General features: G+C 41.1%; 7 protein-coding genes and 1 non-coding gene across 12 annotated transcripts; 4 read left to right on the top strand and 4 right to left on the bottom strand.

Moving 5' to 3' along the window:
* The first annotated feature begins 3,337 nt into the window (after window positions 1-3,337).
* LOC101277114 (neuronal acetylcholine receptor subunit beta-4) lies at window positions 3,338-16,702 on the top strand. The gene is made up of 4 exons (XM_049706619.1): window positions 3,338-3,506; window positions 7,819-7,967; window positions 15,309-15,353; window positions 15,457-16,702. Exons 1-4 carry the CDS (start codon window positions 3,452-3,454, stop codon window positions 15,832-15,834), a joined length of 627 nt encoding a protein of 208 aa, XP_049562576.1. The 5' UTR covers window positions 3,338-3,451; the 3' UTR covers window positions 15,835-16,702.
* Window positions 16,622-21,965, top strand: CHRNB4 (cholinergic receptor nicotinic beta 4 subunit; the record flags this gene model as incomplete). Its single annotated transcript, XM_049705847.1, has 2 exons — window positions 16,622-17,638; window positions 21,041-21,965. Coding segments are annotated over 2 exons (1,158 nt in total), but the record flags the coding sequence as incomplete, so codon positions are not given.
* Window positions 21,966-25,681: 3,716 nt separating this feature from the next.
* CHRNA3 (cholinergic receptor nicotinic alpha 3 subunit) lies at window positions 25,682-55,233 on the top strand. Its single transcript, XM_004276357.3, has 6 exons — window positions 25,682-25,778; window positions 27,464-27,603; window positions 27,717-27,761; window positions 28,888-28,997; window positions 44,103-45,114; window positions 51,937-55,233. Exons 1-6 carry the CDS (start codon window positions 25,682-25,684, stop codon window positions 52,063-52,065), a joined length of 1,533 nt encoding a protein of 510 aa, XP_004276405.1. The 3' UTR covers window positions 52,066-55,233.
* A 638-nt stretch (window positions 55,234-55,871) lies between these two features.
* CHRNA5 (cholinergic receptor nicotinic alpha 5 subunit) lies at window positions 55,872-110,093 on the bottom strand. Its single transcript, XM_049706611.1, has 6 exons — window positions 109,794-110,093; window positions 68,365-68,516; window positions 63,588-63,632; window positions 61,918-62,027; window positions 59,402-60,230; window positions 55,872-56,589 (listed from the first exon to the last, which is right to left on the bottom strand). Exons 1-6 carry the CDS (start codon window positions 109,918-109,920, stop codon window positions 56,428-56,430), a joined length of 1,425 nt encoding a protein of 474 aa, XP_049562568.1. The 5' UTR covers window positions 109,921-110,093; the 3' UTR covers window positions 55,872-56,427.
* On the top strand, window positions 85,382-85,474 carry LOC117203849 (small nucleolar RNA SNORD116). The gene has a single exon (XR_004486796.1). It is a non-coding gene; the product is annotated as a small nucleolar RNA SNORD116 (small nucleolar RNA).
* Window positions 110,094-124,915: 14,822 nt separating the features above from the next.
* Window positions 124,916-131,977, bottom strand: PSMA4 (proteasome 20S subunit alpha 4). Of its 3 annotated transcripts, none has more exons than XM_004285260.4 (9): window positions 131,852-131,975; window positions 130,402-130,428; window positions 130,134-130,176; window positions 129,690-129,852; window positions 128,291-128,368; window positions 127,878-127,966; window positions 127,284-127,414; window positions 126,419-126,542; window positions 124,916-125,299 (listed from the first exon to the last, which is right to left on the bottom strand). In XM_004285260.4, the coding sequence occupies exons 2-9, from the start codon at window positions 130,402-130,404 to the stop codon at window positions 125,145-125,147; spliced, it is 786 nt and encodes a 261-aa protein (XP_004285308.1). In that variant the 5' UTR covers window positions 130,405-130,428; window positions 131,852-131,975; the 3' UTR covers window positions 124,916-125,144. The 3 variants fall into 3 exon arrangements, with proteins under 3 accessions (XP_004285308.1, XP_033271570.1, XP_033271571.1); XM_033415679.2 differs by lacking the exon at window positions 131,852-131,975 and adding an exon at window positions 131,646-131,836; XM_033415680.2 differs by lacking the exon at window positions 126,419-126,542 and having other exon boundaries at window positions 131,852-131,977.
* Window positions 131,978-135,916: 3,939 nt separating this feature from the next.
* Window positions 135,917-160,712, bottom strand: HYKK (hydroxylysine kinase). Of its 2 annotated transcripts, none has more exons than XM_004285262.3 (5): window positions 160,382-160,710; window positions 155,718-156,068; window positions 154,669-154,808; window positions 145,361-145,544; window positions 135,917-138,126 (listed from the first exon to the last, which is right to left on the bottom strand). In XM_004285262.3, the coding sequence occupies exons 2-5, from the start codon at window positions 156,061-156,063 to the stop codon at window positions 137,666-137,668; spliced, it is 1,131 nt and encodes a 376-aa protein (XP_004285310.1). In that variant the 5' UTR covers window positions 156,064-156,068; window positions 160,382-160,710; the 3' UTR covers window positions 135,917-137,665. The 2 variants fall into 2 exon arrangements, with proteins under 2 accessions (XP_004285310.1, XP_033271573.1); XM_033415682.2 differs by lacking the exon at window positions 135,917-138,126 and adding an exon at window positions 138,133-141,005 and having other exon boundaries at window positions 160,382-160,712.
* Window positions 160,713-163,626: 2,914 nt separating this feature from the next.
* Window positions 163,627-212,762, bottom strand: IREB2 (iron responsive element binding protein 2). 2 transcript variants are annotated; one of them, XM_004285264.4, is made up of 22 exons: window positions 212,615-212,762; window positions 210,702-210,788; window positions 193,330-193,495; window positions 191,793-191,930; window positions 190,689-190,907; window positions 188,273-188,342; window positions 187,595-187,778; window positions 186,393-186,532; window positions 183,756-183,927; window positions 181,709-181,809; window positions 179,538-179,654; window positions 178,307-178,466; window positions 177,377-177,512; window positions 176,116-176,200; window positions 175,596-175,752; window positions 175,160-175,284; window positions 173,580-173,684; window positions 173,341-173,483; window positions 170,531-170,678; window positions 170,323-170,445; window positions 167,452-167,637; window positions 163,627-166,740 (listed from the first exon to the last, which is right to left on the bottom strand). In XM_004285264.4, the coding sequence occupies exons 1-22, from the start codon at window positions 212,631-212,633 to the stop codon at window positions 166,630-166,632; spliced, it is 2,892 nt and encodes a 963-aa protein (XP_004285312.2). In that variant the 5' UTR covers window positions 212,634-212,762; the 3' UTR covers window positions 163,627-166,629. The 2 variants fall into 2 exon arrangements, with proteins under 2 accessions (XP_004285312.2, XP_049562565.1); XM_049706608.1 differs by lacking the exons at window positions 188,273-188,342; window positions 191,793-191,930; window positions 193,330-193,495; window positions 210,702-210,788; window positions 212,615-212,762 and having other exon boundaries at window positions 190,689-190,827.
* Window positions 212,763-213,720: the final 958 nt, after the last annotated feature.

Raw genomic sequence — 213,720 nt, 5'->3', positions numbered from 1 at the left:
CGTTTTCAAATCTTGGTTTGTAGGCTCACTTTGCTTTTTTAAATACAATCTCAAATTTACAGAAAAGTTGCAAGTACCATACACAGAACTTTTCCCCCTTGCATCATTTTGAATACATTTACCACACAAGCTTCTGAACGCTTTCATGTGCATTATCTACAAAGATATCTCCTATATAGCCAAAATATAGCCATCAATATCAGGAAGTTAACATTGACATAGTACTACCATCTGATCCCCAGACCCCATTCAAATTTTGCCAGTTGTCCCCGTAAAGTCCTATATAGCAAAAGGATCTGTTTCAGAATCAAGCGTTGTATTTAGTTGTGGTGTCACTTGAGTCTCCTTCTATCTGAAACAGTTCTTCAGTCTCTCCTTGACTTTCACAACCTTGACACTTTTGATGATAACAGATCAGTTATTTTATAGAATGTCCCATAATCTGGGTTTGTCTGATGTATCCTCATGATTAGATTCAAGTCATACATCTTTGGCAGGAATATCACAGAAGGAACTCTGTGTACTGCATCCTATCAGGTAATGTACAATTTTGATTTGCCCCATTATTCACGATACTAATTTTGATCACTTGGTTAAGGTAGTATATTGGTTTCCTAATGATGCTGTAAGAAATTACCACAAATGTAGTGGCTTGAAAAAACATAATTTTTTTTCTCTTACATGTCTGAAGGTGAGAAGTTCAAAATCAGTCTTATGGGGCTAAAATCAACGAACTGGCATGACTGGTTCCTGCTGAAGTTTCCAAAGGTGAATCTGTTCCTTGCCTCTTCAGTTCTGGAGGCTGCCTTGACATTCCTTAGCTCATGTATACATCACTCCAATCTCTGCTTCCATCTTCACATACATTCTCTCACTCTGATCCCCTGTCTCCCTTTATAAGGATCTCTGTGACTACATCGGTCCCACCAGGAAAATCTCCCCATCCCAAGACCTTTTAATTTAATCTCATCTGCAAAGTTCCTTTCACCATATAAAGTGACATCCACAGGTTCCAAGATTAGGATGTGGACATCTTTGGGGATCATTATTCAGCCTACCACAGGCGGTATCTGCAAAGTTTCTCCTCTGTCAACTCTTTTCCCCCTTATAATTAATAAGTATTTTGTGAGGAGGTACTTTGAAACTATGTAAGTTCCTCATTTCTCATCAAACTTTCATCATTTATTTACTTCAATATAGTCTTAAAGTTTCTAATTTTATTCAATGAGTATTCATCATTATTATTTATTTTAATGCTAAAATTGTCCCAGATCTGGTCAGTGGAATCCTTTCTGGATCATTCTCTGAGCACTTCACTTATGTTCCAGCACAAGTTAGGCTGTTTTGAATGGACATCATACCCTCTCCCTCTCTCTCTCCCTTCCTACCCTCTCACCTTTGCTTACCTAACTTAAGGTTTTGCAGATGCCTCCAAGTTTTATGGCATTTTCAAGCTCCCATACTGTGGTACATGAGGGATAATACACATCCTATGAAGTTAGGGCCTCAGACAACAGATCAGCAGCAGCATCCCTACCCTAGCATCCTTTCAGGGACTGGGGTACATTCAAGCCCCCAGCTTCTATCCAGGAGTCTTTTAGTCCCTTTTTATCACTAAGGACCTGCCACTGCCTTTGGCTTCAAGAGCCCAGCAGGCTCCAGGCTTCAGCACCCCCATCACTTTGCATTTCTTTTTTGATTTTAGTTCATGGAGATCTTATTTTTTCAGCCTGGCTATGTCTTTTTGGTTTGCTTTATATATTTCACCTATTTATTGCTGCAGTTTGGAGAGGAGAGGATGCACTCAAACCTTAATTCTCCAAGCCATCTTAAAGGGAAAGTCAGCTCCATTTCAACAGTGTTCCTTTTAAAAGAATATGTCAACATGTCAGATTATAGCAAAAAAGACATTGGGGGAAGCAATATGATAGCAAGACTGAGAGTCCTGGAGAGAAGGTGGCAAAGCTGCCGTTTGTAGGCGATCACTCTCCCAGACCCTGCCCTTCCCACCCTCCCTCCAGTTGTTAGTTTTTCTTTTTTCTTGGCTGTGTTGGGTCTTCATTGCTGTGCCTGGCTTTTCTCTAGTTGCCGCAAGTAGGGGCTACGCTTCGCTGCGGTGCGCGGGCTTCTTATTGTGGTGGCTTACCTTGCTGTGGAGCACGGGCTCTACGCCCGCGGGCATCAGTAGTTGCAGCATGCGGGCTCAGTAGTTGCAGTGTGTGGGCTCTAGGGTACGTAGGCTTCAGTAATTGTGGCTCATGGGCTCTACAGCACAGGCTCAGCAGTTGTGGCGCATGGGTTTTTTACTCCTCAGCATGTGGGATCTTCCCAGACCAGGGCTCAAACCCATGTCCCCTGCATTGGCAGGCGGATTCCTAACCACTGTGCCACCAGGGAAGTCCCAGTTGTTAGGTTTGCCTGTTGGGACCCAGACAGGGGAGGGGGTGGGTGGGGAGCTGGAGTGCGAGCGAGGAGTGCCATGGGCTACAGGAATATGCCAAAGGCTCTTTTGGATCCTGGATTGAGGCACCACTTCTGGCCAGGTCCAAAAGTAGGGCTGCCCTGGCGCTGATGCCTATCCTGTGAGGTCCCCCAGCTCCCAAGGGAATGATACTGATTCCGACACTTACCCAGGACCACCTGGCTGGAGGAGGGGGTGCTTGCTCCCTTGAGTCACCAGAGCTGCCTGGGGTCAGCACAGGTTGTAAGGCTCAAGGGGGAGGACACAGCCAGCCCACTCTGGCTCCATCCTGTCCCTTCCCCAGTCACCCAATCTAGGTAAGGGGACCCTGAGCTATTTCACCCTCCCAAATTCCACACACTTTTCCTAAGCGCCCTTTCCCCAATGTCTGCAGATAGCTGCGCCCCACTCCAGCTGGCTTACACCCCACTCCCTGCAGTGCTCCTTTTTTTCAGCAAACCGCATGAGCATAGACTTGAGATCTTTTTCTGAAAGACCTCCTGAGTCCTGACGGCAGACAAAGCCCAGGGACCTCCCGGCTGGAGTACAACCACTTTCCCCAACAGTAGAGGGATCCCGAGCCAGCGTCTGCCTCAGTCTCCCCAGTTGTACAAAGGGTGCATGCACGGTCCCGCCGACCTCCCTTCAAGGAAAGTTGGAGGCCGGAGTAGGTCGGGAAGTGCAGAGGCCAACCGCTGGGAGACGACCCTAGGCAGTTGGCCGAAAAGAGCCAGTCCCGCCGGGTTGGTGCCGGCCCCGCCCCTGGGGTCTCTTCTGCCCCGCCCCATCCCCTTGTGGGCGTAGCTCACAGCTGCTACCCCCAAGCGGGCTTGGCTGGGCTCTCCCCGGGGTCCTAGTGCCCGCCGTCACCACGACTTCAAACCTCCGAGGCCGTGGGCACCGGCTCTCACTCGCCTGCCCGCGGCCGCCGGTGCCCGGGTGGTCCGACCGCTGAACTCGCCTCGGCTGCCTCTCCAGCCCCCGCCCGTCATGAGAAGCCCGCTCCCCTTGCTCCTTTTCTCCCTGGTTGCCCTTTGTGGGCGAGGTGAGTTCTCTTCGGGGAAGGAGGGAGGGACGCCTGGGTCGGCCAGAGCCCGGCTGGACTGGCCACAGGTGGGAAGGAAGGGAGGGTGTCGAGCACCCGGGGGAGTGGCCCGAGATTGTCCGGGACGAATGGGGGCGTGGGCGGGGCTAAGCCCACTCGCGGCAGCAGGGGCGGGTCAGGATGAGTGGGTCTGCGACGTTTGGGGTGGGGACCGCCTGTCCTCTGCGCGGCCGCCAGGGCCACCCTCCATATGGAGCGCCTTTGGGCTGGGCAGCGGGGCTGAGTGGTACCCGCTTGACAGGCAGCTCTGCTTAATCCCAGCGCTACTGTAGATAGGGAAACTTAGCCTGAGGGTGGGGGGTGGCGCTACCCAACTCGCCAGCCCAAGTGTGTTTGGGGGTGGATCTCCTAGAAAACACACTTTTATGGCACCTCTGCCTCTGGTCACCCACTCCTAGGGGTTGGCCGGCCGGGGCAGCCAGCTTGGCTAAGTGCGGGGCTGGTGAAGTGGAGCCTGCCCCTCAGGAACCTGCAGACACCCAGAAGGGAAATCCAGTCAGCCCTTCCAAGGCAGAGTCCAGATATGGTGAGGATTGTCTGCTCCCGGCCTCAGTCTCCCCACCTGAGTTCCAAGGACTCTTTCAGCTCCTTCCCTCCAGCCCAAGCTTGTCCTCCAAGCCCTAGTCAGCCTAGAGGACCAGGGCTATATCTTCCTTGGACAGAGACACACCACCAGGGGTGTTGGAGGTAAGGGGTAGGGGGACATATGAAGTTCCTATAGGGAAGCGGAGATCTCACCAAAGATGGTGTCTGCACTCCATGTGTGCATCCTGGATCTGTCACCACTTGCTCAGTGACCCTCTCTGGGCCTCAGTTTCCCTATCTGTTCTATGGGGATGATATGCCTTGACTACATACTTAGGGACTCAGATGTGAGTCAGTTGCAGTGTTTCTTAAGTACGGTCCTGGGGCCACCTGCATCAGAAACACCCACTACACATCCCCAGGGCCCCATCCTAGGCTCACAGGATCAGAATCTCCGGAAGTGGAGCCTGGGAATCTGCATTTATACAAGTATCCAGGTGATTCTTGCACATGATTGGAGAAGCCACTGATAATATATTGTGAGCTTTTCGTAACACGTAAAAACCTCAACTTTTTGAAAAGAATCCATAGCTGCCTTTTAATAAATACAAATCTCTTGTTCCCTTCCTCAGTTAAGGACAAACATATGCCACTGAAGATCACGCTGCCTTTCAGATGCCCACTTGCCAAGATTCCACTGACCCTTGACTTTCTGTGGTTTGTATTCCAAACCAATAGGTATTGCCTTTCCATTTTACCCATATAGATTTTTACCATTAGCCCTGCTTTTTCAGACGGTACACACACTCACACGTTTTAGGATTCCAGCCATGGCTTCCTCTCAGGCTGTTCGTTAACCCCTTACTGGTGGGGAGCAGTTTTTCCAGAGAAGGCCAAGGAAGGCAAGGCCCTGGACAGAGGCAGGGCGGGCCCGCTCCTTCTCAGAATCACTGGGTCATGACTGACCCCTAGTGGTGGCCTCTTTGTGTAACTGTGCCGGCCCCAGGGCTGGGAGGTGACCCCCAACTGTGCCCTAGAAGCTTCCACCTCTTCTGGGCCACCCCTGTCATCTGGGGGTGAGAGGCCTGTTCCTTGTCTTTTGAACCCGGCAGGCCTCACAGGCAAAAAGCAGTAGACTGAAAAGCCTAAACAAATATAGTTTGGAAACCCCTCTGCCCCCCATGCATGTATACAAGTACAAACACAGGCACAGGCATGAGTACACACTTGGCTGTGGACACCAACATGGCTTCTGCAGGGACAGGCTCCTTACGGGGAAGTTAGCAAGGGCGCGAAAGAAGACACAGGGGTTAGGGGAGGGCCTCTAACTGGCTCTGCCTCTGACTTGCTGGGACTCCTTGAGTAAGTTCCTCGCCCTCTTTGGTCTCAGTTTCCCCAGATAAGAAATAGAGAGTGGGCTAAATGGCCTAAGGTTTTCGGAACCTCTTTCTCTGGATCCCACAACTGGTCCTCAAGATGGGTGAGGGTCCCTGGGGGCCAGCTGAATGACTGAGAGGCAGGACAGGCCCGAAGGTGAGCAACCAGAGCATCCCAGGTGGGCTTGGAGCAGGAACACAAGCCCCCGCAGCCTGCAGAGCAGCCCATGCCTCTCAGGTACCTAGGTACACCAGCCTCCTGGGGCTGCAGAGACGTGGGATCCAGCCTCCCCCAGCACTGCAGGGCTGGGGACCAGAAGCCTCAGATTCTGACCCGAGCTGTCCCAGACATGCTTGATGGACTTGGGCAAGTCACACCCTGCTGAAATGATGGGTCAACTCAAATATATATAATAAAGAGGGGCTATGGGAGAGACCCAGCTATAACCTGGGGCTACAGACTGGCTTCCAGGGTATTCAAGCAGCTGGCTTCTGGGAGGGGTCCAGGGTATGAGAGGCAGGGCTCAGTATGTAGGCCAAGCATCCACAGGACCCCCTCTGGACAGCCTGGGGCAGGTTGGGGGAGGGACAGTGGGCAGCGGGTGCCCTGGGAGCATCTTACACAGGCACTAAATGCTGCATTTGCTCCAGATAGGCAATGAGTTGGAAAGTGCATGGAGCAGGCAGGGTGGTGGCTGCTCCCCGTGGCCGCGTGTCCAGCCCAGCTCCCACCCAGGAGTCCACCTCAGACTTGCTCTGTCAGGCAGTTCACACTCTGGGCCCTCTGGCCGCATCCGGAGGGTGGGATTTGGTAAAACAGAGTGAACTGGCCCCTCAGCGGAGGATGCAATCCCAGTCCTGGGCCTGGTGAGCCAGCAGACCCAACCCCACCCCCTCAGCCTCCCTTATTCCCTTATCCTTTTCCCATTTCCTTGCCTGCCCCCCGACACTGTTTCCTCTGCACACCTGCATCTCTTCCCCCTGTTCCTGGGGTCTCCTGCTCAGGTGTCCTTGACCTTCCTCTGAGGCTCCCTCTTTCCCAGGCCCCTCCCCAAACTGCCCTTACCTGACGTCACCAGAGTGAACGAGATGGAGTTCCTGAACCTCCCCTTCACTCCCAGACGTGTGAGGGAGATGGGACAAAGACCCAAACGCCACATGGCAAGAGATCTGGGCTGTGAAAAGGGGCAGATCTGGGGCTGTGGGAGCTCAGTGGGGCTCCCGGCCAGGTCAGGCTCCTTGCAGGAGGCTGTGTTTGCTGGCTCGCAGGTATGGTTCTGAGCGCAGACCTCTCCTTTAAGCTCCAGACCAGGAGCCAACTGCCAGCTGGACCCCTCCATTTGGTGTCTCAAGGTACACCCTGAACGCTGTAGGGCCAAGTCTGATCCCAGCAAACTCCCCCTAGCCCAGGCCTTTGCTCTTTCAGTGAAAGCACCACCATCTCCCCAGCTCTGCACACAAACCCACGTTTGAATAATATCTCTCCTCCACTACACAGGAGGTTCCCTGAGGGCAGGAGCCAGGGTTTTTGCTGGCTGTTACCCCCAGCGCATAACACAATGCCTGGCACAAGAAAGACTCTCAGATATTTGACGGCTGGTCGCCGGGGGGCTGTCCTGGCAGAAGAAAGAGTGTGCTTGAAGATTTAGAAGTGAGACAATGAAGGCCACATGGGGAAAGGAAAGCAGTATATATGGCCAAAACATACAGTACCTAGGCATAGAGGTGGAGAGGTAAGAAGAGATCAGGTTGAGGAAGAAATGCTGGTGCCAAGGGGCTTTGGATGCCAAGCCGGAACGTTTGGATTTGAGTTCTACCTACAGCTCTGAGAGGTTACGGGCAGGGATGGGCTCTGGTTCAGTAGCTGTAGCAAGACCACTCTGGCACTGAATGGGACATGATGGCAGGGGCAGAGTGGGGGTGGGGAGACCAGCAAGGAGGCTACTGGAAGAGCCTGGGGCAGGGTGGTGAGCCAGGACCAGGAGGGATGGAAAGGGGAGGACAGACTGAGAGATTTGGAAAGTAGAATAGACAGAACTGGGTGGCCCCTTGGATGAACCAAGGAAAGGGTCAAAATAGATGCCCAGGTTTTGGACTAGATGTCTAGAGTGTGGGGTGCCATTCATTGCTAGACGGAACAGGAGGAGGAAGATGTAGGGCGTGGGAGGAGAGAGCTGAGCTCTGTCTTGGGTAGATTTAATTTGAAGTCTCCAAGGAGAGGCAGGCCTGGCAGCCCCTTAGCTGCTCCAGCTGGCCCCGAGGGCACTTGTGCTCTCTGGCCCTCGCAGCTCTCCCTTTCACTGCCATCAGCTGGATGAGGACCCAGCAGATCTGACTATGTGTTTTCCCAGGGGACTGCCGCGTGGCCAACGCGGAGGAGAAGCTCATGGATGACCTCCTGAACAAAGCCCGCTACAACAACCTGATCCGCCCAGCCACCAGCTCCTCAGAGCTCATCTCCATCCAGCTGCAGCTCTCCCTGGCGCAGCTCATCAGTGTGGTAGGTACAGGAGGCAGTTGTGCCTTCCCCACGGCCGGACACAGTATGCTACATGCTCCCCATATGCATGCTCCCCTCAGAGCTGCTTCCAGGGGCAGGGCTCCAAACCTGTGCCTGGGGATGTGGAAAGGGCCACAGGGAAGATTAACAATGAGCCGTGGTTCCCTCAGGCACCTTCCTCAGCACTCCCTACGAGGCCCCACATCCACACATCAAGACCTGACAACCCTACTTTTGCACTCTGTAATCCATTCTTCACTTCCATACCTGCAGTGACCGCCCTCATTTACCCAGACCCTCAGCTGGCTAGACTGATGCAGCAGCTGCCTCTGGCCCTGTCCCTACACCTGGGCCTCTGGACCCATCGGTTTCTGTACCTAGTTCCTAACTCCCCCCAGTAGGTAGGGGGTATGTGAGGTCATCTGTTGAGCAGACTGGGGGAGATGATAGGGTAGAAGGAGGAGAAGCTTATGGCCATGTTGGAGGCCCACCTTGTCTATGGCAGGCCCATTGGCGGGCTACCCAGTGGACATTCCTGCCTCACAACTTCTTTGTTAATAAAACTATGACTTGATATTGGATACTCACGAACTTCATGGGCCCTTCTCCGGCCTCCTTGCCACGTATGGTTAAGTCGTAGCTAACCATGGTAATTCTATTCCTCCAGCCAATAATCAGCTAAGGCTTAGGCAAGAGCTGTAGCCCTGGCACTGGGATGTAGGGGCTGCCTAAAAGGGCGGGGGATCTCTGGGAAAGTTTTCCTTATACTCAAAAAGGGACCCAAGAAAAGATTTGCCATTTCCTGCCATAGACATTGTCACGTGAAGGTTTTATATTTGGAACTATGGCCTCCATCTTATGATTGTGGGGGAAAAACAAGAGAATCACAGAGTCCTAACATCACTGTCAACAACCTAGAATCCCGACATCATTGAATTACTGCATTAACCAATGCTGAAATGATTGGCCTGCTCTCTTATGTGATATAACAGATGTCCTTATTGTTTTAGCCGCTCGTAGTTGGATGTTTTGTGGAACATCCAGCTATGCTTGAAGCCAAAGCATTTTAACTGGTTCTGGGATATGGATTGGCAGGTGACTCCAAACTGGGAAACTAGAGTGCACAAAGTGGGCAGGATATCCCTAGCAAAGAGAAGAGCACGTGCAAAGGCACAGACGGCATTTCTGGAATGAAAGAATCATGACTTAGAGGCCAAGTCAGGGGTCTCAAAGTTTAGGCAAATTCCTTAATTTATGCATATGGAAAAAGATCAGATGAACAACCTAGGACCTTGTCCAGGAGTTCTGGCGATGCCAGAAGTAGATCCCAAATTGCCTGACTCCCAGCCCTGCACACTGACTGGCCACTCCTTTTCCCAAGACCTTGCCAGCACACTGGAAATCCACCGTGCCTCGCCTCCTGAGCCTTGGGAAGCCAACCAATGCGGCTGAGCCTCCTCTGGTCCGGTGGCTGCCTTCTTATTGCCACCCTCCCTCTCTAGCACACTCAGCCCTCACAAACCCAGCCCCTCCAACCTACAGCCCTCACTGAAAGCTTTGGCCAGATTAATGGCTGGCTTCCTCCCCTGGGAGGAAGCACAGCCCAAGAATGGGGGAGGGGTGAAAAGCCTGTGCTCTCTGTCCCTCTCCCCTCCGAAGGCCAACTGGAAGGAATAAGTGCTTCCAGCCAGGCCACTCCCAGGCTGGTGTCTGAGTGTTATTGTCCAGCCAAAGGCTTTTTGCTTAATGGAGTGAGCCCAGCTGCAGCCTTGCAGCTGCTGCCTTGCAGCTGCTGCCCTGGTGAGGGGGAACAGGAAGGCAGCTCTAGCCACACTTCCAGGCTAAGGCTGCCCCTGCCAGATCTGCTCTGTGGTCCCTGTGCGATAACAGAAGTTACCAGAAGGAGGAGGGCACACAGCCTCCAGCCCCATGCCTATGAGTGTAGCACTGTGAGCTGTCATAATCCTGAAAGCTGTGTACAGAACAAATATGAGGTTTGGGGGGTTATTTTTCCTTTTGTATTTCAGGGTTTGGTTTTCAAGGAGGAAGGGTTATGGGCATAACCAGTTTAAAGATGGAAGTTTCTAGGGAGCAGGCAGGGAGTTTGTGCTGTGTAAGGCCAGCAAGCCTTCAGAAGCAGCTCTTTGGGAAGGCCAGGACTGCCTTTGGGAAGGCAGCTGTGGGGGAGTAACGGGGACTAAGGCACCGGACTAAAGAAGGAGAGAATTTTCTGGGTGGCAGAAATGTTCTATACCTTGAAAGGAGGTGGGTTACCTGAATAATGCATTGTTAAAACTGATCAAACTGTACCCTTAAGATCTATGCATTTCACTGTATGAGAATTGTACCTCAACTTCACTGTATGTAAATTGTACCTCAACTTTAAAAAAATTATTTTTTAAGACAGATGAAGGTTTTCAACTTTCTGTAATGACAGAGTATCTTGTTGCAGATTAACTTTTCCACAAGAACAATTAGAAAAGGGGGACAAAAATGCCTGTCCTACCCCAAATCTGTTTGAAGGTCTTAGAGAGCTTAGCCAGGACTTGAAGGACCAGGATCCAGGAGGTGACCCTGATAGCTTCTGGTGCTTTTCCTGTTGTTTGATGATTGGTAAACAGTATAGAGCCAAGGGGCTAGGGAGCTGAGTACAGAGTGGTGGCTAAGAGGCTGGGAAGCCTAGCTGAATGCTTGGCACTCTTACAGGGCTAGGATGACACAAATTGGAATTGGAGCCCCAGTAAGGAGATGGGGCCTTGGTGAGGACCTTGCAAGGAGCATCGCTAAGAGTCAAAATGAATCAAGAACAGACCAGCCCTCACAAAAACTAAAACCTGCTTTGAACCAGCTCAGTCACAGACTAGATGAAGGTGATCTGTCCTTCCTCTAACTGCCTGCCATAAAGCCAAAGTCAGTCGTCCCTGGAGGCAGATAAAGTCAGATAAAAACTTACTAGGCAGGCAATAAGACAAGACTAAATAAGAAAAAACGAAGAGAGAAAAGAAGAGAAACAGACACACAGATGATTCAAATATTGGCGTCATCAGACGTAGACTTTTAAATAACTGCCGTTAAGATGGTAAAACTTATGTGTATTTTACCACTATTAAAAATAAACAAAATAGGGCTTCCCTGGTGGCGCAGTGGTTGAGAGTCCGCCTGCCGATGCAGGGGACATGGGTTCGTGCGCCGGTCTGGGAAGGTCCGACATGCCACAGAGCAGCTGGGCCCATGAGCCATGGCTGCTGAGCCTGCGCATCCGGAGCCTGTGCTCCGCAACGGGAGAGGCCACAACAGTGAGAGGCCCGCGTACCGCAAATAAATAAATAAACATTCTTAAAATGCGATGCATTAATATGTTCAAGAAACTTATAATGATGGAGAATTTAAAATTTATTAGATGGGTTTAATAGCAGATTGGTCATAGCAGAAGAGAAAGTTAATGAACAGGAAGAGAGGTCAATCGAAAATATCTAGACAAATTATAGAAAAAAGAAAGGAAAATACAGAAAAGAAGATAATATGATACAGGATAAAAATGTCAGGTCTAATGTGTATTTGGAGTTCCAGAAAGAATGGGAATAAAAATAAGAAGCAAAGGTTGAAGTGATACTGACTGAGAATTTTCCAAAACTAACTAAAGACATTAAGCTACACATGCAAGAGGCTCTGTGAACCCTATGAGGGGTAAATACAAAGAAAATCATACCCAGGTACATCATACTCAAACTCCTGACAACCAAAGAAAAAGAAAATCTTAAAAGCAGTCGGGGGAAACAAAAGTCAGAAGCAACAATAAAACTAACAGCTGAAAATGGAAGTGAGAAAATTGAATGACATTTTTTAAGTGCTGCAAGAAAACACTGCAAACCTAGAAATATACCACCAGTAAAAATATAATTAAAAATGAAGGTGAGGGCTTCCCTGGTGGCACAGTGGTTAAGAATCTGCCTACCAATGCAAGGGACATGGGTTCGAGCTCTGGCCTGGGAAGATCCCACATGCCATGGAGCAACTAAGCCTGTGGGCCACAACTACTGAGCCTGAGCTCTAGAGCCCGCAAGCCACAACTACAGAGCCCACATGCCACAACTACTGAAGCCTGTGCACCTAGAGCCTGTGCTCTACAACAAGAGAAGCCACAACAATGAGAAGCCCTCACACCACAACGAAGAGTAGCCCCCACTCACTGCAACTAGAGAAAGCCTGTGCACAGCAACGAAGACCCAACACAGCCATAAATAAATAAATAAATTTATTTATTTAAAAAAAAAAGGAAGGTGAAATAAAGATGTTTTCAGGAGAGAGAGAGAAAGAATTTAATACAAGAAGACCCAATACGGAAAATGATCCCAGATGGAAATATAGAAATGTAGGAAAGAATGAAGCACAACAGAAAGGGTAAATATATGGGTGAATTTGAATTGATATTGACAGTATAAGAAAACAGAAAAAAATATTTTGCAAGGTTTTAATTATATGTAGAATTAGATACATGACAATAACCCAAAAGTAAGGAGGGGGTAGATAAAATTGAAATGTTCTAAAGTTCTTGCCTTGTTCTGGAAGTGATGAAAGAACTAATTTATATTAGATGCTAAAAAGTCAAGTATATGCATATTGCAGACTCCAGAGTAACTACCTAAAGAAGAGTCACATTAATATCGGGAGAAATGGGTAATAAAATCGTTAATCCAAAATAAGGCAAGAAAAGAGAGAAGGGACTAAACAGAAAACAGATGGTAGGTTTAAACCCAAATTTATCAGTAACTACACTGAATGTAAATGGCCTAAATACTCTAATTAAAACAAGACATTTGGGGTTGGGGTGAGACAATTGGCATGCATCCTCTCTTTCCTCTTCCCATCTACCCCTCAACAGTCTGGAATGTGGGTGTAATGACTGGAGCTGCAGCAGTCATTGTGGACCATGCAGATGAGAGCCACACTCTAGGCGTGGTAGAGAAGAAATCTGGAAGGAACCTGGGTCCCTAATTTGTAGAGCAAAGCCACCATATTACAGGTATACCTCAGAGATACTGCAGGTTTGGTTTCAGACCACCGCAACACAGTGAATATCACCATAAAGCAAGTCACATGATTTTTTTTGGTTTCCCAGTGCATATAAAACTTATGTTTACACTATGCTGTAATCTATTCAGTGTGCAATAGCATTATGTCTAAAAAACAATGTACATAACTTAAGTTTAAAATACTTTATTGCTAAAAAATGCTAACCATCATCTGAGCCTTCAGTGAGTTGTAATATTTTGCAGTAGTAACATCAAAGATACTGATCACAGACCACTGTAACAAATACAGTAATAATGAAAAAGTTTAAAATATTGCAAAAATTACCAAAATGTGACACAGAGGCACGAAGTAAGCAAGTGCTGTTGGAAAAATGGTGCCAATAGATGCTCCACACAGAGTTGCCACAAAACTCTGATTTTGAAAAAATGCAGTATCTGTGAAGCACAATAAAACGAGGTATGCCTGTACGTCCAAACTGTTACAAGAGAGAAATAAACTTATTTAAGGCAGTGTTACTCTGGCTCTCTGTGACTGGCAACTGAACCTTTTTCTACTGATATGATTACCTAGTTAAAGGAAGTGATTCCCAAGCTGATATCAAGATGCTGGAAGTTATCTTGGTGAAGAGGAGGCAGGGAAATTGGTACAGACTGAGAGCACAAGACACATTTGGAGAACTAAAGAAGGCCAGGGCGGATGTCAGGGGAAGGGCATAGAATAAAGGTGAAATGAAGCCGGGAAAGTTGGCAAGAACTTGCAGACCCTGTGAAGGAGCTGGATTTTTATTTTATATGTGAAGGAAGCCACAGAATTGACCTAAGTAAAAATAGGATTAAGGGGGAAATGGCAGGAACTTTGGAAGTTTCTTCTGGCTGCAGAGGAAGAATAGATGTGTGTCTGTATGGGGTATGTGTGCAGAGTGGTCATAGACCAGTTGGGAGGGCCTTGCAGTGGTTCAGGTGAGAGATGGATTATGGTGGCCTGGATTATTGTGGTAGGATTCTTATATTCTTCAGAAAATATTTATTTCACATCTGATACATCCCAGATACCCTTCTAGGTGCTGTCTGCCCTCAAGGAACTTAGATGCTAGTAGGAGGTGGCATATAATACACAAATAGAGGTGGCCAGTGGTGATAAGAGCTATAAAGAAAAATTAAGCAGGGGTGACGCAGTGGTTAAGAATCCGCCTGCCAGTGCAGAGGACATGGGTTTGAGCCCTGGTCCGGGAAGATCCCACATGCCGTGGAGCGACTAAGCCCATGTGCCACAACTACTAAGCCTGTGCTCTAGAGCCCGCGAGCCACAACTACTGCAGCCCGCATGCCTAGAGCCTGTGCTCTGCAACAAAGAGAAGCCACCAAAATGAGAATCCCGCACGCTGCAACAAAGAGTAGCCCCTGCTCGCCACAACTAGAGAAAGCCTGTGCACAGCAACGAAGACCCAACGCAGCCAAAAAATTAATTAATTAATTAATTAATTTTTTTAAAAAAAGAAGAAAAATGAAGCAGGGAGAGAGGGGAACGGGGTGCTATTTTATGTAGAAAGGTCAGGGAAGACCTGAAGAAGGTGAGGAAGTCAGCTGTGTGGATTTCCAGGAAGAGAGAATAACATGTGCAAAGGCAGAAGCAAAGAGACACGTATAGCTGAAGTGGGATGAGCAAACAGGAAAGTGTTGAGGTAAGAGTTACTAGAGCTAATAGGGATGGAGGTGGGGGAGGGGGGCAGATCATGGATGTCCTTGTAGGCGCTGGGCAGAACTTTGGCTTTCACTTTAGATGAGATGGGAGGGGAGTGGAGGGTTTCAGCAGAGAGATGTAGTCTGAGGAGCTGAGATTTTAAAAGGATTACCCACATTGCTCTATAGAGAATAGACTAAAGGCAGGCCAAGAAAGAGCAGGAAGGCCAGTTGGGAGGTTACTGCAACAGTCCAGGTAACAGATGATGGTGGCAGAGGAGATGGGGAGAAGCAGACAAATTTGAGACTCATGTAGGCGGTACAACCTACAGGACTTACTGATGGATCAGAGAGCAAGGGATCAGGGCCGACTGCCAGGTTTCTGGCTTGTGGAATTGTGTGGCTGGGGGATGCCATTCACTGAGATGGCAGTGCCAGTGGAGGCCCAGGTCTGGGTGAAGATCATGAGGTTTGTCGCAGGCATGTCGGGTGGGAAATACGTCTGAGCCCTCCGAGGATGTTAAGTTGGTGGTTGGTCACATGGCCCTGGAGCTCGGAGATTTTGCTTGATAAAGTGTGGTCTATCACCTCCTAACAGGTGAACTGATAACCTCATTTCCCTCCCCAGAATGAGCGAGAACAGATCATGACCACCAATGTCTGGCTGAAACAGGTAAGTGCCCTGCAGGGTCCCCAGCCCAAGGAGGCGTTTTCTCCAGGGCTGCCCCTTGGCGGCGAGGGACCTACAAGTGACGGGGCCTTGCCTGTCTGCTCAGGAATGGACAGACTACCGCCTGGCCTGGAACAGCTCCCGCTATGAGGGTGTGAACATCCTGAGGATCCCCGCAAAGCGCGTCTGGCTGCCTGACATCGTGCTTTACAACAAGTTAAGTGGCAGGGCTGGCCAAGGTGGTGAGGGCCAGGCCTCCAGTCCTGTGCTTCACCCAGACTTCCAAGCGGTCAGGCTGCAAGAGGAATTAGAGATGAGCAGAGCCAGCACCCTCAGTTACAGATGGGGAATTGGAGGCCAGAGATGGGGAGGGCCTTGCGACTCACTCAGGCACAGCTGGGACCGGGGCCACCATCCTGACCCCAAGTCCAGTGCTCTTTCTGTCCTCCATACTGTCCTCTTTCTTTCTAAACTTGCTTTTTAATTAATTAATTTATTTATTTATTTTTGGCTCTTCGTTTCTGTGCGAGGGCTTTCTCTAGTTGCAGCGAGCGGGGGCCACTCTCCATCGCGGTACGCAGGCCTCTCACTATCGCAGCCTCTCTTGTTGCGGAGCATAGGCTCCAGACACGCAGGCTCAGTAGTTGTGGCTCACGGGCCTAGTTGCTCCACGGCATGTGGGATCTTCCCAGACCAGGGCTCGAACCCGTGTCCCCTGCATTGGCAGGCGGATTCTCAAACCACTGCACCACCAGGGAAGCCCCATACTGTCCTCTTTCTGACCTTCGGTTGCTTTGTCAGTATTGGGTGTTGGTAGCACTGACTTGATATGCATAAATATCTCAGGTAGGTGGAGAGGGATAAAGAGACTTCCCAGGTCGCAGTTGCACCAGCAGAAGCGAGAAATGATTACGAGTAGGTGATCTAAGGACAGAAAGACCTGACTTCAAATCTTAGCTGTACTGCTTACTAGTTTTCTGACCTTGAAGAGGACAGCTAACTTCTCTGAGCCTTGTTTTTCCCATCTGTAAAATGGGGATGATAATAATATCTACCTCATTGGACTGTTGTGAGGCTTAAATGAGCAAATCTATGTAAAGCCTTCACGCTGTTTCATGGCAGGGCTCTCGCCGCCAGGCAGTTGCCAAGTAAAGCAGGCCTTTCCAGTGAGGGCATGGGGGTTTGGAAGAGTGATTAGTGAGAAATAATCCTGCAGGGCTCTTTGGCGAGTTCTAAGAACAGCCAGGCATCATCTATGGATTTCATGATATTCTCCTCCATGCCCTGTCCCCACCCCCAGTGCCGACGGTACCTACGAGGTGTCTCTCTATACCAATGTGGTGGTCCGCTCCAATGGCAGCATCATGTGGCTGCCCCCTGCCATCTACAAGAGTGCCTGCAAGATCGAGGTGAAGCACTTCCCCTTTGACCAGCAGAACTGCACCCTCAAGTTCCGCTCTTGGACCTATGACCACACAGAGATCGACATGGTCCTCAAGTCACCCACGGCCAGCATGGATGACTTCACCCCCAGTGGCGAATGGGACATAGTTGCCCTCCCTGGGCGAAGGACGGTGAACCCGCAGGACCCCAGCTACGTGGACGTGACTTACGACTTCATCATCAAGCGCAAGCCGCTCTTCTACACCATCAACCTCATCATCCCCTGCGTGCTCATCACCTCCCTGGCCATCCTCGTCTTCTACCTGCCCTCCGACTGCGGCGAGAAGATGACGCTGTGCATCTCCGTGCTGCTGGCGCTCACCGTCTTCCTGCTGCTCATCTCCAAGATCGTGCCGCCCACCTCCCTTGACGTGCCGCTCATCGGCAAATACCTCATGTTCACCATGGTGCTGGTTACCTTCTCCATCGTCACCAGCGTCTGTGTGCTCAACGTGCACCACCGCTCACCCAGCACGCACACCATGGCGCCCTGGGTCAAGCGCTGCTTCCTACACAAGCTGCCCACTTTCCTTTTCATGAAGCGCCCTGACAGCAGCCCCTCCAGGGCCCCCCAGCCCAGCCAGGCTCACCTGACCAAGTCCAAGGCCGCCACCACCGCCTCGGCCATGGGCCCCGCCAGCTCCTCCAACCTCTACGGGAACTCCACGTACTTTGTGAACCCTGCCTCTGCAGCTCCCAAGTCTCCGGCCGGCTCTGACTCAGCGGGTATCCCCAGGGATTTCCGGCTGAGGTCTTCTGGGAGGTTCAAGCAGGATGTGCAGGAGGCTTTAGAGGGTGTCAGCTTCATTGCCCAGCACATGAAGAGTGACGATCAGGACCAGAGTGTAAGTTGCTAGCCCAGCCCCCAACACCCGCCCAATGGAAGAGGCTGGGGTAATATAGTCAGTTTCCCATTTCCTGAAGTTAATTCATGAGACAAGGGTTCTCAAACTCTTTGTTTGAATAAGGGATCCAAGACTGAAATGAGTTTTATTCTAGTTTCGTGCACCGAGGGATAGGAAGGAAGTACAAGTGATGCTTTTTGGTTTGTTGTGGGTTCCCCAAAAGCAGAGCCTGATGTAAGCACCTGGGCAGAGGGAGTTTTTTTGAGAAGTGATCCCCAGGAAGCACAGTGAGGAAGTGGAGAAAGTGAGACAGGGAAAGGCGGAAAACCAATGTCGGTATCAGTGAGCAGGATACTGCCACGGGCTCTGGAGGCTAGTCCAGTCAGAGAGCCTCTGCGGAAGCCGGAAACATGGAAGCAACTCTCAGAATCACCCCCCAGGAGGGAGGAGGGTATTTGCCCATTAGCTCCCATCCCCAAGGCTCTAGTAACCTTGGGGGCATTAACTCCCCTGCACTTCCTGTTTTTGCCTGCTGGTTGTGGAGCAAGCAGTTTTGGTGCTAGAGAAAGCCCTGGGGCAGAGAAGAGAGGAGAAGCAGGCAGAAAGTGGAAGGCTGCTGTGGGCTGGAAAATAATTCTGCAGCCTTTAGGGACGCAGGTGGGCCAGGGCACCAAGGGCATATGCTCCCATCCTTGTCAGGCTTGCCAAGAAGCCATACAAACATTTATAACTCTTAGGAGTATAGAACCATCCATTTAAATATTATTGCTACCAGGATAATAAATTATCAAGTACAATTACAGATTTCTAAAAAGAGGTTAAGTTTACTTCCACAGGACAAAGCCGTGAGCTCTAGAGTTTAGGTGTCTTGACTGACTCCTTTGAAGGTAATGCTTCAAAGGACAATTTTATAACTAAACACAGAACGTGATGGTACGGTTAGAAATTTTCACACACATTTCCAGACTGGGCTGGAGAACAAGTTTCAGACTCTTGGGAATGTTCGCATTCTAACACCTTATCAAATCAGATTCTTTGAACAGGTTTTTATGCCACAACAAGCAGCTGCATGTGAAAAAGAGAGCATCGCCTTGTTCTTACCTTTCTGTGATTCCTTTTCACTAGCCACATTCTCAAGGGAAAGCACGGGGATTCCATTATTTAGTGCCAAGAGAAAAGAGCAGGGTGGAAAAGCTCCAAAATTACACTGTGAAAAAAAGAAAGAATTGCTAACAAGCGGAATATGGGACACAAGTTCTTCTACACCCTTGTCCTCAGAGTGTGGTCCTTGGACCAGCAGCACCGGTCTCACCTGGGAGCTGTTTAGAAATGCTGCATCTCAGGCCCCACCCCAGACCTGCTGGCTCAGCAGCTACATTTTCACCAGATCCCCAGGGGGTTCCTAGGCTCTGTCCAGTTTGAGAAGCACAGCTCTATAGGATTATCAGATTTCACTTTCTAAAAAATTAATTTAGTTATGCTTGCTTTAGTTCAGAACCATTCAGTAGCTCAGTATCACCTAATTCATTGACTCCCAAATATTAATATACTGACTGGGGCCCTCCTGGGTAATTAGGAACCACTTGGGCAACTTTTCAAAATACAGCTTTGGGGCCACCTGTTCTGACTGAGCTGGGATCTCTGTGGGAGGTGGTCCAGCAGCTGCATTTTTCACCAGATCCCCGCTGGTTCCTGTGCATATGCAGGTTGAGAAACTGGTCTCCTGCAGCCCTGGCTGAGCCACCCGCATCCCGAGCTCTCTCTTCTAAAGGTCTCACCACCCCCTAGACACTCACAGGCCTCTGCCTCTTTCTAACTCAATTAATTAAAAGCATTTTGTGGGAAGGAGCCAGGCAGGGCCCACAGTTATTATATTTGCCAGTGTTCATTGAGCTCCAACCACACATCAGGCACTCTACCAGGAAGTGACATACGTTACTGCTAATTCTGCCAGGAACCTGTGAAGTGTCATTTACTTGAATCCCGATTCTACAATAGAAAAAAAATCTAGGCCCAGAGAGGCTCATTAACTTGCCCAAGGTCACACAGCTGGCACAGAGCAGAGCCAAGCTCCATACTCAGATCTTTCTGATGTCATTAACATTCCTTGCCCTTCGCAGTGCCTTGCCCTGAACTGACACACATGGGGGCCTTACTGGTTGATCGACTTTCTCATGTCTAGCTGGAGAGAAGAGGCTTTCTTCCCTTCCAGAGCATGCCCGCCCCTAAGACAGCCTGGGCTGTTTCTCATCTTCAGCACTTTCACCCTCCCTGGTGATTAACTGGTCACTATAGATAGCACAAAAATATAAAAAGAGGGGGAAAGGAGCGTACACACACTCACGCACACACGCGCGTGCACACACACACGGTTGTTTGCAATTAGGGCTGTCATAAAGAAACCCAAGCGTGCCGTGTGGAAAGTGGGCGGTGCCTGCTGCATCTAGGAAACAGACAGCAGCTGTGTTTGGCTGGGGGTGTGTTTGGTGGGGCTGGTTGAGCAGGGATCATCCTGGAGGGGAGATGCACACCACTGACCAGGGCTCTGACAAATTGGGTCACTGACATCGCTTGCCCATTGCTGCCTGAATTTCCAGCTCCAGAGCCCCTGCTGAGTTCTGCTGATGCAGCCATTCTCCACCAGGACAAGTACGCATGCAGAAGGATCCAGACAGGCTGGGGTGTGCAAGAGCGTGAGGGGAAGGGAGACCAGAATGCTGGGTCTCTCTGGGGGCATCTCCCCCAGGCCAAGGAGGCAGGCATGTCTGTGGTGGCGTCTCAGGAGGCTAGCCATGTTTCTGCCAATCCTATACCCCACACCTGGGCCTGAGAAGATGGGGGAAGGAGGTGGAGAGAAACCCAGATGATGTGGAAGGAGGCTGGGTCTTAATTACAGGAACTAGCAGACACTGCCATTAATGGAACTGAGCAAATTAAACAGGATTTCCAGGTGTCCTGCGGGTCCCATTGCCCAACCCCCTCTCAGCTAGGTGCACCTCAAGTCTTCCTTTGGGCAAAGCCAGCTCAGGCAGGGGCTTGGGGTGAAAAGGAGAGCAGGGGCCTTGTGATCCTCAGGTTTCATTCCCCTTATTTATAATCCAGTTTGGTTTCGAATCACATATGTGGCGTTAATAACCCCTTCCATTCCTAACCTTCCCATACAGCCTGGTTCCCAGTGGCTCCCTGATGCCCTGCAGGGTGGGTAGGGGTGGACTGAGGACCCGAGAAGCACCCAGGTACCCAGCTGAAAGACCAGCCTCAGACTCAGAACTTACCACTCCACGTTCTAAGTGGCCTACGGGGTCCCTGGCCAGATAGTGAGGCCCCAGCTTGGGGAAGGAGGGAAAGCAGGGAGGACCTCCGCGCTCGGTGCCTGTAACCGGCCCCTCTGTCTGCCCACAGGTCATTGAGGACTGGAAGTACGTGGCCATGGTGGTGGACCGGCTGTTCCTGTGGGTGTTCGTGGTTGTGTGTGTGCTCGGCACTGTGGGGCTCTTCCTACCTCCCCTCTTCCAGACCCACACACCTTCTGAAGGGCCCTAGGCTGCCCTGCCTGTCTGAGGCCCCCAGGATGTGGGGTGAGATGACGTGAGTGGCCAGACGGACAGTCTGCTGCTTCCTTCTGGGTCACGGCTGATGAGGCCCTAAATAAATGAGTCTGTCAGCCATCAGCCCCATCAAACAGCCATGGTCATGGGAGGGGCAAGGATGGGGGGGCCTGGACCGTCCTCTCTGAAGGCCTTGGAGGAACCCCAGGAAACCCGCTGCAGGAGGGTCCTTGGACACCTTAATTCCGGCTTGGCTTCCTTCCCTGCAGCAGGCACTGGGGATAAAGATGCGTGTAGCAGTGGCACCCACAGTGTGCCAGGCATCTGACCTGCATGCCGGCTTACCTCTCACTCCATCTCCCTGCACTCCTCCTTGTCCACTAGGTTCACTGGCCGCCTTTTAGTCCCTCACATGCTTCAAGATCTTCCCAGCTTAGAGCCTCTGCCTTTGCTGTACATTCTACCCAAACCTTCTTCCCCAGATGTCTCGTAAGCTCTTCCCACGGCTGCATCATTCAGGGCTCTGCTCCGATCCATCATTTGTCCAATGTCACCTACCCCAGGGGCCTTCCCCAGTCACTCATCCCAAAGCATTCTCCCCACAGCCACGTTACCCCGACACCTGCCTCCAGCAGCCCTCGGTACCCGAGACCCTTATCCGCTAGAGTGTGAGCTCTGTGAGAGCAGGGACCTGGCCCTTCGTGTTCGCTGCGGTATCCTCAGGGCCTAGGACAGAGCTCGGCCCATAGTAGGTGCTCAATAAATGTTTGTTGAATGAAGACATGGCTCCTATTCCTCCTTCAATCTCAGATTCCCCCTCCCCTCAGAAGCTTTCCCTTGTTCCCCACCTGAAAGGAATGGCTCTCTCCTCCATGCTCCGCGGCCCTGGTCATGTTCTGCTTTTTATCCTGGCTGGGTCAGGTGTGTCTCCCTCACAGATGCTCTGATTGGTTTCCCCTACATACTGCCTTTTGAACAGTGCCTGGCAAGTCGTAAGCACTCAAAATACTTGTGCGATGGAGGAGGACTTTTCAAAAAATCTATTTTAAAAATTATTATACAATAAAACTGACTTTTTAGGTACTGTTCTATTAATTTTAACATATGTATAGAGTCATGTAATCAGGATGTAGGAGTCACTCATCACCCAAAACAGCTCCCACCTGCTACTCCTTTATGGTCACGTGTCCCTCCACCCCTAACCCCCGGCAACCACTGAGCTTTTCTCCATCACTATAGTTTAGTCTCTTCAAGAATAACCTCTAGGGCTTCCCTGGTGGCGCAGTGGTTGAGAGTCTGCCTGCCGATGCAGGGGACACGGGTTCGTGCCCCGGTCCGGGAAGATCCCACATGCCGCAGAGCAGCTGGGCCCATGAGCCATGGCCGCTGAGCCTGCGCGTCTGGAGCCTGTGCTCCGCAACGGGAGAGGCCACAACAGTGAGAGGCCCGCGTACCGCAAAAAAAAAAAAAAAAAAAGAAGAACCTCTAGGGACTTCCCTGGTGGTGCAGTGGTTAAGAATCTGCCTGCCAATGCAGGGGACACAGGTTCAAGCCCGGTCTGGGAAGATCCCATATGCCGCAGAGCAACTATGTCCGTGATCCACAACTACTGAGCCTGCTTGCCACAATTACTGAAGCCTACCCGCCTAGAGCCCGTGCTCCGCAACAAGAGAAGCCACTGCAACGGGAAGCCTGTGCACCACAATGAAGAGTACACCCCACTCACTGCAACTAGAGAAAGCCTGCGTGCAGCAATGGAGACCCAACACAGCCCAAAATAAATAAATTTATATATAAAAAAAAATAACCTCTAATGGGGACTTCCCTGGTGGTCCAGCTGTTAGGACTCCATGTTCCCAAAGCAGGGGGCCCAGGTTCAATCCCTGGTCAGGGAACTAGATCCCACGGGCCACAATTAAAGATCCTGCACGCACCAACGTTAGTATGGAACCACTGGAGAGTGGCTTCGTTCACTCAGCATAATGCCTTTGAGATTCATCCAAGTTGAAGAGTGTAACAATAGTTTGTTCTTTTGCATCCATCATATGGCTGTTGAAGCACATTTAGGTTGTTACCAGTTTGGGGCAATTATCAATACCGTTACCATAAACATTTCACTTATAGTATTTTGTGTGAACAAAACTTTTCATTTTTCTAGATAAATAGTAATGTGATTGCTGGGTTATATGGGGAGAGTATGTTTATATGAAACTGTCAACCTGTTTTCTGGAGCAGCCAAACTGTTTTGCATTCCCACCAGCAAAGTATGAGAGATGCAGTTGCTCTGTTTCCTCATCTGCACTTGGTATTGACAGTATTTTTTTATTTTAGCCAACCCAGTGGCTGTTAAGTGGTATATCACCCTGGTTTTAATTTGCTTTCCCTAATGGCTAGTGATACCAAAATCTTGGCTCTCTGTGCACCGATGCCAAAAAGAAATATGGAGACAGAGTTTTGGAGAAACGAGAAAAATGGCTTTAATCTTTGCCTGGCAAAGGGGGTAACACAGCAAGCTAGCGCCTCAAGAGCTGTGCCCCCTTCCCTGGGGAATAGGGAAAGGTTATATAGCCTGGGGCTCATGGTCTGGGGTAAGTGATAAAGCTCAAAGTAATGAAGGTCTTGCATTTCTTTTGTTCTACAAATTCATGGCCAAAGCTGTCATCAGGTGGCTCAACAACCTGGTCTGGTGTCCCTGAAGTTATCGGCCCAGTGACCTTCTGTCCCAAATGAAGAGTGCTACAAGGGAGTGTAGCAGGAGAAGAAATGCCAGGTGCAAAGGGTAATTCATATGGAGTCAGAGAGTAATCAGCTTTGGGAAGGACGTCTAGCTACAAGTGTTTGTTAGAAGTAACAGCTGAAGAATAACCACTATTGATTAACTCTTTCAGGCCTGTTTATGTTGTTCCCCCAGCCTGTTCATTGTTTCCTTATTTTCCTCCTTTATCAGAAAACAGAAGTCTCATTTCTATTTTTGCTGCAACATTAGCAGCAAATGTTGGACATCTTTTCGTGAGCTTTTTGCCTTTTTTGGTCAAGTGTCTGTTTAACTCTTTTGCTCATTTTTAAAACTGGGTTTTAGTTTTCTTACTTCTGAGATCTTAAAAATAACTAGGTATAATTTACATATCATAAAATTCACACATTTTAAGTGTACAGTTCAATGAGCTTAATAAGTTTATCACTATAACCCAGTTTTAGAACACTGACATCACCCCAATAAGATCACTCATACCCATCTATTCTTCCTTTTGAGTTTTGAGGGTTCTTTATATGTTCTGGATACAAGTCCTTGGTTGGATATGTGATTTGCAATATTTTCCAGATAAAGGGATTCTTGTCAGAAGAATGAAAATTCTCTAAATGGGGGCCTGACAGTAAGTCCCAATTCTTAAAAACATTTTCTGAATCCTGCAAAATGTCTCCTTTTGTTTGGTTTTAATGTGGGTAGGTGACCCATTCTGGAAATAATAAAGGTGACTGACCTGTCCTGTGATAGAGGAATTCCAAGGAAGCCTGCAGGTACCCCACCCCACTCCTGGGGGGTGGTCCGAGAGACCAAGGGGCCCCAGGGCGGTCTGCTCCGTCACAGAACCATCCTGGTGCACCCAGGGCGCAGATGGGCCGGTGGGCAGAGGAGGTTCTGCAGGGGCCAGCAAGGGCAGTGCTTTCTCTGATGGCTCCATCTCCAAGACTTATTTTTAATTTGGTTCTTTCTTTCTTTTGTTTTACTTTTTATCAAGATATTGCAACATATTCGACAGTAGACTAGAATAACAAACCTCCAGGTGTTTCTCATCTAGCCTTATCAATTACCAACTCAATGGCCGATATTGTTTCAACTGACTCCAACCCTCCTCTTCACGGTAACCCTAAGGACTCTTAAAAACACAAATACCATTATCACTCCTAAAATATTTAACAATTACTTAATAGTGTCAAAATCTTGAGTCCTCGTCTTAAGGATGTGTTAGAACCTTTCAGGCAGGCCGGCGACCGTCCGTCTAGCCCGGTGGTCCCCAAGCCCGGGGAAAGGAGAGACTCGCACCCACCCAGGAAGCCAGGAACAGAGATTCGACCCCTATTCTTCCCCGTGGTTTGCCAGTACCTGCTTGGATTGGCCCGGCGCGGAGCCGTCCGTGGGCTACACCGACCACAGAGGGAGGGATGAGACCGCCCAACACAGCGCAGTAGAGGACCAGCGCATCCCTGTTGTCGGACGCTAGCGCACCTCTCTCCCCAGCAGAGGCTCGGAAACCCCACGGCGGCGGGCGGGGCTGCGCCCGGTATTGGGGGTGGGGCTGGAGCAGCCGGGGCTCCGCACGCCGCGCCCTGGCCCCGCTCCGACTGGGCGGGCAGCGCCTGGAGCCCGGCCAGGCGAGTCTGTCTCCGCCACTGTCCCGCCGGCTCCCGACCGTCCGGCTCTGCTCGGTCTGCCCTCCGCCCCACGCCGCCCGCCCGGTCAGCGCGGAACCTCTGGCCAGAGGGCAGACCAGCCATGGGCGCCCAGCCGCGCGGAGTCCGCGTCGCGAAGCTCTTGCCTCCCTGGGCGCCGCCGCCGCTGCTGCTATTTCTGCTGCTGCTGCTGCTGCCAGGTACGCGCGCGGGGCGAGGGGGACTGGAGGGACGGGCGCCCAGCCCGAGCGGGGTCCGAAGGGGATGCGGCCCGGAGCGCAGCGCGAGGAGGTGGGGAGAAGGGCGCCGTGGCTGGGGACCCGAAACTCGCGTGGACTGGCTCCGGCCCGGCGGCGAGTTAGGTGGGGGGTGCGTGTTTTCCCCTCGGCGGGCCCCTCCTTGAGAGTGATTTGTGCGCTCCCTGGAGGCGCGGGGAGGGCCCGCACTGGGGCTCTTCCTTCCACAGCCCAGCGTTACAGATTCGAGTCTCGGCCCTGCCCATTGTCCTGCTTGGCGCACTGGGTGCTGAACTGACGCGCCCAGGCCGCGGGTTCCACTGTCTGCATCCCGCCCACCTCCTCGTTTTACGAATATCTGGGGAAGCTGAGGCCAGAGAGGGCTCAAGATTTGCTCAAGGCCACCTGGGGCAGAGGGGAGTCGTTAAGGGGCGCCAGCCTCTCCTCCTTGTCCTCGCCTCTCCGCGCTCCTGGCACCTCCCCGCCTTCGCCTTCTGCCCGGTCTCTAAGAGGAGCTTGTTAGGGAGAAGCCGGCCCTAATAGAAAGGCTTTTGAGTGTCCTGGGAGGGGTGGTAGATACCAGGGGACGAGGGATTTGGCAGGGCTGCAGGCGGTCCCTGCAGCTGGGAGGGTAAGTGTGTTGGGAGACCACGTTGTGACCATGCACTCAGAGCGCTGTTCCTGCCCCTCCGGTGCTGAGGCCCCCACTACTCAGAGCGCTGAACACTCCCCACGGAGCTCCTGAATGTGGCCCCTTCTTTATTTGGAGGGGGGCGGTTAGGGGACAGTCAAAATCCCTGGAGAAGTTGGGTTGGACTTAAAGGATTCCCCTCATCCCCTCCCCAGATTTTTCCCAGATCTGTGAGAAGCAGCAGACAGCTGACTCAAGATGCCTGGAGTGTGGCTTTAAACAAAGAGGGTCCCCAGGGGTTTCAGAGAGGGAAGGGTCTTTGATCAGCATGTGAAGACAACATCAGCGGGAACCGTGGGTCGCACTCTGAGAGCATGGGAGCCACGTAGGCACCCGCTTCTAAGATGTTCGGTGGCCAAACCCCTACAGGGTCCTGGGTGGGAAGAAGGAAAGCCCCAGTCCTAGGTTGTAGTCTCCCTCGGGCCCTGGGGTACTCCTGCCCTGGGAGTGGACTGGTCGTCTCTCCATTGTGGCTGTATGCAGGCAGATTGCATTTGGATCACGCTGCTGCCGTGCAGTAACAAAGATGGTGAGGACGGTTCCTGAGCTCTTACCATATGCCTGCATGGAGCTAAGCACTTCACTCATAACAACCCTAAGAGGTGGATACATTTATAATCTTTCACAGATGAAGGAAATGAGGTTTAGAGGGGTTAAGCCACTTGCCTAAGCTCACACAGCTCACAAGGATTCTGTCAGGATTTGCACCAGATCTATCCAAATTCAGAGCCCAGGCTTGTAATCATTGTGCTTCTCAACGAATGTGTGTGACCTGATGGAATCCCTTCTCTCTTGGGCCTCAGTTTCCTAGTCTTTAACTTCAAGGAGTAGGACTAGTCTGAAAGTCTGGAGTTCCAGAGAGTACCCTCAGCAGATGGAGAGGAAGCTGTAGGTGGATGGTGTCCCTGGTGAGGGGAAAAGTGACTTCCCCAGGATCTGACAGGGCTACTTCCCTCAGTGGCCAGAGCCTCCGACGCCGAGCATCGTCTGTTTGAGCGGCTGTTCGAAGATTACAATGAGATCATCCGGCCAGTGGCCAATGTGTCTGACCCAGTCATCATCCAGTTTGAAGTGTCCATGTCTCAGCTGGTGAAGGTGGTGAGTGCCAGAGCCACAAGCCGTGGCCGTGGGGTATGGAGCTTCTGGAATAGCCTTTCCCAGAACCAGCCTTGTTTTTGTAATTCACCATCTACTTTAATCTCTCTTTCTAGGATGAAGTAAACCAGATCATGGAGACCAACCTGTGGCTCAAGCAAGTAAGTGACCAGACCCTGGGCACTGCTGCCCCCTGGTGGTGACTGCTTTATTTGCTGTCTGTGAACCAAGGGCCAAAACGCCTACTTCACTCCTGTGGACCCAGATTGAGGTCCACTGACTGGCTGGTCTGTCTCTACCTGGGCTTGGGGTCATATGCACTGCTCTACACCCCTGTGGAAAGACTGCAGGGCCCAGCCCCTCAAGTCACAGACGATAGACTGCGTCCTGGAAAGAGAGACCTCCATGCTCAGACAAAATGGGGCTGACCCGGGCCTGGAGCCCTGGCCCCGACTCTAGGGTGGCGCCTGAGGCACCTCTTCCCCTTCCTCTTGCTAAAAACTCATCCTTGTTGTTGATGGGGGGGGGGGTGGGAGCTGGGGTTCTGGATTTTCCTGTTCAGATTGGGACCAAAGAAATGGGCTTCCACATGTTCTCCCCAGGGAGGCTTTGTGCAGACGTGGACAGATAACTCACTGGCCTAAGGGTGATCCTCCCACCAGCTCAAGCCAACTGGACACTCAGCTCATGCAGCCTTCCTTCCTAGGAGGCTGGCAAGCCAGGTGGGCACGGTGCCCACTCACCGCCCTATGGTACACGTTCCCTCCAGCCACAGCTTCACCTCTCTCCCCTCAGGTGCTCAGGCCTCACATCCCCCAGCCTCTACACCCAAACACTTCCTGGGCCCTGGTGGGATCATGGCTCCTTCCCCAGACCCTTCAGAGGCCAACCCTGCTCAACCCGGAGGTGGAAGAGGGTTCTGTGTGTCATGAGCGCCGTTACTGGGGCCTGATGGCATGTCCAAGCCGTTTCAGGAATGTAAACAGCAGGAGCTTAAGGCAGGGACCTGGACCTGGCACTGGAAGTGACTGGAGAAAGCCCTAGTGGTCCTGATTGATTGATGGGGGCTGGGCTTGCCCCACTCATGGGGGCGGCCTGCACACTCAGCCCAGTGCTGTCTCCCCACTAGCACCCACATGAGGAATGGGCCAGTGTGGTCTGCATTGCAGAGGCGGCTCTGACGTGCAGCCGAGGTGGGGAGGTCACCAAGATGAGTGGTGTCAAAAGAAGTAAAACCATGCTTGTCCTTCCACTGCCCCCCTCTCCCTCCTTGCCTTCTCCCCCCAGATCTGGAATGACTACAAGCTGAAGTGGAACCCCTCCGACTACAATGGAGCGGAGTTCATGCGTGTCCCTGCACAGAAGATCTGGAAGCCAGACATTGTGCTGTATAACAAGTAAGGTGCTGGGTGGCCCCCACCTCTCAGGGCTGTCAGCCTGGACCTGGGTCCTTGGCCTGCTGTGCTTTACAGCCTGGTCTTCCTGGGACCTTTTCCAAGAGAGCTCCATTCATTTGGTTCATTTCGCAGGTATTTATTGACCTACTATGTGCCAGGTCCTAGAGATACTGTGGCACAAGATAGATACCCTCCCCCCTTGCCTCTAGGAGTTTATCAGACACACCAGGGAATACAGGAATGAGTTACAGTATCCAAATATGCAATTACAGACTGGAGGAAGGGCAAGGAAGGAAACATGGGGGTGGGCTTCTGTCACCAAGGCAGGACCTGACCATCCCTGTAAGTCAGGCTGTAGCCACGCCCCATGGTTAGACCACAGGAAAGCTTCATTCTTTTTTTTTAATGGATGACCACAACAAAAGCAACAATGATTGCAACAACCAAACACGAAACACACTCGTACTGTCATAATGTTGACATTCAGTCCAGTAATCCTCCACTGTAACAGCTCCTTTACTTTGCAGTGAAAATTGATTTGTATATTTTTTGCCTCTGAGTCCTTGTGGGATTTTTTTTTTATTATTCAAACAGAAAGTCACAAAAATTGTAATCATCCTCATCAGTTCACTCAGTCCCATGTAATTAATTTTTTTTCATCTTGATCTTTTGTTAGCACTTTTATGAATTCATCAGTTTTCCATTAGAGTTCTAAAAATGCTTATTCATTCAGTTCAGCACTATAGTCAGTTACCAGAAACCTGTACTTGTCAGAGTCTTTTCCATGAATTCCTTGAAGATGAAACCCTTTTATAGGAACATTTTGTGAAAGCATCAGAGTACACCCAGAACTCTCTGTAAATGACAAAAGACTTAAATATTACCACGGTTAAAGATATGATGAAAGTTCATAATAATGCAGCTGACAAGGAAATTTAGTTATTTCTGAGATATACATTTTAAAGTAATAACTAGAGTTATGACTTCTAACATTATACCAGAAAATATAAGATTTTTAGAAATTTCATGTAATGTTTGAATCATTTATATTAATATATTTCCATACAAATAACCCAAAGAAAGTTTAGTATTAGTTGTTTGTTTTTTTGTACTGCAGGTTCTTATTAGTCATCAATTTTAAACACATCAGTGTATACATGTCAATCCCAACCGCCCAATTCAGCACACCACCATCCCCACCCCACCGTGGTTTTCCCCCCTTGGTGTCCATATGTTCGTTCTCTACATCTGTGTCTCAACTTCTGCCCTGCAAACCGGGTTCATCTGTACCATTTTTCTAGGTTCCACATACATGCGTTAATATACTATATTTGCTTTTCTCTTTCTGACTTACTTCACTGTGTATGACAGTCTCTAGATCCATCCACGTCTCAACAAATGACTCAATTTCGTTCCTTTTTATGGCTGAGTAATATTCCATTGTATATAGGGTACCACATCTTCTTTATCCATTTGTCTGTTGATGGGCATTTAGGCTGCTTCCATGACCTGGCTATTGTAAATAGTGCTGCAATGAACATTGGGGTGCATGTGTATTTTTTTTTTCACACTTTTAAACTTTATTGAGGTAGCATTGACATGCAGTTAGCCTCAGGTATTTAAAGTATACAATATAAGCTTTGTGACACATGTACATACCCATGAAACCACAACCACCACCAAGATAAGTGAACTTATCACCCCTTTAGCATCCCTCGCTCCACCTCCCTGTCACCATACCCCATCCCTAGGCAATCACTGATCTGCCTTCTGCCATTATAGATGTTTTCATTTTCTAGAATTGTATATACATGGAACAATACAGTAGATATTCTTTCTTTTTGTCTGGCTCCTTTCACTCGGCATAATTGGCATAATTATTATTATTTTTTGATTAATTTATTTATTTATGGCTGTGTTGGGTCTTTGTTTCTGTGCGAGGGCTTTCTCTAGTTGCGGCGAGCGGGGGCCACTCTTCATTGTGGTGCGCGGGCCTCTCACTATCGCGGCCTCTCTTGTTGTGGAGCACAGGCTCCAGAGGCGCAGGCTCAGTAGTTGTAGCTCACGGGCCTAGTTGCTCCGCGGCATGGGGGATCCTCCCAGACCAGGGCTCGAACCTGTGTCCCCTGCATTGGCAAGCAGATTCTCAACCACTGCGCCACCAGGGAAGCCCTGGCATAATTATTTTCATACTCATTCATGTTGCTCCATGCATCAATATTTTGCTCCTTCTTATTGCTGAGTATATCCATTGTAGGAATACACCACAATTTGTTTACCATTCACTTGGTGATGGATATTTAGACTGTGTCCTGTTTGGGGCCCTTACAAATAAAAGTGCTGTGAACATTTGTGTCTTAGTTCTTGTGTGGGTGTATACTTTCTTTTCTCTTGGGCAAATACTTATGAGTGGAATGACAGGATTATATAGTAAATGTATGTTTATTTAAGAAGCTGCCGAACTATTTTCCAAAGTGGTTGTTCCATTTGACATTCTACCAGCATGTAGGAGAGTTCCACTTATTCCACATCTTCATCACACTTCATATGATCAGCGTTTTCAGTTTTAGACATTTTAATAGTGTGTTATGGTACCTCATTGTGGTTTTTTTTTTTTTAACATCTTTATTGGGGTATAATTGCTTTACAATGGTGTGTTAGTTTCTGCTTTATAACAAAGTGAATCAGTCATACATAAACATATGTTCCCATATGTCTTCCCTCTTGCGTCTCCCTCCCTCCCACCCTCCCTATCCCACCCCTCCAGGCTGTCACAAAGCACCGAGCCAATATCCCTGTGCCATGCGGCTGCTTCCCACTAGCTATCTACCTTACTACATTTGTTAGTGTGTATATGCCCATGACTCTCTCTTGCCCTGTCACAGCTCACCCTTCCCCCTCCCCATAACCTCAAGTCCATTCTCTAGGAGGTCTGCGTCTTTATTCCTGCCTTACCCCTACGTTCTTCATGACATTTTTTTTTTCTTAAATTCCATATATATGTGTTAGCATACGGTATTTGTCTTTCTCTTTCTGACTTACTTCACTCTGTATGACAGACTCTAGGTCTATCCACCTCATTACAAATAGCTCAATTTCATTTCTTTTTATGGCTGAGTAATATTCCATTGTATATATGTGCCACATCTTCTTTATCCATTCATCCGATGATGGGCACTTAGGTTGTTTCCATCTCCGGGCTATTGTAAATAGAGCTGCAATGAACATTTTGGTACATGACTCTTTTTGAATTTTGGTGTTCTTAGGGTATATACCCAGTAGTTGGATTTCTGGATCATATGGTAGTTCTATTTGTAGTTTTTTAAGGAACCTCCATACTGTTCTCCATAGTGGCTGAACCAATTCACATTCCCACCAGCAGTGCAAGAGTGTTCCCTTTTCTCCACACCCTCTCCAGCATTTATTGTTTCTAGATTTTTTGATGATGGCCATTCTGACTGGTGTGAGATGATATCTCATTGTAGTTTTGATTTGCATTTCTCTAATGATTAATGATGTTGAGCATTCTTTCATGTGTTTGTTGGCAGTCTGTATATCTTCTTTGGAGAAATGTCTATTTAGGTCTTCTGCCCATTTTTGGATTGGGTTGTTTGTTTCTTTAATATTGAGCTGCATGAGCTGTTTATATATTTTGAAGATTAATCCTTTGTCTGTTGATTCGTTTGTGAATATTTTCTCCCATTCTGAGGGTTGTCTTTTCGTCTTGTTTATGGTTTCCTTTGCTGTGCAACAGCTTTGAAATTTCATTAGGTCCCATTTGTTTATTTTTGTTTTTATTTCCATTACTCTAGGAGGTGGATCAAAAAAGATCTTGCTGTCATTTATGTCAAACAGTGTTCTTCCTATGTTTTCCTCTAATAGTTTCATAGTGTCCGGTCTTACATTTAGGTCTCGAATCCATTTTGAGTTTATTTTTGTTTTGTTTTGTTTTTTTTGTTTTGTTTTTTTGCGGTACGTGGGCCTCTCACTGTTGTGGCCTCTCCCGTTGCGGAGCACAGGCTCCAGACGCGCAGGCTCAGCGGCCATGGCTCACGGGCCCAGCTGCTCTGCGGCATGTGGGATCTTCCCGGACCGGGGCACGAACCCGTGTCCCCTGCATCAGCAGGCGGACTCTCAACCACTGCGCCACCAGGGAAGCCCTGAGTTTACTTTTGTGTATGGTGTTAGGGAGTGTCCTAATTTCATTCTTCTACATGTAGCTGTCCAGTTTTCCCAGCACCACGTATTGAAGAGACTGTCTTTTCTCCACTGTATATCTTTGCCTCATTGTCATAGATTAGTTGACCATAGGCACGTGGGTTTATCGCTGGGCTTTCTATCTTGTTCCATTGATCTATGTTTCTGTTTTTGTGCCAGTACCATATTGTCTTGATTACTGTAGCTTTGTAGTATAGTCTGAAGTCAGGGAGACTGATTCCTCCAGCTCCGTTTTTCCCCTCAAGACTCCTTTGACTATTCGGAATCTTTTGTGTTTCCGTACAAATTTTAAGATGATTTGTTCTAGTTCCGTAAAAAATGCCATTGGTAATTTGATAGGGATTGCACTGAATCTGTAGATTGCTTTGGGTAGTATAGTCATTTTCACGATATTGTTTCTTCCAATCCAAGAACATGGTATATCTGTCCATCTGTTTGTATCATCTTTAATGTTTTTCATCAGTGTCTTATAGTTTTCTGCATATAGGTCTTTTTTTTCCCTAGGTAGGTTTATTCCTAGGTATTTTATTCTTTTTGTTGCAATGGTAAACAGGAGTGTTTCCATAATTTCTCTTTCAGATTTTTCATCATTAGTGTATAGGAATGCAAGAGATTTCTGTGCATTAATTTTGTATCCCACAACTTTACCAAATTCATTGATTAGCTCTAGTAGTTTTCTTGTGGCATTTTTAGAATTCTCTATGTATAGTATCATGTCATCTGCAAACAGAGACAGTTTTACTTCTTCTTCTCCAATTTGTATTCCTTTTATTTCTTTTCCTTCTCTGATTGCCATGGCTAGGACTTCCAAAATTATGTTGAATAATAGTGGTGAGAGTGGACATCCTTGTCTTGTTCCTGATCTTAGAGGAAATGCTTTCAGGTTTTCACCATTGAGAATGATGTTTGCTGTGGGTTTGTCATATATGGCCTTTATTATGTTGAGGTAGGTTCCCTCTATGCCCACTTTCTGGAGAGTTTTTATCATAAATGGGTGTTGAATTTTGTCAAAAGCTTTTTTGCATCTATTGAGATGATTATATGGTTTTTATTCTTCATTTTGTTAATGTGGTGTATCACATTGATTGATTTGCGTATACTGAAGAATCCTTGCATTCCTGGGATAAATCCCACTTGATCATGGTGTATGATCCTTTTAATGTGTTGTTGAATTCTGTTTGCCAGTATTTTGTTGAGGATTTTTGCATCTGTGTTCATCAGTGATATTGGTCTGTAATTTTTTTCTTTGGTAGTATCTTTGTTTGGTTTTGGTATCAGAGTGATGGTGGCCTCAGAGAATGAGTTTGGGAGTGTTCCTTCGTCTGCAGTTTTTTGGAAGAGTTTGAGAAGGATGGCTGTTAGCTCTTCTCTAAATGTTTGGTAGAATTCACCTGTGAAGCCATCTGGTCCTGGACTTTTCTTTGTTGGAAAATTTTTAATCACAGTTTCAATTTCATTACTTGTGATTGGTCTGTTCATATTTTCTGTTTCTTCGTGGTTCAGTCTTGGAAGGTTATACCTTTCTAAGAATTTGTCCATTTCTTCCTGGTTGTCCATTTTATTGGCATAGAGTTGCTTGTAGTAGTCTCTTAGGATGCTTTGTATGTCTGCCATGTCTGTTGTAACTTCTTTTTCATTTTTAATTTTATTGATTTGAGTCCTCTCCCTCTTTTTCTTGTTGAGTCTGGCTAATGGTTTATCAATTTTGTTTATCTTCTCAAAGAACCAGCTTTTAGTTTTATTGACCTTTGCTATTGTTTTCTTTGTTTCTGTTTCATTTATTTCTGCTCTGATCTTTATGATTTCTTTCCTTCTGCTAAATTTGGGTTTTGTTTGTTCTTCTTTCTCTAGTTCCTTTAGGTGTAAGGTTAGATTGTTTACTTGAGTTTTTTGTTTCTTGAGGTAGGCTTGTATAGCTATAAACTTCCCTCTTAGAACTGCTTTTCCTGCATCTCATAGGTTTTGGATCATTGTGTTTTCATTGTCATTTGTCTCTAGGTATTTTTTGATTTCCTCTTTGATTTCTTCAGTGATCTCTTGGTTATTTAGTAACATATTGTCTAGCCTCCAAGTGTTTGTCTTTTTTACGTTTTTTTCCCTGTAATTCATTTCTAATCTCATAGCATTGTGGTCAGAAAAGATGCTTGATATGAGTTCACTTTTCTTAAATTTACTGAGGCTTGATTTGTGACCCAAGATGTGATCTATCCTGGAGAATGTTCTGTGTGCACTTGAGAAGAAAGTGTAATCTGCTGTTTTGGGATGGAATGTCCTATAAATATCAATTAAATCTATCTGGTCTACTGTGTCATTTAAAGCTTCTGTTTCCTTATTTATTTTCATTTTGGATGATCTGTCCATTGGTGTAAGTGAGGTGTTAAAGTCCCCCACTATTATTGTTTTACTGTCGATTTCCTCTTTTAGAGCTGTTAGCAGTTGCCTTATGTATTGAGGTGCTCCTATGTTGGGTGCATATATCTTTATAATTGTTATATCTTCTTCTTGGAGTGATCCCTTGATCATTATGTAGTGTCCTTCCTTGTCTCTTGTAACATTCTTTTTTTTAAAGTCTATTTTATCTGATATGAGTATAGCTACTCCAGCTTTCTTTTGATTTCCATTTTCATGGAATATCTTTCACCATTCCCTCACTTTCAGTCTGTACGTGTCCCTAGATCTGAAGTGGGTCTCTTGTAGACAGCATATATATGGGTCTTGTATCCATTCAGCAAGCCTGTGTCTTTTGGTTGGAGCATTTAATCCATTCACATTTAAGGTAATTATTAATATGTATGTTCCTATGACCATTTTCTTAATTGTTTTGGGTTTGTTTTTGTAGGTCCTTTTCTTCTCTTGTGTTTCCCACTTAGAGAAGTTCCTTTAGCATTTGTTGTAGAGCTGGTTTGGTGGTGCTGAATTCTGTTAACTTTTGCTTGTCAGTAAAGGTTTTGATTTCTCCATCGAATCTGAATGAGATCCTTGCCAGGTAGAGTAATCTTGGTTGTAGGTTCTTCCCTTTCATCACTTTAAGTATATCATGCCACTTCCTTCTGGCTTGTAGAGTTTCTGCTTAGAAATCAGCTGTTAACCTTATGGGAGTTCCCTTGCATGTTATTTGTCATTTTTCCCTTGCTGCTTTTAATAATTTTTCTTTGTCTTTAATTTTTGCCAGTTTGATTACTATGTGTCTCAGTGTGTTTCTCCTTCAGTTTATCCTGTATGGGACTCACTGTGCTTCCTGGACTTGGATGGCTATTTCCTTTCCCATGTTAGGGAAGTTTTCGACTATAATCTCTTCAAATATTTTCTCTGGTCCTTTTTCTCTTCTTCTCCTTTTGGGACCCCTGTAATGTGAATGTTGTTGCATTTAATGTTGTCCCAGAGGTCTCTTAGGCTGTCTTCATTTCTTTTCATTCTTTTTTCTTCATTCTGTTGCGCAGCAGTGAAGTCCACCATTCTGTCTTCCAGGTCACTTATCCGTTCTTCTGCCTCAGTTATTCTGCTATTGATTCCTTCTAGGGTATTTTTCATTTCCGTTATTGTATTGTTCATCTCTGTTTGTTTGTTCTTTAATTCTTGTAGGTCTTTGTTAAACATTTCTTGCATCTTCTCGATCTTTGCCTCCATTCTTTTTCCGAGGTCCTGGATCATCTTCACTATCATTATTCTGAAGTCTTTTTCTGGAAGGTTGCCTATCTCCACTTCATTTAGTTGTTTTTCTTGGGTTTTATCTTGTTCCTTCATCTGGTACATAGCCCTCTGCCTTTTCATCTTGTCTGTCTTTCTGTGAATGTGGTTTTTGTTCCACAGCCTGCAGGATTGTAATTCTTCTTGCTTCTGTTCTCTGCCCTCTGGTGGATGAGGCTATCTAAGAGGCTTGATGCGAGGGACTGGTGCTGGGTAGAGCTGACTGTTGCTCTGTTGGGCAGAGCTCAGTTAAACTTAATCCGCTTGACTGTTGATGGGTGGGGCTGGGTTCCCTCCCTGTTGGTTGTTTGGCCTGAGGCAACCCAACACTGGAGCCTACCTGGGCTTTTGGTGGGGCTAATGACAGACTCTGGGAGGGCTCACGCCAAGGAGTACTTCCCAGAACTTCAGCTGTCAGTGTCCTTGTCCCCACGGTGAGCCACAGCACCCCCCCCCCGCCTCTGCAGGAGACCCTCCAACACTAGCAGGTTGGTCTGGTTCAGTCTCCCCTGGGGTCATTGCTCCTTACCCTGTGTCCTGATGTGCACACTACTTTGTGTGTGCCCTCCAAGAGTGGAGTCTCTGTTTCCCCTAGTCCTGTCAAAGTCCTGCAGTCAATTCCCACTAGGCTTCAAGGTCTGATTCTCTAGGAATTCCTCCTCCTGTTGCCGGACCCCCAGGTTCGGAAGCCTGACATGGGGCTCAGAGCCTTCACTCCAGTGGGTGTACTTCTGCAGTATAAGTGTTCTCCAATCTGTGAGTCACCCACGCAGCAGTTATGGGATTTGATTTTACTGTGATAGCACTCCTCCTACCATCTCATTGTAGCTTCTCCTTTGTCTTTGGATGTGGGGTATCTTTTTTGGTGAGTTCCAGTGTCTTCCTGTTGATGATTGTCCAGCAGCTAGTTGTGGTTCTGGTGTTCTTGCAAGAGGGAGTGAGAGCACGTCCTTCTACTCTAGCATCTTGGTTCCTCTCCAAGCTTCATTCTTTTACTCACCCAACGAATGCTCCCTGCCCCTGCCTCACACTGCACACGTGCATCTGCCCACCAGCCACAGGAAGCTGCGCCTTTCTCTCTCTTTCAAAGGTTCTTCCTCTGCCTATCTGAATCTGCCCATTGTGGCACCTACAAAACCTGCCTCTTTCATAAGCCCATACAAACCTGACACCTTCCACATTTAACCTCTGTTATTAGACAAACATAATTTTAATTGGTATTTTACAGTATGTACTAGTTTGTTCTCCAGGTATTGACAGACTTCAATTTTGTAACTGTGCTTTATCTCTGGAGTTCTAATGTCTTAAAAAACCACTGAGCATTTTTCAACAAAACACTTCGTATAGAATTAGTCTAATCAGATTTTAAAGCATTCTGTGTTTAGGTTTGTATGCTGAATTAGTACGAATCAATATGTTTTACTGTTCGTATTGGGACTAGAGAAGCTACGTTTTTGGTTGAATCCCACTTTCTTTTCATGGGTTAAAAGAGAAGTGTTCTTTACTCCAAAGATGGTCCGTGTTTTTATTTTTTTAATTTTTTAATTTTTTTAACATCTTTATTGGAGTATAATTGCTTTACAATGGTGTGTTAGTTTCTGCTTTATAACAAAGTGAATCAGCTGTACATGTACATATACATATATCCCCATATCTCTTCCCTCTTGCGTCTCCCTCCCTCCCACCCTCCCTATGCCACCCCTCTAGGTGGTCACAAAGCACTGAGCTGATCTCCCTGTGCTGTGTGGCTGCTTCCCACTAGCTATCGATTTTATATTTGGTAGTGTATATATGTCCATGCCACTCTCTCATTTTGTCCCAGCTTACCCTTCCCCCTCCCCATGTCCTCAAGTCCATTCTCTAGTAGGTCTGCATCTTTATTCCTGTCCTGCCCCTAGGTTCTTCATAACCTTTTTTTTTTTTAGATTCCATATATATGTGTTAGCATACGGTATTTGTTTTTCTCTTTCTGACTTACTTCGGTCTGTATGACAGATTCTAGGTCCATCCACCTCACTACAAATAACTCAGTTTCATTTCTTTTTATGGCTGAGTAATTCCATTGTATATATGTGCCACATCTTCTTTATCCATTCATCTGTCGCTGGACACTTAGGTTGCTTCCATGTCCTGGCTATTGTAAATAGAGCTGAACATGAACACTGTGGTACGTGACTCTTTCTGAATTATAGTTTAAGCTACAGTAATCAAGAGAGTATGGTACTGGCACAAAAACAGAAATATAGATCAATGGAACAGGATAGAAAGCCCAGAGATAAACCCACACACATATGGTCACCTTATCTTTGATAAAGGAGGCAAGAATATACAATGGAGAAAAGACAGCCTCTTCAACAAGTGGTGCTGGGAAAACTGGACAGCTACATGTAAAAGAATGAAATTAGAACACTCCCTAACACCATTCACAAAAATAAACTCAAAATGGATTAAAGACCTAAATGGAAGGCCAGAAACTATAAAACTCTTAGAGGTCCGTGTTTTGTTTACTGCTTTTCCAAGAAAAGACAGCATTCATAAATGTGTTTCTTTCATGCAACTTGTAAATTGGTCCTTAAAGAACTGGGACAGGAGATAAATTAACTGGTTTGTAGAAATCTCCTGGTCCAAAGGCTCTTAAGGAGCTGAGCAGTGTGGTAAGAATTTTTGCTAAGCTAGAATTAAGAAAGTGGGCACAGATCTTAATCTTATGATTTGCATTTCATAGCTGTTTTCTTGCTGGCAATCTTGGGTGAACAGCTGGGGTACTTTAGGGATGTGTGCTTTTAACAATACTGAGAGACATAGCGAAAAGCTTCCATCGGATATGGAGAGGAGCAAATATCATAAGGAATTTCCTTGGAATCTGAAGCTGAAAATAAGATTTAGATACTATCCTTCAATTCCTCTCTCCTAATTAAAACTTCAGTTTCTCTGAACCTCGGGTGAGAGTTTCTTTTCATTTCAACACACTAGAAACACTTTTTACCTTCTTATGCCAGTTTCTCCTGCCATGTTTTTGTTCTTTGAAGTTCGTTCTCTAGTAGAATCCTCAGAAAGTGTTCGTGGACACAGTGTACCCTAAGTTCTTACAAGTTCATAACTCATTGTAGCCTTTTTAGGTAATACTCTTAGGTCATTTGCTGATATAAAATCCTTCACTTATACTTTCCTTCCATGAAAATCTTAAAAATGCTGACTCATGTTCTGGTATGAAGTGTTGCTGTCAAAAACGATTGCCAGTCTAATTTTCTTTTTTTCTTGTAAAATCTGGTGACTTTGGGGAGAGTAAAGGGACTCTATTAATACGTGTGCCAGGACCACAGATGTAAACCAGGACTGTTCTGGATGAATTGGGATTCATAGTCAGCTTGTTTACAAGGGCGTTGTTCTTTTTCTTGGGTAACCCAAAGATATTTTACCCTTTATCTTTAAAATCTAGTTGTTTTACTCTGTACCATATACATAATAAGCCTTCTTTTATTCCAGTAAATGTTTTGTGAATTAGAGTTTTTCAGATCTGTTCTATTGCTTTATCTCTCCAGGAACTCCATTTTCACATATATTTGAACTGCTTTACCTATATTCTTTCCATATTATTTTCTCTCACATTCTTTTTCTTTGTCTCTTTTTGATTTAAAAGAATTTTTTTTCTCCTTTCTGTTTTTTATTTTCATCACAATACTTTCCATGGTGTGTGCTTGTTGTTACGTTTTAGTTTTTATTTCTAAAATGATTTTTTAAATTTCTTTCTTCCCATTCTTTCCTAAGTTCTGTCAGTTCTTTATTCATCCTCCTATTGCTTACCCAAATTCTTAACTTTTCTATTTCTAATTTATGCTGCTCTTTCAAAGTTTCTAAAGATCGTTCTTTCTATTACCTTAATTTGTAATGTCAGATTATCAGTTTCATCTGCTCTGAGGTTATATTTTTGCGGTGTGCACTTGTCTGCTTGTATGCTATTGTCATTCAATTACTTTTCATATTTTTCTTACAATATGTTAATATGAGGTTCAGTCTAATCCTTTTCTGTTGCTCTTGTTTAAATAGATGGCCTTTGTTGTACTTTTAGGACAGGTTCCCAGAGGGGATGGGAGTGGGTAAGGGTGGGTCTCTTGTGTCACCTGCTTGGGAGTTCCCTCCTCAAGTGGTTCCCTTGAAGCATTTAAATACTCCGTGTAGCCACCTCCACAGTCTGAGAGCTGCCACTTCTAGACACCTGCTTCTCTACTTTCTCAACCATCTTCTTTTTCTTACTCTCAGTTTCCCACGCTGTTCAATTTGAAGCCTACCCTATGCAGCTTTTTTCTGGGTGGGTCTCTGCCCTTCTGGAAGGCAGTTGGGGTGGGAGGTGTTTCTGAGATCGAGTCCTGCCCAGCCTCCTCTGCAGACCCTGGCGGCTCCCCATCGTTTTGTCCTCTCCCACAAACTGGAACCTGTGGTGCCCTCTCTGTTTCACCGTTCCCCTTGCTGAAGATGCAGTGCAGAGCGGGGTCCTCTTTTATGAGGGGCAGATACCTCTTGGTGATTTCTGTCTGGGGCTCTCGGGACAGGAGAACTTCCCTTCCTCTTCCCTCAGCCACCTCCACAGCAGCTAACCCCACCCGAATCCCACGCAGGTCCCGCTGGTGGTGGTGGTTCGACCCCACTCTCTCACACCTGAGGTTCTTGGAGTTCCACGTAACCTAACTTTGTTGACCACGTGGGCAGCGGGATTTTCCTTTTGCTATCTTGTTGCCCTGTTTTTCTGAGGAAATTTGGAAAGGTTAAAGAAACGGATGCCATCGTGATCCTTCTCATACCACTCACCACCCTCGCCCCACTTCAGCTCTTACTCTTTCCTTCTATTAAAGTGATACCTCAACTAATCATTTGCACCCACCCTGCCTTTTCTGTTTTTTAATCAGCTCACGTGGTTCAGCAACACACTGCTGAGTGAGACCTTTCCCGCTTTGCTGACCCTTGCTGCCAGCCATCTCTTGGGCAGCCAGGGGGGTGAGAGCTTCATTTATCTTTTTGGTCATCCGTTCAGTCAGCTAGTACTTACCGAGCGCCCTTTCTGTGGCTGGGGCTCTGCCAGACCCTGGTACCCAGTGAGGTCTTCATCTTCGGTCTCCTGGTGGCAGAGCTAGGCCGCTGATGCTGTCAGCAAGCAGGCCTCCTGGTCTGGACAGACACAGCTGTGGGGGTCTGTAGGCAGCCACCACAGTGACCAGGATCCCTGGAAAATAGCAGACATGTGCCCCAGCAGCCAAGGTAAGCTGATCTCCAGTGTTTGGCCTTTTGGACACACAGACTGAAGGACTCAAGTTCTGACTGGTCAAGGCCCTGCCACAGACTCTGTGTGGGACCCTGAGCAAGCCAGTCCTGCCCTCTGACCTTCAGTTTCCTCGTCGGTAAAATGAGGGGATCAGACTAAAGCAGGGATCATTAAGCTTTCCTGTGAAGGGCCAGGTAGTTAAGTATTTTAGGCTTTGTGGGCCTTAGAGTCTCTGTCGCAGCTACTCAGTCCTGCCCTTGTAGCTTAAAAGTAGCTGCAGACAATAGACCACAAATGGGTATAGCTGTGTGCGCCAATAAAAATTTATGTACAGAAATAGGGGGCAGGCCAGTGGGCCATACTTTGCCCTGGACTAGTCCCTGGGCTCTGAAGGTCCATTTTGTTGATCCAGATGCCCTAAGGAAAGTTGTTCTGGAGGCCTCTGCCTTCCCAGGGGTCCTCTCAGCCCTCTGCGTAACGTAGGCCAGCCTCCCAGGACTCCTTGGTGCCCAACATGGTCAAGTCCACTTGGGGCTGTGTGGGTCCCCACCCCCTCCCCACTTCTCATACCCCTCCTTTCCTCCTGGAGCTGGGAATCCTCTTCTTGTGGGGAATTGAGGGCCCAGTAGGATAAAGTGGGGCTAAGAACATATAAACACAGCAGGGCACCTTTGGGACAACCCAGCTGGCTGGAGTGAAGGCGGGTAGTGGATTTGACATCAAGCCTTCACATGTAACGACTGTCCTGCTCGACAGACGCACGTGACGGTGGGAGGGCCAGAGACCAGCAAGGAGACACACCCCAGACACACCCCCTCCTGTCTTCACACAGTGTTGTCCAGTAACAACCAGACAGGATATCCCTAAATGTATAGGTTTGTCTTTTTTTTTTTTTTTTTTCCCAGCTCTTCAGGCAAATGGGTGTAGTGGTTGCTCCCTTTAGAAGGAGATACATGCCTTCAAATGCAGAACTCTAAGAAATCAACAGGGCTGACCCACGGAAATGTCAAGAGCTTTCACTGGGCGAGGCCATTGTCATGAGGACCGGCTGGCTTCATGCTCATATGTGAGACTGGACGGGGTGTTGAGCTGGTCGTCAGCAAATCTTCCACTGCACAAACCAGCTGATAAATGCCAACAAGCCAATTCTAGGAATAATGTATGTCTCTGCATAGAAAGGGCGCACATAGCTAAACAGAAGGGAGAAGGAACATGGGGAAGGATAGGGACACAGAAGGCAAAGGAACCTGTCATGCTGGGTTTGAAAGACAAGGAATCAGAAAACATGATTATTCATTCTAAAACAGTGCAGGGAGGAATGGGGAGTTTGGTAAACGGTAGAACCAGGGTCCAGAGATAGGGCCTGGTAATAGACCCATCTAACAGGCTCAGTTTAATGGCAGTGGGCTCCTGCGGTGGTCTCTGCAGCCCCTTCCAGGTCCACGGTCTGGTTTGACATCCGTGTGTGTACACACATTGGGCTCCCAATGCAGACAGAATGAGGAGGCATTACCAGGGCCAAACCATAGAGACAGCGAGTGGCAAATATCCCCAGGGTCACCTAAACACCTGCCTCTGATGACCACTTTCATTCATTTCTTTTATTTCTTCAATTAAAGGAGAAAAAAAATCTCTGGCATTTGGGAGTGTCTCCATAAATATCAAGCTGGGAGTTGTATGGTGTGGAATGAACCCATGACGTGCCCCAGGGCGGGGGTGATGAGTGTGTCAGATCGTTGGGGGTTGGGGGGTCCTGGGCCTCAGTATCCCCATTGGTAAATGGGATGGTGAACTGCGAGACCTTTTACAGCACTTTGAGCTCTCATATTCTGCAGTTTTACAAATCGTTACTTGCCGTTTACCTGCTGGCAGCGTGAGAAGCTGGGCTAGCTGACCACATGGTAATGACCTGTGTGCCGCACACCTCCTCTTTGTCTCCGCAGTGCTGTTGGGGATTTCCAGGTGGATGACAAGACCAAAGCTTTACTCAAGTACACGGGGGAAGTGACTTGGATCCCCCCGGCCATCTTTAAGAGCTCGTGCAAAATCGATGTGACCTACTTCCCATTTGATTACCAGAACTGCACCATGAAGTTTGGTTCCTGGTCCTACGACAAGGCAAAAATCGACCTGGTCCTGATCGGCTCCTCCATGAACCTCAGGGACTACTGGGAGAGTGGTGAGTGGGCCATCATCAAAGCCCCAGGCTACAAACATGACATCAAGTACAACTGCTGCGAGGAGATCTACACGGACATCACGTACTCGCTGTACATCCGGCGCCTGCCCCTGTTCTACACCATCAACCTCATCATCCCCTGCCTGCTCATCTCCTTCCTGACTGTGCTTGTCTTCTACCTGCCCTCCGACTGCGGCGAGAAGGTGACCCTCTGCATCTCGGTCCTCCTCTCCTTGACTGTGTTTCTGCTGGTGATCACTGAGACCATCCCGTCCACCTCTCTGGTGATTCCCCTGATCGGCGAGTACCTCCTGTTCACCATGATTTTTGTAACCTTGTCCATCGTCATCACCGTCTTCGTGCTCAACGTGCACTACAGGACCCCCACCACACACACGATGCCCATGTGGGTGAAGACCATATTCTTGAACTTTCTTCCCAGGGTCATGTTCATGACCAGGCCGGCAAGCAGTGAGGGTAACACTCAGAGGCCAAGACCCTTCAATAGCGCTGAGCTCTCAAACCTGAATTGCTTCAGCCACATAGAGTCCAAGAGCTGCAAAGAAGGCTACCCCTGCCAGGACGAGCTATGTAGCCACTGCCACCACCGCAGGGTAAAAATCCTGAATTTCAGTGCCAATCTCACGAGAAGCTCCAGTTCTGAATCCGTCAATGCCGTGCTGTCCCTCTCTGCTCTGTCACCAGAAATCAAAGAAGCTATCCAAAGTGTCAAGTATATTGCTGAAAATATGAAAGCACAGAATGAAGCCAAAGGGGTAAGGATATTTCTGTTATTACATTGGTCATTCATTCATTCAACAAACATTGTATTGGTTCCTTGTGGGCAAGGAATTAGACTGGCATCAGTGGCTTGTGTTCAGACCAGCTCCTCATTTACCAGTTATTTATCCTTGGATACACCGCCTCACCTCTGTGAGTCTGTCTTTTCATCTGTAAAATGGGATGATAAAGGTTGTGAGTATGTGGTGCCCTGCATTTAGCTGCTGGGCTGCCAGCAGTTTGGGCCATTGGAACACCTGATGCTGAGTGAGTGGATTAGGAGGTAGGCTGGAAGAGGGCATGAGGCCAGATGATCTCCAATTAGTATTGATCAGCTGAGCTGACATTTTAAACTTTACTCGTTGTGTCTCCCTACTCCCCTTTAAGAGTAATTTACATAAAGTACACACCTCTTAAGTCTACATCTCAGTGAATTTTTACATTATGTGTACACCCACATAACCATGATCTAGGTAAAGGTATAGGACATTTCCAGTGCCCCAGAGGGTTCCCTTGTGCCCCTCCCCAGTCAGTAACCCCCTCCCTCCCTCCTCAGTAACCACTGATCCCGACGTCTTTTATGTTATTTTACCTATTCTTGAACTTCATGTAAGTGGAATCGCATAGCATAAACTTTCATGTCAGACTTCTTTCATTCAGCAAAGTGTACAAAGATGTCTGAGGTTTATCCTTGTGGTTGGTTATTGGTGTGTAAGATTCTACAGTATGACGACACCGCCTTCTGTTTATTCATTCTACAGTTGTTGGACATTTGGTTCTTTCCAGTTTGGGGCGATATGAATAATGCTGCTATAAATTTATACATATCTTTTGGTGAATATATACACTCGTTTCTCCTGGCTACATTCCTAGGGGTGGAATTGCTGGATCACTGGAGAGGTGTACTTTTCACTTTAGTGGACACTGTCAGGTTTCCAAAGGGTTTGAGCCGATTGACATGCCCCCTGGCAATGGTTGAGAGTTCCAGCTGCTGCCCATCCTCGCCCTCGCCAAACGGGGGTGAAGTGGCCTTTCTTGTCCCTGTGGACTAACAATTAGGGCTCTTTCTCATATGCTTATTGGCCATTTGGATATCTTCTTTTGTGAACTATCTATTCACACTCTTGCCCATCTTTTTTTCATTGGGTGAACTTGTATTTCCTTCAAAAATCTTATGCTAGAACTAGTGATAGGTATTAGTAATGGGGAAGCTTTACACTTATGTGTTTGGCTGTTCCCACACTGTTTACCCCCAAGGTTACCAGAATCATGTTCAATAATTTTTTAAGAAGCTCTGCTTTAAAATTAACTGGTTCTGTTTTAAGTTGATTATTAGCAAAGAGCTAATTACCAGATAATTTCAGCTCCTGATGCACTGTAGGTAATTAATGTTGGTAGGAAATGTCTGGAGCCTCTTTTATTCAGCTGTGAACGGCATATTAAAGTAGATGAGACAGGAGGGAGATAGCAACAGTGGCCCCGTGTTCTCACCCCACCCATCTGAGCAACTCTGAGCCCACTTGTGACTGTAACAATGCAAAACCTCCCACTGATACCAGAAATTTAGCCAAAAAGTCAGGCCCTCCTTTAAATTCAGTTGAAGCAGTTGGTTGGTTGTTTTTTTTTTCAAGTCTTCATTGAATTTTTTACAACATTGCTTCTGTTTTATGTTTTGGTTTTTTGGCCCTGTGGCACGTGGGATCTTAGCTCCGGGACCAGGGACTGAACCCACACCCCCTGCATTGGAAGTCGAAGTCTTAACCACTGGACCATCAGGAAGTCCCTGAAGCAGTTGTTGGACATTAAGTACATGATTAGAGAATCTCATTTGTCTAACACTACTCACTTTTGCAGATATTCTCTACCCTTTCTTTTTAAAATAATCACTTCTTTTGAGTGATAATTTACTAAAGATTGAGATCTAAGTACCCATCGTCTTTGTCAGGCTATTAGAAACTATCTTTATTCCAAAAATTATTTACTAGGAACCATACAAGGTGTTAAGAGTTTCACGAGGGTTTTAGTTAGCGTTAGAGTTTCCACAAGACGTGTGACGGAGGCAGACAGTAAAAAAAAAAATGTTACTGAAAGGGAAGTCACAACTGAAATGCCAGGAAGGTAAATTAGTGAAATAGCCTGAATGTGACCAGCTGGAGGCACATGGTTCATCTCAAGGGGCAGCCACTGCTCACTTCTGGTCATCTGTTACCACAGATGAATGTGGTCCCATTGTTTTTCCAGAGAAAGCAGAAATCTGGACCACCGTCCAGTGGATTGCAACCTGTTTATGAAAGGGTGGCAAGTGTTAGAATAAAGATGCCTACTCAATGCTCTGAGGAGAGTTGGGCTGTCTGAAGGATGCCTTCTTTCTCTCTTACTGTGTGACGGACATGCTGCTGTTTACATAGAGTTTTCTAGAGGTATTTTAATTTCCTAATTCCCTGGCTCCAGCTTGGTTGGTTTTAACTGTCCTGGGCTCCTAGGCACTTGGAATGAACAGGCTTGGTTCTCCCAGAGCCATCTCCTGAGGGTACTGAGAGCCTGTGAATGACTGTCCCTGGACACGCCAGATCCCAGAGGGACAGGAGTGTCATCGTGTCACTTGCCTTGGCTGTTCTCTTTTCAAGTTGTTTGTGTTGGTCACCCCTACTTGCTCACACTTGTGAGGTGTTTAATACTCTAAATTCAGAGTTAGGGCTAGGATTGGGTTACAAATTAGAAAACTAGTTAGGGAGCTTGTGGTCTCATGTTAATACTCTCCGTTTTACGGTTTTGACGGCTGATCGTTTGAAGTTGGTTCCACTGTATGACTTGTTCTTGAGGTCTTGGAGGTGTGCATAGATCAGAGCCATGATCTTTTGAGCTAATAACCCTGATACAACTTGTTTTGTTTGGTTCAGATACAGATACAGAGATATATCTATATATCTATATGTATGTATATCTGTTAGTTCATTCATTCCAACTAGAGTCAGACTTCTGATCAATGATGTATTTACATGTGTTGTAATTACTGTTTTCTAGGGTTAAATTTTGGCCATCTTATTTCACGTTTTCCATTTACTTTTTTTTTGCCTCAGTTCTTGCTGTTTACTAGAAAGTTTGAATATTTTTTGCTGGTTGAAAGTCGTGTGCTTTATTTTTATTCTTCTGCTAGCTCTTCCTAACTGCTTTAAACCCATGCTCAAGTTCCGTTTTCCATATCAATTGGTCTCTTACATTTTTAAGTATCTGTGTTTTGCCCCCACCCCACTGTCCTTCCCCTCTGATCTTCCTCACTGCTTTGGCTACCTGGGTGTTACTAGAGCTTTAGTTTTGGTTTTTCATGAATATATGTTTTGGTTTTTGACCTTCCTTTTTTTATTTAGTCTATAGTCACCCCTCACATCTACTTATGGTGTCCTCCTGGATTTCTCTCTTTGTGTTGGCATGCCTTCTCAAGATTGTTTATGGGTAAACCTTTTGGGGCCTGTAAGCTTAAAAATGTATTGTGGGGCTTCCCTGGTGGCGCAGTGGTTAAGAATCTGCCTGACAATGCAGGGGACACGGGTTCGAGCCCTCATGCAGGAAGATCCCACACGCTGCAGAGCAACTAAGCCCGTGTGCCACAACTACTGAGCCCACGCGCCTAGAGCCCGTGCTCCACAACAAGAGAAGCCACCGCAATGAGAAGCCCACACACCACAACGAAGAGTAGACCCTACTCACCGCAACAAGGGAAAATCCGCACGCAGCAACGAAGATCCAACACAGACAAAAATAAATAATTTTTTTTTTAAACTATATTGTGCCCTCACTTTTTTTTTTTTTTTTGCGGTATGCAGACCTCTCACTGTTGTGGCCTCTCCCGTTGCGGAGCACAGGCTCCGGACGCACAGGCTCAGCGGCCATGGCTCACAGGCCCAGCTGCTCCGCAGCACGTGGGATCTTCCCGGACCGGGGCACGAACCCGTGTCCCCTGCATCGGCAAGCAGACTCTCAACCACTGCGCCACCAGGGAAGCCCATGTGCCCTCACTTTTAAGTGCGAGTTTAGCTGGATACGAAATTCTAGGGTTGAAGTTCTTTTCCTTAAATACTTAAATAACACTCCATGGCCTTTTTGCCTCAGTGTCGTTTCTGAAAAAGTTTTAAGTTAATCTGAATGTTGTTCCTTTGCAAGCAATCTATTCTATCTAGAAGCTATTAGAATTTTCTGTTTGTAGAGAAATCGAATGACACCAAACACAACGTGTTGGTGTGGGTCTCTCCTAGTCTGTTTGGCATTCCTGTGAGCCATTTAATTCCAAGGTTTTTCATCTCACTTTAACTCTGGGGAAGTCAATGTTATTTCTGTAAAGATCTCCTGTTCACCCTTCTTTTCTCTTTCCCTGAACTGTTGTTGTACAGATGGGATACCTCTGCTCCCAGCTTCTCCATCTCCTAGCTTCTCTTTTACATCGCTGCCCCAGGTGAGGTCCCTACTCTCCTCCCTGTTTCTTTCCGGGGCTGTATTTACCCTTGCCAGTCACCCCGGCTCTTGAGTTCTTTATCGCGACTTGTCTGCTGTTCACACTTGTATTTCCACTTGATTCTTCTATAACACTGCTTGTTGCTAACTTCGTGTTTCCAATATTCTCTCCTATCCAGTGACTATCTGGATAGTCTCAAAAGACTGTCTTGTTTAGTTTAAATCCTTAACCTATCTGTTCCATGAATTTTCTTTCAAATACCTAAGTTTGTGTATTGGGGGCCTGTAAACTCACCTTTTCTGGGGGTGTCAGCCATCCTTACTGAACTGTGTTTGAGGGGCCCAAACCCATGCTTCCCAAGGCAGAGGACCCACATGGCCACAAACTGGGCTAGACGCCCCTTCAGGGGCGTTTCCTCCCCTCCAGCTGACCTTGTCCGTGAGGAGCTCCTCCACGTCCCTTTCACTCAACTGCAGTTGTTCATCTTTGATGTGGGGAGCGAGGAGGGAAGCCTCAGGCTCCACCAATCAGTGGGCACCTCTGCTCTGCTCTTCCCCTCAGCCAGGCCCTACTTTGCTGACAAGTGGCCCTGCCTGCATCTCTGGGCTGGGAGTGGCAGGCTGGAAAGAGGCACAGGGTTGGGGGAGAGAAGAGCACAACCAAGCCTTCCCCAGTCCTTCCCTCCACCGAGACCCTTCTCTTCCAAACGCATGCTCACACTCAGCAGTCCACACCTGCCCAGGTTTCTGAGAGTCTTTAAGGCACGGTCTCCTCTTGTTTCTGGGACATCTCCAGGGTTGGGCTGGGAAACAGAGCCAAGTGCTTGGGCTAGTTCACCATTCTGCCCAACACTCATCTACCTGTTCGTGCATCACTAGTGCCAAAGTTTCCAGAGAATGACCAGTGTCATTGTGCCTTAAAGACTCAGAGTTAGACACAAAATTAAGTTTCACCCAGCTGTATTTGCAGCACTGTTTGTATTCATGTGTAAAACCCAAGTCCCCTCTTTCTTCACCAGGTTAAACCATGTGAAGTGCTCTCAGAGAGAGATTTATACTTGGTTAATGGTCATTTTTAAAATCAGCATTAATATCAGTAGGTATTATTCATTAAGGACCCTGTGCCAGGCACATATTTCATTTACTCCTCATAACAACTCTCTGAATTAGGTACTGTTCTTATCCCCGATTCACCAAGGAGGAAATTGAGGCTGAGAGAGGTCACATAATTTACCCAGATTCTCGTGCCTAGAAAGGAGCAGAGCTGGGATTATAACAAGTCTTGGTTTTCCCACCCCGCTGCCTCCTAGGCCCTAGGAGGTTTAGCCAGTAGGGGGTTGGCAGGAATCACAGGGTCTATTGTATATTGGAATCTTTTACACCCAAAGTCTTAGGAATTCAAATAAGTAACCGGTGGCAAATAGGGCATTATAGCTCTAATCCACTGACTTCTCAATGTCATCAGAGGGACATGTTCACTCACGCTCATAATGGTGAAATAAAATCCTTGTCTCCCAGCCCCATTTCAGTGCACTTAATTAAATTACTAAATCACATGCTGCCTCTCTATTATGTGATTATTTCTTCAAAATCAGTTGATTTATGGGTTCTCTTTTTCTCAGTCCAATTATGGTTTCCCTTCTGAGTTGTCTAGTATAATTAATGTGCAGTTCTCCTTCCTATTTCAAGCCTAAATTGAAGCTGTCTTATATACAATTAGTCTTGCTCTTTCTTCCATCTTTACTTTATGGTCAGCATTGATTTCTGATTTTGAACCTGTTCTGTAACTGTACGGAATTCCATGATACTTTGGCCTTCTAATTGAAGATGATACTTGGCTAGTTGGGCATTGTGGAGAGAGGGCGGTGGGAGAGGAAGAGTGATGATGGGCTTACCCTGATGTGCTTATTTCATTTTTGAAACAGACGTTACAAGGAAATTAGTATCTAAAACTGGATAAGAGCTAGTACTTTGAATTATGTTGGACTGTATTAGCTATTCTAACCAAGGCCCAGAATCCTCCTGCAGAGGTGTAAATCAAGTTAACTGGTTTTAACTAACTTTATAAATTGGAATTCAATTTTTAGGGAAAAAAAGGGTTATGTAGATGTTAAGAAATTTGATTTAAAACATTTAATATGACATATTTTATTCCTGTTTCTCTAGTGCATAAAGAGAAACGTGAGAATGGTAGACTTCCTCAGACTACATCCATTAGAAAAAAGAGGTTTCTTGCATATTGGCAAGCAGAATGGCTTCTTCCACTGAAACCCATTTATTAGATACTCAATATTGAAAATGTGTTCACCTTGCCTTTTCCTTCCTGCTTTATTTTTTCCTCTTTCATGATGTTTGTTTTTGTCTTTCAGATTCAAGACGATTGGAAGTATGTTGCCATGGTGATTGATCGTATATTTCTGTGGGTTTTCATTCTGGTGTGCATTTTAGGGACAGCAGGATTGTTTCTGCAACCTTTGATGGCCAGGGATGATGCATAAGCACTAAACTGTGTGTTACTTATGAGGTTACTTATGTGTATTGGGGGAGAGGCGGCTCACTGTTTTTTTAATTTTATTTTTTGTTGTGGTAAAATTCACTTAGCATAAAATGTACCATCTTAACCATGTTTAAGGGCACAGTTCAGTGGTATTAAATATATTCAGGGCTTCCCTGGTGGCGCCGTGGTTGACAGTCCGCCTGCCGATGCAGGGGACACGGGTTCGTGCCCCGGTCCAGGAGGATCCCACATGCTGCGGAGCGGCTGGGCCCGTGAGCCATGGCCGCTGAGCCTGCGCGTCCAGAGCCTGTGATCCGCAACGGGAGAGCCCACAACAGTGAGAGGCCCGCGTACCGCAAAAAAAAAAAAAAATATATATATATATATATATATTCACATTGTTGTGTAACCATCACCACCATCCATCCCCATAACTTGTAAAACTATAGACCAGTTAAACAATAATTCCCCATTCTCCCCTCCCACCAGCAACCATCATTACACTTTATGACTTTGACTACTCTAAGTACCTCATGTAAGTGGAATCATACAGTATTTGTCCTTTTGTGACTGGCTTATTTCACTTCACAGAATGTCCCTAAGGTTCATCCATGTTGTAGCATATTGCAGAATTTCCTTACTTTTTAAGGCTGAATAATAGTCAATTTTAAGTATATACATTTTGCTTATCCATTTATCTGTTGATGGACACTTGGGTTGCTCCCATGTTTTAGCTGTTGTGGATAATGCTGCTATGAACATGGGTGTACTCTCTCCGATACCTTGCTTTCAGTTCCTTTGGGGATATACCCAGAAGTGGAATTGCTCGATCATATGGCAATTCTATTCTTAATTTTTTGAGGAACTGCCATACTGTTTTCCACCATGGCGATACCATTCTATATTGCCACCAACAATGTACAAGGATGGATTCTCCCCAGTTTCTCCACATCCTCATCATACTTTTTTTTTTTTTCGGTACGCAGGCCTCTCATTGTCGTGGCGTCTCCCGTTGCAGAGCACAGGCTCCAGATGCGCAGGCTCAGCAGCCAGGGCTCACGGGCCCAGCCGCTCCACGGCATGTGGGATCTTCCCGGACCGGGGCATGAACCCGTGTCCCCTGCATTGGCAGGCGGACTCTCAACCACTGCACCACCAGGGAAGCCCTGTTTTGTTTTTCTGATAATAGCAAACCTATTGGTTGTGAGTCAGTATCTCATTGTAGTTTTGATTTCATTTCTCTAATGATTAGTGATTTTGAGCATTTTTTCACATGCTTATTGGCCATTTGTGGCCATTTCTTCTTTGGAGAAATGTCTATTCAAGATCTTTGTCCAGTTTTGAATTGCGCTTTTTATTGTTTTAGGAGGTCGCTATGTATTCTAGATATTAATCCTTTATCAGATATATGATTTGCAAATATTTTCTCCCATTCTGTGGGTTGCCTTTTTACTGTCAATAGTGTCTTTTGATGCACAAAATTTTTTAATTTTCATGAAGTCCAATCTGTCTGCTTTTTCTTTCATTACCTGTGCTTTTTGTGTCATATCCAAGAAATCATTGCCAAATCCAATGTCATAAAGCATTTGTCCTGTTTTCTTCTAAGAGTTTTATTGTTTTAGGTCTTACATTTAAGCTTTTTCTCAATAGAGCTTCCTATCATCACTTCCTATCATCAAGCTACTGGCTTTGCTTTTGACATTTCAAGGTTTACTTATCATCCAGTTGTCTTGACTTTTGTTAAAAAAAAAAAAAGATTCATGCAAGAAAAATGTCAAGAGAATTATGGCTAAATGAATATTGAACCAGCCTTTCGGGTAAGGTAATGTCAGAATATAATTCTTCTGCAGTGATAAAGTAGCATGCTGTGCTATGGACCATGTAAAAATGGACTAAATATGAAAACTGTGGGTTTTTTTTAGCGGTCGAGATGTAACTGGATTTAAAAAAAAACCTTACTGTTCAGAAATACGAAAAATTGTTTTGTTCAGTATCACAACAGATTTCCCAATGGTTTTCTTGTTTAGCTCACAATCTCCTTGCAGTTTATACTATTTCAGTAAGGTCTCACTACTGTCATTTCTTACCATGCACCTTTTTTTTTTCTTTTTTTTTTTTTACTGTTTTTCAAGAGTCTAAGGACCATGCCCTCATTGTAGATGGCCTCAGTTATTTATTTTGCATAATTCTAAATTATTATACTATGAGAAATTATGCCTCGTCACACAGTCATTGTTAATGAACCTTTAGAACGGGGTTTCTCAGCCTTAGCACTAGTAACATTTTGGGCCAGATAATTCTGTGTTGAGGGGGAATGGGGTCTGTCCTGTACGTTGTAGGATCTTTAGCAGCACCCTGGCCCCTACCCACTAGATGCCAATAACATACCCCCCATCCCTTGCCAGGTGTGACGACCAGAAATATCCCCTCAGGGGCAAAACTGCCCCTTTGAGAACCACTGCTTTAGACAAATTATTAAGGAGAGAGTATCCCATACTCCACTTCTGAATCTGAATAACCACTGGCAAGAGATGATGATACACAGAGACCATTTTAATCTTCTCATTAGTCATTATGATGTTTTTCCTATGCAAAAATAAAACTGACAAAATTGCAGCCCACTGTGACTCATGTTTCAGTAAGCCAAAAGAAGATTTCTATAAAATGTATTTACATGTAAAATTTTAAAGTAATAGTAATGGAAACATAATAAGAGGGATCGGGGATATATACATGCTATGACAGCCAACTGGCAATTTAAACTGATCGAACGAGGAGACTTTCACTCACTAAATAGCATTAAACACCTGCCTAAAATAACAGGCAAATTAGACAGGATCCCTTCTGCCTTCTAAGGAGTGTTTAATTGAACTTAGATCTGTTACTATAAATAAATAAGGCAGTTGTTCTCTCAAGAGCTAAGAGTTCAAAATCGAATACAAGATTTCTGTCAGTATTTTCTTCCTGGTCATAGCTGAGTCAGGGACATTAAAGATGAAAAATTTTTTTTTCTGTTTTTGTTGGTTTGAATTTTATTTTATTAATTTTTTTATACAGCAGGTTCTTATTAGTCCTCAATTTTATACACATCAGTGTATATATGTCAATCCCAATTGCCCAATTCATCCCACCACCACCACCACCACCACCCCGGCTCCTTTCCCCCACTGGTGTCCATACGTTTGTTCTCTACATCTGTGTCTCAATTTCTGCCCTGCAAACCGGTTCATATGTACCATTTTTCTAGGTTCCACATATATGCGTTAATACGCGATATCTGTTTTTCTGACTTACTTCACTCTGTATGACAGTAGAGATGAAATTTTAACTTGTCTACCTGTGATACATGATACTGTATTGAATAAGTAAGTAGTAATAGGCTAAGACCAGATTACGTCTAAAGGCCCTTGCAACACTAATATTCTAGTACTGTAACTGTTGGAATGAAAGAGATAAAATTGAAACATCACAGGTATGTAACAATGTGCTTATACATAAATACCACCTTTAATTTTAGAAGATGGTTTTCTCACAGAACAATTTAGTAGTATCCACAGACGTGTTCTTAAAATGGGATTCACTTAGTTGTCATGGACACTTCCAAGATCAAAGATAAAAAGATGCTACCAGAATTTATATAGAAGGTGGTTCTATTAATTGTGGGAAAAAGTGGACAAAAGGATTGAAATGAATGTTAAGGATATGCTACTGCATGTCGACACGAGTTATCTGTTGTATGATTTCACAATGGAAGGTAGGCTGTAAAAATAGTTAATAATTATTCAGTTTACGCATCTACAAAATAAAGTAAGCCTTAAAGGAGTTCCCAGTTCCCATTTTTCATTTTTTAAAAATGTTCCTTATAGAAGAGTAGCATCACATTCAATCATTATCATACCAAGTAGTCAGCTTATTTAATACAGCAATATATTATACTTAAGATTAGCTCTTACCCAATGAATACAGGACAGAGAGAATTTTTAAATGTGTACCTTTACTAAATGAAATCAGTCTTCAAATACAACAGGAATTTCCCAGCACAGTCAAAAGATGAACTTAACTGTTGATTACAAAGCAGAATTAATTGACAGGATACAAACATTAGATTTTTACTAGTACAGTTTAGATAATATTTTGTGCTGCTATTTTTAAAAGATCAAATGTTATTCAGCCAGTTATTACTTCAGTCATGCAGGTAGATGTTCTAATGGGCAGTCTATTGAGATAAACTGATGTTAGTGTCTGTTAATCTGTTGAAGCTTGCATCAAATTTTAAACACAATTTACATTTTCATAATTTTATAGGTGCCATAAGAATTATGTGCCTTTTAACTAAATTCCTACTACAGCCCCTAGGGAAGTGTCACTTATTTGCATTTCCAATATGAATTGGTACTATTATATTTGCCCATTTATAGATAACTGGAACAAAAAGCCCAAGAGATCCAACAATTGAAACCAGAAGAAAAGTCCACAGAAACATCCGATCAAGAACCTGGGCTATGAATTTCCAATCTTCAACAACCTGTATCAAAAAACAAAAAACCCATGTTAAATAATTAAGACATAAAATTCGTAAATTTACACATCGACTTGTAATATAAGTGGGTGATTCTGATAGAATTTTAATAAAATATAGTACTTAGATATTTTAAAATAAACTTTAAAACATCTTTTTAATTCTTACTATATACAGTTATCTTTATTACTTGTTCGGCCCAGTATTGTTTACTTCTTTTAATTTTTGAAGATAATCCAGCCTGAAGTTAATTTCATGACAAATTAAAAGTTGGTTCAGAATAATATGTATTCAACAGCTGTTAATCTTCTTCCTCACCCCACCTGCTTTACTTTCCTAGGATTTCCTAGGGACCATCTGAACCTAAGCTCATGAGTTCAGAGCTTCTGGTGAGCTCATTCCCTCCCTGTTTTCGCAGCCCAAGCAGGGAGCTGGCTCAGCAGGTGTGAGTGCCCTCAAGGGAAGGGCAGGCTGAGACCAGGCCCCGAGCACCAGAGGTTCCCTCCCACCAGGCCACTTCCTTGACCACGAGCTTCCCTAGGCCCTTTTCTCTATGAAGCACCGGGTCTTCTACAGGAACTGTGCCCCAAGTTTCAGGATAATGTAGAATTTAATGGATTATAAACACCCTACTGCTTCTCGACTTATAAGTTTTTCCCCTGAAAATAAACCCCATTTACTGGCCCTCTTGGAAGGAGCTCGGATCCTTTTGCACAACACTTTGCAGACATTCATTAAATCCCATCTCAATCCATATCATTATCTAATATCTGTATTTTAAAAAAATTATTTATTTATTTTTGGCTGTGTTGTGTCTTCGTTGCTGCGCACTGGCTTTCTCTAATTGCAGCGAGCGGGGACCACTCTTCGTTGTGGTGCGTGGGCTTCTCATTGTGGTGGCTTCTCTTGTGGAGCATGGGCTCTAGGCACGCGGGCTTCAGTAGTTGTGGCTCGTGGGCTCTAGAGCACAGGCTCAGTAGTTGTGGCGCACAGGCTTAGTTGCTCCACGGCATGTGGGATCATCCCGGACCAGGGCTCGAACCTGTGTCCCCTGCATTGACAGGCAGATTCTTAAGCACTGCGCCACCAGGAAAGGGAAGCCCCTAATATCTGTATTTTTTAAGACTCCATTGATAGCTTCACCTTATAAACTAATTATATTTACACCAAATAGAAACTTTATGATCCACAAGCATTAAAAGTTTATTAGATTAAAACAACATTGTAAATCAACTACAATAAAAATTTTTTAAGTTTATTAGAAACATATGTCAAATGTCCCTTTGGGGGGAGGGCTGTTATTTTACCGGATTCATTCCACCTGCTTACCACGCCTGCTAGAAATTTTTCCATTTAAAAAGGCTTTAGAGATTAGAATTCATATACATTTTTTATTCTAGGTACTATTTTATTATTTTTTGATTATATTAGTTTCAAGTGTACAACATAGTGATTCTAAATTTTTATAGATTATACTCCATTTAAGTTATTATAAAATATTGGCTGTATTCCCTGTGCTGTACAATATATCTTGATAGCTTTTTTATATATAGTAGTTTGTACCTCTTAGTCCCCTGCCCCTACCTTTCCCCCCTCTTTCCTTTCACCACTGGTAACCACTAGTTTGTTCTCTATATCTGTGAGAGAATTCATATAATTTTAATGCGACTATTCAAAGTAAATTCAATTATGAAAATAGTACTATAGTCGTAGCCTTAAAAATATTACAAAGGGCTTCCCTGGTGGCGCAGTGGTTAAGAATCCGCCTGCCAATGCAGGGGACGCGGGTTCGAGCCCTGGTCTGGGAGGATCCCACATGCCTCGGAGCAACTAAGCCCGTGAGCCACAGCTACTGAGTCCGCATGCTACAACTACTGAAGCCTATGCGCCTAGAGCCTGTGCTTTGCAACAAGAGAAGCCACTGCAATGAGAAGCCCGTGCACCACAACGAAGAGTAGCCCCTGCTTGCTGCAACTAGAGAAAGCCACGCGCAGCAACAAAGATGCAACGCAGCCAAAAATAAATAATTTTTTAAAATTACACAATAGAAATAAAGAATAGTGACAAGACTGAAATATTACATGTTTTGAAAGAAAACTCCAGTTCAATATGATCACATTAATAAAATGTATTCATAGTTCAATTCTTGCATTTTAAATATTAACCTTAAATAAGGAGCCAGTGAGTTATTTTTCTATAACAAAGTTTTGAGCAAATTTTTGTTTTTAAGCAAATTAAGCATATTATTAAGTACTACACTAAGCTTCACTTGTACACGTTGATGTATAATATATAACACCTGAGAATACCTTACTGCTTTTGATTTCGCTAACATTCTTATAAGTGAACAACAAAAAGATTTATTCTAGAAAAATATCTTGGCTGTATTTATAAAGGCTCCATTAGACTCATTCTTTAAAAAATGAAATCACTTTTGATAAACTATAATGCAGTTGTGCCTGCAGATTACTATAGAATCCAGAAACAAAGTTACTGAAGATCAAATTGAAACAGTTAATCATGTCAGAGCCAAAAACCAAATGGCAGGATTACTACGCCTTAGAATAACAGAACAGTCAGCATAACACAAAGTGTTTTCAAAAGTCATCCAAGATGCTGATGGGGGAAAAGGAGACGTGAGATTTGTGTACATGCCACATTTTGCAGATGTTTTAACTGAAATTTTAGTAAAGATCTTTTACAGAACAGTGTGTCAACATCTCTGGCCCTCAATCTATACTTAGTCTTAAGGGTCATGCTGTTTGCCCGACTTAGAATTAAAACAGATCTGCATTTGTAAATATACGTGGTCACAGACCTCACGGACATCATTCTCCTTCATGACGTGTCTTGTGATGTAGCGAATGGAATCAAGTGCAGCTTCCAGTGTGTTTCTAGATTTTGGCCCACGGCTGCTCTCAGTTTCCTCCTTCTGACTGAAGCACCTATCTACATGACTTCGCATGCAAAGCAGTGTTGGAAGCTTCTGAAGAAATATCTTGCGGACCCACGGAGCCATAGCGTTATGTGTTGAGGAAGAACGGTGATGGATGTTGATAGCAAAGACAGTGACCATGATGGATAGTGTCACAAAGATCATGGTAAACACCAGGTATTCTCCAATTAGAGGTATGACTTTGGAAGATGAGGGTATGATCTCTTCAATAACAAGAAGGAAGACAGTCAGAGACACGAGTACTGAAGTGCAGAGACAAATCTTTTCACCTTCATTTGAAGGAAGATAGAAGACAAGTATGGTTAAAAATGAGAGCCCAATACAGGGTATAATAAGGAACAAGGTATAAAAGAGAGGCAGACGCTTAATTACAAATGAGTAAGTGATGTAAGGATACCAGCAACAGCTGTCGGTTCTGTTTCCTTTGCTTCCTGTTGCGCTCACAATTTCCCATTCTCCATTATCAAAAAAATCTCTCTTGTCAACATCTTGATCCTCCAAAATTATATCAACCTGTGATCCATCGTAAGTCCAAGAACCAAATTTCATGGAACAGTTTTGGAGATCAAATGGGAAAAACGTGACATCAATGGTACAGGAACTTTTGTAGTTTGCCGGTGGAGTCCAGGTAACAGTGCCATCGTACCTGACGACAGTTTTTGTACTGGCCCCTTCAAAACGTCCATCTGCACTGAAATACACACATGCACAGTAACAATGCAGAGATTAAACAACCTGGGCGTGCATTTTACAAGCCTAATATAAAAGAAAACCTATACCATAGCATGAAATACTTTTTAAATTATTACACTTGGGATATACCTGCTCCACGTAAGGGACTCTAGTTTAAAGACACTGCCCTTAAATATCTAACTCCATTGAAACTAAACCCCTATTTCCATGTCTACTCCAGGACTGACAGATCTATATTCACAGAATCCTGAGATTCAAGTGGTTGAAATGATTTCACTTTGATTACACACAAAATGTAATTAGGCTAATTTATAACAATGGATGTGCACAGAGCCAGAACCTGAATCCACATTCCTAGACGTCCCCTTCTCCCCTCAGTGTTCTTCTCCCTCCATGACAGATACTGGACGCTTCCTACACTGACAGGGAAAGAACAATAGCCCCAAACTGGGCACAGCCCTGGAAAACAGCCGTCCCTCTCCAACTCTGCCATCGTGTGAACTCACGCACTGGAGAAGTCTAGCAGGAAACATCACCACCAACATGAGCTATCTTCGAAATATTGCTCTCTGTCTTAAAATTCGTGTGACTTTTGCACACTCCTATGTGATATATCCATGTTAAATATCCAAATGTTTGCAATGACTTAGAGTAAGATGATGCTCCAGGAAGCTGCATCATGCTTTGTTCACTCCTTCCATGTTGAGAAGCATGGAGGTAAAGGTTTGAAAAGTGAAAGGTATTTTTTGCTTAGCATTTGCTCTGTCCTCATGTCAACGCCTTCTTGCAAACAAGACAAAGTGCACTAGGATAAGCACAAATTCCCAGAAATGTCCTGGAGTGGTTGGTCCTAGAAAAAAATGAAACTGGCACCCAGAAGTATCCTCTCCCCTAAGTTAAAAACCATCCTCAAAACACACTTAGGTAGAATACCTACAAATATGAGTTAATAGTTAATCCAACATTCCTCATTCTGGGAGATTCTTATACAGTATTTAAAGCAAAATTAGAAGGATGCATATTTAAACATAAAGCATGACCTTAACTATTTTTACCAAAAAATTACCCTACATAATTACCTTAACTATTTTTACCAAAAAATTACCAAAAAATCTGGAAGGCAGTCTGCCAAATATGTAGTCTAGAAAATAAGAGTGTAAATGGGGATGTCAGGCTACTCCCCACGCACCACGTGTGAGCTGTGTGATCCTGGACAAGTGTAACTATCTTCGGCCTCCATTTTCTCATCTGTCAAATAGATGTGATCGTACCTAGTTCATAAGGTTATCTTGAGAACTGAATGAATAAAGATAAGGCACTGAGCGTCATGCCAGGCACAGAGTAAGCCCACCATGCGTGTAAGTTTATAACAGTGGTTGCCACCAAGTGATGGTAATAACGGGATTGATTATATTCCCCCCAACTTCCTTATGCCTTTTTGGACTTCCCAAATGTTTTACAAATTTTTGAAATCCAAGAACACTTACGATCAGAAAACAATATACCAAAAAAGGGAGAGGATCCACAGAACCTATCTGTAGGTTCATGAAATGAGAGAACACGAGATTAAGTCCTCTGACTTTATAGCTAAACAATTTTCAAAGGAAGAAAAAATTACTAGTGCCTAATAGTAATACAGTTGTTTTCTTTTGAAAACAAAAAATGGTATTCTGGATATAACTTACTTATCAAACAAAACAATGTCTGGAGTCCAGAGAGAGTCTGAAGGGACTCGTATAACTTTTATTCCACTGTAGTCATCAGGGTTCCATCTCAATTTTACATCTATCCATTCCTTTAAAACAAAGAAACCTGACTCAATTTCAATAAAATTAACAGTCAAAAACACTGAAAGCTATACTCTCTTTGCCAAATCCAGACATTTCAGACACGAAGTCACCTCTACTCCCAATAAAGAAAACTCACCTCCACGTCCTTCTTATGGGCACTGGAGGATATAGCCCTGTCCCCTCATGTGGTGGCTCTAGCCATGGTCCTCAGGAGACACAGGCGAGGACCAGAGCTGCGTACATTCATGGATCTGCTCAACACCTCTTCTCCCACCAGCTGACCATGCCCAGGAGCTGCAGCCATGGGCACCTAAAGTCCAAGTTCAAGGGAAACATTCTCTTTTCTAGCTGTCTTGTCAATGACTGGCTGGACTGGTCCATGCAAAGAGCAGTTGGATTTATTACACATTCCACATAGTTAAACACCTTGTCCCACCTCCACACAGTAACAATTGTGTGATCATGTCAAGACTTGCACCCCACGCTTCCCTGGTGGCGCAGTGGTTGACAGTCTGCCTGCCGATGCAGGGGACACGGGTTCGTGCCCCGGTCCGGGAAGATCCCACATGCCACGGAGCAGCTGGGCCCGTGGGCCATGGCCACTGAGCCTGCGCGTCCGGAGCCTGTGCTCCGCAACGGGAGAGGCCACAACAGTGAGAGGCCCACGTACCGCAAAAAAAAAAGACTTGCACCCCAAGGAAAGCACACATGTCTTTCAGGAATTGGGGGTTAGGAAACTGGCAGTAGGTATTAAAAATCAGCAATAATAAAGAACAAAGGGAAGCACTCAACAGCAGTTGGGGACATCTGGCCCAGAAAGAAAAGAAGTTCTTTATATAAGAGAGACTATGAACATAAAAATAAATCATTACATTCTTGCCTGTTCCCATCTCACTGAAGAGTAAAAGCCAAAATCCTACAGTGGCCTAGAAGCCACTACTCATAACCTATGCTAGGAACACCCATCGGCCTCCTGTTGCTTCACTGACCTCATCTCCTACACCCGTCCCATGGCCACTCACCTCCAGCCAGCTGGCTTCTTTGCTGCTCCCTGAACATGCCAGGCACCCTCCATCCTCAGGACCTTTGCACGTTTCTGTCCCCTCTGCTTGGAACAGTCCTCCTCCAGATACTCACATAGCTTGCTTCTCCCCCTCCTTCAAGTCTTTGTTCAAATATTACCTTCTCAGTGGTACTTCCCCTGCCCATCCTATTTAAAAGTACAGTCCCCAACCCTTCCTATCTGCTCTCCCGGTGTATTTTTCTCCAAGCTTATCAGCTTGAAAGGTACTGTACAACTTCCTATTTATTCTCCCCATTGGAATGAAGTTCATTGAGGGCCTAGACTTTTGTCTGTTTTGTTCACTGCTGTTTCCCCAGTGCAGAGAACAGTGCCTGGCATATAGCGGACACTCAAATAATATTAACTGAATGAATACAAGACTCCATCTACCTCATCCTTCTGCCTCCTGCCAACCCACCAAGACCAGATACTCATGCTACAAACCCTGTAATAACAGTGGCACCAGTCAACAGTTGGGTGGCCCTTTGAATTTTATACATACCTGCTTCAACCAGACATTGGTTGTCATTAACTGATTTTTCTCATCCTATGAAATAAAAATTTAAATAAGGCTGATTATTTCAATTACAGAAACAATAATTCTTTAAATAAGAATTTTCTCAGTTTTATATAAACACTCCTCTATATATAGTACCTACGTTCTGTTCATCAATCTGGTTCTCTAGAAAAGCAGGATATTTTTACCAGCCTAATTTCACATTACTCCTTCCAACATACTCTGTATTTCAGATAAGCTGCCCGAAAGGATACCATTGGCATTTTTAGATTTAATATTAATAGTCTCAGCTACTACATTTCCTCAAATCTAAGATGCAATCTAAGAATCACAACATTATTTTATGTACTTAGCACTAAGAAAGAAAAAGGGTGATAATGAATTGTAAGTTGTCATTAATTATAAGACATCTTGACTTCAGAAGTGCTAAAATGTGGGAAAATGTGCATCTTACAATCAGTGAGATACAATGTGTGCATTCTTGAGGGACTATAACTTGTCATTTGCTTCTGCTGAGGCACATATTTGAATCTCTCCATGGAGCTGTTACGTAGAAAAAAATATGGATGTCAGAGCCTTGAATGGCAACTTCATAAAGCTTTTACATCCTACTTTTCTAGAGGACCAGGGGTCCTTGCTACTTACACCTTCCTGCTGTCTTACCTTCACTTACGCCAGTTCTTCACTGAATTTTCAAGGCCTAATTAAAGTGATAACTCTTTCATTAAGTTTTACTGAAATATCATGGAGCCAACTGAACCAGTAAAAGATCACCATGATCATCAACCACAAACAGACCCTGTGTAGGATACAATGCTCAGAGCACACAGACACACAGAAGCACAAGGCAATCCCTACAGTTGGGTAGAGAGGATGGGATATAAATAGCTTAGGTGACTGGAGTGTTTCCATTCCCTATCCCATCCGAACAACAGGTGAATGACCTAGGAGAAAGGAGGAGGCCAGAAGGAAGCACATCCCTAGGGACAAAGACAGCTGTTAGGTCCCTACATGGAAAGAATGGGTCCTAGGAAATACAGCATGGCCATCCCTCTGACACTGTGTCTTCCAATGAGCAATTTTCCTTGATTAAAACACCAGAGCTGGAAAGGACCTAGAGATTTTATCTACTGTAATCCCTTCATTTTGCAAATATGAAAACTGGCCCAGTGAGGCAACTTGCTTAAAATCACACCACCAATTAGTGGTAAAACCGATTCTAAAACTCAAAACTCCTAAATTTAAACGCTACACCACCAGCTCTACCATCCACCCCAAAGTCACACACCATCCAGAATAACTGCTGAGCCCTGTATTAGAATATGCCTTTCAGACAAAAGTTCTAACCAGAGGCATTAAAAATTAGGAAAGTTCTGGTAAACATATTACCTGTGATGCTGCATGGCAGTAGGTCGTCTTTGAGAATCTAATGAAAATTATAGACCTTTTCACCAGAAAAATGTGAACACACATAGATTTTGCTCTGTGAGCTAGGACCTAGTCCATACTTAGTATCTTTAATAGTAACATAGATAAAAGAAAAACCCATAAGTTCACAACTGGCCCCAAAGATGTGGGTTAGCCATGGCCTTAGGGGGATACAGCCTCTTTTAACCTCAAGTATCTCTTGAGCATCTATCACGTGTTCAACACAGTGGAGGATGCAACAAAAACCAAACGGAGGGACTTCCCTGGTGGCACAGTGGTTAAGAATCCACCTGCCAATGCAGGGGACACAGGTTCGAGCCCTGGTCCGGGAAGATCCCATATGCCGCGGAGCAACTAAGCCCGTGTGCCACAACTACTGAGCCTGCACTCTAGAGCCCATGAGCCACAACTACTGAAGCCTGCGCTCTGCAACAAGAAGCCACCACAATGAGAAGCCCGTGCACCACAATGAAGAGTAGCCCCCTCTCGCCGCAATTAGAAAAAGCCTGCGTGCAGCAACAAAGACCCAACGCAACCAAAAATAAATTAATTTATTAATTAAAAAAAAACAAACAAACTGAGTGAAGACAAATGTCTGATGACACTCAGGAGGAAACCACAGATAAAGAAATGTTAACTACTCATAAACATGGCAGAAAAGTTTTAGGGGTAATAGGGTTTTTTTTTTTTAATAGGGTTTTTTTTAACCTGACCATAAAAATAAAATCAAAACAAACAAGCCAACACTGATATTTTAAAAAGACAGAGCGAGAACATGTAGGAAGTAAGATAGGAATCTGAGGAAACTTCAAGGAAGAGCCACTAAACATGATCACAAGGTTGCGGGGCAAAGACCTTAGCGATTAAAAGGAACATAAACCCACTGAGAAGCAATTCAGTGAAGCTTCTATCAATGTCCAGGGCCCTTGACCCTCATCTTCCTTGACTCTAGTCCTCCTCCCCTCTAATTGTCACCGACCGTATATTTTCTGGGCTCTTCTCTCAAGAAGCAACCCTTCCTCAACGTCTCTGCTTGGCTAACCCTTGCTTCTACCACTTTCTATGAATGTTCTTCAAGGATCAGGCTCCTGCTCTGTCTGCTTTAAAACTGCATCAATTCAAAGTTTTCAACAATCACCCCCAGGCCAGCAATTCCAAACTGACATCCTCAGCCTCGTCTCTCACCTCGGAGCCAGTCTTGACCTTCCAAGGTCCTCAGTGAACATTTTCTTTTGAATGGACCACAATGACCTCATACCAAAAGCAAACCCATCGTCTTCTCTGCCCTGCCCCCATAACAACCAATTTTCTCTTTCAAATTGGTTACCCTTCTAACCACCTAGGCTTCAAAATAAGATGCCTCCCTCCATATTCAGTGGTCAAGTCCTGTTCCTTCTTATATTTGATCTAACTTGCCTCTCAAGCTTCTAATCTTTCACTCTTTGAAGCCACGTATTTAATTATCTTATTGATCCTCTTAAAGTACTGCTTTTACCATGTCTGTTACCCATCAGATCTCTCATTCACTCAGCATTTACTACGTGCCAGACACCATGCTAGGCTCTGGGACAGACACAAGGACTAAAGCTCACTCTGCTCTGAGGCGGCCCTGCCAGCACTTGAGTGCCAGTCAGTGTAGCTGGAACAGAAGAGAGACTGTCTTAGGAAGTTCAGATTTCAGAGTCTGACGGATGAATTTGGCCTTGAAGGATAAATGGCTTGTGCTGAGAAGGAAAGTTCTCCAAACAGAAGCAATGGCAGGAGCAAAGGCACAGTGGCACACAGGCATCACTCCTCACCTCCTCTACCATCCAGTCAGACCATCGATCTAAACAGCCGAACAAAAAGGCTCAGTATCGCTTATGTACCTGTGATTATACTGTTCCTTGTTATTAAAGTTCTTTCCTCTCTGCATGCCAGATCCTACACTTAGCACAAGCCCAGCTCAAGTGCCACTTCTTCTACCCAGGCTTCTTTGATAATCTCAATCATCAAGATCTGAAATCCCAGATCTCTGTGACATCACGATTTAGTACTGCGGCATTCTACACTTACTCCATTTACATGCTGACAGCCCCAGCTAGAAAGAAAAGTTGAAAGCAAGCCCTACTAACTTACTTCCTACTTCCCTATGTTTAATTTATATTTAAAATCTTCCTGTATTGCCTAGCAAAAGATCAAGCACAGAGTCCATATTCATTGATCTTTCTGGAAGCAATTAGGTTACATATATCAGTCAACAGACTTCAAAAATGTATATCCTTTGATTCATCACCTTTCTTAAGGAAAGGAGAAATTCAAACATTTATGTACAAATATTCATCATTGTCCTTTATAATAGGAAAAATTGGGAACAAGCTTCTGCCAACAATAAGAGAATGTTTAAATAAATTATAAATGAAATACAGCCATTAAAAATTACATTTGAAGATTATATAATAAGAAAATGTTCATCATGTAATAGGGGAAAAAGCAGTAATCAAAATTATATCTAAAATAATACTTCAATTTTGTAACATATTCACAAAGAAAAAACTGGCAAGAAACACAACAAAATGTTACCAATGGTCATTTCTGGGTGGTAGAATTACAGTCAAGTTTTATTTTCTTATTCGTATTTTTTGAACTTTCTAAATTCTTTCCAAAAATCATGCATTGCTTCTCTAATCAGAAAATAAAGGCACACCTATAAATGTTATCTGTATCCATACATACATACACACACACATATTTGACTATTCTGGGAACACAACAGGGAAACAATTATTGATTGACATGATCAGAAAAAGAAGAAACTAGTTTAAAAATTAGTGTGAACCTTTTAGTTTAAAATAGAAATAATCTCTTGACAATAAGAACAAGTTACAATGGGGAATTTACTACCTGGTAAATGTCACATGGAAAAACCTAAGAAATGTTTTAAGTGTGATACTGAGGCAATGATCTGTTGAGATCCCTTTTAGGTCCTAAAAATCTACAACTATAACTCTTGGGTTTTTTCTTTTAAATTTTTTGACTTTTTGGTCATATTTTTTAACATATTTACGGAGAAACTTCCATATAAAGGGTTTAATATCTTTGAATTTATTAAAAAATAGACCTATTTTAATTACCAAATGAGATAAAATGATTTCTAAACTACACAAGATTATATAAACATACAGTATTCCTATGTCTGTGGTGTAATAATTGTTTTTCCCTGGTGAGTTCCTGGAGGAAAAAGACTATGTTCATTCACCTTTGTAATCTTTGCAGCCGAGCATGGTGCCTGGGCACACAATATGCTCTCCATAGACCTGTGTGAAATTGAATATGGAATGATATGCACACCTACCACATCCACTAATTGAGATATTGCAAGGCCAAACTTTATTTTTATTTTGTCATTCAGGTGTTCCACTGGACGAACCCATCTCTCGTAGTCTTGAAATAAATCCTTAAACAAACTATCTTCATGTTTGGCAACAAAGGATGGTTCAGCTAATCCTGTATAACAAATTTTTAAAAGTTAGTGGATTGGCTTCTCTCCCACCAAATACCTCTACTTTAAAAAAGTTTCGCATTACTAATGAACCAAAGTATTATTTAGGCTATTGTCAAAGGCGATTTTAAAATGAAGGAGATTTTAAAATGTTTGTGATCAATAAGGGACACTCTGGTTCAGATATATTTCTTAGTTAAATCAGATTATTCACATGGAAACATGCTGAATTCCAAAAGAAGCACTCAGTACTTAATACAGAGTAATTTAAAAACTAAGTAACAAAAGCTTTTAAATTACCAGGGCTAGGGGGGTTGCTTGTCATAAAATTCCAAACCTAGAAAACAGATATATTAAGGTTTATTGATCAACTATAAATGTAAAATAAACATGCTTTAATTTACATGCTTTTAATATACAAATATATAAATATTGAACAAATTATTCAGATTTGTCATACATCTGTTTGCTATACATTTGTATACAATCACCTTAGGGCCTAAGACTTAAAAAAAAAAAGATAAAATTTAAAAAGTTTTAGATGCCATAAGCCAAAGACTGGTTAGATTTACGGATCACAGTTATGTTTACACTTCTAATAAGCTTAAGTAAGCCTCTTTAAAGAAATGAGTTTTCAGTGTTTTATGGACACTGGAGTCTCTATCAAGGAAATGTGGAATGTGTGAAATTCAAGGATGACATTTACTCAAGACTCATGATTTTACAAAGAAACAACATTTATTTAAAACAAAATGTCACTGGCTTATTTATCATAAAGTATATACATAGGGATTTAGAGTAGCTAGTGTTGGCCTTTCTCTAACCTAAAAGAAATGATTTAACAGAAAATTAGCACTTTCACAAAATCTTCTCTTTTTGTTGTGATAGACCATGTTTTCTATTTGGAGCTATTAAAAAGTATCTGGTTACTCTAGCTAGAGGAAACCCATTCCCTGATTTTCTTTCACTGCTTATTTCTTCATTAATAGAGCAGCTTACTCCTCAGAGTTTATGTCTTGCTTCCCTGGGCAATTTAAGATATTTGATTTAATCTATAAGTATCATAGAGTTTGTGCCATGCCTCTGTAAAAGCCTCCTTATGCTGAAATGTGCAGCAATGGAGAGATTTCAATTCAGTTAGAATATTATACACTAGAGAGGCATTCTTTGTAATGTTCAAAAGCTGTTAATTTCAGAGGTTCAAGTTAAAATAGCATTATTGAACCATTTCTCCTATTCTGATCCTATTTTAAAATGGAAACAACAAAAGTTTAAGGTTGTTTAAAAGACAGAGATAACAAAATGTTTTTTAACAGAATCTAAGGAAACTTTGCCTTAGGGAAAAAAATACTAACTTGAATTGCCACCTCAAATTTTGTTTGAAAGAAAGTAGATAGGGTATAAATAAACAAAATGATAAATTTATCCTAACATTCTACTTAATGAGAACATTTAAGATACTGCCTTGTGAATACCTTCTTAGTACATCCAATACTAGAAATACCATTTTCTTAGCACAACTTTACAGAAATGCCAGGTGCAAAGGTCAGTGGTATTTTAGCACAAAACCTTAATGGCGCACTCAAATTCTACTTAGAGGTTATGTTTCTTTAGCTGGTTCTAAATGTTTTAAGTTTATACTGCTCATAAACCTCAAAATATTAAAAGGGAGATGATCCAATACATTCCCTCACTTCACAAATGAGGATATATGACCAGAAAGGTCAGTGCTACAGAGCTCATCAGTGGCAGAGCTCTGAAGCGCTCCCCTCTACCTTTTGCTCTTTCCACCCTAACATCTTCCACCTTGGGACAACTTTCTAAAAGAGCTTAATATCACATGCCGAGACCTCAAGCCCACACCAGTGTTTGTTCATTCATTCATTCAACAAACATTTAACAGAATGTGCCTTGTATCAGGCACCATGCCAAATGCAGGAAATACACTGGTAATCAAAGACAGCATCCACATTTACAGCCCAGTAGTAAGGACTGGCTCCGAAAATGTGATACTGTATATAAGCTAAATTCTACAGAAACTGAATCAAACTAAAAAATTATATTTTGAAAGTTGCTGTGAGGACTTCCCTGGTGGTGCACTGGTTAAGAATCCACCTGACAATTCAGGGGAAAAAGCTTGGGGCCCTGGTCCAAGAAGATCCCACATGCCATGGAGCAACTAAGCCTGTGTGACACAACTGCTGAGTCTGTACTCTAGAGTCCACTGTAGAGCCCACAACTACTGAGCTCACATGCCACAACTACTGAAGCGCACACGCCTAGAGCCCGTGCTCCGCAACAAGAGAAGCCACCACAATAAGAAGCCCGCGCACCACAACGAAGAGTAGCCCCTGCTCACTGCAACTAGAGAAAGCCCGCACACAGCATTGAAGACCCAATGCAGCCAAAAATAAATAAATTTATACATATAAGAAAAAAGTTGTTGTGAATAGTTAATGTGTGCTCATCCTACTCAAAATAAATACTTTAAATCAATCACTTTCAACCTAGGCTCCTTGGAATCCAGGGGCATTTATATTATACTACTCTCATTTATATCATACTGTTCTGCATTATTTTTCAATTATGTCACATAAGTCTTGGGTCACCAAAGAAACCAATATCCTGGAACGTAGGAATCATTTCATTAGTTTGGCATTCCTAAAGTTTAATACTTAGTATTGATCACAGTAGTTACTTAAGAGTAGTTTTTCTTCCCTCACTACTTAAAGAGGAAATGAGGGGAGATTGGTTCAAGATGGCAGAGTAGAAGGACGTGCTCTCACTCCCTCCTGCAAGAGCACCAGAATCACAACTAACTGGTGAACAATAATGAACAGGAAGACACTGGAACTCATCAAAAAAGATACCCCACATCCAAAGACAAAGGAGAAGCCACAATGAGACGGTAGGAGGGGCGTAATCACAATAAAATCAAATCCTATAACTGCTGGATGGGTGACTCACAAAATAGAGAACACTTACACCACAGAAGTCCACCCACTGGAGTGAAGGTTCTGAGCCCCATGTCAGGCTTCCCAACCTGGAGGTCCAGCAATGGGAGGAGGAATTCCTAGAGAATCAGACTTTGAAGGCTAGCAGGACTTGATTGCAGGACTTCAACAGGACTGGGGGAAACAGAGACTCCACTCCTGGAGGGCACACACAAAGTAGTGTGCACATCAGGACCCAGGGGAAGGAGCAGTGACCCCATAGGAGACTGAACCAGACCTACCTGCTGGTGTTAGAGGGTCTCCTGCAGGGGCGGGGGGTGGCTGTGGCTCACCGTGAGGACAAGGACACTGGCATCAGAAGTTCTGGGAAATACTCCTTGGCATGAGCCTTCCCAGGGTCTGCCATTAGCCCCACCAAAGAGCCTGCGTAGGCTCCAGTGTTGGGTCGCCTCAGGCCAAACAACCAACAGGTCGGGAACCCAGCCCCACCCATCAGCAGACAAGCAGATTAAAGTTTTACTGAGCTCTGCCCACCAGAGCAACAGCCAGCTGTACCCACCACCAGTCCCTCCCATTAGAAAACTTGCAGAAGTCTCTTAGATAGCCTCATCCACCAGAGGGCAGTCAGCAAAAGCAAAAACAACTACAATCCTGAAGCCTGTGGAACAAAAACTACTTTCACAGAAAAACAGACAATATGAAAACACAGATGGCTATGTACCACATGAAGGAACAAGACAAAACCCCAGAAAAACAACTAAATGAAGTGGAGACAGGCAACCTTCCAGAAAAAGAATTCAGAAAAATGATAGTGAAGATGATCCAGGACCTTGGAAACAGAATGGAGGCAAAGATCGAGAAGATGCGAGAAATGTTCAACAAAGACCTAGAAGAATTAAAGAACAAACAGAGACGAACAATACAATAACTGAAATGAAAACTACACTAGAAGGAATCAACAGCAGAATAACTGAAGCAGAAAAACAGAGAAGTGAACTGGAAGACAGAATGGTAGAATTCACTGCTGCGGAACACAATAAAGAAAAAAGAATGAAAAGAAATGAGGACAGCCTAAGAGACCTCTGGGACAACATTAACTGCAACAACATTCACATTATAGGGGTCCCAGAAGGAGAAGAGAAAGAGAAAGGACCCGAGAAAATATTTGAAGAGATCATAGTCAAAAATTTCCCTAACATGGGGAAGGAAATAGCCACCCAAGTCCAGGAAGTGCAGAAAGTCCCATACAGGATAAACCCAAGGAGAAACACGCCGAGACACATAGTAATCAAATTGGCAAAAATTAAAGACAAAGAAAAACTACTGAAAGCAGCAAGGGAAAAATTACAAATAACATGCAAGGGAACTCCCATAAGGTTAACAGCTGATTTCTCAGCAGAAACTCTACAAGCCAGAAGGGAGTGGCATGATATACTTAAAGTGATGAAAGGGAAGAACCTACAACCAAGATTACTCTACCAGGAAAGGATCTCATTCAGATTCCATGCAGAAATCAAAACCTTTACAGACAAGCAAAAGCTAAGAGAATTCAGCACCACCAAAAACTAAGAGAATTCAGCACCACCAAAGCTCTACAACAAATGCTAAAGGAATTTCTCTAAGTGGGAAACAAAAGAGAAGAAAAGGACCTACAAAAACAAACCCAAAAAATTAAGAAAATTGTAATAGGAACATACATATCGATAATTATCTTAAACGTGAATGGATTAAATGCTCCAACCAAAAGACACAGGTTTGCTGAATGGATACAAAAACAACACCCATACATATGTTGTCTACAAGAGACCCACTTCAGACCCAGGGACACATACAGACTGAAAATGAAGGGATGGAAAAAGATATTCCATGCCAATGGAAATCAAAAGAAAGCTGGAGTAGCAATATATCAGATAAAATAGACTTTAAAATAAAGAATGTTAAAAGAGACAAGGAAGGACACTAAATAATGACCAAGGGATCACTCCAAGAAGAAGATGTAACAATTATAAATATATATGCACCCAACATAGGAGCACCTCAATACATAAGGCAACTGCTAACAGCTATAAAAGAGGAAATCGACAGTAACACAATAACAATGGGGGACTTTAACACCTCATTTACACCAACGGACAGATCATCCAAACAGAAAATTAATAAGGAAACACGAGCTTTAAATGACACAATAGACCAGATAGATTTAATTGATATTTATAGGACATTCCATCCAAAAACAGCAGATTACACTTTCTTCTCAAGTGCGCATGGAACATTCTCCAGGATAGATCATATCTTGGTTCACAAATAAAGCCTTAGTGAAATTAAGAAACTTGAAATCATATCAAGCAACTTTTCTGACCACAATGCTATGAGATTAGAAATCAATTACACGGAAAAACCAGTAAAAAAACACAAACACATGGAGGCTAAACAATACGTTACTAAATAACCAAGAGATCACTGAAGAAATCAAAGAGGAAATCAACAAATACCTAGAGACAAATGACAATGAAAACACGACAATCTAAAACCTATGGGATACAGCAAAAGCAGTTCTAAGAGGGAAGTTTATAGCTATACAAGCCTACCTCAAGAAACAACAAACATCTCAAATAAATCATCTAACCTTACACCTAAAGGAACTAGAGAAAGAAGAACAAACAAAACACAAAGTTAGGAGAAGGAAAGAAACCATAAAGATCAGAGCAGAAATAAATGAAATAGAAACAAAGAAAACAATAGCAAAGATCAATAAAACTAAAAGCTGGTTCTTTGAGAAGACAAACAAAATTGATAAACCTTTAGCCAGACTCATCAAGAAAAGGAGGGAGAGGACTCAAATCAATAAAATTAGAAATGAAAAAGGAGAAGTTACAACAGACATGGCAGAAATACAAAGCATCCTAAGACACTACTACAAGCAACTCTATGCCAGTGAAATGGACAACCTGGAAGAAATGGACAAATTCTTAGAAAGATATAACCTTCCAAGACTGAACCAGAAAGAAACAGAAAATATGAACAGACCAATCACAAGTAATGAAATTGAAACTGTGATTAAAAATTTTCCAAAAAAGAAAAGTCCAGGACCAGATGGCTTCACAGGTGAATTCTACCAAACATTCAGAGAAGAGTTAACACCCATCCTTCTCAAACTCTTCTAAAAAATTGCAAAGGAAGGAACACTCCCAAACTCATTCCATGAGGCCACCATCACCCTGATACCACAACCAGACAAAGATACTACAAAAAAAGAAAATTACAGACTAATATCACTGATGAATACAGATGCAAAAATCCTCAACAAAATACTAGCAAACAGAATTCAACAACACATTAAAAGGTACAATACCATGATCAAGTGGGATTTATCCCAGGGAGGCAAGGATTCTTCAGTATATGCAAATCAATCAATGTGAAACACCATATTAACAAAATGAAGAATAAAAACCAAATGATCATCTCAATAAATGCAGAAAAAGCTTTTGAAAAAATTCAACACCCATTTATGATAAAAACTCTCCAGAAAGTGAGCACAGAGTGAACCTACCTCAACATAATAAAGGCCATATGCGACAAACCCATAGCAAACATCATTCTCAATAGTGAAAAACTGAAAGCATTTCCTCTAAGATCAGGAACAAGACAAAGATGTCCACTCTCACCACTATTATGCAACATAGTTTTGGAAGTCCTAGCCATGCAATCAGAGAACAAAAAGAAATAAAAGGAATACAAATAGGAAAAGAAAAACTAAAACTGTCACTGTCTGCAGATGACATGATACAATACACAGAGAATCCTAAAGATGCCTCCAGAAAACTACTAGAGCTAATCAATGAATTTGGTAAAGTTGCAGGATACAAAATTAATGCACAGAAAACCTCTTGCATTCCTATACACTAATGATGAAAAATCTGAAAGAGGAAGTGCAGAAAGTCCCATACAGGATAAACAAAAAGAATAAAATGCCTAGGAATAAACCTACCTCGGAAGACAAAAGACCTGTATGCAGAAAACTATAAGACACTGATGAAAGAAATTAAAGATGATACAAACAAATGGACAGATATACCATGTTCTTGGATTGGAAGAATCAATAATGTGAAAATGACTATACTACCCAAAGCGATCTACACATTCAATGCAATCCCTATCAAATTACCAATGGCATTTTTTACAGAACTAGAACAAAAAATCTTAAAATTTGTATGGAGACACAAAAGACCCCAAATAGCCAAAGTGGTCTTGAGGGAAAAAAACAGAGCAGGAGGAATCAGACCCCCTGACTTCAGACTATAAAACAAAGCTACAGTAATCAAGACAATATGGTACTGGCACAAAAACAGAAATATAGATCCACAGAACAGGATAGAAAGCCCAGAGATAAACCCATGCACCTATGGTCAACTAATCTATGACAAAGGAGGCAAGGATACACAATGGAGAAAAAACAGCCTCTTCAATAAGTGGTGCTGGGAAAACCAGACAGGTACATGTAAAAAAATGAAATTAGAACACTCCCTAACACCATACACAAAAATAAACTCAATGGGATAGGGAGGGTGGGAGGGAGGGAGACGCAAGAGTGAAGACATATGAGAACATATGTATATGTATAACTGATTCACTTTGTTATAAAGCAGAAACTAACACACCATTGTAAAGCAATTATACCCCAATAAAGATGTTAAAAAATAAAATAAAGTAAACTAAAAATGGATTAGAGACATAAATGTAAGACCGGACACTATAAAACTCTTAGAGGAAAACATAGGAAGAACACTCTTTGACATAAATGACAGCAAGATCTTTTTTGACCCACCTCCTAGAGTAATGGAAATAAAAACAAAAATAAGTGGGACCTAATGAAACTTAAAAGCTTTTGCACAGCAAAAGGAACTACAAGCAAGACGAAAAGACAACCCTCAGAATGGGAGAAAATATTTGCAAACGAATCAATGGACAAAGGATTAATCTCCAAAATATATAAACAGCTCATGCAGCTCCATATTTAAAAAAGAAACAACCCAGGGCTCCCCTGGTGGCGCAGTGGTTGAGAGTCCGCCTGCCGATGCAGGGGACACGGGTTCGTGCCCCGGTCCGGGAAGATCCCACATGCCAGGCAGTGGCTGGGCCCGTGAGCCATGGCCACTGAGCCTGCACTTCCGGAGCCTGTGCTCCGCAACGGGAAAGGCCACAACAGTGAGAGGGCTACGTACCGCAAAAAAAAAAGAAAGAAAGAAAGAAAGAAACAACCCAATCCAAAAATGGGCAGAAGACCTAAATAGACATTTCTCCAAAGAAATGTCTTAGCCATACAGATGTCCAAGAAGCACATGAAAAGCTGCTCAACATCACTAATTATTAGAGAAATGCAAATCAAAACTACAATGAGGTATCACCTCACACCAGTTCGAATGGGCATCATCAGAAAATTTACAAACAACAAATGCTGGAGAGGGTGTGGAGAAAAGGGAACCCTCTTGCACTGTTGGTGGGAATGTAAATTGGTACAGCCACTATGGAGAACAGTATGGAGGTTCCTTAAAAAATTAAAAATAGAATTACCGTATGATCCAGCAATCCCACTACTGGGCATATACCCTGAGAAAACCATAATTCAAAAAGACACATGCACCCGAATGTTCACTGCAGCACTATTTACAATAACCAGGACATGGAAGCAACCTAAATGCCCATTGACAGATGAACGATTTTAGAAGATGTGATACATATATACAATGGAATATTACTCAGCCATAAAAAGGAATGAAATTGAGTCATATGTAGAGCTGTGGATGGATCTAGAGACTGTCATGCAGAGTGAAGTAAGTCAGAAAGAGAAAAACAAATATTGTATATTAACACATGTATGTGGAACCTAGAAAAATGGTACAGATGAACCAGTTTGCAGGGCAGAAATTGAGACACAGATGTAGTGAACAAACGTATAGACACCAAGGGGGGAAAGTAATGGTGGTGGGTGGTGGTGTGATGAATTGGGAGATTGGGATTGACATATATACACTAATATGGATAAAATGGATAACTAATAAGAACCTGCTATATAAAAAAATAAAGAAAATAAAATTCAAAAAAAAAAGAGGGAACCAGGAGAAAGTTTTTGCAAATCATACATCTGACAAGGGACTTGTATAATAAAAGACCCAACAACCTAATCAACCCAATTTAAAAATAGGTAAGTTATCTAAAAGAAGAAAGGCCAAGTACATGAAAAGATGTTCAAAACCTTTAGCCATCAGGAAGATGCAAATCAAAACCATGAGATACCACATCATACCCACTAAGATGCCTATAATAAATAACACAGATAATAACGAGTGTTGGTAAAAATATGGAGAAATTGGGACCCTCATACACTGCTAGTGGGGATGTAAAATCATACTGTTGCTTTGGAAAACAGTCTGGCAGTTCCTAAAAAGTTAAAGGGTGACCAAAGACCTAGCAATTCCACTCCTAGGTACATACTCACGACAAATGAAAACCGACGTCCATACAAAAACTTGTATATGAATGTTCATAGCAGCATTACTCATAATAGCCAAAAAGTAGAAACAATGCAAATGCCCAGCAAATGATAAATGGATAAAACATAGTATATCTAATGGAATATTATTTGGTCATAAAAATGAGTGAATTACTGATGCATGCTAGAACCTAGATGAACCTTGAAAACATTATGCTAATAAAAGAAGCCTGTCACAAAAGACCACATATTATATGATTCCATTTACATGAAGTATCCAGAATAGGCAAATCTAAAGAAACACAAAGCAGATTTTTGATTGCCTAGAGAGGGGGTGCTTTGGGGGGGATATGAAAATGTTCTAAAATCAACTGTGGTGATGGCTGCATGTGAATATAGTAAAATCCACTGAATTATACACTTTCAATAGATGAATTATATGGTATGTGAATTGTATCTCAATAAAGCTGTTACTAAAAGAGAACCTCTTTATGACTAACTAATGACTGAGAAATATATGTACAAATATAGTAGTATATCAGAATTGAGAAAATATAACAAACAGTATAGGTATAACCTTCAGAAAAGCTATTTGAACAATTACCCCATAAGTTTTCTTAATAAACATAAAACTTAATATGCAATGCCACTGCATTTATTTTCCTTATTTCTTTTTGATGTTTTATAACTTTCCCAGGAATAGTCTATTTTTTAAAAATTAAGACTTTGTTCCTCCCAACAAACAAAATCGAGGACCAAACAAGCACTTCACTGGTGAATTCTACCAAACATTTAAAGAAGAATTAATACCAGTCCTTCTCAAACGCGTCCAAAAAATAGGAAGGAACACTTCCAAACTCATTTTACAAGGCAAACACTGCCCTGATACCAAAATCAGACAAGGATGCCACAAGAAAAGAAAATGACAGACTAATATTCCTGATGAACATAGATGCAAAAGTCCTCAACAAGATAGTAGCAAACCAAATTTAACAATACATTTAAACAATCATACACTATGGTCAAGCAGGATTTATTCAAGGGATGTAAGGATGATTCAATATCCAGAAGTCAATCAATGTGATACACATTAACAAAATGAAGGATAAAAATCATATGGTTGACACAGATTGAGAGAACAAATGTATGGACACCAAGAGGGGAAAGCAGGGTGTTGGGGGGTGCTGGTGGGATGAATTGGGAGATTGGGATTGACATATATACACTAATATGTATAAAATAAATAACTAATAAGAACCTGCTGAATAAAAATATCAACTTAAATTCAAAAAAAAATCATATGGTCATCTCAATAGATGCAGAAAAGCATTTGACAAAATTCGGCATCCATTGATGATTAAAAACTCTCAACAAAGCGGATATAGAGGGTACATACCTCAACATAATAAAGGCCATATACAACAAGTCCATAGCTAACATCATACTCAATGGTGAAAAGCTGAAAGCTTTTCTTCTAAGATCAGGAACAAGACAAGGATGCCCATTCTCACCACTTTTATTCAGCATAGTGTTGGAAATCCTAGCAAGAGCAATTAACCAAGAAAAAGAGATAAAAGGCATCCAAATAGGAGAGGAAGAAGTAAAACTGTCACTATTTGCAGATGACATGATATTATACAAAGAGAAAACCCTAAAGACTCCATCAAATAACTTTTAGAATAAAGGAATTCAGTTTAAAGTTGCAGGATAGAAAATGAATATACAAAAATCTGTTGCTTTTGTATACACTAATAACAAACTATCAGAAAGAGAAGTTAAGAAAACAATCCCATTTACAGTTGTATCAAAAAGAAAAAGATACCTAGGAATAAATTTAACCAAGGAGGTGACAAACCTGTAGAATGAAAGCCATAAGACATTGATGAAAGAAATTGAAGAAGACACAAATAAAGGGAGAGATATACTATGCTCATGGATTAGAAGAATTAGTATTGTTAAAATGTCCACACTGCCCAAACCAATGTACAGATTTAATACAATCTCTATCAAAATTCCAATGGCATTTTTCACAGAAATAGAATACACAATCCTAAAATTTGTATGGAAACACCAAAGACTCCAAATAGCCAAAACAATCTTGAGAAAGAACAAAGCTGATGGGATCATGTTCCCTGGTTTCAAACTACATTACAAAGCTATAACAATCAAAACAGTATGGTATTGTCATACAGACACATAGATCAATGGAACAGAATAGAGATCCCACAAATAAACCTACACATATATGGTCAACTGATTTATGATAAAGGAGACAAGAATATACAATGGGTTATAAAATGAATAAGTCACAGGGATGTAATATGCTGCACAGGCAACATAGTCAATACCTTTATATGGTGTGTAATCTATAAAAATATTGAATCAGTACATTGTACACCTGAAACTAATATAATATTATAAGTCAACTATACTTCAATTTTTAAAATGTATATAGATAGACAGATATACACAATGGGGAAAGGACAGCCTCTTCAATAAATGGTCCTGGGGAAACTGGACAGACATTTGCAAAAGGAAGAAACTGGACCACTATCTTACACCATACACAAAAATTAACACAAAATGGATTAAAGACTTGAACATAAGACCTGAAACCATAAAACTAGAGGAAAACATAGTCAGTAAACTCCTTGACATTCGTCTTGGTGATGATTCTTTGGATTTGACACCAAAAGCAAAGCCAACAAAAGTGAAAATAAGCAAGTGGAACTACATCAAACTAAAAAACTTCTACATAGCAAAGAAAACTACCAACAAAATGAAAAGGCAACCTACAGAATGGGAGAAATTATTTGCAAATCATATATCTGATAAGGGGTTAATATCCAAAATATATAAAGAACACATACAATTCAATGGCAAAAAAAATCCCCCAAACAATCCAATTAAAAAATGGGCAGAGGATCTGAATAAACACTTTTACAAAGAAGACATACAGCTGGCCAAGAAGTAAATGAAAAGGTACTGAGAAGCACTGGTGAGGATGCAGAGAAAAGGGAACCCTTGTGCACTATTGGTGGGAATGTAAATCAGTACAGCCACTATGGAAAACAGTATAGATGTTCCTCAAAAAATTAAAAATATAACTATCACGTGATACAGCAATTCTACTTCAGGGGCTTTACCCAAGGAAAACAAAAACACTAACTTGAAAAGATATTTGTAACCCATGTTCATTGCAGCATTACTTACAATAGCCAAGATATGAAAACAACCTCAGTGTCCACAAATGGATGAATAAAGAAAATGTGATATATACACACACACACACACACACACACACACATAATATGTGCGTGTGCGCGTGTACACACACACACAATGGAATGTTATTCAACCATCAAAAAGAAGGAAATCCTGCCATTTGTGACAACATGGATGGACCTTGAGGGCATTATGCTAAGTGAAATAAGTCAGACAGAGAAAGACAAGTACTACGTGATCTCACTTATATGTGGAATCTTTAAAGAAAAAAAAACAGGAAAAAAAAAAAACCCAGTTCATAGATACAGAGGAACAGGGAGTGCGGGGTGGGAGAAATGGGTGAAGGGGCTCAAAAGGTAAAAAATTCCTGTTATAAAATAAGTCATGGGGGTGTAATGTACAGCATGGTGACTGTAGTTAATAAAACCATGTTACATATTTGAAAGTTGCTAAGAGAGTGAATCTTGAAAGTTCTCATCACAAGAAAAAATTTGTAACTGTGTATGGTGGCGGATGTTAACCAGACTTACTATGGTGATCATAAACAATTAAAAAAAATAATACCTTTTAGAGCAGTTTGAGGTTCATAGCAAATCTGAGGGGAAGGTACAGAGATTTTTATATGCCCTGCGCCCCCCACATGCATAGCCTCCCCCATTATCAACATCCCCATCAGAGCAGAACATTCCTTGCAACTGAGGAACCTACACTGATATATCGTTATCACCAAAATCTATAGTTTACATTACACTTGCCTCTTGATGTTATATATTCTATGGGTTTGGACAAATTTATGATGGCATGAACCCATCATTACGGCATCCTACAGTATTTTCACTGCCCTAAAAGTCCTCTGTGCTCTGCCTATTCATCTCTCCCCCTTCAACCCCCGGCAATCACTCAATTTTGTACTGTCTCCATGGTTTTGCCTTTAACAGTCTATTTTGATAACTATTTTAATAACAGATTATGGTACTTGAATGGTCTGAATGTTTGTTTCTTCCCAAAATTCATGTTGAAATCCTAACCTCCAAAGGTTATGGTATTGGTAGGTAGGGCCTTTGGGAGCTGCTTCAGTCATGAGGGTGGAATCCCCATGAACAGGGCTAGGACCTTATAAAAAGGCTCCAGAGAGCTCCCTAGCACATTCTGCCATAAGAGGACACAACAAGAAGTCTGAGACCTGGAAGAGGGCCCTCATCCAACCACACTGATCCCAGACTTCCAGCCCCCAGAAGTGTGAGAAATCAAGTCCTGTTGTGTATAAGCTTCTCCGTGTGTGGCATTTTGCTATAGCAGCCCAAATGGACTAAGCCAGCATTTGAGTAATACCAACTGCACATTTTTTTTCTTTGTAAACCTCAACAGTACATTTTTAAAGCGTCAACAGCAAATGTGCGAACATCCTTTATAAGTGAAGAGACTAAAGTTCTGAAAGGTAGTCATTTGCCCAGGATAATACAGCAAAAGGCTGGGAAGCTGACTTGTCACAAGGCTTTGAAGCCAGGTTTGTCACCCAAGTCCATGGTTTTTCCATATCAAGTGATTCCACCTTTATAGGTTAAGTGCCAGTTAATCACAGAACTCTAACTGCAACCCAGATCAATCCTCTTTCCTCTTACTCAGTAGGCTTCTTGAGGTTATGGAAAATGAGAATAGGGGACTCTTTATGCATTTAAATGTTAAGCACTAACATATATAACGATATAGAGAAACATCTTTATTTTTCTTAGTCATATATGTGATCCCTCCCCTGGGAGAGGCCTTCCTGATACCAATGGTCCTAGGATAAAAGAAGAATCCTGCTGCTCTCAAACACTGCTGATAGAAATGTAAAGTGTTACTGCCTTTTGGAAAAGTAATCTTGAAATATTTTAATCTTGCAAAATTTATCAAAAAATAAAAGTATATATTCCCTTGATTCAGCAACCCCACACCTAACTCCCATAGCAATAAAAGCACCAGTACATAAGGACATATGCACAAGAATGTTTACCACAGTAAACACTGTAACAAAAATCTGGAAACAAAACAAACAATTAGAGTATAACATATCCATTACATGAAATATTATGAAGTCATTAAAAGGCTTACAGGACAAAGGTGCCAGGACCACTCAATGTGGGAAAGAACAGTTTCTTCAACAAATAGTGTTGGGAAAACTGGTCAGTCACACGCAAAAGAATTAAGTTGGATGCTTACCTAACACCATATACAAAAATCAGCTAAAAATGGATTAAAGACCTAAATTTAAGACCCCAAACCATAAAACTCCAAGAAGAAAACATAGGGGAAAAGCTTCATAATACTGGATTTGGCAATGATTTCTTGGAAATGACACCAAAAGCACAAGCAATACAAACAAAAATAGACAAATGAGACTATATCTAACTTAAAAACTTCTGTGCATCAAAGGATATAATCAATTTTCTAAACAAGTATATACAAAATCTTTATAAAGTCACATATTTCTCCAAAAGTGTACAAGCAGTCTCAATTCATTGGGACAAAAATCAATATTTTTGTGCTCCACAGGTCACTGAATGAAGTCTTTGTACAGTTCAGGGAAGCTATGGATAGAAACTGACCTAGGTTTGAAAAACAATACTGTGTCATGTAAAAACAACAATTTACAGCTGCCGTGGACAGCCACTTGCTCCCTTTCAGGGTTCCAGGTCCCCTCGCGTGGCAGAGGTCTTCCATTTGAAGTCTTTCTGTGGTCCTCGTGGACAGCGCCTTGGATCTCTGTGAGGTCCTCAGTAGTGTCTCTGTGTCGGAGGAGAGGTGCCAGGATGCATGGGGTGGGGTCGCAGACATGCTTGCTGTCTTCCCTGGTGCTCAGTGTCCGCATGTTTGTATGGCATCTGTGGCTTTCAGTCAGGTCGAGTTGCCCTGTGGGCAGGAGGAGGGCACGTGGGACAAGGCTGTCGAGCATTTGAGTGTTTGAGCGTTTCCTCAGGGGTCAGGGCCACAAATCCTGCTGGCTGGGGAGCTGGCCGGAACGTGGCGGGGAAGGTGGCCTAGTTTCCGCCGTGGGGTTTGACTCTGGGTCATGGTTACTGAAGACCACTGCTTCCCGTGGTCGGCGTCCCTGCGGGTCCCCAGAAGGTGATCTGGCCTAGTTGGCCTGAAGTGGCACCTGGGCTGAATTCCTTTGGCCCCTTGAGAGGAAGACAGGCTGCATCTTGCCTGTAGCCAGCTGCAGGGAGGTGTCAGCTTGCCCATCGGAGGCTCCCTTGTTCCTGGAAGCGCTGGGAGTGGCCCCAAGTGCACATCAGATGTGCTAGTAGCTGGCAGGGTCTCCAGGTCCACACACATGTGACACCCACGGCCGGGAGGCCGGTCCCTCAAGTCTATGTGCTTTGGTCAGAAGGCGGGCTGCTGGAGAGTGGGAGCCCGTGGTCTATTTCAACAGCCCATCGGGGTCAAAGTTAGCATGCGGCCTCTTGAAGGCAGCTGGGGTCTTTCTCCATTCAGTAGGAGGGTCCGAGGCCAGGGCTCTGTGTATAAGGTGTGGTTTTTACTGTTTGAGGCTCTGCAGAGGAGCAAAGGGACACACAGAGACCAAGACGCAGATACAGAGGCACACACAGAAACCCACAAGCACGTCCTCGCACGCAATCACAGACGCACGCACGCGCACACACATACACCCTCTCACACGCAGGCCCACCTACGTGCCTACCTTCCTGCAGTTGTGCTGTCAGACATGCATTCAGTTCTCCTAAGTGATAGAGGTACTTGGGAAGCAGGTGCAGGGCTCACGCCCAGGTAAATGTTTGCCTGAATCGTGTTCTCTGAGGACCCGGGTCCAATTCTGAAGCCTGTGTGATTTCTGTCTACTTCTCAGGTGCACTTGCTGGGCAAGCCCGGCTGTCGGCGAAGACAAGAAGACCTTCTCGTGGCCTGAGGACTGGAGGTGGTAGGGAGACCTGGAAGAAATGAGGTAGGCCCAGGGTGCCGAGCGTGGCTGTGGATACCTCAGGACAGTAGGCCTTCAAGCACCCCAAGATGTGCCACTGGATATTAGGATTTCCTCAGACGGGCCCAGTGGCTGCAAGCATGGATTGACTGTTCCTCTTGCTGAGTGGCCTGGGGGCTGTGGACTCCCCAGGCTGTTGGAGTACTTGGGGGTCACTGGCTCCTCGGCGGAGCCACGCGGCCTGCCCTGTTGGGTTCTGCAGCGTCCCAGCACGTGCTTGGATCGATGATGACACCCTTGTATGCATTCCTTGGAAAATCTGAACAAAATGAGGGAGAACACTCTACTGTCTCCTCATCGAATCTGAGGTCCAAAAAATAAAAATAAAAACAATTCACAGTTGAAATGAAACACTGTGAATGCGTTAATACCTGCCATAAAACAACAATTTATCTAATACAATATTAACCTGCTTGTCATGTAACACAATGTTCATTGCAGCACTATTTACAATAGCCAGGACATGGAAGCAACCTAACTGTCCATCGACAGATGAATGGATAAAGACGTGGCACATATATACAATGGAATATTACTCAGCCATAAAAAGAAACGAAATTGAGTTATTTGTAGTGAGGGGGATGGACCTAGAGTCTGTCATACACAGTGAAGTCAGAAAGAGAAAAACAAATATCGTATGCTAACACATATATATGGAATCTAAAAAAAAAATGGTTCTGAAGAACCTAGGGGCAGGACAGGAATAAAGACGCAGACGTAGAGAATGGACTTGAGGACAGGGGGAGGGGGAAGGGTAAGCTGGGACGAAGTGAGAGAGTGGCATGGACATATATACACTACCAAATGTAAAATAGATAGCTAATGGGAAGCAGCCGCACAGCACAGGGAGATCAGCTCGGTGCTTTGTGACCACCTAGAGGGGTGGGATAGGGAGGGTGGGAGGGAGAGGCAAGAGGGAGGGGATATGGGGATATATGTATACGTATAGCTGATTCACTTTGTTATACAACAGAAACAAACACAACAATGTAAAGCAATCATACTCCAATAAAGATGTTAAAAAAAAATTAACCTACTTGCTAAACAGGCTTTGATTTATAAGATGCATATATTTCCAAAACTGTTCAACATCTCTACTTATAAATTAATTCACAGGATTCATACAGTTGCTTTTTAGTTTCAAAAGGGTGTTAGCAAAAATAATACGAGGAGACCTTCAAGATGGCAGAGGAGTAAGACGTGGAGATCACGTTCCTCTCCACAAATACATCAGAAATACATCTACAGGTGGAACAACTCCTACAAAACACCTACTGAACGCTGGCAGAAGACCTCAGACTTCCCAAAAAGCAAGAAACTCCCCATGTACCTGGGTAGGGCAAAAGAAAAAAGAAAAAACAGAGACAAAAGAATAGGGACGGGACCTGCACCAGTGGGAGGGAGCTGTGAAGGAGGAAAGGTTTCCACACACTAGGAAGCCCCTTCACTGGTGGAGATGGCAGGTGGGCGGGGTGGGGTAAGCTTCGGAGCCACGGAGGAGAACACAGCAACAGGGGTGCAGAGGGCAAAGCGGAGAGATTCCCACACAGAGGATCGGTGCCAACCAGCACTCACCAGCCCAAGAGGCTTGTCTGCTCACCTGCCAGGGCGGGTGGGGGCTGGGAACTGAGGCTCCGGCTTTGGAGTTCAGATCCCAGGGAGAGGACTGGGGTTGCCTGCGTGAACACAGCCTGAAGGGGGCTAGTATGCCACAGCTAGCCCGGAGGGAGTCCGGGAAAAAGTCTGGAACTGCCTAAGAGGCAAGAGACCATTGTTTCAGGGTGTGAGAGAAGAAGGGATTCAGAGCACCGCATAAACGAGCTCCAGAGACGGGCGTGAGCCGCGTCTATCAGCGCAGACACCAGAGACGGGCATGAAGCGCTAAGTCTGCTGCTGCAGCCACCAAGAAGCCTATGAGCAAGCACAGGTCACTATCCACACCTCCCCTCCCGGGAGCCTGTGCAGCCCACCACTGCCAGGGTCCCAGGATCCAGGGACAACTTCCCCAGGAGAGCACACAGCGCGCCTCAGGCTGTTGCAACGTCACACTGGCCTCTGCCGCCACAGGCTCGCCCCGCATTCTATACCCCTCTCATCCCCGGGCCTGAGCAAGCCAGACCACCCTAATCAGCTGCTACTTTAACTCCGTCCTGTCTGAGTGAAGAATAGATGACCTCTGGTGACCTAAACGCAGAGGCAGGGCGAAATCCAAAGCTGAACCCCAGGAGCTGCGAGAACAGAGAAGAGAAAGGGAAATTTCTCCCAGCAGCCTCAGGAGCAGCGGATTAAATCTCCACAATAAACTTGATATACGCTGCATTTGTGGAATACCTGAATAGACAACGAATCATCCCAAAATTCAGGCGGTGGACTTTGGGAGCAACTGTAGACTTGGGGGTTTGCTTTCTGCATCTAATTTGTTTCTGGTTTTATGTTTACTGTAGTTTAGTATTTAGAGTTTATTAGCATTGGTAGATTTGTTTATTGATTTGGTTGCTCTCTTCCTTTTTTTAATATATATATTTTTTTCCTTTTTCTCTTTTTGTGAGTGTGTATGTGTATGCTTCTTTGTGTGATTTTGTCTGTATAGCTTTGCATTTACAATTTGTCCTAGGGTTCTGTCTGTCTGTTTTGGGGGGTTTTTTGTCTTTTTTTAGTACATTTTTTAGCCCTTGTTATTGTTGGTGGATTTGTTTTTTGGTTTGGTTGCTCTCTTCTTTATTTTTTTAATACTTTTAAATTTTTTAAAATACTTTTTAAAATTCTTTATTATAATAACTTTATTTTCTTTTTTCTTTCTTTCTTTCTTTTTTCTCCCTTTTCTCCTGAGCCATCTGGCTGACAGGATCTTGGTGCTCCGGCTGGGTGTCAGGCCTGTGCCTCTGAGGTGGGAGAGCTGAGTGCAGGACATTGGTCAACCAGAGACCTTCTGGCTCCATGTAATATCAAACAGCAAAAGCTCTCCCAGAGATCTCCATCTAAATGCTAAGACCCAGCTCCACTCAACGACCAGCAGGCTACAGTGCTGGACAACCCAAGCCAAACAACTAGCAAGACAGGAACACAAGCCCACCCATTAGCAGAAAGGCTGCCTAAAGTCATAAAAAGGTCACAGACACCCTAAAACACACCACCAGACGTGGACCTGCCCACAAGAAAAGATCCAGCCTCATCCACCAGAACACAGGCACCAGTCCCCTCCACCACGAAGCCTACACAACCCAATGAAACAACCTTAGCCACTGGGGACAGACACCAAAAACAACAGGAACTATGAACCTGCAGCCTTCAGAAAGGAAACTCCAAACACAGTAAGATAAGCAAAATGAGAAAACAGAAAAACACACAGCAGATGAAGGAGCAAGGCAAAAACCACCAGACCAAACAAATGAAGAGGAAATACGCAGTCTACCTGAAAAAAAAATTCAGAGTAATGATAGTAAAGATGATCCAAAATTTTGGAAATAGAATGGAGAAAATACAAGAAACGTTTAAAAAGGACCTAGAAGAACTAAAGAGCAAACAAACAATGATGAACAACACAATAAATGAAATTTAAAATTCTCTAGAAGGAATCAATAGCAGAATAACTGCGGCAGAAGAATGGATAAGTGACCTGGAAGATAAAATAGTGGAAATAACTACTGCAGAGCAGAATAAAGAAAAAGACTGAAACGAATTGAGGACAGTCTCAGATACCTCTGGGACAACATTAAATGCACCAACATTCGAATTATAGGGGTCCCAGAAGAAGAAGAGAAAAAGAAAGGGACTGAGAAAATATTTGAAGAGATTATAGTTGAAAACTTCCCTAATATGGGAAGGGAAATACTCAACCAAGTCCAGGAAGCACAGAGAGTCCCATACAGGATAAATCCAAGGAGAAACATGCCAAGACACATATTACTCAAACTGTCAAAAATTAAATACAAAGAAAACATACTAAAAGCAGCAAGGGAAAAACAACAAATAACACACAAGGGAATCCCCATAAGGTTAACAACTGATCTTTCAGTAGAAACTCTGCAAGCCAGAAGGGAGCAGCAGGACATATTTAAAGTGATGAAAGGGAAAAACCTACAACCAAGATTACTCTACCCAGCAAGGATCTCATTCAGATTTGATGGAGAAATTAAAACCTTTACAGACAAGTAAAAGCTAAGAGAATTCAGCACCACCAAACCAGCTTTAAACAAATGCCAGAGGAACTTCTCTATGCAGGAAACACAAGAGAAGGAGAAGACCTACAATAACAAACCCAAAACAATTAAGAAAATGGTAATAGGAACATACATAGCAATAACTACCTTAAATGTAAATGCTCCAACCAAAAGACACAGACTGGCTGAATGCATACAAAAACAAGACCCATATAAATGCTGTCTACAAGAGACCCACTTCAGACCTAGGGACACATACAAACTGAAAGTGAGGGGATGGAAAAAATTATTCCATGCAAATGGAAATCAAAAGAAAGCTGGAGTAGCAATTCTCATATCAGATAAAATGGACTTGAAAATAAAGACTATGAGAAGAGAAAAAGAAGGACACTACATAGTGATCACGGGATCAATCCAAGAAGAAGATATAACAATTGTAAATATTTACACACCCAACATAGGAGCACCTCAATACATAAAGCAAATGCTAACATCCATAAAAGGGGAAATCAACAGTAACACAATCATAGTAGGAAACTTTAACACCCTACTTTCATCAATAGACAGATCATCCAAAATGAAAATAAATAAGGAAACACAAGCTTTAAATGATACTTTAAACAAGATGGACTTAATTGATATTTATAGGACATTCTGTCCAAGAACAACAGAATACACTTGTTTCTTAAGTGCTCATGGAACATTCTCCAGGATAGATCATATCTTGTGTCACAAAACAAGCCTTGATAAATTTAAGAAAATTGAAATTGTATCAAGTATCTTTTTTGACCACAATGCTATGAGACTAGGTATCATTTACAGGAAAAAATCTGTAAAAATACAAACACATGGAGCCTAACAATACACTACTAAATAACCAAGAGATCACTGGGGAAATCAATGAAGAAATCAATAAATACTAGAAACAAATGACAATTAAAACACAACAACCCAAAACCTAGGGAATGCAGCAAAAGCAGTTCTAAGAGGAAAGCTTATAGCAATACAATCCTACCTCAAGAAACAAGAAAAATCTCAAATAAACAACCTAACCTTATACCTAAAGCAATTAGAGAAAGAAGAACAAAAAACCCTCAAAGTTAGCAGAAGGAAAGAAATCAAAAAGATCAGATCAGAAATAAATGAAAAAGAAATGAAGGAAACAATAGCAAAGATCAATAAAACTAAAAGCTGGTTCTTTGAGAAGATAAACAAAATTGATAAACCATTAGCCAGCCTCATCAAGAAAAAAGGGGAGAAGACTCAAATCAATAGATTTAGAAATGAAAAACAAGAAGTAACAACTCACACTGCAGAAATACAAAGGATCATGAGAGATTACTACAAGCAACTATATGCCAATAAAATGGACAACCAGGAAGAAATGGACAAATTCTTAGAAAAGCACAACCTTCCGAGACTGAACCAGGAAGAAATACAAAATATAAACCGACCAATCACAAGCACTGAAATTGAGACTGTGATTAAAAATCTTCCAACAAACAAAAGCCCAGGACCAGATTCTATCAAACATTTAGAGAATAGCTAACACTTCTTCTCAAACTCTTCCAAAATATAGCAGAGGGAGGAATACTCCCAAACTAGTACTACGAGGACACCATCACCCTGATACCAAAACCAGACAAAGATGTCACAAAGAAAGAAAACTACAAGCCAATATCACTGATGAACATGGATGCAAAAATCCTCAACAAAATACTAGCAAACAGAATCCAACAGCACAGTAAAAGGATCATACACCATGATCAAGTGGGGTTTATCCAAGGAATGCAAGGATTCTTCAATATACACAAATCAATCAATGTGATACACCATATTAAAAATCGATGGAAAAAACCGATATCATCTTAATAGATGAAGAAACATCTTTCGGCAAAATTCAACACCCGTTTATGATAAAAATCTTCCAGAAAGTAGGCATAGAGGGAACTTACCTCAACACAATAAAGGCCATATATGACAAACCCACAGCAAACATCATTCTCAAGGGTGAAAAACTGAAACCATTTCCACTAAGATCAGGAACAAGCCAAGGTTGCCACTCTCACCACTATTATTCAACATAGTTTTGGAAGTTTTAGCCACAGCAATCAGAGAAGAAAGAGAAATAAAGGAATCCAAATCAGAAAAGAAGAAGTAAAGCTGTCACTATTTGCAGATGACATGATACTATACATAGAGAATCCTAAAGATGCTACCAGGAAACTACTAGAGCTAATCAATGAATTAGGTAAAGTAGCAGGATACAAAATTAATGCACAGAAATCTCTGGCATTCCTATACACTAATGATGAAAAATCTGAAAGTGAAATCAAGAAAATACTCCCATTTACCAATGCAACAAAAAGAATAAAATATCTAGGAATAAACCTACCTAAGGAGACAAAAGACCTGTATGCAGAAAATTATAAGATACTGATGAAAGAAATTAAAGATGATACAAATAGATGGAGAGATATACTATGTTCCTGGATTGGAAGAATCAACATTGTGAAAATGATTCTATTACCCAAAGCAATCTACAGATTTAATGCAATCCCTATCAAACTACCAGTGGCATTTTTCACAGAACTAGAACAAAAGATTTCACAATTTGTATGGAAACACAAAAAACCCCAAACAGCCAAAGCAACCTTGACAACAAAAAACGGAGCTGGAGGAATCAGGCTCCTGGACTTCAGACTATACTACAAAGCTATAGTAATCAAGACAGTATGGTACTGGCACAAAAATAGAAAGACAGATCAATGGAACAGGATAGAAAGCCCAGAGATAAACCCACGCACATATGGTCACCTTATCTTCGATAAAGGAGGCAGGAATGTACAGTGGAGAAAGGACAGCCTCTTCAATAAGTGGTGCTGGGAAAACTGGACAGGTACATGTAAAAGTATGAGATTAGATCACTCCCTAATACCATACACAAAAATAAGCTCAAAATGGATTAAAGACCTAAATGTAAGGCCAGAAACTATCAAACTCTTAGAGGAAAACATAGGCAGAACACTCTATGACATAAATCACAGCAAGATCCTTTTTGACCTACCTTCTAGAGAAACAGAAATAAAAACAAACAAATGCGACCTAATGAAACTTCAAAGCTTTTGCACAGCAAAGGAAACCATAAACAAGACCAAAAGACAACCCTCAGAATGGGAGAAAATATTTGCAAATGAAGCAACTGACAAAGGATTAATTTCCAAAATTTACAAGCAGCTCATGCAGCTCAATAACAAAATAACAAACAACCCAATCCAAAAATGGGCAGAAGACCTAAATAGACATTTCTCCAAAGAAGATATACAGACTGCCAACAAACACATGAAAGAATGCTCAACATCATTAATCATTAGAGAAATGCAAATCAAAACTACAATGAGATATCATCTCACACCAGTCAGAATGGCCATCATCAAAAAATCTAGAAACAATAAATGCTGGAGAGGGTGTGGAGAAAAGGGAACACTTGCACTGCTGGTGGGAATGTGAATTGGTAAAGCCACTATGGAGAACAGTATGGAGGTTCCTAAAAAACTACAAATAGAACTACCATATGACCCAGCAATCCCATGACTGGGCATATACCCTGAGAAAACCATAATTCAAAAAGAGTCATGTACCAAAATGTTCATTGCAGCTCTATTTACAATAGCCCAGAGATGGAAACAACCTAAGTGTCCATCATCAGATGAATGGATAAAGAAGATGTGGCACATATATACAATGGAATATTACTCAGCCATAAAAAGAAATGAAATTGAGCTATTTGTAATGAGGTGGATAGACCTAGAGTCTGTCATACAGAGTGAAGTAAGTCAGAAAGAGAAAGACAAATACCGTATGCTAACACATATATATGGAATTTAAGAAAAAAAAATGTCATGAAGAACCTAGGGGTAAGACAGGAATAAAGACACAGACCTACTACAGAATGGACTTGAGGATATGGGGAGGGGGAAGGGTAAGCTGGGACAAAGCGAGAGAGAGGCATGGACATATATACGCTACCAAATGTAAGGTAGATAGCTAGTGGGAAGCAGCTGCATAGCACAGGGAGATCGGCTCCGTGCTTTGTGACCGCCTGGAGGGGTGGGATAGGGAGGGTGGGAGGGAGGGAGACGCAAGAGGGAAGAGATATGGGAACATATGTATATGTATAACTGATTCACTTTGTTATAATGCAGAAACTAACACACCATTGTAAAGCAATTATACTCTAATAAAGATGTAAAAAAAAATCTACAAACAATAAATGCTGGAGAGGGTTTGGAGAAAAGGGAACCCTCTTGCACTGTTGGTGGGAAGTAAATTGATACAGCCACTATGGAGAACAGTATGGAGGTTCCTTAAGAAACTAAAAATAAAACTACCAAACAACCCAGCAATCCCACTACTGGGCATATACCCTGAGAAAACCATAATTCAAAAAGAATCATACACCACAGTATTCATTGCAGCTCTATTTACAATAGCCAGGACATGGAAGCAACCTAACTGTCCATCAACAGATGAAGGGATAAAGAAGATGTGGCACCTATATACAATGAAATATTACTCAGCCATAAAAAGAAATGAAATTGGGTTATTTGTAGTGAGGTGGGTAGACCTAGAGTCTGTCATACAGAGTGACATAAGTCAGAAAGAGAAACAAATACTGTATGCTAACACATATATATGGAATCTAAAAAAAAAAGAAAATGGTTCTGAAGAACCTAGGGGCAGGACAGGAATAAAGACACAGATGTAGAGAATGGACGTGAGGACACTGGAAGGGGAAGCAGAAGCTGGAATGAAGTGAGAGTGGCATGTGCATATATACACTACCAAATGTAAAACAGATAGCTAGTGGGAAGTAGCCACATAGCACAGGGAGATCAGCTCGGTGCTTTGTGACCACCTAGAGGGGTGGGATAGGGAGGAAGGTGGGTGGGAGATGGAAGAGGGAGGAGATATGGGGATATATGTATTTGTATAGCTGATTCACTTTGTTATACAGCAGAAACTAACACACCATTGTAAAGCAATTATACTCCAATAAAGATGTTAAAAAAATAATACGAAACAGTCTCTTTGCAATCAACCTTTGGAAAGGGACAAAATATTTGAAAATCATATATCTGATAAGGAGATAATATCCAGAATATGTAAAGAACCCCTACAACTCAACAAGAACAAAACCCCCAAATAACCAAATTAAAAAATCGGCCAAGGACTTGAATACACATTTCTCCAAAGATGACATTAAAATGACTAACAAGCATATGAAAAGATGTTCAACATCACTAATCATTAGAGAAAGGTAAATGAAAAATCACAAGATGGGGACTTCTCTGTGGCACAGTGGTTAAGAATCTGCCTGCCAATGCAGGGGACGTGGGTTTGATCCCTGTTAAGGGAAGATCCAACATGCCGCGGAGCAACTAAGCCCATGTGCCACAACTACTGAAGCCTGCGGGCTCTAGGGCCCATGTGCCGTAACTACTGAGCCCACATGCTGCAACTACTGAAGCCCACGCGCCTAAAGCCCGTGCTCTGCAACAAGAGAAGCCACCGCAATGAGAAGCCTGCACACTGCAACGAAGAGTGGCCCCTGCTTGCCCCAGCTAGAGAAAGCCCATGTGCAGCAATGAAGACTCAACACAGCCAAAAAAAAAAAAAAAAGCTAGCTACACCATCTTTAAAAGAAAATCACAAGATATCCCCTCAAACCCAGTAAGATGGCTACTATTAAACAAACAGAAAGTAGCAAGTGCTGGCAAGGATGTAGAGAAGTTAGAACCCTTGTACAGCATTGGTAGGAATGTAAAATGGTACAGCCGCTGTGGAAAACAATATGTCAGTTCCTCAAAAAATTAAAAATAGAATTACATATGATCCACAAATTCCAATTCTGAGTATATTTCCCAAAGAACTGAAATCAGGATTTTAAAGAGATGTATTAGCACACCCATGTACATAGCAGCTTTATTTACAAGAGGTATAAGCAACACAAATGTCCATCTATAGATGAATGGATAAACAAAATGTGATACATACACAGAATGGAATATTATTCAGCCTTAAAAAGGAAGGAAATTCTGATACAGGCTACAACATGGGTGAACCTTGAGGACATTATGCTGAGTGAAATAGGCTAGTCACAAAAAGACAAATACTGCATGATTCCATTTACATTAGGTAGCTAAAGTAGTCAAACTCACAGAAACAGAAAGTAGAATGTGGTTCCCCAGGCCTGGGGGAAGAAAGAAATGGAAAGTTGTTCAATGGGCATAGAGCTTCAGCTCTGCAAGATGAAAAAGTTCTGGCGATCTGTTGCACAACAATGTGAATATACTTAATATTACTGAACTTAAAAATGGTTAAGATGGTAAATTTTATGCTATGTATTTTTTAAACCACCATTAAAGTTTTTAATTATTAAAAAAAACTACAATTGAAACTATCACCCACAGAGATGGCATCTGAAATTTCAACAGCAAAACAAGGAGTTTGTAATAAGTTGCATCAAATAAAAACTTGAACTGAACAAAACACAGCAAAAGCCTTCAGGATTTTCATGAGGTATTGTTAAAGGGAAAAAAGGGATAGAAAAGAGACTATAATGTAATCCTACTTTTGTAAAATAATCAATTATTAAAATCTATATCTATCTACCTATATAATTATATACACCTGAGGAAAATTATGGCATTTTGCATACTAAATCAACAAGGGTAATTAACAAGGGTTATATGGGGGGATATTCATGTGGGTTAGGGAAGGAGGGAGACAGAAGAGATGGGAAAGGGAGAGTACAAAAAAGGAAAGGGGGAAAATACCAAACTCAATGAAAAAAATAATTCTCAAGTAGCCACACTCCTCAGATAGGCTACAAGTTTCTTATACTTTCCCACATCTCAGTGTGTGTTCAGCACACAGGAAGACTGCTGACATTAGGTAAAGTTTTGACATTACTTAGTTATTGGAATAAAAGTGAAAAAAATATATATATATATTATTTTTTTGTGGAGGGAAGGATTATTTATTTATTTATTTTTGGCTGTGTTGGGTCTTCGTTTCGTGCGAGGGCTTTCTCTAGTTGCGGCAAGTGGGGTCCACTCTTCATCGCGGTGCGGGGGCCACTCTTCACCGCGGTGTGCGGTCCTTTCACTATCGCGGCCTCTCTTGTTGTGGGGCACAGGCTCCAGACGTGCAGGCTCAGTAGTTGTGGCTCACGGGCCTAGTTGCTCCGTGGCATGTGGGATCTTCCCATACCAGGGCTCGAACCCGTGTCCCCTGCATTGGCAGGCAGATTCTCAACCACTGCGCCACCAGGGAAGCCCCATGAAAAACTATTTTTATATAAGAACTGGACCTTAGTAGTAAGGTGGATGGTGCTATCATCTTTCACCATCTATCTTTATGATTGGTGCTTGAGCCATAGGTCAGGCCCCTTGGTTAACTGATTTTTTTTCTTTTTTCTTTTTTGCGGTACGCGGGCCTCTCACTGCTGTGGCCTCTCCCGTTGCGGAGCTCAGGCTCCGGATGCGCAGGCCCAGCGGCCGTGGCTCACGGGCCCAGCCGCTCCGCGGCATGTGGGATCTTCCCGGACCGGGGCACGAACCCGCGTCCCCTGCATCGGCAGGCAGACTCTCAACGCGCCCTAGGATTTTCTTAACTAGTAGAAATGAAAAATAAGAAATCAGTTAACCGGACTTCCCTGGTGGCGCAGCCGTTGAGAGTCTGCCTGCCGATGCAGGGGACGCGGGTTCGTGCCCCGGTCCGGGAAGATCCCACATGCCGCGGAGCGGCTGGGCCCGTGAGCCACGGCCGCTGGGCCTGCGCATCCGGAGCCTGAGCTCCGCAACGGGAGAGGCCACAGCAGTGAGAGGCCCGCGTACCGCAAAAAAGAAAAAAGAAAAAAAAAGAAAATCCTAGCTCTCAGGAATGGCAGCAAGCATTGGTAGATCTGGAAATTCAACTTAAGCAGGGACCTGGGGACTTCCCTGGTGGTCCAGTGGTTAAGACTCTACACCCCAATGCAGGGGGCCCAGGTTCGACCCCCTGGTCAGGGAACTAGACCCCACATACCACAACTAAAAGATCCTGCATGCTGCAATGAAGGTCTTGCACACAGCAAAGAAGATCCCGCGTGCCGCAACTAAGACAAGGCGCAGCCAAATAAATAAATAAATATTAAAAAAACAGGGAACTGAAAAAAGACCTTGAGTGCTGCATCATATGGGCTTTATGCGGGCTTCTATCCAAGTGTCCTTCAAGCCCAGTCCCTTCACCCTGAGTCCTACTGACTCTTTCTCCTGTCCATCTCTTCTGTCTTTTCCTCCTCCACAAGCCCAAGGAATTATTTCCTCCTATCAAGGAAAAGCTGTGCTCTAACATTATGTAGCCTATGCTAAGTTGCCCTCTACGGTCCAAGTTTTTGAAACTGAAAAAGGCAAAAATGAACTCCTAGACCCACTGTCTGCTGGCACATCACGTTCCTTCTCTGAAGTATGAGCACAGAATTAGCTAGCTTGAGCAGGTACGGGGAAGAGCCAAGAGGCAAAAGGAAAAACCAGGAACAACATAAAGAGGGCATTAATATTTCAAAAATATTATCTTGTCACATTGACATCCTCAAAACTAAATTTGATAGATCACTTCTAACTATTCAAGATATGACTGTACCAAGGAGCTACGCTACTTGAGAACATCAGAAATCAGAAAAAATGGCATTATTAATGTCGTGAAAAAAATGTTTCTCTCAAATCCCACAAGTTTAAGAACTCATGTGTGCACTTTTCCCCTTGAGAACCAAGACAGTGCAATGCAGAAAAGCAGAGGCTTACACAGAGTGCCCATTTCTTCATGAACCAGGCTGAAAGACACGCCTGTGCCTGTGATCTGCTCTTATTCACAACTGTTTAATATCTCCTTCAACACTGAACCGAGATCAGGAAGCATGCTGTCCCCACCAGCTGCTCTCTGTGAATGAAAGTGCAGGACCCAGCCATGCCGTGCAACACCGCTTACTTGCAGAGCTACATCCTTCCCTGCTGCCCAAAGACTTGGTGCTGTCAGAGCTGTTCTCAACACCCTTTTCCAGTCTACATCAGAGATCACAAAAGGATCCAAAAGGAATTTAAAATCTCTTCTTCTGTAACCTGAGTCCCCAGGGATAAAAATAAAATGCCACCCGGCACACCTCCCTCATACGTACCAGGCATAAACCAGAGGATGATTCGTACTCTGCATTTAGTGGTTTTGTCTAACCAAAAAGCAAAATACCAGAAAGCACACAAGTGATAGTAATAGCTCTTCCACTTGGCATGCTATTAACACCACGCAACAGGGCTTCCCTGGTGGCGCAGTGCTTGAGAGTCCGCCTGCCGATGCAGGGGACACAGGTTCGTGCCCCGGTCCAGGAGGATCCCACATGCCGCGGAGCGGCTGGGCCCGTGAGCCATGGCCGCTGAGCCTGCGCGTCCGGAGCCTGTGCTATGCAACGGGAGAGGCCACAACAGTGAGAGGGCCGCGTACCACAAAAAAAAAATACCATGTGACATCTAGCACTGTCATTTATTAATTAATTTATTTATAATATATTTATTTTTGGCTGCACTGGGTCTTTGTTGCTGTGCGTGGGCTTTCTCTAGTTGCGGCGAGCGGGGGTTACTATTTGTTGCGGTGCGTGGACTTCTCATTGCGGTGGCTTCTCTTGTTGCAGAGCACGGGCTCTACGTGCCCGGGCTTCAGTGGTTGTGGCTTGTGGGCTCTAGAGTGCCGGCTCAGTACTTGGGGCACACAGGCCTAGCTGCTTTGCAGCATGTGGGATCTTCCCAGACCAGGGCTCGAACCCGTGTCCCCTGCACTGGCAGGCGGATTTCCAACCACTGTGCCACCAGGGAAGTCCCTAGCACTGTCATTTAATAAAGGGACTTTAGTAATAGTCACTCTGCTTTCTCTTCTAGCAGAATAACTTGTGCCTGGCTTCACAAGCTGCTTACCACTAGCAGGCCTTAAAGCCCTTTTGGGCGCATGGAAATCATACTACTCTGAATGTCGTCTCTGGGACCTTGGCCTCTTCAGAAACAAAATTCATTAATTTTGTACTGTAAAGTTATTTTATATTTATTCAATAAAATAACTGGTTCACCAGAGAGGCTGCTATCCTTTGAAAATGTCACAAATGCTTTCCGGGCTGCCATTATTTGACAAAGTTTCACAATAAAATAACCCCTGGGTACTGGGGAATGGATTACTGATAGGGTGAAATCTGATTGCCAGCTAATCATTGTTTTGCTTTCCTTTGGGGGGAGTACATGTGAAATCACCATATCTGCAGATACATTTGTCCCAACACGTATAGATTTATACTCTGTACACACACTACATTATAGCAAAATTCTGAATCGTACATTACTATTCATCATCACTATTTTCGAGCCACTGATCCATTTTTAAAAAATGGAATATAATGCAATAGCTAATGTCAATAACTACCCTTAAATTACATGAAGCCTGGCGAAACTCCACAAGGTTAACATGTTAGCAAGGACAATTCGTTACATATACATTCTTTAAAAATGCAAATATTGGGCTTCCCTGGTGGCGCAGTGGTTGAGAGTCTGCCTGCCGATGCAGGGGACACGGGTTTGTGCCCCGGTCCGGGAGGATCCCACATGCCGCGGAGCGGCTGGGCCCGTGAGCCATGGCCGCTGGGCCTGTGCGTCCGGAGCCTGTGCTCTCCAGCGGGAGAGGCCACAACAGTGAGAGGCCCACGTAACGCAAAAAAAAAAAAAAAAAAAAAATGCAAACATTAAGAACACAATGGCACACACATCTTTAAAAAAGCACAATTAATCTTACATTTCAAGTATGTAAAATGTATGCAAAAAATATCATTCCAGTGCTGACCACCTGATAGACCTCTGGGATGCTTTGCGTTTTCAGGACACACCTTCAGAAACACCAATCAAGCATAGTCTTTCTGAAACTACTGGTTTAAGCACATCTAATCCTTACTTTGGCAGGGAATTTTTTTAGGGTACCCAACAATTACTTTTAGTAATTTTTCAGGAGGCTTATAAAATTGCACTCAACAATGCAGATTCTAGAAATTCTACCCTAGTTCTCCATTTATTTACAACAGAGAATCCCAAAAGGTCATTTTGAAGGGTACAACAACTAAAATAAGCTTAAGGAAAAAGAGAGATTGCTTTCATGGAATCTGTATCTCCTATACAGACCTCTCCTCTCAGTCCACACCTGAATACCCATTTCCCAAAAAAATTTCAAGTCATTTAGTGAAACCACACATAGTTTCAAAAAAATGTAATCTCGCTCATTAATTTTAGTATGAAGAGGAAGGGACATAGAATCACAAAGCTGAAAGCTTTAATTTGAATACTCAGCACCACTAGTTACCTGTTAACCTCCATATGTCACAGTTCTCTAATCTATATGAAATCAACATGCGCAAAACCAAATTCATGATCTTCCCCAAAATGGTCCCCTGATGGTGTTCCCCATCACAGTGAGTGGTCCCAGCATCTGCCTAGTTCCACAACTTAAAAACCTAGGAGTCATCTTTCATACCACCTGCATTGCCAATCCACAAGGAAACTATTGATTTTACCTCCTAAATATTTCTCAAATCCATCCACTTCTTAACAGCTTCATGGCCACCATCCTAGCACATGCTATCTGCATCTCTCATCAGGACAAGGGCAAGCCTACTGCCCTAAGTGGTGTCCATGCAATTTCTTAGCGCCCTCCAATTGGTTCTCTGCACTGATACACAAGTGATCTTTTCAAAACACAAATCTGATATTACACCCTGGCTTAAAATCCTTCTGTAGCATTCCATTAAGATAGACCAAAATCCTTAAGGCCAAACGCTGCCCGATCTGTCCCCTGTAGCCTCCCCCCTTTGCTCTCTCCAGCTACATGGCCAGTTCAGCTTCTCAAACACACACCACTATTCCCTCCTGTAAGGAGTACTCTTCTTCCCTTCTGAGATGTCCTCCCTCCCCTTCACCTAGCTAACTCCTACTCATCCTTCAAATCTCAACTTCTTCAGGACTCTGTCCTGCCCCCAAAGTCTCCATTAGGTTCCTCTGCAGAGAACCGTGTTCCTTATCTGGGGTGTAATTATACAATCTTGGATGTATCTGATTAAAGTCTGTCCTCCCCACTGTGGTGGAAACTAATGGCAGCAGGTAATGTGTTTTATTCACCATCATAACCCCATCACCCAGCAACATACTGGCACATAGTAGATGCTCCATTTGTTGAATGAATATATGAATGGGTAAAGGAGTCAGTACCATCTGATGATTCCCATTTATCTGTAATAATTCAGAATTTCAACATTGGTTGTGAAAGCAACTGTCACAAGAGATACACAATTTTGCTGTTAAGGATTACGAGTCACTAGACAGCTTCTTGCAGTTAGAGAGACCTTGTCTTACTCAGATTTGAATATGAAGAGAGTTAATATAACATACTAGCTAAGAACTCAGGATTTTAAGTCCACAGGTTGGGTTCTATCTAGCCTCTAATACTTACTGTCTGACCTGAAGGCAAGTTACCTAACCTCTTGGCATATTAGTTTTTTCATCAGTAAAACTGGTCTAAAACAATACCTACCTTATAAGGTTATTGTGAGGATTAAATAAAATTGTTCCTATAAATGCCCCTACAGGGTCATTCTTATTAGTCCATATATGATTGCTAAAGTAATGATACCTGACAGACCTCAAAAGGCAAACACACAAAAATATTACCACAAAAGCAATCACTGCCTGCAGAGCTACTGATTTCTACCTAAAACTTCCACGATAGCCCAAAAAAGATCATCTACCTACAGATTAATCTAGACAACAGGACCTTGCAAAAAAAAGAAGGAAGAACATAACATGTCTGTGGCATCGGGCACTCTCAACACAGTGCAATGACAGTTCAGTGAATAGCTCTCCTCAAGTCTATATCCTTTACAGCTAGTAACAATAAGTAGAATACCAACCTACTAACAGCACATGAATCACATATCTCAGAAAAACAAAGAGAACCAAACTGTGAAGCACACTGAAAATAGGACAAGAACAACAATAAAAATAATTAATGGGCAATTCTTCTGAAGTAGTAAAAATACAAGAGAAAAACTAAATTAAATACGTAAAAAGTGCAAATATATATACTGCCATTAACTCTGAGAAATTTAAATTTGGGTTTTACAAATCCATTTGTAACTCCAAGTATCATTACTCTGGTATTGTCTCAGGTTTGAGGAATTAAAAGAATGACTTATCGAAGAAATTTCACGTTTAAGTCACTTACTGAAACCACATATATTTTCAAAGAAATGTAATCTTGATCCTTAATTTTAGTATGATGATTAAGAAACGGCACAAAACCGCAAAGCTGAAAACCATAATTTGAACACTCGGCACCACTAAATAGGTGTTAAATTCCATATGTCCCCATTTTCTTTTCTTTTTCTTTAATATTTACTTATTTATTTATTTGGTTGCACTGGGTCTTAGTTGCGGCTTGCGGGCTCCTTAGTTGCGTCCAGTGGGCTAGTTAGATGTGGCATGCAAACTCTTAGTTCTGGCATGCATGTGGAATCTAGTTCCCTGACCAGGGATCGAACCTGGGCCCCTTGTATTGGGAGCGCAAAGTCTTAACCACTGCGCCACCAGGGAATCCCCCCCATTTTCTAATTTACAGAAATAAGGATATCTGTTGGCAAAATGTTGAAAACTGTTAAATGGCAAGAACTCTTCAGTTTGTTATACTTGAGGATTTTTGTGTATGTTTGAGTTTTTCCACTACAAAACATTAATAAAAAGGATAACTTCTGCTTTGCTGCCTCACTGTTATGCGGAAAAAATGAAAAAGTACATTATCTCACTATGTCAGGTAGTGTCTAAGGTAGTTTAAAATTCTTTTTAAAGTTTGTTCCACTAAATTCGGTAGGTAGCTAAATAGATAAGGATTTTTAAAACCAATTCTAGGAAGATAAGACACAATAGTGTCCTCTATTGGCATTCTTCCATGAAGAATCATGATTTTCTTATCAAAAAGTATTGAAAAAAGTCAGCCAAGGTGTTCTGCAGCTAAATATGAATAATAGTAGTCCTTTGCCAATCTTTAGATAAAGATAAATTAACAGACAACACCTGCTATAATTTTAATTTTTTTCCATAAATTCTTCTTAAATCTTTAGCATCTGCTACAACCTGAGTATATTAGAGCCTAACATGTAATACCTAGTTTAGCTCATTCATTCATTCAACAATTGTTGAATGCCTGCTTCCCATGCCAGCCTCTGTTAGGTGCTAGAGGTAAAGCAGAAAACTCTGGTGCCTGCCTTCCTGGGGACAAGTTTGTATATTTATTTACTTTCATCATATCATAATTATAAACTGTATGGCTATGCCGAGAACACCCCACAATGTGAAGGGCACCCCCTGCATATGTGAACATGGCTGCAGCCCTGAAGTCTAACAAAGAATTTCTCAACTCAACACTATTGACAGTTTGGGCTAGATAGTTCTTTGTTACACGGGCTGGCTGTCCCATGCACTACAGGATGCTTGGCAGCATCCCTGGCTTCCATCCACTGCATATACCACCCCCTCAATGTGACAACCCAAAACATGGCCAAACATCGCCAAATATCCCCTGGTGGCGGGGAGGGAGGGACGCACAAAACTGCCCCTGGTTGAGAGTCACTGGTCTAACAACAGTAGCTAGTAAGCAGCAGATGTAGAAGTAGAACCCAGATTTGTTTCTGTTCTCAAAATAATATTTAGGGACTTCCCTGGCCATCCAGTGGTTAAGACTTCGCCTTCCAATGCAGGGGGTGTGGGTTCAATCCCTGGTTGGGGAGCTAAGATCCCACTTGCCTCGTGGCCAAAAAACCAAAACATAAAAAACAGAAGCAATGTTGTAACAAATTCAGTAAAGACTTTTAAAATGGTCCACATTTTAAAAAATCTTAAGAAAAGTAATACTTTAGTGACAAAAGTCATGTATGATCATTGTCAAGATTCCAACCAAAAGCACATTAAGAGTAGGAAATCTCCCTCTCCTCCTCATCTCCCTTCCTGCAAGGCTAACCACTGTTAAGTCTGTTGTGTACACATCTTAAAATACACACACACACAGAGGAAGAACAAATGTTTTCTTTTTAGCTTCTGTGACTTGCTTCTGTCATTCAATTCTCTAGGTCAATGTACATCCATCCATCTCACTCTTTCTTCATAAGCCGCAAAGCGGTCCGGGTTATGGGTGTATCATAATTTATGTAAGCTTTCACCACTGGCAGGCATTTATACAGTCTTTAGTTTTTGGTTATTTCTAACCATGCTACAGTGGAAAAATGCTGTAGTTAACATCCTTGTACAAGGACTTCTATGACACCAACTCGCAGGAGTAGAACTGCTGAGTCAAGGTATACATGTTGTAAATTTTGCTGGTTACTGCCAATAGCCTTCCCTTTCTCCTTTACAGGTCACCATAGGAAGAAATAAGATAACGTATCTAAAAGGTTTGTAACAGTGACATATATTATATATACTCAATTCATAATTAAGGCATTCCTGGAGTAATCTTTCCCTACAAGTCTGCTTGTATGTTTTTTAAGTTAACAAAAAGTGTCTTGTATACCTTTTTTAAAGATCCTCTCTGCAGCAGTGCTAGGAGGGCTATTTTAAGCAATAGCAAGATAAAAAAGTGAACATAACCAAGCATTTTGTAAATGAGAAGAAATGCATACTATATCCAACATTTTCAATGTGGCAAATAGGTATGCTTACCAGTCATTATTTTAAGTGTTACAGATGAAATGCAGAGGGTTTTTTTTTTCACTCTAGGATTTTCATTATATTTTCTATTGATTTTTATCACAGAATTATCGGATAAAGTTTCTCTGTAACTGATACGCTTTAGCAAACCTAATTTAACATCTTGCCCTCTCAGAACACTTGCAGTAAGAAAATGACCTTAGGCAGTGTTAAATTTAGGTCCAGGCAATAGTTTTCAAGAAGAGACAACTTGCACACTTTAAAAGTTTAAGCACCATCCGATTGAATAAATGCAGAGTTCACTATCGTAATTTGACACCTCTCAACAGGCAATAAATATGTATTATGAGCTAATATATTTACAGTGTCATGAACTAAAACACCCGATGGAACATGAAGTTGCCTCAGTTCACTACAGCCTGTGTGACCTTGATTAAGACTCTTGCAGGGCTTCCCTGGAGGCGCAGTGGTTAAGAATCCGCCTGCCAATGCAGGTGGCACGGGTTCGAGCTCTGGTCCAGGAAGATCCCACATGCCGCGGAGCAACTAAGCCCGTGCACCACAACTACTGAGCCTGCGCTCTACAGCCCGTGCTCCACAACAAGAGAAGCCACCACACTGAAAAGCCTGTGCACCGCAACGAAGAGTAGCCCCCGCTCGCCACAACTAGAGAAAGCCCACGCATGGCAACTAAGACCCTAACGCAGCCAAAAATAAATAAGATGAATAAATAAACTTAAAATATTAAAAAAAAAAGACTCTTGCAAATTTCCTCCTTAGGATTGTCCAAATATGAATGAATAGTGGGGACTGGAAGGAAACATGGAAATGGGAAGACAGCTCTATTTGTTAGGCTGGTGGGATAGTGCTTAGTTTCTATTGGCCTTATCCTGTTTGGGCTATATAATTCATTGTAAATTCTCTGTTTCCATAGTTACTATCACTGGATCCTCTTAAAAATCCATCCAATTCATATGAATGGGAAACTGTCTACAACCTTGCTACTCAAAGTGTGGTACTCTGACCAGCAGCATCTATATCACTCGGGGCCTTGTGAGAAATGCAGAACCTCAGGTCCCACCTCTGAACCCCTCTGAACCAGTGCCTGCATTATAACAACACCCCCAGAGGAATCCTGTGCACATTAAAGTTTGAGGAGCCCTGGTCTACAAGACAGAGCAGTGATTCTCAAGGGTGGGGGAAGAGGGAGACAATTTTGTCCCCAAAAGCCCATTTGACAATATCTGGAGGTATTTTTTGGTGGCTGCTACTGGCATCTCGTGGATAGAGGCCAAGCTTCCTGCCAAACAACCTACAAGGCAAAGGACAATCTCCCATAACAAAGAAATATCCGGCCCCAAATGTCAGAGGTTGAGAAGCGCTGACTGAGAGGAAAAGCAGTTTTGCCCAACCCCATATATATACACTGTTGATCGTAAAATAAAAAGAAATATCAGAAGTTCATATTGTCCTTTTGTCAGAATTCAAATATTCATATTTAATTCCTATTTTTATTGGTAAAAGTCTATATTTTATAATTCTTCTTTAGAAGAAAAGAACATGAGGTCACTGAATTAAACACAGGAGAAATAATATCATCCTTCCCCAAAATGGAAACAGAACATTTAAATTAAAATTTTAGTAACAGAGCAGACTAGTTTTATATTGTCATTATAAAACGATACCTATGCTGTTCTGGAGAGCAGTTTTCTAAAGAAACAAATTGTAACCTTTTTTCCAAAACTATTCCAGTATTTACCAACTCTCATCGTCAAGACATGCTTATTTAATATTAAACTTAAAATTACATCTGAAAGAATTTAATTGCAATTCTTAGGGGAGAAAAATAATGCTTTTAGAAGAAAAACGTTTTGTACTTAAATTACTGTGCTAAAAACTCATATCCTAATTATAAAAATTACTTACTAGATCTAATTTGTAGATTATAGGTTAAAAAAAACCCTATTCTGAGAAATGACTGAAAACCTTTTTGAAGTTCCATCCATAAGCTACATTTACAAACTCGTCTGAAACGTTTCAGGAGATACACAAATAAAACCCTATCTTCCAGGTGCTTAGTCTAGCTCATAAAGCATACTTAGTATTTGCAAGGAAACAAAAATAATTTTTAATTTCAAATTAAACTGCATGAAAAGTTTATATCCTTACATAAGGCATCCAGATACTCTTTTGGATATAATCATAACAAAAGTAGAGAGGACAGTCGCTATATGTGTATTTCTATTAGCTTCTTAAGATGTTAATGAAAATGACTAAAGGTGAGAAGAAAAAGAATCTTTCACAGCTCTCATTTTCTATGAAATAATTATTTTATTTTCCTTTGAATGAAACAGAACTCAGCCCCTACATATACTAATAATAAAGTTTCAACCATTGAAAATGTCACACAACTACACAGCTAAGAAATATAACTGACTAATGACTATCTAATTTCCATAAATCACTCTTGTAATCATGGTCAGGTCAGTTTAAAAGGCTCGTATTATCTTAATATACTAGGTTAATTATCTATACTTTAATACAGACAAAATTGCCTCTTGAGTATCTTTCACAGCTCTGTAACCTTCCACCAGCCAAATAAGTATGGCTGCTGGCAGACTAGACATTTTCTTTTCCTAGAGATTGGCTCACAGAAAACCACAAAGAAGAGTTATTAAGATCCTGAGATGAATATGAAAACAATAAAATATAAAATTAATTATAGTTGGAAGGACCTGAAATCCATCCACTACCACCTTCTAATTTTAAAAATGGAGAACTAAAGGTTCAGCAAGGTCAAGCAATATGCCCAAAGGAAACACAGCAAATTAATGACAGGTCTCCCAATTCCAGACAGTACTTCAGCAGTTTTACACAAAAGCATATTAACAATTAGGAGCAACTGTGCAATTCCATCATTCTTTCAACATCACTTTGTTCTTCAAATGATCACTTACTAAGAGCATCAGAATCTTGGCATTTTAGAGTCTGAGAGGGAAGCTTTTCATGATCCCTCCTCTTACAGATGAGGAAACTGATATCCAGAGAGATCTTACTGTTCCATTCATTCATCCACAAACATTTACTGGACTGCTGCAATACGCTAGGTTTTAGAGATACAAAGATACACATAAGATCACAGTTCTTAAGGAGCTCATGTGGGACCAAGAGAAAAAAATATATAAATGTAATCCAACAAGATGGTTATTATAAGAGAGGTATTCACTAAGAAGAGTGGGGGCAGGAAGGAATTAATCAGCTCGGATTGTTTGGATATAACACTGTACACCAAGCATGAACAGATAGCTATTTACACCATTTAATCTTGGCTACAATGTTTTATATTAAAACAGATGAAAGAAGTTCCACTTTCACCAAAAGGAGTAGAGACTACTGTTTTCTAGAGTGCCAGGCAGAGTGCCTGGCATTTCACACGTATTATTTAATCCTGAAAATGACTCAGAGGTAAGCAGTATTATCCCCATTTTTCAAAGAAGGAGGACCGCTGAGACAAGCTTGTCCAAGTCAAGATACACCAGAGTTATAATTTGAACCCAGGTTTGCCTGGCTCCAAAATCACATTCCTTTCTTTCTGTTAAACTATGACTGTCTCTGCACAGGACTTATTTGTTTAAATCATCCTCCACGTTCTTCCTCTACAGTCTTCGTTAAGCAATACACCCTGCAATAAATAATTCTAGTCTTCAAGATTATCACTTCCTAGAATCAGGAATCAGAGTTTAAAAACCTTAAGGAAGGAAAAACAAGAAAAGGTTCTGCTTATACCCAAATAAAGTTTCCTCACTCATAAAATTTGAAATACTGGTGTAGTGGACTTCAGCTTTTACCTCTTGCTTAAAGGAGTCTTACTTTTTCTATGTTTAGATCACACCATAGGTGCTCCATAAGTAGTAGTATTTTTCTTCAAGGTGTTGAGAGGGCAGACTCAAACTTTCTGAAGCTTTGAATTTTAAAAAGAACTAAGCATTTTCTTTTGTTGTTTCTATTCCTGTCCACAACATTTTGAAATAGAGAAGGCTGGGGAAAAGCTCTATTCCAAGATGCTAGGGAGGAATTTAGGATGCAAATGGTTAGCCCTCTGCCCAGCCTTCTACAGCTAACATGTTTCATCTTCGGGCAAAAGGGAAGATTTCAAATGCTAAGGGGCGAGTTGGGGAGGAGGACGGGGCCAAGGGGTAGAAGATCAAATCCTAATCCCTAGTATTAAGTCCAAGGAGCCTTCACAGTTGCCTGTGAATAAAGTAACTACGTGGGAAGCCCAGCTGAAACCAAGGAAGGAAAGCCCTGCTGGATAACGACAGCATCTTTTATTGAAAAAGTTGTATCGAAGTACACAGCAGTCTCCAGTGATGCGGGTCGTGGAACAAAATTCAAAGAGGCCTTTTCTCTGCATTTAAATGAACACATCTGAGCATTTAAACTGAAACCTCACCCCAAACCCCCAGGAGAAAAATATAACCGCCCTCCGTATAACAAGATTTTCGGTGCGGGCCGCAGCCTCGCGGCTCTCCGGGCACCGGCGTGAAGCTGCCCCGGCCTCCCCGCGGTCCCCGCCCGGCGCACCCCGGCGGCCCTGAGCCCCGCCGCCCGCTCCGAGGACGAACCCACGGACCGCCACCCGTCGCCCAGGCTCACCTCCGGGCACGCCGCCTCCCGCGCCCTCCGGACCCCAGCGCCCGGCGACCAGCTGAAATACGAGGAGGAAGTGGAGCGGGCGGTGCCCGAGGCTGAGGACCCTGCGCTCCGACCCCCGCGCAGCCATCGCCCGGGACCCGCGCGGGAATGCAGGGAGCCGCCTCGCGACGGCCGCGTGGGCAACGCGGACTCGAGGGACCGAGCCGGGAGTGTGGGTTGGAGCCAAAGGCTAGCAGCGGCTGGGGAGGGGCTGACCGGCTCCTCAGCCGAAGCCGGAGTAGCCTCCACTGCCCGCCGGATTTGGGCGGGCTCTGGGCGCGAGAAGAGGCTCAGGAAGCCTAGCCCCGCCCAAACCCCGTCCCCGCCCACCTCCTGTTCCGCCCAGCCCCGCCTCGTCGTCTCTGGCCCCGCCCCTCCTACTCATAGCCCCGCCTCCGTTCCGCCCAGTCGTTCCCCAGGCCCGGGTTTTGGCCCCACACTATCCATTCTAGCTCCGCCTTTTTCACACCTGGCCCCTCCTCACCACTCTGGCCCCGCCTCCAGGCCCGACACCTGGCGGGTGAGATGTTGGAGCTCAGAGTCCCAGGAAGGGCAAGGCCAGAGGATGGCATCACAGGCGGGTCCTTAGTCTAACCACAGAGTGACCTTGGGCAAGCCGCTGCATACCTATGATAACTACCATTAATTAATGTCTGCTCCGTGCCCAGCACCAAGAGGGGAACCAGACAGAGAGACTGCTCTCAGCAGACAGAAAACCAGTAAACATAAATAAAGTTATTGAGTTGTGATGAGAGACGCAAAGGAAACAGGCGGGAGGCTGAAACATAGTGGAAGGGCACTTACTCCTAGGCTCCTGGCTGAAGCTCTCTCCACTCAACACTGCTGCCCACTAAATTCCTCCTTGCGAGGTAAACACCAGTCGCAGCTTGCTGCCTCAAAAGGCTGTTATGAGAGCCAAGTGATCCCCAACAGAAGACCAGCGAGGCGACACTGGGCAAGTCACCCTCCCTCTCTGGGCCTATTTCTTCATCCTTAAAAGGATGAGGATAAGCTAGAGGACTTGGAAGGTCCAGCTCTGACACTCATTCAAGCCATCCACAGAAATGATTTGCAGGTGTCTCAAATGCGGACAACGCCCTCCATGCTGCCATCAGTTAACGTTAGCAAATATTAGTGACTCCATCTGCCGCTGACACTAGCAACTCCGATGGTGATTGATAATGATTGCTAGAATTCCATCTGAAATCGCACTAGATCATACACTTCATCCCTTCTATTCATAATTGATTAGAAAGCTTCATTTGGCTGAAGAGATTCAGGCAAATCATCTTTAAACTTCAGTGACAGTGCGTTTCTCTGATTCTTCACAGAAAGCTTTACGGATTTGACACCTCTAAGACTCCTTGTAAGCAGAAATATCACTCCAAGCTCCAGACTCTGAATCTGTTTAAAAACTAAACCTGGTTGCAAAGAATCCAAAGGTGAAAATTAGTTAAGACATTTTTCCCCAACTAAGTACCACCAGGAAAATGGAAACAATATCCATTGAAACTAGTCTGCTTAAGCTGGACTTAGGGAAAGAAAGGGGCCACAGAAAATGATAACCAGGTTGTCACTAATTACACTTCTACATAGGAAGGAAAGACAGTATTTATTGCCCCTTATTTCTATTTTGCTCTGAAGAATTTATAGGGCATGTAGACACTTATGCAATTCACCCTAATGGTATTTGGAGAAAGTAAAGTGTTATTCTGCTTCTACAGCTAGGGGATTTGAAACTGAGTGGTTGAATAACTGTTGAAGGTCACAGCACCTGTCAGTGGAAAAAATAGAATTAAATGGCTGTTAGCTGAGCCATGGCAAGCATAATTGGGACTCCTAGGTCTCCCCAGAGTGTTATATCAATAACCATGAGAACGGACTTCCCTGGTGGTGTAGTGGTTAGGAATCTGCCTGCCAATGCAGGGGACATGGGTTCGAGCTGTGATCCAGGAAGATCCCACATGCCATGGAGCAATTAAGCCCATGTGCCACAACTACTGAGCCCGTGTGCCTAGAGCCTGTGCTCCGCAACAGGAGAAGCCACTGCAATAAGAAGCCCGCCCACCGCAATGAAGAGTAGCCCCTGCTCACTGCAACTAGAGAAAGCCCGCGCACAGCAATGAAGACCCAACGCAGCCAAAAATAAACAAATAAATAAATAATTTTTATAAAATGATTAAAGGGGTAAAATTATTTTAAAAAATGACCATGAGAACAAGTTATTTACATAATCTGTGAAAAAATAATACTTGTTGTTACTGTTCTTAAGTGAAAGGCAAAGTGTGTAATTTGTTGGGCACTTTAAAATCCAAGCAAATAATTATAGAATATAATGTATGCATCTTGGATGGTTTTTTCTAGAATGATACACCAATTACTCTCGGTTGCTGGATATGGTGGCAGCACCTGACTCTGATAACAGGCGTTTTCACACTGCTAGGAAATGCTGGCTGATCAAATGACAATGAAAACTGGTGCTGTTGCTATGGCCACCACCTACAAAGGTTCCCTAAAGTAGCATCTGTCTACCAACTTTCTGAGATTTGACCAAAGGGACTGTCATACAGTCTACAGTGCACCCATATCCCAGACACCACATTTCCTCTGAAGCTTATGGAATTTTTGTTACACTTTCCTGCCTTTGCCCATCCTACTCCTCCCTTTCCCTGAATATCCAAACCCACCCTTTCTTCAAGACCCATTTCAAATGCTGCTTGCCCCTTGAAGCCTAGCCTGGTTCCCCCACCAGACACAGCCTCTGCCTTCTCTGAACTTCCAGAACACTTTTATTTCTCTCACAGCACTTACCATGTTCCATCTTTGGGTCCATTTCTCTATACATCTTATGTCCTCTACTAGATAATGAGGTCCTAGGCTTAGAGTCTATGTCTTATTCATCTTTATAATACTCACTAGCGAGTCAGTGCCTTGCCATAGAAAGTGGAATATAATAATTATCATATTAACCTTGCTAGGTAGTGGGAGAATATAATAATCTAAGCACTTTTTAATATACTAGCACACTGAAACTCCAGCAGTATTAGAAGTGTGGTACTTTTATTACCCTTGTTTTGTCTTGACCTCTCCTCACTGCTCTTGGCAGGTTCCTCTTCTTTCACCCAGACTCCTCATGTTGGGAATTCCACAGGCTGAAATCTGGGACCTATCTCTTTCTCTGTACACTCTGCCCCTGCCTCCACCCTACTCCCCCAACTTCTGTGATCTTATCCATTTCCCTGGCGTTAAATACCTTCCACATACTGGCAATGACCAGATTCACACTCAGGTGCTAATCTCAACTCTGGGTCTCTGTCTCAACTCTGTGTGTATGTGACATCATCGTCACTTGGACATGTCAGTTAATTATGTCCCAAAACGTTTTGTTCTCTTAGTCTCCCCATCTCAATCCATGGTACCACCATCCAACTAATTATTCAAGCGAAAAACCTGGAGGTCATCATTGGTTCTTCCCTCTGCTTCACCCACCAAGTCTAATTCAACCTTAAGTGCTGTTTACCTTGAATCTATCTGGAATCCATATCTTAATCCTCCTCTCCTACTACTATAGTCAAGTCCATGCTTATCTCTAGCTGAGACTCCACCTGCACTCTCCAGCACATTCTGAGGGCAGCCTGAGTGATCGTCTTAAAACACAAACAAAATCCCAAGTCCTTGCCACCCATTAGAGTGGCCCCTGCTGCCTGCATTGACAGCTCCCCCCCACCCCACACACACACACCGTGCTCCTGGGTCATTGGCCCCTTTCAGTCTCTGGAACCAGCCAGCATGGTCCTGCCTTGACATGAACTGCTCCCTCTGCCTGCCCTGTTCCCTCCCCAGCCTTCCTCCTCGCCCGCTTTGCCTAATTCCTACTCCTCCTTCAGGACTGAGCTTATTTGTCACCTCTTGAGAGACAAACCAACCTAAGCTGGGTCTTCCACTCCCTCTGTCTATTACTCTGTACCAGTGTGCCCTGTCCCCTCCCCTCACCACATTTGTCACAATTTTTAATGACATAATTTTAGTGTGCCTGATTCCCCCTATAGAAAATTAGCTCCAGATGGGCAACAGCTGTGTCTGGTATCCACCGGTGGGTGCCCAGTATATGGAGCACACAGTTGATGCTCAAAATGTTTGTTGGATGAATAAATGAATGTGAAGTAGTTTGCCCAAGATCTCTGAGCTAGTGAGGTAGAAAATGGTGTGCAGGGATTCAAACCCAGGTGGCCTGACTTCAAACTAAACCGAATCTCTCTCTGTAGACCCAATCCCTAATCTTTAAACCAGAGCCTTAAAAGCTGCCTGGCAGGACATAAAGCTGGTAAAGCGAGCATTCAGCTGCAGGGCCCAAGTGTTCAATAGCTGGCAGCTATTATTGTTTGTGTGGCAGTTATTCTCTGATGTGCTTTTGCACTTACGAAACCCTTAAGCAGAGGGGAGTTGGTGCTTTGGAGTTTAAAAAAGAGCACACGAGAAGGGAATTAGGGGGCCAAATAAATAAGAGGAATCAAAAATAAACATTGTCGTTTGCAAGTGGTATGACCTAATGAGTTGTCTTTTATGTCAATGTTGCTGTTCACTTTTCTTTTTTATAACGGGGTCAACTGAGCTAAATTCAGAGCTCGGCAGATTCTCTGAATCTTCCATTCAGCATTTCCATTATGGCTTGGTGATAAATTCTGCTGTGAGCCTTGGAGAGCCAAACTGAAAAGGTAATTAAAGATAAAAATGGATGCTGTCAATTTTATTGTTGAAGTTAAATGCATTTTCACAGATTAAAGGAAAAAAAGCAAGTATTGATAGGATATTAAAATCCAATTCTTCAAAAGAAATGATATAAAAATAAAAGGTCCCTTTCAGGGGCTATTTCAATGGCTGTGATCAAAATGTAAAAGAGCAGACATATTTTAATGCAGGGAGCTTTCAAAGAAAATTAATTGGCCACATTTGTATTAGATTGTAATAGCTAAATAGTAGCACATAAAATCAAATATCACAAAAAGTACAAACCATGTATAAAACTGAGCTGTCTCAGTAGAATTTAATAATAGCATATATGCGTATACGTATACACCACAATGTCACGGACCCAATTAACAATAGAAAAACACAAGAGAACAAAGAAATGGCAGTTCATTACAAAACAAAATAAATTATAATGTGTCCTGAACAAATACCAGCTCTTGTTATAAATGAAGATATTGTTTTCCATCTTAAGAAAGTACACTGTAATATCCCATGCCCTCTAAATGTTGAAAATTTTTATATCTGGAAGTGATGAATCATATCATGAAAGAATTTTTTTAAAGACAAATATGAACAATGCTCTATTGTGTACTTGTAACTTGCAAAAGGATAGATCTTAAATCTTCTCCACACACACACACAAAATGGTAACTATGTAGAGGTAATGGATATGTTAATTAGCTTGATTGTGGTGATCATTTCACAATGTATATGCATATTAAACATCAAATTTGTATACATCAATGACAGCTCCATAAAGCCGCTAAAATATAATTTCTACAGTAAAAAAAACACAAATATGGATTTCTCTAGATAAATTCCTTCAGCAGATTCGCAATTACTATGCAAAAGCTCAACATTTGTATATTAGATCAACACAATTTATTAGAAATATGTAAATATTGATTTCATTAAATGAAATGTTCTTCATAGGTGACATACTATTATAAATTTTAAAAAGAAACTTATGCCCTTACTTAATGACCACAAAACACAATTGCAAATGCTTGACTCTGTGCAAAAGGTAGAATTTAAATATTCTTATCAAATATACAGACTATATCTCACTCTCTATTCTAGAAATGAGAGGTATTTATAGACACTGCCACATATACCGAAAATAAATCCAAAGGACAAATTATACTGCAGGTATAGACCACAAATGCTCCAGAAATTTGTAGCTATGCACCAGGAGAATTGTCCTCTTAGAATTTAATTCATTGATTGCCAATTTAATTGTCCCTAGACTATTCCCACCTCAATCAAGGGATATTAAGGAATTATGATCCTCAAAAGCACTTAAAAAATTCAAAATTAAATATATTTCTCTTCCATTTGTAATTTGTAAGCTGCCATGTAAGGCATTTAGGGATGTGAGGATAAATTAAAACCAAAATGGAGCTGTTTCTCTACTACGTTTGGGACTCTGCTGTAATTATCTGCTCCTCTAATTTATTTAGCAAGGTTCACTTTCTCATCTATCTAGTGATTACTAATTGATGTCAAGTTTTCTATATGCATAAGAAGACCAGATGAGCAACATTTTAGCAATACAAAAAACTCCCTCTGAAAGTTAATGTATGGCACTGATTGTTCCAGAGAATCGATTTTCTTTAACCTAATTCTAAGCCACCTGATCCAAGTCTCTCAAAATTGGAAATCATTTGGTAATTTCCAGTTCCACAGCTGTCTCACACGAGACACAATCTCTCCTTGCTCTTCTATAACACGCTTGATTAATAATCTCATTTATTTTCTGCTTTCCTCCCCTACACACAGTAAGTTCCATGAAAGCAGAGATATTACCTATCTCGTTCACTGTATCATCCTGAGAACTTGACAAATAGCTGATTCTCAAATAATTGTTGAATGAATAGCTAGGAGGTGACAGAGCAAGGATCCACACTGGTGTTTATCTGACATCAAAGACCAAAGACTGCACTCCCCAATATGTCAAGAACTTTCTGTATTTCCCAATCTACTATCTCGCAGAGTGTCGGAGAGATCAAATGGGCATCAAAAGCACAACAAGCAATTTCAACTCTGCTTCACCAGTGACTAAGAAGATCTGATGTAACCAAGGATCAAATATATCCTTTTTCTTACAGGTGACTTCAAGTATTCTTTAGTTTTCAACAAATTGAAAACACTCTAGAAGTTAAGGGGAAAAGGGCTGGAGAGGGACAAATGGGGGAGGCTCCCACAGAAGCCCAGGCCAGGGATGACAGCAATGGCTTGCACTGCAGTGGTGGCACTGGAGCTGTGTGACTTGGCACAAGCTCATCTCTTCTGAGCTTTGGTTTTCTCAGCTACATAAACAGAAAGTTTGCCTCTAAATCACTGGGCACATTGTAGGCCCTCAGTGCTACAATTATACTAAATGGTTTACAAGGTTATGGTGAGAATTAGCACCGATAAATATACAGTAACTGACACATTTGTGTACTCAACAAATGATAGCTTCTACTCTGTTGTATTGAGAAACAGCGTGTTCTAAGGCTGCAAAATGCTTTAGAAGAGCAATGAAAAGGAGAAAACTTATTTTAAATTCTCATTTAAGACTATTTAAAAATAGCTTTTCTACCTACTGTATACCTCAGGGAACTCTACTCAATGCTCTGTGGTGACCGAACTGGGAAGGAAATCCAAAAAAGAGGGGGCATATGTATACATATAGCTGATTCACTTTGCTTTACAGTATAAACTAACACAACACTGTAAAGCAACTATACGCCAATAAAAATTAATTTAAAAATAAATAAATAAACCTCACATTAAACCTAAAATAAATAAATAAATAAAATAGCTTTTCTGTAATTTGCCATAGTCTACCAGTACACTTATTCTGCAGCTAAACTGGGCCAGTGAAATAAGCTAACAGTGGCTAACTCTGGGCGAGATAGTAAGGGCAATTATTGTTTAATTTGTTGTGTATTTTCCAAATTGAGCATGCACTGCTTTTGTGATCGGGAAAAGCAAGTTGTTAGATTGTTTAGGACTCAGAAGACAATTTACCCCGGATTCTCTCGTTCTGTACTCTCTCAAAGTCATTCGGACTGACGTTTTCAGAGAATGTTGTTATATAAGGCTCTTGGGTACAGAATCAAAGACGTGGCCTTTCCTAGTGTTAGGCATAAAGGAACTTAGAGAAGACATTCTTCCTGCCAGGATGAAAGGAAGCCAAAATCCTCTCCAACTGTGAGACCTACTTCAAGGACAACAAATGAATTCATATATGTACATTTACTCAAGGAGTCAATCCAGTTCCCATTTTTATTGGGCTCTTACAGGAGAAAATAGCAGAAAGTAGACTCCTTTTAAAATCTGAATTGTTAATATGAATGTATAGTATAAATATGGATGAAAAATTAACCAAGATATGACCCATCAATTCCACTACTAGGTATATAGAGAAAGAGAAATTAAAACACATGTCCACACAAAAACATATACATGAGTATTCAAAGCAGCAATACTCATAATAACCAAAAAACAGAAACAACCCTAATGTCCCCAAACTGATGAATAGATAAAATGTGGTATAATCACACAATGGAATATTATTCAGTAATAAAAGGAGATGAATTCATGCTATTATTTCTCTCACCTAGTAAACAAAGAAATACCAATACATACTACAACGTGGATGAACCTTGAAAACATTACACTAAGTGAAAGAGGCCAGTCACAGAGGACCACTTAGTATATGATTCCATTTATATGAAATTCCCAGAATAGGCAACTCTGTATAGACAGAAAGTAGATTAGTGGTTGTGTAGGGCTGAGGAGGGACCTGGGGGTGACGGCAAATTGGTACAAGGTTTCTTTCCCAGATGATGAAAATGTTCTAAGATTGTGGTGACAGTTGTACGACTCTGTGACTATGCTAAAAGTCATTGACGTGTACCCTTTAAATGAGTGAATTGTATGGTCTATGAATTATATCTCGATAAAGCTGTTACCAAAAAATAAATAAGTAAATAAACCAAGAAAGGCAAATAACTATCTTATTTCATGTTGTTCTGAATTCATTCATTTTCTTTTTCCCCCATTAATCAGTTCATTAGAAATATTTTAAATTCAACTATTTTGTGAAGTTATGAGTTCTGGAAAGGAAAGGTAACATCGGAAGAATATCAGAAGCTATTTAAAGCAGCTATAAGATGGTCTTTCTCTCTTTTTTTTCTCCAGTTGAGTCATACCTTCAAACTTTTTCTTTGAAAGTTTAGGGAAGACTCATTTTTTTTTTAATACTGGAAAAAAGTCAGGCTCTCTTCCTCCCTCCAAATATCTTGGACAAATCACATCTGTTTAAAATTTATTCTTGTACTTATTGGTTTTGCAAAAGAAGGCATCGTCTTACACAGTATTTGTAATTAAAAGCAAATCATTTGTTTAAAAAAAGGGCAGTTTGCCAAAAAATGGTTTTGGTCTTTTATAATTCTCATTAAAACAATATCTAGCCCAAAAAAAAAGAATGGACAATTCCCAATTAGCCTGAACATTCGAATTAAAGTTGCATAATTAATTTAAATAGTGCCTTTTAAAAATAGATACCAATTATATATTTAAAATTGCACATGATAGGGGCTTCCCTGGTGGCGCAGTGGTTAAGAATCTGCCGGCCAATGCAGGGGACACGGGTTCGAGCCCTGGTCCGGGAAGTTCCCACATGCCATGGAGCAACTATGACCAGGCACCACAGCTACCGAGCCTGTGCTCTAGAGCCTGCGAGCCACAACTACTGAGCCCACACGCCACAACTACTGAAGACCAAGTGCCTATAGCCCATGCTCCACAACAAGAAAAGTCACCACAATGAGAAGACTGCACACCACAATGAAGAGTAGCCCCCGCTCGCCACAACTAGAGAAAGCCCACGTGCAGCAACAAAGACCCAATGTGGCCAAAAATAAAATAAAAAATAAAATAAAATTAAATTAATTAAATTCAAACAATAAATAAAATTGCACATGATAAAAGTGATATAACCACAAATTTACTAGAAGTATGTTATAGACTTTGGCATGGGGAATATCTTTATATGCATGATACTAACAACAAGAACTATAAATGATTGATAGTTTTGCCTGCATAAACACAAAAAGCCTTCAGTATACCTGCATTAAAAATGAATTTTTTAGAAGTTAAATGCTCTGATAGAAAACTGAGCAAAGGAGATGGACAGTACACAAAAGAATACAAATGAACAACATGTGGAAGAAAAAGAAAAAGAAAGCATTTGACATGGTTTTACTCACTGTGTAATGTGCAATATTGTTTGCAGAATTCTTCCCTCCCAGGGATATTGGTTTTAAGCCAAAACAGCAATAAGAAAAAGACGTTAGGAAATTTTAAGAGTAGTTCATCATATTCACTTAATGTCTTTTAAAATTAGATTGTAACTACTTATCTGAGTTAGAGGCCCTAGTCATCCTCTACTCCCTCTCTCTCATCCCTCACTGTGTGGGAGCCTCCCTCCTCTCTGTTCTTAGACCCTCATCCTTCCTTGCCTATTTAGGTAGCCTCCTATCTGGTTTCCCTGCCTTATGTCTCTTCCTACTTAATCCATCTTCTGGACTCCAAGAGTTCGAGTGTTAATTGTTTCTCTCATTTACTAAGAATCTCAGCAGCCTCTGCATTGTATCGAGCACAAACTCCAAGATCTGTGAAGCTGTCTTCTCTCCTTAGCATACGTGTCCAACCTCATCTCTTGTTCCTCTTCTTCCCCTAACGAGCTATGCTCTAGCTCTGCTCAGCTATGGATTTTCCATAAAAATGTGAAGCTTTCCCACTGCCAGGCCTTTACACAGCAGTTCCTTCTGCCTTTCCTCCCTAACCTCAGTGTACAGCCACCTGGAGTCTAGCACATTCTCCACATTGTTAAGTAGTTGATGACAGCCCCGCCTTTCCTGCAAGACTGCACATTAAGAACTGAGGATGAGGGGAGGGGTAAATTGGGTATTTGAGATTAACATATACACACTACTATATATAAAATTGATAAACATCAAGGACCTAGTGTATAGCACAGGGAATTATATTCAATGCCTTGTAATAACCTATAATGGAAAAGAATCTGAAATAGAATATATGTATATATGTAACTGAATCACTTTGCTGTACACCTGAATCATTATAAATCAACTGTACTTCAATTAAAAAAAAAAGAACTGAGGACATGTCTTACTCATCCATGAATCCACATCACCTAAAATTACCAGGAACATGGTAAATATAAAGAAATAAAGAAATGAATCCACTTTCTGACTTTTTTCCAGAATGTAGAATATTTTTACATTGCTAAAACAAATACTTTCATGGAACTTTCAAAGTGCTGGACTGTAGAAATTCCAGAGTCTTATTTTCTGATTAAGAAAAAGCAATGAAATTATATGAAGGAACATGATTTTTTTCCACGATTTATTTTTAAAAACGTGATTTGTAACTCACCAAAATGAAATCAACTTAAGATTTTGATTTTAAAGTTTGACTCAAGATTTGAAACTTTTAGCTTTTTGGTTTCCTATTTGTTTCTGTTAAGGTGCTCTTGAACCCGTAGTGCCCCTGTGAGAACCCACAAGTTTTGCCCAGGTGAGAGGATGAAATGCCTGCTGTAGGTGGAGGAGTGCCCCTGTTCAGATGAGGATTGCTAAGCTTATATTTGGGATGAGTCATCAGGAACCAGAGGGGTCTGAAATCTAGGACTAAAAATACACCACAGAACAGAGGAAAAAGAAGCTGGGTGAGAATCTAGGCTAGCAGTCAGCCCGAGAGCAGGAAAAAACCCAGTTATAGAATAGCCCCTGCTGCAACCCCACCTTCTACTTTTCCCCTACAGTATGAAATTATTTCAAAAAAAGGGTGAATATGTCAAAATTTGCCCATCTTTTGGGTGAAGTTCTGAAGACTTGCTTCTAATGTGGTGGTAAAATATGCTAAGCTGTCTTACCCACTACAGTCTTTGAAGTTGTCACAACTTTAAGCACGTGTTGAAGGGGTGATCAGAATATGGAAAACCCACCAGTTCTACTGACCTGGATGGAAAAGAGGTGTATTTTAGGATTTCACTCCACCATATCAAGAGCCACTATTCATTCCTTCAACAATATTTATTTGTTGCCTAATAGGTACCAGTTTCTGTTCTAGGTACTGGAACATAGCTGTTGAATAAAACAAGGTCCTTGCTCTGGAAGCTTATATTCCAGTGTGGTAGACGGACAGTAAACAGGCCAGATGGTGTTGAATGCTATGGAGGAAACTCAGCAGGGAGAAGGAGAATGTGAGTGTGTGGGGAATAAACTGCTCTTCTGTAGGAAGTAGCCAAATAAGGTGACATTGAGAGAGAGACCTGCACGAGGTGAGTGGGCCATACTGATGTTCCCAGGGGAAGAGTATTCCCAGGTCAGAGGGAATGGCAAGTGCAAAGATCCTGGGATGGAAGAGGGCTTGTTATTCCAAGGAACAAGGGGGCTCATCTGATGAATAGAGTGAGGAAGGGAGCACAAGGTGGAAGAGAAGGTAGCAGAGGGGCCAGAGTATGGGGCACCTTGTAAACCAGTGTAAAGAATCTGGCTTTTACTGAGCAAGAAGGGAAGCTACTGGAGAGTTTTGAGCAAACCAGTAGCACAATCTTACATTTTGAAAGGCTGCTGTGTTGAGAATTGGCTGAAGGGAAAGGAAGCAGATGGAGCCTGTAGCAATAGTCCAAGTGAGAGAGAATGGTGGCATGGATCAGTGTACCTGCAGTGGTAAATGGTTGGATTCTAGATACATTCTGGAGATAAAGCCAACAGGATTTATCAATTCACTTCTCCATCTACCTCTACTTCTGTGCATAGCGAGACTGAAAGGTCATTTTACGACATACTGTCAACCCTCATTATGTACAGATTCTGCATTTGCAAGTTTGCCTTTAACCCCAAAACCTATACTCACAGTGCTCTCCTGGTCACTGTGGACACGCACAGAGCCATGGAAGTATTTGTTGCCTGATGTCCATTTTCCCAGCTGAAGTCAAACAAGGAGCCACTCTGCCTTCTTGCTTCAGGTCATACTGTAAACAAGTGTTCTTTTGGTCATTTTTGTGCTATGCTTTTTGAATTTTTGTGCTTTTTGTTGGTGATTTCACTTTTTAAAATGTCCCTTCAGTATAGTGTTTGCTAGTGTTCCTAAACACAAGGCAGCTGTGATGTGCCTTACATAGAAAATATATGCATTAGATAAGCTTCATTTAGGTATGAGTTAAAGTGCTGTTGGCCATGAGTTCAATATTAATGAAGTACCAACGTACATTAAATGTCTCTAAACAGAAACACACATAAAACAAGGCTATGTATTGATCTGTTGATGAAAGTGTTGTAACCAGAGGCTCAAAGGAACCTAACCTGTTATTTTACTAGGAGCAATGGCTCAGAATTTGCTAATTCAGCCTTCATGCTGACTTTACAGAACATGGCTACCACAAACAAGAATCAACTGTATTAAGAGAAATTTAGAAGATTCAAAAAGCACTATGTCAAAGGGGCTTGGAAATAGCTTGAACACCACCACGTGCAGAAAACTCCAAGACACTGCTATTGCTTAAGAGCACTTAATTAGGGATTAGGCTGGGACCCCATATCTGATTGACAACACTGCTATGGCTCAATGCACTGGTTCTCATCCCTGCTGTCCATTAGATCATCCGGGGAGATTTCGAGCAATGGTAATGCCAGGGTCCACTGCAGAGGTTGCTTTAATTGGTATGGGGTATAGCCTGGGTACAAAGAAATTTAGAAGATTTTCAGATGATTCCAATATGCAGCAAAGCACTTCTCAAACTTCAGCATGAATTAGAAACACATGCAGAGCTTGGTTAACACAGATTGCTGGGCTCTATGCCAAGATTTTTATTCAGGAGGCCTGGGATGGGACGCTAGAATTTGCATTTCTAGCAAACACCCAGGTGACGCTCCACAGACCACGCTTTTAAGTAGCACTGCCCTACAGCACTTCCATCAGAGGATTCTATTCTAAGTGACAGGATCCTAAGCAAAGCTCAGCGGCGGAGCTCCCTTTGGCCAAACTGAACTATTCTCATCTTTTGGTTCTTTTTCCTCTGTAGCCTTAGTTTCTCTTGCATAACCTTTCACATGGCTTGGGCTGCCGACTGGGAGAGCTGGTCCTAATGCAGGACCTTCAGTATTCTTTCCTCATATCCACACATCAAGTCTGGCTTGGCTCAGCCCACACGTTCATTCTCAAACCCATCCCTGCAGACAGACATGGTAATCTGGCCAGACTGAGTGATGTGCTCACCTTTGTGAAAGGCGTGGGATTATCTGATTGACAGACCTACCAGGACCACCTGGAGTAGAGGGGCAGAAAACCAGAGTGGAAAACCCGTAGTTTACAGGAATGATGAGCTCAAGGCAGTGGTCACCTCTCGGGGGTAGAGGGAAACAGAGAAGAATGAGACCTGAAAGGGACACACAGGGGGCTTCAAAAGTACTGATTAATTTGTTTCTGAAGCTCGGTAGTGGATACACAGGGCTTTCATTTTAGTTCTACCTTTCGCGTTTTACTATGTTTGCAAGTATGTATGTGTACACACACACACACACACACACGATTTTTAAGTCCAGTATGAACACCCATCAATATCAAAGGTTGGCGAATGACTCTTATTTCACTAGATAGGCTTCGGATAGGGTAATATCAGACGAAACCTAGGAGAAGGACAGCTCTCTGTTTTGCTCAAATTGGGCTACAGGTTCTCCAAGATGGTAGGGGAACAACGAATAGAAAATCTTCACTACACAGTTCCCACCTTTCTTTTTTTATGATGTTTACATTTCTGTCCATTTTAACATCTTATTTAAAAGTAACCGGGACTTCGCTGGTGGCGCAGTGGTTAAGAATCCGCCTGCCAATGCAGGGGACATGGGTTCGATCCCTGGTCCAAGAAGATCCCACATGCCGCGGAGCAACTAAGTCTGTGCGCCACAACTACTGAGCCTGTGCTCTAGAGCCCACGAGCCACAACTACTGAGCCCACGTGCCACAACTACTGAAGCCTGTGGCCTAGGGCCCATGCTCTGCAACAAGAGAAGCCACCGCAATGAGAAGTCCATGCACCGCAATGAAGAGTAGCCCCCGCTCGGCGCCAACGAGAGAAAGCCCACGTGCAGCAATGAAGACGCAACGCAGCCAAAAAAAAAGTAACTGCAAGAGTAGCCACAGTATACATAAAGTGTGAAAAGACCACAGCCCTATTAATCCTGGTATCTTTAACAGTTACTGCTAGAGAACGTTTTCCTTCACCATTTCCATTCTTTCCAAGTTTTATTCAAAAAAAAAAAAAAAGAGGGGGAGGGTGATTAAGATGTCCATAAAGAGTAATCATCATTACAATATTCACCTGGACAGCAATAACAAGGACCCAATTCAGTTGGTACCATCCTATTTTCCCACTAGACAAGTTAAAAAAAAAAGTCAAAGCTTTCTCAATGTGGAAGAATAGGACAGCTTTTACACTGAAATGGTGCCCCAAATGAGTTATAAAATCCCTGATTTTGTCTTCTATTTATCCTTTTCTTTCTGTTCTTTTTCTTTCTTCTCACGCTCAGCTTTCGCTTCTTCTTCCTCATGTTTTTTGATCAACTGTTCCACTTCCTTTTGTTTGAGAACTCTGATGACTGTCTTTCCATTCTCTCTTGTTAGTGTGGCGATTTCCACTGGAAGCAAACACACACACTTGTAATACAGGCAGCCATACTTAGCCAAAACCCTTAATAAGCAACCACAGTTTAATCTCTTCATACCGTTTGAGCCTTAGTGCACCACTTTTCCAAGTTTTCTGCTGAATATAATTCATGGATACTTTCATGGAAACAAAATACCTTCAATATTGTAATGTTTTTATGAATATTTTTACTTTAATATCATCTTTATCTTCATCCATACTAACTTTCTGAGCTGCTGTTCTGTTACTTTTGTGGAGAAAGTACCACCAGCCAATTGCTCTAGCTGGCCTGACCAGAAAGAGCCAGTTTCCTCGTTAGAGCCTCTGAGGGCTCAGCCAAAATCTTTAACCAGTACTTACACTTACTTTTCATGAACTTTTCAAATCTCTTTTCAAAACAAAGGCATGAAAAGCAGCTCCCATGACTATGGATGAGAAAAGCAGACTAATGCCAAAAGGAGGAGAAATTTTGAGAAGGGAAAATTGAGTAGTGCCTCCTTGAAATTAGGCAGAAGTAGACAAGAGGACAATCTGCAAGTAAATGGCATTTTTAAAGCAACACCAGGAGCTAAGTTATCCTAAACTAAATCAATACGTTAATTTACCACAATTTTTGAAAAACATTATTTACAAATATTGTTTTATATGGTCATGTACCTTTAGTTAAATAAAGCATTTACAATTGCAAACATGGGCTTAATGTAAGAGATCAGTAGATTCAGAAGAACAGAGGGTACAACTCATGCAAATGTTGTATCTCTGGTAAAGGACACCAAACATATATAACCATATAATTACTTTCATATTCTTTATCATATGTACACATGAGCACAGATATCATTGTCAAGAAGTCGATAAGATAAAATAGCATGGATCAGATTTAACTATGAATATTGAGAACATTCAGGCTCAAGTCCTTAAGCTTGTTATGTAGTGTGGGACGGTGGCTCCAGAACTTGTCAGTGTTGACCTTGCTCAAGTCTTAGGAAATAGCTGTAAGGTCACCTAACTTATAAGGCTGCTGTTTCAGTGCACTATGATAACATGTTAAAGGCCTACTCTATCAATTCCCTCACTAAGCAAACAAATTAGAGGAGTGGACATAAATTACCTTTTTCAGCAGAGAGCTTACTAACATCCATGGTCTTATTTAGGACTTTGATAGCTAAAGCAAGAGCTGACTTCAAAGTCATTTCTCCTTCTTTGTAATCTTGTTTTAACATTGACACAGCTGCCTATAAAACATAAGGAAGAATCAACATAGAGAACTTCCTTTAAATTTTTGCGATTTTTAGGAACATGAATAATGCCTGAATTATTATTGGCATTATAACCAACATAAACAATTTTTTTTAACATCTTTATTGGGGTATAATTGCTTTACAATGGTGTGTTAGTTTCTGCTTTATAACAAAGTGAATCAGTTATACATATACATATGTTCCCATATCTCTTCCCTCTTGCATCTCCCTCCCTCCCACCCTCCCTATCCCACCCCTCCAGGCGGTCACAAAGCACCAAGCCGATATCCCTGTGCCATGTGGCTGCCTCCCACTAGCTATCTACCTTACGTTTGTTAGTGTGTATACAACATAAACAATTTTAATGGCAGGGAGGGTTGACATGGGATAGGGGTGCAAAGGAGGGATGTTGATGATCTATGAATGAATCCCAGGTATCCATGACAGAATTCAGGGCGTCTGTGAACTAGTATGTGGGAGACGGGGGAACTAGATCTTATTTTCACAACTTCTAACTGAAAATTAGCACTTCCTTTCATTATTACTGTAGGCAGTAAACCCTAGTAGTATTAGTAGTACCTGTGACTTCATCACCAATAGAAATCACAGATACTTTCATATCACATTAAGGCTGTTGCAGCTACCTTAAAATGCTGTTTACACTCATCACTACTTTAAAACTATGGCAGTTACTAGACCCTTTGCTACATTCTATAGCAACACAAAAATACTCACAGCGCTATTATTTCCAATGCATGTAGCTTTCCATCCTCCATAATTTCCGCTAGGGTCACTCTGATAGAGCTGAAAGCCATAGTGCTTATCCCAGCCAATGTAAAGCAATGAAACACCAAAGGGACGTTTTCCTTTAACAGAGAAAAAAAAAGCTAAACATACCAACAATCTAAATTTAGTGTCACTATGGTTACTTGAGCTCAGTGGCTAACCCCTCTTCTGTGAAGTTAAGCATTCATAAACTGTTCCGTGTTCTGGCCACCACAGATAAGCTCCATCAAAAATTCCACTTTTGTTTCTAGGATTTGGATGCAGCCAGGAGAGGGAATAAAGACAAAGAGGACCAGTGCTAAATTTCATCATTATGTAAAAAGCAATCTGTTTCCTGATTTGAAAATGTTATTTTGGCCTTTCAATAGTCTATTAATAAAATGTTCGATAGTCTACATAGTGGAAGCCAGTTAGTTCATGAAGTGAGAATGGATGAAAAGTGTCTACTTATTTCACTTTCAATTTCATTTTACCATCTCAAAAAGGTTATTACTCATAAAACGTTTTATCTTTTGGGAATAAAATTTCCAAAAGTTTCAGTACCTCCAAACTGCGTATAAGCTTGTTTGATATCACACAGTGCTGTGACCAACTGCTCACAAGGAATTGGCTCCTGATACTGCAATAAATACCTAGGATAAAGAAACTGGCATATGAATAGTTTTCTCTAAAACACTCTATATACACACTCTAAGCAAAATGCCCTCTGAAAAGAAATCTCTGTCATGGGGTCAACATAATAGTCACTTATAAATAATCTAAAGGGGGAGAGTAGAGGGCATGGCAACATCTTAAAAATCATACAGTAACTAATATTTTGCAAGTTTGGTTAAAGAAAAAAACACTGTAATTTGCAATTAATAGGTTTTTAATGACTTTAATCTTTACAAAAATGAGTTCTTAGAAACATCGAAGCTAATTTTACATATCATCAATTATAGTATTTATGACCATACCTTTGAGCAATGAGCCTCAGTTCATTAGTCAGAACATTAGCATCAGAAGTTATGCCTGCCACACTGCAGGCCATATCCCTTGAGGAAAAGAAAGACATTTATCTGTAAGCAGAGAAGATGTTTACCAGGGGTATTTTACAAGTTTTAGAAAGTACTAAGCTCTATTAGAAATTCACCATGCTTCCTCTCAGCTGCTACACCCTTCAGACAAAACCTATGTGTTTTATCTTTGTAGGAAACTTTCAACTTGATGTCATTCAACACATAAGATAAACAAATGCACACTTAAGTTCTTCACAAGAGATGTATTTACCATCACCACCCTGTGAACAGGGCAAGAGAATAAACACTAGGAAGCTAGGGTAAATCCCAAGAAGATTCAACCACAAAGAAGAAAAAGGTTTTGCCAGACAGGAAGACAGACTACCCCACGCTCTTGGGTAGTAAGCACTCTCACCTCCTAAGGCCTACCTTGATGGGGGTGAGGGTGAGGGGACCCGAAGGGCGGGATATTTTATGAGCCTGCCTAGGAAGCTCAGGGCTAGGCTTACAGGGAGGGTGCATTTCCTTTCTCTACTCCCCATTCCCTGAAAGCCGCCCCGGCTCTCCTACAGCTTCGACACCCTCTGGCACTGTGCCTAATCAAGCCTGCAAGCTGCTGAGGGGCCCAATAGTGACTGTGGAGGGATGACACTTTCTTGGGTGAGTGTATCAGAAAGGCCCTATAACCAGAATTCACCTGGCTCACCACTGAAGGGAAAGTCTCCAATGAGCAAATCCAGCTCTCTGCTAGCTGCAAAGCCCTGAACACCCAACTGTAACAGAAACTTCACTAAGTGTACAGAAAAGTCTAAACTTTTCCCAGACCTTCAGGAGGCCTATTCTTTGGTAAGATTCAGTATAATTCAAAATAATTCCTGAGTAACCATTATAAACAATACCTTGAGGGCCTCCTATATGCCAAACACTGTGCTAGTTTATCTCATTCATTTTATTTTATTTCATTAAACTGCCACAACCACTCTAGTAGGCTCTGAAGCCCAGAGAAGTTAAACAATGGGTGTGAAGTCACAGCTTTCATATTCTTTCATATTCTTTGGTGAATATGAAAGTCCCAGTTACTTTCATATTCTTTGCATTGGTGGAGCCCAGATTTAACCCAAAGCTGTGTGACTACCAGGCCTCTTATCACTATACAACGCTGTTTCTCCACTAAGTACTTGACCCTGCACTTTAAAAGAATAACATATGGTCCTGGGCCTCAAGGAAGTTTCAAGCAAGTAAGTTAAAAGGAAAAAATTTCAGAAGTAAAAACAGAACAAACTGTTCAATTCTATCATGTCACATGGAATAGCCCTCCGAAAATATGATGAGATGTTTGCCCTAAGATTTCACTTACTCATTCAGTTTATAAATTTTTTCAGAAAAAAAGACTTCATCAAGAAGCTTGTGGATGTTACGTCTCTCTGCTGCAAGCAGAACACCATCATTTGCTAAAATTCCCAAACAGGTGCCTGCATGTCCTATAGCTTCCATGGCATATTCAACTTGGTACAAGCGACCTACAAGACAAAAGCAGTGAGAAACCAAGACTCTCTTCCTTGTTCTTGCACCACTGGTTCAAGAGAAATCAGCAACAACACTGGAGGGCTACAGACGAGAGTCCTACTTTTACTCATAGTCCTGTGATGTACATAATCAACCTGGTGATCATTACTTCAAACTACAGAAAGGATGAACAACTGAGTCTTAAAAAAATTTGTAGATTCCCCACCCACCCCTAAAATTCAAATACTTAAAATTTTTTTTTTATTTGAGACAGGTCAAACAATTTATATTTTACCTTCTGGAGAAAATATAGTGGTCCTGGAGTCATATCTTCGAGACTGCAAAGGAAAAACATACAAATGATTCCTCCCCACTTTTAGTAAGCCAACTCCTGTAAACCCTCAAGTCATTTTACAGAACACATCCTGGTATACAAAATTCAGAGAGTGGGAGGAAACTGGTAAGGCATCATTCCATTTCAATTTTCTCATGCAAGTCTGTAAGCTGAGTACAAGCAATACAATTTATCAGGCAACAGCTAACTGGCATGTGTATTAACTCACCATGTTTTCTGAACTTTATGATAATTCCTGTAAAAAGAAAACAGGATAATTATTAAAATGAAACTTACAATTTAAAAAGCATTTCTTGACTTGAAAAAAAAATGTTTTCTTCACTCTCTTCATTCAGCCAACATTTACGGTGCACCAGGCACTATGCCAAATGCTGGAATGCCAGCATGGGTAAGAGCAATCTCTTTCCTAAAGAGCGTACAGTCTGGTGGCCAGGTGAGGGAGAAGACACAGAAGGACACTTATAAAGCAATATGGTAACAGAGGCACTAAGGGTAGAGTGGGAAGAGGGTTGGAGAAAATCAAGAAAGTATTTTTTGCGAAACACATACAGAAAATGAGCCCAAATTAGAGATGGGAGAGGCAGAAATAAGGCTGAGAACATTTAGGTCTAAGAGGAAGAACAGGGGAAGAAAGAAGGGAAAGGCATTCCAGGCAGAGGAGAAAGCTTGGGCAAAAGGCACTGAGGCAGGATAGCTTAATGGGCGAGAGAAATTGCTGAAGTTAAAAAAGATATGAAAAAACTAAAGAACTAAGCAAGTATCCAGACCATGTAGAGTTTTGAATGCCAAGCTAAGAGGCTTAGGCTTTCTCCAGAGAATGATACGGGGTCCTGAACTATGAAGGGGAGGAGCGGGATGGTAATCTTTGGCATCTTTACTATTACTGCAAAAGACAACACTGGGGCTCAGCGTGATTTGGTGGAAAAGCCAAACTTCGGCCTCCAGAGCCAATTTTCCCAAATTCTAGAATATCGGTAATTAAAAATGGAAAGATAAGCAGGGATCAGGTCCCGAAGGCCCGCGTGCCCAGGTAAAAACTATGAATGCTCTCTCTTATGCAATGGGGCTCCAAAGAACGATGCTGGGCCAAAGAGCCACAGGAGCTGACCGGCATTTTAGAAAGATCGCTCTGGCTGGCGAAGAGTGGGGCAGGGTAACCAGCTATGCGGCTCCTGCAACACGCAGGTGAAAGGTAAGGCTGGCCCTGAGCAGAGCGCCAGGAGATCACAGAGAGGAGACCGCCGGGGCTTCTGATTCGCGAGAGAACACAACTTTCTCATCTCCACGCCAGACGCAGGACAACGGCCCGAGGCGAGTTCACCTGCACCTCCTTTCCCGCAGGTTCACTTTCACTACGGACTCTTAACAGTGACGGAGGCAGCCCTACAACTCTGTCCTGCCCACCGGCCCCGCGCCCGCCCCGCCGCCCGAGCGTCCCCAGCCCCGTGGTGCCTGCTCAGCGCAGAGAAGCCCGACGGCGGCCGTCCGGAGCCAGTCCCGCGGCCGGTCCATCACCAAGGAGCCGGTGCAGAGTCATCGTGTCCACGGTTCCTCGGCGGCCGCTGCAGGCCGGGACCAGCTCTGCCGCAACGCTCAGGATCCCCGCCCGCGGAGAGAGCGGCCAAGCTTCCGCGAGTGCGCAGGGGGCAAAGGCTCACCGAGGGGAGACGCTGAAGAGCCTACACAGAGCTCTTTCTCTGCGAGAGAAAACGCACCACCACCGCCTGCGTATCCGCTGCTAATATGGCCCCCGCGCGTGCGCAGAGCCACCGGCGGGGGCGGGGCAGCCGAGGACGCGGAACTCCTTCTGCGGGGTGGAGCGAGCGCCGGTTGTCCTCGTGGGAGCCGCGGAGTTGAGGTTCGGAGGCACTGGCAGGGACCCTCAGCACGATGAGGGGGCACTAGAACACGGGGAGCGGGGCAGGAAGGCCCTGGCCAAGGAGGAAGTGGAATTATAGCTAATGTCCCTTTTCCACTGTTTGCGCTTTATTTTCACTTTCGATTTCTATTCAGCACTAAGTCATTGGCCCAGGAGAGCACTGGTGTGGGACCGCCTGTTAATTGCTTGCCTTTCCTGCCCTGTTCTCAAAACGGACCCAAGCACGTCAGACGTTACCCTTCACTTTGCCTTTTCTCACCATCTCCCTTCTTGAATCTGTCTTCCACTTTTATTGCTGATACATGCATTTTGGGGCATATAAAGCATATTATGAGGGGGTTTACACCTTTGGGAGAACTTTCACCCTAGTCTTCTCCTCTTGTCTTTTCACCTCGTTAGAAAGGATTCCCCTAACCAACCTAGTTAAAGCAATACCCTACCATCACCGTACACACACGTTATCTTTTATACAGAAATTGTCATGTTTATTTATGTGTTCATTATCCATCTCTCCTTTCCACTCTTTTTTTCATCTGGCTTCAGTCTCTGTAAACTATCTACTATTCATGTTTTAAGTTTCTCCGAGCTAGACGCTTGACTAGGTCTGAATTAATGTGTAGTCATTTGCTCATAGTCTCCTCGAAGAAGAGGTCCACAGGGTAGGGACTTTGTCCTCTTCATGTTGGGCAAAAACTTATTATTGACGGATCTGGGCTTTGAAAAGGAGGTAACCTGGGAACGAGTTGTGGTTTGAGGTCTCTCCTTTCATTTCTGCTTCCCAGGCACATAGGGAGGTGAGCCAAGGCAAAATGGTAAGGGCCACAGCCAGACAGGTGGTGTTCTGAAAGCATCCTTAGGTGGCAGTGTAACTTATGTAATCTCTCTGAGGATTCCTGCCACCTTAGTTCATTCTGACGAATTAAGCATTAAGAGTTTTAAATGAGAGGTAGAATTTATTAGGTCAAAAGAAGAGGGATCAGTTGAGATAAAAGAGCAGAAGTAAAAATGAGTTTAACAAGTTTGGGTGACAGAGTAGCTCAGTCTGGTCAGAGTGAAGAGACGTCAATAAAGGGAGGAAAAGAGGAAAGGCATTTTAGGCCAAACTGTAGAATGCCTTCAATGCCAGAATTTTTTCTCTGTAGGTAGTGGGAAAAGAGGATTAAAGTGATGTTTTAGGATGATGAAGCCTCATGATCTCCCATCCCACATGTTCCTCCTACAATGTGGCATGGATGCTTCCCATTGAGAGGTTTTGTGTCCCTTTCCCCTGAATCTGGGTGGGCCTGTGACTGCAACGGAAGTAACATCATATGACTTCCAAATGCAGGTCATAAAAAATAAATTTCTGTCTTGTTCTCTTGGGAAGGTGTTTCTTGGAACCCTGGCACCATGCCATGAACGAGCAGAGACCAAATGGAGAGATATTCCACCAACAGCCCGGCTGAGGTTCCAGCATGACTGGCCAGATTTGTGAGTGAGGATTCCTCTAGATGATCTTAGTCCCCCATCATTGAATCTCCCCCAGCATTGAGGTCTTCCCCACTGAGGCCCCAGGCATTGTGGAGCAGAGACAAGCTGTCCCAGGGCCTGTCTGAATTCGTGACCTGAAGAATCCATAAGATATAAAAAATTGAGCTTTCAATCTACTAAGTTTTTGGTTAAATTGTCACACAGCAATATATTGTAATGAGAGTTTTTATCTGGCCCTAATATGAAGGCTGTAAGGTGGAGAGATTAAGGATAATAACACCAGAAAGTAAAGTTCTGTTGCAGTCTAGAGGGATAAAAGCCCAGACAGAAAAAGATACTTGCAAGAGTAGAGTCTTTGCTGGAGGTATGGTATTGATTCCCAAATCTAGAACTGGTTTTCCTCCTCATTGGTGGAAAGAACCAAAGACCAGCACTTGTAGACGTGCGTTCATTCTAACAGTTCATCAGACGGTTCTCTATTAAGGCTGTGCTAGGGGCCTGGCACCAAGCTAGGTTCTGAAGATAATGAAATAAATATTATTCAATGTATGCCACCAAAGAGTTTATAAACTACATTGACCTGATTGATTGGAGATAAGCTACGGCAAACACCAAATAGTAAAATAGCAATGCAAGGCAGCCCGTATTTAAATATCTGAAGAGTTGGTCAGCAATATTTGCATTAAGATAATTCAGTGGAAGAGAATCCATGTTAGCAGAAGGAGCAAGCAAGCAGGAAATCTGTAGAGTTTCATGGTATAAGAAAATGAACATTGGTCTGGGAGTGAAATGCAAGTTTTAGTTCATTTTTCTAGTCCCCAGTTTCCTGAATGGTCAAGGCAGATAAAAATCACAACCCCTTAAATTTGAGAAGCATAAGTGCTTTCCTGTGAATGATCTCATTTGATCCTCCTAACACAGGTGTGTATGTGAGCCCATAGAGAGGAGAGGAGGGGAGGGGAGAAAGGAGGAGAGGAGAAAGTGGTATGGGTCCCTGGCTCTCTTGGAGCAAATTGCTTCAACTTTTAAAGCATCTATTTCCTCATCTGAAAATGGGGATTAATCACAACAGTACTATTTACATTCCCACCAACAGTGCAGGAGGGATCCCTTTTCACCACACCCTTTCCAGCATTTATTGTTTCTAGATTTTTTGATGATGGTCATTCTGACTGGCGTGAGGTGATAACTCATTGTAGTTTTGATTTGCATTTCTCTAATAATTAGTGATGTTGAGCATCTTTTCATGTGCCTCTTGGCCATCTGTATGTCTTCCTTGGTGAAATGTCTATTTAGGCCTTCCGCCCATTTTTTAATTGGATTGTTTTTTTTTTTTTATATTGAGCTCCGTGAGCTGTTTGTATATTTTGGAGATTAATCCTTTGTCTGTTGTTTCACTCGCAAATATTTTCTCCCATTCTGAGGGTTGTCTTTTTGGCTTGTTTATGGTTTCCTTTGCTGTGCAAAAGCTTTTAAGTTTACTTAAGTCCCATATATGCACTACCGAATGTAAAATAGTTAGCTAGTGGGAAGCAGCAGCATAGCACAGGGAGATCAGCTCAGCGCTTTGTGATGACCTAGAGGGGTGGGATAGGGAGGCTCAAGAGGGAGGGGATATGGGGACACATGTATGCATATGGTTGATTCACTTTGGTGTACAACAGAAACTAACAGTATTGTGAAGCAATTATACTCCAATAAAGATCTATTAAAAAATCATAACAATACTTTTCTCACGGTTTTTTTTGTGGAGATTAAATGAGATAATGCATGTAAAGTCCTGTGATATAATATGAAATATATGTTTGGTCTTTGTCCCAGGTTCTGGCACAAAGCTTCTAAAACTCTTGTCATTTCCTGAGTGGTAGGGGAGAGAGGAGCTTCTTTTTTATTCATAAGAAGCCCCTTTCAGCTACACATGAATTTATGCTAATGAAGTGAGTCCTGGAGGATGGGGGCTGATTATTAGAGGAACCAACCAAGTGACTAGAGGGCTGGAACTTTCAGCTTCACCCCCCACCTTCTGGGGAGGGGAGATGATTTGATCAACCAGTGGTCAATGATCTGATCAACCGAAGCCAACATAAAAGCCCTACCAAAGAGGTTCAAGAGCTTCTGGCTTGGTGAGCAGATCTACATGCCGGGAGCATGGTGCACCCCCAACTCCACAGAGACAGAAGCTTCTGTGCTTAGGATCCTTCTGGATCTCACCTTATGTATTTCTTCCTCTGTCCATTTATTATTATACCCTTAAAATAAACTAATAAACATAAGTAAGCATTTCCCCGAGTTCTTTGGGCTGTACTAGCAAATTATAGAAGCTGAGGAGGGGGTCATGGGAACCCCCAACTTACAGCCAGTTGGTCAGAAGTACAACCTAGGACTTGAGGCTGGCATCTGAAGTGGAGGCAGTTTTGTGGGACTGAGCCCTTAACCTGGGGGTCTGCTCTAGCTCCAAACAGTTGGTGTCAGGATTGCTTAATGCGAAGGAAAACTCCACATGTTTAGCGTCAGAAGTGTTGTGAGAGTAGAGAGAGTTTTCTTTTAAATACTTAGTACTCAATAAATATTTGTTTTTATTATTTATTGTTAAACAGTAAGGCAGGAAGGACAGGGATTTGATCATCATTTACTGATCTAAAATTCTGATTCCTAAGAATCAGATCACTGATTGAATATGAGAGAGGCAAAAAGAAAACTTCTCCAGTATTTTGAGTTTGGGTAACCTGGTTCATTCATTTAGTAAGTATTTATTAAGTCTTTTCTATGTGCCAAGCCCTGTGCTAAGAACTTTGCATTAATTTCTAAGAACTCTAACTCTGAGGTACTACAGGCACTATAAGATAGGTACTACTTCACCTTTACAGATAAGGAAATTAAGGTACAGAGAAGTTAAAGGTGAATATAAGAATGATACAAGAGTGATACAAGAAAATTCAGAGAGAGACCTAGTTTGGGGAGTATAGATAGCTCTATAGGTAGGTCATTAGATGGAGAGATATAGAATCAATGTGTTCTCATGTATATGGAAAGAGATAACTACTGAGAAGGTGTTTGAATGGACAGGGTTCTAGACTTGAGTCATCTCTAGAGAATGGAGGGTTAAAATGACAAGAAGTAAACAGCTATTTACTATATCATACTAAGGGGGACATGAAGAGAAATCAGTGAAGGAAATACAGTGGTATGATTAAAGTCAAGTAGTACATGTAAGCTATGTTCTTCAATATTACATACTCCTATGAAAAGAAACATAAATTGTAGAGAATTTTAAAATATCTGCTTAGGGTCTTTCTTAGTATCGATATGAAAACTATTTCGGTACTTCAGGAGTTAGTGGCCTTGCCTGGGTGTGTTATTTGCTTACTTGCAGTTCCAGTGAGTTCTGGCATCTATCTCTGGAGTTACAGTTTCAATTGCTCTCTCAAACAAGTTAAAGCTTTCTCTTATGAATACCATCTGTGTTTCCTCCTAAGGCACTATGTGTGCCTTATTTTCTCCAGCCTTTCTTCTAGGATACATTAATTTTGTAAATATTTTAAAGACCATGGGAAAGGCACTATACCAGGTGTAAAAAGGGATGAAAGACAAAAAAATTTTACATAGTTTCTGACCTCAAATAGCTCTTAGGCTAGATGACTACACAGCCATCATCCATGATACCAAGTGATGTGCCATACAGAAGACAGGGTACAATGGGATTCTGGACAACAAAGAGTTGGGAGAAGCCTTCATAGAATTGGTGATATGTTAACTAGGTCTGTGTGTTACATCCACTTATTTAAAATATGTGAATATGTCTATACATATATATTCCTTTCAAAGTTTAAAAAAATCACTGATCTCAGGGCTGCAGCAGACCTTGAGAGATTATCCGATTCAGAATATCACTCTACATGTTTGATACACAAGGCAAGTGAGACCCATAGAAAGACATGCTTGTTCATGTAGTACTTTCTTAGGTTTAAAAAATGGTCATGAAATTGCTAGAAGACCGTAGTGGTTTCATGTGCATTGCAATGTTTCATCAATTCATCTTTAATTATGCAGGGAAACCCTTTATGGAATTAGATTTGGTCCTATTGGTTTTTAATTACCCAAGTTAGTGTGCATTTTTATCTGGTCACATGGAGATCCCAGATTCATAGGACTTGGCAGTTTCAAACCAGATTTCTTCTACAGCTTTCTGGCCCATGCCAAACATTTGCTGTAAGTGCTTCCACCCAGTTTTTGCAGTAATCATGAGATACTCTTTGTTCTCTGGGTATAGCTGGCAAGAGTGTGCAGCTAAGACAAGGGACTGACAAAAACGACTGCAAACAAGTAGAAACAAAGCACCCCTCTCCACAGGTGTCAGTGGGACTACACTTTCAAACCCTGCAAGGACATGACCTCCTACTTGTATAGGAGTCTTGCTTTCAATCATCATGTACATGATGGTGATTGCCACTTCAAACACATAGTAGCCATAGCTCATGTCATCAAAATCTAAAATCCCAGACACTTGATATACAGCATCTCCAAAGGCTGACTTGCTGGACTCTATTAAAATGTTATGGTCGTTAAGATCTCCATGATTGATACCTGAAAGGAGAAAAATCAAGCCAAGTAAAAACAGTTGTTCAATACCCTAGTTCATTCTCTTTCCATTTCTCTTCCTCAGGTATGGACATTCAGAAATTTGATAAGCAGTCAGAGATAAAGAGCTAATCCCTCATTTTCTAGAAATAAAATAATTTCCTCTGAAAAGGAAAAAGCAGTTAATTTCGGTGGTTGTTTTTGCTTTTGCTTCTCATCAACACAAGGCCAGAAGATGGAGACTGTAGTCATTGTGAACACCTGATTTTGGCTATGAGCCAAGTAAAGGGAAAAGAACTGTATACACACACACATACACACACACACACCCCTACGTGTGTGTGCATATTCATATTATTATCAGAAGCAAAGAGTCCTAGAATGAACCAGATGTGCCTTTATTTTAACCTAGGATTTCTAAAAGAAATTTCTGATGACAAGGTAATTCCGAATGTCCCCAGTCTTTTGATTACTGGAATAGGTGGTGTTATTTTAAGACAGTACCACTCAAAGTGGGGGGCCTGTGGCTAGTGCTGGCCCACAAACTGTTATTAGTCTGCATCAAATAAAAACAGAAATTGAGACTGTTTAGATAATTTCATAGTGGTTTTTCATCAAAGAGTATGACAGGGGCCTTATCTCATTAACAGTATAGGCCAGTTTGGGTGTTGTCAAATGTGCATGGTAAGTCATATGTGGTGTGAGCCGTTTACTAATCTTGAATAGTAGGGCCATGTATCAGGCTGCAGTGGGTTGGGAGAAAACCCCAAACTTTTACCATGGATAGTTTGAGAAGCACTGATTTAAACCACTGAGTGAGGGGACTTCCCTGGTGGTGCAGTGGTTAAGAATCCGCCTGCCAATGCAGGGGACACAGGTTCGAGCCCTGGTCCAGTAAGGTCCCACATGCCACGTAGCAACTAAGTCCGTGTGCCACAACTACTGAGCCTGTGCTCTAGAGCTCGCGAGCCACAACTACTGAAGCCTGCACGCCTAGAGCTCGTGCTCCACAACAAGAGAAGCCACCACAATGAGAAGCCCACCCACTGCAACGATGAGTAGCCCCTGCTCGCTGCAACTAGAGAAAGCCCGTGTGCAGCAACAAATACCCAACGCAGCCAAAAATAAATAAATTTATTAAATAAATAAATAAACCTCTGAATGAGGATTAGGAGGAGATGGGGATGTCCACGCCTACTGAAGCAGTTAGACATGTACTTTATAATAAGTACATGATATAAAGTCCACAATATTAGCTTCTAAATATAATGTTGATTTCTTCTATATGAGTTAGTATTGTGTCATTCACGTTAAGTGATATGGCACAGTTGGTGGCCTGTAAAAGCAATGAATATTACTGTAAACTACATGCTTCTGATTTTGGGGTTCATCATACAATTGATGCCATGTCATAGTTTCACTGGCAATATTTTTTCTTCCTAGAGGTTCATAAAGTAATTGGATATCTTGTAAAGTCAAATGGCATTTTAGAATCAATGAAATGTTACTTCACTAATGCAATCTGTATATGCAAGGACCTCTCTCTTTTTGTTGCTTCTCTTCACATGTCCAATGGCCTATTAAGAAATGATACAGCTACTCAATGCTTGGAATAAAATGACAAAAGTTGTTGAATTTGAGAATTAACGAAAGAAAAGAAAGAGTTCTGATCCAGTTGGCAGAGTGAATTCATTCTTTGATAACCCCAATATACATAGCAATGATAAAAGTAAAAAGAGAAAACAATAAATATACAGCCAGCCTCAAAACCAAGATAGATTTATACACTAAAAACAGAATAGAAATGCCAAGCACAAGCAGTGCAGTGAGCAGGAATAAAGCCACAGGCTTGTCTATTGTGTTCCAGATCAGCAGTGTGCTTTCCCCCTTTGGGAGAAGGAACTTAAAATGCTACCTGCTTGTTGGGAAACAGATTCACCACATGAAGCTGGAGGCAGTGATGAGGGTTTCCCAACTCTTAAAAGGATGACAAAATCTGCTACAACCCACTGTTTAGACTACTGCAGGTCCAAGGAGGCGGAAGGACAAAAATATAGCCTTAAAACCAAATGCCAAACCAGGCTGCTGTGTGACTATATTCTGTGCCTGATCATTCGAGTTACTGAAGTCTTTGGTTCAGTGTCTATAGTCAGTTTCTTGTTCTTGCTCATGATACCTTATTTCCCTGTGTGCTGATATAGAGTATGTTCTCTGGCCACAAGGCAGTTACTCTAGAAAAATAATCAAGAAGAACTTCTAAAACTGAAAAATACAATGAAAAAATTAAAAACACAATGGTTGGGTTTAAGAGATTAGACATAGCTAAAGAGAGAATCGATAAACTAGAAAATTGTTGAAAATGCAGCACGGGCAGAGAAAAAGATTAACACACACACACATGCGTGCGCGTGCACGCGCGAGAAGGTAATATACACAGAGGATTCAGTGAGAAGGTCTAACATGAGCTTAATTGGAGTCTCAAAAGGAGAAGAAAGAGAGAAAGGTGCAGAGGCAAGAATTCTCCATAAATGGTGAAAGACCATGTACACACACAGATTTGAGAAACCTGAGTAGATCAAGAAAAAAAAATATTTTAAGAAAACATCTGAAAAGCATCCCAAAGGAGAAAAAGACAAAAGCAACAGACTGACAGCTGGCCTCTTAGCAGCAATGGAAGCTAGAAGACAGTGGAATTCTAAAATTCTAAACCCATGAAATCTAAAGTTCTATAGGCTGTGAAAATCTCCTCAGGGATGAAGACAAAATAAAAAACATTTTCAGACAAAATCAGAGAGAGTTCACCATTAGATAACTGCATTAAAGGAAATTCAGAAGGTTGTATTTCAGGCAGGAATAAAATAACTCCAGACAGAAGGTTTGGGGTGCTGGAAGATAAAAAGGGAATATATAAGTAAATCTAAATAAACTAGACTCTAAAACAAAAATAATAATGTCTTTTGTGGTAAAAATATAGAATTAAAGTTTACTAAAACAGCAGCATATGGGTCAGGAAAGAGATAAATGGAATGAAAGTATTTTAAGGTCCTTGTATTGTCTTGAATAATATCAGACTTTGATAAGTTAAAGTCACATGTTAGAATTCCTAAGGTAATCAGTCAAAGAATAGAGAGTATATAATTTTCAAAGTGTGGGAGAGAGAGAGAAAAAAAAGACAAAAATAATAAGCACAAAAACAATTCACGCAAAAGAAGGGCAAAAAGGAAAAGAAAAAATGGAAAAGAGAAAAAATCAAGAGAACAAAAATATGACGGGATAGCTATATAATGTCAGATGGAGTAGACATTAAGGCAGAAAGCAATGGCAGAGATAAAGAAGGGTACTTTATGTTGATAAAAGACACAGTTTCCTAGTAAGACAACAATTCAAATTTTATATGCATGTTGCCTTGAAATATATAAAGCAAAATTTGACAGAAATACAAATAAAAATAGACAATCCACAATCAGACTGGGAGATTTTATATATACTTTTCTTAATAATTATTAGAACAAGCAGACAAAAAGATAACTCAATAGTATAGAAAACTTAAACAACATGATTAACAAATTTGACCTACTGGACATATGTATAACTCTGTACCCAGCACCTACTAAATACATTCTTTTTAGCACACAGGGACCATTTTTTAAACATTACCAAATGCTTCATTATAAAGTAAATCTTAACAAATTTCAGAGTACTAAAATCATATAGAGCTGCTCTGTCCCACATAGTAGCCACTTGCCACAAGTTACCATTTGAATTCATTAAGATTAAATAAAATAAAAAATCCAATTCCTTAGTTGCACCAGTCATTCAAGTGCTCAGTAGCCACACAAAAGCTAGTGTGTTAGACATCACAAATACAGAACATTTCCATCATTGAAGAAAATTCTACTCGAAAGCACTGATACAAAATACGTTCTCTGACCATAATGCAATTACAGTAGAAGTCAACAGTAAAAGGACAATCAAAAATTTCATCATATATATCTTTTATTGATCTATATCAATGGAGAGGTAGACCAATGTTCATGGATTATCTTACTCAATCTTATAATATAAATATATATACCCATTTTCTCCAAATGTGTATATAGATTCAATTCTAGCCAAAATCTAGCCAAAATCTCAACAAAATTTGTCTTTAAACATGACACGCTGATTCCAAAATTGATATGGAAATGTAAAGGACCAAAAATACTCAAGACCCTCTTATAGAAGAACAAGAAGGTGGGAGGACATGTTCTACCAGATATGAAGACTTAAAAAGTTAAAGAAATTAAGACACTATGGTAATCTTTAGGTATGCTCAAAAATATTCCAGTTATCTTCCTTCTAGGAACATGCTGGGTTGCAATTCCCTGCTTCCCCAAAAGTTGTATGCGGCTGTGCGGCTTTTTTTGGCCACTTACATATGAACAGAAATGACATCACTTCAGGGCAGAAGCTTTAAGATCCAGCGTACAATTTACTACATTTTCTTTCCCCATAGCAACATTCCAGTTGATGAAAGTTCCATCAGTCTAAATCCCAAAGTGAGAAAACACAGAGCCCTAGTGAATCCATGATAGACCTGCAGCTTGAGTTGGAACTGATAAACCTTTGTTATTATAGTCCACAAGAATTTGGGGGTTATTTCTTACTGCAGCATGACCTAGCCTAGCTGATACACAGTGTGGTATGGGTGCAGAGACTGACAAATAGACCAATAGAGTAAAATACAGTCCAAAGACATATTTGATTTACAACAGAGGTAGTACTGGAAAACAAAAGGAAAAACATGGCTTTTCAATAAATGTTGGTGAGAAAATTTATCAGCCATAAGAAAAATTCACACCATATATAAAAATAAATTCCAGATGGATTATAGGCCTATTATGAAAGGCAAAAAACTAAAACTTTAGGAAGATAATATAGGGTAATAATATCTCATGACCACAGGTAGGGAAAGTTTTTTTCAGAAAACACTAACCATGAGGTAAAAGATTGATATATTTTAAACCAATAAATTAAGGATTATTCATCAAAACATATCATGAAGAGAATGAAAAGACAAGCCACAGAATGGAACAAAATATTTGTAACACATATAACCAACCAGGGGCTTGTATCCAGAAAATATTTTGAACTTCTAAAATCAATGAGAAAAAAATCCCAATAGAAAAACAGGCAAAAGACTTGAATAGGCACTTCACAAAAGAATATATCCAAATGGCCAATAATTGGGAAATGTATATTAAAACCACAATAAGCAACCATTACACACACATCAGATTTGCAAAAATTAAAGTCTGATAGTACCAAGGTTGTAGAGGAATATAAATTTTATTCTCTGCTAGTAGTGGTACAAAGTCATACAACCACCTTGGCATTAATAATGCCACCTTGTTTGGCATTATCTCTGAAGTTGAAAATGGACATGAACTATGATTCAGCAATCCTACTCCTGAGCTCATGAAGTCATATACTCAAAGAACTCATGAACATGTATAGCAAGAGACACAAGAATATTCACAGAGCACTGTTCTTAACAGACCCAAACTGGAAAGAACTCAAATATCTTTGAAAAGTAGAATAGCTAACATGTGGTATATTTATGAATCACATACTTTACAGTAATAAAAGTTAAAAATAAGCTATAGCCACATGCAACAACATGGATAATCTTACAGAAGTACTATTAAGAAAAAAAAAAAAGGTAAGACACAAGTGAATATATACTGCAGGGAGACGGGACAGGGAGACCAGTTAGGAGGCTACAGCAATAATCCATTTGAGAAATGATGGTATTTTGGACAAAGGTGGTAGTAAATGTGGGAAACAGGGTTAGAAGTAGGGTATTCTTTGAAGTTAGAACTGATAGAATTTGACTGGATGTGAAGTGTGGGAGAAAGAACAAAGTCAAGCTGATGACTTGTAGGTTTTTGGTCAGATTAACTAAGCGAATGGTGGATACTATTTCAACGGAATGAAGATGACTGGGAGGGAGAAACAGGTTTGAGGGGAAAAAAATCAACTCCTTTTTTTTTTTTTTTTTTTAACCACATTGTGTTTACACAAAGTAAGTGCTATTGGACTGAACTGTGCCCGCTCACCCCCCCACCCTGAGTTCCCTGCAAATCTATGTTGAAGCCCTAACCCTCAGTGCAATGGTATTTGGAGATGAGGCCTTTGGGAAGTAATTAGGTTTAGGGGAGATCCTGAGTGTGGGGCCTTCATGATGGGATTAGTGTCTTCATGAGAAGAGATACTGGAGAGCTTGCTGGCTCTCTCTCCACCATGTGAGGAGGACACAGAGAGAAGAGAGTCCTTACTAGAACCTGACCGTGCTGGCACCCTGATCTCAGACATCTAGTCTCCAGAGCTATGAGAAACACATTTCTGTTGTTTAAGCCACCCAGTCATTTGTGTTTTTTTAATGGCAGCCTGAGCTGACTATTACAGAAAGCAGAGGACAAAAAGGATGTTCAAAGCCTATCCTTGGCTTTACTAGAAATGCCCCGTCAGTTCCTTGCCCTTTGACCAGTACTTCATTCTGGGTCAGAAGGTTTGTTACACCCTAAAGAAATTGTTGTGCATGTGCATAAGGAGATATGCCCTAGATTGCTCATTGCAGCATCATTTATACAGAAAAAGAAAAAGGAACCAACTAAAATTCCATTAACAAGAGGATAGACCCAAAAAAATTATATTAAAATAAATTATGGAACACACACACACACACACACACACACACACACACACACACACACACACTATGGAATATTATTCAGCAGTTAAAGCTAACCAACTAAATGAACTAGAACTACACATATTAAATGGATCAATCTGAAAAACAATGTTGAATAAAAAAGCAGGTTGTAGAATGATAATATACAGTGTGATGCCATTTATCTAAAGTTTGAAAGCATGCAAAATACTACTGTAGGTAATTTATGAATATATACATATGTAGTAATATTAAAACATATGCAAGTTTAGTAGGGAGGGGAGAGGTAGAATCATGTAAAGTTTAGAGGGGGCTTCAAATGTAGCAATTTTAAGGGATTAGAGGGGCCTTCAAATGTAGCAATTTTAAGGGAAGTGAAAGTATTATTCTTTAAAAGCAACAGGAGCAAATCTGACAAAGTTTTAAGATTTGATAAAGCTAAGTTGTGCCTCCATACTTTGCTGATGGTTTGAAATTTGACAATTTAAAAATCAAGAAAAATACTGATTTGAATGGGGGGATACTCACATTCTCGAAACTGACTTAATTTGGTCATTACTTCATCCTTGAACAGCTGAACAACCTGTTCGACAATCTCTCGATTCCGATTCTGGCCCAAGGCATACAGGTATTTCTCCAAAAGAGGAACATTTTTCAGATTCCAGATGAAGTTCTCCCGATGAAGACTACTTAACTTTGGGTGATGGAATTTCTAAATCAAAAGCAAAGAAACTCTTAGACTTTTAACAGCACAACCACTATGGAGAGGTCCGCACCCTCCAAAGGGTGGGCTGGGTGTGCCTTAGGGAAAGAGCTGGCATTCTCTCGTGGTCACTGACTTGCTCCATTTACCTTCATCCACAAAGTGGTAATAACATCATATTTCTAGAGGATCTCATAGTTTTGAGAACACATTCCCATCTTCCCCGACCCTCACAACTGGGCAAAGATAGGTGTCACCATCTGCAGCCTACCAAAGGAATGGAGGCAGCTCTAAAGAACTCTGTGCTGGGCCCCCTGCTCCCTCCCCGACTTCATCTTCAACAACTTTTTTTCACTCTCTTCTAACCACTCTGACACTGGCCTCCCTGCTGTTCAAGGAACATGCCAGGCACGTTCCCACCCTTTTACGTTTGCTGTTTCTTCCTCCTGGGGACCCCAGGAATCCGTATGGCTAATGCCCTCGTTTCCACCAGGTCTTTACTCAGAAATCACCTTCTGGGGGAGGGTTCCTTGACCACTCCATCTAAAATTTCAACCCTCTCTCCAATATTTCATATCCCTCCTCTCTGCTTATTTTTTCTTTGTAAGCACTTGGTACAAAATGCTGTCTAACAGTCACCATGATTCCCTTACTTACCTTGGTATCCTTGCTAGAACGTAAGCTCCATGAGGGTCAGGAGCTTGTTTTGGACCTGCTTTGTTCACTTCTGTATCCCCACATCTAGAACAGTGCCTGGCACATAGAAGGCACTGCTCAAGCAATATCTATTGAATAAATGAATGTTCTTAGCATAGACAATTCTAGAATTGGAAAGGCCTTTAGATGTTGACCACTCTATCTAAAGTTCTAAATGGCTTTGACCATCATTGCACAAATGAAGGAAAGTTCAGAGAAGGATGATGAGTTGCCACTATGGGGCTGAGAGGGGACCCGGGTCTGCAGACTCCAGTCCAGACCCCTTTCACACAGTGAGTGCCTGAAGGGGTCTTGGTGTCCACCCAGTGGAGTAGCTTTCAAATTTTTTTGACCATGACTCGCAGTAAGAAATATGTTTTACATTGCAACCTGGTATACAGGTAACACACACCTAGGGGAAAAAAGTTTCTGTAACAATACTTACAACCTTACATGTGCTGTATTCTGAGATTTTTCACTTTATTCTATTTCTTTAAAAATGTTCCTCTAAATTGATTTTAACACCCACTCTCATGACCTGGAGTTTGAAAACCTCCCCCTGATGCTCCTGTTACGATTATCATGTCCTTGCTAAGTGGTCATGCAGCCTCTGTTTGAATACTTCCTGCAGGAGGTACTTTTTACCCTCATTGAGATGGCTCTGTGTTCTCTCTTTTGCAGAGCTAAAAGCTGCCTCTCCCATAGTGTCTATGCAATGGGTTCCAACTGTGACCTCTGGGGCCACGGGAACAGGATTAGTTCTCCCCCACATGACTGTCCTCTTGATATCTGAAGACAGCACTTCTGCCCCACAGTCTCTTCTGCAGAGTAAACCTTTCTAGTTCCTTCAGTTGTTCCTCACATGACATGGTTTTGAATCTCCTGACCATCTGCTGTGTTAAATGTCACTGTGGATCACAAAAATACTCTACACACTAAGCACTGAAAAACACTGTTAGGAGTTGTGACTTCTGGGGAGTAGGACTGGAAAGGAACTAATAATGAAAATGATGGTAGAGAGAAAAAAGGTTCATTTTACACCTTTCAGTACTGCTTCAGTACTGATACTTTTACTATGTGCATATATTACTTTTATTTTTAAAGAAGGCAAAATATAACACTCTTGTTGGGTTTGCAATAGAGCAACCGTCCATTCAGGGAAGGCTCCGAGTCAGTTTCTAAAATGGTAGCACTGTTACCCCGTGCATCCCACTCTGGTATGGAGTAGTGGGAAGAATACTTGGGATCTGGACTTGGAATCAGACAGATCTGGGTTTCAACTGGTTTTATCACTTAATATCTCAGATCTTAGTTTCCTTAACAGTAAGATCAGGTATCAATACCAACGTCACAGGGAATGTAAATTGGTGTAGCCACTATGGAAAACAGCATGGAGGTTCCTCAAAAAACTAAAGAGTTGCCATATGATCCAGCAATCCCACTCCGGGTCATATACCCAGACAAAACCATAATTTGAAAAGGTACATGCACCCCTGTGTTCATAGCAGCACTATTTACAATAGCCAACCTAAATGCAACCTAAAGCCAACCTAGGAAGCAACCTAAATGTCCATCAACAGATGAATGGGTAAAGAAGATGTGGCACATATATACAATGGAATATTACTCAGCCATAAAAAGAATTAAATAATGCCATTTGCAGCAACATGATGGACCTAGATATTATCATACTAAGTGAAGTAAGTCAGAAAGAGAAAGACAAATAGCATACGATATTACTTACATGTGGAATCTAAAATATGACAGAAGTGAACATATCTACAAAACATTAACAGACTCACAGATAGAGAGGGAAGACTTGTGGTTGCCAAGGTGAAGGGGAGGTGGGGGAGGGAAGGACTGAGAGTTTGGGATTAGCAGATGCAAACTATTATATATAGGACGGATAAACAGCAAGTTCCCACTGTATAGCACAGGGAACTATATTCAATATCCTGTAATAAAACATAATGGAAAAGAATATGAAAAAGAATATATATACACAAGTATAACTGAATCACTTTGTTATACAGCAGAAATTAACACATTGTAAATCAACTATACTTCAATAAAATAAAATTTAAAAAATACCAACCTCATAGTCATCTGTTGATAAACTAAAACATGAAATAAAGATTTCATACATAATAGGTTCTCAATAAATGTTTGTTGAATGTGAACCTTGCAGCTTATGTGCCTGACTTCTCTGGCCTTTCCATCCTTTGGCTCCTCAGCACACCAACGTGAGTTTCTGATAGTTTAATCACTACCCTTTATTAGCCTATCTAAACCTACCCCTTTTCAGCTTCCTCCCTCTACCTCTCACACCAATTCCCATTTCTCAAGCACCTTGTTTCCTCTGCTACGAAGCTCTGAGCACACTCATAAGCCCACCCTATATTTTCTTCTTTCTTATACTTAAATGAATCTCCTAAGATTGACCTCCAGCCCATTTGTGAACCAAGCAGCAACCAAATTCCAGTACAGATCAGTTGGTCCCTTCACTTGTGAACGCTCAGTTATGGCAACAACCAGAACTGCGTTGTACTCTGGGCTCCTTGTACTCTGGGCCCCCCAGGCCTGCCCAGCCACTGGAAGCTTCAATGGCCCAGCCACATCCCCAGCAGAGCAGTCACAGCCTCTGCCACACCCCTGGGATTAAAATTCTGCACCTGTGTGGTATCTTGTGCAGACTCCGTGGTTCCTAGTGCTTATACAGAAATTAAAAACTTACCACCTGCAAAGCCATGGGGGGAGGTTAGGTGAGGGGATGAACAATGGGAATAAAGCATGATAAAATGCATTATAATACCTAGTGGGAAATGCTTCTCTTGGTTTCCTCTAGGACTCCCCTGTCCCCTGCGAGACAACTTAAGTTGCACAGCAGAGTGGCAGGTGGTTAACTACACAGCAGAACTCACTGTCAGCAATAATGTGGTGCTATCTCCCCCTGAGAACTGTATTTTCCATTTCAGAATTTAGCAGCAAAAGTTGAAACCTCAATGGCAACGGGCATATTAATAAAGGCCACAGGTAGTGTAGAAGGAAAGATCAGTAATAAAGAAGTCCTCTGTAACAGACACTCATCTCAACAGCTCATTTTGTAGATTTGATTCTGAGGATGGTAGAGAGACTTTCCTGAGCCTTCCAATCCATTCAAAGGTCTTTCTAAATAAAAGTAATATATGAAGAAAATTTCCTAACTGTACACTTAATTAGGAGAGCCTACTTCAATCCAAATTATATTAATGTTCAGAAATTGATGTTTTTAACGGATGTCCACAAATGGATTTGCCCCAAATTAATTGAAAACAATTATGACAGAAATGCTTAAACATTTACTAACCAAACCCTCAGTAAATATCTATTGAATAAACAAATAGAGTGCAAGGTGAAATGGTAATTATTGTCAACATAGAGAAAAGTCTTTCAATTGGCAAACATTTACTGAGCACTAACTATGGGATAGTGTGGTCTCAGACTCACAGAATGTATAGTTTAGTGACTCATTTTGGGGTGATGGGATTACTATTAACTTTAATTTTTTTTGTATGTTAATCTGACTTTCTTTAATGAGTCACTGAAAGGGCTTTTAATCAAAAAAGAGTTATTTCTATTTGGGGATAAAAAGGTAAATAAATACTAAATATTTCGAGTGTAATATATATTTCAGTTTCTGGCCAAGAGGGAGTAACAGGGTTTACCCTCCTGGTTGAAATAGTTACAACACTGGACAAAATATATAAAACAATAGTTTTAAAGTTACTAGACATCAGGCAATGAAGGACAGGGATCCCTGAGAGATGGAGAACAGATGAGGTGAGTTTGTTTCGGATTTTGGCCTTGATAGAGGTGGAAGTGCAGGGAGGGGAGACCCAGGCAGAGCCCAGGGAACTCTCTGAGTTGAGGAGGCAGAGCCTCTAGGAAGACCAAAGCTGCTAGAGTTTTCAGGATAGATGACCATAAAACAGGTTGCTACAGAGAGAGAGAGAGCACTCTAGAGACCTGGAAAATGTTCCCTTTGAGAATCTGGCAGATCAGTGTATGAGTATGAGGAAGCTACTCAATGCTGGGGAAAGAACCACCTGAAAGGATTAGAGGGAATAGTACTTGGATACACAGGGTCAGGGATAGCACCTGTTCCCACCAATCATACTCATAGTTCATGGGACATTGGGTAGAGAACTCAGAAGGGTCTTGCATTAATAGCGGGAAATAATTGTCCCTAGACTAAACCCAGCCCTGGTCCCACCCAGCAAGTATTGAAAGCAAGACACAAAAGCACCAAACTGCTTCAACTGCATCCACTCAAGGAAGCTCAATGAACACCAAGCACAAGAAACATGACCAAAACTATACCAAGACACATCATGATCAAAGTGCTCAAAAGTAGAGATAGAGAAAATCTTAAGGACACACACACATACACACACACACAGGACATATTACGTTTAGAGGAACCATCTGACAGCAGATTTCTTGTCAGAAACAATGCAAGAGAAGAAAGTAGTGCAATGTGTTTAAAGCATGTTGGAAAAGACAGTCATCCTAGACGTTTACGTCCAATGAAAATATCTTTCAAAAATGAAGGTGAGGGCTTCCCTGGTGGTGCAGTGGTTGAGAGTCCGCCTGCCAATGCAGGGGACACGGGTTCGTGCCCCAGTCCAGGAAGATCCCACATGCTGCGGAGTGGCTGGGCCCGTGAGCCATGGCTGCTGAGCCTGCGTGTCTGGAGCCTTTGCTCAGCAACTGGAGAGGCCACAACAGTGAGAGGCCAAAGTACCGCAAAAAAAAAAAAAAAAAAAAAAAAATGAAGGTGAAACAAAGACATAAGAAAGCTGAAAAAATTCATTACCAGCAGCCCCACACTGCAAGAAATGTTAAAGGAAGTCCTTTAGGTAGAAGGAAATAATATGGATCTACAAAAAGTATGAAGAGCACTGGAAAAGGTAACCATATAGTCAAATATATCATTTTTTCCTAATTAAATCTCTTTAGAAGATAATTGAAAGTTTAAACAAAAATAATAACAATGTATAAGTAAAAGGTATGACAACAATAGAATAAGGACAGGAAGGAAAAAACAGAAGTATACTATGTCAGGTGCATATACCATACATGAAATGATATAACTTGAAGATAGACTGTGATGTTAAAGATGTATTCTATAAACCCTAAAGTAATGACTAAAATAAACAGTTATAGCTATAAGCCAACAAAGGAGATTAAATGAAATAAAAAAATACATGAACCAAAAGAAGGCAGAAAAAAAGCAAATTCGAGAATAAAGAATAGATGTGACAAATAGAAAACAAATATCAAGATGATAGGCTTAAACCTAACCATATAAAAAATCATATTAAATGTAAATGGTCTAAACATCCCAACTGGAGGTCACAGATTATCATATTGGATAAAAAAGCAGGACTCATGTATATGCTGCCTACAAGAAATACACTTCTACTATAAAGTGCCAAAGAATTTTTCCCTTGTTCCCAGAAGAGTATAAATATCAAGTCTCTGAAGGTAGAGAGAATTAAAAAAATCTCCTAAAGCTTATTGTTAAAGTGTTCTCAGCCCTGTCTCATCTCTCACTTAACTCTCCTTAAGTTTCTACCTTACTCTTTTCTCTAAAGCACCAATCAGATAGAAAAAAAAACTGTGGACAGAATCAGGGAGTGGGAGCAGGCAGGCTGATCCCACCGGGTACTAATGGAGCACACGTGAAATGCGTAGAGGCTGATCTGCTTTCCTGTACGGCAGGAAGCCTTAGCTTCCACAGATCTCAACACTTTCTAGACCCCATCTCTGACATTTTCCCCTCCCTCTGGTCCTTTGTTCTAGGCTGTGGAGGCAACCACTTGATTGCTACCAGAAAGAACCCTGCCTACTTTAGAATGGAGCTGTGTCCCAGCAAACCAAGGTTACAGTCCATGTCCTGCTCAGTCCTTTCCTCTCTCACACCCTTAACATTAAATCAGTCACCAAATTTGGTTGGCTCTTTCTCTCTTTCTTTCTTTTTTTTTTTTTTGTGGTACGCGGGCCTCTCTCACTGTCGTGGCCTCTTCCGTTGCGGAGCGCAGGCTCAGCGGCCATGGCTCACAGGCCCAGCCGCTCTGAGGCATGTGGGATCCTCCCAGACCAGGGCACGAACCCGTGTCCCCTGCATCGGCAGGCGGACTCTCAAACACTGCGCCACCAGGGAAGCCCTGGTTGGCTCTGTCTCTTAAATATATCTTGAACCTTTTCTTGGTTCAAGCCCTCAATCAGCTTTTTCCCGATTACTGCATTAGCTTCCTAGATGCATTCCCTGCCTCCATTCTGGCTTTCTGCCAATCTACCTATCATATTGGCCCTCAGAGGGCTATAAATTAGAATTTTTTTTCCTGTTTAAAAACCCTCCAAGTCTCCCTACTGAGCAAGCAAATAAGACAAAGTCCAAACTCCTTAGTGTCATATATGGTAACATGTTTTATAATCTGACTCCACCCTATGTTTCCAACTTTATCCCCTGTCTCTCTCAGGTTTAACCCCTATACTCCAGCCACAGTGAATTATTCAGAGGTTCTAGAACATAGTCATTGTACTGCCATGATTTTTTCATGCTCTTTCCTTTCACTGAGCACACTTCCTCCTTTTCTCTGACTGACTGATGGATTTGAAACTTTTAAGAACTAGCTCAAAATTTTTTTTTAGTTAATATTTTTTTTTATGAAGCCCTCCTTGAATACGTACTATGTGTTTGACACTGCTAGACATGAAGGATAAAAGACGAGTAATTAAGATGTAGACCAATTTCTTAAGAAGGTCATTTCTTCTTATGTAGCATATGTAACAGGAAGCACAAGCAACAAAATTACAATACCATACATGATAGACTGTTACCCTGATGGCTCCCTATGAACCATGCCTCCTGGTGTGCATGCCCTTGTGCAGCTTCTCCCGCTTGACTTTGGGATTAGACACGTCACATGCTTTGGCCAATGGAATATGAGCTAGCATGATTCAAGCAGAGGCTTGATAAGCATTTGTACACTGGGGCTTGTCCTCTTGGCACTCTCTCTTGGAAGACAGCAGCTGTGTTGTAAGGATGCTCAAGGCCATCCTGGAGGATGAGACACCAGGTGAAGAGAAGAGGACACATGGAGAGGATCTGAAGCACCGCAGCTGAACTCCCAGCTGAATATAGCTGCATGAGTGACCCCAATTAACACCAAGAAGAGCAGAGAGGCCAGTCAACCCACAGAATCATATGGGTTGACAAGATGTACAAGTTCCGATGAAGCAAAGAGAAGGAAGTGATCCTCTTCGTACAGCCTGGGAAGAAAAAGAAGGGTCCAGGGAAGATTTCACAGAGGAGGTGGTGCCTGAGCTGTGTGTTGAAGGATAAGTAGGAATTTTTCAGAGCAGGGGAAAATGTATTACTGGTTGAGAAGACGGCATATGCAAAGGCACAGATGCATGAAACAGAAAGGCACATTCAGGGAATGACGGGAAGTTCTATTCTGGTGGTAAGAGAAGCATGAAAGCGGAGACATGGACAATGAGACTAAGCAGGGGAGAGGCAGGGATGAGGCCACACAGTGCCTTGTCTGAAAGAAACGCTGAGGACCTCGGCCTTTACTTTGAAGTCAGTGAGAGGCCACCGAAAGGTTTTAACTATAGAACTGACATAGTCAGATCTGTAATTTTAAAAAGTAACTCTGAACTGGTATAAAGAATACATTGAAGGAGAAAAACACCTGAATGCAGGGCAGGATAGTCGAGGCAGGAATGGAAAGAAGAGGATGGATTGTAGAGACATTTGAGAGGTAGACTGGCTAGGATTTAGTGAGTAATTGGAAACGTTTTACTCATACAAACTGTTGTTTACTTTTTCAAGAAAGTGTCTATCTGTCCCCCTGGAACACACTCCTCTAGGACAGGGGAATCTTTACCTTTCCCGCAGTGCCTGCCATAGAAGAGGTACTTAGTGAACATTTGTTGATTAAATGAAGATGTTTCGGTAGGTCTGGAAAAATCTTTGTCCAACAAGGTACCATTTCTATAGGACCACAACATCCTTAACACAAGTCATTTCAATCCATTTGTAACACAGCTATTGCTTCATATAGAGGTCTGGCTATGTCTTATCTGGATGAAAACTTCAGGTTTTAATTTGTGAATGCAGACTGTTTTCAGTGAGCAGCATAAAGAATACCATGGATTTCTAAAGATGTAGGTAATCTTGCTAGTAGACTAGTAAAGTACAGACCTGGGCGGAAAGAAATCTTTTACTGTCATAAAATATATGCATCTACTACCCTATTTCCTTTGTAACACATGTTAAGAGGCGCCATATAAAAAGAGAGTCTGACCCTAGGTGTATTTAAAATAAAATAAATCAAAACCAACACATAAAAAAATCTTATAAGCAAAATAAAACTCCAGATCTTACCTCCAGTGTTTTATCCAACTTGGCAGCTACTCTTCCAATTTCATATAATAGCTGGGGGCTGAAGGGAATCTCAGCTATAGGCCTTCCTGGCAGATAAGTCAGCAGCCTCACCAAGTAGCTTTTGATTTCAGAGCCGCTATCTAGAAGGATGGAAGTATATATCCTGTCAATTATTCTTGAAAAAAAAAAAAGAGGAGAAGCTATTCTGCCTTTCCAATTACTATTGCAAAGAATAATACAGAACAAGAGAAAAAACACGCTAACCTAGGACAAGTCAGCAGGATTCTGTGGAGCAGGGCCGAATGGATCAAGCAAGCAGGTACAACAGACAGACATTAGGACACTGGGACCAGCCATTTACATACTAACATAACTGTGGCCCCAAGTCTGCTGGCCTTAGCTCTAAACATAAATCACCTGCTCTGGTAAGTGAAGGCCTAAAAAACATTTTTTATAAATTTAAAATCGAGGAAGGTATGATAAAGAAATGAGTGTTTCAGAATCACAGGCTTCTTTAGGGACAAACTGCTGCTTGGAGAGCTCTATTAGATACATCTTAAGAAGAAAAGAAAGATACATCTTAGCATTTAGAATTGAGAGGAACCAAGTTTCACAGATGAGGTTTCCTTAAGAATTTAAGTTGTGTACCCAAGGTTACATGTACAGTAATTACAGAGCTGGGATCTAAAATTCCTGATTCTGTGTTCTTTCTACAAGATCACAGCACTGAAATATACAGCTGATCTGATGAATAAAAATATTTAATTATTTTCCTAATTAAAAATAAAAGTTCCCTTAGTTTCCACATGTCCCTTTAGTTGTTCATCCATCAGATCCTTCCCAGGCAGAAGAGTTACACCAGACCCAGGCTCTAACCACTTCTGAATCACAGCCCCAGTCTCTACTTGGGTGATGCTGTGGCTTCTCCCAACTGCTGAAAAAGTAACCCTGTCTACACTTGGAATGACGTACCTGTTCTTCATATTTCTACTTGTAGCCAAAATGCAGTAATGCACATGGACAGGTGACGACCAGTGGTAGTCTCGTACCTACTGATATGAGAGAGGTTAAGTTGTCTCCTTTAGTACGACACATGGAGGCCGTTGGAAATCCAGCTGCTCTCAGAAATATGATGATATGACTCTGCACTTCAATCAGGTCTGGAGTTTTGCTTGACTCGCTGTTGCTTATTTTGAGGACATACTCATTTGGGCCATCTGTAGTGTCTTTGGTTCTTAAAATGCATACATGAAAGTTTTGGTCATCATAGCTAGGAAGTGGCTTGATCTTGGAAACTTTTAATCCAAATACCGATTCCACTAATGCAGAGGCTTGTACCTCACTGAAAGTGGGTTTGGTAAGAGCCTGTGATTGCTGACCACCTCCACTTGACATTATTTCTAAGGAAAAAAAAAAAAACCCCAAACAAATAAACTAGAAAGGGGACATATAATGAATATACTTATTTAAAATATTTTTCTTAAGACAGACCAATAATGTTTCCCAGTACTGATTCTGTATTTCTCTTGATTATGAATTTTCACTCATAAAGTTAAAAAAATCAAATGAGTGTATGAGATAAAAAAGCAGTGAATAAAAATCCTTGTACCATAAATGATTTCTAAACTCACCTCTCAAGCAAAAGGTATGTTTCCAGGGACAGAATGAAGACCAGGAAAGCACCTTGGTATCACCAATTCCTCCACCCCTCCCAGTACCATGAACTTTATTTAAAGGGGGAAGTTAGGTCCTGAGAGGTTAGTGTCTTGCCCAAAGTTATATATAAAGTTACAGTGAGAACTCAGCCCTCTAGACTCCTAATCCATAATTATGTACTTTGGACTATATTACTACCAGTTTTGGTTTAAAATATAAATTCAAATACAGTGATCTTACTTTTCTGTGTTAAATTATAAAGGTCCTCATCTAGCTTATTGCACGTACTTTGCAGGGTGGGCTGATGTGCAAAGCATCACGCGAAGCACTGTGGGAGACAGGCAATGCACTTAGAGGGCTCTGAAAAGTTAACTCATGGTCACAGATATCCCAAATAATAAAAAACATAAAAGCTGTTCAAAACAAGTTATAAGGCAGTAAGTGACAAACTGATAGAATGCCAAAGAAAACACTGAATTGAGTATAAACCTAAAATGACTGAATTATCACTGAAGTGACTAAGTTTACCTTACATTGTAAAGAATAAAATTTCTACTGTTAAGCAGCATAGGGGCTTAAAATAAAAGTTCAGGAGGCTTCCCTGGTGGCGCAGTGGTTGAGAGTCTGCCTGCCAATGCGGGGGACACGGCAAGATCCCACTTGCCGCGGAGCAACTAGGCCCGTGAGCCACAACTACTGAACCTGCGCGTCTGGAGCCTGTGCTCCACAACAAGAGAGGCCGCGATAGTGAGAGGCCCGTACACCGCGATGAAGAGTGGCCCCTGCTTGCCACAACTAGAGAAAGCCCTCGCACAGAAACGAAGACCCAACACAGCCATAAATAAATAAATAAATAAATAATTAAGGTCGCTTATAAAAAGTAAAGGTGCTTCTGAGTTTATGCCCTATGAAATTAATATCTACAAAAACTGTGGTAGAAATTCAGGGGAGACAGAAATTACTACAGCCTAGGGATATTCTTGAGAAGATGGATTTGAATTGAGTTAGTAAATATGAGTTGGATATATAGGATGCGGGAGACTGTTTCCTTCCCCTTGATAATGCCACCCTCTGCTGCACATACTTGGCATATTTCCTGAGTGTATATATATATATACATATATATCTAGAGAGAGAGAGAGAGAGAGAGACAGGAGGCAACGTAAGGCTTCTGAATATCCTTTAGGACCCAAATATTTAAGATGTTTGCAATCTTGCCTCCCCCTTTTCCCAACATAGTTTTATTCCAACCCTTCCTTCATAGTAAATTGTAAATAATTAATAACATCTTGGGGATGGGTTGCATTTTAGGGTGCAAGTTAGATTGCTGTTCAAGGGATGTAATGTTATATAAAAAGAATCCCATAAACAGCTCTTGTTGATAGAAATCAGAACAGCTGTTGCTTCTGGCAGGATGGTGGCATGAGGGAACAACTTTCTGGGAGGAAAATGTTCTGTATCTTGACTAGGCTTTGGTTACATGGGTGTAAACATTTGTCAAAATTTAGCTTAAAACTTAGGTCAGAGTAAGATCTGTGAATCTCACTGAACATAAATTTTACCTTAAGAAAAAGGCTTTGTGAGAGACTGGCTAGGACAGATGGTGGGGTGGGATCTTAGGACTTTCTCAGAGCTCCCCAAATCAGAGCATATGCCTGTTAATGTCTAATCACTTCAGATCTATGACAGACAAAGTCCAACTTATTCCAGTGAAGGGAAAGGGATAAAATTCAGGGAGGTACACTAGGGCTCTCCTATATGACCCCCTCCCCGACTCAGCCCCAAGACTATAGCCTGATGACTCAAGTGATAAGAGTATAAACCCCAAATGCCAGTCCCCTCCCCATCCCTCCTTGCCTGATCCTCCTAACCTAAGTGATTCCTCCTGCCTCTAAACTTGCATAGCCCCTTGTGCCGCTGTAGGTTTCCACCACCTGTTATAGTTATCGCATTCTTGCCAATTGCTTCTCATGTCTGCTTTCTGACCAGTGCATTTGCTTTCAGAAGCAAATTAAGTCGTTCAGATTTTGTTTACTAAAGACACGTGACAAAGCCTAAATGGGGTTTGAAACCATCTTTGCACCTGAAACTTCTGGGAACCAATATATCCCGTCACATTGTATATGGGCTTAAGACTTCACATGGGATTTTAACATTCCTTCTGGAGATTTATAAACAGGTGTAAGGCCCATATTCAGAATGTAATAAGAACAAAAGCTTTAAATTCAAGATGAAATCCTGGAGTAATTTTTCAAATCCTAAAGCATTAAAGATGTCAGGATAACTCTGAATTTGATATGAATTATAAATACTTCAAGTTGGAAGGACGCTTAGAGGCAGTTAGTGAAGGCCAATCTGCCTTCCAGTCTAGAAAATGTTTCTGTAACATTCTTGAATGGGGTTTGTTAAGCCTCTACATGAAGCGCCCTTGTTTTCTAAAGCAATGTAAAGCAATGTTGGCAGCTCTAGCCATCAAAAGACAGCCTGGTGTTAACAAAAAGTTGTGCTGGTTAAGTGTATTTTACCAAAATTTTTTTTTAATTTTTTTAATTTTTTTAATTTTTTTTTTTTAATGAAGAAAAGAGGTGCTCTGCTGGGAGAAATAAAACATATTTTATACCTAGCGTCTGAAATTTTTGACTATTCACATCTCCTCTAAAAGGGAGTTGGACTAGATCATCCCTAAAAATCCCTTCTAGTGCTAACATTCTCTTTCTAAAGTTCTTTCTTTTTGAGCTTAAATTTGCCTTTTTTTCTTTGTCTACAAAGACTCCAAATTATGGAACTAATGACACAGATCAAGTCAGCTGCTGTAAGTAAGTAAATACAGAGAAATATACGTTAAGAAATGTCTGTCTTAACCAAATGTCTTTTGCATGGGTGGAGGGGGCAAAGAAGGGAACTCAAATCCTGTAGGTAGTTGATCTATATTTCCTGCCAACAGTGTTTCACTTGGCTTCTGAGAAAGCACTCAGGAAGCAAATGTTTTCCAACTCCAGGGCTTATGCCAGAATCTCAAAACCTTTGTCCTACAACCAGGGGAGCTGGACCTTAAACTCTGCACTTTGTGTAAAGTATACCAGAAAATAAACAGGAGCCATTCTTGATTCCCCTCCCTCACTCTCAAAGTGTTACCAAGTCTAGTAAATTCTACCTTAGCATGTCTTCCAAATTGCCCTTCTTGACCTGCAATTCTTTCTGCTATGCCCTTCCAAGGTTGGAGAGCAAGGATTATACCCAGTAAATCTCTGTACCCCCAGCCCAGACTCTTATTAAATATCAGAGGAACTAACGAAAGGAGGGTTGCCTTTACTCAATAGGCTCATGGGGCCGTTTACCCTCGAAGGGAATCAGGAAACAGAAAGGCAGGGAAACTAGAATCTGTAGTTTTTCGTTGCGGAGCACAAGCTCCGGACGCGCAGGCTCAGCGGCCATGGCTCACGGGCCCAGCCGCTCCGCGGCATGCGTGATCTTCCCTGACGGAGGCACGAACCCGCGTCCCCTGCATCGGCAGGCGGACTCTCAACCACTGCGCCACCAGGGAAGCCCTAGAATCTGTAGTTTTTCAGAAGACAACAACAGGTGCTGTGAGTGTCTTCCTTCTGGGTGAGAGGGAAAGAGTGGTGGGCGAGCGGGCTGCAGAAGAGTCAGGAAAATAAGGGAGAAGGAGGACACACAAGTTCAGAGCGTTATTACTTTAGTGAGGTCCTGTCGAGCCCTAGAAATTGTTCCCACCAGACACCTGGCCGTGAGTGCCAGGCGCCGTACCTCCCCTCTGTCAGGGTCTCCGCACAGGTCTGGCAGAGTTGGACCAGATGGCTTCTCGGGTCCTTCGCCCCAATTCTGGGATCTCAACCCAGCCCTTCTGGGTTACAGGTGCGATCCAGGGAGGAAGGTGACTTGCGCATCACCTACGCAGCGAGTCTGACGTGGATCAAGGATGGGAGAAGCCCGAGGCTCATGACTCCTGGCCCGACTTGCAGCAAGCCTCCCTGCTCTCTGGGCCAGCCTCCCAGAGGGTTCTGGGGTTCGTCTCTGCTTTCCCCACCCAGCTCACCCGCAACGACCCGAGGTCCTGAGGTGACTCCCGCTCTCCAGCAGCCCGGGACTGTAGCCGCAGTCCTCCGCTCTAGCTCGGAGGTCTCGCCTGACTCGCAGCTCCTGGGTCCGCCCCTCGTCCGGGACCGAGAGTCCTGACTTCTGATTGGCTCCTCGAGATCCCACCGCCGCCAATCAGCGCAGACTCTTGGAAGGCGAGGCCCGTCCAGGCCGACCTGGGCTATTCCAGCCCTGTCCCCGGCCTAAGAGGCTGCGAACAGAAATTCCGAGATCGGGCTTCGGATGGTCTTTCTGCAATCCCACCCCACCTTCTCTCGGTGGTCACCCCAGTCAGAACTCGGCCACCTCACTACAAAACTGGATTTCTTGTTTATGATTGGCTCTTCCACATTCCGCCCCGCCCCTCCCTTTGGTGAGTAGCCATTTAGCAGGCTTTCAGCTCTTGAGTGGCACCTTGCAGTTCCTCCCAGTCCACGTAGCTGTGGAAGCTTCTTGGCTTTATCCCAGGATTCTAGTTGTCTGGGTAGAATTCGCGTCCTCGTTTTTCTCTCCTCGCCCTCCCTTCCCTCCTGCTGGAAACACGTATCCCAGAGGCTTCGCAAGCGTGGCCGAGGTGGCCTCAAACCCATCCTGTCCCCCAAAACATCAAGAGTTCAGCTCGGAGGACCTGGGAGTTTGACCGGGCAGCGTTCTGCACAGGACCTGGTTCTCCCGGGATACTGGAATGTTAGAATGTGAAATCGTCTAATTTATCAGTTATGTCCACACGTTCCTCGTATTGATGGGGAAACTGAAGTCTAGAGGGCACAGAGCCTCAACCAGACCTGGTCACCCAACTTCTAGTTCAAGCTCTTGCACAGTGCCGAGTTTTCTATTCTCAAGATGTAAAGGAAGCCTGAAGGCCGTCCTAACAGGTCATCCCGGGGGCTGAGGTGACCACAGTTCAGGTCTGGTGTGATAAGTGATTCATTTACACTGAGAACTGGTAATTGGATCAGAATCCTTATTTAGGTAGTTCAATCAGTGTATTCTCCCTCTGCAGGGAAGTGTAGAACCACATGATTATCAGGAGGCTGCCTTGGGAATCATAACAGCCAGGCTGGTTGGGTGACCTTAATTGTCAAGTTCATCTGGCTCTGATAGCCAGTTTGATACACGTCTGCAACCAAGCAGAACCTGATAGTACAGAGCACTCTCTCTAATGGAGGAGAGTTCTAGACATCACTCATGTCTGCAACTTGGTCTGTTTTTGTCCATGCACATCTCCCTCTCCCCCTGTGCCCCCGCCCCCCCCCCCCCAGGATACAGCACACTCTGGTTAGAGTGACCTTGATTGATTGACTTGGTGGTTTCCCAAACCGCTGTCAACCACCTATTGAGAGATCACCTCTTTTCTCCCTTTAGATATGCTTCTTATCTGCTTCACTTCTAATTTCCAAGTAGCAGGGCTTTTTTTACAGCCCCAGGGCGGCATTCTTGATGCCTCATTCCTTTAGGGTGTCAAAGACAAACTTTGATTTGGATTATCTGTAACCAGAACCTGACTCCCAATGGCCTTGTTAGGCCCCTCTGCATTCTCTTCCCTCAGGCAGGTCCTGAATTCTCTCCACCCTCTCACTATTCCACCTCTATTGATCTGGTTACTGTTTAAGATACACTGCTCAGTCATATTACTGGGTCTAAGAGAATGAACATTTCTAAGGCTCTTAATACATGCTACCAAATCATGTTTTTCCTCAGTAATGCCAATATTGGATACCGTGATAATGAAAAAAGTTCCACCAATCTGATAGACAAGAAATGTCATGTCACTGTTGTATTAACAAGTTTTTTCCTTCTCCACCTGGCCACTAGGACACTTAGGTATTGGCTCTCAAAGAGTTTAGTGATCAAAAATTGGAGTGAAACAAAATGAACAATCTGAAGAGTGAGATTATAGATATGATTTTATATTATAAAACATCCTATAAAACATAATAGCCCACTAGTTTTATGATACAACTATATATTGCAGGTTGTTTAAAAGGCTAAAAATTCAGTGCCATCATCATGTAAACACAAAATTCACAGAGACAACACAATTGTCATTACACAAGCAAATTCTGTGCGGATTACATCTGCTTCTGCAATAAATGTTCCCTTTTTGTATACTAAATACAAGCTTTATAATCTGATGTTTTGGAAAACTTACCAGCCAAACAACTCATATCAAATTAAAACAAGCTGAAGCTAAACTTATAATTAAAAAGCAAAAGTGGCATCAAGTGAAAACCATAAACTAAGAAAACGCAACACTGGTGTTGCACTAGGCTTCCTTGAAAACTCTGGATATTCAAATATTCAAACTATCACCATGTGTCTGTGTTGATATTGTAAAGCAAATGTCTTAGGATACGAATTGGAATCCTTAGAAAACTAATAATGTACTAATTTTAGTTTATGAATACCAAATTTTAGTAGATTTCAATTACTCATTTAGGTTGCTATTAAGAGTGGGAGAAAGGGCAGATATTTTTAGATCAGTGGGCAGCTGACCATACTTACAAAACATTACTTTAGAGGCTCATGGCCCTGGCTCCCGGCTCCAGATGACTTGCTTCAAGAGAGCGCTGATGAATAGCCAGTGGAAGGAGGAAGTGACACCAACAGCTGGTCCTAAAGCATAGAGGCTCATGAAAACATAGCCCCTCCATCCTGCATCCATCAAGAAAAGGCCCTTTCCTCCTGTAATACACAACTTTGTAGCATGAGACGAATTCAGTCCTAAATGTTCACTTTAACATAAATTACCTCCATAAAAAAAGATCTAGAGTATGGAGGTTATGTTCAGGGCAACTTCTGGAGGGTCCAACTTATTCATCAGAATGGGTTGCCTAGCACAGTCTCCCATCTCTTGAATATTCAAGAAAAGGTCGCCCAGTTAGATGTTATTTAGACAAGGGATCCTGCTTTGGGTGAGAGATTAGTCTTTTCAACTCTAAAAATGTTATTCCATGAATCTAAGTACCAGTTGGAACAACCCTTGAATCAAGTTCAACTTTACTTATTGTTTCCTCGAGGCTATTCCTACTGCAAACTTTATCTTGGTTTTCATTCTCATTTTGGCATTTATATTGGGAATAACTAATGTCTGAACATTTAACATGTTTGAAGAGAAATTTCTGGATGGTATCCTATTTCTTTTTAAGTTATCATATTTTATTTTTCAATTACCACAAAATATTTTATAACAAGAGTCAAATATGTGATAATACAATTTTCTTTATTAAAAATAATTTACAGCATCAGTAACATATACACAATTGTCATCAACTGAACTTTGCCTCCAATATATTTCTATACAATACTTAAAATTATTGAACTTAAAACTGTTATACTGTTTTGTTGGCTTTAAATAATAGACAATGATTTATATTTACTTAAGTGAGATATATGGTTTCATAATTACATACTATGTGTAAAACTGATAGAAACATCAGCACTATCACACTTTAGGGGAAAAGTCACTAAAGAAGACTAAGTCCACCTCCTTCCCCTCTCTTTTATAACTCCAAATCAAACTAAGATAGGGTCAACATCCAGTATCTTAGCACTTTCTCCTAAACCTAAAGGCAAAAGAAAGGTGTCTTTTAATTCAACCACAGAAAAATGTCAAATAATTTCTCCTCATCCTCTCACTCAACACTGAGAAGGCAAATGCACACAACACTGTTACCATATATGCAAACAACTAGAATTCTGATTTAGGTCTTAGCTGTACTTTTTGTCCTTTAGTACCACTGAAGTTTGATTCCCAGTGAAAAACTGAGCAATTTAGCTAAAGGGAGTCTAATACCTCTCATTCAAATGTCAGCTTGGAGATAAAACAGGAAGTAACAACTGTCATCTTGGAAACTTTTTAGGTATACTAATGGCAATTCAGTGACTGGATGACATTTTCAGTGATTAGCAACCCAAAGGCATGAAATATGGCAATGGTATGTAGCATAATGTTTCTTAAAATATAACAAAAATGCTGCTGTTGATAATGACCTTTGAAATTGTACTTTTAAATTCACAACACTAATTTGCTTCTCTAAGGGGCCTATTATACTTCCTGCCACAATATTTGTGTATTCTTTTTAGAACACCAAATTATCCAGATATATTCAACAAAGGAGATAAGTAAAACAATAAAAACCAACAGGGGCCACATTTTTGCAAACACAGAATTTGGCTGGAGGCAGAAATATAGGTATGCTTTGGGACACACATCCATGACTCTCCTCACAAATTGATAGCCATTGCTTACCAAGCTTTTTGGTTCATTGTATATAAGCAAGAGATTAAGAGAACCTTGATTTTATTCCTGAAATACAAGATCTGCTTGTATTATTACTGGACTAGGTAGACTGGAAATTTAAATGCTTAATTCACAGCTGGCTAGCTTTATCATCTTTTCATCTCCTAGATGTGCTGTTTATGATGATGCCCAGGCCTCTGCCCGTAGGTTACATATTATATTATAGTATGGCTTAAAAATGAAACAGATGTTTTCCCCACACGTAACAATCTGGATTATCATTTCTTCAAAGCCTGCAACAGATATTTTAATGTTCAACTTGTAAATTCTCCATCCCTAATTCATGTTTTCATGTAAATTAAAAACATATGCACTGACAAATACACAGCATTATAAAATATCAAGAACACGTGATTTGAAAGTATCAAAGAAAATATTTATAAAAAATTTAAATAAAAGGGAAATCATTTTGCCAAACTCTAGTCCACCTAATTGTCTAAACACATATTTGCAGAATATTTTCAAAAGATTGTATGATTTGATTATGTGCAAAGTTCTCAGTGGTCTTTACCCACTGGTTTGGTAATTTCAGCATTTTAGCTTAAAACAATTCTTTATTCTGTGCAATGTGAGCTAATTCTGAATTGCAGTAACTTAACTAGGTCGTATGATGATCTCCATGTGGGAAAAAAAATCACTACAATTAACCTTCTGCCTGCTAAGTTTAATTTCTTAATTAAAAAAAAGGTATAGGACTTTTTGGAATTAATTATCCAACCTTTTTCTTAAAAGTTGACAAACTTCTTGTTGACATAACATTTGATGTGATAAATAGACATGCAAATAGAGAAAATACAGTATTCAGACAGCAATAACTTAAGTGTTTTATCCTGACGGTTAGCAAAAGCATACATAATTAATAGTATCATGCTTCCCAGGTAAAATGATTCAAAATGACAGGAAATCGATTTAAATAATTAAGAAGTAACCAACATTTAAAAACTGTTTAGGGTTGAGCAACCATATAATTTAGGGTGGATAATTTTAAAATCTAGAGGAAATCATGTTAGCGTTCAATGATTAAAGTTCTCTTTAGCAACCATAAATGAGTGTGGAATTTTAGTTAATAATAGCTAAAATATTAGGTTATAGGAAGTTACAGTATCACACAGAGTGAGCAAAATAATCCAATTGATATAATGCCATCTGAGGCTTGCCAGGGTCACAGCAGCAAATTACTGAAAAATTAAGGGCTGCATATGTGATACATATTTTTACTGCCAATACATGGTGCTACGCAATCAATTGTATTCTGTAACAGTCCACCTTCTGATGTGGAGGAAACCTTGGCTGGATTGGACAGAATGATTGTGTATGGGGCAGGTTCTATCCCTTGCAGTTAGACTGAGACTTAGGATAACCCTGGCTTATATTACAAACTAAGAATGACAACTATGTGCAACTCAATTCTGAAAAGGAACGAATATATCTGAAAATCCACTTATAAATCAGATTTCACCTTCCACAATTTTAAAGTTATCTGGCTTGTTATATTTCAATCTGCTTCTCTTAAACCAACAAACAGTAGTATACAGTTTTATAGGTGCAAAACTAAACGAAAGACTTCAGGAAGGTTACTCATATAAGAATCTTTAACACAAGTTCAAATTCTGCCTTTATTTACAAAATGGTCTGATAAAATATCCCCCCATACTTACAGGCCTCTTCCACAACACACTTCACACGCTGATTTTAGCAATGTTAATAGCACCATTCGTATATTATTTAAAATCAAGAAGATTTCATTTCAGTCACTACGTTGATTCATAATCATTTACATCCATGGATGAGATAAGTGAGCATACTGGGACTACCTGCAGCTCCATGGTAAGGATTCCTGGGTCCAGCACAAAAGGCTTTGTTTGCAGTTACCAGTTATGAAAGGTATCCATGGTGAGTAGATACTATGAGAATTTTCGTGCCACAAAGTTTAATAATCCTCCATGTTTGAACAATGTTATTTCCACATCATTTTCAAAGGAAGCAATCACGCTGAATACTTTTCCAGTGCTTGTCTTTAAACAAACAAAAACATCTCACATGAGTGGTAAAATCTACAAAGTTTTACTTAGTGGTTAAGACCATCTGTCTTCATATTCAATGACTATACTCATATTCTGTCTGAGAAACATTTCTCCTGCTTGAAAACACCTAAGATACCAAACCATAGGCTTCACACCTAAGTAGAAAAACATGTTATTTTAGTCCCTAATTCTAAATAACAAGTATCGCATCACCTAAAACATTAAATCAAATGATTTAGATTTTGACTTACTAATTAGGGAAGTTGTTACTCATGGTCATTTTATGTTAAATATTCATTGCATATAATATTGCTACTTTTTCCTTTCTTCTTGGTTGTAAAGTCTGTGTTACTCTAACCCTGAACACTCAATTTTGGCTTCTCCTAAAGTGGTGTACGTGCCTGGGATAAAATTAGATCAGGACAGAGAGAGCTGATAACGAGGAAAAGGAAGTTAACGTGTGTAATTGGAAGTCCATGTCTTCCTTCTGGACTAAGTATACAGTGTTTTCTACTTTTCCTCAGAGAACATCAACTATATTAACATCGGTTTAAGTACAGAGAAAACAGAGCCTTCTCAAACTACAACTTGTTCACTAACTGACATTAGGATGCAATTTACAGTAATTGTTTCTTACTCAATTTACAACCATCTATTTAAATATATAGTACACAATCATATATTTGAGAATTTTAGATATACCTTTATATTTAATGTAACTCCAGGAGACAGTTCTTCAGGAAATGTTAAAGAAAATGTTTCTCTGCCAGAGAGGCCCAAAGAATCTGCATTTTCTCCTGGAAGGAACTGAAGTGGAGCTATGCCAATTCCAATCAAATGATCTTTGTGAATTTTTTCATAACTTTCAGCCAAAACAGCTTTCACACCCTGTAACAAACATGCATTTTATTTCCTCCATTCATCTCTGAAAGTTGCTTTACTGAGTATTTTAAAAGGAAAAAAATTCTACTTTTGGCTTTTCTGTAAAAACTTTAAACCCAACACCCCATACTAAAGGTCAATGTTATATCAAAGTATTTAAAGAAATCTTTTATAGGTTATTTTTCTCTAAGTAGCTCCTTAACTCCTAACTGCCCCTCGGCCACTCCAGGGTTAAGTACTGCCAGTGCCTACCATATAGTAAGCGCTCTCTATAATTGGGGGCGGCTGCTTTAAACTCAAAAAGGGCTCAGGAGGATTTCTGTTTAATTATGGTAGATCTAACATATGTGTTCGTCAAAACTCCCTTTTAAATTGCCACTAAAATAAAAGAATAAAGAAGTGTAAACCCATAGCAACAAAGGGAATAGGATGTGCAAATTCTATAAATATTTAGAAAACAGAGACAGGTAACTGACTTAGCAGACAATGTTGAAACTACAAACTGATAAACTGAAACTAGGGTGATACCAGTAAGATTTGAGTCAATTTGCAACAAAGAACCTAGAAAAGGCTTGAGACTCAGAGGCATGAGGTTCTCAGAACACTGGGATAGTAGTTAGAAGTCTATAAAAAGCAGTAAGATCTCCAGCTCAGTTCCCACACAAGAGAGGACGCTATTCTCCGAACAAAATCAGCTAAAGACCCATGTTTCTCTACTATTTTTCATTATTATCCTCCTAAGGAGTTTTAGACATTTCCCTTCTAATCACATCTTCCTCCTCATTGCCCACCACCCCCCCAAATTTAATGTCACAAATATACTGTGTATCTGTTTATATATGTATATGTCTATGTATACTTCATACATAAGAAGAGTAAGATTTTGTTGCACCCCTTGGGAGTGCCATCACCCTATAGAGGATGGATGCTCTAGACTGAAGAGGAACACTAGGCTCACGGGAAGTCTGGGTGAGAATACTATCAGAAATGGGGGGAGTAAGTCTGTTTCTTCAATGGGTCTCACTGAATGGCCCAGAGAAAATATTTACAGATACTAACATATAGGGCTATCTCAATGAAAAAGGTAGCTTATCATTAGTAAGGCCCACTAACAAAACGCAGCTCACAACTACAGCTTGTAATCAGATTTTTAATGTCTAACTGAATGGACAGCCAAGGATCAACAGCTATATGAGGAAAGCCCGCAACAAAAAAACAAAAAAAGCTAAAAAAACTTGAGGAAAAAATGGGAACCTATACCTATAATTAATATTCACGATATAGACATACCTTGTTTTTATTGAGCTTTGCAGCTACTGTGTTTTTTAACAAATTGAAGTTTTTTGGCAATTCTGTGTCAAGCAAGTCTACAGGCTCCATTTTTCCAACAGCATTTGCTCACTTCATGTGTGTGTCACATTTTGGTAATTCTTGTAATATTTCAAATGTTTTCATTATTATTTTATTTGTTATGGTGATCTGTGACAAGTGATCTTTTTTTTTTTGCGGTACGTGGGCCTCTCACTGCTGTGGCCTCTCCCATTGCGGAGCACAGGCTCCGGATGCGCAGGCTCAGCGGCCATGGCTCACGGGCCCAGCCGCTCCACGGCATGTGGGATCTTCCCGGACCGGGGCACGAACCCGTGTCCCCTGCATTGGCAGGCGGACTCTCAAACACTGCGCCACCAGGGAAGCCCATCTGTGACAAGTGATCTTTGATGTTACTATACGACTTGCTGAAGGCTCAGATGATGGTTAGCATTTTTTAGCAATGAAGTATTTTTTAATTAAAGTGTGTATAATTTTTTTAAATATGCTGTTGCACACTTAATGGACTACAGTACAGTGTAAACATAACTTTTTATATGCACTGGGAAACGAAAAAACTTGTGCAGCTTGCTTTATTGTGATAATCACTTTCTTGCAGTGGTGAAGAACCGAAACTGGAGTATCTCTGAAGTATGTTGGTACTTAAAATTATTATCTTACAAAGACAAAAGAATTAGACTTATTCCCACAACTCCTTAGAGTATTTACATTTTAAGGGGGAGGGGAATTAAAGATTCAAAACAAATGACGTTTGTATGATTATGATAGCTGTGAGGGCTGTATTTTGACCAGCCTCTTCAACAACTACAATTGTAAAGAGAAGCACAGTATGAGTATGAAATGGCAGAGAGCACACGTCACAGGACTATTCTCTCCAACAGATTCCCTATTTGCTCTTCAACAAGGAAACAGTTTCAACAGAAATGTCTTCCTAGCAGACAGCCAGGGACCAATATCACCTATTTGGAAAAAGATAAAAGTAAAATGTGGCCCACTATCTCTGAGTCGTTAACCTTTGATGGAGCAAATCATAGAAAATTAAATGAAAAGGGGGCAAGTAAAACTACCAATGGGTATAAATAATTATTATTATAAAGCAATAATTTAAGACAGAATATCCTTTCCCTCTACCACATTTATTTTCACAAGTAAGACTGATGTAATTTTAATTAAATTCAGAGTATTAAAATGCAACTAGATTAGTACAACGTATTAGATAAGGTCACTTAAAAACACCCACAGATGAGATCCAAGTAGGCATACAAAGTCTAAGTGAACAAAATGAACTTTGACAGGATGTTACTGACAAAAGGGAATATTTAAAACTCTTTGGAGTTTAAGATAAAATTTAAGAATCAATACCAGCAAGTATGGTCCTTTGGCAGCCCAATCTCTTGAATTTCCTGAACCATATTTCTTCCCTGCTAAAATAATCAGTGGGATACCTTCCTTCTGGTACAGCTCTGCAGCCTCAAATACATCTAGCTGTAGATTAAAACAAACATAAGAAATTTTAATACAAATTTTCATCTAGTTAGCAACTGCCTAAATACTCTGTATACATCCTTACCGTCTGTCCTGATGGAAAATGAACTGTTTTGGGAGCTGGTTTTCCAATGAACTTATTAAAAAGCTTGATATTTGCGAAAGTGCCTCTTGTCATCACAGCATCATTACCTCTTCGGGCTCCGTAAGAGTTGAATTCACGAGGGGTAAGGCTGCAACAAAGTTATGAAAGTTAGTTTTTATTTTAGATGGAAAATAATCACATTATTAAATTGTAAAACTTACTCATAAACACTTTTTTATTATGGAAAATTTCAAGCATGCACAAAAGTAGAGAAAACAGCACAGTGAATGCCCAGGTGCCTATCACTACTCTACAATAATCAATTCATGGAATCTTTGTTTCTTCTATAATCATCCTCCATTAGACTGTTCTGAAGAAAACTCAGATATCATATTTTAACTGTATACATTTCAGTATGTTTCTCTAAAAGATATGGACTTAAAAATACTACCTTGTTACAAACAAAACCCTCCGAACTTCTTAATACCAGCTAGCCAGTCAATATTCAAATGTCCCTGGTTTTCTTATTACTTTTTTAGTTGTTGGTTTGCTCCAATCAGGTCCAAATATGGTTTATAAATTCATCCAGTTGATCTCAAGTCTTTTTTAATCTATATGTTCCCTCTCCTATTTTGTCCCCTCTTATACTTTATCTAAAGAAATTAAGTCATTTGTAGTGTAGTTTCCTATATCTAGACCGTGCTGACTGCATCTCCACAGTATCATTTCATATGTTGTTCTCCCTCCTGTATTTCTTGTTAACCAGATGTCAAATCTAGTGACTTGACAAGGTTTGGGTTTTTAATTTTTGCAACAATGCTGCATAGGTCGTACTTCCATCAGGAGCACATGATACCCAGTTTTCTCTTTCTGGAATGCTACCAGTGATTGATCATCATTGTCTAGACTACACTAGGGACTGCAAAATGATGATACTCTATTTCTCTTATTCCTTCTTCATTTTTTAGCTGGAAAACTTCTACGAAGACAAACTTTCCTTCATCAATGATTTGGTTATAATGAAATACATCCCATACAGAAAAGACTTTATTGTTAAATAATGAGATGGTTTCCCATCATCTTCCAAAGGTAACTTGGAGTTTTTAATTTTTCTCTTTCAGTATTATTATGAACTCATGGATTTAAACATATTCATTATGTTTCAACCCATTCCAGTTATATTCTTTATTGACGCTCAACATGTCCCATCTTTGAGCAGTGACAGATTCAAGTTGGCTCCTGAGACCTTTTGACAGAAAGCCTGGAAGTTAATTGTAGTTTGGTGGGAATTAAGACACTCTTTGGTAGTCTCTATAGCTCCTTTGCTTTTGGTATAAGACATCTAGAATCATCTTGTATATTTTCCAGGGCCAAACCTGGAATCAACCATTTCCCTAAGACAAATTGGTTGCTCGTCCTAAGAATTGGTATTTAGACACCATTATCTGTGTGCTATGGGTATTCATTGCTACTGGATTGGTTACTATATAAATGACCTTTTAGGGACAGGAGAAAACTGAGCATAAGCATCTCAACAATCAACAACCAACTTCCATCAGTCTCTAATTTGGTCTTTTATGTAAAGACAACAAATATTCTTCTAATTTAAACATCTTATCTCAGGATGTACATTTAAACACTGTACTTCAGGATGGAGATGGTGAGGGGTTTGAGTGTCTTTAAAAATAAAATTTTTAACTGACGAAAACTACGGTATTAACTGTGCTAAGAAATCCATATCAGCAATTACAATAAATATAAAAATTGTGTATTTGAGAGAAGTGGTGGCTTTTTCTTTGGGAGGGGGTTGGAATCTTTGTCACAATTACGACCAAGATGGAAATCACCTTTTAAAAAATATTTGGGAGAAATAAAACTTATTTTATTTCTCACCACTATGAACAAAAGCCGTGTGTAAAACAAACTCATTTATCTTCATCAAATTACACCAAATGGAGTTGCTATTAGCAATTTCTACCAAAAAGTGTTTTAATTCCCACCAAACTACAATTAACTAGAAAATAAATTCAAACACAGATTTCACAATAGCACTAATGAGATTATAGTAAGAGCTATGCAGTATTACATGTCAAACAAAGCTAGGTAGCACTGATTTTTGTAAGATATTTCAATGAAAAGTCTTATCATTTGCATAGCTCAAGCATCAAAAAGCTAATCAGGCAGCAAAACCACAAATTCTACCTTTAGCAAAATTTTGTCTCTGGTGTTAAAACAGTTCTTTGATAACCGAGCAACTCTACGTTATTAATCACACAGAAATGAAACAAAATCTTTCTAGTTTTGGATTTATATATCCTATGTAAATGATCTCCTTCACATTCACATTTATTATTCTTGTGAAATTTTACACTCGAGAAGCAGAAATTCATTGTCTTTTGATTTGATACAGATCAAGCCTAGCCTCACGCAAGTACATTTTATAGCCCAAAATACACACATTTAAATTGTGCAGTCCAACACTGGAAGATGGTTAGAACCATCAGGCTTTATTTGGTAGGTCAAACCAATCTGACTTTTCAACAAAGTAGCACTGAAAAAGAGAACTCCTGTTTCCAATTAGTTGTTTACTTAATGGACAAGGGCTCAATTTAAAATAGTAATTTCAACTTCTAAAGTTACAAGCAAAAGCAGGTACAACAGGTATCCCAGTTATTGCTTAGGTCAAATACATAGACAATCAGACACCCATGATAGCATGTAATTTACTGGATAAAGGAACATGACCAGTAAAAGCCTCTTAATTAATGAGAAAGATAAAACAAAAACAGCCTATAACCATGTACACATACCCTCTGTTTGTCAAATACTTAGCAGCAGGACTACTCCTAGCAATGCTTCCAGCAGGTGATATATGATCTGTCGTGACAGAGTCTCCCAGATATAATAAGACATGGGCATTTTCAATAGGCTGGAGTGCAACTGGCTCTTTGGTCTAAAAGGTAAAAAATGTTGAAGGCATTTAACTCTTCATGAGGTTTTTAAAACTTCAAACAATTTTTTAAGTATCAAATAGTAAAAAAGTACTTACAAGCTTATCCAAAAATGAAGGACATCTGATATAAGTAGACTTTAAATCCCATGGAAACAAAACTGAATCTGGTACTTCTAAAGAATTCCACCGTTTATTTCCCATCTGTGAATATGGTTTTGGTTGATAAACCAAAAGAGAGATAAAATGGAGTCAGAAAAAGAGGTTTATGAAAATGAGGAAATTAACATAGTACTTAGGTTAGAATTAAAAAAAGAAAATAGGCCTCATCCATTTGGAAAGAAAGCTAAAATACTGCATTCTATAAAATTATGACATTTTTGGACTGAACTGATAAAATTTGCTCATCGAATTCCAGCACACCAGATTTTCAGGAATGCCCTAAGAGTTAAGTTTCAATACAAACTGAATGTGAACGACTTTACAGAAACCCAGAAAAGCTAAAGAATTTAGAAAGATCTAAACATGTTGCTTAACTTAAAACATTAAGCGTGTTTTGGGGTATACTTTTAATATTTAAGAATATTATCACGGAGAAAACCTTTTTTTTCCCAACATATTTGTCCTACATCACTGTATTATTAGTCCTGCCTTCAAACTATGTTCAAAATCTCACCATTACTCACCACCTCCACTGCTACCCCAAATGTTCCATGCTATTACCATTTTTTACTTTGGACTACTACATACAATAGGTCCTCCTGACTCTATCCTTATTACCCAACCCTCTTGCCCCAATATAGTTTCAATTCAAAGACAGTGTAATCTTTTTGATTATGACACTCCTGTTCCACACCTTCCAATGGCTCCCCATCTCACTTCAGAGTAAAAGATTAAATTTTAATAATGGCCTAAAATTCCCTATGTAATCTGGACATCATTTTCTACCACGATCCTTCTTACTTCCTATGTTCTAGTCACACTGCCTTCATTACGGTTCCCTCCTTAAGGCCTTTACACTGGTCCCTCTACCTGGTAAGCCCTGTTCTTTTTTTTTTTTTTTTTTTTTTTGCGGTATGCGGGCCTCTCACTGTTGTGGCTTTTCCCGTTGCGGAGCACAGGCTCTGGACGCGCAGGCTCCGCGGCATGTGGGATCTTCCCAGACCAGGGCACGAACCTGTGTCCCCTGCATCGGCAGGCGGACTCTCAACCACTGTGCCACCAGGGAAGCCGAGCCCTGTTCTTTGTTCACATATATGACTAACTTGTTCACCTCCTTCAAAACTTTGCTCAAATACCATGTTTTCAACTATCCTATATAAAACTGCAATCTACTCCCCAAATTTTACACAATTGGTTCTCTTTACCCTGTTCTGTAATTTTCTACAGCACTCATTACTTTTTAACATATTGTGTAATTTACCTAATTATTCTGTCTACAGTTTACTATCTGCCTCTCCCCTTGAGAACTTTGTGTTTTCTTCACTGATATATTCCAAACAGCTAGAAGAGTGCCTGGCACATACTAGGGTCTCAATAAATATTTGTTGGGTTTCCCAACAAATTTAGAATCAAAATTTAGAATCAAATTTTAATTTTGATTCTATTCAGAAAGATACATGAAATAAAGAAACACTGCCACTTTATTAAACCTTTTAAGAAACAAATGAGAGTCTTACCTCTGTCTTCTCTTTTAATGCTTTAAACATGGATAATACAACATGTTCTTCCTCTATCTGATGAACTTCTTCTCGACTAGGCCAAATATCATGTAGGTAAATATTCCTGCCAGTAGGGTCAGTACCTGGTTAAAAATTTTTCATATGAAATTTAATATAAAAAGTAACTCCCTCAAAATGTTCACATCTTTTCAAAGACACATCACAGAAACCAAGTATATTATTCAACAAGAGTGCTTCAGGTGTAAGCAGCTGAAAGAACTAATTACTTGCACATTATATATTCTTCATATGAATCAAAAATTAATAATGCATCGTGATAAGATTTTCTGAAATAATTCAATAAATGAACGGTCTAGGAAACATTTCAAAAGTACAACTTTTGGGGAAAAAAGTGTGTGCAGGTATATATGTATACATATAAAGGAAAAGATACCTAAAGGCTCCGTCTGGAAATCTATATTCACTGTGCCTGCTATGGCATAAGCTACCACTAAGGGTGGAGAGGCAAGGTAATTGGCACGAACACAATCACAAAGACGACCTTCAAAATTTTTATTTCCAGATAAAACTCCACAAGTAACCAAATCACCCTGAAAAAACAAAAAACACAAATGAATATATTCAATTCAAGAGATGGTACAAATTTGGATAATCACATGTAAGAAATCTCAAATATTACACTTCTGAGGGCATGATAACCAAAAGCATTATTTCCAATTATTAGGTACAGAACTATCAATACTGTAAATAAACTAAAATAATTCCTGCACTATTAAGGAATTAGTTCAAGGTTCTAAAAATGACTTCAAAGAATCATTTTATGATTGATAGGTTACTCTTCCCAAGAGATGCAAGGACTACAGAAATATAAATACATTAATATACATTTTTGATAATAGTGAAATACAGTTAGGAAAAACCATTTGGATGTCTTACTGATCCACACAGTTTACCTGTTTTACTGCATTTAAAACTGCTTCTGATAAGGGTGCTGTATTTCCCACACATGTTGAACATCCATAGCCAACTATTTCAAATCTGCATTTCAAAAAATAAATGTGATTGGACAGAAAATCACAACATTTGTAAAGAAAGGACAAGTCTTATCTTTCATTTCCATCACTGTAGTAAGATTGCTGAAGAGAATATTCACAACACAGGAACCTTCATCAACATGTTCATTTCACAGCTTTTGAGCAATCAAGTCTGACCCTCAGCCAGGCTATCTGTACTGAATGCAAACCTCTGAAGAGCCCTGATACTTAGGACACTCCCTAGTTAAATTTGGTTAACTAAATCTGACACAAAACTTATCAAACTACGCAAGAAAATTCTTCAGATACTACTCGCTAGGAATATAACATGACCGTTCAAAAAATCGATATTATACTGTCCTCCAAAGGGGTTTAAACTGTCAAATATCAAGAGGACCTGGCTGCAACAATCCGACCAAAGGCCCCCAAAGAGGCACTGTAATTGGGTACTCTGATAGGAGTAATCTTTTAATTCTCAACCAACTAAACCCAAGAAAAGCTCCTGACAAAAACTCCAAGATGATATAACTTAAAAATTACAGGTATAATCCTCAAAATTACTTTCAGCTGCTCTTCCAAACAAAGAAAAAAACCTAAAACTTGGCAGTTTTGCAAAAGAATTGATTTACGTAAGACACTATGTTCCAAAATACACAGTGAAAACACAGCTAGCATCAATTATTTTTTTGAGTACATAAACAATATAAGTTATTTTCTCCAAAGTTCAGGGACAACTTAACCTATGCTTAATGGATATAATAATCTCACAAAACCTCAATTAAGACAATTTATTCAGTTAATAATGCAACCTATATCTTACTCTGTTCTGAAAACTGATGATCTACATGACTCATGCAAATTATGCAGTACTTGGTACCATCCCTTACCTGTCTGTCACTGTTACTTGGTTTTACTTGTTTGTCTTGTGTTTCCATCTTTAAATTAGAGATCACATCTCCTACTTCTTTGTAGCCAACACAATGCCTTGCTGCTCATTGAATATGCCTAGTAAATGTCTGCTGAGTGAAACGGCCTCAAAGATTTTGTGGTAATGGCAAGGCAACAAGTAGAACTAAAGCGTTTTTTTCTATCTTCTTTTTGTATATGAAAGGTCCTAACAAGTAGTTTCAATCACTGCTGAATACCAATGTCAATATAAAGAGTGGTAACCATCACTTACCCGAGCTTACTAAGATATGGTAATACTCCACTTGAACTGAGGTAATGTGTAACCATCCCACTGCCTGGAGATAAACTTGTTCTTATATAAGGTTTAACATGCAGACCAGCTTCAACAGCTTTTTTAGCCAAAAGACCTGCAACAGTAAATAAACAATAATTTATTATGGCAATGTTTCTCTCCCTCTTTCCCTCATATTAAAGTAGGAAGTAAGAAAGGGTTTATGGTTTATTTTACAGGTCATCTCCAATACAGGTTAGGGTAAAAGTCTAAAATTCACACATTTACTGTCATTATTTTGTTCACTTTATTCTACTGATTTGTTTCATTTAAAACAAATAAAAAATTGTGGTAGATATACTAGCTTTTACATTATAAATTATTAATATACAATCTGATATCATGGCATCATGCACACAAATGGAAAAGGGTATATAATAACATCATGTACACATATAACACATATCATTAAATGAACCATTTTAAATGCTATAATCGTAATGAACTAATAGCAATTTAACATTTATTATACTTGATTTTATATGATTAATGAATTGCTCCATGTACATACAATTGATTTCATTTATATTCCTTGTCAATAATCTTTTACTTCCTTTGTGTCTCAACTGAATCTAATACACTGCTATGGTAAATGTCTAGTAGATCAAAAGATCTGCTAATTAACTATACTTCTAAATTGACAGAAAAAACAGATACAACCTAAAGCTCATAGATACATGATATAATTTTAAAAATTCACCTTCTTTGTAGTAAAAACAAAATTAATAACATAAGTCAAACTTAGGCTCCTTAAAACCTAATTAAAAACTCAGGTTCTCAATATCAAACACAGGCATCAATACTCATGCATAATCTAAGAAACAGAATGTGAATATAACAGAAAATGTATGGCTATAAACCACAACCTACCTGCAGCGAGCATGACAGATGGATTGCAATTATTGGTACAACTGATAACGGCGGCAATGACCACAGATCCATGAGACAGCTTATATTCACTTCCTTCATAATGAATAGAGACGATATCATTTTGCTTTTCAGCTGCAATTTGGAAGCCTTTAAATCCAACCTATACAAATTTGCACATAAATATAAACTAAATATTCTGGATATGTATAGAAAAAAAGACTGGTAGAAAATATGGCAGACCCTTGACTTTTGATAAGTTCTGACTATTTGTGAGTGATGCTGAAGTTCCATGTCATTCAGTAGTTATAATTCAGCTGAAGCATGAATTTGAATAATCATGACAGGAGTCTGGTGGTGTTCCTAAGCTTTTATCTACTGAGTCCAGCCAACTACTCATGATCCAGATCTTATTTGGCTTTGCTGTTCTTTATTCATTCCTACTTAACAGTAATTCTCAAGAGATGGTACAAACATTTTCTGTTAAAAATGTCCTTGAACATTTGCTTCAAAATGATCCTGTGTGTCTATATGTATGTAGAACAGATGAAGCAAGATGGGTTATGAGTTAGTAATTGTTCAAGTGAGGGACACAGGAATTCATTACACTACTTTATTCCTGTAGAAGTTTGACATTTTCCTCAAAAAAAAAGAAAAAAGAAATTATAAAAAGAAAGGCTCTGAAAAGCCAGCTACTAGTTCTCAGAATAGAAAAAGTGACAAGATTGAAGCCATGATTCTCAAGACGGGAAGTACAAACCCTGAAAGTCAAAGAGGTCACTTGGTATTTAGTTAATTTACCAGACTTTAAGAGAGTAATCACAACAGTGTAGTGGTTTTGTTCTAGTCTGGGAAATCACAAAAGTCTAGAGCAGTGCTGCCCAACAGAATTTTCTGTGATGATGTAAATATTCAATAGTTATGCTGTCCAATACAAGAGCCACAGCCACATGTACCTATTCAACTTGAAATGAGGCTATCATGACCGAGAAACTCTATTTTTACCTTTAAATTTTTATTTATATATACCCAATCAACCTCTGGTCCTCACAGTGGATCTGGGAACAAGCTCATGAAATGTCTGACTTGCACTTTGGACAGAGGCAAAGGAGGGGGCTGCTGGTGTGTGCCAATAACATATAAAAATACAGAAGTTGATTGAGTTCATGGGTCATCCTGCTAGTTCTTCACTACTTACTTAGCACAAAGTGTATTGACAAATAAGGTAATCTACCTTTTCATTTAAGCAAGCTTGGAAATCACTTTTCATATCTGTCAAAGCAACTCTATCTTGAGGTCTTTTTGGACCACTGACAGATGGAACTATTGAATTCAGATTAATCTGGATCACCTAGGAAATGAGAGAAAAGAGGGAGAAAAGTAATTAGAATTCGTAAGTACAGATTCCAACATGAGTACTACTTTCTGATGCAGAATGAATATGCTCACATTTGTTTTAATGCAATTTGTTTTAATGGTGATATACACTCCCAAGAAATATTTTAAAACAACTCCATTTAATTTATGAAACATAATATATAAATATTTGCTAAAAGACTAGCAGACCAGTATGCAAACTAGCACAACACCAACCATACAGTCTATATAAAATTTTTTTCCCCCAAATGGTTTTTTCCCACAAAGATAACACTGTCTTCACACATGCCTGATGATAAAGTAGATGCCTGTGCCAGCTAAGTTTATTGCTTCTGAGCTCCAAATTCATCCTTCTTTGCCTGCTCTGTGATAACAGAGGTGGGCTCAGTAAACATTTCTCCTTTCTCAGCTGGTACGATGTTAAGTCTGGTCAATAGAGGGTGCTTGGGGGACACAGCAGAAAAGGGTTTTTCTACTCCTGGTTCTAGTTTAGCTAGCCAGGCCCCTGCAGACCATGCTTTTATTCCTTGGTTTAAAAAAAATCATATTTTATAAAAATTCCACCTCCCAGCTAGGTTTCTATTAATTTCTTCTGGTATTTCTACCATTTCCCTATGTACATTTTATTTGTGTATAATCAATTCAAACAAATTTTTTTCACTACGGCTTTCATCATTATTTAACAGCCCTGTTTATTCTGGTTGAGCACAACTGAAACACCTGCTTTTCCTACACTTTTATTTCATGGATCCAGGTGATCCTAGTCTGTGTATGTATTAGTTTCTCTTGAAATCAACATCCTGGTGAATTTTAGTTTTATTTCTTATTTATCTGGTCAGGTTTTTAATAGGCACATTTATTCCATTTCATTATACCACCAAAATGTTTCCATTTAATTGTTCTTATTCTTTCCCTTTTTAAAAAAAATGTGGACAGAGCACTAGATTTGATAAATGGTGCTGAAAGGGACCAGAGAAGTTAGAAGATTTGCCCAGAACGTCACACAAATTCAATTCCTATGGGTTCTATATGGCACTCAATATACTATATGTATTCACTTATTCACCTAACATGTTACTGAACATCCACTATGTGCCACGCACTCTTCTAGGAGCTGGGGACAGAGTGCCAAACAAAGCAGGTGAAGTTCCTGTCCTCATGGAGCCTACTTGTATTCATTCTAGTGAGGGAAAGACAGGCAAATAATTATACAAATTGATAGGTATCAGGCAGGGATACAAGCTATGAGGAAAAATAAAGCTGGGTGAGAAAATGGATTTCCCAAGAAAAAAGAGCTTAACAGTTAACCATACCAATGATAACACCAAGTTGATTTAGATCCCTGACACACTTCTAGAAAGTGAATTTTATTACAACTTTCCTGAAAGTGAATTCTATTACAACTTTCCTGAAAGTGAATTCTACCTACTTCAATATAAATTTCCAAAAGATAAGAAATATTTACTTAGACTGTAAAAATATCTTTAACATTTAAGATCACATAACTGTATATCCTTCATAACGGTGGATTTTTTACAAAGTATAGACATTAACCAGGTGCAGACATCATCAAAATTGATATTTGGGGAGTAGATTATAGTATTCTTATCCTAAAATAGAAAAAAATTAGACTGATAAATCGAGTCAATTTTATATTTTAAGTACTAAAAATTGAGACTTGATAAAATGTCACAAAATTTACTGTAATATAAATCTATGTAAAATTAATGAATAAAATCAGAGTTGGGTCACAAATAACATTACCTTGTTAAATAATAACAGCTATCATTTATTGAGGACTTACTATGTGCTTGAAACTGTCATAATGAATTTGTACTTAACCTCTTAAGAATCCTATGAGGTAGATATTATCTTCATATTTCAGAGATGAGGAAACTGAGGCAAAAAGGTTAAAAAAGTGCCCAGGTTGTATAGCTGGTAAGTCTTAAAGGTGGGATTCAAACCCAGGTGGTCAGGCTCCAGAATTTACAGTCTTAACTACTATTAGGTGGGTTATTGTGTATATACCTGGGAATACTCAGGTTCTCTTGAATTATCCTGGTCATTTCGAAACAATTTCACAGCTTTAAGGTATGTTTCCATTGACTTGAGTTTGGCTTTGTCAAAACCTAAAAAGATGATTAACAACAATAAAAATCCTTTCAGAAATTTTTAAATCTTTGGGGGTAACGATGCCGAATTTCAGTGATGAGCAAGAAACAAATATTACTTATTACTAAGCACTCAGAAAAGATTTCTTTACAAATTGGTATTATTCTCAATAGTAAAAATTTTACCCTTCATGAAAACACTTTATAAAATACATACCAGAACCCCCCCTTTTAAAAGTTACTCAATCACAGACAAGATCAGAAATACTGAGCCAGTTATATAAAACTCAAAAAATATTGTTTCCAAGAGAAAAGCCAATAACAAAATTCAACATAATAAATCACTAGCCACCATGAAAGATGAAATTCATTACTTTCCCTAAACAATAAGCAACATTAATATAATAGTCAAAATGAAAGAATAAAGTAAATGAAAGTTAAGAATAAAGTAAATGAAAGTTAAGAATAGTTTTACAGAGCAGGATAGAGATTTAACAAGATCTTCCAGAAATTAAAAGAACTTAGATGTTAACAATAAAGTTTCCAATTAAACATTCTGGTAGTTATCTGTAAGCTTGATGAGAAGTAACTGTGGCAGATTATATTTGCCAATGACTGCCACAACAATATCTATCCCAAGTTACATGTTCTCTTACAATGTGACATTGACATTCAACCATCAAGAGGTAGAATCTACGTTCATTCCCCTTAAACCTAAGCAATGTAATTTCTAGCCGGTTAGCTGGCTAACTGGCATGTACCTTCTCCCCAACCCCCTACACCCCTGCTCTCTCAGGTTACCAACCCTTGAAAAGCCACCATGTGAGAAAGCCCAGATTATATATTCAGAAACCATAAATAGGTGTTCTGGCTGACAGTCCCAGCTGAGTTCCCAGCTGACGGCCAGCATTCACTGCCAGACATTCAAGTGAACAAACCTTCAGGATTCCTGGCCCTAGCTTTTAAGTCTTGCAGTTGAGGCTCCAGACATCATGAAGCAGAGACAATCTGTACCTGTATGAATTACTGACCCACTGAAACTATGCAGCAATAAATGATTATTGCTGTTTTAAGCCACTAAGTTTTAGGACAATTTGTTACAGTGACAGATCATTATGACATTAATTAATATCAATATGTAAGGAATAAGGCATTTCTCTCTTGAACATTCTGCCACCCAAAATCTAGTTTAGAGAAAACTCTGTATTCTATGAGGACCATTCCTTCCAAGGTTCCAAAGGACCAGTCATCCATTTTGCCATTTGACTTATCATAATCTGCCCCCAAACTGAAGAATACTAGGGTATATCTCCCCAATATACTTATGATGAGATTAGTAGTTCAGTAATGATCTCTTAAAAAAAGAAATGGATCAAATAAAGAGACCCTGCTTTTTAAAGAATAGGGGCCTTATAAAACCAACACATTCTGGTTTTGCAAGTATTTTCTATATTAGTCAACAGAAGAGTGGTCAAAGTTCCTAGTTAATCAGGCTACAATAAGAATTTGGAACCTGTAACCCTATGCTGCTTTTCACAAAATTATGTGCTTCTTCTTTAGATAGAGCACTGGTTCCCAAACTCTGTCTCGTGGCTCCTCTCTTCCTGTATGTAGAAGAGAACAGCTGTAAATGTGCGCAAGCCTGACTTCCATTAAATTGCAACCTCTGATCACTAACAGGGTGGAGGTATCCATTATTAATCATTGGGAAAACGTGAGGCAAAGATCAGCAGTTTGAATAACTCCTCTAAACTGCTGTAAATGGGTTACAGTGGATTAGGGTTTGAGGACACAACACTCTTTAAACACATCTGATGCAGTTTATTTCAAAGCTGCTGTTTTAAAATAAGACAATTTCATGAACATTAAATAACATGTACAAGGTAGTAATTTATTATACAATATTTCAGATAGACACATTGGAAATGTAACACATTTATCCTAGTGATCTTATACGTTCTTACCTGTATGTTCTAAATGTTTTAATGTCACATTGTCAACAGGGAAAAAGCTGAGGATAGCACCATATTCTGGACACATGTTTGCTATTGTAGTTCGATCTACTATAGATAACTGTGAAACTCCACTTCCAAAAAACTCAACAAACTTTCCAGCCACTCCTACTTGTCTGAGGTGCTATATAAGGAGATACATAGAAACACACACAAAATTAGCATGGATTTTCTGAAAACTATAAAATCTAATCTTTAATCCATTACTACTGACAGTGAAAGAGGTCCTCTGTTATTTTTATGAAACATCAACTCATTCTGGTTTTCCAGGTATTTTAAGGTAAACAGTCAATAGAAGAGTGGTCAAATGTTACTATTAGGGTAGAAAAGGGCTTGAAAGTTCAAAATGGCTAAGATTCCCGTTTTAATGTCTCTGAAATCAGCGTATACCTTAGACTCTATGGTGTGTCTGTTAGCTGGCAGTCTTCTTTCTTTCTTAGCAGCACATAAAACAGTGGTGCTTCTAACCAATGATGGCATCTTAGATTTAGTGAAATACTAATATACTGATGAAACTGTGTATTTAAATTCAAAAAATTATATACTGCTATAAAAATTCTTCGAATTCCAACTACTGATCCAAATATTTACAGCATCACTAATTATAGGTAAATTTCTTTTTTTTTAAAGATATTTTGTTTTTGATGGGGACCATTTTTAAAGTCTTTATTGAATTTGTTACAATACTGCTTCTGTTTTATGTTTTTGGTTTTTTTGGCCATGATGCATGTGGGATCTTCGCTCCCTGACCAGGGATCGAACCCGCACCCCCTGCACTAGAAGGCGAAGCCTTAACCACTGGACCACCAGGGAAGCCCCCCTAGGTATTTCATTGATAGGATTTAACATATGGCCTCAAATTTAATTCCTTCTAAAATCATTTTTCTTATTACTCATTTTTAAGTAACCAAAACAGCTACCCACCTCCTCTCAATTGTAAAATGGTGTCAGAATGGTATAGAGGGACTGCTCAGCACAGTGACGATGTATGAAACAACATTCAACCTATGAATAACATTAAGCTCTAACATTTTATAAGTGCTAAGGATCACTTAATCCAAACGTTTTATAGATGCAGAAACTCAACCCTAAAAGAAAGATGTTTCCTAATTTTCACTGTTTTATTTTTGAGGATAAGAGCCATATAGATTAGATATAGCAAGCCAAATGCTGCTTTCCCCAAATTAATGAGGTACCACAATATACATTCTGAAAAACAATATATGATTAATCCTACAAAGATCATGAATAGAACAGGACCTCAAATATGGGACAAAATAATCAAAAAGGTACATCTACATAATAAGTTTAATTTTTGCATCAATAAGCCAAAATGTCAAAAGTACACGTAGAACATTGTTAAGAAAAAATATAGCTGGAGGAATCTAAAAAGCACCATTAATTTTCAGGATGTGTGAAGGAAAAGAATTGATTTTTCTAAAATTATAATGGGATATCCCTTTTCCTGTAGGAATAATCCTTCAATTCTCTAATTTAACTTCTTGATCTTTTGGTACCACACACTGAATCAATCATTTCTGCAAGATGTCAATTTTTTTCTAATTAGGGAAGAGGGATCAATACTAAATGGTGAGAGGGAGGTAACACCATTTACTTTCCCTGCTGAGTATTCTGAAAGCCTTCAGACCAGTAACCTAACAGAAAATGCTGAGATACTGGGATCCAAATTGGAATTATTTGTGGAACATTTCCCAGGTTCATTCATTGAACAAAATGGGACTTAATCATTACAATAAAGTTAGTGAAAACGAGAAATTTAGGATGGAGAGTTACAAATTATTGTCTTTAGGAAACCCTACAGTACATATATTAAACGCATGCAGCCAATATTTTAAAAATTCAGAGAAAAAATTTCTATATAATACTTTTATCATTTCTTTTTATTTTTAATTGAAGTATAGTGGATTTACAATGTTGTGTTAGTTTCAGGTGTACAGCAGAGTGACTTTTTTTTTAAATGTTAAAATAGCCAATAGAAAAATCTGACACTACCACATTTTTACAGCCTATATTTTTTAAAGTACTAATACAGTAATAGTTTTCAGGGGACAAATGATTCAAATTTGTCAAATTAAAGGAGATGCAATTAGACATTTCCTAAATACGACTTTTTTTTTTTTTTTTTTAAATTCACGAAGGCAACAAACATTCACAGAGGCAATAAGGCATAATGGTTAAGAGCATGGACTTAAGAACCTGACTGCCGGGTGGGAAACCTTGTTCTACACTGACCATTCAGCCCTATGACCCTCTGGTTAAGTCATTAAACCTTACTGTGTCTCAGTTTTCACAGAATTAAAATAAGGATGGCAATAGTAACAATCTCATAGGCTTGTAATGAGGAATAAATGAGTTAACATGTCAAGAGAACAATGACACAACAAATTGTTTTGTACTTACTAGTATAAAGGGTTAAATTTTGCTATTATTACTCTGATGATAACTATGATGACACAGCTAATAACATCATAGTGCTGAGGATGAGTTGATGAACCCAAATCCCTGCTCTTCTACTTACAAAAAAAATCATGTCCACTAAGTTATACAGCTAGCAAAATTTTAACTTACCTTTGTAATGCCAAGAACAACATCTATGGATGTAACAAAAGGATTCGATGAGCCAGTTAATTCACATCCAACCACCTCTGGTAAAGTAAGAGAAGCTGGCAGACCAAGCATAACTGCTTCTGTTTCAATACCTCCAACCCCTAATGTAATAAAGACAGGTATATGAGTATAGCGCATTTAAAGATAATTTATCTTTGTAACATCTAAATCTCTAGGTGTTTCATGAGCTTGTCTTACACAGTACCTTGCACAGAATTACTATAATGCTATTACTGTAGATATGGAACTCAAGTCTTCTCAAAAGAATGACTCCACTCATACGGTTGGAAAAAACTGATTTTTACCTTTATCTTAAATTCAGAAAACATTTAGTATCTATTATGCTAGATACTATGCTATGCTCAAGATACAGTATGAATAGAACCCAGCCCCTGTCAACCTCAAGAAGCTCAGTCTAATGATAAAGACAAAAAGCCAACAATTAGAGCACCCTATAAAAGAGTACATGCACTCTGCCAGAGGGAATAGCTGATGCAAGCCGTGAGGTGCAATAGCACAGCCCACTCAGGTAAATAAAAGATGTGTTTGGGTAAATGGCTAAAGAGGCAACAGGTTGTGATGGGCCCTATAAAAAACATGAAGAGGGGGCTTCCCTGGTGGTGCAGCGGTTGAGAGTCCGCCTGCTGATGCAGGAGACACGGGTTTGTGCCCCGGTCCGCGGCATGAGGATCCCACATGCCGCGGAGTGGCTGGGCCCGTGAGCCATGGCCGCCGAGCCTGCGCGTCCGGAGCCTGTGCTCCGCAACGGGAGAGGCCACGACAGTGAGAGGCCCGCGTACCACACACACACAAAAAAAAAACATGAAGAAATTTGGATTTACAAAGAATGCTAGGAGAAGCCACTGAAGGACTTTAAATAAGGGAATAAGCACATCACCTTCACAGACATCATCATCATCATCATCATCACTAAGCACTCCACAAATGGTAGTGCTGTGCTGGGCACAGTCCACATTTCTTTTCATAAATTCTCTCTTATACCACACTGTCCACAAACACTTGAATTAAGATTTACTTTTGTTCCTGCTGTTATACGTGAAAAAACAGCCTCAAAGAGGCTATAAAGACCCTGCTATTTATGTTCTTTTATAAATTTCCTGACATCCTCTCCCCCAAAGAATTAAATATAGTCATTTACTTACCCCACCCCAGAATCCCCAAACCATTCACCATGGTTATATGAGAATCTGTGCCAATGACACTGTCCGGAAAGAGGAGGTCCTTTTCTTCAAAAACCACTCTCGACAAATACTCTAAGTTTACTTGATGAGCCATTCCAGTTCCAGGAGGGATTACAGCCACATTCTTAAAAACTCTTGAACTCCACTGTATTTTATTTAAATTTAAGAAATCCAACTGTTAGCATATATCTGAATTTGCCTCATAATCAACATATAAATACTGACACTAAAAATATTTTACCAATGTTCATCATGGTCAAAGTTTACAGTACATAAAAACAAATACACAGATACTAAACCTAAATATATTCATTTTGCAGATTATTAAAACAAAATTAAGTCAAAGAAAAATGTTCCAATAGTCCAGATAAACAGTAGCTTTCAACTACATTCCAAGGATTCTCAGGGATGGGAAAAGGGGTAGGCCCAAGTAGAAGACCCTCCAAGCTCGCTTGAATTAGAGCCACTGTTTTTAATATTTTGTTATACACTAGCGTTTCTGATTAAGATTTTATTTGAAGGAAAAAAAGTAAAAAAGGGTTCTACTGCTAGTGTTTAAAAACTTCTAAAGATATAAAAATCAAACCTTTCAATATTTCATAAACTCCTATTAAAAAATTTCCCCCCAGTCATTTATACCTTGAAAAATTGAAGCCTCTCTCGATTTCTGCCAAATTCTACTTCTTGATTTTTTAATACTGTTTCAGGTCTAAAAAGAAGAAGAACTGGCATTAAATATATGTATTACAGAAAAGACTTGCCTTGTTTCTAAGTCTACATATTTTAAAAATTCTGGGAATAGCAGTTTACTAGACTTCTCAGAATCAGTTATTTTCTTTTCAACAAGGAAGCTCTGCTTTAAGTAACACTAGAAAGCTACTGCAAGGACTTATTATTTAAGCCATGGTCCACACCAGTGTCCCAAACTGTACTTAACATGTAACACTGTGAGATTTGGCTAAAATATTAAAAGTAGCATGGTAACCTTTGTTGGATTTTCCACTGCAAGGAAAAAGAAGGGTTGTAGCTTAGTGAAAAATAAGCATGTACATCTCCACCCACTTAACTCTAGTACCAGTTAAACTAGGAGATACTTGTTGATTATCACAATGTAGCAATGACAAACAACTCAGCATCACTTTATAGTTTAAAAAGAGCTTTTGGTAAAAATTTTAAATTCATCTCACCCAAAATGGAAGGTTCTATTTTATATAAAGTAGCATTTTACTTTAAATGGATTATAAACCTATTTTACACGAATTATGTAAACTAAGAGATAAAAACAATTCACTGCCAAGCAGTAAACATAGTGCCATTTTTAGGAAGCTATTTTTATCTAATGGATATTTAAAAAAAATTATTTCTAACAGCTTTAAGTTGTTTATTTTCACTTGCCAGCTGGTGATTTAAGTGTTGACTAGAATATCAATATAACTTAAATTATACATGTCCTCCAGGGTCCAGATAATTATAGTTGTTTGTCAACTTTTTTAAAAAAACAAAGATTAATAATTCATTGCTGATTGATCATTTGAAGCCATAGCACATCTTAATAAGATTTTTCTTAGGACCTCAGGGAACATAGCTTTCTAGAGCCACTCCAATTATCTTACCTTTTCATAGTATATATAGCTACAAAGTACCACACAAACATTTATTAGCTCATAACCTGACTTCAAATCAGGCAGTGATTTCAAGTGCCAAATGTATGCTCTCAATTCTCTATCCCTCAATTTCTTGTTTGAGTCTATAATTAATACTTCACTGATGCATTAAAGCACATGAAAGAGTTACTATTTTCATACAACCAGGGACTATAACATATCTGATCTTAATACTTTGTAATTTAGAGTCAAAATTGAGGGGAAATGTTACACCAGATTGGATTTTTAGAAATAAAAACATACCATCTTAGCACTTCATACCAGTTATAAAAAGATACCCAAGAAAATCAATGATTTTTTGAATCAATAAATCTTCCTTTTCAGGAAATTAATTTCTAAATAAGAAGAGAAATTAATCTCAAAATTCAACATGTCCCTAACCATCAGGACAGCCAGGTAGGGAATAAGGAGTACTTACATAAATGTAAAACTGCCATGATTTGATGGCAAAGGACCCACACATTATATTGAATTCTTAGAAAGGAAGAGCACCTGAGTTCACTTATAACCTGAGGCTTTACAGCTACATTGAGCACAAAATTTAGAACTACCCAGAATTTGAAAGATCCAATTTAGGGACAAATGAACTAATATATTATTTGATACTTACGATGAAATATGTGTTGATATTACTCTTAGCTAGCCTAAATCTTATATGTGTTAAATTTTTTTCAATTTGAAAAAGTGTAAGTCATTTTTAACTCGTCTTTAAAAAATTTGAGTCTAGTAAACAATGGGATAAACAACATAACTCTCTTAAAATAAGACTAAGACTTTGGAAACTTCATAGCATATAAAAATTCAAATTATAGAACTCTTTTTTTTATTTTGAAAAATTACCTATTAGGAAATTTAACCAACTCTTAAGAACGGGATTCTTTTCCAGGCAGGTTTACTACTTTCCATGGTACTATATAGGCAACTGCTTATCTAAAAGGGCTCATTAAGTTTATAACATATGATAATGATAATATTCTTAACATAGAGGTCTCAATGCAATAAGAAAGAATAAGAAATCTAATAGGAAAATAAAGCTAAAAATATAGATAGATTTCATAAAAGAAATCTGAATGAATAATGAGCATGTGAATGGTATAAATACACTAAAATAAAAAATTTACAGTTCAAGATAATTTTCTGTCTACATTAGTTACAAAAATTAAATATATTTATAGAAAATTCTTAAGAAAAGTTTTCTTCAAAGGAACAGAAATAAATCATGGTATTTAGAGACTACCATTTTCATTAACTTTGCTTCTTTCAGTACAATAGGAAGCACAGTAAATATGAAGGCAATGTAATAGGAATCAGGAGGGGAAGGAGAATAAACATGATTTCCTTAACTGAAAAATAATCTGGTACTAATAAATATTTTTAAAAACATCTCATACTCAGGCACTGGTTGCAAATGAAAAGGACATAGAATGGGTGTATTTTCGATCTGCGAAGAAAATCTTCCTGAGTTTCGGCCTAGTTCTCCAGAATCACACGATCCTCGGCAGGTAGTCTGGCCTCTGCAGGGAAGCTTCTTAGGCTGCACTCTAAGTGGAGAAAGCTTTCCTGCTTTCTGTAAGTCACCACCTCCAGGATTTGGAGCATTCTGTATTGCACTATCGTTCCAAAAGGAAACAAAATAAAACCATTTAAAAGTTACAGAAATTTAGCTCTTCAAAAAGCACACAACAGCAATGCTATCTGGAAGTAACAACTGAATGTTATTCAAAGGTTAATATATCATTTATTTCAGGTTTCAAAAGCAAATCTCAGATTACCAAAAAAAAAAAAGTTGATTTATTTAAATTTATGGAGATTAAAAAAAAATTGTGCCACTAAAATCATTTGCATATAGTAACTTTTGGCAAGTAGCAAAATCGATTTTTTTCCCCATCTAACAACTTAAAAGAAGTTCAGAGCCATCGTTTAATCTAGAGGGCAAAGGCTCTCACAGGTTTTAATAAATTGTAGCCTTTTCCATTACTCCAGGGAATGTAAAAAGAAAGCTGGTACATGAAAATAGAATCATGTCTTCTCTAGTTTGACTGTGGTCAAAATGACCTTTTAAATATAAGAAATTTATTTCAGTGGAAGGAAAATACAGCGGTAGTAAGCTCAGTGTTTTCAATCACCAATTTAGACATTAAAGGCTCACATCTTTAAATTCTCTCTGGAAGTTTAAAAACAAAAAGGAAATGAAGGCTTAATTAAGATATTCACTCCAAAAAGCAGGTTCTAGGCTTACACATATCTATAAAAAATGGCAGCAGAAATATACAAACATGAAAATCAGTTTAAATTTAGACTCAGTTAAAAAGAAAATTCACCAATACATAAAGTTTTCATCAGTTTTTTTTTGTATATTAGTCAATACTAACTGTAGCAAACTCTACTCTGGCACAAATTATCTCTATTCCCTTTCTTCTATACCACACACTCCCAGTGGACTGGCTGCCAGTCAACGTGCGTGGCTGTCTTTATAAATATGTGTATTAAAGTACCATTTGTTGAAGTCAATTTGTAAAGAATGATCAACCGTGAGATCTGTCGGACAGGCAGGATGGACTTTCTTAGGGTCACCTCCAAGAGTTTTCACTGCCTCCCTCATAGCAGCAAAATCCACCATTGCCGGTATTCCACTAAAAAATAAAGAATGATCAACTTCTAATTCTTCTTTTACATTTGCTCAAATGCTCAATATGCATTTTTAAATTTAAAAAGTATCCCTTTTTAAGTTGCATTCATGTTTGATAATGTACGGGTTATCCAAAGTTAGATGTATCCTGGTTTAATGAGAATTAATATTAAATATTATCTGAGAATTTGAGGGCTCAAAGGTAAATGTGCCAAAAATACAACAGATGATTTTTAGAGGCATAAGAGAACTTCAAGGGAACTGCCTATGGAATTCTTTCTCTTGCCTTATATTTTAAGATACCCCTCCCTTTTCCCCAGCTCCAGCCCCTTCACTCCCAGTGCCTTCTTGTCTCCAAAGTTATCCACTAAATATATGGATATAGATATAGATGGATCTGTATCTATACCTACATATATATCTCCAGCCAACTATATAAGAAGCATTTACCAAATGCCTTCAATGTGCTAGACACCAATGGTATAAGACCAAATAAGGGAGAGTAACTGTTCTCAAGGAATTTGTAGGGAAGATAAAGTAGCAATTATAGAATAGTATCATAAGTACTACAGTAGCAGCATATACAGGGCACACAGAGCAGTAGCTTACAAACCAGATTTAGGTGGGTGGGTGAAGGGGATGTTCTTATTTGTCTAGCTAACTCCTACACCTCCTTCAAAACTCAGCTAAAGGTTAATTCTTCCAATAAGTAATCCCTGGACACACAGATTAGGCAGAATCTTTCAAGCTATGGTAAAGACTTTATTGTAAGTATAATGGAAGCCAATTGGAGAATAGGGGAATGATATGACCTTGATTAACATCTTTTAACCAAGTCACTTCACCTACTGTGAAAAGACAAGACTATACATTCCAAGTATGGAAGCAGGGATACCAGTTAACAGATTATTATAGTTATAATCAGGATGACTGTGGTGGAGATGGTAAGAAGTATTTGGATTCAGGATACGTATATTTCAAAGGTAGAGTTGACAGAACCTGCTGATAGACTGGATTATGTACGAAGGACAGAAACCAGGGTTAACTCCTAGATTTTTGCTCTAAACAAACAGGAGACTATAGCGCCATTCAATATGACAGAAAAAAACTTGGAAAGAATACATGAGGGGGGCTGAGCAATGAAGTTTTGGATATGTTAAGATTGAGAAGCCTATTGGCTATGTGGAGATGACAAGTAGGCAGTTAGATAAAAGTAGTTTTTAAATAAATGGTACCAAAAAAAGTGCCTAATTTTTAAGAAATAGCTTCAGTTTAGAAAAAGCAACTTTTTAAATTTATAAACTAATTTTCACAATTAAAAAACAAGAGAGCCATCAGGGAGTCTGAATTTTAAAAAGCGAACACTCTGAAAATTCATCATGAAAAATAAACCAATCACTCACGTAAAGTCTTGAAGAAGAACACGAGCAGGGAAAAAGGGCACTTCAACATTGCTTTGTTTGGTTTTCCAGTCTAAAATGTTCATAACATCTTCCCTTTTCATTAAAAAGCCATCACAATTTCGCACAGCAGCTTCCAACAGGACCCGTATTGAGTAAGGCAGAACATCTGATTCAAGAGAAAATATTACTATTAATAAGCGAATAATCATAACTACATATTGTAAAAATTACAATAGCAAAATGATAAAGACACAGATGCTTTGTTTTCTCAATTAAAAAAATTTTAGTCAATAAGCAACAAGGATTTGCTGTATAGCACAGGGAATTATATTCAATATCTTGCAATAACCTATAATGGAATATAATCTGAAAAATATATATATAACTGAATCACTTCGTGTACACCTGAAACAAAATATTGTAAATTAACTATATTTCAATATAAAAAAAATTTTTAGTCTAGTAAACAGGGAGTGAAACACCATTCTTGTTAATACCAGGCTTTCTATAAATTTGACTTTCCTGTATGTAAGCTGAGGCCCTGAAAAAGCAGAGATAAAACCTTCACCTAAACTTTAATAGAATAAATGAAAAATTAATTAACTAATTAATTTAAAAAAACTTCACACAACAGCTGACTTGGGCATATGAGACTGACAGCTGACTTGGGCATATGAGACTGACAAGTACTTAACATTCAGGGAAAACACAGAAAAACTGAAAAGCACAGATAATTAGAATTAAATACAATAATGAAAACATCCCAATTATGGCAAAAAATGTTTAAACTGTGTAAAAGTTTGTAATAAATTTAAAGGATTTCCATCAAAAATAGTTAAGGTTTAAAAATAAACCAGGGTGCTTAGGTGAATAAAATTCATTTCATGAAAATTGTCATTAACTCTTGATTTCAAGTTTAAGGAGAGAAATAGATTTCAATATTTAAAAATTTTTTGATCCTATTAAATTCTCACACTGGATTTTGCCACAAAGAAGTATTTCCTTAGGACTTAAATGGAAGACGAAATCAGTATGAAATTAGCTAAGTCATGGTAACCCACATAATAGATTACTATGCAGCTGTTTAAAGGAATGATGATCTCTGCATGCTGATAAGAAGTGACCTCCAGGGTTTCCCTGGTGGCGCAGTGGTTAAGAACCTGCCTGCCAACACAGGGGACACGGGTTCGAGCCCTGGTCCGGGAAGATCCCACATGCTGCGGAGCAACTAAGTTCATGTGCCACAACTGCTGAAGCCCGCGCATCTAGAGCCTGTGCTCCGCAACAGGAGAAGCCTGCGCACTGCAACCAAGAGTAGCCCCCGCTTGCCGCAACTAGAGAAAGCCCGCACCCAGTAACGAAGACCCAATGCAGCCAAAAAATATAATAAATAAATAAAAAAGTCATCTCCAGACTGTACCATTAAGAGAAAAAGCAATGCAAAACAATGTTTATAGTATATACCTTTACAGTAAGAAAGGGAGTAAAACAAAATATGTATTATTATATATTAAATATAAAACTAAAAACTATAATTTTAAATATACTAAATATATAATAATATATACTCCCCCCCTGAAAGAACAATGAAAGGATAAAATAAAAAACTTTATATATATATATATATATATATATATATATATATATATATGCACCATATAGTATTTTGGTTGTATCTCCCTACCAGGATATATATTAAGGGCAAAAAGATCCACAAAGAAAACAAATTATGTTCAGTCATTAGTACTGATACTGTAGTTTTGAAATTGTCATATATACAATGAGAAGCAAGCAAAAAGTACTTTTGTTACTATGGTTGGGAACCAAGATTTAAGAGTACTGACGTACAAGTATAAAATCAGAGTAGCTAAGTTTTAAAAAAAACTTACACTTCAATAGGTATCATCAGTACAAACTCATGATTTTTCTCTTTCTAAAAAATATGTACGTATTTCCTATCTCTGATCAGTGAAAATGCCTAAAATGATGACAATGCAATAGTACTGAACCACTAGCAACTCAGGTTGCTGTTTCTAAATACTATTTCCCATTTTTTAAAAAAACAGAGTTCCTTGGAGAAATGGTTAGTTCCGTATTTGGGGAAGGATATGCACAAAATGAGCCTGGAACATCCTGTGTCAAAAACCAAAGAAGTTATCAAAGACTAATGGGGACACTAATGGATCAATCTGAGCAACAAAATGAATAATGACTGTAATACACTAAAATATATCAAATATATAAATAGCCCTGAGTTAATAATGACTCCTTTGATACAGAAACTCGTCACTCTGAAAACTGACAAATAAAGGGGGGAAAATCAATCATTAATCTTGTCTTTCCTGATTTCAAGTGGCAAAACAGTAAAGAGGAGAAAGTTCCTCGTAATAGCAGAATTACAGCTAATAAATGTAGAAGGGCAGTGATATAATTAGAAAAATCACCAATGTGCAGCACCTAATGAAATAATGGATCTGTACAATGATCATAAGTGGATGCTAAAATCCTGAGGTGATATATGAATGGGGAACTTATAATGGATGGATCAAGCTGAGAAAAACTATACCCAACTCAGCATCACCAAAAGTAGGACATTACAGATATTATTTGCCTCCTGATGAAGTAGGAAATATAAGCTAGGAGATATTCTTTCCAAAAATACATACATACATACACAAACCTGAATCTAATCAAACATCCAGCTCTAACTTCTAGTTAACAAGAAATATGGGGGATAGTACAACAATAAAATAAAACCATGAAGAAGCAATCAAATCCAGAATGTAGTACATTCTACAGAACAAAGAACCTGATTTCTTCAACATAAAAATGGCATGGAAAAAGGAGAGAGGATGAATATTATAGATTAAAAGAGATTTAAGAGACATAAAGACCAAATGCTACATGTGGATCCTATTTGGATACCGTGTGAACAAACCAACTGAATAAATGTATTTTTGAGACAACCAGAGAAATCTGAACTTGGACTGGGTTTTAGATCATATTAAGGAGTTACTGTTAATTTTGTTAGTTATAAGAAGTCCTTTCATACATCAGAGATGTATACTGGAGTACATTTACAGATTTAAAAAAAGGTGGAATATTTGAAACAAAAGATTGACAAAATGTTGATAACTAGCTGACAAATACGTGGTGGGTTATTATACTATTCTCTCCCAACTTTTATGCTTGAAAATTTTAACACACACAAATTGAAGATTAATGAAGTTGTAAGTAAAGAGGATAAAGGACTACATAATCAGAAATACTAGATTCAAAGCCAGTATTTGCTATTTACAATAGGTATGACCTTTGGAAAGCAACTCAAGTTGATGCACTTTCCATTCAAAATGGGAATGCCAGCTACCTAACATATGTGAAGAATATCTTACCTCAGCATCTACCTAGTACATGTAAAACCCTCAAACAAACATACTCTGACAAACAGTAGGTACTTAACAAATATTAGTTTCCATTCTTACCTCAATGAGAAATGTAATGAAGCCCCCCAAACCAAGAGGAATTACAGGGGGGACATTTTTTTTTAACAGAACATTTGGAAATGATGAGAAGTAAAATATTATCCCAGAAGCAAACACAAAATTAACTTTGGTTAATTATTCTGGAAAAACAATCTCAGGAATATTGTTTGTTTTAAATATCTTTATAAAAAGCATTTTGTCAGATTTCTAGTAAAATATGATAAAATAAACACCAGTAATTATCTCCACTCTCTCCTGCAACCCACTAAGATAATAGTAAAGAAATAAAAAAAATTATAAACTCGCAAGAACAAAGAAAGAAACAGAGAGAAGCAAAACTAACAAAATTTTGGAAAATAGTCCTTGGTTGACTGGTAATGGACTGAGCAGAATAGAGAAAGCTGAAACTAAATGTCTACATAGGGGAAAGGCAATCAGAAACAAAGACTAGGAATCAGGACAACCTGCAATTTCTTAAGAGGAGTGTAAGAAACTAGAAGGCAATGTAACAATGCCTTCAAAATTCCAAGAGAATTTCCAACCTATATATCTGTGAACAGGTAAACTATCAATTAATCAGGCAACGTCTCAAAAATTTACTTCTCAGGCACCCTTTCTTAGGAAGCTACTGGGATATGTTCTATAAAACAAGGAATTAAGTGGAAAATAAAAAATCATGATATCTAGGAAATAGTCTCTGACACAGGAAAGCGCAGAGACTCTTCTAGGGCAACACTGTGTAAGCCACAGTGCAATCGAAGATGGAGTCCAGATGGTATGCTGCTAAGAGAAGGGAAAAAAATTAATTGATAGATTACCTGATTATACCAGAAGGAGTTTAGTTCTTTTGGAGAGTTTGGAGATGAAGTATTGATAAAGACATAGAAAACGAAGCAAACAAAAAAAGACAGTCATTAATTCCAGGAAAAAAATACAAAGTTGTAAGAGAAACGAGATGCAATCATCATTTACTACATGGATTGGCTGAGAATATTTACAGTCATAATATAAGCACTGAACATTGATTTAACCAAAAATTATAACTATACTAGGAAGAGGTACATGGGATATATGTAGGGGAGAAGAAAAGTGCCAAATTCTCATTTTCCGTAGTAAAAAGTAAAGTCTAAAATTGAAAAAACAAGAAACAGCTGTATAAGCAAGGCTATTTAATAATATGGAGGACATTACCAAAACAAATAGCCAAAAGAATTAAAAATAAGTATTCTCTGCAGAGTAGAAATCTGGGGCAGGGTTACTCTTTTGGTTGTAATTTCAGTGGTCTTACTGTTTTTTAACTCTATCATTTGAAAATTAATATTAAGTTAAAAAGCAGTATCAGATAAGAGTGTGCTAAGAAAAAAAGAATCACAAATGTTAACTGGACATTTTGTCACTAAGGAGCACTAACTTGCAGATTTGTCTAATTTCAGAATAACTACTAGAGGCCTACAGCAAGGGAAGATGCAAATAAACACCCTCTCCCCCAAACAAAAACAATTTCTTATTTCTCTCTGTGGTAGCCAGCCTCCAAGATGATACCAGTAATCTTCACCTACACTGGCATTCACATGCTCTCACATAACCTACACTGAAGATCAGTTGTTTGTATGACCAAGAGTATGGCAGAGATGACAGTGGGGGACTTTCTTCCTCTCTCTCTCTCTCTTTCTTTCATTGAAGTACAGTTGATTTACACTGTTGTGTGAGTTTCCGGTATACAGCAAAATGACTCAGATATAGATATACAGATGTATTTCTTATTACAAGATATTGAATCTAGCTCCCTGTGCTATACAGTAGGTGCTTGTTGTTTATCTATTTTATATATGGTAGTACATATCTGCTAATCCCAAACTTCTAATTTATCCCTCTCCCCTGCCCTTTCCCCAATGGTAACCATAAGTTTATTTTCTATGTCTGTGAGTCTATTTGTTTTGTAAAAAAGTTCATTTGTATCATTCCTTTAGATTCCACATATAAGTGATAACATAATGTATTTGTCTTTCTCTGCCTTACTTCACTGTATGATAATTTCTAGGTCCATGACAGTGTGTGACTTCTAAGGCTAGGTTATAAAAGTATTCCAGCATTAGCCTTCCTCTCTCAGACTGCTCACTCCAGGAGAAGCTGGCGGCCTGTTACAAGGACAATCAAGCAGCACTGATGAGAGGCTCATGTGGAGCAAACCTGAGGCCTCTGTGCCAACAGCAAGCACTGACTTGCCAGCCATGTGTGAATGGGCCGCATTAGAAGCAGATCCTCTAGCTCCAGTCAGGCCTTCGGATGACTGCAGCCCCAACTAACCCCTGCTGTAACCTCAGGAGAGATCTTGAGCCAGCACTATTCAACTAAGCCATTTTTGAATTCCTGACCCACAGACACTGTGAGATAATAAATGTTTACTAATGCTTTAACCATAAAGCTTTTGGTTTAATGTATTACATAGTAAGGGAAAACTAATACAATTCTCTTCCTCAACTTTTAAAACAGTAACATCTACAGTTATTTACTTAGGATCTACTAAGGAGAAAATATCAATGTGTTTTACCTACATTATCTCATTTAATCCTTAAAGTAAATCTATAGGTAGATACTTCAGAGCCCTACCAGTAGAGACTAAGCTGGCAGGTGTGGAAAAATGGACACAGGTGCTCTAGTTTGTTTTTAGCAATATTAATTCCATATCCCTACTCTGGATCAGGCACAAAGTTCACCAAGGCCCTTAACCTCTTTCTTCTTCCCTATTCTCCCTATGGCCCCCCACCACACACTATCTCATGCTCCAATTACACCATCGTAAAAGTTCCTTCTCCAAACCTCTCTGATCCCCATTCTCACACCTTTTCTTCAACACCATGAGGACTTACTTTCTCCCTTATCCATCAGCACCTGCTTGTCTGTACCTCCCCTCACATAAGCAGTTTAGGTTCTATGTGGTCAAATCTCGTTTCCCCAAACTGTACACTTTTTCCCCTTTGTTCTTTTATCCTATCTGTCCATCAAAACACCAACCTGTTTTGTCCTTTCAGTTGGTGAACCCCACATCACTTTCCCACTTACGAAGAACTGTTCTTTCTTTTTAAAAAGAACTTCATTGAGGCATATTTTACACATAATTCACCCTTTCCAAGGATACAATTCAACGATTTTTTAAGCAAATTTACCAAGTTGTACAATCAGCACCATAAATCAGTTTTAGAATATTTCATCACTTAATTAGATTCCTCATGCCCATTTGCTATTAATCCCTGTCCTCTCCTTGCCCACACCTGGAAACTACTGATCTACTCTGTCTCTATAGCTTTGTCTTTTCTGTATATTTCATACAAATGGAATCATCCAATAAGGTCTCTTGTGTCTGGCTTATTTCACTGAGCATACTTTTGAGGTCTGTCCATGTTGTAGCATGTATCTGTAGTTAATTTCTTTTTATTGCTTAAGAGTATTCCATTGTATGGCTATACCAAATTTTGTCTATCCATTCACCCAATGAAGGACATCTAGGTCGTTTCCAATTTTCAGCTATTATGAATAATGCTGCTGAGATGATTCATTTGCCAATCTTGGTGTAGAGAACGTTTCTATTTCTCTTGGGTAGATTCCTAAGAATGGAATTGCTGGGTCATATGTTAAATTTATGTTTAATGCTTTAAGAAACTGTCAAACTATTTTCCAAAGTGGCCATATCACTTTACATTCCCACCAGCAGTGTATGAAGTGACCTCATTTCTCCATATCCTTCCCAACATTTGTTATTGTCTGTTTTTTATATAATACCCATTCTAGTGGTTGTGAAGTAGTTCACTGTGGTTTTACTGGTGGTGATGTGTAAAGGAGGAGGAAGGAAAAAACAAATCCCTAAAACATCAACCAGAGAAACTGGTACCAATATCAATACACAATTACAACCTCATTTGGGTCCTCACCATTCACCCAGAAATTCTACTTTGTTTCTCTGATCTGCTTGTTTTCCCACACTCCACAATAATTCATTCATACCTTCAACTACTCTCCTTAAAATCAAATCTCTATTTGCCTCCTACAGGATCTAGCCCCACTTCCTACATCCTAGATAAATAAAAACTAATAGTTCCTATCTTCACTTCCTCCTACTTTACACACAAGCCTAGATACCTCTTGATTTATCCTTTTCCCAGTTAAGAAGGCAGGTGTGGACCTCCTCCTACTAAATGCCAACTTTTATAGGAGTTCCGCATCCAACTCCCAGTGATACATTTTAGGACCCATGAGTCATCAATTATCTCTCCTTTTTCTGTAATCTATCCTTCAATTGGATTCTTCCCAGCAGCATTTGAAGTCTTTAGCCCCAGTTTCACACACACACACACACGTGTACACACACACACGTGTACACACACACACACAGCTTCCAAGTACTATTTTCTTCAAACTCTCAACCAAGTTTTTTGAAAGAGTCGCCTATATTCCCAATGTCCACTTTTCTACACATTTCATTTTATACTTCTACACTTCCATTCACTCTTCAGCCCAGCCCAATCTGATTTCTTAAAATATCAATGAAACAGCTCTAACTAGTGTTTCAATATTCTCTCAACAATATTAAACGGAGCTAACAATTTCCTCCTTCTTGAAACACTCTTTCTACTGGCTTTCACAATACCATTCTCCATGTCTCCAATCTCACGTTTCTGCCTTACTTGCACGCAGAAGCAATGACTTGCCTTTGTTCCAGACTATCTTGAAAAAGATGTTAATATAGTGAATAGCATTGGAAGATAAAGATAGTGTCTCTTTCTGGAGCAAAGGGCAGGCATGCTTACTGTCCATTATAAAAGATTTGGGTTCCCTAAGTCAGACTTCATTTTCTGTAACACAATCTCTGTGTGCAGGTATTACCTGGCCTTCTTCAACAAATGTTGGTACCAAGCACACTGCTTTGCTGTGGGTAATAAACTGTCCATTGTCTCTGATCCAAGAGTTTTGTGTCTTCTGCCAGCATCTATGAAACTGTCAGTTTAACTTACAAGGAGAGTGAAATTCTGGCACTTTTACAGTTCTCAACACTTTCTGGCAGTCCTGTTGCAGTTCCCTGGCTGACCTCTACTCCTTTACCTGATCTTTAAACGCAGGAGTTCCTCAGAGTTCATATCTAGGCTTACTTCTTTTCTCACTCCATATCGTCTCCTCTCAGGAGTTTTAACTGATCCTATGGCTTCAACAGACTATCTCTACACCAGTAACTCCAAAATATTTTTCTGCAGTCCAGATCTGTCTTCTGAGCTCCAGAACCATGCAGTTAATTGCCTCACAAACATCTCTACTTGAATACTGATATGTTTCCAAATTCACTAGTACCTAAACTGAACTCTGATTTCCCCTCTGCCCCTGTCCCATATTACTACCACCTCTGTGTTCCCTAGCTCAGTAAACAGCACCACCTTCCACCCAGATGCTTATGCCAAAGTATCTAGGCAACATCCGTGACACCTCTTTCATATATATTTTGAATTTGTCTACTATCTATCACCACCACCACTAACAAGTACAAGCCACCACTATGTCATCTCTCACCCAGATTCTTTAGTTCATCGTTCTATCTCCATACATGTCCCATACCAGTGGTTTTCAAAGTGTGGTCCCTGGACTCCTGGGGGGCCCCGAAACTCTTTCAGGGAATCTGCAAGGTCAACTAAGACATTATTTGCTTTTTCCACCATTTTGACATATGTGCTGATGGTTCAAAAACAATAGTGGATAAAACTGCTGATGCCTTAGCAGGACTCAAAGCAGTGGCACCAAACCATATTTGTACTCACTGTATCGTTCATTTTCAGGCAAAATACCAGTTTCACTTAAGAATGTCCTTGATGAAGCAGAAAAAGTGTTAATTTTATTAAATCTCAACCACTGAGGTCAAGTCTCAATATTCTGTGTGACAACAATGAAGTGTATACAGCATTTCTGCTCAAAACCAAAGTACAATCTTTGCTCAAGGGAAAAACACTTGTGTGATTGAATTACAAGCTAAATTAGCCACTTTTTCCAAAGAACACCATTTTCACTTGAAAGAACAAATGACCAACTATGATTATTCAAATATGGATATCTGGCAGACATTTTCTCAAAAATGAATGAAGTAATAAGCCTGTCTGCTCATTATCTAGTCCCACCACTCTCTGCTCACTGTGTTCACTGAAGATCTTTGAGAAATAAAGGTTCACTAAGTTACGCAGATCTTCCAAATGCGGACACATTTTATTATACAATATATAAAAAATACAGACATGCACGTTTGTTAGTATCACCGCAGCCCTTTCAACATGGGAACCAGAGCTCCCATGAAGCTGTGCACTCTGAAAGACTCCTCCTGCCTGTACCAGAACCTGGACCAAGACGCTCTGCGCAGAAGACCCTTTGTCCTGCCACTGCCTGGACTTCCCCTGCAAGCTGCCTGGACGGTCACACAACGAGCTGCTGCTGTTTCTGCAAGCCCCCATGTGTCCCATGCATCGTGAAGGGCTCTTGCCCCTGCCAGGATCTGTTCTCTCAATACACGTTCACAGTACCAGTTGCTGGTTGCCTACTCCCCTGCATGTACTTAAGATGATGGCCTACTGCCTGCCCAGCAACTCCAGACCAGCTCCAGTCTGACCAAACCAGCAAACTTCTCTGCGATCTAATGAGCTGAACCACACCTTCTCCAATGGTACCTGACCCCCTTCCAATTTTTCCTTCCTTGGGTATTCTCTGTCAGCCCTACAGGTACCATAAAGAATTTCCTTACATCTTACAATTACTCTTGTATCACAGTTAATAATTATTTACATTAAAGTTCCCCTATTCTATGCCCCGATTGGACTGAGACTGCTACAACATACTAAGGCATTGTACTTACATTTTCCATTACTAAACTGTGTGCTTTCTTTAGCACAAAGATGCTATCTTAGCCATCTTTCACCCGCCAGAAACATCTGAGTACTCAATCTTAGCTGAATGAGCATTGTTGAGAGATGCATGCACCAAGTATCAATAGAAAACTGGGCTGGATTAATACCACCTCTTCTAACCAGGAATTTCCAGAATCCTATGAATCTGGAAAGCTAATCCTCTAAAGATAGGTAATCAAAAAGACATGCAGGGAACCAGAACATGCCTGTGACTTAAACTGAAAAAGTATGATAACGTGTTATCATACTTCTGAAATGAACTGCTAACAACAGATATCTTTTTGATCAATTACTCAGTGTAAGATCCAAGAGGTGGTTCAGGCTTTAAAAAAAGATGCCGAGGTCTGCTATTTTACATGGGAGGCAGCTGATGAAAGGCATATCCAGGTTTCCAGGACTGTAGATCTTACCACTCAAGGCTAAGTGGCTGCTACTATGATTAGGCAATAAAATTTCTCTCTCAGGGCAGAGGTCGCAAACTGTTGGCCTGCAGATGTGTTTCGTTTGTTCTACACAGTTTTAACATTTTAAAGTTTAATTGCCAACACTGAAAAACCAGAGATTTTTTTACATGAAAATCCAAATTTCTGGCTTAAGATAAATAGAAAGTTTTACAACACCAACCTCACATTTCTGCTGGAATTGAGTAGCACCTACTCTTTTATATAGGGCATTTGCTCTCCTGCTTGCCACAATTCCAGCCAGGGCCATTTCACTTGTTTATGGTGCCTCTATGGTCCTTATAAGCATGAGCATACAACCCCCGGTGTAGCAGTTTTACAAGCATAGACTTTGGAATCTCAAAGTTTCATCATGTTTTGATCAAGTTTCTCCTCTATCATTTATTAGGTAATGGTACTTAGTAGCGGGACCGTGGCCAAGTGGGTAATAACAGAACTTACAGAATGGATATAGTAAACAATCAATAAATACTAGCACTTTATGACTGCCCTTATTAAGCTGGGAAACAGAATGGTATTAAGGGGGGAAAAGTGTTGGTCTGAAGTCAAAAGATATGAGTCTAAGACCAGATCTTCTCACTTAGAAGATATGTGACCTTAGGCATATTACTGAGATTTTTAGCCTCATGTGCATAAAACTATCCTCCCTGCCTAACATAAAGCAATGTAGTGAAGATAGATAATGTAAAAGGGTTTTGTTATTTCTCAAAAGTGATTAATTCCAGGTTTAAACAGTAGATGGAGAAAATACCCATAGGAAATATCAATATTAACAACAGGCTTTAGATAAACTAAATATGAAAGAGAAATACACTGAAGACTGATGGAAAGGGGAAACAAACACTCAAACACTCTAGGCCTGCCTAAAGCCTCAAGGAGGCTATCTTTGGAGTCCAGGCTAAGAGAGCAAGGGGACTGGTAGAGTAGCTTTAGTGTAAACCTAAAAACCCTGTTAAGGCCAGGAACCTGGAGAAAAAATTAAGAAACTGTTCTAGAAGGCCCTGTAACCCCAGACTTTGCAACAGGATTAACTCACACCCATGTCTCACTAGTCAAGGTACTGCTTATATCTCTAACCAGTACCAGGCTGGAATGGAACTGATTTCCAATAAAGAACTCTGACCTTTTTTGTTTTGTTTTGTTTTTTAATATCGCCATGGAGAGTCCAAGAAGGCAGAAAGAGAAAACAAATTCCTGCTTCTTTAAGATTTTTTTTTCCACTCACTGACAAAGGTAGAGAAAACCAGAAAAATAATATCTATTATTGATAAACGTACAGACACACTCACTCTTCTCATTTGCTCCTGGTAAGCATGTCATCTAGCACTATCTGCTAACATAACAGGCATACTTCATGGTGCCTGTCCAAACTGCCATCCATGGAATGGACAGTGCTCAGTGTCCCATTACCTCCCTGGCTACAGTGCTGAAGCAAATGCCAACCCCTTGGCAGGTTAATGACCAACAGCCTGGTGGAAAAAATATAGATTCCTCTCTCAGGAATTTGCAATCAGGTCACAGGCTAAACCAGAAAGTTGTTAAGAGCTAAGCTAGAGACAGAGGTTGCCATTTGTGGCCATGTATAAAGTTAGTAGGCAGAGGCAGCTTGTCTGCAGTGAAGTAGAGGGAGCAGAAGAGTGGAGGAGGGCCAGGAATCTGAAGCCCTGAGAGAAAAAATAAAGAGTTCCCTCACTTCTGGCTCATTGCCCATTTTCTTGAGATACAGCCACCTTTCATTTGCTCGGGAGCTCTGTATCATTACAATAAATCTTTCTTCACTTGAGCTAGTGGGTGTCTGTTCTCTGCTACCAAAAGGACCTAATCTAGAATAGAAATTGTCTACAAAGGCACAGTTAAAACCAACAGATCGTTGGACAAAATGTGGAGGGTTGGTGAGTGCATGATTGTAGATGGACTAGAATCACATTAGGTAAAGGTAATCCTTAGAAAGTTATGTATTGTGTGTAAATATTACAAGCAAACTATTTCATTGCTTACCAAACTTACAGCCCTTTCCAGAGTCCATGGAAGAGACAAGATTAGAAAACATGGACTTGTGTTCCTACCAGCAACATAACTGACCAGCAATAGACGCCCGACTTGCCCAGCCAAACCATAGGTTAACTATAGGTTAAAACAATAGGAGAAAAAGTCATCTAGAGATACAGTCTTAACTGGCTGGTAAGCTAATCATAACACACAAAGAATGGCTGGTAGTGGCTATATTGGGTATTACACAATACCAATAAGTAAAGTGGGCTGTGGAGACAGAAGACTGGAGAGTAGATCTTCAAAAAGAAACAGGTGACAGAAAGAACAGCCTCTGGCTTAGAAATTCTAGTTCCCATGAGGCCTGACTGTGCTTTCTTCCTTTGCCTTTGGATGTTTGGAAACTGTAACAGCATCTTCTTTCTTGAGTGCTGAGTTAAGTGAGTTTCTGTTCCTTATATTCAAGGACAAAGACTGGAAAAGACAGTACATATACAGTAAAAGTGAAAAAGAAAAGTGATGCGGGTGGAGGGAACAATACTTTCAATCCGGTAACTATATAATAAGGTTGCATCAAAATTTAACTACTACACACACAGCAGCAGCTTTATTTATAAATAGGGAAAAGTTGGTTAACAACCGCAATATTCAAAGATCTGCTAACTAAACCATGATGCATTCATATAGGTAATACCGGGCAGCCAGTACAGTAGAAGCTGTAGAAAAGTACAGGTATCCCTTTCTACTCAAACTCATAATCCCTGACTCAGAAACCGAACAGATTCAGATAGCAAGGGATACTTATATCCAATGACATGGAAAGATGTTCATGATATACTAAATAAAAAAAGGTTACAAAACAATATATACTGTATTTTTTGTTAAGGAGCACATTTACATATATTTGTATATGCACGTAAAAATGAAACTGTTTCTACACTGCCTATAATGTTTCTGTCTGTGATTACCAATCCCAACCTAATTTCTTATAATCAATAAAAACTCTCCTAAAAAATTAAATACAGATTTTCTTTCAGAGATTACAAGGTAGGATTAGGAAAACCAAGTCCTGGCTCTACTACAGGACTAAGCAGTACCATGGTTAAAAAGCAAGCAGTTAGGAAGGAAAAAAGAAAGATGAATGAGATAACGTGAGGTAAAGAAGGGGGCCTGAGGCTTTACGCCAGGCTGAAGGCCCTCTTGCCCAATAACAGCTACTCTCTAAAATATGTTTCCCTAGAGCCAGGCCAGTCTCTTCACTGTCTTCCCCCTTACTCATTTTCCATTATGCTTGCTGGTCATTCTAATTCCCCAAGTGTTGACTGGCCTCTGTGATTCCTCTGTTTAACATCAATTCAAGTCCTCCTTCCTTCAGAAAGCAGTCTAACTATTCCAGGCAACAGTGATTTCTCTCTTCCTTGGAACCAGGTATATTTTCAAATTCAGAGATCTACTTAAGAGAGTCACTCAAAATCTCTAAGGTTGTAGTCAATGCACTGGAGTGCCAGACAGGCAGCTCCAGATCATTAAAAAGGCATTTTGCCACTAGTGAAATTATTAAAGTTTAAAATGTGGTCAACGTGTACAATATGCCCACTTCCATAAAGATACTTTGAGTATAGGACTTCCCTGGTGGCGCAGTGGTTAAGAATCCACCTGCCAATGCAGGGGACACGGGTTTGAGCCCTGGTCTGGGAAGATCCCACATGTCACGGAGCAACTAAGCCCATGCGCCACAACTACTGAGCCTGCATTCTAGAGCCTGCAAGCCACAACTCCTGAGCCCGTGTGCCACAACTACTGAAGCCCGAGCGCCTAGAGCCCGTGTTCCGCAGCAAGAGAAGCCACCGCAATGAGAAGCCCGCACACCACAACAAAGAGTAGCCCCTGCGCAGCAACGAAGACCCAACGCAGCCAAAAAAAAAAAAAAAAAAACACTAAGTGGCTCTCAAAATATGGCCCCAGGCCAGCAGCATCAGTATCACCTGGCAACTTGTTAGAAATCCAAATTTTCAGTCTCTACCCCAGACCAGAACTCCAGAGATGGGGCCCAGCAAGCCTCCAGCTGATCCTGATGCACACTGAAGTTTGAGAACTACTGACTAAGGAAACAGCTGGTATTAACTAATTAAAAAAAAAAAAGATACCTTGAGTATAAACTTGGGAAGCAAAAAGATAAAATGGCAATAAAAAAGGAGAAATCAAGTAATTTGTGTTGTACTCTATCTAAAGACAGACTTAATAAGGGAAGGTACTGTTAGTGAGGCAGATAGTCTAGGCTAGTTCACTCACTACCCACTCCCAACCACTTCAACCACTTCTCCCTTGTCTTTCTCTACTGCAAAATCCAGAAAGCTAAATACACCATCTTTCAGCCTTTAAAGCCGAGAGTGGAGATGACATTTTGGCCAAGGAGATACAGGCAAAAGCTCCTGGGGTGGGCTTTTCTTTCTGTTTTGCTCTTCCAGCTGCCTAAAACATGGACCTAATGCAGGTACATCAGCTATTTGCAACCCCAAAAATGAAAGCAAAACAGAAAAAAGTGAGAAGCCTAGGTCCTTGTTGATGTTGGTGCTATACAGTCCCAGTATGTCCACATCCAGACTTCTTGTTAGGTGAGAAAAATAAACCCCATTTGTTAGAGTCACTGAACAGTACGTTTTCGGTTCCTTGCAGCTGCAGGCATTCCTGATACAGTTAGCAGGGAGCTTAGAAGAGTGTTCTCAACTATCTTTCCTCCCCAACATATAAGAGAGCTAGAACACTTGCCCTTCATTAAGTTACTCACTACAACTGTGATTCTCAGCCTGGTAGGCATCCAAATGTGGGAAGCAGAGAGGGCAGTGGTCCAGAACCCTGGTGATTACCAAAGCAATGTCTCCTAAGCACATGTCTGGGAGGCCATTCAATCTGGTCCCTCCAAAAATGCAGCAAGGATTTTTTGTTTTTCTACTCAAGTTGCTCCTTTCTTTCAAAGTCAATTCTTCTTCCAAATTTTATTCCCTACTAATTACTAAGAAATTATTTAGGTAATTACTTAGTAAACCTCTGATAAAACCATTCTATTAAAAACAATGTTTTAACCCCACAGAAATAAAAACCAAATTTCTGTTTTAAAGGCATATGTATTTAAAGGCATTCTCTTATTATATTTATCATGGTTATAAAAACCCTGGTACTCTGGAACTCAGTTATGTACAGATGCCTGTGACAGCTTATTTTCCAGAGATAATATAGCTCTTAGTTTATTAATCACTCTTTCAGTGCATTTTACAGTTGTTTTGATAGTTTCCTACTGATTTCCTGCATTTGGGAAATACAGGCTATCTTCAAGTAGGCACATTTCCACAAATTATCCATAAAAAGAACTTATACTAAATTAAAAAACATCCTCATATATGTTCTTTTACTTTACTAAGCTATAAAATGTGGGTTAAGAAACTTCCAGGCCAGAATCACTAGATATTTGAGAGAAGGGAAATAAAAGATCTTTCTTATATATAATCAACTTAGCTGTTCCCTTTTCAAAATTAATACAAATTCATCATCAGTGAAGATATAAAATAAATGTGAATGAAAGACACATGGCACTAAGAAAAGACCAACCTCTCAATGCAAATCACAGCAACTAAACATGCAAGGTAAAGGATTTTGGTAAACTGTTTATTTTGAAATGGCAACCTAATTCTAGGATAGGGATCTTCTCCAAAATATACTCTAAAATATCCAAATATTCTCAGAATGTACAAGAAAATACTGCTAGTCTAGAACATTTAAACCCACCAAAATCTACAGAAAAATCACAAAAGCAATCATAAGTAACACAAGAAGGAAAAAACCAAGGTTAAGGAAAAGCTCCCTCCAAAACTGCATTTAATTTTTCTTTTCACTGAAAAGTCATTAAATAATAATCTAAATCACTCTTCCAAACAGGTCTTCCCTTCACCGGCCTGGTTGAGAAAATTACTTAGTTGTCAATAAAGTAAAGACTTCCATCCAATACTCTGGGGTTCCGCCAAGTTCACTCTTCTGAAACCTCAGTGAAAGGTTTGATCCAGGTCAGGCGCCTGCAAAGGTCTGCCAAGAGTGTCAGGGCACAAGCCAGGGCAAACCATGCCCTGGTCAACAACTCAAATCAGTGGGCCCTGCTGATGATTCCTATTCAAAGGATAGGGACACTGTTCACTCGGAAAATTAAAATATACATTTAATAGCTCTAGAATATCATCTGGCAGGTTTCTGTTGTTTTTAAAATTGTATTAGTAATTTCCTGGGGGTAAAAATCATTACTAAACTAACTTAGATTTTAAAATGAGAAGCTATGGTATGGGCTTACATCCTCCTCAAACAAAAGCTAGCCCAAGAAGCTTTTAAAATGTTAGACATATGTGTAGGTGTACCTGCTACGACATGGTGGGAATAAATTTAAAATTTCTTCAACTCAGCTCGACAAATGCATTTTTATTATTAGAAACTAAACAAATCCAAGAAAATTTAAGCAACATTACCATACTTGGTGCCTCCAAGTCTAGGTACATTGAAGAACTTATGTGAACTGTCATTTAATGTTTCAATAAGGTATTCAAAGGCATATCCTGAAAAAAAAAATTATACTTTCATTAAACACTGCTACAAATTACCTTATTCAAAGTGAAAATACCTAGAAACCAGCTTTGCCCAAAATAATTTTCTGTAATGGCTCAAATTTTCTATATTTGTGCTATATTACCTATATTTTCTATAGGTAGCCGTGGCCATTGAGCACTTGAAATGTGGTTACAGCGACTGAGGAACAGAGTTTTTAATTTTATTTAATTAATTTAAATTTAAATAGTCACATGTGGCTAGTGTCCATTGTATTGGACAGTAAAACTCTAAGCCATGACTCTTGTCAAATAAAAACTGAAAAAAAAAAAGCTTTCATTAAACACTGCTACAAATTACCTTATTTAAAGTGAAAATACCTAGAAACCAGCTTTGTCCAAAAGAATTTTCTGTAATGGCACAAATCTTCTATATTTGCGCTATATTACCTATATTTTCTATAGGTAGCCGTGGCCATTGAGCACTTGAAATGTGGTTACAGCGACTGAGGAACAGAGTTCTTAATTTTACTTAATTTAAATAGTCACATGTGGCTGGTGTCCACTGTATTGGACAGTAAAACTCTAAGCCATGACCCTTGTCAAATAAAAACTGGTAAAATAATTAACTCCTGAAAATATGATAATAAAGAATACCTAGAAAGGGACAATATCTAGAAAGTAAAATAATTAACTTCTGAAAATGTGATAATAAAGAATACCTAGAAAGGGACAATAAGAATGATTTAAAGGATGAATAGGCATGTTTTGTGAAGACATGTCCTGAAAATTGCGTAAATACAGACAGGACAACGCCACAATTATGTTAGAAGAACTGATTTTTTAAAAAATAACCAAAAGATGGACTTTTACACAGCATTCAACAACAGGAATAAAATCAAAAACAAACAACTTATCAGGTAAGACCTGCACAGGCTTTAAGACTAAAGGTAAAGGTGAACAACAAATTATCTGGGCAAATTAGCAGATTCTCCCTAAAAGACACGTCTTTCTGGTTTTGTACGAATTGAAGCTTAACTACCAAGTCGAACACCCAGGGGACTTATTTGAATGTGCCCCAGCTCCTGAGGTTCTTGGGGGAAGTGGCGGAGAGGCAGCCTTGAGGTTAAAGAACCTTCAGATCTTTTGTGCAGATTCACTGCAGTAGGTGGGCAGGACCCCCAACATTGCCAGGACCTTGGTCCGAAATGAGAAGCGATAAGCATTGTTCACTTTTTGAGAATATATAATGTTTTTCCTTTTTTACTGAGGGTTAAGCGAGGGAGGTGGATGGGGGGAGGAGACCCAGCGCTGCAATAAATGGTCCGAGAACTGGCTGACCAGTGTTCGGCCTTGACCACCCCCCACTCTGCTTCTAGAGGCAAAGAGAGAGGGAGGGGCTCGAGGCTGGACAGCGGAATAAACAACTAGCTGCGTGAGACGCCACCAAGGAGACACTAGCCCCCACCCTCATCTCTTACAAATGGGGGGCGGGGAGAAGATGGTGGGCCTCTCCTCGACCCTAGTACTACTGAGGAGTACCGGGAAGCCGCTGGCAGCCAGCAGTGGCCAACGGGCCGAGGCCGGTACGGGTCAAGGCCAGCGGCGGAGCGGACGGCCCTGCTGGGGTCACGCTAAGGGACGAGGTCGGCGAGGCCGGGCCCTCGAGGCCTGGGCGCACAGAGTGCGGCCCAGCAGGCAGGCCCCAAGGGAGCACAACCTGAGCCCGGAGGGCCCCGGCGCCGGCCGAGCAACTCCAGGAGAGAGAAGCAAAGAACTCGGAGCCGGGGCAGCGCGCGTCTACAGCTGCCAGATCCAGTCGGTGAACTGAAACTAACCTGCACTTGGGGCGTCCATCGCCGGAGACCATATTATCCCTGCGGGGAGGGGGCCCGCGGGGGAAGGAGGGGGAGGTCGGGCGGGGAAGAGGGGGAGGAAAGCAGCCGGACCGGCAAAGGAAGCAGGAAAGGAGCAGTCTCGCGCAAACACCGCGAGAGCCGCAGAACCGACCTCAGGTCTCAGCTCGCGGGATTTGCCGCCCAAGTCTCGCGAGATCTTCGGGCTTGGAGACAAAGAAAGAGAAGGGGCGGGGCCAGCCAGGCGGCGATTCCTTGCGTAATCACTTCTGTTCTCGCGAGCTGGGGCGAAACGCCGGGGAGGCTGCGGCGTTGGCGTCACTAGTTTGGCCCTCTTAGAGATCCGTTAGTTGTGGCTTCAAGTGTCCAATTGAGATTGTGAGATCCAGGGGTGTTGGGGCTCCTTTGGGGTATCCGGTGATGGGGGGTGGGGGGAGGGGCAGAGGGGCAGAATTGGAGCTCCTATGAAAAACAGCTTGAGAACCTCTTTCCCCTGAAGATAAAGCCTTTGGTTAAACCTGTCATATGTGTAGCCTACACGCGTGTTCTCTGGAGAGGATGGGAGAACTGATCCTGGCACGTAGGAAGCGCTCAACTAATTGTTGAATGAATTTCCTTACATTCCTGTAGCTTCAGTCTCTCCCTTTCTACTGGCTCCTTCCCAGTGGCAGTTAATCATGCTTAAGCCTCTGTCCCTCCTCCACCTCCGCTCCTCAAGTCCCTACGGTCTTCTCTACCGTCTTATCTCCCGTTGGCAGCCAACTTTGCAGAAAGAGCTGCTTGTGTTCGTCCTCCTTATCTCTCTCCAATCTGCCTTCCACCCCCTAGAAATGCCTCTGGTCAAGGTCAGCCATAACTCCACTTGTTAATCTCACGTTTCTCAACCCTACTCTACTTGATCTCTCCCCTTGTTGAGAAATATTCTATCAGCTTTCGTGATCTCAGACGCTACTTCTTGTTTTTTCTTCCTATCCTTAAGGGTGCTCCGTCTCAGTTTCCTCTGCAGGCCCCTCTTCCTCTGCCCAGCCATTAAATGTCCTGGGTATTACATATACCTCAGGGCTCTGGCCTTACACCACCTCTCACCA

The sequence above is a fragment of the Orcinus orca genome, chromosome 2, assembly GCF_937001465.1.
Source record: "Orcinus orca chromosome 2, mOrcOrc1.1, whole genome shotgun sequence".
Taxonomy (NCBI): Eukaryota; Metazoa; Chordata; class Mammalia; order Artiodactyla; family Delphinidae; genus Orcinus; species Orcinus orca.
The sequence above is the reverse complement of the archived record's forward strand: the minus strand, read 5'-3'. Positions and strand labels throughout refer to the sequence as shown.

Excerpts from the sequence above, each read along its gene's own strand:
- LOC101277114 (XM_049706619.1), top strand. The coding sequence starts at position 3,452 with ATGAGAAGCCCGCTCCCCTTGCTCCTTTTCTCCCTGGTTGCCCTTTGT. Across the intron at positions 7,968-15,308 it reads TGGCGCAGCTCATCAGTGTG|AATGAGCGAGAACAGATCAT; the intron begins GTAGGTACAGGA and ends TTCCCTCCCCAG. Across the intron at positions 15,354-15,456 it reads CCAATGTCTGGCTGAAACAG|GAATGGACAGACTACCGCCT; the intron begins GTAAGTGCCCTG and ends CTGTCTGCTCAG.
- CHRNA3 (XM_004276357.3), top strand. The coding sequence starts at position 25,682 with ATGGGCGCCCAGCCGCGCGGAGTCCGCGTCGCGAAGCTCTTGCCTCCC. Across the intron at positions 27,604-27,716 it reads TGTCTCAGCTGGTGAAGGTG|GATGAAGTAAACCAGATCAT; the intron begins GTGAGTGCCAGA and ends CTCTCTTTCTAG. Across the intron at positions 27,762-28,887 it reads CCAACCTGTGGCTCAAGCAA|ATCTGGAATGACTACAAGCT; the intron begins GTAAGTGACCAG and ends TTCTCCCCCCAG.
- CHRNA5 (XM_049706611.1), bottom strand. The coding sequence starts at position 109,920 with ATGGCTGCGCGGGGGTCGGAGCGCAGGGTCCTCAGCCTCGGGCACCGC. Across the intron at positions 62,028-63,587 it reads CCAATGTCTGGTTGAAGCAG|GAATGGATAGATGTAAAATT; the intron begins GTATGTATAAAA and ends TTTGTTTTAAAG. Across the intron at positions 56,590-59,401 it reads AGGAGAATGATGTCCGTGAG|GTTGTTGAAGATTGGAAATT; the intron begins GTCTGTGACCAC and ends TTTTTGATACAG.
- PSMA4 (XM_004285260.4), bottom strand. Across the intron at positions 128,369-129,689 it reads AAAATTTATAAACTGAATGA|GGATATGGCCTGCAGTGTGG; the intron begins GTAAGTGAAATC and ends CTTTTCCTCAAG. Across the intron at positions 127,967-128,290 it reads CTGAGGCTCATTGCTCAAAG|GTATTTATTGCAGTATCAGG; the intron begins GTATGGTCATAA and ends TCTTTATCCTAG.
- HYKK (XM_004285262.3), bottom strand. The coding sequence starts at position 156,063 with ATGTCAAGTGGAGGTGGTCAGCAATCACAGGCTCTTACCAAACCCACT. Across the intron at positions 145,545-154,668 it reads AGTTGGATAAAACACTGGAG|AAATTCCATCACCCAAAGTT; the intron begins GTAAGATCTGGA and ends CTTTTGATTTAG. Across the intron at positions 138,127-145,360 it reads ATTAAGTCAGTTTCGAGAAT|GTATCAATCATGGAGATCTT; the intron begins GTGAGTATCCCC and ends TTCTCCTTTCAG.
- IREB2 (XM_004285264.4), bottom strand. Across the intron at positions 175,753-176,115 it reads TTTTAAATGCAGTAAAACAG|GGTGATTTGGTTACTTGTGG; the intron begins GTAAACTGTGTG and ends TTGTTTTTTCAG. Across the intron at positions 170,679-173,340 it reads AAGTATTTGACAAACAGAGG|CCTTACCCCTCGTGAATTCA; the intron begins GTATGTGTACAT and ends ACTTTGTTGCAG.